The sequence below is a fragment of the Tetrao urogallus genome (assembly GCF_951394365.1).
Source record: "Tetrao urogallus genome assembly, chromosome: 5".
In the NCBI taxonomy this organism is placed as follows: Eukaryota; Metazoa; Chordata; class Aves; order Galliformes; family Phasianidae; genus Tetrao; species Tetrao urogallus.
Window position 1 is genome coordinate 2552665 of NC_136818.1, and position 288358 is coordinate 2841022.

Consider the following 288358-nt stretch of genomic DNA (forward strand, 5'->3'; position numbering starts at 1 on the left):
GGTCCCTTGGGAGGCAGGGCAGTGGTTAACTGCAGCTTGCTCACTCTACATAAACACCTAAACAGCCACACAGGAATATGCATGCGTAGGTGAAAAATAAAAACATACTGCTATGTTGGTGAGAATAACAAGAAAAAAAAATATATGTAACTTTCAGACAGGAGCCCTTAAAGTTGCAAACACAATTATACAGTCACCATTTCGTAATTGTAGGAGTTTGGAGCCTGACATGGATTTTCTGTTGGCTTCGGCCGTGCACAGTCCCAAGGGGTTGCTGGAGTGTCTTTGGGGCCACATTAAATATAGGACAGCAGCCACTGGGGGAAGTTAGCTCTTCAGGAAGGCAGAAAGTAAGTGCTTCCTTTGAATAAATCCCAGCAACAACAGAAGACCATGTTCTATGTATGTCTTTATGCCTTTTCCTCACCCAACTGTAGGAACAACATAACTTTTATTTTCAGGCTGAAATTCAGCAAGCCCCCCATTGCAGTCAGGAACAATTTATAGCAGGCAAGGTAAGCTTTCAGTTCTATTTTGCTATTCTCTTTAATGTGGATACTCATTTTAGACAATGAAATTATTTGGTATGGTTACAGTGTCTCATGGCATTTGTAATTCATCTCTGCAGTAATTACCAGACAGCTGTTCAGCAGGAGGTGAGAGGCTGCCAGTTGAGTCCAGCCCTTACTGCAGCTTTCTGTTGGAAGCACAAGTTTCCTTGCTGCATAACTCTAAATCAAACCTGTACAAAAAGCAGAGGTCTATCAGAACAGATGCACCAATGTGACTTTCATGAGTTCTCTCAGTGTTTATGTTACAGTATAATAAAAGATTGTCAAAGAACAAGGCACTGGAGAATAAGCTAGGTGCAGGGTTCTAGGGTTTTCCTTGTAAGTTCGTTATCTTGTATTTGAAAAAGCTTAAACATACTCTAAAAACCAGGGCATACTCACACGTTGTGCATCTCCCTTGTCTGTCTCTGCAGCAGCACTTCATGTCATTCCATACAGTGCAGGAGTGACACCAGCACATCTCATGCCATACAGTTTTTAGTTCTCTGCAACTTACAGGATACTGCTTAACCTTGTAGCATCCAATATGTGACCTGGGATTGTTTCATCTCTACTACCATGTGTCAAACATGGCATTTCTTTCCACAAATAAGTAAACTTATTTCTCTTCCCCTTGCCTCCAAGCCTTACTTCTAGTCATCAGGTCCCTTCGCAGCAGGGCATGCTATACCAGAACCAGATAACAGCAGGGCATGCTCTTTTATAAAGCACTCCCTCATCATCTTCATTCAGACAGATACTTTCCCAGCCTTTTTGGTAATGATGCCCAACCACGTCCCCTCTTTCCTGTCCCAACACAGAAGTCTGATCTAGTCATCTCCAATGCATACCATATTGTTCTTCTTTTATTTCATATATACATTCTCAACAAAGCATCAAGCCAAATGTTTTCATTGTCCCACCTTCCAGTGAGCTTTAAGTACAAATTAACTGTTATATGTTCACCACTAAACTCCAAATCCACCCAAACAGATATGCATATTAAAGGGCTTTCTTCTTAAGAAGTACAAAAGTATTTTAATTACACTACACACTCTCTGTTTGGAAGTATTATTAATCACACCTATTTACACACTTTGCCCATTTAACATCAATGCAACAAGATGTAAATTAGACCATTCAAACATTCCTGTTAAGTTCAGTTCTTTTTTTAACGTGAATACTCTTTTCTTGTGCTTGGAGATGCACAGAGCAGTATTAGAATTGGCTAAGGAGCATTTTGTCAGTAAACCACATAGATAACTCAAGGACTATATATGAAGTATTACTTCCCAAGTTACAAAAATACACAACTTCTGATGAAACTTGCTAGTTAATATACATTTAGTCCAGAATATGAATACAAATAACTTTTATTAAAAAAAAGCTAATAATACAAGAGGCATGTCTGAGAACTAGAGCTGTGTTAAAACCCCACTACTGTGTATTGTAGGCATCCTTTAGGAGCTATACAAACTGGTATTTCTAAAAGGTAATATCACTATTCTCCAGCATAAAAGTTACTAGGTGAGTTAAGTTCTACGTCATGGTTTATGAATTCAAGTTGAGCCACTTACACAGAATGCAAAGAGCAGAAATGTAGAATCCAGTAGCTTCAAAGACAAACATCTGTTTCTTCCAGGTAGTTCTGATGCAAACCAGACACCAGGTGTATGCGAGTCCTTAATATTTACAGTCAAAATACAGTATCACTCTACAATTTTCTTATAAAACAGTAGGTAAGGAGTTGATGTAGATGCCGACGTGGGAGAAAGAGAATTCAGGAAGTCCTTTTCCTCTGTAACTTTCACTTCAGAATCATCGAAAAGCAACCATTTCCCCTCGTACTCTTTCAGGCTCTGCAGGACATACAAAGCTTTGTTTTCCAGTCCACTGACAGCAACCCCGTTCTGATGGCCGTGCTCAGTGCTGCACTCCACACTTCCATTAGCAGGGGCGGACTCGGGATTTCTGTTCTCAGTAACTACATTGAGAACCTTCTCGCTGTTTGCTGGTCTGTTGTACAGGTCACAGTCAGACTTGCTCTTCTGTCCCCCAAGAAGTCCGACAGCTTCCATGTTCTTTTTGTTCAGAACTTTACCCGGCTGTGCATTGCCATTGACTCTAAAAGAGACTTCACCGTTGTCGTAGTCTTCAGCAACAGTTCTTGCTTCCTCCTCATTCAGTGGCTCTGGTTTAATCGTTTCGCACGTTTGGGCGGTGATGAAGTTTCCCTTGTCTAACTCGAGGCTGTTGAGATCTGTGATTTTGACAGAAGCTGTGTAGTGTCCGCTGCTAATTGTAATGCCACTGTGCATCACCACTGCAAATAAGCCATAGGTGTCATTGGTTGGCTTCGTGCTCCATTCTTCCAGCGACAGTTTGAGCGGCGTCAGTAAGGGAGTGTTTATCTTCGATAGTCCACCGTAGCAGTCAAACCTTCAGAAGAAAAACAAAGTTAGAGCCCTTGCTGCTTCCAGCACGCAGCACGTACAGCTTTAAGTGCCCCAGGCATCGAGTCTGCTTTCTCATACCAGAGACACACAGCAGAACTGCAGTGAGAAGCTGCTCACATTTCTACTTGTTTATCGCAAGCATCTGTCCCAGGCAGCCCTGTTCACTGAAGGCATTTTGACAAGTAAGGATATTGTTAAACATGACAGCTCCATAGCTGTGTGTTTTCACTACATAAGAGACGCCCTTTGTGAGAACTATCAGCTACACTAAGCATCCAGTAGTGAGAAGTGAGCTCTTCATTGCATGGTTATCATTCATGCTTCTGGGATTGCATTTCCTTGCAGACATTGACCTGCTGATCAGAGAACATTCATTCCAACATCCAAGGGACAGAGCGAGCAAGTTGCTTTGCTTCCTCCCACATGTTTATAGAAAAAGATAGCAATAAAACAATACATTCTGTTATTCCTTTCAAGTAGCTTAGATGTCACTCAAAGACTGTTTTTACTGTAGTAAATACAAGTGACAGTTTCCTAAGGATTATTAAGTTAGGAACCTCTCATTAACTGCCTTACCTTAATCAGTTTCTTTCAACAATTCTATCTGATTTAGTTGGGGAAAGCATCTTGTATTCCACAGCTATTGAGCATTTGTTCATAGTTCACAAATACACAAGGAGAAAAGTTTTAAGTCCTTTCATCGTAATAAAAAACTTCTGAAGAGTTTGGAAGTGTTGGAACTTCATCACCTCTTTTGCATTACTGCATATAACCTGAGCTTATGTGATTGATGCACTGCATCAGCCCAACATAATTAACCTCTTTATTTAATGATGGTGTCCCAGTAGATTCAGTCTTTCTCAGCTGCAAAGATTTTATAGGGAAAAAGAGTGCAGAATGCAGACAAACCAAACCTGAGCTTGCAAAGAGCTAATTACAATTGTCCAACCTACGCTTTACCGGGAGAAAAGATGATCACAGAGTTGTAGGGGCTGGGATCTCCAGAGATCAGTGAGTCCAGCCCCCTTGCAAAGCAGGCCCCCTACAGCAGGCAGGATTGCTACTTTTAATTCCAGGAAAACACAGGACATTACTGAAGTCACAGGATATTACTTTTGTTTTACAGGGTTTTGATCTTGATTCTGCCATGCTTTTAACAGTTTTGCTGATGTTCACCACCATAAACCCTTGTGCACACAAATGCACGTAGACATGCACAGATGTGCTCAGTCACTCAAGTCTGATCAATTCCAATCCCTCCTCACCTTAGGTGCAGGCTCACCATAAACATTTCACTGCACCGAAAGAAACAGAAGGGTGTATCATCAGAATTAATACAGTGTAAGTCTTCTGAAAGGCAGGAAGAGGTTCTCAGAGGAGTCAAGGAACAGGAATCTCTTACAGATGCTCCAGATCAGAAATCCAGGTCCAGTGGAGCTCACAGGACAACTACATTACCCTAAAGCATTAGCAAGCAGGCTTTACCTTTCTTCTGGACAAGATCCAGCATCAGAAAAATTTGAAGAGGAGCAAATAAGAGACATCTTCTCACATTATCTTTTCACATTAGCTTTTGATCTTCTTAATAAGAATCTGAAGACAAGAATGGCGTGCCAAGTGCCCTGCCTCCTCTGGCTCAAACACAACAAAAGCAACTTTGCAACTCCGCCTTTTGGAGCCATGAATCAGTGGAATTTCTCTTACTGTGTTGAATCAGTGCCTCACATTATCCCAGACCTTGAAGGCGTAAATCAATCTTATTGCAGCTATCCTAATCCACAAGACACTGGACAACCCAAATACAGATTCATAATGGTATCAGCATTGCCCTTGCTAATTAGCAAGTGCAACTAGAAACTTTTAGACTAATAACTAGACGTTATTAAAAGAGAGAAACCGATCAGTGAACCACCTTACACAGCCTGCTACCTCTCACTTCATGGCTCTCTTGTGAGCTCAGGTCTGTTTGCAGCCAGTCCCAGTGTTTTCCCTCCCCGCCCTCCCCAAACAATTACTCAGCCCCAGGCTAGCACATTTTCACAGTGGCTGCTTTATTGTTAAAGAATCACTTTGCAAACCACCCTCTAATAAGAGAGCAAAGCCCTGCCAACAGCAAACATTTACTTATCAGTGCTTTCTGTTTCATTTCTTATTTAAAACTCAATTGTCCTGAAACTCAGTAGATCACAACCGAGGAGGTTTCCAACAGAGAACAGTTATGTGAACATTCTCAGTTGAAGAATGTTAGTTTAAGGCAAGAAGAGTTTGTTACTGCTTGTAGGACAGACTACTGCAGTCTCATCTGGGGAAATCGGTATTGTTACAATAAACATTACCAGTTTACCTAAGCAAAGCTCCATCAAAGCTTACAATTCCAAACACACTGTGACAGCAGTAACTTCATGTGCTGCAGTGTTTTTATTTACTATCCTTGGCTCTTCCCCACCTGATTTGCAGCAGTGCTTTATTACTCCAAATCAAGATGTTCAGACATGCCACTGTTTTGTCCAGAGTAAAATGTCCAAGCCAAAAACCAAGAAGCAATCTTCTACAGTTTCAGCTTCATCACTGTCTCCAGGACTGTGTCTGATTGTCCACTCTGACTGCCTTAACCTCTGGCTGCCAGCACTTGGCTGGAAATGCAGGACATGAGTAAAGGGCACAGGAAGAAGACCACAAGAGACTGCATACAGGTTTTGGACTTCTGAAGCAAGGATTTGAAGGCTGCCAGGACAGGAGAGGTAAGCAACTCAGCATGCTGCTAGGGAACCTGCAAGCTCCAGGTACTTCTCATAGAAGCACAGCAGCAGATGTAGGAACAAGGTGAAGAGAACAGCCAGGTTTCTCTCAGTGAGCATCTTGAGTTGTATTTTTTGAACAACCTCATCACACAGCCACTCCATCTGGCATCAAAGCTACTCAGTAGCAACGTGACACCTTCTGACAGGTTCACAACTTAGTTGGCTTGTTCTGCTCTGCTTGTTGTGAGTGTTACAACACTAAACCACCAATGTTCTATGTTACAATCCTGAAATTGTGGGGAAGAAAGGGAAGGAGACCTTGTAGAGATTAAGTTTTCCTTCTGCTTTGTCAGAAAGATACTCCTAACAACCGCTACTAATTCCACTTTCAACAAATCATAACAAACCACCCGTAAAAAGTAAGTATTTTCAAGGATTATATTAAGCTATTTCACAAACCGTGTTGATGTTGACCTCAGTTAGTAGTGCTTGTTCTAAAGCGCCCTGCGGCTAATCACTGAACTCCTATCTGCTATGTGTCAAGTGCCAAAGGTCCCATACACTTCTAGTACATGATTTCTCTTCCCACAGCACAGTTTAGTAATAGAGTGTATTGGCATACTCACTCTAAGCCACTAGCAGCAAAGCACTTCAAATGAATTGTTATAACTTCAGGCATTTTATCAAATAAAAGGCTGCGCTCTGCTTCTGTGTAATGATGGCAGTTCTCGCAGAAGTATTTGTCCTCTCCCACAATCCTTTCCACGGATGCAAACTGTGAAATTGCCCACTTCAGAGTCTTCATTTCTGTTTTTGGCTCTGGAGAAACTGAAAGAGAATCATTACATTCACAGATACGCTGTTACTTACATTTCCAAGGAATCCCACCAGAATAAAACCAAAACAAGATGGCATCAAGTTCTGCTGTGTTCCATAACTGCTAACAACACCGTAAAGAATCCCCAATACGTGTGAAACAAAGTGCATTCAGCTCTCCCAGTCATTTCAGGAAAGGATGCAGGCACCACTTAATGGATACGCTTACTTATACAGGTTTCCCAAATCTTGTCTTCAAGATGTGTGTACTGATCCCACTGCCACGTCCAGAAATAAGGCACATGTGTTTGAGACCAAGATTTTATTCCCTACAGGAAGCTTCCAAAATAATCAGGCAGCTCCCTTCCATTTCTTGCATCTCACCCCCCTGACAGCCTCCCCATTAATGAGTTCAATGGGGAAGGCAAAAAGAGTGGGAGCTGCTCCGAATCAAGTCCACGAGGACTAAAGGTGATTTATTTAGAATTCAGAACATCACAGTGTGCTGCAGCTGCACTTACTGCTTATCTTAAAACTAAGTATGGATCACTACCAGCTGTGGAACACACCAGGGGACATTTCCCACAGTGTTAAGGCAACGACAGTCCAGAAGTAATGAAAAATATCAATTCCTGAAGTAAATTTCATTTATTTTTAAGAAAAATGCAAATATTTCTTCCACTTATCCTTCAGTTTAAAATAATCTTTTATCAGGGAAGGGCAGACCCAGATAAAAAGTAAATGCCTGATTATAAGCAGGAAAACACATACGTGAGTAAGGCAACAGGCAGCTTACAGTCCTATCGATACCTGAGGCAACTTTAATACAGTCTGGATCCACCTATGTTATCAGTGCTGTGTTTGCAAAGTCAGAAGTTAATCAGGACAAGAGATAACAGAACAACCTCTAGTGTTAACCAGCACAAACAAGAGCAGTGTTCCTTGATAAACACGGCACTGTCCTCCCTCTACAGCCATCTGAAGCAGAAACACCAATCCCCCTTTTTGATACTTACTTTCAGAACTTTCTTCACTTTTAGAAAGTTCATCTTCTTGCACCGGAACACTGATGTCCTGAAAGTCCTCTCTTCTTTCAGTAAAGCACTCGCACTCCAAGCATCGTGTTCTCAGTACTAACTGGCCCTGGAACAATTTCTCCACTAGTTCAAAAACAGCCAACTCTGTACCTAGAGAAAGTATATGCCAGATCACTTACCAACGTGTGTTTTATTCAAAAGATACTAAAAACCTTGCTATTCTTCATGGCAAATCGAGTGTTACAGACACAGTGCCTTAGGGATTCCAAAAAGCTGCTCATCACGTGTGGTTTTCGGAGTATCAGAGAATCATCATAGAATCACAGGACAGCTGTGCTGGAAGGAGCCTTAAAGCCCTACTGCACCCCTTCCCTCAAGAGTTGTGTTCTCCTGTTGACACTAACAAAATCCATACCTGTCAGCCACTTTGCCTACATCCTACAATAGGGAGCTACAGACAGAATACTGCTTGTAAGGACACAAATCCGTAGCCTGTAGGATTTCATTTTGTTTTCTCCTTTAAATAACATTCTTTCACGTTTTTAATTCCCTTCCTATTTCTAGAGATGACAATCATTAGTAAGAATATTAGTGAGAATATAAACCTGGTAATATTTTTTACCTTGAACAGCGATTACACGATGTTAGAAAAAGACCTTTTATAATCTAAGCTAAACAAGTCAAGGTATAAAATGAAAGTTACAAACATGCAAAAATAAATTCATAAAAATATTTTTCAATTCCTGAAAATGTAACTCCATGCTTAGAGAGCTCTGCTTGCAATGCAATCTGAAGGTTGACTTCCAGTGCACAGTAATTTCCTAACCATGCTAATTTTAAGCCCGTTCACTTGTTCACCAACCTTCCTTTTTTGGTTCTTTTTCAGTTCCTTTTTCACTGTGGCTTTCCACAGGAGATGTTGGTTCGTGACCATCTTCTTTAACATCGTTACCATTTTCACACTTGGCAGACGACTCTTCAAGCTCACAGTCATCGTACTCTTTCACCGGGTCTTTGGATCCCAAATTTGTAGTTAACTTCCCCAGACTATAAAATTTGGACAGAATACTTGGCTGTTTGCACGAGGATTTTAACCAGTTTAATTTAAGTCGTGACTTCTTCTGTGTTGGCTTTGCGCTCTCGTTCTCAGTGGAACACTTGGCAGTGGCATCAGTTTGATTCTCTAGCTTTTCTCCCGTTGCTTTCCTCTTTGACCTGGTTTGTCTTTGATTTTCTTCTGCTGCAATTTGTTCTTTCGATACTTTGGACTTTTTCTTTGCGTTGCCACCTTCAGCATCACTTTTTCTCTTCCCATTTCCTTTGGGCAGCTTATCTTCAGCCACCTCTCCCCCGTGGCTACTTGCTGTGTTCTCCTCCTCCTCGGCAGAGTGGCCAGTTCCATTGCTCTCGGAATTTTGATTGATTTTTTCCTCCACTTTAGCTTTGGGCTCTTCCAAGGGCAGTTTATTCAGTTCTTCCTTCTTCAGTAGCTGACACGTTTCTTGAATATTACCAAGGATGCACTGCAGAACTTCCTGGGCATCGTGCTGCAAGTAGCCTTCGTACATAGGGTTGAGCTCTCTATTAAAGGTAAATAAGTACCAAAGATGAGCTGATCTTTACTAGAAAACGTGGCCAGAGACTTAAATTAGGAAACCTTTGCTATAAAAGCAGGGGGGGAATCCTCTCTGCACCTAAAGAGAAGCCCTTTCTGGCACAAATACCCATGGGGAGGCAGTTACAGCCTTACACAGAAGGGCATTTAAACATGCATTCAGTTGCAACCCAGCAGTGGTACTTCTCAAGTCAATGGGAATGCTTAAATACTTCAGAGGAAGTACTGCTTAAAATCTACTGCTGGGTTTCAATTCTATTCTTACAAAATCTAAACTTACTTCCAAACTTATGATACCGTAGAGGCAGCAATAAACACAAACCTTCCCCTCTGAAATGTACAACTTCCTTTGTATAATCACATAACAATGCCCCAAATCTACAATTATCTTCTCCCTTCCCCCCCAGTTCTCTCCTGCCGTACTGTACTGTTATAATGATGCCAAAACTTTAGGTGAAGATTTGGTGTTTGTTTGAGATAATTTGTACCTAAGGGTGTTCAGCAGCCTTCGTGGCTGAGTAGCAAGTTCATCAGTGTATTTCTCTGGGTTTAAAAGAAAGCTGGCTTGAAGCTGTTCAACAGAAAGAATCAACGAGTGCAAACTGCAGATCAGTTCGTAACTCGCCAGTGGATCTTCTTTACAATTTCCCTGCAATGAGAATGAAGATACGTGCAGCTTTGTCTGTAACAAGCAGTTATGGCAAGTAGCCCCCACTTAGTTCTCCAACAAACATTTGACAGATTTCTTTTTTCCCCACAATGGGAAACAGGTGAGTTTAGATCAATACACTGCTCTTTTGACAGCAGAAAAGAAACATGAAAGCCACAGTATGAACTTTAAAAGCCCAAGCTATCTTTGCCCGCAGACATAAGGTAATTTTAACAGAAATTAAACCAGTTCAGCCTTGTGCTTACAGGCTTACAGATGCTTTGAACACAAGTTTAAAACTACTCAAACCTTTTTTTACTTGAAACAGTACAGAAAACAACACTGCCCAACTTCTTAAGAGCAGAAGAAAACAGTTCCATTTTGAGAACCTTCCTGGCACACAGCCTCACCTGCACTGTTACAAGGAAATGGAGGTGTACTGAGATGTGTTACCTTTTCTGCTTTTAGCTCTCCTTCATCCTTCAACGATTCTTTCTTCTTTGAAATGATATTATATAAATGTTTGACTCCCGTTTTAAAACCAGGACAAAAATATAATACCTAGAAGCAACAGTGGAAAACAAGACAACAATTGGTAAACCCAGTTATTCAACCTTACATCTCTATGCTTAGGACCCAGCCAGCTCTGCATCTCCCAAGGCTGCTGCTGCACAGTGCATGGGATTACTCATGGCAGGGAGGTGGCCCGAGTATGTAAACTGACAGATGACTCAATCACAGCAATCTATGGTGCACACACTTCCTGTGGTATCACTTTTCTTCCCCTCGCTGTAATTAGATTCCCTTTGTACAACATCCGGACATCTCCTCTATAATGTCAGACTAGGAAACCCATCCACTTGCACAAAAGCAGAACAGTGTGATATTTTTTGAGGCCCCAGAATGTGATCTTACCTGAAGAATGCTGTTAAGGTAACAGGTGTTGCCAAGATTATTCAAGCCCACAAAGGGCAACATGTTGTCCTTCTTCTCACAGCTGACAAGCGAGGGAGGCTGTGCTGCAGGAACAACCTGGTCACTGTCAAACAGAGAAAACAAAGCATAAGAGATCTGCCTGGAACACACACACACAACTCTCCTAGCCTCTACCATGTAGGTTACGGAAGATAAGGAGACAGCTTACAGAATTAATGATTAATACCCAGATGAAAACTGTGTCACAGTGTTTCTGAGTCTCCTTGGGGCTCCTCCAGCAACTTGACAGGCTTACAGGAGCACATACTTACTACTGCATGCACTTCCAACGCCTGCCCTACAAAACAGCCCATGAACCTGACTGAACAACTCAGCTGAGATCTCTTTCAACTACTTTTGCGCACTCTTCATTCATTCCCAAGATAGCATCAAGAAAAAGCATCCACTGCTTATTTCCCATTGCTCCAAATCCACATTGCTTCATTACTGGACACATACCAAGAGGATAAACAGCTGAACAACCGAACCAACGACCCTCTGGTAACACAACAGAGCCGGGCCTTAAACCCTTCACCACCATACCTCGCTATAATCAGGCCATTTCTCCTCTCCCCGGTGGAACTTCCCCCCCCGGCTGTGCTGAACAGAGCCGATAGGCACTCAGGGCCGGGAAGCTCGCTGTGTGGCAGCAGGGACTGCCGCTTCCAGCCACGCCAGGAGCAGCCCGAACGCCCAATATCCTTTCACTAAGACCACAAGTTGCATTTTAACACACTTTAACTAACTCGGCACCATCGAAAGAAAAGAACTTTCTTCCAGCACCACAACTTTGTGCCAACGGAACGCTCGCGGCACAGCAACCTCGGCCGGGAAAGAGGGAAACGGCAGCAGGCACAGAGCGGGATCCCAACGGGCAGCACCCGCACCCCTACGTACATCTCTGCGCCGCGGAGCTCCGCGCCCTTCTGCTCATTCTCCGGCGGCTCGGTGAAATCCAGCGCTCTCTTCGCCTCTTTCTTCTGGAAAAGCTTCAGCGATAGCCGGTTCTTCCTGGACGGGCTGCCCCGCGGCGGCGCGCTGCCGTCGCTCGGGAGCACCCCCGGCATCTCCGGGCGGGCGGCGGCGGCGGCGGGCGGCGTGGGGCGGCCACCTGCCACACACACACACATACGCACACACACGGCGTCACCGCCGCCTCGCCCGGCCCTGGCTGCCGCCTCACCCCTCCGCCCGCCGCCCCGCTCCCTCCCCGCCGCCCTCGTGGCCCCACCGCCCCGCAGGCCGCCGGGCCGGGCCCTCCCGACGCCCGGCCGGCACGGACCGGCGGGCCGCCGCCGCTCTCCTCACCGCTACATGGTGCCTCCGCCCGGGGGCCGCCGCCGGTTGCTATGGAGACCGCACGGGGCGGCCCGGCGCCGCTCGCTCCGCCACGGGAAACTTGGCGCGTTTTCCGCGCCGTTAGGACCCGCGCCCGCAGCCCTCCTCGCGCCCAAGCGCCCGCGGCCGCCTCGCTCAAACGCCGGAGCGTTAGCCGGGGACGGCGCCCGCCGGGATCGAAGAGCCATGGCGGCCGGCGGCGGCCCGCCTCCCGGCGGCTCGCGCGGGTCGAGAGAGGCCACGGCGCGGGCCCGATCGGCGGCACCGACGCCGCCCGTCCGCCGCTTCCGTCAGGCAGCACGGCGGGCAGCCCGCGGGGGTCCTACCCGTGCGCGCGCGGGCGCCGCTAACGGCGCGGCCAAGGGCCCAGGGCTCGCGAGGGGGAGGGGCGGGAAGCGGGCGGGCCGAACCACTGCGCAGAAGTAACCCCCCCCCTTCGCGGCGGTGGATTGGTCCGGGCGTAGTCCCGCCTCTTTCCGTCTCCGCCAATCACAGCGGCGCAGTTCGAACGGAGCTGAGTAACGGCCGCCGCGAGGCGGGGCGGGGCGATCTCGTCTCGTCTCGTCTCCTCTCCTCTCAGCGCTCCGTCGCACCGCGCCGCTGGGGGTCGGCGTCCGCTCCTCTTCCACATGCATGCAGTAGCACGTCGGCCTCGGTGTTTTTTTCACATACAACGTAGCAGTCCCACAAGCTTTGTTTCCTTCTCGGAATTACGAACTGGATGCATGAAGTTTGCATCCCACGATGCTCAGTTTGGTTTTGCCCCACGACGTCAGAAATGTTTGAATCTTTTGATGTGAGGACTGAGGAGCTCCATGTGGCAGTGACATCTGTAGGCACCGGGCTGGCTTAACGCTGCAAGAAGAGCCCCCCAAGCCAAGGCACAATCACGTCTGTGACTCCGCTGGAAAACTCCTGCAAAAAAAAGTCTGAGTTTATCAGCAAGAGATTTTGCAGGATTTGTTTCATAACTGACTTTAAGCCATGCTCGGGTCCTGGCTGTATATCCACCCCAATTTTTAAAAGGTTTCAGTCATAGAATCACAGATTCACTGCAGTTGGAGAATCACAGAAACACCAAGGAAAAGACCTACAAGATCGTCCCGTCCAACCATCGCCCGTCACCAATAGTTCTCACTAAACCACATCCCTCAACACAACGTCCAAACATTCCTTGAACACCTCCAGGGTTGGTTCTCCACCACCTCCCTGGGCAGCCCATTCCACTGCCTGACCACTCTTTCAGGGCAGTTAGAGAAGTCAGTTTTAGAGAAGCCCCCTAGGATCCCAATCCACCCCCAGCCCACATCCCTCAGTGCCACATCCCCCACGGCTCTGGGACAGCCCAGGGATGGTGACTCTTGGCAACCTGTGCTGGTGCATTGCCACTCTTTCAAAGAAGAATTTTTCCATAATACCCAGCCTGAACCTCTCCTGGCACAGCATGAGGCCATCACCCCTCATCCTATCTCCATCTCCACCCTCAAGGCTATTTTTCCACCTCAAGATCTGCAGGAGACTGCACCGCACCTCTTTGCCAGCCCCTCAGCCTGGCACGCATTTCTTTGCACCCTCCCTTATCTGGCTCGCTGTCATGAGTTAATGCAGGGAAGTCCTTCCAGCAGGATGGTGCCGGAATGGATCTGTTTAAATGCAAGAAAATGGCTTTCTTTTCTGTATCTCTCCAGAAATAGAGCAACAGCTAATTAAATATTTATGGCAGCTCAGCAAGCTCAATAAAGAGGCTGTTGTCCAGAGCCTGTGCAGCTCGGTCCTTTCACAGTAAAGGAGTTTCAAACACAGCCCAAAGAGGGTGCAGGTGTGAGAGGCCGTAGTTGCAGACCTGAGACACTCAAATGCATGAAGTTATGTCTAATTCTACGGGCTTTGCAGCCACGTGTTATAAAAATGACTGCAGTGGGAAACTAGAAATCTCCACAGACTCAGCCAAAAATAACCACGTGAACGCCTGGAAAGAATGGATTCCCAGGAGATGGGATTTGGGGACTTTGGAGGAAGTCTCCATTACAGAGCACTGTCCCCTGCAGGGAGAAAGCCCCACAGCCTCTGCTTGTTGCTGAGTGACATGAGTTATATCCACTTGCAAACCCTGGAGCTGTATCAGGCCTATAAATCTGCCCGGTTCCTGTACTGTCAGAATTACTCTGAATTTTGTGAATGTTGGTGAACTGTGAGCAGACAGTGTGCTCTTTCAGCAGCCCCTGCCCCAGTCCCTGGGGTCACCTGGGGACCTCAGCGCAGGAACACCAGTAACCTGCCCCAGCCCTGCAGTGCTTGTACCAGCAAAATTGATTTCAGTCTATAGGAATACGGCTCTTGGTCCAATGCCTTACGGCGGGAAGTGTAAGAAACCATTCACCAACATGAAAATACTGAATATAAAATTTGAAGACAGACTGTGTTTTTTTGGTAGGGGTGGTACAGATGAATATTTAGGGTGACCCTGCCCCCATTCACAACCAGACTGAAGCATGGAAACAAATCATCCAAGGCACTTGGCTGCCTGGGAAAGGAAATCTGGCTTCCCACAGTCACCAGCCTGGGGCCCTCTGAGCCTGCAGACTGCTCCCATTCCATAAGATCCTTTGTTCTTTCCGAGGTTCCCAACCCACCTCGGTGATGGGATGCCTCCACCAGCCCCTATCAGCAGGGCTGGCAGGAGGGAAACCCCCACTGCAGCCTCCTCCATGGGAAACCTTGGCCAAAAAGTTTGGCCTGAGTGTGCGGCCAGATGTTGGAGGAAAGCCTTCAGATTAGGCATCCTTACAGATATAGGAAAAGCAGGAAATAATAAATCAGAGCTTGCCACAGCCCTGTAAACTCCGTGGTGAAGCCTGCAGTGAGCTCCTCTTTGTTCAAGCTTCCACACGGCAAACTTCTGCTGTCCGCCTGAACCACAGCACATGAGCACAGAACGAGCTCTGCAGCAGTGCTCTGCTCTGTGCTGCACAGTTTGTAATTGCTGAGATGGAGATCCGTTTCAGGATACTCACAGCCTTCACTCTCATTTCTCTCTCTTAACCTGGGACAAAGCGCAGCTGGATGAAATCACTGAACTCCTCAAGTTACACATGCATCTATTATACCAGAGAAAATAGTAATTACCCCCACAGCATAGAGATAAAGCAGATTAGATCATAACCATATCAGTATCTGCCTTTGTGCACTGAAAATCTGCACAGTGTGGAGGGCTCTGCAGGTAGATCCAAGGCAGAACATTTTTTCCATGCATCTTTCTGGAAGTTCAGTTTGGCACTGTGGAAAGAATGATGTTCCGTAAGCAGTCTCACTGCTTGCTTAGGGGTTTTTCCCCCATCTTATTTTCTGTCTGGGCATATTTTATTTCACCATGTGCAGCTTGCTGCTCAGATTAATGTAACATATGGCTCCACAGCCTCACTGGTAGCAGGGGAAGTGCAGCTTTCCATTGTGGGCTGGAATTCAAATGAAAAGCCAGGTGCTGTATTACAAACCGTAATTAAAATAAAATGAAAATCTCTCCCTGATTGTGTGTAAGTTGGGATAGCACCTCCCAGAGCTGCAACATTTCAGAAAGCAGAAACCAAAGCTTCAGAAGATCCCAACGCTGTGCAGCCGTGCACCATCTGCTGGCCACATCCCTGCAGACACACACACACACGCCTCGGATTGATTCCATCAGCCTTCTCAACGTGGATGGTACCTCCACATATACAGAGGTGAGGCCCTCCCTTACACAGATCTTCTCTTTATTTATTTTTAAATCAAACTCAATGTGCTTCTTGCTGGAAACGGGGAGCTGGAGCAGGATGAGCGATGCTTGGCAGGTTCCTGGCCCATCCCAGACAGTATATATCCAAACCGAACACGGTGCTTTGTTCCTGTCAGAAATACCATGCTTGAGGGAAGCAAGCTGAATCATCCTGGCACAAGAACTTTATTAAGCTGCTAAGATTTGCAGTAATTGAACAGATCAACACAATAGGAAAGGCGTTACAACAAAGGTGCAATGACAGAAGGACCAGGATGAGAAAGAGGTACTAAAAAGGAAGATTGCTCGCCCATATCAGAAGATTCTAGGTTCACAGAAGAAAGTTTCACCAAGAAGAGATCTCTAGGGTGGCAGTCAGCCCTTAAATGGTCTGAGAGAGGTGCAGCCAGGCTCCACCCCTTCTGGTCACACAGCTGAATTGCCTTCACCTGTGCTCCCAGGGCCGACTGGGTCCTTTCACCAGGTGCTCCATCAGTGCTTCAGGCTGAGACTCAGCGGTTCCCATAGAAGATTTTTGTCAGGATATAAGGGAATATTGTTTACAGTAACGGCAGTGAAGCAGTGGCACAGGGTGCCCAGAGAGACAGATGTGCCCCATCCCTGCGGACACCCCAGGTCAGGGATGGGACTGAGCACTGATGGAGCTGTGGGTGTCCCTGTTTGTTGCAGGAGAGTGGGGCCAGATGGCCTTCAAAGGCCTTTTCCAACTCAATTATCTGATGCTATGGTTCTACAAAGTGCACTCACGGCCTAACATAAGCAGCATTCAGAGATTGGGGTGATGGACAGGAGCAGAAAGCAGAACCATAAAAGCAGATTTTTGAAAAAAAAAAAAAAAAAAAAGACGGATAATTGTACTTTATAAGATCTATTTTTATCTGAAGTAAGAATTTCCTTTTCTCTCAGTAGATTTGGGGTCTGTAAATGGATGTTTTGTAGCTGACTTCCAGCAGCACCAATGCTGGCTATGCTCTACAGAGATTATGCTTGCAAAGACATAGCAATTTTTAGGCCATGGGGTTGCAGCCAATGGATTTGACAGGCAGGCTCCTGTATTGCATTTGAACATCGTGAGAGCGATCCATGCACCATGAGGAGCACAGACATTTCTCATCCCAACCTGCAGACCAGCACGGTGTCCGGACGAGCCCTGAACACTGCGGTGCGTAGGGTTTGCTTGGAGTGTCAAAGGGCTGCGCTCGTAGGGAAACAGCTCAGGTGCCTGAAGTACCGTGCTCAGCCTTGCGTGGTCCACAATGCCTTCCTAAGCACTCCTGAGCCTCTGGGTTATTGTGGGTGTCCCTGTAGCACCACGATGCTTTGTATGAGAGCTCGTTGCCCTTTCTCCCCCATCAACCAAGAGGTGGCTGTGAAAGGCCATAACAGCAAACGAGTGAGCGTGGACGGGGCATGATTTCTGCATTTGCAGACCATAAAAGGCAGATTTGTGCACACAGAGGAGGGGGAGCAGCCTGCAGAGACACTACAGAAATGGATGCTGGCACGAGCACAACATACTATGGAACAGTGGTGATTTTGTTCTGCTGTTCAAGGAGGACTCAGTCGCATCAACCCCTGCACAAGTCATTACAGATGACGGTCATAGAATCATTGAGGTTGGAAAAGACCTCCAAGGCCACCTAGTCCAACCCCAGCTCACCCCACCATGCCCACTGACCACGTCCCTCAGTGCCGCATCTCCACACCCCCCGTGCTGGTGACTCCCCCACCCCCTGGGCAGCCTGTGCCAACACATCACCACTCCTTCCATCCAACCTGAACCCCCCTGAGGTGAAGGGGAAAAGCTCTTCCTCCCAGCAGAAGGCAGATGGGGCAGGAGCCTCATCCAGCTCCTGTCCCTCTGCAGTTTGGAAAACCCATTGCAAAGTGAGGGCAAGGTCTTCTGGGGGCATTATTCCAGTTTCCCCAGGAACCTCTTCTTTAGCATCCAAATTGCTGCCTGTTTAAGGGGAGCTGGCAGGCACAGCTTTCAGATGGGTGACGTTCTGCAGTTTCTGCATGGCACGCACCACCTTGGGTTGTGGCTGTTAGCGTTGCTCGCATGGAAAAACACAGCTGTGAGCATCCATAAGCTATTAAGCAGCCTGGAGCTCACCCAGTGCTTCCCCACCTCTGCTCCCTGCTTCTCCTGCCCCTGCCCCGGTCTCTCCCCACCCGTGGGGGTTACAGCCAACAGGGATGGGCCAGTCATGGCCTTAAAAAACACATTGCTAGAACTACACCAGGGCTTGAAAGACTGTAGGGAGCCAAATTTTTTTGTTGGTGGTGTTTCTCCCCTCCCAGGTTAACCTTTGAATGTGTGACCGCAGGGTCTTGGGCAGTGGGGCCGACCCGACCTCTGGCAGTGGAATTTCACCCAGCAATTTCTGCAGTGGGAAGAAACTCTCTGAGCTCCTTGTCTGGCTTCAGAAGTAACTCGAAGTGCCTGTGGCATTGATAGATAAACATTCCAAAAGCCTTTAATGAGTCATGACCTCTCCTAAGAACAAGCGGACCCGCCAAGCCTGAGCTGGGCAGGGGAGCGTGGGGACGTGGTGTGGGATGGGCTTAGGATGAAGGACTGAGCATGGGATGTGGGACTGGGATGTGGTTTGGGGCCAGGAAGGGATGTGGAACTGGGGTGGGATCTGGGGCCAGGGCTGCCTCCTGCCCCCAGCCGTGACTCAGACCCTCCTGATTCGGGGAGTGGATGCGTCCTCCCGATGTATCCCTATTTGCTTGAAATGCTGCTGTTACCATGGGTAAAGAGGGATCACAGAAGTTTTATGTGTTCTCATTTCTCATTTTTGGTTGCATACATTTCATAGGTTCTTTGTTTTCAAAATATCGAGCAAATAAAACCCAAGGGATCAAATGAGGGAACTGATTTGTATTTGGTTTGCTCAAAACCCTTTTGTTTGGTACGTGCTGCCGACCCGCTTGCTCTGCAGGACATGCTCACAGAAGTGCATGAAGCTGTGCATTGCTTTGCTCCTTCCCCCAGCCACCCCCACGGCTTTCATTTTTCAGTACTTTAATCTCAGCCCCGGGGAAATCAGACCAAAGCACAAGTTCAGCTGAATGTCAGCAACCACAAAGCGCTTCCTGTAGGTGCCCCGAGTGCCGCAAAAGCACCGTGCTCCCATCGCAGCTCAGCCGGAGGGCTGGGGACCGCTCACCGCAGCGCATCCTGCTTTCTCCTATCCCTGAACAGGCAATGCCATCCCAGCCATGTGCTGCCACATGAGGAACGTGGAAATCATGTGTGAAGAAGCTCAGCACCCCAAACTCTGCGTGCATTTGCGGTGCGTGTGCCGTGTTATCCCACCGAGGTGTGGGTGCGATTGGAAGCGGGTTGGGCAGCACAAATCCTGCAGCCCCACAGTTCCCCTTTATCTGCATCTGTGCAAACGGGATGAGTTGCCGGGTTAGAAAAGTATAAATAAAATGTTTACAAAAGAAAAGAAGAAAAAAAAAAAAAAGAAAAAAGGGAAAAAAAAGAAAAAAGAAAAAAGAAAAAAGGAACCCAGAGCAATAAGAAAAGAAGAAGAAGAAGAAAAACAACAACAGAGAAGTGCCTTTCACCCCTCCCGCAGCAGCCGCTCCCTCCGGCTCCCTGCCCCGACCCCCTCCCGGCGGATCGCGGTGCCCGGCCCGCCCCCAGCCCGCCCCGGCCCGCCCCAGCCCCGGCCCCGCCGCTTCCCCGGGCCCGGCCGCAGGAGGCAGCGGGGCCGCGGCACCGCCGTGCCAGGTAGGGCCGGGAGGGGTATCGGGGGTGCCGAGAACGGGGAGTCCGGGGGTGGTCGGGGAGCGGCGGAGAGCGGGGGGGACTTTGGGGGCGCGCCGGAGGATGCTCCGAGGGGCGCTGGGGGGATGCCGGCTCAGTGCTGGGGGATGCTCCGGGAGTGTCCTTGGGGGTGTCCGGCCGGGATGGGTGCTGGGGAGCGGCGGGGGGGCTCCGGGAGCAGGCGGGACCCCGAGCGTCACTGCATGAGAGCGGAGCTGCAGGCGGCACAGCCCTCCCCAGCCGCCCCGCTGCGGTTTTGCGAGCCCCAACCCAGCCGGAACGGCGGCCTCTCCCCGTTCCCACAGAAACTCTCCTCGCCGTCGCTCAGAGTGCCCTGCCGAGCTCGCTCTCCCTTACCCCCCGAGTCTCGTAGGGCCCGTAGGTGCAGTACCCCATACAGACAGAATTGAGCGCTCCCTACAAATCCCTGAAAGGAGGGTGTAGCGAGGTGGGGTCCATCTCTGCTCCCAGGTAACAGCTATAGGACGAGAAGTGATGGCCTCATGTTGCACTGATGGAGCTTCAGATTGGAAATGGGGAGAAATGTTTTTCTCCAAAAGCACGGTAATGAACTGGCACAGGCTGAGCAGGGAGGTGGTGGAGTTACCATCCCTGGAGGTGTTCCTGGGCCGTGGGGATGTGGCAGTGAGGGATACGATAGTGGGCATGGTGGAGGTGGGCTGGGGTTGGACTTGATGGTCTTGGATGTCTCTTCCAACCTTAATGACAGTATGGTTCTATGATTTGCGGGTTGCTCAGACTGAATGCTGTGGTGCCACAGCATGGCCAGAGCACTGAGGTCTGTGTCCCAAGTATGTGGCAGAGGCATTGGGTGATGGCAGAAAGCTGGTGATTGACTTCCAGTGCAATGCAGTAGGCTCAAGGTGGGAAGGTGACTGCCCTGGGCACAATGGTCCCCTTTCCTAGGACTGTCCTGAGTGGGGTTGTCTCATTCATCTCATTTCTGGAGGCATAACTGTGAGCTATGGGACATGGTGCCTCAAGAAGTGTTTCTTTTTTTGGGATTGAGGAGTGATGAGGTGGCAGCTTTGTCAAAATCACCCCAAAACTGGAATATGAAAGTACGGGATCCTGGTGCTGTGCTTACATGGGCCCCCTCCTTTCCCAGTCTGAGAATTCCCAAATCACTTGTGAACAGCAGTGATGGATCCCGGTGCTGGGGAGAAGCAGGGCTCTCTGGTACAGACCGTATGGATCCCATAGGATCCCACTCTCCCACCCTGGTGCATGTAACAAGACTTGTGTGATGAAGGTTTTGTCCCACAAGATTTGGGCTTTGTCCAGTCCCAGGGAATCGGTGACCCTGGCTGGGGCGCGGGAGCGAGAAAGTTCAGCTCCAGCTTTCACACACAGCCATCTCTGTGACAAAGCCGTGGGGAGAAACCAGATGCAGAGAGCTCCTTCTTAGCCCGTATTTATTTTAGGCCTCGGTGGAATTGATGATTCCGGAGGCTGCGAGTCCTACGCATCTGAGGTTTCACATGAAAACGAAGCCGGACGGAGTTACTGTGGTTATTATGATAATATACTGCCAAAATGAATGGGTTGGTGGAGTCAGTAATGTGAAACAGAGTGGCTCCAGTCCTTTGGATTAGTTTGTTTTAAATCTGGAACTTCAGCCTGTTTGTCTGCTGAATGTGAGCCTCAGAGAGTGGCAGCGTGCAGTGGGGGCTTGGTAAGACAATGTGGGGAGCCCTCGTTGGCTGCTGCCTGCAGGGAGGTGGCACTGGGAAGGGTGGGAGGTGGCACATCCAGGCCCCTGTCCCTCAAGGCTGATGAGCATAGGAAGCTTTGTACGTTGCTATGGGTTTTTCCAGTCCCACCGACTCTGGGTTTCATCCCTGAGCAGGCACTTTTTGCACAAGACCCCTTCTTACCCTCCTCCATCCTTTCCCCCACCCCAGCACTGAGTTCTGCACAGCAAGTGGCTGATGAAGGGTGAGGCAGGAATGCCTCTTCCAAAACCTGGGCTGGGTGGGTCACCTCCACACCCAGCTTCCAAAACACCCAAAGGACCCTTTGGTTTTCATTAGGAACCAAAGATTTTTCCAGCCTGGCTTGTGCCTAAGCTCAGGCTCATCCATGGAAAGTAAGCCAAGGGTGCCCCAAACCCAGGCCGTGCTGAGGGCAGCCCTGCTGTCCTGAAATTGCTACCAGCTTTTTGACCGCATGGATGGTTTCTTGGCTTGCCCTAGGGTGAGAAGATGGAAAGCAGAGCTTGAATGGGGCCAGAAGCCCCCAAAACAAAGGCATTGAAGCAAAAAGAGTAAATCATAGAATCATAGAATACCCCGAGTTGGAAAGGATCATTGAGTCCAACTCCTGGCTCCGCAATAGAATCAGAGTGATTAGAATGCCAGAAGAGAGGCGCTTCTGACCTCTGTCTGCTTTCTGACATTGGAGCGCTTTGGATTCGTGGTTTCAATTGATGTTTGGATCACCTGGCTCTGGGAAAGGAGACTTCAGGGAAAACATCACAGGTTTCAAGGAATGTGATAAAATCATGAGCATCACCCGAGGTTTTTTAGGACTGTAGCTGGAATGAGCTGAAGGTCAGCTCAACAGAAGTTATCAATGCAAGGGATGAATGTGAGCATTTTCCTGTGCCGGTGAGCCATAAAAGAGGCACAGCTGGGACATCCGATACCTCCCCGTCTCGTCCTGAACTGTCCCTAATGGACACGCTGGCAGGGAGCTCATTGCATTTATTAAACAGCAATAAGCAGCTTTAATAAAATCGGTATCCGCCGTCTGACGGGGTGCCTGGAGAGGCTCCTGGCGCAGACCCTGGCCGTGATACTCTTTGCAGCACTGCTGCTTTGGGACATGCAGGTTTCTAGGATCAGCAGCCAACCCTCAGGACCGAGAAGTTTTCAAACTTCTTTTTCTCCTCCTCCTGGAAGGAAGCTCCTTCCAGCAGCGCACTGGTTTTCTTCCTTTGCAGTGAAAACACGTTGAAAAGCCCAACAACAACTGTTCCCAAGAGGCTGTGTTCATGTATTTGAGCGCGGGCGTTGTGCAAGTCTGCAGGCCGCTGGATGGAACGCTGCCGTAACCCTTCGGGTACCGTGCACGTTGAGGACGAGCGCAGGGCTCCTGCTCTGCTGCTTTGTGCCCATCAGCCCCACCAGCACTGAGGAGGGGATGGGATTCTTTCTGTGAGGTAGAACCGGCAGGGATGGGGAAGGACATGGCGGTGGCTTGGAGCTGCTTGGCACCATCTGGTTCCTATCATCTGTGGAGGCAGCCTTTGTGTGACAGCAAGTAGCTCTCAGCCAGGACTTCTGTCCTCCATGGCACAAGGTATGAGCTGACCGTGTCCCCAGTGTGCAGCACTCTGGCAGGACCATCCGGGGCCATCAGTTGCGGGAAATGTGTGCCCTCCTCCTGCTCAGTGGGATGCAGCACACGAGGATCCAGGTCTGGGCACCCAGCTCGTGCATTGCACCTTTGCTGTCTTAGATCCATCAAGAGTGGTCAGGCGTTGAGCAGGGAAGTGATTGAGTCACCATCCCTGGAGGTGTTTCAGAGCTGTGCGGATGTGACACTGAGGGACATGGGCAGTGGGCATGGTGGGGGTGGACTGGGGTTGGGCTTGGGGAGAGCTTAGAGGGCTTTTCCAACCCCAGTGATTCTGTGATTCCATGAAGCACCAGCCCAGTTGATGTGTTTCGACTCCATTCATTCATTGACTCCACCGGAATGCAGAACTGAAGACCTTCAGTCCCATGGGGATTCCATCTGGCCCGGGCTGTAGGTCTGATGCGTGTAACTGCAATAAGGAAATACTCCAAGTAAAAGCTTCCTGCGAGGTCTTTCCTATGGGAAGAAAGAAAGAATTCCTTGAGGCTCACTTTAAAATCAGTGCCGTACAGAAACGTATCGGGTTTTACATCATGCTGCTCCGTACAGAGAACAATCAACAAACCCCAACGAATTTGCTCAAATAAGATGCAAGGTGCAAGAGTAGCTAAAATATGAAAATCTGACCCAAAAGAGTTAAAGTGAGCAGTGAACAAGCTCTGAGGATTGCTCAGAGCCCTGACCGCAGGAGCTGTGGGGAGAGCAGAGCCATGCTGCAGGACAGCAGGGCTCATCCCTTGCTGTTCAAGTTCGCAGTGACCCCGGCCTTGGGGAGCACTCACAGGAGCACTGCTTCCGTTCTGCCCGTTTCCAGGCTGCCTGCTTCCTGCAGAGGCAAAACCCTTCTGCTTTTCTTGAAGCTGCATCTGCTAAAATCCCATGTTGCAGTCGTGTAAGCAAAATGAGCCTGACGGAGTGCCTGCGGCTGTTTTGCAGACATTAAGTGGCTCCATGTGTTTCTTCCCGACTGACACAATCATTGGGATTGTGCTGTTGGTGAGGAGCAGTGCTAGCCCCACTCCGAGCCGTGGGTCCTTGCTGAAAGCCCATCCCCAAACGTGGGCTGTGTGAGGGTGTGGGCACTTTGCCTTGGGAAGTGCCAAGTTTTGGAAAGTTCAGTGCTGAGGCTGAGGGTTGTTTCCTGTTGCAAGCCTGGGGGTGTCAGCAATTCTGCACAACCCTGCAGAGCCCCAGCGGCTGTGAGTTGCAAGCATAGGGGAGCTGCCAGGCTCGAATGCCAAGATCATTGGGCTGGGGTCACTGGGGTGCCTGGCAGCACTGGGCTGTCCCTATCCTGTCCCCGGCCCCGGCCCTGCAGGGCTGCAGCAGGATTCATCCTTAATGCGGAGACCTTCTGCGGCTGCTAATGAGGATGCTGCCTCTTAATTGAGGCAGCTGCTGGTGTGTCCCCGCCAGGCGCCAGGCACAGTAGCTGATGGATGTGCTCAGCCTGCGAGGTGCATCGTGCAGGGAGCCAGCTGGGGCACGGCAAGCAGCACCAGGTATAACAGGAACTGTGGTGTTAATCATTGACCGTCTCTTAAATAATGTCTCTGATAGAGGGGACAGCCCTTGAGCAGCACTAGGTGTTTTTGTGAGAAAAGAGAGACGTGCTGTGAAGAGTGGCTCATTGCATGCAGCAGGCTCGGGCTGTCCTCGGGAAGGTCACAGGAGATCGATGCTTTGGTTTGCTGGAAAATGAATCCCTCTTTCGTGCTCCTTATCATAAACTTGTGTTTGCTTTTCCAGCAAGGTTGCTGGGGTGCTGACCAATGTCCCAGCAGCAGGCTGGGGGCTGGGAGGCATCCTGGGCTCTGCAGGAGGTATGAGAAGTAGTGGGACAGCTGCTGTCCTGGTGTTGGTTGTCCTTCTGCAATGAGGTGCCAGCGTGTTGCTGCAGTGCAGGAGGAAAATGACAGAGCTGAAAAAGATGTGGTGTTGTAGCTAATGAGATTGCGTTACTGCGCTGCTCCGCGGGGTGAGTTATCTGCTTGGGTGCTGTCACAGGGTTAAATGCTGTTAATTCAAAGTCACCAGCAAGATGCTTGCAGGGAAAGAAACCCGTGTCTTCTATCTCGGTTATTTGCTTTGAAAATCTGTTGCTCTTGGCTCTGCTGCTGAGGGGAGTGAGGGAGGGAACAGCAAGAAACAGGGGAAGGGAGGGAAGGGTTAAAGAAACAATACCAGGCATGGCCATGAGGCAGCACTGGGCACTTTGAGGGGCAGGCAATTAGGTGCCTTCGGTCTGTGCTGCTGCCTTCCTGCTTATTTGCCTCCCCGGTTTCCCTTTCTGTATGTATATTTATGGCTGACTTGAGAACAGAAATGCTGCTCAGACCTGCACTGATCCTCCCCTAAAAGCTAAAATTCAGCACTGCAGCGTGTGTTAATGCTGGTGTCCTTTGGGTTATGCAACATGGGAAGGGGCAGGACATACAAAACACAGCCCAGCTCAGCACAGTGGGGCCTGCAGGACAGAGACTTACCAGAAAGTGCTGTCCTCCCTCAAGCCTTGAGCAGGGGTTCTCAGGGCTGGGAGGTGAGGGCAGGCTGTGCACGAGGCATTGCTGTGCGTGAGGACATCACCATGCTTGAGGACACTGCTGTGCACGAGGCGATTCTGGAGGAGGTTGGTCGAAAGGGAAAAGTGACAGCATCAGTTTGGACTGCAGAGTTGGGACCCAGCCAGCTCATGAACGAACCAATTAAGTGTAATTATCTAGATATTAAAAAACATCCTATTGCCTGGCTTTCTTTTTTCCCTCCCTTCAAATAAATGACTTAGAAGAGTGAAATGTAACTGGTCGGACTGTAGCTGGGATTCATAATTGCTCTATAATTGGCTGTAATTGGAAAATAAAAAAAAAAAAAACATTTGAGGGAGAGGTTAGTGTTCATTTTGGCACATGCTGTTTGTTGGCAGAAGGAAACAGAATTGCCTTCTATAGTGAAAGTGTGGTTAATTTGGCCGAAGTACTGCAGCAGGCTGAGCTGGAGGAGGTGCCAGCCCAGAGGTGTTGGGAGCACTGATATTCTCTGCAGTGGTGGCCCTACAAGCCAGCTATAAACTGGCAATGAACTTGTTTGCCCTAATAAAGAAACTAATTGTTTCTTCAAAAGGTTTTGATCCCTCAAAGCATTCATCCCTTGGTCGGAGGAGCAGGATACAGCAGGATGTGACTGCGTTTTCCCTCTGGTCTTTGTTGTAGTTAATATGTCATTTAAAAATGTTGTGCTCCTAGAAGGGAACAGCAGCAGCACCTCTCTATTCCATATATCCTTATCTGTGCTGTGGATCCATTTATCTTGCCATTTCTGTATGAAGAAAGTGGAGATACAAAAAGCAAAAATAAGAAAGAGAATTTAGAAGATGCAGAGCAGAGAAAAGCAGAGAGCAGAGCTTCTTCTGAGCCTGAGAACGAGCAAGTGGTCTCTGGGACAGTTCGGCTGGGGATGCTGCAGAACTGAAAACGGAGAGCAGCACAACCAGTGTTAGATAAGAATGGTGTTGGGAGAAGCGAGGGGCAAAGGTGGGCTGCAGCCCTGGAAGGGGAGCTCTGGAAGTTCAGCCAAGTGCTAAAGCTCTTATGAAGGCAAAATATTAAAAGCAGCAAATGAAGTCAGACCCTGACAGTTTGATCAATTAGGTGGATGTGAGCAGGGTTCTGAAACGAAGAGTCCCAATGTCCTTCCCCGCAGCTGGGCAGGCCTGGTACAGACCGTGCTGCGTGTGCCTGCCTTGAAAACCTGTTGTAGCTCAGGGATCAGCTTGGAGGGTAAGACTTTGAGCTGCTGTGAGATGTGGCCAGGAACCACATCAGAAACTTGAAGGAAAATCTTAACAGAAAACCCCACTTTTGCAGCCAAACCCAGCTGTAGTGCTGAGATGTTCCATGAGAACAAGCTACCTGGGAGCTGGCTGTTCCTGCTGGTGAAGGAGCCACTGATTCCAGCATGCCTAGAAGCACTGAGCAGCCCAGCCAGGCTGTAGAATGTGGGAAGCGAAGGGGTCCTGCGGAGGCGTGGGAGCCTTTCAGATGGACTTGGTTCAGATCATGGGGTATTTTTAAATTAAAGGTATTTGTTTCTTTTTTTCCAAGAGTGGCTCATCTGCCCCAGTGTGTCAGAGGATGGGACACTGACAGCCTGAGCAGAGCACACCATGGAGAAGACAGATGGTACGGATGGTTCTTTGCTCATTTATTTCTTGAAAAAAAAAGAAAACCATATAAGCCCTGAAGTCATTTCCTTACCAGAAAAAACAGTAAATTAACCATTTTCTGTAGATACGTTCTTCTACAACAAGGAGACCAAATTGCATCATTTGTGCATTACCTAAACCACAGCAAAGCCTGTGTGCAGTTCTTGGAGCCCTGCACAGATTTACCCTCCCATCACTGGCAGACCTGCTCCTGCTCTGCTCCTGGCTCTGCCTTCACACCTGCCTTCCCAGCAGGGTGTTTTCACTTGATCATTCCCATGATCTCAGGCAATTTTGGGCTTCCTCAGTGCAGCGCTTCCGCAATTCACCTCTGGAGAATCAGGTCTGAACTTGGAGGTGCAGCATCTCCATGAGCATTACAATGAGGAAGCACAGCCCCCTGGCCTTGTGGTGGCCCTTGGGCCAAGGAGCCAGTCTTCATTAAATTAGCAGGTCATTAGGCTGCTGTGCCTAGGGTTTGCCCCTAGAGCTGTGGCCAAGGATGGGTTGAGGTCAGAAATGAATGAGCCGGATGAAGGAAGTGGTAACGTTTCCCTCCTGCTCTAAACCTCTATTTCATTTTTCTGTTTGCTTTTGATCTACCAACATTCTATCTTTTTTCCTTTCCCTGTGGTTGTTCCAGCAGCCGGCCAGCCACCCCTGCCCAATGGGGACGGGGAGCAGCCCCGCAGCCTCCCCTACTCCTTGGAAACACCGTACGGCTTCCACCTGGACCTGGACTTCCTCAAGTATGTGGACGACATTGAGAAAGGGAACACCATCAGGAGGGTCCACATCCACCGCAAAGCCAAGCAGCCCAAATTCAGCACTCTGCCCCGAAACTTCAGCCTGCCCGAGAACGGCTCCCACGGCTACGCAGCCTCTGCTGGGCCTGGCTGGCCAGCTGCCACGTACCGTGCACAGCGCAAGGCGTCCCTGGGGGCAGAGGAGACATCACGGGCCCCGCTGCCCGGCGAGGAGCCCAGCTACCGCAGGAAGGCTCTCCTGGCCGAGACGCGACGGCACGCCGAGCTGCTGCACTGTGAGGATGAGCTGAGGGGGCGGCCGCAGCTGCTGCGGGCATCCAGCCTGCCGGCAGCGCTGCCACCTGGCCAGGCCCCGGCCGGCGATGGCTGTGTGCCATGTCCCCTCCGGCCCAGTGACAATGGGAGCTGCCCGGAAAGCACGTTCCGTCCCATGCCACGTTCACCCGACGGCATCGCCTCGCTGCCATCTCCCATGTTGAGTCCTGGGGCAGAGTTGGCCTTGCAGCCAGGGAAAGGTAGCCTTGTGCGGGACGTCCCCAAGGAGAGGGCACAGCCCCTGCGGCAGGGCCAGCACTCTGCCGTTCAGCTACAGGTGGTGGTGGAGAGCCGGGGCGAGGAGGGTGATGCCAGCGATGCCACCAATGGTAGCACCCTGGTCTCAGCCTCATCAGGTACCCTCCAGCTTGCAGATGAAAGCACAAACCTTGGGAAAGCAGGGGGAAGCGTAAGTGAAATTGCTGTGAATGTGCTGAAGGAAGGTGAGGACAGGTGTGCCCGTGCCCAAGAGAAGGAGGAGCGAGGAGGAGATGCAGGAGAGTCCGGTGGGATCGCCGCATTGAAGCAGCACATTGCTGTGCTGGAGGAGCAGCTGGACAGGAAGAGAGAAGAGCTGGAGCAGATCAGAGCAGTGCTGAAGCAGCAGGATCATAAAATAAAGGAAAAGGAGAAGAGCATTCAGTTACTGGCCAGCTCCAAAGCCCAGCTGGAGGAGCAGCTGTGCCGGGAGAACACGCGGGAGGACGCGGTGTCTTCCATGCGGCGTGGCAGCATGCTGCAGTACAGCGACGCAGCAGTGAACACTGAACTCTCGTATGTGAATGGCTCCAAGCAAGTCCACGATAAGGGCATCAATGTAAATATCCCACTTTCCACTAAATCCATAGGATGTGGCATCCGCAGAGCGGACAATGGAAACTTGCTGGCAGCGGAGCACAGTGCTCAGGGATGGGCTGATGCTGGCACCAGTGGTGGTGGAGACGGACACTTTGCCAAGCTCTCAGAGACTGCAGCTGGCCTGGAGCCTGGCCTTCATGCCCCGGGCTTCACCGAGCTGAAGATCAACGAGCAGCTCAGTGATGACAACCAAAACCAAAGGAATAGCTGTGACACCCAGAGTCTCGCTGCTCATGCGGTGGCTGCAGAAAGTTATCGAACAAAAAGAACTGGCTCAAGTGCAGGCAAAAACGAGGCAGGCGTTGGCGAAGACAAAACTGAAGATGGGATGGGAGAGGAAGCTCTCCCTGACCCCAAAGATTTTCCTGCTGTTGATCCCATAGGCCAATACGTAAAGAAAATCCAGGAGCTGCTGCAGGAGCAGTGGATGTGTTTGGAGCACGGCTACCCTGAGCTGGCGAGCGCTATCAAACAGCCGGCCTCTAAGCTCAGCTCCATCCAGAACCAATTAGTTAATTCCTTAAATTCGTTGCTGTCTGCCTACTCTTCGCAGAGGCCAGCAGATAAGGAGAATTCAAACACGCACTATCAGCAGCTGGGTAAATAACATTGGCATAGGTTTCAACATGTCCCGCCGAATCTCTTGCCATCTGATGGAGTATTGGACAGGTGCAGTGTGGTGGAGCTCAGTGGGGTGCTAGTATCAGAGAGATTGGGAATAGCCCCTCCTCAGAATGTGTCTTTGAGAAAGGCAGATCTCTACACATCATAAGCTATACAATCTTCAAATAAAATAAAACTCGTGTAAGAGCTGATAAAGCTGTGACTCAGTTATACACAAGATCATATCCACAACTGGCCATACTTGTGGCTATTCCATCAAATAACCTCGCTTGCTATTCCTCTCAATTGGATGTCTTAATTTGAAAGAATATGGGGATCAGATGTTCGTCTGGGGTAAATTAGCATGAAGTTCAGCAGAACCAAAACCAATTCAAGCTGACCGAGCAGCCAGGTTGGGAACAGACCTGTCCCCAGTCACACAGCTGTTCAGCTAGAATAATTATATGGTGCTGAGAATCATTGAATCATAGAATGGCTTGGGTTGGAAGGGACCTAAAGGATCATCAAGCTCCATCCCTCCTACTGCATGCAGGGCCACCAACCTCCTATCTGATAGTAGAATCTAAAACCAAATCCCTGTTCACTGTCAGAAGGACTTTGCAAATAGATAAGTGACCCCTTAGATGCAATAATAGAGAGGCTATTCAAACGCTGATGGAAAGATTTATCTGTGTAGTATTATAGGAGAGGTTGTAATATTAGTACTGAAAAAAAAAAAGATAAAACATTATAACATTATGACGAGAGTAAGGCCTGCTTATATTCACAGAGCACATATGTAATTCCCAGCTGTATATTTTGTATTCACAGCCACTTGAAGATGTTTGAGACCTATATGGTAAAGATGGCACGGCAGGTTCAGACTGTGGCTGGGTGCATCCGCATTTTTGCAAGGCATAAAGAATCCTTTAAGATGAAGTAAAAAGATGCTTACAGTTATGATTTCTAGCTTGTTGCTGCAAGTTGGGAATGATCACTGATAACTATGGCACATCTGCTTAATTAATCTATTATTTTGTATTTTGCTAGAAACCTCACCAACCACAAGTCTTAAATCTATCATGAAAAAGAAAGGTTATGGCTCCCATGCAGGAGGCAATGGGACCAAAAAGAATCTTCAGTTTGTTGGGGTAAATGGTGGGTAAGCATCCGTTACGAAGATAAAACTGCCTTTAATGTGTAATGCCCTCTGTATTGCTGAAGAAATTCTTTTTCTCCTCTTTTCCTCTCGAAACCTTTTGATTAAAAGGCCATTTGAAATGGAGCCTCTTTCCTCCCTTCTTTAACCCAGCACTGATAACCTGTAGTAACCCTGCCGACAGGCCCAGGATGATGGTGCTTTCAGGGCAGTGAGGGACATCCCTGGGGGCTGATACTCTGTGCACACCAAACTCCTGGGGCTTCCTCCAGAGCCCAGCTGAGTCTGTGGGAGGCTTCCCACTAACTTTGTGGGGTTTGGAGGAGGCCAGCGGTGGCTGGGTGGGTGCGCTGCCACTGAGTTGCCTCTGCAACAGCCAACAAAAGTTGGGCCAGGAACAGAGAAAAGGCCATTTCTGTAAATGAGGACTTAATGTGGTGGGAAGGAGACCCCTATGTCAGTTGTGCTCTGATAACCATTCCCTGTGTATCTAGTAGCTAATTTAGTTTGGCATTTTAGCTAACTGGCTGCAGCAACATGTGCTTTACATGTGTTTCTAAGAGCAGCATGTGCCCCTGTCCTACCAAGGAATACTTGGTATTGGAGAGGGCAGAAGGCATTTTGCTTTCCCTGCGTGAAGCTCAGTGTGCAAGTCTGAATGCCGGTTTCTGCTCATCTATGCTTCTCCACCCAGTTTCCAGCTCTGTGGCTACTGCTCATGGCTTTACTTGCTCGTGTTGAGTAGCACTTCTAACAGCCACTGAAATGGCACAGTGTGTAGCAAGCAGAGGAGTCCTGGCTAATGTCAGAATTGTTTTGGGTTCGTCGCAGCTGAATGCATTCTCACAGAAGATACTTTTGATGTGAATGCTTTCAGACAACCACAAGAGGTCTCTCTAGCAGGGCTGCTTGAATGGTGGACTCAAGTCCATTGGAGCTGCACGCATGCTTTTGTTGGCATACTGCCTGTCTTACCTTGCCAGAGTCCACATAGTCCCTGAAGTAACCTTGCCTGCTGCTAACTGATTGCTTCTATCATGCACCTGCTGGTTTAGGAAGCCAAAAAAGACTAACCCTAGGTCTGGCTGTGGCTCTACCTTTGTAACTCGCATATCGCTCCGGGCTTCATTCAGGGCCCATTGGAGTCAGCAGGTGTCTTCAATGAGTCTTGGTCAAGCCTTGCGTTTGTAGGTGGGGAAGGAGTGAATTAACGTGTGGTATCCCCAAATAGCTACGAAACAACTTCAAGTGAAGACACAAGTTGTGAAGACAGCCCATCAGATGGGGACGTGGAGAGTGACACAGAGAGAGGAGCTGGTGGTCTGGAGCCCACAAAAGAGCAAGGTGGAGGCGGAAGCGAGGGAGCTTCATTTGGGACCTCCTTGCAGGAGACACGAAAAGACGATGACCTGCAGGAACCTGGGGCAGAAGCAGCACCTTGCACTCAGCACAAGGCCGACAGGTAACCAGAAACCAAGTAGCAGTTGTGTTTCCCATAACGTTTCTGAATCCACAGGTCATACGGCGCTGTGTTCGGTCACCCCCATGCGGCTGAGGACAGCGCTTCGTGTGCTCAGAGGAAAGGCAGTCGTTGGCTTCCATAGGCACTGGAAAAGACTTTAAAGAGCTAAATATTTTTGGAGTTACTCCACAATCTAGTGGGGATTGATTCAGGCCCCACAGTTGATTGTGGAAAAGGCAGAGTGAGTCATGTTTGGTGAGAATTAGCTCATTTCTCTCTCCTCAAGTAAACTTTTTAAGTCAAGTTCCTTGCAGATTCAGGGATAAAAATTCTTTTTCCAGCTTTGGGATTCTTGTAAAAGATGAAGTTCCTACAGATCGGGGTCTCTAGACTTAAAAACTTAGAAAGATGCTTGGCTGTGTACTTAAATTTTGTTTCAAGTCAGTGGGACAACTTGTATCCCTAAAGTTAAGCATTTAAACAAGCACTTAAAGTATTCTGACCTAAGCTGCACATTATCCCTCCTTCTTCAGTGCCACTTACAAGTTCTGCTTCATGATAGACTTAACAAAGTATTTTCCCTTTAGATGCAAACCCTCTGAAGATTTCCTCGCTGCCTGCCAGCTGCTCAGCCAGCACCTCTCTGAAATAAGGACCACCAGTGACCAGCATCTGGTACAGATATTTTTCAATCAAATTCCAACTGCAGTTCCCACTCTCTGTTACCTTTGATTGTCGTAATGTTGCACTGCAGGCTGTGCCCTGTCATTCCATGGCCAGCTGGGTAAGGAGATGGGACAAGATGGAAAAAGGAGATGAAAGCTTTTTCTGCTTACTCATTCAAATTACCACAGGAAATTCCTTTCCCCCTCGAGTTAGAACAGCAGTCACAAAGCCACAAGCTGAATACTGGCTGGAGGATGCCAGCGTGCAGGACGAGGCGCTGGGGCAGCAGCAGGTTTGCAGGATGACAACACCTCTGCTCTCCTGGAAAGGGACCTTAGCACTGCTCTTCCAAATCCATGTCGTGCACCATTTTCTCTCCTATTTTTCTCCATCTGAACATCAAGCAAAGGTGCTCATCCCCTCTGAGAAATGGCAGTGCAAATATAGTTGCAGAGAGACTCCAAGTGACTAATCAGCTCTAGTGGCTGCTTTGAGCTTTAGTGGTGTTTGGCATTTTTTTTTAGGGTGATGCTCCCCTGAGGTGCTTTGCTACATCAGGGGGAGAAGAAGAGCACAGTCCATGCTATATGGGGGAAGGTACCAACTGCAGCCTGGCTGCTCCAGAGGCTGCTGGAGGATAGCAATGGCAGGGCCGGTGGTTACTGTGGATTTGAGATGGGAGAGCAGTTTGTACGTGTATCACTGCTTTTATTTGGGTGAGAGGAATTCCTTTGAGAGCTAGGTTGGCTCAGGGATAGGTACTCACTGAGGATTCAGCATGCAGTAGGAGGGCAGGCAGGGTGCCAGGCTCACCCACAGCCCAGGGGTAACACTGACGTTGGTGTTCACAGCGGCACGTCCTCAGCACCGTCTGCCAGGAGTGGTTCCGCGTGTCGAGTCGCAAGTCCTCCAGCCCTGAGCTGGTCACGGCCTATCTGCAGGCATTGGGCACCATCCAGCCGCAGCTGCTGGAGGCAGTGGTCAACATGGCCGACAGGAACGGCAACACGGCTCTTCACTACAGCGTTTCCCACTCCAATTTCACGATTGCAAAGCTCCTGCTGGACACAGGTAGGAGCAGCAGCTCTCTGCTGAGCAATGGCTTTGTTGGGTACGGGTGTGGAAGTTGTTTTGAGCTGCTCTCCTGGTGGGGCCCTGGTGGGCAGAGCCAGGCCATGGGGTCCATCAATGGTCCCAGATATAGCAATTGGTGAATGAGGGGCAAGGCCCTCCCAGGAAGTCTAGTTGGGAGCAAAGCAAGGTGGGGCAAAGACAGGATTGGGAACCAGCTACAACCAACATGCAGTCATGTAGGTTGACATCCAGTAGACTGGTGTGGAGCCGAGGTCTATTGAGGAGACACAGCTGAGCTGGAGACCAGCACCCTCCCATGTAGGTCAGCTGCAGGCCCATAGCGTGCATGAGGGTCTCAGCTGAGGCTCATCAAGGGCATTAAGGCTCATTAGTGTTCGGGGCTTTGGGAATGGCTCAGGGTAACTGTGGATGAGGGGTTCCCCTGGGATGAAGCACGTGCTGTTCAGCCCAGCCAGTGGCTCCCACAGCTTCTTGTAGCAGCCAGTGGCACGTTGTGGCTTGGCACAGGAGGCTCAGACCCCTGGTAGCATAACAAACCCCACAGCACCACAGGAAAATTGCATTTTAAACTATTGAACTTTCAGCTCACGCGGCAAAGAAAGGGACTTTCAGCTGAGATTGTACTGAGGGGAAAAATGCACGCACTTTCAGAAAGAATAGGGACACTTTGGCCTCTTTTCATGGGCAAGACAATCTGCTAAATGTTAGGAAAATGGCATATTATCATACACATCTATGCAGCCATTGTTGCTGCTGCTTGCAGGCAGCCCCAGGAGCCTGCCCTGCCCCGGATCACGGGAGCAGCATGCTTCTGAAGAGCGTTTGCCAGTGGGATCCTTGTAGCTGGAAACTGGCCCCTCAAGCTGAAATTAAACCAAATAGAGCACTCGAGAACAGCACGAGGAAGAACTCCTAGAGTAAAAAGTGCTTTTTGCTGTGAAATGTGTCCGTGTCTTTAGCGATTAACTGTAGAGATACTCGGTGGTGTGCTCCACCATGGGGTGATCTTCACCTTTCCACTGCTCCCTCGCTTTAGAAGGTAAAACAAACAGCTCGAGGCCTGGGGGCTGCCCAGGGCATATGTCATACCGTATCTTTTACGGAGATATAATTTGATTATGGTCATCAAAGTTAATTGAGTTGACCTCAAGAATTATAATGAAGCAACATATAGCACCAAAGCTCGTTCAATGCCGTGCTCACAAGGCCATTAATGAACAGATATTTAATGCAGATAAGGCTCGGTCCTGTGTCACTGTGGGACCTCCTGCTGAGTTTCCTCATTGCTCAGTCAGATCCTTCCCCTCAGCCAGGCAGCACTGCTGGCCTTTCAGCCACAGCCACCTTCCCCTTTCCCCCGCACCTCTTTGTTCTCCTTCCCTCGGCTCCCTCCTTGCTGGCCTGAATCCTGCTTGTCCCCCTGCATCCTCTGCCAGGGCTCTGCCGCCTGGACCTGCCGAACCAGGCAGGCTACACGGCCGTGATGCTCACCCCGCTGGCGGCTGCTGAGACAGATGAAGACATGGCTGTGGTGATGAGGCTGCTGAAGGAGGGGGACGTCAATGTGCGAGCCGCTCAGGTGTGTTGGGTGAAGGGCAGCCTGCCTTTGGGGATGTATGTTTGGCAGAAACGTTCCCAAACCCAATCTGGCCAACCTGTTGTCCATCTGTGTGCAACCGCAATGGCCAAATTCCCGTTAGTCCCACAGCTATCTGGGCTGGAAGAGGAGATGGGATCTTCTTTGAGGGTTTGGTGAAATCAGAGCGAGTGCAGCACCAGTTCAGACTGTGGCTGTGAGAATGAGGGAATAACTTCCCCTCGTGTCTCCGGGAATATCTCAGGGGATGTAATTCCAGTGCCTCGTGCTGAACGAACCAGGCAGTGGGTGGGAGCTGCTGTTTCCCAAAAATGACAAGAGCAACCCCGGCACAACTGCAGAGTGCCCACCCCACAGCTCCCTGCAGCACCAGGTGAGAGCCAGGTGAAAGCTAAGGAACGTGAAGAAGGTTGAATGTTTTGCAAAATCTTTTTTCTGAGCTAAATAGTTCAAATCTGCAGCCCAGGGAGGGGAGGTTGGGGCAACCATTTTGCTGTAGATTCACACATCTGTCCCTGAGATAGCAATGCCCTCATCCAACCAGCCAGCTGTTAGCGCTGAAGAGCCCAGGAGGGCGATACGCTGTAAAGGACTGACCTGAGCTGCGTGTTCTGCAGGGAGGGCAGACGGCCCTGATGCTGGGGGTGAGCCACGAACGGGAGGCCATGGTGCGGGCCCTGCTGGCCTGCCAGGCCGACGTCAACCTGCAGGACGAGCAGGGCAGCACGGCGCTGATGGTGGCCTGCCGGCAGGGCAGCACCAACATGGTCAGGCTGCTGCTGGCCCAGCCTGGCTGCCGGCTGGAGCTGACAAACCAGGTGAGGTGCGCTCGGGCCCTGCACAGCGTGATGCCGGCTGCACACACGTGCCGTGGTGCGGCTGAGCTGATCGAGGCCAGGCTGCCTGCTTTGGGCCCGGTGAACGTGGCTAGGCTGTGTGCCGCTCACATCAATACCACCTGTCCCTCCTGCAGGACGGAGACACAGCGCTGGCCATTGCCCAGAGGAGCGCCCACGAGGACATCGCTGCACTGCTGCACAGCGCCCAGCACGGCCCCGGCGACTGAACCCAGCATGGAGGAGGCAGAGAGGGAGAAGGGCAACCGAGCTGGGGTCACTCCCCTCATTAACCCTCTTCTGTACCCGCATTGCCACAAACGGCTCAAATTCCGTTTCTGCATTGCCCTCTGTTAACACTCGCTGCACAGCCTCAGCGGGACAGCAGCCAAATGGAAGGAGCTGTTCCAGCCTTCACCAGGGGCTGCCCTTTTAATTTAGCACTTATCTGTATTGCATTTAACTTGTAATTTGTGTCCTAATATTTATTATTAGCTCTCCCCGATGTAGTAGGAGGCAGCAATTGTTCGTATAGGAAACAACAAACACAAGTCCGATGGATTACAGAAAGTATAACATCCTATTTATGTTTGCTCACATGGCCTGATGTAAGAATTAAAAATTAATGCTGTAGGAAATTGTTTGAGTACAGCAGACATTGTTTTGCCTGGACTCAGAATTATCACACGGCTCTTATTTTTTTTCTAATTAAGTTCAAGCTGATGGGAAAATGAAGCCCACTGGTTTGCGTGGAGCCCAAACCACTCTGTGAGCACGGGCAGGGATTTAGCACAACATCCTCACCCCAGCTAAGAGCAAATCTCTTGTTTTCAGCCGATGGTTGGTGTCTGCTTTGTTTGCTTTCCTTCCACCATGTCTTTAGGTGGAAGCACTCACCCCTGCCTTTTTTAACCACATCCCCCAACACAGTTACCTCCCCCACATATGAATAAACCCAAGTTAAACTTTGACCTGTGTTTGCTGTTGTTCCTGCTACCCTTGTCAGGCCAAAGGGATGGACAGACAGACTTCCATAAGCAGAAGAGCCTGGAAGAGAGCCCCTCGCACACTGCACCCATACACACACACTCCATTAAATCACTTTTTAGCTTCTTCTGTCTCCACAGCCTCACAGCCTCCGGATGTTTGTTTTCATTCCTTGGCCACAGAGTTCCTTCTTTCCTCTCAAACCATCTCCCGAGGGATTGCTCAGCCTGGGATATACTCCTGGAGCAGCAGCCCAAGTACTATGGAAAATATGGCAAAACTCATGCAAACAGTGCTGGACCCCTTGGAGCAGCTCCCATGTAGCAAATCACCTGTGGGGTTTCAATGCCACTGAGCACCAGAGCCAGCCCAAACTTGTCTATTTTGATATCATGGTGGAAATCAAACTAAATATAGCCAAGCAAAAACACATCCCCAGCACGAACTCTGAGCAGTACAAATGGAGACAATTAACTCACAGCAAGGAAAGAAATTAATCTAACAATCGTTGCAGGCTCACCATTGAGGAGCTGATTAGCTACAAAGGGAAAGAATGGTGAGAGCTCAACTGCTTAGGATTTTTCCACTCTCATTATGGGCACTTAGAGAATGTCTTTCTTCAGGGAGCAAGGACCCCAACAGCCTCATCTGGAGCATCTCCATAGCCTTTGGAGCCATGCTGCTCCACAGCCCTCAGGGTTGCAGTAGGACTGGAAAAGTGGGTGGCTGTTGGCAATTTGCTCTTTTTTTCTCTCACGTACAGATAACCCTTGCAGAAAGCCCTCCAGCACTGCCTTCATCCCAACTCATGTGAGCCAGGAGGTGTCCTGGGGACACCCGGGTCATCAGTCCCTGGTCCCCACGCACAGGGGGATGGTGGCACCCAGGGGTTGGTGGTACCCAGGGGTTGGTGCCAGAGGAACAACAAAGCCCCTGCAGGGCTCAGGGACCAATGCACCGGGGCTGCTGCTTGGGTTGCGAGGTGGCATCCAGAAATTTGGGGAGGCAAAGAGCCCCGCAATGCTGTGATATTGGCCCCAACACATGTGAGGAATGGAAGCTCCCCAGCCACAGGCTTCATCTGCACCATAAGGGTGCAGACAATTCCTGGCTATCGGCTCAAGCCCATAAATCTTAGGAAAGGGGTGAAATCACCGCAGCACTTTGCTAACATTGTCCAGGCTGCCGTTGATGTAGCAGTTGGCTGCTGTTAGAGCTGAGCTCATTCCCAGCGCTGCGGCCTCCAGCTCTCCTGCCTCCCAGCACAGCGGCACAGGGTGAGGGGCGGCCCCAAAAAGGGGCACAGTGAGAGCACAGCACCTCACTCCGATGTCGGTGCTGTTAATTCAATTACAGGGCAGCTGGCAGGCGTGCCTTGGCTCAGCTCCTCTGGTGTCCACAGGCAGCAGCTGGGTGCTGGGAAAGGCAAAAATCCGAGTTCCAGGCACAGGCATCCCAAAGTGCTTCACCCCCAGAAACACTGCAGCTCCATGCACGCAGGAACTGCCCAGCAGCAGCTGGGATGCTGGCGGTGGAATTCAGTATTTCATACATTTGGGGGAATGAGCCTCTCGGCACAGATTGTTTTTTGCTGCAGGAGAAGGCGTTGAGGCTGGGAGCCCTGGGCCACGTGGGCTGAAGGCAGCAGAAAATGGACTATTTTGTCAATTGCTCCATCTAGTGACGTTTCAGCAGAAAATGCCACGGGACAGCCAGGCTCACAGCTCCACACAGCATGGATCCAGGAGGCTTTCCTCGTGGGTTCAGGGTGGACGTGTCACCTCCCTGCCACCTCCTGGCACAGGAGCAGCAGCCAGGAATGCGGGGAGGTGGGATGCGATCGGGAACAGCAAGCAAAAACACACAGGCTTTCTTAAAACTTGAAAATGCTCATATGGAATATTGGTTGGAGGGCAGATGTTTCTGTTTAAGAACCTGCAGTCACCCTTTGAGACAGATAAGTACAACAAATGATGCAAAGGCTGCAAAGATGAAATTCCATTTCCAAACTTGCACCCACAGCTGAGCTGCAGAGGAGAGGCTGCTGTGCTGCTGGGACCCACAGCTCAGGGCACATCCTGCACAGCCAGTTCTAGACACACCAAAAGCAGCAGCCATATGCAGGGTGAAGAATCAGTGAAGGCAGAGAGGCCAGTTCTTGCATTCAAAGCACAACTAAACCACATTTTTCAGAAGTATCCTATCACCAGGCCTTCAAGGCCTCTTCCCTTTTGTTTTTGCCTCCTCCTGGTGGCAGCTTGCTGGTGAGGCAATGCAGTACTGCAGCCTTGCGTTGTTTCTTAGGACGCGATGGAAAGTAGAAGCCGTGCTCAGCATGCAGGCAGTCAGCCCAGGGCATCCCAGCCAGGCAGAATAACCCCGTGTCACTGTGGCTTCCATTGGTCCCATTACTCTGATGAGGATGTAACTTTTAATTTTACCAGAACAGTTCCAGAGGCACACCACCTCCAGCACACGCATCAGGGATGCAGGGAGTTCATGCTGTTTTCCTTGTTGTGCTTCAGGCCCTCTGCTTTACTGCATGTGCCGGTGGAGCAGAGCCTCTGGGGTCTTGTTGGGAGAAGGATGAAGGCATCAGGGACACGATCCTCCTCCCTTTCCAGAACACAGGGATCTCTGACTTGTTGCCATCTTGAGGTCCAGGTGTAACAGGAATACGTCCATTAGAGAACAAAGCACCCATTGCTGCTGAGATGAAAAACAATGGCTGTGACGATGCTTAACCAGAATGTAAATACAGCTAAATTATGGATATGGAAGTGCGAGACCGTGGAGAAAGATGATAATGGAATTATATGTCAATGCTCAGCACAACTGTAAAAACTGATGTTTTATACGTGTGTAATGTTAAATTAATTCATTCCAGTTCTTTCAGGCGAAGGTACATTAACTGCTCCATCTCAGCATAATCATATTACCTCAACAGGCTCTATGTAAGTCAGACTTCCAGGGTGGTAATTGCCATTTGATTAATTACAGGGAATTTACAGGCATTACAGCTATTCCACACGCAGCAGTGCCATTTGCCACAGTCCCATTACAGCAGGTTGACCCTCGCAGCCATGAGGGTGATGCTGGGATGGCTCCACTTTGCGGCACGCAGCGAACTCACATGGCGAGGATGACAAAATCTTGGTGTAAACAAAGGCACAACTTTCCCTTTGCAGAATTAGCCTAGAAATACAACCAGCCCTAAGATGGCTTCTGGTGATGTTGAGGTTGTTCTTGATGAAGGAGGAACTGTGTCCCTTCTGACAAAGAAGTTCCACCAATCAGGGCAGGAGAGCCCTTCCAGCAGCGTGATGAGTTCAAACCGTGGTGCCATGGCACCTCCAAAAGGCTGTGAGATGCCTCCAGCAGGCACACTTCGTGCCGAGTTGGATTCCTCTGGTCACAACACCAGTTGCTTTGCACCTTCGTCTTAATCCTCTTCTTATCTCCCTGGCTTTGCTGCCTGCATGCCTCTTGTGAGCAACCTCTTTGTGGCCGTTCCCAACTCAGAGCCCTTCCCATGCAGGAGCCATCCTGGTGAGCAGCTGTAGAACAGCTGTGATGTGAGCACTCCCTGTGACTGTGGTGATCCTGTGCCCTGGGCATGAGCCTGGCCTTGGTTGGTACCGCAGCTCCTGCTCCCTCACAAAGGCAATAATGAGCCCTGCTTGGAACTGAAAACAAAGATATCTCATGCAATAAACTGTAGCAATGAAAAAAAAAAAAAAAAAAACCACAACAAAATAAAATGCACAGCTACTTAAGTAACCGAGCTTTATTTCGAATCTTTGAAGTCATAAAATGTCTCATTTTACTGATATATGTACACGTACAATCAGGAGGTTTAATTGCTTTTCCCTTGCACAGAAATAAAGTTTTAAATAAACCAGAACACCTCGACCCAGACAAGCGTAATGCAGATTTAATTATCTAACTTGGTCCTGTACACAGAGCACACGCTTCTCCGCATGGTCACTGGTTTATCAATTAGTTGCAATATGATTTTTGGCAGTAATATATTCAAGACACAAAGTGCAAATTACAAGAAGCAGAAAATGTTATCTCATTCAGAGTAATGAGAAGTGCAAAATATCTCAGCCCATAAATTCTATTCTTTATGTATATGAACAGTATGTGCATAACAGGCTAATAAATAGCCATGTAAAACTTCATTGATTAAATGCAGCAACATCTTAAAGTAGGAATGCAACGTCTAAAAAGAACCAAACCAATCAGAGGAACCACTACGTTTTGTTCATAAATTCTATGCAATGTTTCTGAAGGTACCTCTCCACAGCTCACCTACCTGCACTGAACTTCCACGCGCCTCGGATACCTCTGCAGCCAAAGGCAGCTACACATTGTCCAATTCAACACATTTGGATACAGTTTTGTGTCTGCAGCCAAGGGCCCACTAACCCTTTGCTTGGCAAATCAGTGAGAACCCATTTGAAACGTTAAGTCTCTTCCAGGCACTATGAGCAGAACACCCCCTCCGTGTTCCAGCAGGCTAAATGCACTTCGTGATTGCCTAAATTCAAAGAAAACTTCTACATGAACTGAAGAAAACCTTTTCAAGGCAAGCTCATTGCAATTCAATGCAGGCAATCCCAGCTTGCTCCTTTCAGGCTGTGTTCTTCTACCTAACATGGGGGAATACCCAGCCCAGCTAAAACATACATACTAACAGTACCTTTTCCTTGTGCTACTTGGTCATTATATTACACGTTTTCAATTCTCTTTCCATTTATTTCTAGGGATTTTTCACATCAGATGAGCAGACAATTTTCACACACACACACTTCATTTTTTTCCCCGCTACATCATCATTATAAATTACACCAAACAGCCCAAATGAGAATGGGTTGCTTCCTCCAAAGCCCTACTGTTCCTCTAGATAGGCAGATTAAACCACAGTGACTTGCAATGCCATTAATCTGCCTGCCAAATTCATTTGCTTAATCGCCAAGGCCACGGTTGTACCATCACTGCAGGAACGGCTGCGTTACCGAGTCACTACTGCTTGGTGGAACGTGGCTGCATCCCACCTCCACTGCACAGGAGGGCTGAGCTCATGCCAGAGAGCTCAAGGGCTTCAGCTGCACCCTGTGGCTGGGGGATGCGGTTGAGAGCCCTGCAGTGTGCTGTGCCCTGGGGAAACAGGAGGGAGCAGCCAGCCACAGGGAGGGCATCACTGTGACCTCCTACAGCCGTTTCCTGCAGCAGCAGCTCCTCACCGCCTGGCAGTGGCTGGCATCCCCCAAAACTGAGCCCCAGAGCTCCCGAGAGCCATCCTCCTTATCCATGAAAGCCTCTTCCAGCACTACCTGAACCTGGAGAGACTCCTGGAAACGAGGAATGGTGTGCTGGTTTGGATTAACACCATCTAGCCTCCAAGACAACGTGCAGAGGGACAGCCATCATGGCAAGAATTACAGGATCATGTGGCCGAAGCAAACTTTTGTCTTCATTAAAGTTTCAGGATGAACAGTTATGCTGCAGCTTGGCACAACAGCGACTGCCTTTGTATGCAACATGCCCGGCACGTATCAGCACATTTCTTCTTTAAAAACATAATCAGAATAGAACGAGATATGTTGTTGTTCATGCTGCCTAAATATCTGAAAAGGCTCAAACATTTAAAAGCCTAAAAAAATAAATTCCCCTCTCCCCTGGTTTATTTTTCACGCTAAAGGCTGCAAATTGACACATCACAGTAATTACCTCTGACTAACTTCCATAGACTTACCCAAAGAGATAAACATGAGAAGTTCACATTTGACTATCAGACTTACTGTGCTGAACACAAATAATTTCCCAGAGGAGAATTTGATATTTCATCATTTGGAACAGTGGTAATTTAATTACATTGCTAATGTTTTCTGGCATACTTGAAAGGACAATTAGCATAAGTAAATCATGAGTGAGATGACAAGTCACTCAGCATTTATTTCTGCTCATCAGATGAGATTGGCTGATGATCTAAATTCTCCTTTGTATTTGAACAGAGCCCAGGTTCAGCCAATGTATCTGGGGTTCAGACTAGTGGAGGTAAACTGACGTGTAAATAAGGCGAAATGGATCTTATTCTTTGAAGCCCGTTAATTAAAGTTGTCCAGAGAAAACTCAAGAGCCACCAGAAGTCAGGGGAGGGCAGGGAGAAAGGCTGATGGGTGTGGAAGGTTAAACGAAGCTCGAGACGCACACTGCCCGTTCTGGCAGCGGGCTGAACGCTGATTAATTTTGGCCAGAGTTTGCTTTACACCCAGCTCAGAGCTGAGCTGTATTATTATAGCTCTACCGATGTTTCAAAATAATTGTATTTATCTCTGCAAGTGCAATGACATTCATGATAACACCGATAATGTCACAGTTCCTTTCTGGCGCTTCAGAATAGCTACAGCTTGCTCATGGGTAACACCTTCCAAAGCTTCCCCATTAACTGCTAAAATCTGATCGCCGCGCTTCAGTCTGCCATCGTCCGCAGCTGCTCCCTGCAAATGGCAAAAGGAAACGTTATTGGCTGGTAGCACGGAGCCCTCCCGTCTCTGTAATGCTGATGGATGAAATGAGGAGGGATGCAGCACTGGAAACCCCACCGTAACGGGGTGGGGGATGTGGAAAAGGAGGGAGCAGTAACACGGGGCCAAAATCTGCAGTGTTTGAAGTCTTGCTCCCTGCTGCTTAGCCAGCTCTGCAGGTCTGGGGCAGCACGGGCAGGCAACACATCTCCAGGAAAAGGAGAATCAGCTCGTTCCCTGGGAACAAGGCAGAGTAATGACTGGTTCTGTGTTTTCTGATCACGCAGAGACTTGTTAAAGCAATACCTACGTGGCTCTGCACTCAGTACTGAGAAACAGGTTAAAATGTGGGAAGAAAGACAGAGCTCAGAGAGAGCCCCCGGCTCTGGGATTAGGTTTAACTAAAGGCCCTGGGAATCACCCACGGAGCTCCAGAAGTGGCTGTTCCCCTCCTGAGCTCCCAAATATGGCTCTTTTCCCTGTATCCAGAGGCCCTGCCCAGAGTTCAGCTCACGATGACTGCCTCTGTCTCCTGGCCCCAGCAGTGGATCCTAGTTTGGGAGTTTCTCAGCTGTGCTCACATCTACAGATCTGTAAATCTTAGCATCTGTTTAAAGACAAGGTGATTTTTTTTTTTTGTTCATTTTCTATCACCTACCCTCTCAGAAATGCAAACAGTTACAGAACAAACAACTTTCTGTGACTGATTTCCAAGTTGCTTTATGCTAGGTCTCCCTAATCCCCACTGTTTCCCTCCCCCGTTTCAGGACTACATCAGTCACGACTCCATGAAAAGACCTTGCTGGCAAATGCAGAGAGCAGCCCCAGCTGCAAGGTGCTGTGTTGTGCTGGTTCCTCAGCATGGGACCCATGCCCTCCCCTGATGCTCAGGGCCAGGGACCAGCTGGGACAGCAAGCAAACAGCACAGGGAAGGCAGTGCCCACGGAGAGCATGAGCACGGAACTGGAAGCGAGGGAGGATAACTAAAGCCAGGACTGATGTGGAAGCCAATTCATCAACAAGCCACATGGGGTGGCGTTTCTTTCTTCCAGTGGCTTTTCTCATTGAGGTGACCATCTGGGCACAGGGATTTGCAACTGAAGCCTGGCCACAAGGATATAGTATCTCTGCAACTGTCTCCAGTCGTGTACAGTGAGAAAAATGATGCCTCCGTACTTCTGGGAAGACAGTGAGGTTTGCAGATATAAAGCTACTTTATAAATATTTATATGTATAAAAGCAAGTTTCCAAAGGACACAGAACAATTTTGCTGAGGTGAAGTGTCTTGTTTCAGCCATCAGTACTGTGAAATATAAACCAAGAAGCCAGAGGTGCGTTCTGGGTCTGCTCACATCCACGTACCCAGGCAGTTCATTTTCCTTTAGATTCCACATATATCACCCAAGCCAAATCTTACATTTATTATTTTTTTTTAAGATAATAAAGAAAAAGGGAGGAAAAAAAACAAAACACAAATATACCTTGGCAAATATAGTCTTGACATAAATGGGCAGGTCTCCATGGGGACTTCCATACCCCCCCACAATACTAAATCCCAGTCCATCAGAGCCTTTCTCCAAAGTAATAATCTTAGGCTGAGGTGCTCTGAAAACACAATAAATATCACTTAGAATAACACGGTCTGTCTGTGGGGATTTTCTGCAGAAGGAACACTTACAGAGAGATTTATCTATCAAGATTTTCTCATGCAGTCACTAAGCATGATTCCTGTCCTGCTGCTGAAACACGCTCCTGAGCAGCCCAGAGCTCACAAGCTGTTCCACATCCTTCAGCTCCTCCCTTTGAAAATACTTATTTATAAAGAGCTCAGCCAGAGCACTCCTCTCTGATGCAGGAGTGCTATTCCTCTAATCTGCAGTTGCTTAAAGGAGAGTTTGCTCTCTTACAGGCCAAGCTGCCATCCTTCGTCCCAGTAAGTGGTCACTGCAACAGCTGCCTCACAGGGTAATTTTATTTTGTGACTGCACTGAAGTGAGTCTGTCAGACAGCATGCAGCCAGCAGCACTTGTCTTTACAGTCTCAGCTCTGTTGTAAGTTCTTTGGGCTGTTTCTAACCTCCATCCCACCCACATCCCTGCACCTTGCAGCCCCAGAGCTGTTCCAGAGCCCCTCACTCAGTGCTGCCTGTGCCGAGTGGAGGAAGAGCCTTGGTGGAACCTCGACCATTCACTTCTATTTATCCACCTCAAGTCTGAAACAGGCATCTCTATACATGTAGAGAGAATATTCTGGACTAAAGGTGTTTGGCGTGTTCTACCAAATTAAGATATGGCCCATGGTGACTCGTATCTATCAGTTTCTTTTGGACACATATACCTACTTAAGTCTACTTCATATTTTCAAATTCAGATCTCATTACTATTTTGATACGGAAGGAGAATTCATATCCTTTTGGGAAGGAAGTAATTCTCCTTTGAGGGCAGCAATAAAAACAGTATCTCACACTGTAAGACTAGTGAATGCAGCATAAACAGCTCAACCTCTATGCTCATCCCTGAGACAGGGCAGCCACTTGCATCTCAGCATCATAAAACAAATATAATGAATCAAAGAATGAAAACGAAGGACAAGATGAAGCTAAGGAACCATATGAAGATCAAATGAATTTCTAAATGACAACTGGAGTGCCGTAAGCTGCCCTTAAAAGCATATGATGGAGAATGATGCACGGCCATGGGAGGGCTATGTCTCTAAGGTCTGTCACCATACAGAGGTGCTACAGATAGGAAAAAAAAAAAAGACTTTTTAGAATTGTAAAAAGGTTCAAAAAAACAAAGAAAGTTCTTGGACGTGTTTTGAAAGATTTGTCTGTTACCAGGTTTTGGTTTTTTTTTAATACCTCTTCTCTTCGTCTGCTGATGACCAAGGAGGAAGCCAACAGACAAGGGCAGAACTATCGTATCAGCATAACACGTTAGGAAAGATAAGATAAGGCAAGTGTTTGGAAATACATCTTACCCTTATTTAGACAATCAGTATCTGTTACTGGGTAAAGAAGGACACAGATCTGTGATCAGATTGGAGAAGGTCACAGTTACCATTTTAAAGGCAATGTAAATTAGAGAGAAAAGGAATAGGAAGAGGCCTCCTTCACCACCCTAGGCTTTTCCCTTGCATGGGGCACAGAAATATATCTGTTACACATGCTAATACAAACTTACTCTGGATCTTCAGAAGCATGCTCAGAAGAAGAGTTGACATTGCATCCTGCAGACATGCTCTCCAGTTGGGTAGCAATGGCACTGATGTTGGTATCAGCCACGACCTAAACAGGAGAAAGCAATGAAGTACTCTGCATGGCACTTAATGCTGAAACACTTAAATAATTACACAGAAAACAGCTAATATCAAATTTCAAACAAGTCCTACACTCTTATATTTCCTTCAACGCTTTCAAGTAATAGTGTTAAAAATTACTAATTACTAACCCATCTAAGTGGGGGTCAAACACTGACTTTGCTCTGGAGCTTTCTGTTGCGTTTACAGGACCAGCACTCAGGTGCTGAGCAGGGGGATACAAAGCCAGCTGCAGATGTACTGAGAGCACTGAGGGCTGGGTTTTGCTGTTCATTGAGCTCAGTCCCACGCATGATGGGATGCAGGATGCAGGCCCAATGGGTTTCATGAAAGACAGGGAGAAGACCCACTCCAGATCTTTTTTTTTTTTTTTTTTCCCCAATCTTTCATTGTAAGTTGATTTTCTATTTTTTGATCTTTTTTTCTGGAAAACATTTGAGGAAACCAACTAGAAGCATTTGGGATTTTAAGTGTCCACAGCTAGAAGGATAATTTCCCAAGGACTGCCTGCAGTGGTTCTCCCATACCTCCATCTCCATCTGATGACATACTCGATACTCGTCTCTGCTTGATGCCTGTTGTACAGGGGCTTGGCTCACTGACAGTGACAAATACCTACTAAGTTCCTTTTCAGTGCTTCCTCCAGCTACCTGAGGCCTTACTTTATCAAAATTAACAAGTGCTTTTCCCATTCCTTGCCGGGATCACAGCTGAAGGGAAACATACCTTTCTTAAACAGCAACAACAAAAAAATGCATTATATAAACCCCCTGTTCTAAATGAACGCTCACAATTCTTCCCCAGAACTGTATCCCCCTTTCTAATCACTTGGAGCCAAGAGAGGTTGGTAGCATTTTCTAGGAATAAAGCTTAACACTCGTGCAAATTTCACATCCCAGGTCTCAGGTTCAGTGATGGGGTCCCATGGAGGAGATGGCTGCACCTGGCTCAGGCAGCAGAGGCACTGAAGCTTCCCTTCCCGACGCAGTAGGGGAAAGAGTGCCAGCCAGTACTTGTCGTATTTTGTTATTGAATAAAATAAGGTAAAATAAATCTATATTCAAAAAATCTTCAGTCGGCAGTAAGAACGCATCAGAGTTCAACAACCTTGTAAAAAAAGCTTCCCCTTATCTCATTACTACACCTGTCGAAAAGAAATTAAATTAAACCAAAGCATCAAAACAGCCGGAAGGGATGATTGTTCCCCTGAGACCCTAATCTCCCATTTGCAAACAGCATTTGCAAACTCCTTTACCATCCTTCCCAGGACGTACCCATAATAAGCCTTTCCACACCACTGAACGCAATTATCTGACCTTTCAAAGCAGTTTGCCATGAAGTGGTCTAACCTGATAATAAACAGAATTACTTAATGACACATCAGTCACGATTATCGCATTGATAGGATTATTCCATTTAGATTGTTTTCATCAAAAAGCAGCCCAGCAATTGAGAAGTACCTGCAGTTGGCACACGCTGCAGACATAGCATCCTACTTACAGCGTGGCTGCAGCACTGCTCCACTGCTGCTGTTAAAATACAGCCTCCCATCACTGATTTTTAGCAGAGGAAAACAGACCCCATTCTATCAGAGAAAAGAACGGTATCATCTGTAAAAGTACTCAACACATTTTGAGCTAGATGGCAAAAATATGGAAGAAAAACCATCAGCTGACAAAAGCCAAGACATTTCCAGAACAACCTCTTTGTTTATGCGAGCAACAACTGACAGCGTGCTTCATCAGGAATAATTTTAAATACATGATGAGGTGGAATACGCTGTATTACAGCTTTCAAGATTAGCAATTTTGGGTTCCGCAGCAAGCTTTCATTTTCTATTCAGGGAATACTGTTGACATGAAAAGTGAAATTACTCAACGTTAGTAACAATATGATAACTATAATTTAACAGAAAATCCTCAGCTGGTGTGTCTCTGTGTAGCTCCTTTGACTTCAATGGAACTACACAAATACACCATCTGCTCTGGAACTGGCTCATCACTTACCAGGTCAGCAGTTCACGGACAGACAAAGAATAAGCAGTCTAAGTTTATTGTCGTTCCATTTTTCTTTCTTTGTTTTCTTTTCCTCTCACATGTTTAAATTTTTTTTTTATAGCCACATTTATGTTGTAATGAAAGCAAGAAGCCTGTGAAAATCTCTCAAGATGTGTTCAAACCCAATATGCTGCGATGATAAAGAAAATTACAGTAGATTCTACTCTTAAGCTTGTTTTCCAATTGTTACAATAATTTTGCAAACGGGTGGCATTTTGAATTCTCTCTGGCATGTATTTTTCCAATTTCTTTGTGTAAACATAAAAATAAACTCAAGATGAACACGCTGGCAAGCAGCAATCAGAACCCAAGTGGCAGAACACGGCTTCCTTTTAGCTAGCATATATGTGCAGCAGTGATAAACCCTTTCTTCTCTCTCAAGTGTTACTGTAGACTATATATAGAATATACATCTAGAATTGTAGATAATCAATTTTAGATGGCACTGTGTTAATGATGATGCTATCATTTTTGCTAATTGCTATTAGCATCCTTTCTTCTCTCCCTTTCAAGAACAAGAAAATCAACAACACAGTTTGGTCACAGTCCAGTAGCATGCATGCACACAGAACAGACACAGTTTCTTGTTCTTAGCTAACTTCAAATTAAAAACAAACAAACTTGGAAGCTTGTTGATTTATCAGGTGTAGCAACAAGTTACTTTGTTCTCTTTGTTACGCTTTTATATAATCGTGCTCACAGCCTGTACAAGTGGCAATAGAGAATTTTTTGAATGAAAATTATTTCTTGCTTTCATTCTGTGTAATTCCCATCAGCAAGCACCCTGCAATTCTGTGATGCCTTGTGCCAATGATGCTCAGGGTTTTTTTTTTCCCCAAATGCCATTTATCTACCCTCATGCAGCTGCATGTTCCATTTATCACCATACCTGCAGGATAATGCTCCCATAAGCATTCTTTAGTAGATTAACAGCATCTGCATGAGACAGCCCATCCAAAGGTTGCCCATTAAGACTGACAATCCGATCTCCAACCTAGAAGTACAACAGTAATGGAAAATTACTAGCATTAAGGAAAATTAAAATTAAGAATGCTTAAAATTCCTGATGAACTTGGCACTGCACAGTCGTGCTTCTCTTTTGCAGGATTGCTTCTGTGAGAATTCTATGCTGCTAGTGATCATTTACCATTTGTCAGAGGTAGCACAATGCAGATTTTTTTTTTTAATAACAATGTGAGAAAAAAAGGTGGGCTGTGTCTTACTATTTCCATTTGCAAACAGAGAGGGTAAGATGGACTGCTTTTCTCCCATCCAAAAAGGATTCATTTGTGTTGATACGTGCAGACAAGTTCATATTCTCATAGATTGTGTAAGCACAAGATGAAAGCAGACGCTTCTGGTATTAACCTAATTAACCAACATTATTTCTTCTCTTTATGTATAAAGCTGATCCTGACACTGACACTTAGTGCTACTGTGTGTTTCTATTAGAGACAGAGCATGAACGTAGAGGTCGTTACCTAGTGAATCTCATGGGCCAAAGTTTTCCTGTGCAACTGCACAATAAATTCTTTTCAGTACTCCTTATTTCCTGAAACTCCCAAACTGATAAACGATCACTGTGGTCATCCCTAGAAATTCACATGTGCTATGAATCTGATGCAACCATTTTATTTTTGCAATTCTTTATAAGGTCCTTGGCATCAAACAAGCAACCTCTGGTCTGGTTTCTGCCTTGCCTGAGCTCTAAGCGAGGCCCAGCCTGCAGTCTCCAGAATGCCTGTGGTTTCTACACAGCTTGCTGCTTTCTCTGAGCTAGATGAACACCCACTGCAGATCTTCCAGTTTATTTCTTTTGCTCAATCACACTCAAAGACTACTAATGAGTGTTCTCTTCCTTAACGTTTCTCTTCCACGTAGGCAACCACTGCAATTGTCCCAAGTTGCAATATAATCAAAAGGGAAAGATGTGTGCAGGGCTTGTTAGTTTGTTTTAAAAAAGAAACAGGGTAGTCTATGAGACATTATCCAAGAGATGGCATATACAGAAGTGCCTGAGGCTCCTTCTCTGAGAGAGACATGCACAGCAGATGGAAAAGAAGGCACTGAGAGGACATTTCTACTTACTCTGAGTCTTTGGGTCCGTGCTGCCACACCACTAGCCTGAATCATAGCAATGAAGATGGGAATATCTCCTAATGGACTCCCCTTTCCTCCTGCTATGCTGATACCAAGAGCATCGTTTGGTCCCTAAAACAAAGCAAAAAAGCATTTTTGATTGGAGCCACTAGGAGAGGCCAATGTTTAGGGTACAGGAATAACTAATCCATTTGACTTACGTGTCATGGTGCAAACAATAGATAGGTTTGACACACACACACACACAGCCCCTCACACACACAGGCACACATTCGAGAGCCTATCGCAAACATAAATAACGCAATTTTACTTCTAAGGAACACTATAAAAACTGACAACTTCAGTCTAAGGTGTCAGCTTTTTGAATTGGTAGAAAATAACTCACTGACCCTTGTTATCTCCACAGTCCTTGGGCCCGTATCTGCTCCTACTAATAAAGAAACAAACAATTAGCTCCTGTAATTAAGAGATAATATAATTAAGAGATAACGCTGTCAAGTGACAATGGTCCCTTGCTGCCTAGTCAGAGTTATCACCAAGCAGAAGCAGAGCCTTCCTGTGCCAAATCAGGCAGGGCTGCTCACGTGAGAAGGACGGGGTTTCTGTTTCACTCAGAGCTGAATACGGACGCAATCACTGCGCCTGACGGATGCTGCTGTGATGCTCTTTGTAGCACAGCCGCCACTCACCACAATCTATTGAACAGCACCACTCTGCCGGCCCAAAGAAAAGCCCTATTGTGCATTTCACTCAATTAAAGATTGCCTTATTATTCATAAATCACAGTGTCTCCACCACAAAGGGTAGGACGCGCAGACTGTGGAGGTTCCATTGATTTCCTGTTCTAATTTGTGCTGTATTAGTAAATAATAGACAGCCAGGAAGTCTGGCTGGCATATATCTAGCCACAGGACATTTAGAAGTACTCAAAACATTCAGGAAAAAAAAAAAAAGAGAAAATAAAAAAAAAACCAAACCACTGAAAGGAATCATTTGAACTGGGACTAAATAGCCTAAAAGCTTACCGTGTAGTCCTGGGCTCTGCTATAATAATCCCTAATTGTACCAGCTTTAATTAAACTACCTTAGGAACCTTTTACAAGGCAGGCAGCATTAGCCTCTTTCAGAAGTTAACGATTCCCATTAACATACAGCGGCATTTCCTACCGCTGCACACACTGTGCTTGTGCTGATACCTGCCATGAGCACACAAGATGAGAGCACAAGGGCTGGCACTGCAAGGAGCCCAGCCCCAGGAATGCTGCATCAGGGCACGCACGCATGGGCCCTTTCAAAATGTGTAAGGATGGCTGCCCAAAAAGCCACACACACCTGTGAATGGCCAGAAGAAACGTCTTCTGCCCACGGTCAGGCACAAGCATGGGTTGTTATGGGTCTCTGATGTGGGTCAGAGCACACAAATGCACAGCTCCCCGTCAAGTTACTGCAGGTTGCAGATTCAGCACTCGCTAAATGTGTGAATTGCAATCTGGGCATTGTGACTTTCTCATTACAAAACACCCTTTTATACACTGAAGAGCAACACAGATATAAATGAAGTGGTGGCAGCTTTATTCCCCGAGAAAACTTGTTCTAATACAAGAACCTTGCCTGTGCTAAGCCTCCAACAAGGGCGCCGGGGAATAGCAGGGCACAGGAATTCTGCATTTAAAATAGAGGAGCCATTACTCTTCTACTAAACGTAAAAATAATGTCATGTGCTGGAAAGTGTTACAGGTCTTAAAACATCGGTGGTATGTCTTTGGGGAGGTTGCACAGGAAAATCAGTCTCAAGTATTTAATGTTGTTATTAAACAAGCACAAAAATAAAGGAGCGGTGCAAGCAGCAAGGAACGAATCCATCCAGATCATACCTGAGTTTCTTTGAGACACGTCTGCTGAAGATCTTTTTGTGCTGACAAAGTTCTGCAACGTGGAGAGGACCGGAGCGAGTGCGGGGTGGAAGTGGCTGTGGGCACTCTGTTGGCTCACCTGAAATTGAACATAAATCAGAAATTGAGAGTCAAACCCAAACATTAACTACCAGCCAGCCCCTGCAACATATGGCTGCAGCTGTGTTCTGTGCAACCAGACTGGAAATACCACACTGGCCACACGAGTGAAAGCCCCCAACTTCGTTTCCAGAGATGGAACCTACCAAATCTGCCCCTGTGTTGTAGGCATGCGTGCAGAGCTGCTCACAGGACTACAGGACTGGATTTCACTTCAGCATATACACCTGATCTGTACATTGTTTGGGTCTGGTTTTGGGAGGCTTTCTGGGTTGGACCAGACGACCTGCAGAGTCTCTTCTACCCTCAAGCATCCTGCGGATTGCTGCGGAGGCCATGAAAGAACAGGATGAACCTCCTCCATTGCTTATTGCCAGCTGGCCTCCAAACTTGAGGATGAATGCTGTGGGCATCTTTGTCATGACAGACCCACAGATACTTCATTGTAAGCTGAATGTATGCGAGGCACCCAGCAGGAGACCTGACAGCTCCTCTCAGGCAGTGGGGATAATTCCCATGCAGTCACCTACAGGCTTTGCTAGTGTAGCTGAACATTTTGTGTGATTACAAGGCCCTGGAACTAGCCCTGCTCCTTTCATTTGATGGAGATACTTCCAGAAAAGCAGCCCAGGTGCAAGACAAGATGCCCGTGCCTTACAGCTAACAACAGGAGGCACAACCTGGCGGGCAGCTGCTTGTGCGTGTTCTCAGTTCTGTGCCATTCATTTCCAGCACGATTTTTCCTTATCTGGCCTTATCTTCAGACTGCCCTTCAGAGGAAACATCATTATCAATTTAGGAAATGCGTCTGAACAACAGATTTCACCAAGGCCAGACACAAAACAAAGACCTGAGCTCTCCCTTTAAATGCATTAGGCGGCGAATCAAAAGCCCTGGCAGCATTCATCCCAACTGACCAGCGTGCAGCTGTCAGTGACAAACAACAGGCAGAGCACAATTTCCACGTCTCGTTCCCGATTCATGGGTCAGTTAACACAATTTGCAAAGCACGTGAAAGAAATCACTGTCCTGCACCACGAGCCTTATGTTTCTGCTGTTAAAGGTATGCAACAGACCAGAAAAAAAAGCCAAGTGAGGACAAAAGTTCGGGATGCTCTTGCCCAGAGGGCTCTGAAGCATTGCTCACAGTTGTGCAAATCATTCATGCTGATTCGCCATATTATCTGCCAGGAGTTTTATAACTCTTGGAACTGTTTTGCTGAGAAACATCCACTCGGTTTTCCAAATCCCCAGTCACTTTGGAACACCGAGATGGAGGCCCTCAAACGACTCTGCTCGAACAACAGCAATCAAGACTTCTCTTAAGATGAAGAAATACAGAAATTAACAGGTGTGGTGTGGTACAAAAGAAATGGGACAGCATTGCTTCAGTTCTGAGCGTTACGTAGCAACACGTAGTAACTTTAACCATCACCTTGCTGTCTGCACAACAACTAAACCAAGGAATAACCATGACTCCTGCCTTTACTTACTGCAGTCACTCTCATTTCCCTTTGTTGTTCCATCTTTCCTTGACTGCTACATGCAGTGCTGATATTCTCTAGTGGTATTTAGGCACAGTTTTAAAGCTGGGCTTAGCACACATGGCTGTGAGCTCCTCAGCCCTTCCTGACACTAACTCACACAGGCAGCAAACTGGATCACTGCTGGCTTTTATAAAGTGAAGAAATCATGCCACATGACCAGGATCTGGCACATTTTTGGGCTGTTCATGGATGAAAACAAGGAAAGGCTCCACTCTTACTGACTTAATCACTAGGATTATTTTTTCCTTGAAGTCATTCCTGCTTTAACTTACATCTCTAAGCCTCCTACTGCTTCTTCTTGCTGTTTCCATGCCATTCTTTTAGCATTTGTGGAGGCTGGGCTGGATCCCAGCAGTGTGCTGAGCAGGAGGAGGCCACCAGGAATGCCTCCCCATAGAGACAGGGGGCAAAATACTCCACAGAATTACACTCCTGTGAGCCACGGCTTGCCTGTCTCTGGGATGCTCCCAACTACAATATGGTGGCAAAGCAGCTGGTCTTCAGCAGGAGAATCCATTTTAAAAAGTTTTCCAAGTCATCTTTCCCTGGCTGTAGACTTTAATACTAATAGTATCAATGTCTGAGCGGATTAGGGGAAGTGAGGAGAGGGGGAAAGCCCTGCACTGATTGAAAAATGAATTGTTGTCCTCGCTTCAGGTAAAAAGCAAGTGAAGCAGGAAATTGCTCTGTGTTTTCTTTGAGAGCAAAGCAGCTCTCATGTGGTTCTGCCACAAGATAGGCAAAGATACAGTTCAGTTTCATTAACTCATTTTGATTGACAAAACAGCTGCAGAAGAGGCATTCAGCATTTTCTGCAAGTCTAAAAAATTCCTGGGCATCGTTGTTTGAGGAAAATATTACAAATTTTTGGTACATCGTCTCAGAAAAAAACCCTCCTCTAACAAACAAAAGAATCATTAACCGATTATTCCACTTACTCAGCGTTACAGCGTGACACTTTCTTTTCAGCTGAGTTATAAATTGTTTTGTTCCACACCCTCAGCAGTGAATGTCTATGGAAGGACAGACCCTCACGGACACCCCTTGCACAACTCTCCCTTTCCTTGCCCTTCACAGCTTCACTTTATACGTATGAATTTGTAACTAACCTGACTGTTCTGGGATGTTTTCCGTGATGACAGCCACGATCCAGCTCGCAGTCTCCCCAGCTCGAGATGCACCAGGCCTTGGGCACACTTGGGAAAAAGAACCACAACGTACAGCATTTAAATTGACATAGGATATTTCCTGCTCTCCTGGAGAGAACTATGTTCACATTCAACATCACAGACCCTTGAAGAAAACCACAATGTACTGAACGCTTGAAATATTCACATTTTCATTTGGAGTGTATCAGAAGTACCCACTTCCAGACCGCAGTTTATCCTCAATGCTGAAGTCAGTATGAATGTTTCTGCTTGCTCCCAACCCTTGGTACATGCTGACAGCCTTGGGAGCCTGATGGAGGAGCTGCCAGCAGGTGCCCGTGGTCAGGGCATCCTGTGCCCTCTCCTCCCAGTTAAGCCCATCGAGCAGCCACATGCTTTTCAATAGAGAAAAGAAGTTTCTCCCTGGCCATATAAAGTATAAAACCACTCCACCCCCCTAAAGAAGCTATGGTGGATTTAAACTGCAGTTTTATAGTTGCAAGCTAGTACAGCGAAGCCAAAGGCATTTTATTTCAGGGCAGCTCTGATCTGTACGCCTCTCAGGTTTCAAAATATTTTTCTAGCATATGAAGTTCACAGTTTCAAATCAACGCCTAAATGCGACGTCTCTTTGTTTTCTCATTTCATATCATTTCACTTCTAAATATACTAGAAGAAGTGATGCTGAATGGACCTTGCACAGTAATTTCAGATGAAATTCCTGTCTTTGTAATCAGTCTGAGCTGTCCTGGGTATGCGTAAATAGCACTTCAGGATAATTACCTCGCACGGCGTCAGTAACTGCAATTCCATCTCTTAAAATGTATTATGTACTCACCTTAAGTATAGTGGCAACAGTCTCTTGTGAGGCATTTCTCATATCCTCTCCATTAACTGACAAAATCTGATCTCCTTGAATTAATCTTCCATCTAGGTCTGCAGCTCCTCCTTTAACAATGTCAGAGATAAACACTCCACTTCCATTTCTAACAATGCAAGAAGCATATGGCTAATTACACAATCCAATATTCTTTGGGAGAACAATTTAGATTACTTGCATATAAGACACATAAAAAGAAACCTGTGAGCAGAGGAAGAATGACTTTTACACCCCATTCAACCATTTGAGTGTAAGAAAATCTATGAGCTTTAAAATCAATGCATGTTTTGCTACATTTAATGCTGTCTTTCCCCTTGATCTGTTAGTTCTGACTGTCCGATCCATAAAGATTCATGAAAAATAGCACTTGTATAAATAAAAAGCCAAGGATCGGTCTAAGATGGAGTTAAACCATCCCCTGATGTGCCTGATCTGAGTTATGCAGCCTTAGAAATGTATATATTTTTATATTCCCCCTAAAGGTTCAGCTTGGTTTCTTCTCTAAAAGCTTGGAGGCCCCAAACAGAGAAACCTGCAGAAAAGACTTTTATAGCTTGCACACAAGTTATGCAGCAGAAAATCCAACCCCGCGGCTGTCTGCCTGCAGCGAGGCTTGTGAGCACAGCTGGGGGGCAGAGCAGATTTACGAGCTGCAGCCCCACATCACGACTCCCTTCCCCACACTGCAGGACCCCTCTGTGCCCAGCCCCAGCTACCAGGGTTCGCTGTGGATGAGCTGGTGCAGGCTGCAAGGCACGGGGCTGGCGTTTGGCATCCTGCATGCAGCAGGACACAATGCTTTGCTGGCTGATAGCTGGCTCTTGCTGGATGGACTAAGGAAATTAGGTTACCTCTAAGGTGGAAACCCCTACATGCCAAGAACTTGTTAGCAACTGAAAGTTTTGTGCAGAAGCAATCAAGGGAGAGCTGGAGATTGCGATTACCATCTGTAGGGTAATTTACATAAGCTAAATTAATTACCCAACCCACAATCTGCTCTCAACACCTGGGTTAAGCATCACCAGTCTTGGGAAAAAAAAAAAAAAAAAGCAAACAAAAACCCCAAACTGCAGCAGAAACTTTACTGACCATTCGCAGTCAGCACAATAACACCATGATCTGTACTTGAGAAAATACCTTTTTTTTTTTTTTGGCAGTACAGAAGAGGAACCATATGATTCGTACACACCAGCACTGAATGAGTGCTTGCCTGTGTCATGCTGTAAATCTCTTCTAGCAATGAAAGATTAAATCTATCAGTGCTCTAGCTCGAATGATCTAATAGCAATGGTTTAGAAATACATCAGCACAAAGTCACATTTTATTAAGCAGCTGTTACCCTCCACAGTATCTCAGATTCTGCTCTTTATTCACAGCACCACTGTCTCTAGTGCTGTATAGTCACTCACACAGCTGACAGGGATGGGGGTCTTTCTCTTTACCAGGCTCCTATCTTCCACCAAAACCGGTCACTTTGAAACAGAATATGATATAGATCTAATTAATAAATTCATTTTCAAAGGCATGTCCCAGTATTTGGAAACAAGGAGTTTTTTTTCCCCTATGTTGAAATCAGAACTGCCATGGTTAGGGCTCTCAGGCTCAGCCACAGCTATGTTTAAGCCATCATAACATTAAGCTACCAGTTCTGCATGTGTTCGCTGAGCCTCACTCATTCACAGAGTGGGACACGATGCTGCAAACTGGGAGTCTTCCAGAGGGAACAGCAGCCTTTGTTACATAGCTCTGCTTTGGCTGTAATGGAGGAGCCAGTATCACAACCCCACAACATCCTCGAAGGAACCTTCAAGGATGAAATCTTCTTGCTTGAGGACTTCTTCCTTTATTTCATATTCCACTTAATGGCTACAGCTGCTCAAACGGCAAAAAGCAAGGTACTTCTTGTTTGCAGTGCATTCTGATTAGAGACACTTACCGTTTTCCAGCTATGCTGAGCCCCAGTCCTCGGCCCGTTTTCTTCTGAATGTCTACATGGAAGATCTCTAAGTTTTCCTCATCTTTGTAATGAGCTTCATCTCTATAAACAACCAACTGCACCTTCTGAGGTGTCTGTCTCAGCGCAGTGATGGCTTCCTCGTGGTTGGCGTTCCGCAGATCGATCCCGTTCACCTGAAACAACCAGCGTTTTCTTTCCAAACGACACGTACCAACGATCCTTTCATCACATCCTACCCTGGTGTGACAGGCAGAATTTGTCAAACCGACACCTCTTGGCACTCTAATTAAGCGCTCTGATTTCCTACTGAATGAGATGGTGCGCACTGTGCCGCTGATGAAATCCAAACAATCAAAATATTTTGGATCCTAAGCTTTGCGGGGGTTCCATCCTGCTTTCTAAGTGCTGGAGCCTCAACTTTACAACCAGTGCTTACAATTTTACAAGCAGATGAAGTAGGACGTGCTCCCTTCACTCTTCCTGTAGTTCTGCAGCCTTCCTTCCCTTCCAGGCAGCAGTGCTGAAGTTCCTTGCCCCAGGCTGGGTGACACCGTACAGCTTAAGGGCACAAGGAACCAGTGTCATTAGCAATGGCCATGGTGAAGGCCAGGCAGGACACACTGAATGGTTATTTTGCTTTGTTCCAATAGATGGCACACAAGACCACTCTTGGAGCACGAGAGTACATTTCTCTTACAATGTTTTAGTATTACCATGTCGACAAGAAGTTCTGACTGAATGCTAAAGTACCAGAAAAAAACTATTGCAACTTGAAATCTAACCTCCTAACTTTGCCAAGCCTCATACTAGGATACCCTTTAAAGTGTTTGTTTTTCCTGTTGACAAAACCAACTTTTCTCTGTCAATACCAAAGAAATATCCATTTCATTTTCCAAGTCTGGTTAGGAACCGCAGAATCATAGCATCCCCGAGGTCGGAATGGAGCTCCAAGATCATCCAGTCCAACCATCCACCCACCACCAATATGTCCCCACTAAACCCCATCTCGTACAACTCCTCCCAACGTTTGGATGTTGTAGGAATTAGCATGGGCTGCAGCTGTTTTAACAATGCAGTCTCAATACATTTACACAACCTAATAGATTTTAAGGCAAGGAAAATATTTCTCTGTTCCTCTAAGTATGGCAAGCTATAACCATTTTAACTTAATTTTAACTTAATTAAACCGAGTCTGTCGTCATTATATTCTTTTGTACTAACTCTGTACACATCAGTATTATTTTCTTGACACAGGCATCTACGTGTGCTTTACACACTAATCTGAAACTAATTCAGTCATCCTTCTGCTTCATTAGTACAGCTTTTAAAAGCTGAAATAATAACAATATTATGGCGCACAAACATTAGCACTTTCCTGTTTGGCCAGTGAAGAATTAATTAACCTTCCCCATTTTTATCCCCTGCCTAATTATCGTGCTCTGCTAATGCGCAGTTATTTATAAAATGAAAACAACATTCAGCCCGAACGCTAAAAAAAATATTTGCAGTGCAAGAGCTGTAAAGACAGCTCCCCAAGTACCCCTTGCTATTTTTCTAACCCTACGCACCACCGCCTTAATGGCCATGCTGGGAATTTGTCCTGAGCTGACAGCGAGACACTGTAAGCAGCTGCGCCGACCGCTGCCTGACGCAAGCTTCATGTGCAGAGCAGCCCCTCGTTCTTAACCCCTTCCAGCTCAGCCTGCTGGCTGAAGGCAGAGCTGTGCTCGGCATCGTGGTGCCTGCGTGGGAGCCGCAGCCAGACCTTGGTGTGATGGCAGAAGGCTGAGCAGTGCCAAGCAATCGGACGCGGCAGCTGATCCACGTTCTTTGAGAGCCACCTTGTTCAATTACATCTAACGTATTCTCAGTTGGTACCTCCAGTTTATATGCATCCATAAGGAGATATGAATGCATCAGGGTGTTCTCAGCGATGGAAGAAGAGCTTTGTGTACCAGTCCTACAAACGATACCTGCTTTCTCCATGACAAAGCTATGCCAAACTGAGTGCAAATCTAATGAGACAGACGTATATACAGAGACGTGCTCACCTCAAGGATCTGGTCTCCGGCCCACAGCCTGCCATCCCTGGCTGCCGCCCCTTCTTCATAAACTTCATGGATCACGATGGCATCCTGTGGGGACAACGGGCTGCTGAGCAATCCCCACAACCCCACGTGTGCCACAACCCCACACACACCAAGTCGGGAGAAAGAGTGCTACCACCATACAGAGATAGCTGCCATCGTCCCCAGTAAGAAAAATACCACCGTGCTCAGAATGTACAGACAGCTAATAAAAAGGCACAAAGGGTTTTGTTCACCACTGCAGGCTAGTCTCGGCTACAGCTTTTTAGGCTTCTGTGGCTCCTATCAGTTTTATACACTGGCATCGAGCAATACATGAACTCGGTGTGAACCGCTGCATTAATATCGTCTACTTTTTATGATATAATTTAAAACCAGATTCTTTGGAGAGCTGAATGTTTTTAGGGACTTGGCATAGGTCTCCGCTTTAAGCAAGAGCCGAATGCCTTGTGGTAAATAGCGCTGGTTAAATCTGTAAGAAATGAAATCCAGAAGAAACGAACAATGGCAAATGTTAGTTTATTACTGAGGTTGGAAAATGTAGGCAGTGGCAGATGTAGCTTCAGGGAAGGTTTCAGTGATTTAATCTTATTGCCAGCAATAGATGTCCCCAAAGAAAAAGCATTACAAAGAACATACTGTTCTCTTGCTGGTGCTTTCCCTTTGCATTGTTCTGGTTTGAGGTTTTTTGTTTTTTTTTTCTTTCCCCCTGAAACAAATAGGTGAACATCCTGCTGCAGAGCTTCAGCTGTGACACTACCAGTGCTCACAAATAGATGGCCCACTTCAGGGCCACGAGCCACACTTTTTCCTTTACCATTGCTGTGGATAAACATGAGGCAATTTATTTAGCAGGTAGCAGACAACCCAGCCCTCAGACAAACACAACCAACAAAGCTGCTGTGGCTATGGAGCTCCTCCAGGAGCTTGCCACACCAGCCAAGCACAAGGCTCTCGCTGTGCCAGTGTGGCAAGGCACATGCCATGCCATGCAGCCTTCCCATGGCAGGAGCAGGAAATAGAGGCCGTGGGAGAACAAAGCACGCTCGACAACACTGTAGATAGTACATCTCTCATCACTGATTTAACCCCCCCGTGTTGCTCTGCAATGCTTCCCCAGCACACACGGTGTATGTTGAACAGAAAGAAGCTGAATGCCCTAAAGCTAGTGCTCTGATCAAGACAACACTGGCAGCATTACTCTCTTTCACTCCCACTACACCTTATTTAATGATGTAAGCTTGTATCTACAGCCACTCCGCTGCTGCCGAAGCACAGCACTGCCATCATAAGCTTCATGTTTGATGCATGTACACCAGTCACTGCAAAAAGCCTGAAGGGTTTTAATCACAAATGGATTACAGTTGATACGAGTGTCCCAGATGGGGAAAAAGAGATTTCAATCTACATAAATGAAGGCAAAATACTATGAGCTGTGTACCATGGTAATTAAGAAAATCAAAAGAACGGTCTGATTTAAAAAAAAAAACACAAAACCATTGGCAAATGCAGGGTTTTCTTGAAGTAACTGGAGCAGCAATTACCAAAGGGACTGAGCAACACGTCCACGTCCTCATCAGCAGCACCACCACGTGCCTCTGCTGCACATCTGAGATCTTCTCTCAGTCTCTTTTTCTTTGATTGTTACCTCTGTTTTCGAAATGACCACCTAACTCTAGTCAACACAAGAGGCTTCTGTCTAAGTGGAAGCCATCAGGGTGACAGTGATGTGTATTTTTACATGTAGTTTATCACCCCAGGCTGATCATGGGTAATGTTGGGAAATGCTGAGTCTTAGGTTTAGAACTTCAACAGCACGCTTTGCTTTTACTATTGTAAACACTTTCTGGCAAAAGGCATTTAGAAATCGCCAACAGAACACAAAATATTGACCAGCTTACCATGACGGCATCATTGAAGGGAGCACATAAACAGGAGGAGCAATGGCTGTTTACGAGGGTGGATAGTGATAGGACAAGGGGAATGGTTTTAAACTGAGACAGGGGAGGTTTAGGTTGGATGTTAGGAGGAAGTTTTTCAGCCAGAGGGTGGTGAGGCACTGGAACAGGCTGCCCAAGGAGGCTGTGGATGCCCCATCCCTGCAGGCATTCAAGGCCAGGCTGGATGTGGCTCTGGGCAGCCTGGGCTGCTGGTTGGTGACCTGCACGCAGCAGGGGGTTGGAACTGATGAGCGTTGTGCTCCTTTGCAACCCAGGCCATTCTATGAATCCATGATTCAAGTCAGGCATGCAAGGACAGTGGATGAATAAGACGTTCTGAAGAAAAATAGCATGTGATGGCATAACAGCAGACTGGGCATCTACACAAGAAAGTTAATTAAACCCTTTCAGACTATTTAATCTGATATTTCCTAACCTCTGAGCAAGGAACTTCCAACCCCATTCCTTAAAGTCTGTTTTCCACCTGTGATTGTTTTAAAAATGGTTAAAAAAAAAAAATAAAAAAATCCCTGAAGCTACCAGGTTTTTCCAGTATTGCTTTAGTAAATGTAAAACCACACATACCTAAAGCTTAGATTTGGGAACCTCCAAACGTTATCAGTTTGAGCAATCTGCATCATCTATTTGCAAAGGCAACAACTCTACTCTGCGGTTCCTGCATGTGTTAGAAGCCAGACATAGAACTAAAAATACATATGGCATGAAAAGGTACATTCCTATTCAGCCTGTGCCTATCCTGGAAGGAAACACCCAGCTGACCTGCCAAAGTACTGTTTTCTCAAATAGTTTGCTTTCTTTGAAAAAAAAAAAAAAAATAGTTGTAAGAGGCTTACTGAATCAATTAAAAAACAGAATGAAGAAACATGCCTGCAGTGGCCCATAGCATCAATTAGCCTTACCTTCCTTAGGTTATGAATTATGACAGAAGACGCCTTACCTCTGTTATTTCTGGCATCAGCTCAATACACATTTAACCCAGAAGTAGTGTTTTTCCATTGAATCTAGTGGGATCTGGACAGACTCTGTTAGTTTTGATCACCCATGACAAATGGCTAGAAATTACTGATGTTATTTAATATTTTTATTGACATCAATATTTTAAAGGAGTTTGAACACACAGTCAAGAGACATAACATATTATTCCAGCCGTCTAACTACTGAGCCCCAGTCTGTAATGCCAGATTGGGGCTGTAACACTCATCTCAGTGCATTAGAAAACAAACTGGGATCTATCACGACTAAGCCAATACAGAACATTTATTTGAAGGATGGGTTCTGGTAATTGAACATCTGCAGCTCCTACTCACTAGCTTCAAACTCAGTTGTGCGCTAAGAATCTTGACAAGTCAAGACCTAAGTAGTTAAGAAAAAAAAAATCAATCAATCAAATGCAGAGGGGAGGGAAATGGTGTCAGTGTCCAACTGGAGGCTATATGTTAACAGTGGCCATAGACAGATTTTCTCTCACATCCTCCTCTCACTCCCAGTTACATACAGATTAAGGCAGCCCATTATACAGCTTGTCAGAGCTGCAGAATCTGTTAGTGCAGGAGGGGGAAATAAAAACACTCTTACCATACCAAGAACACCACTATTTAAAGAAAGATGTCTTGTTGCTGAAAGCATATGCTTCGTAAGGTTTACAAATACATTCCAAAACCTACAGCTCTCATCTCTGCATATTTTGACAAAGACTCTCCGTTAGTCTGGCACCATTATAAGAATCAGGAATTAATGCAAAGTTTAACGTTTCCTATATGTGAAGGCAGGATGCACAAAACAAGCCAGGGCAAAAAAATCAGCATAATTTCATGCTAAACAAAGTCCACGCTCACAGGTGTAATCCAAGACTACCTGACCATGAAAACTTTGGAAATTGAATTAGAAGGGAAGCTGTCTGCTACTGCTGAGCTAACCAATGCTTCTATTGGAGGCTAACGAAATGGAAGGGCTGCAGTTCAGTGGAAGGAAGCTGAATATACTGTCGCTATCTATACTGAATTGCTAAAAACCCAACCAGAGTGGTTCTAAACCACAGCAAGAACCTGGTTGATAAGTGAAGTGCTTATCAAATGCGCCCTGCAGTACATCAGACAGAGCTTTGGAAGGTTCAGGTTTGGGCTGTGGGACAGCCATGCCCCACTTGCTATTGCTTTACCAGAATATTATGGGTGTTGCACAGCCTTCTTGCAAACAAAGGGCAGGCAAAGGAGCGCCAATTCTCACATTGACAGAAGAGATTTTTGGCTGTGGAAGGAAAGGCAAGGATCGAGAAGCAGTACAGTTCTTGATCAACACCATGCAGAGCAGCTTTAGTGAGGAGGTAATGACCACTGAACAGTGAGTGCATGGCTGCTAAATTTTGCAAGCTTGCCTATCTGAGATTTACTCTTGGGAACCACAATGCACAAAACATACAAAGTGTGATCCACATCGTGTTTCCTTCTAAGGGAGGGGAACAGCACTGAACTCTTGGGGAATCTGATCTCAACTCCCCCCCGGCTGTGGGTATTTCTTCTTGATTTATAACAACTTTGGAGACCCGGCAGGGGAAGGCTATCAACTCACCATCAGCAGAGAGCACAAATAGAAACGCTCCCATTAAGAATTACATTCAGTAAGAGTGACAGCTTAACCCCTGTATCTTAAATGTCGAGAAGCGCGAAGGCAGAGACCTCAGGCAGTGACCACGTAGCACTGTCTTAATTGAACCTTGGGGAGAAAGGTGGCAAAGTCAGCTTCCTATTCAGGAAAACCACTGACCAAGCAAACTTTTAAAGCCTGCAGGACCATAAACAGTGCTGAGGAAGGCTCACTAGCTGTCTGGCTTTGGGCTGAGACTGCTCACATGTTTGCTGCGAGTTTCTTGCATCTGAGCCAGTTTCTTCTATGCAGCCATTCTGCAGAAGGACAGGTTTGCAATGCAGGTGCCCTTTTCAATGGAAAATCAACCCCCAGACCTGGGTTGTTTGCAAATGCTGGGAGCAGAGAGTGAAGGAGTAAATGGAAGCAAGTAACGAAGGAGGTTCAGAAGTAAACACTGGGTATTTTGATGAAGTGGAATCATTTGGTAAAAAGTGGAAGAGGATACAAGAAGGGAAATTTCAAAAGAACTGGGGCAGAGAAATCCCCATGTAGCTGACTGAACCTGAGAGAAAAAGGCCTAAATTCTGCCTATTCCTTCTCTATGGCTTCTTGCCATAGTACTGAATAGTTCTTAACTACTTCAGATCATTCATAACAAGCTATTCCTTTAACTGAACTACTATTAACTTGGAGTTTGCCTTTGCTCTGCTACTTGTCTGAGACCCAGCCATTATTTTCACAGGATCAAAGGCACTTCACTGAAGTGAAGTGAGCCACTACACGTGGAGGACTGCAATAATCACCGGCACAAAACAGCGCAGAGTAAGGTGCTCAGTTGGAAACAAGTTGTTTTAAAATCCCAGACTGTGCTTTCCAAGATGTGCTTTTTAAAGTTGCAATCATTAGACAAAAAGCAGAACAGTCAATGGGCGTAGAAACCAGATCCATCGCTCTGTCCCCTACGGCTGTGAGGCTCTTTCTGCCACCACAGGCACCAGCAGCCATTTGTCCCAGACAACAAAGCACTGCGTGGAAAAAAGGTACGTGTCTCCCAGAGCAGGCACTTCTGAGCACACAGATGGCTCATGCTGAACGTCCAGATCAAAACAGTGACGGCAGGTTTTTGGGAACCTTCATTGCTGGGCAGTGATGGAAAGCAGGCAGAGCAAACTGTTGGGACTGTATTAATCCTAAGTGCCTGTATCTCAGTTTGGGCTGTAGTTGGGTGAACGCAATCTTTCCACTGCCAGAATTATGGTATGCAATAGAAGGAAAAAAGCTTTCTGTGTGCATTTGAGTACTTTCCTGAGGAAGCAAAGAAATAAGCTACATAACATCCTGGAAAAGATACTTGCAGAGTTAGTTGACAAGCTGTATTTTCCTAAGCTATTATTACGCATTTTCGACAAATTTCCTACACAGCTACAAACGTTACACTAAATTAACTTTTAGTATAGATAATAAAGTTACAAGGGCTTTTGCTGACTACAGGATTAGACTTATCCTTTTCCCAGGACAAGTAAAACGTCATTAGTTATTTCCTCTTCAACTTTTATAATACTTTGTCCAGAGCAGTAAAATTGTCATTTCGTTTTTACAGGCTGGTTCACAGATAAAGTAGAAATCGACCAGTTGCACAGGGTGTTTTGCTGAAGAATTAGTCCCATATAAGCATCTTTCAGTAGTCAGAATAAAGGCAGCTGCTCCTTACTTGTAGGCACAGGAAATTACAACCATTCTGATAGGATCTTCCACTTGCAGATCAAAATGGAGCTTAAAAGGCAGCAGCTCAGCAACAAAAGCTGCAGGTCAGCTCAAAGCAAATCACTTGACTTCTCACAGAAGTTTACCTAATGCTGTGTGCTGCGTGCACTTCTTTGCAACACTCAAATATTTTGACTCCGCTAGCATTCGCAAGCCATTAACAGGCACCCAAAATCCCAAGCCAAACACTACCGTAATAAAACAGACTACATAATGTAAAAATGTATTACTGTGTTAATGTAAAAATGCTTTACCGTTGCATGATACTGAAAAACTTCTCCACTCAAGGTCAAAACAAAAGGTCTGTTTCCCATTTAAGAACAAGCCCTTGCAAGAGATGGTGTTCACTTGCCAGCTTTCATAAAAAAGATTAATCCACAACATCAATATGAATATAATTTTTCATACTAAAATACAGATTTATTTTAAGGAAGTGGATAATATTTGTATTACATTTTATAGGCCCCTATAGTTACATCTGGTCCTTATTTATTTAAATTTTATTCAGCTTGCATAATATTTTTGCTTACAGTTATATTCTCTAAGATCAGAAAAGCTCAAACCTGAAAATTCAATGGCACTATTCATTAACATTCCTTCGGTCTGCAGTCATAGACATTTGCAAGCTCTCCTTTGATTCTGAAATAATAAAACTAAGGTAATAAGATGTTTAGTGTAAAAATATATGACTTAAGTCAGAATGATAGAAGGAGCTATGTTTCTATGAATCACATGCCAAAGCAAACCCAAGTTTTTCAAAAAGTATACGTGCTCATTTTAAAGGGAATAATAAAACACAGAGCTACATATTAAAATGTTAACTCTCTCACTCTCATTATTTCATTAAATAAAAAAATATGAACATTTACAGTGTATGTGCATAACACGGGATGGAAAGGATGCCTGAGATCCTGAACACATGCAAGATATGAAGCCAAAGTCAGGGGTTTCAACCGCCAGCAAACAAGATACCCCTGAAGTCCATTTTGATGTCCTACTGCTTTTGTATATCGTTAGCTTGAATGTTATGGTTGATTTACACTCCTGGAAGACACCAACTTCTCCAAGCAAATTGTTGCTAGCCATACAGTCAGCCCAACCATTGCCAAAGAGCTATCAAATATACGATTTGCAAAACTTACTGCTTTAGTTCCCATTTGTGATAACTCATGTACAAAGCAGTTTGGTTTTTTCATGCTGTGCAACATAATGTCCTTTTCAGAATCATGATGAATCCATCAATTTCATTTTTACATTACCCAACCAGGAGTCAAAGCAATTCCTCACAATTTCAAGCTAAATATGTTTATCACTGTCAATAAATTCTCTTCTAATTCATGTCAGTGACAGCTAACAAGTAATTGAATGTTTTTCCCTCCATCACAAACTTTTCTCCTATAATACCCAAGTCATGATAAAAAACAACAACAAAAACCTTGGAACTCCTATTACCAATTTTTCTTCTCTTGCTCCATTCACTGTGTAATAGATTTAACAGCATCAGTATCTATATTGAATGTACTGATGAAATCCTCCTGAGGCCAATGTCTTGCTTTTCATTTGTGGTTACAAGGTAAGCGTATTCCACTGAAACAGTTCAGTCTTAGTTGGACTTGATGGCTGCATGAAAAGTTGCTCAGACCTTGACTGTCTATAACTGATGGAGCTATTTTTTGCCTGAATATAAATACAACTGAGATTGGCAGGGGAGGAGGAGGGGAAAGGAAGCCCAACCGATGGAGAAATTGTTTGTTTAGCAATGGAGAAGTCGCATCAGTCTGCACATTGAGGTAAGTCTTCACTGCTGAATGTGCAGCACAGCACAAACCACAGATAGCAGACTTGACTCTGGTGTTGGTAACAGCCTGGTCTTGGCAGCAGAGATCCTAGCAGGGTAATTAGCCCTCACAGCTCCAGGGGCAAACAGTGAGCCCTGAACAGCTGCAATTTAAAGTCACTGTTTTCTTGATTATTCCCTTGCCCTTCCTTAACAGATGGGGTTTATGCAAGGTATGACTCACCTGAACTGACAGAATAAATCTAAATATTCTTCTGTCAAACTGCATCCCAACCATCACTCCCCCTGCACTGCTGCACGCCAGAAAGCCTCCTGGGCTAGCAGAGGTGATTAGGAAAGACTTTCCTTTCTGACTCTTGTGTTACCAGCTCTTACAGCAACTAGCATTATAGCTGAGCACAGGCATACTCTGCTGCTTTTGGGATCGTGGCTAAAGTTTTCCAGGTTCCTGGCTTTGTGGACCACTTTATTTTACAGATGGAATACCTTAAAGTCTGTTAATTGCCTTAAAAATACTTTTTATTAAAGCCAGCTGAAAGCAAAAGCAAAAAAAAAAAAAGTATATATCAAAGCAGACAACCCAGAACAAAAATTCTACACAAGAAGTTTGTCGTCATCTTCAATAAAAAAGATACAGGACACAGACTGCTTCTTTTTATTCCTTCACTGTTGCTCCTGTAAGATACCTGACTGGCTTCCTAGCTCCAAAGAGCCCTTAGGTTACTGCTCCTATAACACGTTTTTCCAATTTATATTCCATCTTCAGCACTGATTTGTGGCTTCAAGCCCCACCTGAGCCTCTCTCTGCAATCTCCTCCTTTCCTATGGTTTTCTAACTCAGCCTGAGGGGAATGTCCATGCACCAGCCTCCATCAGCCCCGAATGCCCTGTGACATGTCTGAGCACCTTCATCGCCCAGGCAGCACACAGAGCCATAACTATGAGTTATCAACTTGACCATTACTTAATAACCCAGCTGGAAGCAGAACACTGCTCTCACCTACCTGTTTTCATCTCAGAGCAATGTTTTTTCCATATACTGCCGAGATTAAAGTCCTTTTTAACTGACAACTTAATTTATATAAAATCATAGAATCATTAAGGCTGGAAAAGACCACAGGGATCATCAAGTCCCACCATCAACCCCTCATCCATGCCCACTAAGGGAAAATTTCACTGCAAGTTGCTCCCTGGCCCCGATGTGGCAGCATGACAAAAGGGCGAGAGTGGGGTTAGGATCAATGAGTCCCACACACAATATGGAGGAGTACAGGGACAGCTTTCTTAAACAAACCCTCGACCCTCTGAAAAAAGAGAAGGCTCGAGGCCCCAAGCAGCACTGCACGAGGTCAGCCGTGTTCCCGGGGCCTGAAGGCCTGCGTCCCATGGCTGGAGTGCCTCAGGCGCCCTGGGAGTGCTGGCAGCTGCCAAGTGACAGTGACGCTCCTGTCAGGTTTATGGCTGCTATTTGCAGCAGTGGGACCGACAGGCTTTTATAAATCATTCAGCCAGGGGAGGGAGAGGGCAGGAGGGTTGTCCTGGGGAGCTGCGTTTGAGCCCCAAACCTCATTTTGGGATCTATTTTTCTTTTCTTAGGGGGAAGTTTTGTTTTTGAATTCCCACTCAGAGTTACTTTTACAAGTTTTACAAGTTTGATTGGACTACAACCAAATAAAAGACGGCTTCTCACAAATGGAAAGCCCTGTACTTCAGCCAGCTCTGCTCTGCAGTTTAATTGCTTTAAAGAGAGGCCATGTGTTGTGCTCTCTCAGGGCTAAAGGAGAAGGTGAAAGGAAAGACAGTGAAGGAAAAAATAATATAAAAACAAAACCAAAACCCCACCAACCCTCAGAATAGAAGGAAGCAGGATCCCCAGCAGCCTGGAACTCGACCCCATAAAGACAAATCCACAGGACAATCTTTCCTTCCTTTTTTCTATGTGCCTTTTCTATGAGCACATCCTTCCAGCTGATGCTCCCCTGCTCTCTTCAAAGCAGGCAGTCATAATGCTTCGTGGTAAATACATGCAACTCAAAAGGTTTTGCAGGTTTAATGGGATGGTCATCTTCTCAACAGTAAAACATTTTACAAGGGTTGAGCCATCACTTTCAACCTCCCAAACATCTCCACCTTCCTGCTCACAGGCTGTATTTTTCAAGTTGCTACTTGATGACTTTTGATGAAATTCTTCAGGTTATGGCTTAAAAGCCATATTCCGTGTTTCACAGAATCACAGAATCACAGAATCACAGAATCACCCGGGTTGGAAGGGACCTCAAGGATCATGTAGTTCCAACCCCCCTGCCTAGCAGGGCCACCAAACATACACATTTAGATCAGGTTGCCCAGGACCCCGTCCAACCTGGCCTTGAACACGTCCAAGGACGGGGCATCCACAACCTCCCTGGGCAGCCCGTTCCAGGGCCTAACCACTCTCCTCGTAAAGAACTTCCCCCTAACATCCAACCTAAATCTTCCCTCCTTCAACTTGGATCCATTTCCCCTAGTCCTGCTATTGTCAGCCCTTATGAAGAGTTTACTCCCCTCCTGGGTGTAGGTTCCCTTCAGGTATTGATAGGCTGCAATGAGGTCGCCCCGCAGCCTTCTCTTCTCCAGGCTGAAAGTTTCGTTCTGATGTGCCCTTTTTGCAGGCTGCCAAGTTTATTATTCCAAAAGCTGGAACTGTTTAAAATAGATCCAGAACATTCTGAAGTGAGCTGTCCTATCACATATGAACTGCTGTTGTGCATCAGTGCTGACTACCAGTAGCCAGTTATGCATTTTTAGATTGAGTGCATTTGAAAACCACGGCCTCCTTCTGTCCCCAGCACTGACAAACGACTGGAGCTGGGTCTCCTCATCATCCAATAGCTGCTTGCACAGCTGTACAGGTATGAAATAAAGATACTCCAGTGGAAAAGGAGTGAGACACAGGTGTCTGTGTCTTGTTTTCTCACAGAAGAGAAAGGCAGAACAAATTTCTGCAGTTGTGCAGCAGACACAAGCATCAGCCCCACTGACTTGCCACTACTCTGCCTCCAGTGGAAAACGTTTCCACGGCCCTGTCATGGCATCTCATCTCTGTGGTCTGTGTGCACTGAACCATAGGAGCATGAAAGACAGCAAATCCCTCCTTCATGCCTCCAGAAATAAGGTTCTATTCCCATTCTGACTCCAATCTGACAATTCCCATTTCAAAAAGTGCCTTTACAAACAAACAAACAAACCCCAAGCAAACCCAAAACTACTGAAACCTATTACAGCTCAGCATTAACTTCACTGCACTGAAAAAAACTGTGGGTGTTGGGTATACAATTTCTGTCACATGACTGCACCTCTGGAAGTGATGAACTTCTACAGCACTGCTGCATAAGCAGTGAAGCTGTAAGTCAATTTATTTTGCCTATCTTGAAAGTGAAATACATCCCACCATTTAAATGATGGAGAGTAAGAAAAAATAGATTGCTCAGCATCAATTAGCTGTTTTGTTGTATTTCTACTCTAGTTCAAGAAACCCAAACAGAAAATGTCTTAGTCTTGATTACCATCTTCTTTTAACCTCTTAACCTCTCTCCAATCTGTTATATAAATTATTTCAGATTTTTATCAAAGCTTTTTGACTTCGTGGCAAAAATAACCCACACCAAATCTCAAAATAATCTGGGAGAGACTGGCAGTACGGGACAGAGTGATGTTGATCCCACCATCACACATCCCCGTTTTGAGAACAGTGTGCAGGGACTCATTTTGGGAGGTCTTATAATGCAAGAATGAGAAATGTTGGAACTCAGACCTCTCTCCCCCATGAGTTTCACATTTACTGCATAGACCTATTAAATAAAAACTCCTACAAAGACACTTCAATGATTATGTAATGAAAGCACAAAACTTAACCAAAACCACTTACTTAATTTAAAACTTTTGCATTTTTCTCATCTGCTCTGTAGAATAGGTATTTGTAATTTTCATTTATTTATATGAAAATCTCATGAAAGACACATACCAGATTGTGTCTGACAGACTGCCACGTATTATTTCCAAATTCCAGTTAAATGAAAAAAGCAGAGAGATGATTCATGCTGAAACTCCCATTTGAATTTACTCAGCACTGAGGAGCTAGATAAAAAAGAGACTAGATACAGAACAGTGCATGGCTGGACAGAGAGAAAACTGTATAGGCTGATTTAGCCTTCAGAGTAACTCAGATCTATCTCCATGTGAAACAGTAATTCATTCAGTCTCCATGTAGTCAGAGACTCAGATAAGTGGGATGGCAAGCTGAACCTTTTCCAATTTCAGCTTTCATGCTGTAGAAGATACAGCCTACGATTTGCAAAAATAAAATGACTATTCCTTACACTTGCTTTTTCCCTTGGTCTGGAAAAAGATTATTACATTGCAACTACTTAAAATCTGTGCCTGCTGACAGTCAAAGCACTTTATTATTTAGCTATCAACCAACATGATATTTTGGGGAGCAGTTGCAGATAACAAAGCAGGTCTATTGCTCCAAATCTCTCTGCGGCGTGGCATTCAGAAGAACCCAATAAAGACCCCTCTGTAACAGACATGTTTACTGAAAGAAATGAACGTGGCATTTAAAAGTAAGCTATTTAAAAATATAGCATCTCCTAAATGGGGAGAGGAATCAAAACATCAACAGCGGAGGCAGAAACGGGTTTAGCATAAATAACTTGCTGAGTTTACACTTGAACTGGTATATGTTAAAATGGATGAAGACAATTTCTTTTCCTGAACAGCATAGCCAAGGTCAGATTAAGCTTGAAGACACAGAATTACAACAGAAAACAGTAGATAGAAGGCAAAATCATCAACGTGATTCCGAAGATTGTAGTTTCAAGTTTCTCCTTCACATACTGACCAATTAATTAAGCTATTAAGAGATTAATGGCATAGTTTCTTTACCTCTTCTTAGTTAGCAGGGACAATAATAATATATTGGTTTAAGAGGAGCTCACCAGTGGGGTGTCTTTCCCTCCAACAATGCTGAGTCCAAGTCCTGATCGACCCTTAGATATCTCTATAGTCATCTCCTGCCCAGGAACAATAGGACAAGTCGCTGGATCCACGGGCAATGGAGGTGGTAAGATATCTAAGAACACAAAAGGGCAGAGGAATAAGTCACACTATCAGACAAGAGAAAATAAAACAATTTAAGAAGTCATATGAGATCAACTAATTAAACTCTCTTGTTTTGCTCTTCATCCAATCTAAATCAACCTTGAAGATCACGGTGAGTCATTTTTCAAGTCTCTAAATTAGAACAATTCCAGAGCTCTAGGAGTAAATGTTCAGAGAAGATGTCTGGGAGGACATTTAATTCAGATACGACCTATGCAAGTCAGATAACAATAGCAAGGTGTATTCCAGTCAGGGTATATAAGGCTATTTCCCAACACTATAGAAATGCCAGGATGTCCCAGATTACCTTTATTTTCATTTAAAGAAATGAGCAACACCTTCAAAATCTCGGATTAGGTATTAAATACATACAATATCACTGAAAAAAAAAAAATAGTATTTCGTACTGTGGTTTGTGATTTCTGTGTCTGGAGAGAGATAAGTAGGTGCTGACATCAGGGATATCTCCTGCAAGTTGGCTGATACTTTTGCTGAAGATTTGGATTGTTTCATCTGTTTAAGGACCTAAAAGCGAAGCACAGTGGAAGCACAAGAAATCAGTTATCAAACAGAAAAACGCGTTAAGGACCAGTTGTCTCCCTGATTAGCATGACCTACTAAATCTACCAAGTCAACAGACAGGAAACATATAATAAGCATAGGTGATGAACTGAAAACATTCAATTTAAAAATAAATGACAAATCAGAAAGACTGGATAACTGCACTTCCAGCAGTGCTTGTGTAGGAAGCTTGTGTGAACAGAACTTCACCCTCCTCAGTGGTGCCTCTCATGCCAAGTAACTGCTTTGTTTGTTTGAACAAAGAACATTCCTGACATTAGTTTGTCTGACTGTTCGATGTACTGAAGGAGAAGGAAATCATTTTTAAAGTCCCATCTCTCTCAAAAATTATTCTTGTATTTCTCCAGTTACCCCTCGTCCCCCCTAAATCACACAATCCATGGCTAAATCCAGCTCTCTAACATAAATACACCTACATTTTCTGGGAGCTGCTCCTCTACTTCCAACTGATCCACCAACACCGGTTTGTCAGCTTTATACTTCACATCCTAAAAAGTCAAAACAGAAAGTGAGGTGTAATTGAAAATGTAATATTATCTTAAATACAATATTTTCCAAAGAAATGGCTATTCTGGTTCAACACAGTGACATTGCATCATCACTGGAAGTACACTTCTAGTGCACACCGCTGAAGTCCAGAAGTTAGAAAAGTTACTTAGAAAAGAATTAAGAATTACTGGAGATTACTATGAATACAGAGATTAACAAGAATTACTAAAAATGCATAACATTTTTGGAGTGGATTTTCTGGGAAGGGATTATCCTGCATTGTTTCTATTGTTCCCGAAAAACGTGAAACTAGAAAGGATGGAAACACATCTGTGGAGTGATGGGATCAGCCGTTCCCATGTGATATGGAAACACACAGGTATAGACCATGCCGTGCCTACAGCTGAAAGGAATTCAAAGTCATCTGTTCTCTCTTTTTTTTAATTGCTTCTCAGTAGAACTGAACATACTGCTTGTACTTAAATAAAGCAACTGCTTACAATGCATAAAGCAGCCTCATCAGGAATGTCTCAAACAATGGCACAATCACAGGCACCACTTGTATCCTAATTTCTTTCCATGCTCTTGCAATACACTAAGGAACATTTTTTCTTCTCCAAGTGTCTCCAGATAGTTCCAGTGCCCTCCCTTTGTTATTTCTGTGCCAAGCCTGGGCCACTTTGATCACAGCATTAGATTTGGTTATCTTACCTCACGTTAAAAGCACCGATAAGCAAATTTTCTGAAAAGCTGAATACCAAATTCAAAAGACAGAGATATTCTGCAGCTCAAAAGAATTTCTAATTAAGATGACAATTCATACATAAAATAAATCAAATGTTAGGTTACCAAGCTTGGAAATACTGGCCCTGTTTCCTGTTGCCATATTACATTTATTCATGCCAAGCCCCATAGGCTTGACTCCTGATTTTTTTTCTTGCTGTGCTCATACAACAGAAACTGTTACCCAAAGGGATAATAAAAAAAGTGAGAAAGAGTGATCTGAATCTCATGTTATCAGGAGTACTGGGAGAGAAGTGGGAAGGTTGCTTTGCCGCTTTATGAGAGATTGCTTTGATGAGCAATACAAAATAATTCCATACTTCCCTTTTCCATTCTGAAACACAACTAAAATGTGAAACTTCACCTTTAAAACCCTCTAACCCTCTCCACTGAAGCTCAGACTATGCTGGAGGCATCCGGACAAAATGAAGAAATTTACAGCCACTCCAACACTGCATTGCACACTCAGCAATTGCCACAAGCCTGTGACCCAGCCGGTTTAATGGGATTCATTTTCCCAGCTACATTCAGAAGCATTCTTACAAAGCTCCTCCTCTTTGTTAGTGCTTCAAGAACACCTTCTCTGTTTGTCTCAAGGACAGATTGCTGTTCCAAGTTCAGATCTTTAAGCAAAGTGAATCCACTCCCCCCAGTGAAGCTCAGTATGATTATCCCACCGGCAAGTGATGCACGCGCTGCCAGGACATGAGGTGTTTCAGAGCACATGCAACAGCTGTTCAAGCCACTTTCACCTTCATAAAGCTAGAGGTTTTGAGAATCTACTGATTCCCCCCAGCACCACCATACAGAAAGTAGGACAGCAGTGCGCAGAGCACCACGGCCTGCTATCAGGACACCTCAAACAGCAGCTAATAAGCATGCAAGCTTTGCCTAACGCTTCCACTGGCTCCAGTTCAGATACAAAGTTGTTTTCTTTCCCCTTCTTATCATCCAAGTCCACAACAATGTCCATTACATAACTTTAATAAGTATAAAGTGATGAAGTGACAACAAAAAGTATCTCGGGAGAGGCTGACAAATTTATCAGCTGCACAGGATGACAGGAATACTTTTTTTATTGCTGCTGTCGCTTGGTGAGACATCCTGTCTGTGCTCTGCGCTGCATGCACTTGCAGAAGATCTGCTGATAAGCACATACTTTCTGTTTACTCAGTGAACTTGATCTCACATGTTGACTTTTACATTCCTGATTTATCCTGACATAAGACTGAGAAATTCAATAACAATGGTGAAGCAGCATTAGCTCCAGTAGCAGCCATCACGCCATGAAAAACAAGGCACTGTTTTCTTTTGCCTCAACAGCCATTAGAAGATTGCAACAGAAATCTGTCTTCCTCAAAACACCTCAAAATCTTGTGGTGCAATTGCAGCGTTGAAGTCTTAATGCCACTATGACTCCGAACTCATATCCTGCTGGTCTGATGAGTCTGATGACAACTAAATTTTTTCAGCATTTATGAAAATAAGATAGGCTTTCTAGAAACATTTGCCATGTAATTTTAAAATCTGACATTCAGAAGCTTGTCTCCAGTATTTTTCATCCATTTATGCTCTCAAATTAAGGGTTGGCCCAACTGAAGCCACAAGGTACTGAGCAGTCTCATTTACAGACATTCAAATACTTGTCTAGATCTACCTCCCAGTCCTTAAGTTTTGGTATCTATTTATTAAATGGAAAAAAATATATATATAAAAATCAATACATCACATCTAAGCAAAGTGCCATGGAACAGAGGCAGAGCTGCACAGCAGCACCAAGACTGGCACTCCTGGTCTAGCCAGTGACCTGGGGCTGGTTCCTTCCCGGCTGGGCCTGTGATTTCTATCCTTTCTTGCTTCATATCAAGCCTGAAAAGAAGCTGCCAATATTTTCTGTGCCTCGTGCTGTCCCAGTGGCATCTTACCTCCGTGCCTATCTTGGGTTGCTGCACTTTTTTTCCACTTTTATTTTTTTGCACTAAATTCATGTTTCCTCCATTATCTTTCAAAAAACTGCACAGTACCTTATCCTACATGAAGAGTACATATCCCACATTAAAAAAAAAAGATCTCTTCATAAAAAAACTTATTTTGCATCTTTTTTTCCCACTTAGTCCATAACTAATTTCTTTTTGCCAAGTTGACTAAGAGCAGCAATAAAAGCAAGTGAGTTGCACCTACAAATGAACACAAGAAAACTCTTGATTCATTTAGTACATTTCAGCCCAAATGAGGACCTCTGAACAAAGCTAAGAAATATTTACATAAATAATTCAATTTATCTGCAATTCATTAGGAACATGAACAAATTCATTTTAAAGTTGGTTAATTTTGATACTGAAATATTTACTTGTTATAGGACACTATAAATCTGTTCACCACATCAGAACATGATGGAGCCAGAAGAAATTAGGGAAAAAAAATAAGGAAAACAAGTGTCAGTTTTCCATACTGAAGGACTGCACATACAAAGTGTGCACATAAAGCAAGTCTCAGAGAATGCTCTCCTTGCAAAAAGAGTGAGTGGACTGCTGGGAATAGATTGTCTCAGCACATTGTATGTACCTCTAAGTTAGTCACTTCTCAGCACGTAGTTTTCCATTTTAAACTTTCAACACAGAGTCCAAAGAAGAGATTAAAACTGAACCCTGAAGGACTTTCACGTTTCTCATAATGCACAATCCTGACATGCTAAACAACAGCAACAAAAACCTATCTGTATCAATGAGAAGTTCAGTATTTATTACAGTGCATACTGACAGTAACACATTAAATCAGAAGTTATGGGCTCGATGCACAAATTACTGATAGTAACTCTATAACTATGTTATTCAGGAGGCAAATCCAGATTATGATAACAGCCATTTTGGCCTTAGAATTTATGAAGCTATGAATATAAATAAGAAAATGATTTACAGAGCGTATATTTTTTCTGATGTTTGTCACACGTGGATAGCAAGAATGGAAACCAAATCCCCTAGCAGAGAAGGAGCTCCAGAGACAGCCAGAATACTACTTACAAATACTTAGCTCAATATTTTAACAAATTATACTGAAGTCACAACTCATGAAAACACACAAGGAAAGCTATGCATGTAAAGCAAAAGATTTGATTGTGCTCTTACACATATTGGATTTTATTCTACAAAAGTGTGCTGTCACACTCCAACCAAAGGCAGATAAAAAACCCGAAACAATTCTAAGCTGTGATTGTTACTGAGTATTAATTTAAGTCGCTTACAGCTTTGCTAGGCTCCTCATCAGACAGGCTTTTCATGACAACGTCCAAGCTTGGGTCTTCTTCACTGCTTGGGGTTTCAGTGCAGCTGTGATCCTGGTAGAAAGGAATGAAAAGCAGTCCTTAAACAGAGCTACGAACCCCCATAACAGCTGAAGTAAAAAAAAAGTCAATGTTACCTTTCCTTTTGTTTTTCTAAACAAGTAGTAGCACAAAAAAGTAATAAATAAATAAATAAATAAATAAATAAATAAATAAATAAATCCACAATTAAAGCATCCTAATGTCAGGTGACAAATAAGTGATACAAGTTTTGAAAGACAGACCTCAGTCTGCACTCAGCCAGCCCCAAGTACAACGAGGCAGTCTGATAGCAGCACCCAGCAGCAGATCTGGGTCAACATTCATGGCCAGATCAAACTGGAAGCTTCCTGCAGACCACTGGAGAGGGGACGAGTTCCCCACATGCTCAATGTGCTGAAGAAATCCCACTGTTCCTTCCTGCCTGCTGAGCGGGTTGGCAGCACCAGGACCGAGTGCTCTGCCCTGGAGGAATCGCCAAGGCCAAAGCGCTTCGACTCAGGGCACGTGGCCGCCTTGCTCAGCAGGCTTCAGCCTGGAGCCACCTGAACTGTCCTCCATCTGAAGAGCAAATGTCTCCTCGGGATTCAATTACTTCTGCGCATCGCTGACAGAATACTGAGAAGAGCATTCAGAGACAGCTGATGGAGAACGAATGAGTGAAATTAATGGGGAGAATACTGATGTGGTTAGGCCCAAGATGTGCTCCTGAAGCTCCTTCTGCATAGCCTCTGGCTTTCAAAAAATCATAGAATAGCTTGGGTTGGAAGGCACCTCAAGGATCATCAAGTACTGACCCTTGCCACAGTCAGGGCTGGCAGCTGCTAAATCAGCTACTAGAGCAGATTGTCCAGGGCCCTATCCAATCTGGCCTTGAACACCTCCAGGGACGGAACATCCACAACCTCTGGGCAGCTGTTCCACCACATCACCACTCTCTCAGTCAAAAACATGCCCCTGACATCCAATCTAAATCTCCTGTCCTTTAGTTTAAAACAATTCCCCCTTGTCCTATCACTATCTAGCCACATAAAAAGTCGTTTTCCCTCATGTTTATAAACTCCCTTTAAATACTAGAAGGCTATGAACACATGCTGCACACATGCACTGCATCCAAGGTATAACAGGTTTCTCTCTTTCTAAAGAGACCTCCACCCTGTTCAGGACTGCAGCACAACATCTTGTACCACCAACTGAATGGATTACTGATGGATGAAACATTTTGAAAACTGATCTTTGAGAGCAACATACTTTGCTTTTGGGAGTATGCCCACAGCACTACACCACCATGCAGTCTTATCCCGTCTTTCATGCAATGGAGGAAGGTTTATTTTAAGACTTATTTACTATTCTGCATTTTCCATATTAGAATGCATATTAATATGCATTTCCATATTAGAATGACAGAGAAAAGATGAAGAACAGTATGTGGTACCTATGGCTCCCTGATACATCTAACATTAGTTATGCTATTTAAGATGATCTGCTTAGATTCACGTTCAGCATATGTACTACCATGATAAATATTTACTTTGCATTTCAAGATACAAAAGCACAGTCAGGCTTTCTTAAGACACAAACAGCTGACAAAAGAAAGCATTGTCAAATTCTATGCAACAAGAGTGTCTTTGGGGTACATGTATTTCATTGAATAAAAAATGCCAAACTGGAAGTAAAACACCACATTTACTTCTGAAACACATATAGTAAGAGCTTGCCAGAAATGCACGAAGCTCAGCCCACACATCCACCTTGAAAGGCAAACACTGCACATAAGACTGAGCTTTTTTTGCTTCCACATGCTGGGAGAGTCTAATTACAGTCTTTTGGCCACAGAACAGCATGTGACTAAACAAAGCTTTGTGGTCCATCCCAAAGACGCAAATATTGAACAAAGCTTGGAACAAATGCAGGTATTAAGGAGTCAACAAAAATGGAATGAACTCGGGCGCTGTTAATTGTAGAGTAATTTGCAATCCACCAGCTGCACCTGGAGCATTCTGCTTTGATGGGGAAAGAAAAGCCAAAGCACTGCCCCAAAATGACTCAGATCCAAACAAAACCCGAGCAGCTCTCTCCCAGTGCAGTGCAGCTCTGTGTCTGTATGGAAGCAGCCATTGGTGCTCATACAATCCAGAAAGCAATAGCAAGGGTGGGATCAGGAAAAGCATCCAGCTCTGCTGAGCGTGGCCTGGTGCTGCAGGGTCACAGTAATGCCCACTGAAGTACCAGGAGTTTAGTGCACCTGCATCTGTCGACTCAAAGCAAGACCAAACCCCAATTGAATTATAAAGCATCTTTTGCTTTATTAGTGCAAATAGAAATAGAATTAAAAAGCAACAGTAAGGCTAAACATGTGCTTTATCTATAAAATTTAGTTACACTGTATTGAGATGTCAAAATGATAACAATAGGGTGACACTGCAGGGATTCATGATGCACAAGGGAGCAATCAGGGGCCGAGACAGCAAGAACAGTAAAGAAAAACACTGCTAACATTACCACGGCAAGGCAGCTCCTACACTGGAAGATTGCACGCTACATCAGAGCGTGGAAGCTCTCTGCTCAACCAGCCCATCTGTTTCTACAGCAGAAAAAATTGGTCAGGAAGGAGCAACAGCAGTGCTGGGGCACAGGATAGAACTGTGGACCAACACGCCCCATTGTGCTGGGATTGGCTCAAGATGCCTCTCGGACTGGAGCCATGTATGCAGTGAACTCTTCAGCATTGCTGTTGCTTACCCCTACTTCATTTTTAGTGCTGCATGCAGAATATTCACAGAGAAACAGAACACAAAAAGTGTGAGGTTTCCCCTGCCAAAATATTTATATTCTGTAAGGAGGTATCCATGCTCCAGGCCAAGGACCGCTGCTGTAGTCTGCAGAAAGAAGCAGGACAGGAGACAGCAAAGTTTTCATTCAGACACATCTCCTGCACAGCAATAACCTGATTAACAGACGTCATTACTGCACGCTGGCTCTTTCAGTAATGATGAGAACAATAAAAAAAGAGATGGGGAAAGCACACCCAGTAGGTCAGATTCCTACCCAATGCATTTTATGATCCAGGGTATAATTAGACAAGGTGCTTGAATTTATAATGAGCTGGTAATGATGATTAATCTATCCAATTAAGCAACCCCAGATTAAAACAATAACATCAATCCCCCAGATGAAAAACAGCAACAGAACAAGTCCCAACCCATGAACCTTACCTCAATAGAAGGGTGGGTGCTGGTAGGCAATGGGAAAGGAGTAACAGCCATCTGATTGACTGCATCTTCATTTCTGTACAACAAACATGCAAACAACCAACTTATTACAAGGTAAATCACAATGGCCAAACATTTCCTTTGAGTTGTTTTTGCTCATTAAGGAAACATTACTACTTGCATAAGAATTGCTTCTTATCGGAAGTCAGAGTCTAGAGGAGCATTTCATTTTTGCTTGTGTTCTTTGCTAGCACACAGATTACATTCCTTCTTGGGACTGCAGAAGTTTCAGCTGAGAGATCCTGACACTGCAGTCTTTGGAAATCTAATTTAATGTGGATTATCAGAGGATGCAGCTGGAATTTATGGCCCCAACATATCAATAGGTGTGCTAATGCTCTGTTAGCCTCTTCTAATAATGTCTTTACTTGTTAACTACTTCTTTAGGCTGAAAAACATTCACACTGCTGAAACATTAAACCTTCTGCAAAAATAGACTGCTTTCTCTTTTTTTTTTTTTGTCCATACTTGCTGTGGTCTTTTCTGAAAGACTCAACACAAAAAGTCAGACAAGTTTTTAGCCAAAAGAACTTCCCTTATGAAAGAGAGCACTGATTTCCAAAGAAGCTTATTACTTATGGCATCTTCTGCATTGTCAGGACAACATCTGATTACCCTAACTTTCAAAATCCTTTCTTATTCAAGACCGTTCTGCCTTGCTAATGTTCAACCAGCATGTGCTTAAAAATGCTTTATAGAATTGCCTGAAAAAAACCAGAAGTGTCATTTTATCTCTCAAGAGTTAAATTCACGAAGCTCATACGTTCTGATTACTGCAAGTCAGTGCTATAAATCAATAGCTCTCAGCATAGCAGCGTATGGGAAATTCAATCACAGGCATTTGACATGATAAATCCTACAGGCAAACGTTAGTGAATTAATTTACTTATCTTCAACCAACCAGCCACACAATTCAAAGGGATCTGCTCTGTGTTGCTCAGTTGCTTCTGAATGGGCTCCCAGCTCTCCTCCTGGCCCTGCTCGAAGGCTGCACCGTGAGCAGAACCAGCCTGGGGTGCACACACACACATGCACAGGGCCACGCAGAAAGCTGAGCAACACACAGAATGAAGCCCTCGAATTTCATAAGCGTTTCAGAGTCTCCAAGTTCACTTTACTCCGTAAAGCACATTAGGCAAGGACATTTTGCTTCCTCTTATGTTTCAGTCACACCAATCTAATGACATCGCTGTTCTAAGCCAAAAGAATAAAGCAGCAAACGTAAGGTGTCTGTGAGACCAAGCAATTATTGAACTGTACAAAATTTTCTGACAACACTTTATTTGGAGCACAAACTGGGAAAACCAGCACTTCCCTAGCATCCAACATGGGCTATGCGACTTGCAATAAGCAGCAAACTTGGAAATAACTATAAACAACTATAAAATTGCACGAGAAGTATCATTCCAGGAATTATTAGACATAAGCTTCACGATCTGCATGACAAAGGAGCATGTAATTAATACAAAATAGTTTCTATTTTGTATATACACACAACATTTTTTGGTATTTTTCTTCTCTCCCTCATTGCTGGGATAACATTTTTTTGCAGCTTTAAGCGGATGGCCGATTTTATTCCAAGCAATAACAAAACCCCTTACAGCCACCGTTCCTCTGGAGGAAAAAAAAAAAAAAAGCAAAAATAATAATAATAATAAAAAAAAACGAGGTTACAAAATGTTTCAACTTGTAATCTCCCCCTGCTAGGGCTCCTTCATATTTAAATACTTTAATGCTGCTTCAAAGGAGAATGCTTCAAAGCTGAATCAAAGAGTGAACGTATTTTAAAGTGACGCAGCTAATAATAAATTGCTCTTTCTGCTCTCCACTTCCCTGAGTGTCCTCAACTAAAACATGAATTTATTTACAACTAAAAGGAGCGATCACTCCCTTTTGATGCTGGAGCAGACAGCTCAGACGTCTGAACATCACATTCAAATTACAGTAACTGCAAAAAGAACATTTGATATATTTGCCAAGAGCTGCTGCTCAGGCGCTCCCCTCCGTTATCCGCAGAAACAATAAACATCCCCTGCTCTCGTCCAGCCCTTACCCTGGTTTGTGCAAAGCACCAGGCAGCAGCCCTCCCTGCAGCTGTTTGTATTTCACCAACTCTGCATAAAGCAAAGGGGGACAGAATTCAGCGTGCTTCCATTGCTTGTAACCTCTGAGGATGAGCCTCTGAGTGACAATGAGGAGACCTGGCTGGAGGCTGAGAGCCCACACCATAAGCACAGGAATGCACGGCTTTCTTCATTGCAAAAACGACCTTTTGGCAGCAAGATCAAAGCAGGGCATGAGTAGCAAAGGCCCTGTAAAGGTTACAGAGCTCCTGCACTTACAGATTTACTTGCTCAAACTGCCGAATCGCACTGCATTTCTTTTCCTTCCAAGTCTAAGCGGAACCCCTGAGCGTTCCCTGTCCATCCTCACTGCCCAACAGAACTCAAGTTTTGCTCCACCTGACCGCACCTCTGCTGAAAGCTTTCCTTCTAAAGACAATAACCTGCAGCCAGAGCCTCAGCCAAATTCAGGTTAATTTGCTCAGAGGATGAACATACTTGTAATTGTTGCATACAGGTTCCCCACCTTCATTTGAGAACTTTTTTTTCTACTGGAATGACTCGTGTTTATCTTGGTTTGTGATGGTGTAGCTCACTGCCACAGGGTGCTAAAATACTTGTTCAGCACACTGAATGGCATTCATCTCCTGTCTGAAGCTGAGCATCTCATTCGAGATATCGTCCACACTTCTTCTATAGTCAATGTTAAACAAAACCAACCCCAAGTCAGATGCACTCCAAAGGGCAATCCAGCTGAGCAGGTTGGGAAGAACTGAACTCTTCTCTGATGGTTCCTGAAGCTGCCGGCTAACAGAAGTCCAGGTGACTCCCTGACACCCAAACAAAGGGAGATATCCTCCTCCCCAACTAACTTCAGCTCCATAGTTTGTCAGCTGTTAAAAAGATCATTTCACAAAAGCTTGAAGCTGGCTGTGAATGCTGTTCACAATACAAAGAATGCCTAGAACTGGGAAAAACAAAACCAAAACAAAGCACAAAAAACAACCCAAAAAACCCAATAACTTTGCATTAAGACTTCTTAGTTAGAAGAGATCTGAAGAGCAAGTGAGGGGAATGATGCTTGTCCAGCAGCATCAGGACTCCCTCTGGTTGTGACAGCTGTGTGCACACAGACATGTAAGTTAATGAAAACCTAGATCACCCACATCCTACTTGTTCAAGAAAGAAAACAGAAATCAGTCTGGGGTCCCATGTTTTCTTGCCTTTGTTTTCCTCCAGGAATCATCTCTTTGGAGAAGAGTTGAAGACTGAAGATGCACAGAATTGTCCCTTCAGCTGGGTCAAGGCAAAGATGTTTGCACTGTGCATCATCTTGGTTCAGTGACCAAGTGGCAGCGATGACTGTCATGCAGCCCTCACCTCAGCCACCCAAGGCCAGGCTGGATGGGGCTCTGAGTGGTCTGGTCTAGTAGGAGGTGTCCCTGACTGTAGCAAGGAGGTTGGAACTGGATGACCTTGAAGGTCCCTCTTTCCAAACCTTTCCTTTCTGTGATCCTCAGAGCAGAGGTCTTTCCTTTGCACATCACCATAAATAACAAGGGATTTACCTTCACAACTACACCTAGAAGTGGAAGGAGGGGGAAACAGACAGATGGGTGGACCTCCCTGAGAAACTCCAACCTCCTCATCAGAAAGCAGTGACGAGGGGACAAATCCCTGCAGTGTGGGGGAACAACTCAGGACTGTTAACAGATTGTATTTAAGTAGGCAAAATTCTACAGTACTTTACTCCAAAAACATTTTTCATCACAGCATAAGACAGCTTTCTTTTAAGAAAAAAAGGTATACACACAGTCACAGAATTGAACACAGTGGGATAATGGTCTGAAATCAGTGGTGTTCACTTTGATTCAAGCACTCAAACTGTATTTGATCTGCTTATTATACCAGCACTGAAGCACCAGCACAGATTAAAGGCAGTTAATTGAGCATGGACAAAACACCGAGTTTGCTGAATCATAGAATTCTTACTGCAGAAGAACTTTCCAATATAAACTGGTCCTCCTACTCCAAATGCAAAATCTAACGGTTTTATTTTGCATCTCAAATGGATGAACATTAAACGTGTGAACCAAAAATTCAAAGGACACAAAACCCATTCTATTTTGGGAAGTAGGGCATAGAGACTCCTACAAAAAGCAAGTCTCTGTGAGATGACTGCAGCCTGCATTCGCCACAGGAGTATGGAAGCTAACATAGTGCTGTATGACTGTGATCAGAAATGCCAGTGGATACTGGGTCAGAGCAAACACCTGAACAGAGCTGTTTCAGCACATGAAGACCGTGCAGTGCTTGGGCAACTGGTTTGGCTGTCAGACTGGGTGAGCACGTTAAACATCTTGAATTTGTTCCTGTAGAAGGCTATGAAGCATGAGATGCAAATCTTAAAAAGAGGGAAAAAGTGACTAACTGCAGATCCTTTAGATGCTGTTACAAACTTGTGTGATTAATGAGACCTCTGGGAACTGGTGCTGTGTTAAGATCTATATTTTGGAATCTGGCCAAAATCAACTCTTTTAAATAGCCATTGTCAGTTTAATTGAGGAAAGGATGCTCGTAAAGCAGAGTAAGAAACCCTCAAGTACAAAGGGATGCCTGCGATTCTCAAAACACTTCTGCACTGTCTCATCAGCAAAAATTTCAAGAAAGAGTGGGAATACAATCCTAACACCACCTGAGTATAAAAACAAATGCTTGAAGACTTTTATGGTGCAGACTGCAATTGGGTTTTTAATAGAAAATCAAAAAGATTGAGGACACCTATTTTCCATGCCTGTAATCGTCCCCTCCCTCCCTGCATCTCCAATATAATCTATTCAATGACACATATTACATTTCCCATAGAAAGTTTTTTTTTTTGTTTTTTTTTGTTTTTTTTTTTTTAATGCCCAGGATTTTCTGGGCTTCTTTCGTAACTGATTAAGAAGTTGGTGAAAACATCCCCCTGCCCTGCAAGTGAACCAAAACATCAGGAATAGGAAACTCCTGACAGTTTCCTGCTTCAAAGCAAAGCAGCAGCTTGCTTATCACAGAACATCCTTCATTTGAAGAAAGTAAGGCCCCAGGATATGAGAGAAAACACTTTTTAGTAATAGATAGTCCAGGAGGCCCACCAGTTTTGCTTTCATGCCCTAGATCAGCTCACTCAAGCACGCAGGAACTTTTTAGCCTGCAGAAAAGCGAGTTTATGGAAAAATGATCTACTCAGGACTTATGTTGTTGAAATCAGAATACGAGCATCCTCACGAAGACCAGCCCCAACTCCCTGTTAATTCCTGCAGCACACATCACTCTGCTATGGTCAGCTGCAGCCTCTTCTCACTGTGTGTTCCAGAACGCAATTTAGCTCCTCAACATTACAGGCCTTCTACCTTTACAAGGAAGCAGAATCAGTAACAGCACTCAAGGGGAAGAAAGTACTACTTCTGCTGCGAGGGCTCCTTCTTGTAACAAATGTAACGGTATCCTGCTCTTTCCACACCATTAAAGCTGAGGGGAACACATGTGAACCCAGCCAAGCAGCAAAGTGACCAGGAATGCTCTCAGCTGGCTGCACTCAGTGCTCTGTTCTCATCTGGAAAGCTGCAGCACACATACGTGGGAGAGATGGATGGAGACCCACGATGCCTGCAGCTCCTCACGTTTAGTAGAGCTGGCACCACAGTGCATCAAGTAGTGACATTTCAGTACCTCCATTTTAGATCATAGTTTTAAAATGGCTTGATGAAGCAAGCAAAGACCTCTACCAAACTGCACCTTGGGCAAGATTTATGCAATTGGCACAGCCTTGTGTTTATGCATTTGATCACACTCACCCACTTTGAGGTCTAAAGCACAGGAATTGGTAGCATCAAGGCTCATAGAATATATTCACAAGAAAAACCTTCTCCTTAAATTTCAGTTTGAAGAGAGACAAGTCAGCTGTGGTGAAACTTTGATACCCCCCTCTTACTAAAAGCACCGTTTTTCCTTGCATTCTAGACAGTGCTCTAGTTACCAACAACGTTCTCTCACAGGGGGAATTTCCTTTCACTGCTGTTTGAATGGCTGCTGGGGTCAAGCGAGCAGACTTGTCAGTTGTCAGCGTGCTCCAGTGCAAGGCAGAGAGCAGGGACAAGATGCACACTCTTTGTTAGTGTAAAGATAAGCTTATAGCCTCAACTGCAGCATGTATGACAAGTTTTTTTAAGTGCTAGGGAGAGCGACAAGAATTATCCAATGGTATTTCCAGTATCTATTAATTATGCCTGCCACAACAATTTTATGCCTTGAAATTTATTTCTATATACAGAACTTGGAAAAGGGGAAATATGGATAGAACTAACATTGTTTTCACCTCTTCCCATATCCATGGGAGACTCGAGCTAATGAGCAAGCCCTGCTGCAGCTCTGCAGAGCCTGACCCTCAGCAGGCAGCTGCTGCTTGGGGCAGCAGGGCAGGCTCACCAGAAGCCCACGCTCCCAGTGCTGCCTGACAGCACTAAATTGTGCCCCGGGTTTTGGTTTCATACATTTTGCTTCTGCCTCTGGAGGTTCCATACCAGACACATTTTCCATATGCAATTAAGTAATGGTGAGTGAGTTGTTGTACATGACATTTAATTTTCAATAGCTGGGGAAAGTAACACAGGAGCTGCAGGCAAGACCATTAATCTCCTCTAGATCCTCTGTGCTGCCAAGCATAGCAAGTCATTCTTCACCGAGCTAATGCTGCTCTTCCATCATTTCTGTGTATGCTGTATCAGACAGAGCCATGCGAGCAAATGTACACATTTATATGCATTCATCCACAGATTATTACATTGTTCACAGGTAAGCTGAATATGAGCAAAGAATATAAACCAGTATCAACTGTGATGTACAGACTGGTGAGAAGACCGCATTAATAAACTGGAATGGTTGAAATTGATAGTGCCAATGGAAGCCACCCCTGGAACAGTGGCATTCATGAAGGTCCAATATATTAATGTTGGACCTTCAGCAGTCCTGAGATGAATAGTCAAGGAAAACCTTTATTTCATACCACAAAGAACTGAGTAAGTTTAGCAATTTCAGAACAGGCTGAGCAGGTCAGTTATATGTGCAGATACGTAACAGAATAGGCTGAAGCATGAACAAATGTTTTGATGAGAACTGTTCTTACCGTATGAAAACTAGCTTGACCTTTGATGGGGCAGTCTTAATTATTGCAGAAGCATTCTGGTGACTTCTTCCATACAATATCTGATTGTTTATCTGTTCAAAGGAAACAAAAGTTTCATGTAAATGGAGTTCCAAAATAAGTATGCATTGTTTCAATTTACACCACCAAGGCACCAGGACAAGGAAACAAGATGCTAAGAAAAAGTGGGTCGTGAAATACAAATCACAAACCTTGAGGCTTTTACAGACAGGAATACTGCAGAAGTACTGACAGATAAACCTATCTGCACAGTGCTGGAGAGACAGAAACACTGATGTTGAGGCACTAAGAGCTGCTTTTGGGCACAGCTCTGCTGCAGAAACAACATATGACAAACACAAAACAAAGCCTGTCACCATCAGCCAGCCACAGGAGGAGGATGAGCTGCAGTCTGCAGCTCAGAAGCAACACTAACACCTTCACATCAGGTTTCTCATCGTTCCTTTTGAAAGGCAGGCATTAGTTAGATTTCAAGTTCAACCTCCTTCTCCTGCTGGTTCCTGGATGGACCACAGAACTGCAGAACTGATTTTTAAGATATTACATTTTCAACATCATCAAATCCAATATAATGAAAAAAACCAAAACCCACTATATTAGCAGCAAAGCGTTCCACATTTTATTCTAGACCAGTATGAAAGAGTAACCAGTGCAGAGCTAATTTAATGCTATTAGTGACCCACACCTCACCTGCAGGTAACCAGCAGTTCAGGAATTAGATGAGACAGAAAGGCCAGTTTCAGAATAGACCATGTTACTCTTGCTGTGAACAATCAAACACCTAACCACTGCAACAAACACCAGGTACTGCTTTGAATGCCATTCCTGAGTGTGAGCCAATCCTGTAGTTTTCATGGGGAAACAGCACGGCCCTCAACACCCCCCATGGCCTTCAACACCCCCCTGGCTGCAGGAGAACAGAAGACCTTTCCCAGTTTGAGGGAAATCAGGTGCCTGCTGTCTTCCATTGCCACGCTCGGCAAGTGGCACCTTGACAATCACAACAGTAGCTCCAAAATGAACCAAAAGCACACTAGGCATCCTATCTCAAGACCACCCGTGGTGTAACATTTGAAGTGTTTCATTCACCTCCCAGCAGCTTGGTGCACCCCTATGACCCTGCCTGCTGGCAGCCTGGAGATGCTGACCTGACAGCAACGTGCAGCCACAAAGGCTGTAAGCAGAGCAGGAGGCAGCCAGATGTGCCACGCCAAATGTAAACGAAGGAAAAGCTGAGCACCATGGCAAAAAGAAGGCTGCGCCAAGGAGACAAACAGCAAAACCCTCAAGGAGCCTCTCAGCTGCATCCTGATGGTTTTCAGGTTTAGAACTAAGCTGAACCAAACACACAATCAAAAACTACAGTGAGGATGAATGAATCGGTCTCCAATTCTGACAACTCAGACTGGAATAAACATGAAGGTAATGCTGCTCCGTGGAAGAGCAATTTTTACCTGCCTGCTACCAAACCCAAGGCAAAGCATTTCTTTACACGAGCAGCTATTCTGTTCCAGATGGAGAAGGAAACAATGTGAATATGGAAACTAATTCAAGGCCACATTTCTATTTTGTCAAAAAGATGGCATATATCACGTAACTGTCAAAAAACCCTCACTGGGAGCATCTTGATTGGATTAGTGCACCTCAGAGCTGCTGCAATCCCACGCCCCCCAAAGCGAGCAGCCCGCTCCATGCAACCCTTCATCTTTTCCTCCCACTCTTCCTTTACAACATAATATTTACATTCACATTTGATACACCAATGCTGCTTAAAACAATACGGATAATGGACCCCAGGAACAATTTACCAGCGATTACAGCAGGGGTTCTCATTACTGGAAATGTTTGTGTTGGATTGCGGTTTTGTGTTCTTAGAAGAATTTTTCACCCAACGAAGAAACAACCTGCCAGCCTTACAGCCTCGTGTCAGCAGTTCAATAACCAATGTGAGCACAAGAATCATATGCCCAGTGCCTGATTATTCACATAGATTGACCTGCAAACAATTACCAGCCCACGTCTGGCTCAGAACCTGGGGCACAAAGAATACCTGGGCTGAGCTTCACCTTCCTGCACGTTTAGTGATGTCATTTGTCCCAGTCCTCCAAAGAAGTTATTTGCTGGGAACGCTGGATGCCTTACTAATTGTTTGTATTTAGTTACATTACCATCAATTTTTCAAAACAGCAGGCTTCTTCGATTAAAATTTATAGTCTTTACTCTGGCTAAATTAATGCTATTCAGTAGATACATCAAATAGTCCAAAATTTAATTAGCTCTGAGCTAGGTCTGTAAGTTATAATTATTTAATTATACCAAAATGAAAGGGTAATCAAAGTAATACATCTCCACAAGGTTTTGGACTGTTTCACACAGCTATTACAGCCAGGATTTGTAATATTTGTATTTCTTTGCAAAAAGGTCACTTTCTTTCGCAAAGTAAATCAGTGACGCTCCAGGTTCAGATACCACAGAGAAGAGCAAAGCACAAAAGTTTCCTTAAATAAGACAAAAAGGGAGAGTCCAGGGTTTCAGCAGCAGCGCCATTTTAATCTTTCAAACTAAATAAAGGATCAACCACAGAGTGCCTCATGAGTCTAATGCTGTCTGTCTGAGCTTCCCTGAACGTCCCCCTTTAAGATTAGAAAAGAATAACAAAGGTTTGACCAAACAAAAGGGAAAGCTGGGGGGAGACCTCATTGTGTCCTTCCAGTATTTAAAGGGAGCTTATAAACACGAGGGAAAACAACTTTTTATGCAGGTAGATAGTGATAGGACAAGGGGGAATGGTTTTAAACTAGAGGACAGGAGATTTAGATTGGATGTCAGGGGCATGTTTTTGACCAAGAGAGTGGTGATGTGGTGGAACAGCTGCCCAGAGGTTGTGGATGCTCCATCCCTGGAGGTGTTCAAGACCAGGTGGGATGGGGCCCTGGGCAGCCTGGTCTAATGTCAGATATGGAGGTTGGCAGCCATGCGGGTGGTGGATCTTGGTGACACTTGGGGTCCCTTCCAACCTGAGCCATTTGATGATTCTATGAAAGGAGGTTGGACTTGATGATCTTTATGGGTCCCTTCCAACTTGGGATATGATTCTATGAAAAGGAACAAACAGATGTAAGCCTCAGCTCCTTGTTAAGTGCCTCTTTACATAACTTCATGGAAAGACAGAAGAGCAGAAAGAAATCCATGAGTGCACTACAGGTACAAGGTCAGATCAGGATGGAATTAAGTCCCATCCCTGATAAGCCCAGCACAGGCCTGCAGTGGGCTTTATCACACATCCCATGCACACAGCTTTGTTTTACAGTTTCACACACAAACACCCAAATTAAGAAAGAAACATTAAAAAAAAAAAAACCCAACTGTTTGCTTCTCAAATTTTAACTTGCAGAGGAGAAACATAAAATGTGGGTATTTTAAAAAGAGCACTGTTCTTTTTACTATGTGGCAGTAATGAAAACCAATAAAATGGGTATTATCAGATTTTTATGAAATTCAAGTCAGACAATATTCCAAAGCTAGCCAAAGGAACTGGCGTAGCCTTCTGGAGTTATTATTCCTTTGTAACAATGCATTAGATTCCCTCTAACCACAGGAATCGAAACATTCCGAGATTTAATCAGATTCTCTGAAACAACAGAATAATTTCAAAAAGTTTCTTATCAAATACACCCAAATCCAAAGCAATAGGCAGAAAGAAAACAGCGGAAAGGAAAAATGCTGTTTGGAGGATGAATTCTTTTCTCTTTCCCAGATTTCTCCTGGAAGGGGAACGCAAACCTGGGGGTTTGCCCAGGGAGCCACTGGCTCCTCAGCTTCATCCTTCAGCATCAGCAGTCACCTCGCAGCGCTAGCCTCCACTGATAGCCTAGATGCAAAGCTCTTGTGCAAAGCAGTGGCATCTGATATGAAAAGCCAAGAGGCTATTGTTCTGCTGTTACCTTCAGGAACAGAAGCTGAGAGTGTTGTCCTGTAAGTAGGAATTTAAAAGGTCACCACCAGAGTTAATCATACAGGACTTTTCTTACGGGAGAGCCCTTCTTACCATGTTCAAGCTATTGCTGCTTTTGACAGATGGTGCTGCTTGGTCCAATCCAAAGTAATTATAAATGCCACAACAAATGAATAAAATACCAACCCGTCTCCATTCTAAGACAGAAGTGACACGAGTTTGGATGGACAGCTCATTTGTTTGGGCAAAATACTGACATATCTGATGTGTAGCATCACTTCTATTTATCTAAGATTCTTGTAACAAAATCCCAGGAGAAGCATTCAGCACGAAGGCCCTCTGGCTTTGAGGTACCACCAACACAGCACTGCCATGAATTGTCTCAAGCACAGCTGCCTGAAGGTGGCTCCTTTCAGGAGTGCTGCATCCTCCGCTGCTTCCTTGCAGCGAGATAAGCAGGGCCAGGAGGGAGGCAGAGAATCCCAGCATCAGTAACTCAGCACAGCAGGGCTCTATGCAGCTTGCTCCATTAATAGAACACGTTGATGTAAAATAGAACAACGATGACAACAGTCCTAGGGTGGGTTATTCAGTGTGAATAACACGAAGCAGAAGGGCAGAGCCTGCGGCACTCAGAGCAGTGGGGCTCAGCACCCCAAGACACCATGCAGTGTGGACACCTGCACGAGAGCTGTGGGCCAGGCAGGGGCACTGCAAATGGCATCTCTGATTGGAAAAAACCCAACAGATCAGCACTGCTTGCATCATGTTAAAAATTACATTGCTCTGTGCAGGGTGCACATTCTGCCCTGACTACGAAAGGTATGAGAGGATGTCATCACCATCTCCCTCCAATGGCACAGCCATCCAAAGTAAAGCACATCACTTAAGACTCCTACTCAAAACTTATGTGCAATCTGAGGTGCAGCAATAAATATACTTAAAAGATTCCGCTGGAAAAGAGTAGAGGGTTGCCCACCTGCTGACAAATAGATGACAATTTGGGTGGAAAATGGCTTCAAATGCTACCAAGTGCTTGCCAAGCCCCAAAGCTTTCTATCAGAGGACAGCAGTCAGCCTGCAGGCAGAGCCATGCAGGGAAACACCACCCCTAGGAACAATTTGGTTCACCAGCAACAGGCAAGGAATCATAGGAGCATTTCTGCACCTAAAGGCTGTACTCATAGTCCAACTCTAAGCCTTTAGCTGGAGAAACCCAAACAGCCTGGATCTGCTACCTCCTACCTTGTCAATGCTTCAGTTAACCAATAGTGCTCTTCTCACGCTGTTGTTTTAACTGATGCTGCAAGTAAAACCACAGCCCCTGCACTGCAGGCAAAAAAAAAGCAGAGAGCCACATTCCTACCTCAGCAATGGCAGGCTTCTCAGGTATTCCTAATGGTGACTGAACTGGTCATTGAACCCAAGTTATTAAAACAGACTCTGCCAGTGTAAACGCCCATTAGTTTCATTTCAGTGCTGCTCACATATAACACTGAAATGCTTTCAAAGGGCAAAAAAACAGAGCTGTGAACGATTGACCACCGGTGTGAACACGAGACGTCTGCACATGAGTAATGTGCAGCCTTTGTACTGCAGGATGTTTTGCCACGGGATACGTACCCACCGGGGACCAGAATGAGATCACCACATCCTTTCACACAACTAACCACACTTCTGCCCACCAGTGACACTCCTCCCATTTGATGGCAAAGTTCACCGAGAGAGGCAGTTACTGAAACTTTGAACTTCGGTTTATTTGAAATGAGACTGCAAATGTCACTCTTTTTTCTTTCCCTACGGAAGAAAAACAACATTTTATCTCCATCTTGGCAGGGAGAGGAACTAGGGCAACGCAGTGTTTTTGGAAATGCTACTCACAACATGGCTCATGCATGTAAATCCTGAGCCTCAAGGTACATGTGATTAATCACAGATGGTGCATCTTTCAAGTACGGTAATATTTAACATGAGATCAAACACACGCCACGAGGAATAACTCATGAGAATAAGGAAACCTCTGTGGATCCTTCTTTGTAAGGAAATGCATCGATATGAAAAGCTCTTTCATGTCTCTCCTTTACTACCTCTTCTACGACACACACAAAGCAAAGCAGTACCTTCCAGTTGGTGTTCAGCGACTTCCAATTGCTGTACACCCAGAACTCAACAATTTGACTTTTTCCAACTATTAGAATCAGGTGCCAGGGAAAGAAAATTAATTTGAAGGAGAAAGTCATTTACCTATACTATTTCAGCAAGGTACAGACCTTCATACCATTCATCACACTTGAAAACATAATAATAAACTTTAGATGGTGCTATTATTATGGCAAAACAAGCCTTTCTTGAACCATGTGTATTGAAAACCCGTAATTATAGAACTGCTGGAAAATGACAAATGCTTAGAGATTTCTGATTGCTCCCGAGGTATCCCCAGGCATTCCAATTGCTTTTTTTCAAGTCAAGAAATGTGAGGAAATTATTGGATCTCTGATGCCGCTGTGAGTTGCTGAAAGATCAGAAATCACCGCCCACAGATAGCAGTGGGCCACCGTACACCTGCTCTTTGGTGAAGGTTTCCTTCTAGAGGAAAGATCCCAAGCAATGGCTAATTTTTTTTAAGCTGCTGAAGCAATCATGACATGGGAAACCACTGCAGGTACTGCAGAAAAGTGCTGTTTTGCAACAGCCAAAAATCACGAGATACAGCAAATCCATCCAAAATGAAGAAAGGAGGAAAAAAGGAGACAAAATACCCTACAAGCTGCTGAGCTCTCTTGCCTTGTGTTGGATGTGACTAAAGAAAATAAGCATTCTAACTTACACCGGAACGAAACAGATTACAGCATGAGATTTTAGCTTATTTTCAGAATGGGGGATATCCCTGTCATCTGTAAAAACACATATGGTAACTTTGAGGGTGTTCCGATTTTTGTTTCATAAATGCAAGGTGTGAATTTTCTTGCAAAACCACACAGGCACTACAAGGACAGATTTACTATTCTCTGCCTGCCTTTCAGCAGTCCCTCGCCGTGTGTAGCTTGTGAACATGCTGAGAGCACAGACCTCACTGACAAGACATTAGCTTTCACAGGCCAATGATTTTTGTTTTGCCGAGAACACATTTACCTGCCAAAGGCCAAGTTCTCAGCTGGCATAAATCAGTGCAGTTCCTTCCCTTAGCCACCTAATTCCACTCGCAGGCTTTATTTCTTTATTTAAGGTTCAGATGATAGCCTCACATATGCCTCTCCCTCTCGCCATGTGAGCCTTATTTAGTAGTTAAAGGAAACACTCACCTCTAGAAGTTCATCACCAATATGCATCCTTCCATCCCGTCCTGCAGGTCCATCTGGATTGATACCAACTACAAAGATGCTCATACGAGATCGGTCCTTGTTGCCAGCAAGGCTCAGCCCAAGCCCATTTTTGTCTTTCTCAAGCTCAATAATGTGCAGCTCTCCTGGTAGATCTGCATATCGTTGCCTGATCTTTTCTGCAAAGGTCAAGAAACATGAAGTTACAAGATGAAATAACTTGCATGTAAATCCTTGAGGGCATGCAGAAACATGCTAGAAGCAGATAGCTTCTCAGTATCTATATTTTAAGAGGTCTTTCCAGCACGGAATCTGAAGTGACATACGATGTACCTAACCCCTGTGTTCCCTCCACAGATCATGTCACCAAGAGAGATAACTGAGACCACTCATAGTCGCGCATCTTTAGCCTGGATGACTTTGGACTGTTGCAAACCACCCAGCTGTCTTGATATCACTAACCCTGCCAAAGAAGAACACTGCCAAACACAAGAACTACACTGCTTTATTTATACAACAGGCTGGTCCTGAAACAAGAACGTTTTGAAAGAGCGGAAATGAGGGAATTCTGATGCCATCCCAAATTTACCTTATAAAAACTATAAATTTGGGCAACTTTCAAAGTCAGAGCTGGTTAATTAACCAGTGCAGGCAGCTGAAAAGCCTACGTTATAGACATACCGCAAAGTCACATCTAAAAATACAGCCTTTTACTGTGCTTCTTTCTGGTGATTCGGGAATATGCTCACAATGCTCTGCTTACCTTTATGTGCCGCTGCGCAGATGATTACTCAAAACAGATGTCAGTGGCAATGCCCATGAACTGTTATGTTTTTAGATGATATTAAGGCAGTTACTTGTCTTTCATCTACATTTCAACCATTTCTGTGACAGAATCCAATACACTCACAAAGTTATTTGGAGCACAGTGTGTGCCTGTGGAAGCGAGTATGCTTACGGTTCAACTTGAATGTCTTCTGTTTTCAGCACTGGCAGACAAACGTTTGTTACTTGTGCTTGCATGCACAGCAAGGGTCATTTTTTTGTCTGTTTGATCATCCTCTGCAGCTCTGAAAGGCAGCTCCCCAGCCCCACCCGCATCCCACCCTACGGCTGGGCCATGCTTTATAAATGCAGCTTGCTGTGTTTTGCTGTGACTGGGGATCACCTTCAGTATAAAGCCCAAGGTGAAAGAAACTGCTGCATTATGCATTAAGGAGAGCGAGAAGAGATATTACATGCCCAGCCATATCCCTGAGTCAGCAGCTGCAAGAGCAATATTAGCTATTACCATTCCACCGCAGGGAAGCACGTTTCGAAAGCACGATTTAAGCACGTTTCCATGACAACACAGGAGAGGGGAAGGAGCTGGGGAAGGTGAGAGAGAAGCATCCCAAAGTCAATAAAAGCTGGAAGAAAGAGGACAAAGTAGAAGAGAGCGCAGCACAGCCCGCGTGCAGGCTGCTAAGTGACCGTACCATCCCAGCTCTGCTCTCAGGGTCCTTTCAGCAGATATCCAGCTGCAGCAGCCCTTCCAGTTCAGCACAGACAGAGGAATGCACTCTCACCTCCAGCCCATTTGCACCCCAGGGCATGCCCCATGCTCCGGGCAGCATGGCAAGAACCAACTCTCCTGCTGCTGTATTTATGGGCATCTTCCTGCCTTGCCCAAATCCTGGTGGCCTGAGCCTAAAAGTCTGGGAGGCGTGTGCTAAGAGCTAGACATTATCCCCAGAGAGTTGAACTTGTAAAGCTACAAGTTCAGAGGTCTGCACAAAATCAGAATATCATAACAAATCATAAACCTTGCTTGTTACTATCAATTATATGCTAAAAGTTCATTGAACTGCACTAGACAGTAACCTATGCAGATGCATGGCTCTTTAATATATTTCTGAACTAATGGGGTCAAAATGTAATTAGGGGAGTGATTTGCTACTCAAATTTTGAAAGCGTTATTTTCCTGCTTGGAATGCAGGATGCCTCCTGCCAGAAAGCAGCAAGTGAGGAAGGTCTCAAAATGATGCTCGTGGAAGCACAGCAGATGTGAGCAGAGCCACGCACGTCCTGCTCTCACCACCACAGTTTCACCTTCTGTTGCCATTAAGCCACTCCCAGCCCTGATGGCCACGCAGCTGCTTCCTGCCTACCACAGCTGGGGAGCAACCCAGACAGGTTAGATGTTTCTCAGTGGCAAGAAGAGGACAGCAGCAGAACTAAGTTTCTTGGAGAATGCGCTTCTTTGGACAAGAGGACCCCCCAGAGGGATGCTGCTGACCATTGCCCTTGCTGCTTGTTCTCCGTGGGCAGCACATCTCAATCCCATTTGCTCAGAGCACAGCAAGCATCTACAAGTACACTGTCAGCAAGGCGTAATGCACCTGAAAGCTCTGCAGGGCTTTCTCTGCTGGGTGGCGCAGAGTCTGTCTTCTCACTTGGGAAAAAAGCCAGCAGCTCATAAGTACACGAACATTCCTACTCCATCCTGGCATTAGACTCAAAATGAGTTTTAGTTCTCCAAAAAGTAGTAGGTGGAACAATTGCCTGGGGTGAGGCAGCCCCAGGGAAGGCTCTGTTGTGCCTGCGTGCAGCCAGGCTGGGGCTGACAGGCTGGTGCCCAGCTCAGCACTCCAGTTGCCAGCAGTCCCCACTGCATCCCGCTGCCAGCCTGGCAGGAGGGCACAATGCCCAGCATCACAGGAGACACCACAGATGTTCACACAGTGATGCGGAGGGACAAGCAGGGTCACTCCACCTTTAAAGCTGGATCTCCATGCACCGAGCACTGTCCCATCCTCCAGCAGCAGCATGGTCTGCTCCCAGCACCGCCGTTGTGTTGCTCATCCAGCCTACATTCAGATTTCCTTTGGGTACCCAGCTGATTTCTATCATGCTGGAATCACATTCTCAGTTTGCCTCTTAATAAGAATCTCATAAGATTATTTTAAACAAGTATTTACTGCTTAAACAAACGTGCATCTAAGGCATCTTCTTTACAATGCCTTTTTCAGCTGCTCCCCCCTTCCAGCTGGTATTCCTTTCCAGCTCTCTGCCTAGCACTGGGGAGCCAGTAAGCATCTGCTTTTGCAAAGAATCCCATTATCTGCCTTCATTACCAGATCCCTTACACAAGGCAATTGTAATTCTGTTGTTACTGCTGTACACATGGGACGTGGTGCTGCGTGCCGGCGCTGCGCAGAGCGGTTTCCACGATCGGTGACAACACAACTATCACAACTTCTGCAAACACAGCACCCGTATTTAACCAGCCATGGTTGGATCCTGTTACTTTAGAAATACTGTGCAGACATGATGTGAACTAAAAGCACAGGCACACCGCAGTGATCACTCCCACAACAACATTCCCCAGTTCCATTAGCAGACAATTACATTTCAAAAGAGAAACCCTGGAAATGGAAGACAACTGCTTTCAAACAATATGCTGTTATGCTGCTGCACGTGTTTCCCTGATTCAGCCACTATTCCTACCATATAAAATGGAGAGATAAAAGAAATAAATGGGGAAGATATGGCCAGGATATTGGAGTTTGCATGATGTAGTACTGCAACAAACGCACATTTAATCTGTGCTGAAAAAAAACAGAACCAGCTTCCCAGGAAGGCAAGAAGCTCTTTAAATTGCAAAGACATTTAAAGCATCGCAGAAGGCTGGGGAGCCTGTTGCCCAAACCTGCTGAAATCTTCAGCTAAATGAGCTGAAAGGGAGAGGGAGTTCTTTTGAAAATGGTGTCTCTGCGTGATGCAAATTAGAGTCCATCTAGAGAGGTAAAAAAGAGGAAAGAAACAGCTCTGGATGACTCAGCCAGATGATTGGTTTTATTATCAAACACTCAGTATTAAACCTGCCCAGGCAATGCAGAGAGGAAAGAAACGGAGGGTGAGGAGGATGTGCCACAAAAAGAAACAACAGATGAGATTTGTATATAAAAGGTGATGCTGAGGATTTTCCATTCCTTTTGTGTTACCTCAGATAACTATCAGACGTATTTGGCCTCTTGGAGACTTTACCATGGTCTTATTTAACAGCCTGCATTCATTCTAATGGTCTCAGCTACCATTTTTATCACATAGCACATAACCTGGCCACAGTCTGAGGCAGCAGTGCTGCAGCACCATGGCTGCTGGTTCTGCTTTAGTAAAGATAGGCATCAGAATGCAGCCAGCATCCTCCAACAGAGCCAGCCTTGCATATCAAACAACTAATTCCCCTCTTCATTTCACTATAAACATTAAAAAAAAAAAAAGTAGGAAGTCCCTTGAAAGCTAACCCTCAAGCTGTGAGGGCAGCGTGTCTAATTTACTGATTACAATTTACAAGAACCTAAATAAGCATATTTTAAGGGACCGTAATTGAACAAATGGGGTTTAGAATTCTCCCACTACTAATAATATAATAAGCTTATTGTTTTAATCTTCCCACTAGCCCTCTATTCAGCTCCGAGGAGGCAGACAGTTTTTCAAACCTTATCTCAAAAGTGATGCACTCATCTGTTTTCATAAGCTTCGAACTGACAGAGAGAAGATGATTTCTGTAACGCTTTCTTAAACTCCGTAAAATCACTCGCACTCCTCTCTCAATGACAAAGACACGAGGGGAAAATAGGGCAGATCTATTCAAAACTGGCACATCTAAATGGAAGAGCCAGGCACTGTGCTATGGCCAGTCCTCCATTGAGCGGTGAGAGGAGGATGATGTTTGCTGGGGCCAGCAGCTTTGTAGGTGCAGTTCTTTGCAAGAGGGTGGCAGGGAGCAACCCTGGGCTGGACTGGGGCAGCCAAGGGGCTCCATTGAGGTCCAGAAGTTCAGCATCTCCTGCAGTCTCACCTTGAAAGCCACCCCCCCCTCCCCGGTGATGCTTTGCTTCATGTACACCATTCAGAAGTCATTTACCAATGACTCCCAGAGAAGAATAAAACCCAGCATTCCCATTATTCTCTGGCAAATAATTTAATTAATGCCCACATCTCAAGCCTGAGTCTGCCATACACACAGAGCTGCACAGCTGACCTCTCCCCTTCCTCCCCACAACACCACGCACCAAAACAGTACAGCACTGCTTTTGAACACACGAGGAGAGCACAAGCACAAGTTGCTGCCCAGCCTTCTCGAAAGGAGCAGTGACTGTTGGCTTTCCTACCCTCACAAACACAACTCACCCAAGCTCCAGTGAAAGCAAGCATTACGCTCTCACAAGACAGAATCCATACCCTAATGTGAGGACTGCTTCTTTTGCATGTTTGAAAGATTCAGGGCTTTATTTGGGATCTCTGAGCTCCTTCTCTTCCAACAGCATCCTTCAGCTCAGATTCCCATCTGCTCTGCTCTTTTCACACCATGCAAATGCTCACAATGGTTTTGCAGATGGCCACAAAAACTTGTCCCTCTTGTCTCTCACATCACTCTTCCTATGGGAGAAGAGAGAAGACCCCACCAGTCATTTCCAACTAATTGAGGAAGAAAGGTATAACGAGCCACCACAATCCATAACAAGTACTATTTTGTTTCATTCCCATGAGCAGCTGACATTTAGAAACAGTTATCATATATATTTTTTTCTTCATGCAACCCAGGAATTGTAACAGCCAAGACAACAGGAGAGAGAAGTGGTGCTCAGCCCTGGCTGCAGCCCAGAGCATAATGGAGCATCTCCATTGCTTGCACCACCTCGCTGCAAACAAATGGAGTTTTGCCATCTACTTTTCCCCCCATTTCCCCATAAAAGATCCAAAGCTTCTTCTAGAAGCTGTTGCTTCTTTATACAACATTTAAGATCTCAGAGGAGGGAGGAAGGCATATTTTAGGTTTTTCTGCTTTTTCAGTTAGATGAGAAGCACATAACGAGCCTATTCGTGCTGATCCGAGACCTTGAACACATTGAAGATGATTTAGTGAACGTGTGCTAAGCTGAGCATCCTGATGTGAATAATTGCTAATTATATGGGAATCTCCCCTCCTCTGCACAGAATACTTCCACTCATTTGCCTTGCAAATTAGACATTAACCCTCATTAAAGCACTTGGGTTCACTCAGAAGCGATTCTGGGTGCCACAGTCTCGCAGTCAGGCACTCACATGGAGCACTGGCACTGATCTCCACTGAAGGCCCCACCACCCACAGCCTTCTGTGGAGAGGACTGGCACAGGCTGCCCACATGCACCTCGTGCCCTGCTCCATGGCTGGTACACGTGGCATCCAGACTGGAGACAGAACTGCTTGTCTCAGCACACGCTGCCCCTTGGTGTTTGAACACAGTCCACAGAATGGAACAGAAATAGCAACAAATGCAGATAGCAGCAGTGCCGTTTTTTCTTAGACAAAGCCCACTTTGTCTAAGAAACAAGTAGTTATGCATAAAAATATATCACAGCATGTTTGATGCTCAGACCCACAAAAGGCAGAGGCACTTTAAACCAGCGACAACCAGAAAAATGGGGGAGCCTCCAAAGAAAGCTCATGCAGACTTGTTTTCAGCTGTTGAAGAGGTAACTGAAAAAAAATCACACAAAAATATTGCACTGTGTAACATTGCTCTTCGTTCTGCCATACAGTATGCTCCTCTGAGGCCACAATACAACAGCTGCCAGCTCCCCAGCTGACCTACAGGGACGGCAACATGCACCCTGAGAACAGAGCTGGTCCTGCTTTGCTGAACAGACCCAACACAGTGCTCCAGGAACCCAGGACATCTTCACAACGTAAGACACTGAGAGATACTGATTGCCATCTGCAAAGGCTCAAGGAGACGTGAAACAGCTCAAAGAACACGTGGCTTGTTGTCCTGGCCTCTGCGCTGTGGCTGCTGCAGCGCACTGTCAACACTCTGTAAGGATGCACGACGCACACAAAATCAGATTGCACAACAGAAGACATTTCAATGATCTATATCACACAGAAATTTTGGAAAAAGTCTCACAATTGGGGTAGCAATTTCTTTTCTAAGCAACTCTTTCTGGTAGGAGCAGGATTTCTGGCCTCCCTTGGCCCACCTTGTCCTGCTGGACTCCCAGTCCCTTCTCTCTGCATGTATCTGAGAGCTGCTCCTTCATCTCATGGCAGACTAAGCATGGCTGGGACTGAACAGGGAGTACTGGGTGAGCTCTAAATCCATGGCTTCTTTGCTTGGTCTCAACAATGATAAATTACCACTGCAACATTTAAATTCTCTCTCCCTTGACAGTAATACAGTGTATCTTGAGCTGATGGTATTTCATCTTTAAATAATGATGTTCCCACAAAAAGACCACGGCACAGTTATTATCTCGGTATCTTTCTGCACCACACCTAATTAAAGTGAACAGCACCAGAGTACAGTCAAAAATTGGAAGTTTGTTACCTAACGATGGCTCTGCAGAAGAGCCCCAAGTAACTGGAAAGGGAAGCAGAGGACACCTCTCAAAAGCCAGGATGCTGAGACGTTTCTTGCACAGTGACTCACCTAACTCAGGAACCTCCAACATGAGCCTGAGCCTCCTGCATCTAAATGGAGACAGGATGTAAAAAACAGGAAGCTTTCGGACTTAGCAATGAAGGTTTTGTGACCAGAGAACACCACCTGTGTGAGCCCACCACTGATGAGCCTAAAGATCTAAAGAAAATCCTTCAAGGAAGATCTCCAGGGAAATTATCGCTGCTGGTGAAACACAGATCAAAAGCCATAAAGCTGAAAACGTTGCAGTAACAAGCCATTGCACTACCCACACTTGGTGAACTGGCTGAAGACCATGCCATGGAGAAACTGTTCTGTGTTGGAGGCCAGAGCAGGGCAGAAAGGAACACTATACAAGGGCTTGCAGCACAGTCTGGCATTTCAGCAAAGCAATGCAGTGACACACTGAGCTGGCAAAGACTGAATTCAATTTTTATACATTAAAAAAAAAAAAAGTGACAGTGGTCGAGGTCTGCTTATGCAGAAGTTTTTTTTAATATGCTGTGACAACAATTAGAAAATATTGAAGTCAGATGACTCATCCAGATTTGGAAGGCCCTAGAAAACACCCACGTAGCTATGCCAGAAAATGCAGGGAGGAAAATGCCTTACATCAAGAAGGCCCAAGAAAGACAGATAACAATCAGCTATTTTACACATTATTTTTATATATATTTACTTCTTAGTTATTTTGCTGATTGTTACAGGTTGCTTACCACTAAAATACATTTATCTCCGATAAAAGTTGGTATTCATATAGTCTGTTCCATCCTTATGCCAACTATGGGGATAAAACACTGTGGAAGTACTTAAGAAAACAAAATTTAATGCACATCTGTTGATATGCTCAATATTTATTACCTATATCAGATATTGAAAACATTTCTTATGTATTAGATATTTTTCCTGGTGATACATCACATTTGAATAGGAAAGGAAATTAGAATGCAATTAAAACACAAGCAATAGCTTTGTAACAAAACAAAATAAATATGCCAATTAGGACTAACAGAAGAAAACTTTTTTACTAAAGTATGCTTTCATTTAAAACTGGAATATTAAACAACAGTACTGTTGCTCACAGCAGAGAGCAGCCAAGGTTGTATGGTGATCAAAAGCATTTCTAAACAGCCTAATTCCCACTTTGTCAAAGATTTCCTCTTGTCTGTCCTTGGGCCTTCACCAACACCTTGTTAAGGGAAAGCGCCACGCAGGGACTGCGGAGGAGGTTCTGCCCTCACACACCATAGCCACAAACACTTCCATCATCTGCAAACTGACAATTCTCAACTTCACACCCCTCGTTTTATGCACAGGCTGGACAAGAAAAATATCCTTTTCCAGCTTCTAACAAGTTGCTCGAGTTTGATACACTATTTTTATTCCCACTGACTTAGCTGAATAAGCTACAGATAGAACAGGGCGTTGCTTCAGGCAGCTCTAGGTCCAGATTTCTCCCAGTTCTCTAGGTGCACACATACATTTCCCAAACATTTTATTCGTGTTGCTTAAGCTATGTTAATAGATTAGAGGTCGCCATTTAAAACTTACTTGGTGCATTTTAGGACCCGCCACGCTTTTTGCACAGGATCTGTGCTCTCCCATTCCCTTTGCTGCTGAGAGGTCAGTCCCCAAAGGCCATCCCTGTGCTGCGTTTTGGGGTGCTGCACACCCAGCCCAGCACTGAACAGCTCTGGGTACACAGCCAGGAAGCCACGAGTTAGATAAATGTGATATTTAGAAAGAGAAAGCCTGGGTTGGTTCTAGGCCCTGGTTTCTTTGAGCTATCAAATTGCACTTGAATTACATTTTCAAGCTTTTTACAACATCAAGGAAAGCTTGGAGGTTTTGATTTTCTCTCAAGCGTAATCCCGAGTTTCCCAATGTCATGACTTGCCTTTGATTGCTGAGGTAAAATGAAGAGTGAAAATGAAAAATGACTGCAACACCTGGCAGTGCTGGACGCTTCCAGCTCTATGCCTAAAAACAAAATAAATACGTACCTGCAAATTCACTCTAAAACCTCTTCTGTTAACAAAAATACCCACTAACAATTCTTCTCCTTTATCTTTCCTATCTTCTGTGTCTGTAGCTCACATGTATATCCTGTTTATGCTATCTAATGCATTCATCAAAGCATTACATGTAAAACAGATATACAAGCTAATGGTAGAGCCAGCAGCAGGCAAATGTTGGCTCACTACACAGAGCTTCATGTCCAAGATGAGGCAGGCAGAGAGAGACCTACTCCACATCTCTGAGCGAGGTTTCGGACACATAGCTCAGTGCTTCTGTGGTGTGCTAGCTGCAGCTTGGGGCAGCTGAGCTTCAAGCCAGCCACCAAGCTACAAAGCTGGGCCAACACGAGAGCTGGGCTGCACCTCCCACCTTGATCACAGACCCTCATTCCCCTCCTGCTTCAGAAGAAGGAATCTGCAAACCCCCACATACACATTTTGGCTGCTTTTCAGCTGGGTTCAGCTGGCATGGTAGAGCAACCCTTACACAGCCCACAGCTTCCATCACTTGTTTTGTGCTCAGCCCACATGCTTCACTTTTGAGCCGGTGCCTCAGCTCAAACTGTACACCAAAGCGAAGACTTTTCCAAGCCTTACAGAGGAGAAGAAAGCAAAGCATCCGAACACAGCACTCTTACTTTTAGAGCATGGGTTTAGCCCAAGAGAAGTTCCATGTGAAGCAGAGTTGGAGGAGGAGACCTTCCATCCTCTATGAGCCCGTGCAGGTCAGTAACCCAGGAACCATTCCTGAGCTGCAGGGCACAGCTTGCTGCTGGATGATAGAGCTGGGCAGGCTGAGGAAGTGAAGGGCAGCTGGGGAGGATGGGAGCAGGGACTTGCCTGCTGTGAGACTGTCTCATGTTGAGGAGCTTCAGGCTGAGAAACAACAGAGCATTACAGGAGGATGACAAGGTAAAGACTTTGAATATGAACTGAGGAAGCAAGCTTTTATTGTTTACAATTATTTTAAATTCTCTTATGTGATATAAACTGAAAATAAATGTATATTCTCTGCTAATGAAGATTTTTCTGCCACAGAAAGTATCAGCTCTGTAAGAACTGGGATCGATGTGCCAGAGCATGTTGGTGACAAAGAGCAGCTCCTACACTTCTGCAGCCAGCTGCTCTCCTCCAAGAGCTGAGGGGACCTGGACAGATGAATGGATAATTCGTCCCCACACAAAACCCACCAACTAAAATCACTGTGAAATCAGAACACAGTTGTATATTCTTCCCAAGTAAATCATTTGTCTTACTTAATCAGCTGTCCTGTGAGTCTCTTCAAGCAGTAAATCCGGTTTATGACATCACACAACCTGATAACTTAAGTAGGACAGCATTTTGTATAAGAAACACTATCTTGAAATTTCTAAACCTCTTCAAAGCAGCAGACCTAATTTCTCACCATCAAGGAGTGAAATAAAGTGAAGGATTACCGTCAGACACCTTTGCTTATAGCACATTGCACCTAAGCAGTGCTGAGCAAGGCTTTCAGTTCTCTGCAGAAGAAAAATAAAATCACAAACAGAGAATTTTAACAGGTTTTTCAGTACCAAAAATACGTCAACAGGTAACAAACAGCTTCACTTCAAAGTATTTAATGAAATAAAGATATTAATGCACTAAGCTTTGGGCATTTTTAAATGAGCATAATTATAATCAGGAAATTGATGATGTGTTTGCAAAAAATACTTGCAGTATGCCAAGCGCTCTCTTTTCCCTCTGGCAAAAAAAAAAAGAAATAATTAAAAAAATCCATCTCCAAGGATTTATCCAAAGAGGAAGAGCTGAAGGGATAAACTCCACTGTATTAAATAGACTTATCCAATTCTGACTGGAGAAGGAAATCAACTGAGAGAGTGAGTTAAAAAACAAATGCTCCAAGGAAAACCGAGTGGGATATGGCGGTTTTTACTGTAATTCTTTCAGCTTGATATTCAACTGATGTTTTCTTTTGTGCAAGTTTAGCCTAAAGGAGGATGACCCAGAGCCTTTCAAGTCTTGCTCCTCAAGGATAAACTGTCATTTTTATAAGCTGGAAATCCCTGGATCCTGCCTTTAATATGATTTTATGTTGAAATTCAAATGGCCATCTGACCTCTAGAAACTGTGGCTCCAGAAGGATCAAGATGCTTTGTGTACCTCACATGCCCAACCAAGATGGCCAACAGACCAGCCAAGCTGCAACAGACAGCAAGCCTTCCCAAGTGCACTGCAGTGGTTACACTCCAATGTTTATTAATAACACAAATGAAGAGTTTAAAATATAAATTCGAAGGTGGTAAATCATTTTATTCTGCTTCCTTATTGAAACAAAGCTGTGCGTCCAAGCTCCTGTCCCAGCACTTTTGAACCTGCTGGCAAGTTTAATGCAGATCTGATAGTGGAACAGAGGTCTCAAAGGTACTATAAAAGGTTCACAAAAATAGGCAGCTGTGCAGGGGAGAAAAATCTGATAAATTCCCAGACTGAGGGAAAGGCCTCAGTGTGAGATCACACTTTATTAAAGCACCACAGAATTCACGAGAGAAAGCCCTCAGAAATGCTCGAGTCACACGAAAAGCTTAAATCAGAGCTCACACCTTCCTCAACACACGCACGTCAGCAGGAGACGCACACCTGTAGGAATCCAGCTTCCTTAGCTGCAGCACTCACACAAGTGCTCATTAAACTCTTCACAACTGCACTCAGCTCCTTGCCGTGCACAGCACCCAACTGTCTCAGGGATCTGTCCTCAGGTACCCAGGACCAGGCAGTATTGCTGGAGCAGAAGCACCGACCCAGCAAGGGCTGGTGGAAGGGCTGCACTACGGCTCTGCCCCAATGCCAACAGCTGCAGAGAGTTCTGCTGCCTTGCCCTGCCCTTCCCAGCAGGCCAGCTGCCCAGCGTGTGCCACCATACGTCCCACCAACTCACCGCACCACAACTAACTTCTAGCATGCACAGAGAAGGGTTGCCACATTCTGTGAGTGAGAGGCTTTGCTGTGCTCCACACGCCTCCCCAGATCCCATTCAACATCATCCTTGGCCTTCACTCCTCTGCTGCCTGTGCTCATCCTTGCATACAGCTCTACTCGCTCCCTCATCCATCAAGTCCCGGGCTCATCTCATTTCTTTCCCATCTGCTCTTCTCTCATCCCTCCGGTGACACCTCGCTGACTGCTCGCCATTCTGTCGGGCTGTTCACTTAATGGATTTCTTCCCTTGAGAAACAGTTTTTCAAAAATCACATCTTCTGCACCTAACAACTCAATCCTGGAACAAGGTCTTGCTCTAAAACTGATGCTTTGCCTATTCAAAAGCATTAACGATGCACAACAAAACGATACTGTGATAATCCTCAAATAACCTGCTGCATCCCTAAGAGAATAACAGGTTACAAAATGGAGGAAATTACAGCTAGACTCGATGTGATTTAAAATTAATTTAACTTTCTTGGTTCAGAACACTGCGCGTATTCAAGTTTACAGGTTAGCACAGGAAAATTGCTCAGGTTTGAAGGCATATATGGTACAGGAATACTGTGATGCTCTTTGAAGGTATAGCGAATGCTACTGCTTGCTGTCTGCTCCCAGAGCACCAGGAGGGATGGACACCAAATAGCACAGTACCTTTAAGAACAGTTTGGATGGAGTAAAAGCTCTGCTCTCACAGTGTAAAGAGGCACCACTGAACTCCACCTGCAGACACAAACGAATGCCTTGTGCTGACATACTCTGTGGAATTTCCCTCCAATTACTCCTAATTCAGCTATGTGGTTCCACTCTAAGTAACAGAGTGTTACAGATATGAGAGCTTATGTTCAATATCTCCTAATACTCCTAGGATTGTCACACCATGGAAATGACAACTTCCCACCTCATTTATTGAGCACCTGGTCCGTAAATTTAACATTTATAGGTCAGAAAATACTCCTTAAGCTGGTGGGCCTGAATTCTCAGATAAAAGATGAACTATTTGTATAGAAGTGATAGCTAACACACTTTTCAGATAAGGGATGAGAAAAGACCTCTGAAAATATGTGAAGCATTAAGAAAGTTGAAGACATTTGGTGTCAACAGAACAATCACAAAACTGTATGACAAAGTCAAGTTTTCATCCCAGCAGTAACCCACGGGTAGCTCTGTCACCTGGCTGCAGTACTCATCACTGGAACAAGAATGCTGAATTTGGACTGCTCAGGCACCACTGCTAGGGACAGCAGAGGCTGCTGGCTCTGTGCTGGACTGTGTGCACACAGAAGAACGTGCAGAAGTGTCCTCCTGCACACTTAAGCTCTGCCCTTTCTCCAGACAACAGTCCAGCACTCCTCTGACGTTCTCTGTTTTCCAGTTGCACTTTTTAAATCAACAACCCCCATTCCTCCATGCTGCTCTCCCCCTTCCTTTCCCTCCTCAACACGACCCCAGCCAATGATGCTTATGAATCTTGAATCACAGCTGTAGGTCTGCGGGTAAACAGAGAGAGAGCTAGGAGCACACAGCACCAAGATGCTACGGATTGATGTACCTGCCATGCCACGTGCCTGTAGGAAACACCTTCCTGAGGCAAAATGTTCCCTTGTGGAGCTGCTCAACTGGAGTGGTGGTATCTGACAGAAGCACTCGCCCCTTGCTGCTTGTGGGTGCTTGGAAGACCCATGCAGAATGGGAGCCCACACTGGAGCTGTCTGTAGAGGGATGCCATTACACCCAGCATCCTTGGCTCTGGGGGCTTCGCTCCTTAGACCTTCCCTCCTTCCCTGTCCAGCAGAGGTTGCACTTCTTACATTCACAGCAACAGAAATTTGATGCTCTTTTGACTGGGCTCCTCCCCAAAAAATCAAGGCTTAAATATTGTCTCTGGTAACTTTTTTTGAGAGAAACAGAGACAAGCAAGCTCAAGCTGTGATCTCTAAGCACTCATGAGGCAAGCAGACGTATCTATCAATACCCTGATAACAAAAGGCTCATTGTTATTTCTAGGGTAGCAGAAAGAACTACCTGTCCTCCAGCCCATCACCAACTCCTCTTCCAACTCCAATACAGGAGAGGTATTTTGAATTTGCTAATATAACTGATATGTTCATCTGGGTTAGATATCAAAGCCTTTCATCACACATCTTCTTCCGAGTGTCATTTAACTTAGCAGTTGTTTTCAATGTGCATGTGACCACTACATGCCACAAAACAATTTTTAGTAGCCCGTCACAGCACACTCCAGCAAGCATACCTACAAAGAAATATTTTGGATAGCTTTTCAATGCCAGCTAGTCGCATAAAGAGCAATTATATGTCTCACAAAGCAGAAGGTAAATTGATGACTAGCCTCTAAGCCACTGCATTGAACGGGGGAAAATCAAGTCTTAAGACAAGGGAGAAAAAAAATACTTCAACTTCCTCAAACAGTTAAAGAAGTTATTCTGGACAGCTGTCTCAATGACTGCAGTACTGTGGAAAATTAAGTAACATCTGTAATGAATAAAATTATCGTCATCTCACATTTTTACTTTCCCTGCTGTTAGAAGCTTGTTCCCACTACATACTTGGACGAGTTACTGTTTAAACCAAACAGACCATTTTGGAACAGAGCTATTATGCAAACAATGTACTCTGTATTCCAACTAAAAGCAATGCTCTGCTTGTCTGGACAAGGCACGATGCACAAGTAGAGCTTATTCTATTATTTTTTTTTGGTGCAGTTGATCGACATAATTTATGACGGTAATGATGAAAGAGATCTTCCTATCTAAAAATCAGACATTTAAGGATATAAGCACATAATAACCTTTTACAGGCTAATATTTGTCTTTCATTTCTTTCTTTAAACATTTGCATCCTTTCTACATATTTTTAGTTGCAGGTCATTGCAGTGATATTAAGTGCTCTTCACTGAGCGATATAAAGACGTACCTGTATCATCATCTCTTAACAAGTTTGCACAGCAATACCTGCGTATGCAGATTTATACCACAGATGTTATCTTTATCTCTGAGTTACATGAAATTACTTATCTGTGACACCTGAATAAGATCAAAGATCCCGAGCAATGCAAGCTTCCTGCACCGTGCCTTAAACCATTTAATAACCTTAAAGCATCAAATCGGGATGTTTCATGCCTTGCATTTTAATGCTATTCTCTGGATACCTGGGTTGTGTTGGTAGAAAAGATCATACCTAAGAACAAATGCAATCTAAGGCAATATTTAAAGATTAGATTATCCTTCATTGCAAATAGCTCGTTTGTTTATTATCACATTGCTTTCTTCTTGTTTTGCCTCTTTGTACCACGAAAATGCTGAATATTCAGTTTAGATTTCCCAGCAGCTTTTTATTTTAGTCTAAAAACATTTACCTAACACATTCTTAACAAGCAAAGTGAAGAAAATTCAGCCATCTGTCTCTACATTACAATAACAGTTATGGAAGAGTAGATTATTCTATACAGCAAGGAATTTAATGCTAGGAATTCTTATACTTGAAGCACTGGCGTGCTCGCACCAGTTTTGAATAGAAGAATGTTCAGCAGCAACACACAGCAGAAACAATGATTTATAAGGAAACAGAAGACAAAATACATTAAAGATATTAAATGCATTCAATATTCTAATCATGCTAAACATCCATGCTTCAAACTGAGAGGAAAAAAAAAAAAGATCCGTGCCATTATTTTTTCATCTCCAGCACTTCCCTAGTTCTAAAATATCACTAAACATGCTCAAAATGACTTGCTGGAAACAAACACAATACAGAGAGAGATTCGAATCCTTACCTGGGAAACCCCCTTGTACCATTGCTGTACCAGCATGTACTTCAAGGTATCTGCATTCCTGACAAACATTCAGTGCTGTAAGCAGCTCAAATCCTCATCATACACAGGCTCAGTGCTCGTCTTTCTTCTGACGACCTTGGGCCTATTTTCCTGAGATTTTTCTCTCCTTAAGGGCAAACCGTCTGTCTGTTTCTATTATGAGATGCCATCAATTATATTAATTTCAAGCTACCCACAAGCTAACAGTTACATCTGCCAGCAGATGAAAGCTGCCTATGCAAGCATGCAGGGAGCAGCAGATCCCTGGTTTCCCACATCTGACCCACTGATGCTCCACGGCTGCTGTTTGTGCACTGCCTGGCTGTGCTAGCATTCAAATGACATCTCTATCCCCAACACGAGTCACCTCAAATGGTTGTTTGTGTCACTGCGAGCTGCAGGTACTGCCAGGCTTAATGGCCCTCCGCATGGCAAAGGAACGGTTAATGGGCGTTATTTATCAAAGCATCCTTCTCAGGCAAACAACAGGGGTTAAAAATTGCATTCCTCAGTCAAACGGCTCCACTAAACACCCTGTTCACCAATGCTGCAAATCGTGCAGCTTCCCATCACTGATAGGAATTCGTGGATTTTTGCTGCTGGTTTTTAGCGTGTCAGAAAACAAAACCCATCTGTTATCAGAAGCACAGGAAAAATTCAAACTTCATCCTGACTTGGATTTCACTGCAACTCTGAATAGCAGTATTAGTTTCACGGCAGTAAGCGTGCTGAACCAAAATATTGAAGAGAATCACAATCCCTCATTTAGTAATTAAAGAGATAAAACATCTTCCTACATTTATAAAGACACTCGCTCATTTTGGGAATTCCTTCCTAATTCTCTGTTCCAAGCGGCACATTTAAATTAACTCAAAATTCTCAGTTATTTTGGTAATGCCATTAATTTGTTCATTTTAAAAGATCATTGTCCTTTCTTTAGAACATGTATCACAGCACACACAAAGCCATCTGTTCGGCGCATTATTACAAGCACACAGTAAAGAAAAAAAATACAAGGAGCCCCAGCTGCAATTTTACTATTAATTCATCAAAAAAGTAATTTCCTTTTGCAGTACTTCATCAGATCCTGAAAACTGTGCACGTGATTCACAAATAGAGAAGAAAACATCACAATTACAGGAACCCAAACGAACCCCCAGCCCCAAACTGCAATGACACCAACATTGTAATCTATCCTCATGTGGCACAGCAGCTTCTGTCTGCCTGGAATGCACAGCCCTTCTGGATGCTCTATTAGGGCTGGCTACAAAACTTACACATTTTTAGCTAATTATGGGTCAGAATAAGAAAAGGGAAAGCAGATTAGCAGTACAGTCATATTAAACAGAGATTAACACAGCAAGAAAATAAAGTCACTGCTCTATTTGTCTAATCCTGACTCCTGCGCGGTCTTTAGAAACGCGCTGCACTAAATACGCTTGTTAATATATTTAAGACAATTAATTATTGCAATTGTTATTCTTTTTCCCAAAATTTTATTCTTCTAATGCTTGAAGCATTTTTCCAGGCTACATCTTACTCTTTGAACATCTTCTCTATTTGCTGTTGGTTGCAGTGACATCTATTGGAGAGGCAGTGTTTGGCTACACAAGCTGCCTCACCTGGAGATCACAGGTTTTGGCTTGCCGCCCCCCCCAGCCCCCACATCAAAATTTCTTCTCCTCTGTTTTAGCACCATTTTACGTAAGGCAAACTCCAAACTGTTGGATACTCAAGGCTCAAACTGCTTTATCAAAAGCTTTTGTTTAGCTACTGCTCACCATTCTGGCATTTTTCCAAAGGCACAATGATATTTTGTCATCTTCACCCACAGCAGAACCCAAACACCCTCCCGAGGGCGCACCTAAAGCACTCCATGTGCTCGGCCACACACTCCATTAAGCCTCAGCTGACCTCTCTACCATCTTTTAAGCTTTTGTTTCTGATGAAAGCCATCCTCCTCTCCCATGAGTACCAGCGTCACTGATGCTGTGGAAGCTGTGAAAGCCTTGGGTCTGTTCATCCAAACCAACCCACGCACACAGGGAGGCTTGCCCCTCTGTCACCCTAAGCAACCACAGGTCGACCACAGAAGAGAACACGTGGCTGAAACACTAAAGAAGTTGTGATTCAGTAGAAGAAACGCCGTTCCTCAAAAGTGTGTTAGGAAGATAAATAATTATGCTTTCTTATAGCTCCATTGATTTTTACATTATCTGCAGACAAAAAAAAAAGAAGGGGACATTATTATCCCCTTATTAGATACAGTCAAACATCCTTGCAGACAGGAAGTCTGAGCGCTGCAGCATCTAGTCCATTATCTTAGTCACCTTTCACTATTTTTTATTATCTATTTTTATTATTTTAAGTTTATTTGAAACCCACCGGATCAATCTCAGCCTCTTAACTAGACAAGAACTTTTACTAAAAATAATTTATCAACTGAAATTCAAGTTTCCAAGTTCTTCCAGTGGTTGTCTTTCCAGTTTTCTAATTGTCTTTAAAGGCCTCTCTTAAGTTATGATTGCCTCAACTCCGTTACAAAAATATATCCAAATTGTACAGCTACGAATGCCCCAAGGAAAAGCTTACAAAACGTTCCATTACAAACTGCTCTGCCCATCCATTTCCTCTGCTTCTTTTTACTACTAACCCCTCATTACAGCAATAAGCCACAACAGGGTGCACATTAGTCTATTAGCAGACTCTTAGTGCACACCTACAGCCGTCCGCCTCTCAAAGAAAAAAAAGCCACACCAATGCCTATTGACACAGTCTGGAGCACAGCTGCTCCTACGTACAAATGGCTCCTTTGTATGCTTTCCCTCCCTTCTATTTGTTTTGATTTTTTTTTTTTTTTTTTAAATTCTATCTGAAATCTGGTGTTTTTAACATTTGGGAAACCTAAAAAAGAATAAATCTTTATGGAGGGTGACATCCTCCAAAATCACCTGGCACTGTAATATTTTCAGGGTTTTTTTGTGTGTTTTTTTTTTCCTGAAGGCTCTTTTTGCAGCAGGATGAAGAATCACCAAGCTGGTCTGCCAAACAGTTAAATAAGCAAGCAAGGAAACAAGTTGTCTTCTACAAATCCTGTAAGCTTAGTCTTCCCCAGCTGTTACATCTGTAACTGCCATCCCTCTCCAAAGGATTCAAGTTTTACGAAAGTATTTTAAAATGTGAACTAGAAGCCTTAAAACAGTGAAGTCAAAGCACAGAGTAAACAAGCAGCACTACATAGTCAGAGCTGGAGACTGACTCACATTTGATAGTATCACTGGAAATTAAAAAAATATATATATGGAGGAAATGCTATTTTCAACTTGCCTTCAGTATGCAGCAAAACACTATTTAGGAGCTTGGAAAATGATCTTTGAGACATTAATGGTTCAAATTAATTTGGAATATAAAGAGAAGCAGGTCTGAAGCTAAGGATGCAAGAAGACTTATTTGAAAAAATAAATAAAACTCTGGATCTTCTTTACAGGGCCAGTGGAGCTCAGCATTTAAACCACAGAAACATGAAGGATGCATGAAATTTCTGTAAACCAAGTTCGATGCCCAGCAAGGATTTACCCTTTTCTGATGAAAAACTACCTTTGAAAAGAGAAGGCAGAACACCTACAAGAAATGCCTGTTTGTTACAGCGAGCCAGCAATGAAAGCCACAGTTTCAGTGATGGAAAAGCAGAAATAAAAGGGAGCACTGCAAAAAGGCAAGTGAGTTTAAACCCCAGAGGGGAAAGGAAATCAATATCAAAAGGTTATTCAGCCACCTTAAGGGGAAAACAGACTGAACACGGAAACTGCAGTGCATTGAGGACAGGGTAGAAAGGAAAGAAATATTTTCTGTCTTACAGTAGGAAGTCTAACAGTGCTTTGCTTTCATTTTCAGTACGAGAAATGATGAAGAACATGAGGCAAAATATGAGAGTACGTATAGAAGCATGAAGAAAAAGTGTGAAGTGGAGCAAGTAAACTATTTCTGTCGTATGAAAGAAATGGATGAGTTGGCTCATGACATTTAAGTTGTATTAATAAGAATGCTAAATAAGTAAATAACTAAATCCACCAGTAGCACAAGTGGAGTACACAGACTTAACAGCTCTACAACCTCAGAATGCCCTTCTAAGGTCTTCCACACTATTGGCACAGATTGAGAACCACGGGGTGTAAATGAAAGAAGGGGAGGCTATGACATGAATTCACCTGAAATGACACCTCTTCCTTTCAGGACACCTGATCTTCTAAACACAGAAGACAATCATTAAGTTCACCTTATGTTCAGTGAAGCTCAGTAAATCATTAAGTTCACAAAAAACACAGAACTAGCATATTAAGTGGACAAGAAATAGACCGATACGAACATGCGAACTGGCACTGTCAAGAGGGCAGGCACTTTCCTGGACTGAGATTGCTGGGATGGTGATGAGAATCAGGACAAAAATTAGGGACACTAAGTAGGTCACAAATATAACACTGTGCTCAAATTTACAGAGAAAACTGTTTTTCAAGTCATCACAGAAAAGAAACTGTGGAAGTCCATTCCACAGCTTCTGAGATGCTTGAGTTTCAGATCAAGTGCTCCTTCTGACTACCACTTACCACCCAAAAACACCAAAAAACCACCTTCCTCTTCTTCCAAAACCTTCTGATCTCCACCAATAAACCAACCAACCTCATTAATTATCTCTCCAATGGCACACCACTGCCAGCAAGGAGGAGGAAGTCAGCAAGCAGCTGGAACAGCTTTCCCATCAGCAGGCCTCAGGATCAGAGCTTAAACTGGGTGGGAGCCATACCTGCTGCTCCTAAGGCAAAAGCTACAATGGCATCTGTCTGCTTTGGTTTGGTCCTGCCTTGGGAAAATAAAACCCATTCCAAGAAACAGATGAGGAGAAACATCATTGCTGCTAACAAACAAGTATGCTGTTTTGGTACATGAGAATGCAATGACAACAAAAAACAACGACGTCTCATTTAAGAAAATTATTTTGTATTCTTATCTGTGATTTTAATATGCCTAAACAATTTATGCAAGACAAGCTATGATAACAGTGCTACATTTACCCAAAGTTGGAATTCATAAAGCAGTATTGTGGAATATCAGTCATGCTGTGGAAAACTCAAGTTGCACAATGTCCTCCTCTAAGTCCCTGAATGACTGAATGCACTAATCATTGCAATTTGTTTTAAAACAAACAAACAAACAAAGATAGTTGCAGAACCTTTCCCTAGAAGATGTTACAAAGACGGGACAGCTTCTTTCAGAACAGCACTGAAACAATAAATCAACCTATTTTCATTTTAAAGGAAACTTTTGTTTGAATAGCAATGCCCCACATCAACTGCAGGCTCTGCTGGGTGAGGACCATGCACCCAGGGTTCTCAGCCTAGGACTACTTAGCTACCACCAAAATTACAAGGGTAAAGCACAAAGTCTGACTTCCATGGCTGACACCACTGCCAAAGCAAGCACTCTACAGCTCACTTAGACCTTTTTAGACTGAAAACAGAGCCCTTGTTTTATCTCTTCAGAAGACAGCTATAGGATCCTGGCTGGGAAGGGAAGGCCAGGTAAGTTACAAATCAGCAGCCCTCAGTGAGGACAAGGATTCGATCCTATTGCCACACAGCACTACTTCCATAACACAAGCAGAAAACAGGCAGATATGCTTATTGTATCATCTACATCACACAAACATCATCTGACACAATGACTGCAGCACCACTTACTCTCTGCACAAGCATCCTCCTCCTCCTCTTCATCCACGCTGGCTTCCTCCGAGTGCAGCCTTTCAAGCGCTCTGTAAGGAGGTGGCAGTTTCATTGGAGGTGGGGCCCCATACTTTCTCTGATGGATTCAAAGTAAAATAATTACATGCTTCGTATCCTTCACGCATGAGAAAAAAAACATCTTATTAGCTCCATGTGTTCATACATAGCACTTAATCACAACACTAAAGTCTGGAGCACAGACTTTTCAGGCAAGAAAATAGAAAAAGAAGGAACAGCAAACATCAAAAAAATACAACTGAGAACGAACAGTTGTTGACAAAATACTTGTGTATCAGGCATGAAAATATGAATATTAACCAAGGGTTGAAAATAAACACTAAATTATACCCCCATTTCTCATTAGAAATGCTCCAAGTCTTCTACTGTCTGAAGCCAACAAACTTTTAATATTGAAAGTAAGAACTCAGTTTTTATGTGTCACAGCAATATTCAGACCCTCAACTTCATTTTGGTTAAAATTAATAATAATAATAATAGAATTATAGTGTACAATCAAATTCTATTACCTCGCATAAATAGAGACAGCTCCTGTAATGATGCATATAGCGGCGCATGGCAGGCATAAGAACAGGCTCTGTTCTAAGTGACAACAGCCACTCCTTCGTCCAAGCAACAGTTTTATAGCTCACAGTAACTGATAGTGCCCCAGTTGGCTATGTGATTTCACCAAATTGCATTCAACCGTATCCCATGCAACCTCACTGCTAATAGCAGGATGCACTTTAGAAAGGGAACACCGAGTGCGCTGTGCCATTAGAGCAGCCCGAATGCCTATAATGAGTTTTGCTATAGCTGGCAATTGCAGAACACCCAAACATCAAATCTGGAATAAAATTTTCTGTTGGGTATAATGAAAGCTGAACCTGCACGTAGATTTCTAAACTCTTGAGCCTAAATCTCTGTGGAGCAGTTCAACTAGCCAACTGCACTGTCAGCTACACATGTTTTCTGAGGTAAGACTGGCATCATCCCATCGGTTCAAAAAAATATTACAGAAAAATGCTGCACTGAGGATGGCATAACACTAATAAATGAAATATGTCCAATGGTAGCAAAACCCCTGCACTCGAAGACCTGGCAGCTGTTTCCCCTAAGCATACAGTACACCAAATAACTCTGCCACTTTTAGCTTGATCTCGGTAGAGGCAAAGCTGTACGAAATCCAGAAGGTTCAAGGAGCGTCAGAGGACTCACATAGAACATTACCACACAGACAGAGATGGAAAACCTGCAGCTCCTCTTCCAGCTACCAATGACAAACGAGTATCACTGTAATTTGCTAACAACTCAAAGCCTAAAATTTGACCCTTAGTCACTTATGACACTTAAGACACACAAGCTTACCCAATATCTTGCTATGGCTCAGGACGAGCTTTGTACATCACTTCTAACCCACCAAGAATCCAGGTGTGTCTGTTATGTTCGACTACACTGCTACACAGTGTTTCTGAACTAGCACAGCTTCTCCCAGCAAAGACAATGGCAAAAAAACACAGCTAAAAACAGCTCATCAGCAAAAGAATTTAAAGCCGATTTGTCCACAAGAAGCTCAATTGTTTCAAGTGTTTAAATAGAGAAAAATCTTCACTATTGAAAAGCTCATTAAGCATACAGGAAGAAGCCGATTTTTTCAGACAGAAATAGCAACTTTCAAACCAAACTCTTTTGTGAGACTTTGAAGACTGGACTAGAAATATCAGTGATTTCCCACAGGGACACAAGACCAGTAATCCACTAATAGCAAATCGTTCCAACTCTGAGATGCCCCTGCTGCAGCACAGTATGACTACTTTGTGAATTCATGTTCAAAGCTAAAAAGGAGCTATGTATTTAGGCACTGATGCTTTTCTATATTCCACCCACCAGTTTACAGCACCAATAGATGAAAAAGGTCTGAGAAAGATTAGGTTCCCTCTTTAACCTCCAAACGCTATAGAACGGAACACGCTGGAGTCCTAGAGATTAAAGGCGGCACATTGCAAGAGGATGAGTGCTTCTGAGATTAGAAATATCGATAACAAAACCAAGAAAAGGGGATTGTAACTGCTTCATTGTGAGTATTATCCACGGGCATGAAAGCAAAGCTTCAACACCTTGATTTTTTGGGGAGGGGGAGGTGGGGGGAGAGGGGAATAACCGAGCCTCATAGCATCTGGATCTGACAGATACAAGTCTTACAAAAACTTTCAGAGATAAGGGGGTCTTCTCGGTTACACAAGAAACATAAAATTATTGAGCAGGATCAAACGAAAAGCTCGCTATGTTTGTTGTTGGCACATTAAACTGCACTGAGCAAAAGTTATTGTGTTTTCTATTACTTATTGTTATTGTATTGACTCTAATTCTGTCACTGCTTCTTCATCCTCCAAGGTGCGCCTAACCTACAGAGGTCAACTCAGTTCCTAGAAGAAAGGCATCCAGGGAAATACTTTATGCCATTAAAGCAACCTGGCTGAGAATGAAAAATGAGAAATTAAATTTTTCCCTTACTCTGGTGATTAAAACAAATCCACTGGTTTATATCAAACAGGTTTCCTTCCTTTTTTCTTTTTCTTTTTTTTAAATTTGCTGTAGAAGTTACTGCGATGGCTTCACAATCAGCAAGCCAGCAGCAGACCACTTGGTCATTTCCTTGTTTTACACAGCAATAGGAAACATGGGAGACCTACCTGATTTAATTATCCTATAACAGAATTTTACTGAATTTCAGACAGCCTCGCATTAAGGATATCATCCGTGTGCATGTTATTATTTCTCTATTTCCACTGAAAAAGGAGAATCAATTTGCCTCCCCGTGGAGCAAGACAAGCAACTCCAGAAAAATGCCAATATAAAGCACCAGGGGAGAACCACCAGGGGAGCCTGAATCCTGCCTTGCATTTGGCAGAAATTTGGCAAAAACTACTTGAATCAAAAAATTTCAACAAAGCACTTGAGGTTTCACTTCAGACTTCACTGAGGCTTACCATACCATTATAACACATTATTGTATCACTTGATTAAGGAAAACTTGGGTGTAGCATTACACGGAATAAATACCTTTTCACTCTTACTTTCTTTGTTTGCATCCTGATCTTTGATGACTTTGAATCCCTTAGGATGTATGGCAGAAACCACCTGTAAAACAATACATATTACACACACACTAGAAAAGACTGTTATGGCTGCAAAACGCCTGAAAGTTAGGTAATAACAATAATAAAGCCATCCAGCACACTCTGCACTCTTCATGTTTTTCTACGTAGAAGAGCATTGCAGTGCATCTGAGGAGTTTGTTCTCACTGAAATTACAAACACTGAGTTTTTGTGCTCACTGTTTGACACCTTGCCTCTTCTCCTCATTCACTTAAATGTTCCTCTGAATCATATGCCTTTTCTTGGAGAAGCATTAAGAGGTTTCTTGCCTTCACCTTGAAGATGAGGAGACGCTAAATCTCTTGAAATTTAACTTATTGCTGAAGGACTACTTCAGATTTTTTTGCTGACCCATTTTACATGGAGTTGCTGGTGCCAATCTGGCTATTTCTCATCATTTCATAGTTTGTTCATTTGGATAACTGAGTGTATTTTTACACAATGAAATATAAACAAATTAGAATACACAGGGCCAGATGCAATTTTACAGATGGGACAATTGAATTAATATCTAGTCAACAAATTGACATCAACTTGATTTACAACAAAGAAACAAGGTTTTGAATCAAGCCAGGTAAGCAAGGATGTAGTCTACAAGCAGAAACTCCAACAGAAAGGATGGGGACACAAATTGTCAGATCTTGCCAAAAGAAATTTAGCCAAGTTTAAAATAAGATGCATATAACAAATTTGTTAAATTTTGGAATAAAAAGTAGAAATAAACTCACTTTTGGTACGTTAGACAAACTCTGAACTACAAACACAACAGGATTTCCTGCATTCTTGATAGCTTCTACTGCTTCTTCGTGCGTGGCATTTTGTAGATCTATCCCAGAAACCTAACAAATATCATTTGTTTTTATTAGATAGTTTGTTATTTCAACTGCACCTTTTAAAGAGATCACATACATTCACAGAAGATTAGTTTATATGAGGAAGGTTCCAAAAGCAGTCAATAGAAATTATTTTTGAAGGATTTTCCCTGGTTGGTTTAAAGAAAAGCATCTTAGGTAGCATTCACAATAAGGATGGCTGCATATTTTGTCAAACAACTGTTCTATTCCAAAAAACAAAGAACAAGACTGTCAGAGAATGGTAGGTATAAGAACACGTTCAGATTTTACCTGTTTGTAAACTAAATCTGTTTTGAAACATCTTTCAAAACATCACACACAACCCCAAAGTACACACAGGAATGCCACTCCTGGCTTTCATCTCTGGCTGGCCTGATTTTCACTCGTTTATCTCTGAATCCCAAGGTGACAGTGCCATTCTCATCTCAGGCACTTGCTGAAATCAGCCATTTCCTTTAAATGGTAGCAAACCAGACAACAAACCAGCTAACAAATACAAAATAACACACACAAAATAAAAACCCATATATTTCAGTAAACTCTTCCATATATTGTAACGCACACCTAGAAGTTATAGCAAGTTATAACATAAATTACTACTTCTTATTCATTCATATAAGTCTTTTTATTTTCTTTCATTTCTCAGCGCCTGTCTTTTCTTAAATATACAGGAGAATGTTAAACAACCTCCACAGTTAAATCCTGAAAAAAGAAAAGACAGCAGGGGTATTTTTTTGGTTTTCAAAACACAGCCATCAATACTGCACAAAGCGGTGGTTGTATTTTGTTCCTCCATCCTTCCAAAGCTGAGTCAAACTTTATTTTGTCAAATGAAAAGGTAGGTTTGTCTGCATTTACCTCAAGTATTTTATCTCCAGTTTTTAAAGCTCTTGTTCTTCCTGCTGGGCTGTCTTCCAAAACTTGTTTGATAAAGATCCCTTTAAGTTCCTCTCCATTCTTTAGGCGCTTTATGACAGTTTGTCCACCAACAATACTTATTCCAAGAGACACATGAGGATCTCTGAAGATTTCAACACTGAAAAAAATACATGCAGAAGTCTAACAGCTTGAAACAGTTAAACACAAAGCCTCAAATAAATGTAAGCTTTTGGTCTTTCAAGACTATCTAACAGAGTGAAGAGATGAAGCCAGAAGCCTATGAATGCTCACAAAAGACCTTGCTTTTTACCCTCAGTTGTCTTCACCCCTCAATAAGAAAAAAAGTTATTGCCAGCCCAGGCCTACTGCTCTTCCAATAGGTTTTTATTTTAGAAAAAGTCACAGTAAAACAGACAGGTCTTCAAGTAAACAAACTCAGTCGTTTTCAGTTTGATTAGATTGTTTGGAAATGGCAAAAACTGCAAATGGTATGTTAGAAATGATAAAACAATAAACAAATTTAATGCAGCTTGCTGGCTCCACGTGTGAGGTGCATATTAATCAGCTTAAGCAGAACTGTTTTAATCATTTTGTATGTAGGACCATAAAATCAGCTCTCCTACAAGTGTTAGCAGCATAATGAGAATGGGGCTAAAGTTGGCTTGGCAATTCCAGTTACACCATAGAATTTAGCAGAAAACCCATGAAAATGAAGACAGAAGTACTGTGTACACTGTTCACACTTAATAGTTATTAAATGAACGTAAATGTGTAGGTCATCAACAAACATATCAAGCTTTCCCAAGTCAGTTATATAACTAGAAAGTACAGCTCTGTTGAACATTGTTAAAAATACACTGTATCTAAGAAAGCCTAAGGTCCAAAAGTACCTTAAGTTACTGGGAGAAAAGGGATGAGAGAGAAAAAAGAAGAAATGATCAGGCTCACAAAAATTAAGGCATAACACAAATGAGAAGAAATGATGCAACTTTATGAACATACGTCCGAGGTGGTCCCCAGTGGCTGAAGTTTGGAGTTTCTTCACCTTCTCCTTCTTCTCTTTCAGGTAATTCACTAATTGGGGGCACAGAGAGGGGAAGAATAAGAAAAATAATAATAAAAAGGTATTAACCATCCCAGATCACAATGCCTTGCATATTTTCTATCTGGCAGTGAGACAGCAACACGTTTTCAAACAGTCCAGTTTAAATGTGCAGTCAACAGACTAAGCAGGAATTTTTGTATTTAGGTTTAAATGTATCTAAGGAATGCACCAGAATGAAACATGATGGACTGGCCAAATGTACAAGGTGCTGTGAAATACACATCTCCACTGCTGTACCTTATTCGAAATGTCTATTTAAGCAGTCATTTTTACTTTCTGATAAATATGCTGTGACTTTTACAGAGGGATATAAACATGGTAAAGCCAATCTAGCTTACCAGAAAGCCAGTTGTATTGCAGCTTGGAGAACAGGTCCTGTGTGTTCCATTAAACACCCCAGAACGGGGTGTTAATTAAACTTTTATAATATGTATGACTCATCTAGTCACAGAATAGGAATTGAAATATCAAACTGCGGGCCTCCCACAGCAAGGTTCAAGCAGTACATCCTTGCACATATTTTCTGTAGACCCTGAGAGCTGTAAACGCTACTTTTACATTGCAAAAAGGAAGTAGGATGTTGTACTGGAGAAATAATCCCCTCAACATGTTGCTGAGCAGCTTTCAGACCGAGGGAAATCACAGATTAATTAGAGAAGCATTGAGAATTTGAGCCAACAGACCCTGAAAGCTGATCCTCTACCTGCTCACCCAAAACTGGTGGGAGAAGTGTAGGAGAATTTATGGTAGTGGCAACTATGTGTGAGCAGTGCCAGCTCAAGGTTCGTCATCACTACGGCAAGATTAAACTGTTCCTGCACAAGCATGAGGGTCATAGCTAAACTCTGGAAGGGAAGGAACAAAAGAAAGCAAAAAACAAGAGGACAAAGCTGTGATAAAGAGCTAAGGGGAGAACTCTTAAAAGAGGTGATGTCCAGGGTTGCCAGGAAGGCCTACATCCTTCTCCAGGGCACGTCCACTCTTGTGGCTCTCACCTAACTGTGGGGTAAGTGATGCAGGTGGGCCAGCATTCAGGGGAAGAAACACGGGATGTAAGAATTCAGTAAGACTGTAAGGCAAACATTCAGCTCCTTGGGTAAAAGGCACACACTGGGGGTGGCCTGTATCTCAGAGTTTCCCACAGCTTTCAGCAATTCATCAGTTAGGTAAAGCAAGAAAAAAGTTACGAGCATTAACCAAAAATCATCTGAGAATTGAAATCTTTCTCCATACCTGTACAAAACTGTTCTAGGCTGAGGTAAGGTGGTCACTCTCACAGATTTTTCATTCTTGGAAAACATGTAATCCTCCCCTTCTTCCTTTTCAACAGCTTCTAGGTCAACAGTGAAACCGGGTACTTTAGAGTCCATATGAAGCTTTGTACCTGATGAAGTAAAGGTTTAGATGTAAAATTTGCTTCCTCTGTCTCTGCATCTACCTAACGCCTGTGCAAATAAACCCCTCAGCTCATCATGTTCCAGATGTGAATAGTGAGAGATGATCAAGAAGCTCAGAGATACAGAGTATTTATTTCTGCAGGAAATTTAAAGCATGCTGATTTATCTATCTTTAATAGCACCTTGCTTCTGACCTGCAGTCAGGTAATAAGAGAAAATGTCAGATCTTACTGGAATCGAGACATGCTTACATACAGCTTGCATGGCATATGCTTCTCACAAAAACATGATTAGAAATACTGCATCCATCCTTCATGCAAGGAGAGCTGTACAAAGCCCTGATCCAGCATGGATGACTAATGTCCTTTCAGTGACATAAATATAAACACTAATTAAATCACTAGAGCTCCTTGCTAAAGTCATTAGTCTGCCATTTTGGTTAACAGAGTGTCTGTTGTACAAGATGCAGGTGACAAAGAATAGAAAGAACTCCTTTTCTCCCAGTGAGTGCTACCACAAGCAGGCTGATAAACTAATTTGCTGACTACATACCAAACTCTAACGACTGATTTAGGGGGGGATGAAATTCATTTGGTCTTGAAGAGGTACCTTGAATTATACATACTCGTGTAATGAAACTGTGGCAACCCAGATTAAGTCTAAAGAAAACGTTTGTGAAAATACCACCTCCAAACCTTTCTTCTGACAAGAAGTCACTTTGTTATTTTGTTGTGTCCGTTACCACTCATGCACCTTGACTGAGTTTCTCACTGCTCTGAGGCACTCTGGAGAAGGTAAGAGCTCACCAGTGAGAGCCCAGAGAACACACATAAACATAAACCCACAGGGCAAAGCTCTCACACACAGGCACAGCAACCTCATTGCCCTGAGACAGTATGGAAAATAGAAAGTTTCATGCCTGTTTCCAAGTCAGACATCATTGGAGATGCACATGAAACTGCCAGAGAAGATAAAGTAGACCATGCATGAAACCCTCCTGGTGATACGCAGAGGGATGTGACTCTCCACAGGCAGGAAAAAGCTGCTGCAACTTTCAGTATTACTTATGATAACTGTAGGTAAACATTTGGAGGAAAAAGCAAGAAAATGAAGCAGAAACTGCCATTAGTCTGTAGAGATCTTCATTTGAATATTTTATCATCTGAAAGTTTGAAAATAAATTCATGCTTCAGTATAAAAGTTAAATTTGTAAATACAAAGTTCAACAGTATAAAAAAAAAAAAAAAAAAAAAAAGAAGAAAGGAAGAAAGAAAACTTGTTACAAACCTAAATCCATTTTGTTTCTTGATCCTGACTGGGTAGCTCCACTGTCCAATAGGCCTTTTTGGTAGTCCCTGTGTGCCATGGTTCCAGAAGACTGTGAAGTTATATTAGCATTTTCTTCATACTTCAGAGAGGAGAAAAAAGTGAAGAAAGCAAGCAGTAGGATCAACTATAGATGTATTTGACAGGAATGTTGATTGTACAGCAAACATTCACATTTTGTCAGCTATATAACTACCTATCCACACAACTATGGAGACTATTGTAAGTACCTAAAAGCTACACCATCATCTGGTTGTAGGAACTGATTGAGATTAAAGATAATGAGGAAAAGAGGGAGCTCATTTCATTGACACTGCTGCTGAAGGCCCTGGCTTGACTTGACTTTGGTTATTACTGAAACATATCAAACAAGCAGAACTTGCAGAAAAGAAGGGAATTCAGATGTCACAGATGGGAAAGAGGACAGCAGTATAGGATAGCTATAAATACACCAATCAGAGGATGTACCTCACCCAAGGAAATGTACAATCATTGTACATCATAACAAAATAGAACCTTCCAAAAACCTACTAAAAGATAAACTGGTGTCCATTAGAGGCACTCAGATCTCAGCTATTAATTAAAACACAGGACAGACTGATTACAGAGTTTAGGTCTGGAATTTGCCTTGAGGAATACAGGTCCCTACCATCAGGGTACAGCACTGAGATGCACCCAGCATTACTTACCATCTGCTCCCTATTGAATGCATATTCCAGGGACTGCTTTGGACTTAAGTTGGCACTAGATCTTAAGTCTTGTATTTTAGCTGTCTGAAGTTGCTCTGCCCATTCTGCATTCAGGTTCTTCTCTGAAGATGCCTTCTGTCTATCTGATGAGCTATATTTCACGAAGTCTAAATCTTCTTCATACTCATCCACCAACATTTCCCGTTCTTCATCCACTTCTTCTGTTGTGGGTTTCCAGAATTCACGCATCTCCCAGGACTCCTTCTCATATCCACTGTCATTTTGAGAAAGCTGAAATGACCTTCCCAAGTCCAAAATTGGTTCATCAACAGCTTCTTCTTTAAAAGGTGTTTCATCTCTGAAACCCTGTGTAAAACATTACAGGAATAAAGATTTTTCATTATTTTTCTTGCTTACTCTTAAAACTGTGTTTTATGTTTAATCACATTAAAATTACATCCTGATTTTTAAAGTGAGAATCTTCTACCTTTTGCATTTTTTTTTCCAAAGAAAATGCACTCTCCGATTTACGATTTTAATTGCAAAAGTAACCATTGCCATTTCCTTTATATATAAAGAAATTTCATTTGGACAGTTCAGATATTGCTGCAGCCATTCAGAATAACCACCCTGGACTGAAGTAAGGAATGTGAATTTTTAAACAATACTAAAAAAAAAACTGGAAAAAAAACATACAAATCCAACTAAAGTATCTTTGTAACCCAGACTGACTGCTACTGCTCTGTCTATGCAAGTACATTTCTTATAACACTACAGCACCAGTTAAATAAAACACTTCTGAGCTGAAACGACAGAGCAAGGTACAACAAAACCAAAAAGACATTCAAGCCTCCCCCCCTCCAGACCCCAGCTACCCAAAAGATCTAGCTCAACAGTTCTTATCCTGGGATTTGTCACATGCCTCCCAGTTTCCAATGCTTTCTGTTTCTCCTAAATTGAATGAGGTGCAATTCATCGGCCCACAGAGTGAGGCTGACTGCAGCTACACACTGCATGGACATCCCTGAAATTTTATACCTTAGGGAGCTGTCAGAAAGCTTGCCATAGGCTGAAAGCCTTTCCTTCTTTACTTCAGGCCACCGAGCACGTGTGCCCAAACTTGGTCTTCAGGCACCGAGACCCTGAACACTGAAGCCACTCTGCAGATTCAGGGGTCCTGAACCAAAACATTTTCCCTCCTGCTTCCTCCCTCTTCCCCGGCTCCCCACGGTACTTTGCTATTTCTGACCCTTAGTGTCAGAATCCTGTTTTGTCAGAAAAAGCCCAGACACTGCCAAAAAGTGCTCACAGTTCAAATGAGCGTCAGGAGAGAAAGCAAGAGACAGACGAGAGCATAAGGAAACCGTGCAGTAACACTAGCTGGCACGAACGCATCACATTAGCAGTCTAGAAGCTACCCTGTTTTTCATAGGCATTAAATGTTCCTTTTTGCCCTGAGAACTTCAATCTCACAAAATATCCAATCTGAAGAGATTCTAATTCTCTTCATTGTTACTTCAATTCATCTCACTCCTGCCGCATCATTCTCCAAACGCTGCAGACTTGTAAGAGCCACCAACTTCATCGTAACATCAAACAGTTCACTCAGAAACCACACAGCAATTTGTATTGCCATCTCCTGATACAGCACTTAGGTATGGTATAATCACAGACTGCTGCACTGCAGTAGCAGACTCTACCAATGGAATAGGGAATACCGCAAGCACGACAATAAAGTCTACTGTTGTAGCATATAAAATGTTCAAGTTTTTTTTTTTCTTTCCCCTGAAGCCAGCTTTGTCAGCACTATGCTAGAAAGTAAGAACTCAAGCCATCATGACACACTGCTCTCAGCTCTTATATGAACAGATAAGGTAATAAATAATGGCAGTTTTATACCACCTCTCTATGCTACTATCAGTTTGGTTATACTGAAGTAAAACAAAATACAAGCAATGGTATTTGCTTGTATTCTGTACAAACTGACCATTACAGCTCTTATATTCAGTAGGAGTAAGATGAAATACACTGTATAAAAGCAGGTAATAACATTAGCTTAATTTAGGAAGTAGGAAAAAAATCTGAGCTAGCAGAGGACTAATTGCTCTGCCAGGAACTCTTCCTATGCACCTGGTAAACAATAAGCTCCATTTTGCATCGTGAAAATCAGTAATACATCCAAGCCAATTCCTACACATTACATACCTACATCTGCCCCATAGTATTGCTCTTTTTGGTGGTCCTAAATCTGAAAAGAATGCACTTACCAATGTGAATTAATTCACATTCGCGAAGTGTTTGAGAACAAATGACAATTCAGAGATCTTTCACTCCAGACAATTTATTCCTGCAATCCAATTGCCTATTACCCTGGTATCTGAGTTGTTCTTGCTATTTTTAGTGTCACATCCCACCCCAATAACGTTATTACTCACAAAATGGAAAATAAGAAGTGAAGAAGAGACTAAAGAAATTACTCTAGGCCCCACAGGAAAGTCTGTGAAGACAAACAGATCTCAAGCTTGCCTTATACACCAGACTACTGTTTTGTTTCCATCCATTATAACACGGAACATTCTATTCCGTACCTTAACTTTCTTGCAAAGCTGAACCAGTGACTTATGACCATTAGTGCTGTAGCATTCCTATTTCATAACCAAGATAACACAAGGTATTTTAATGAGCTAGTAAAATTGATCAGACAGTCCAGGAACTGCGTTGGCAACGGTAAGCTTGGTGTCCACAATGCAATTAGTATACCAACAGCTGTTAGCATCTGTTTTACAGGGAATCCATCCTGGAGTGTACCCAAAACTGAAATGCTACCTGAAGACTATTTTATCTTCTGATTGTAAGATGTTATTTCCTGTCTCCATAAACTTCAGCTGAACCAAAAGAATAAACAAATACCTGTGGTGCTTCAAGGATTATTGAGAAATTGGTATTATCTCTTGACTCTGGAGATCCGGGGCTGGTTTTCATGTTGCTGGTATCCATGCTATGCACGTTCTCCTCTTTGCTTTCTCCCTAAGCAAAGTGATCAAAATGTTAAGTCAGGAAAACAACACAAACAAAAAACCTAAAAGTTCACATTTTTCAACTAAATGGAAGAGGGAGAAACAGCCATTGGAAAAGAAGCTGGAAAAAGTTACAGAAGGATAAAAAAAAAAGCCATAGATCGAACAGGTGAAGAGAATAGTCTTTATTCTTTATATATATATGTGTATATATATATATATATATATATATATAGTTTCAAAAACACATAGGGAAGACAAATACAAGCATACGAGGGATGAAATAAAGTAATAAATAATAAATATAAATAATAAATAATTTTCCTCAGAAAAGGAAAAAAAAATTATTGAATGGCCTTCCTACATTCTCATTTCACCGCTCTGCTACCATTTTGAATTACAAGCACTTTCTATCAGATGGTGCTTTGCTTCAATTAATTGTGTCTGCTTGCCCTTAAAAAGCAACACTGCAGCCTCCTCAAGTAAACTCTTGTCTGTTGCTAAACCCTAATTCCAGAAAAAAAATTTCTACTTGAATTTACACTCTTGACTTGAAACACATCAGAGAATGAGAGAGGAAAAAATGCAAGTGCTTACCACCAACGGTTTGCAGATTCCAAGAGAAACTCTTCCTGGGGGCACAGATTTCAACACCTCTACTGCCTCCTTTAAAGTTGTGCTGTCTAAATATTTCTCATTTACAAATACCAAGCGGTCACCGGGTAGAAGCTCACCACCACGTTCAGCTACTCCACCTGCCACCAAAGAGCTGATCACAATGGCTGTTCTCGTTGGATCCAGGGGATCCTGAAAAAGAAGCCCCAGAAAGGTGGTGATTATTTCCAACGTATAAGGAGGAGTTAAGCATGTTCCTCATCTTATACAGCTAAACTGAAGCTTCCTAACGCCTGCAAAAAGGACTGCCTGCTAATACGGCCACAGCCTGAAGATTACAAAAAGAAAGGTTTACAGCAGGAAGATATTCTGTCCCTTGCTTAATCCATTAAGAAATTTTAAATTCTAAAGCTCGCTGATGCCCTGCCTGCCTTCTCACACGCAGAGAAACAGCCAGGCCAACCTGGAAATAGAAGAACAACACTGGCATTCGTCCACAGCCCTCTGTCCAGTCTGTTCTGTGTTAGCATTACATAAAATAACCATCCTGCTTGCAATTCAAGAGCTTCATGGCAGCTAAATTTGTCTAAAAAAAAAAAAAAATCACTACAAGATCAGAAATTTAATTAAAGTTATTAAAGAATTAAAGTCACAACATCCAAGAAGCAGCACTGTGCATTTGCTGAACCACCGCAGTATTTCTGCTTTATGAAATCTGCAGACAACACATGGAAATCAATTTATCTGTGAAGCTTCCCTGAGAACAGAGGATCAGCTACAGAAGAGTAACCAAGATCATTAATGAAGACACAGAACACTGCAGTGATGAATAAGGAGGAACATGAAGTAGACAATATTATACACGTTGGAGAGACTGTGAATTGATGCAAAGACACCACTTTTCATACATTTTTTTCCCCCGGTATTTACCTGTGCATTGTGTCAGGTACCATTTCTAGAATATATTCAGAGTCATTTAAAAATCCATTCTCAATCCAGTGAGATAATCCAAAGTAATTATATTGTGGCAGGAAAACACAGACTTTAATTTTACTTTTATTTTTTAATTACAAGCCCTTCTTCTCCCCTTTGCTAAGAGCTCATAAAGTTCAGAAATGTTCCTTGCACGCACTATGACTTCAAAAGCATAATCAGGTACTATTTTTGCTCCTCAGGACTTGCATCTGATTCAGCACACAGGAGGGGCCCAAACAGGCAAAATTCAAGTCACAAAGACCACCACGACTTTACAGCTCAGTGTTAATTTGAAAACAGGAATGTTTTTCTCTTGCATATAACTGTACGCTGCTTTCCAAGTGAACTTTTTTTGTTTAAGGTATGTACAAATATATGAGGCAATGAATGTAATGTCTGCAAATTGGCTGAAATTAGAGGAGCGAAATTGGAGTTCAGCAGGAAGAGCCATGCTGGAACTGAACTCAAGTAATATAGTAATAAGTAGTAATAACTCTCTCCCGCTCTACTGCTTAATCCCCCCATTTTATAATCTCCACAAGCACTAGGTGTCCGCGCCGTAGGAAGAGGCTTCCTTGCTGGTATCATGTCTCAGAAATCAAGCCCAGCAACCTCCTTCTGCTGCACAATGGTGTTCTGCCTACTGAACGAGTGCCAGGACACACGGGCTGCCTGACTGCTGGTGCTCAGACCTGCCTCGTGCAATGCAGAGCACAGAGGATTTCATTCGGTTCAAACACCAAGCGATTCACATTCTGCGCACGCCTTGGGAATTACTTGAGAAAGAAAATAGTAATAATGATGAGAAAGAAAAATGCCACAAGTCCCCAAAAGCTCAGAGGTTTCAAGAAGATTTAAAAAAAAAGAAAGATTTGCTTTAAAAGAGCTAAATTTTGAAAACGTGATGTTCCTGCTGGCCTGTATACACACAGCCTGCTTTACCTGCCCTTCCTAACCATGTGCCCAAGCATCCTGATGACAGCTGAGCACAGAACAAACATTCCATTTAACACAGACCTTTGAGATGTTTTTGATTTGGGGGGTTTTCTCCAAAGCAAAATAAAAATAACCTTTTAGGCTTCTTTGCAAAATCAGGACCACATTAACACAGCCGTTTTTACGCAAGGAGGACTGCTCACATTAGGAAGGCCTTGCTAATAGAACTAACCCAGCAAGTTTATTTTTCAATCACGGGTTCATCTTGCCATGGCAAGCAAGGTTTGTGCCTGCTCCCTAAAAGGGTGACTGCGCTCTCAGCAAAACTCCACCTTTGCTGACGCAACAGCTTTTATACTATGACTTCTGCTGGCTTAGCTATATTGATTTAAAAAAATGATAATTGAACAAAACAAAACCAGCACTCATCTTTACTGATGCAGATAAGCTGACAAAATATTTGCAAGTGAATGACTGGTCCAATAATTATGGCACTGACTGAGAATGTGGGAGAACCAGGTTCAAATCCCGTTCGGTCTGATCCAAAGTTTTTCTTTTCTTTTGGTTCCCAATCAGAATCAATTAAACAGCACATGGGAATCTCACCATCAGCTTCTCCTATACAGACACTCAAGGTCAGAGGCCTAACCACCACGCTTCTGATGACAAATAGTCCTGTTTTCACCTGAACTTCCACTGAAATCAGAACATTTTGGCAATAGTAAAATCAGTGTGTTTTGGTAGATTTAGTTCAGCTGAAGAAGTGTTCCAACCGACTCTAATCCTCCCGTTAAAATGAAAAATGACCAAGTTCCTGCAAATGCACACAGTTCCCATGCAGCAATGCTTTGAGAGCAGCACGGTTATCAGCACTGCTTTGTAACACCTCATGTGCAGCAACATAGGCCAATATATCAGAACAAAAAGCAGCAGAAGAAATCTTTCGAAAGAGGGCTGTATTAAAAATCGTTGATCAGGTGAACACAAAGCAAGGGTTATAATTACTCTGCTGTTTTCAAGCAGAGGGAGCTATTGTACAGGAAGAGAAGAGCAACGTAAACTGCACGGTGACAGGGTTAAGTCTGTAATGCGGGCACTGCTGTAAAAACCCCAAATGTTTGTTACCAGGACTGTGAATCACAATGCTATTGCCACAAGAAATGTAACAAAAGCCACATGTGAAGACAGACCTACTCAGTTTGAAGGTGTAACCTTTTTATATATTCTTTGTAACTTCAGGGCGACTACAACTGTGGATTGCACCATGCTTTTCTTACCAAAACAAAGGAGCAGTGGTTTTCTGCAAACTTAGCATATGATTTAAACTCAAGCCCAAATGCACCTAAAGAACAACACCTGCTAAAACAAGACTGCAAACAATGAATTCACATCTTGTAAACAGTGAGTACAACGGCACTGAGGGGGCTTTTCTTTTTTTTTTTTAAATAAAGAAAGCAGTGCTAACAGCCAGCTGAAAAACAGATTCTTTCTTTCCATACTAACTGCAAGAGGGAAGTTCGCTCGCAGAGAGCCCTGCCAGGCTCTGGGGCCACATCCATGCTAACAGACCAGCCAGAGCCATTTGAGGTCACAGAGCAACACTGACTGCACACATTTACCGAAGGCTTCTGGTTCATTTCACCTGGCTTATGGCAAGCCAGCTAATAGCAATTTTCAGTCACCAGCAGTCAGGTCTGTGTTTCAGTCTGCTTACTGGCTTGGATGTTGTTACAGGCTGGGAAGGAACACCCCACCCAAACCCAGAGCTGTTGCTGTAACAGTACATTGCTAGAATACACAAGTGGCACAACGTCAACAGTTTAAGCAATTTTTATCTTTCCACACTCCCTGAGTAAGCTGGTCATCTTAGAATGGGCACAAACCAGGACTGGAATGTATAGAAGGCAACTTTTAACTTCTGTTTACTGCACAAAGGAATCTATATTTATAAATAATGAGGAAAAGGAATCAGACTGGTAATTAAAGCTATAAGAGACAAAGCCTCCTTGTTCTAAGGCACCAATATAAACTTTTTTAGAAAAAGTTAAAAAAAATAAAAAATAAAAAAAAATAAAAACAATCACATGTTAAAAAAGAATATTTGCCACTTGAATTAATGCTGAAAGTTGAGCATTGCTGTGCAGAGCAGCAGCCCGTGCAAGGCCTCCAGGTAACCCTCTGAGGAACCGGGATGCTGTAGCTGTCGCTCTCCTGAGCCAGTCACAGAGTACATGAACTTGTTCACAATAGTCACAATTTATTCATACTTCGCACACCATATATTTAGCTGCATTGAACCGTAGTTCTTCCCTTCCCCCTGCTGCTCCTCATCAAAATCCACAAACGTTTCCTGGAGTCCAGGTGTCAAATTTTTCCCTTCCTTCTCAGAGCCTCATTTGTTCTGGATCCATTTAGCAGCACTCAGAGTCAGGCAGGGGCCGCGGCCGTCGCTGCCTCTGGGATCCCTGCATTCAGGGTTGTACAGAGCCTCTTAAAACCCTGAGTTCTGGAAATACGTTAGGAGCCCCAGGAGCACCGAGTTAACAGAGTCCTATGTGCAACGCTGCCGGGGTGTGTAATTTCATGTGGCTTTGAGCCGGGGGCTGAGCAGCGACGCTGGGCACACGCACTCAGGGTCTGCACTCAGCGACCGGAGCTCCTTGAGAAACACAACTGGAAACATAACTAACGCGGATCACCTCGGTCCATCTTCCTGGGAAACGGAAACGCAAAGAACGGGCTGTCGGCATCCCTGCGAGCGCTGAGCTTCCCTCCGCAGGCCCCAGAGGGCAGCACGGGTCCGGCCCACAGCCCGCCCTCAGGCTGCAGCTCGGAGCCGCTCGGCCCGCAGGCGGTGCGCTGGGGCTCCGCCGGGTGCAGGCAGCTACCGCACTGCTGGGGTCTGGCTGGTGTTTTCCTGCTTTAAAGGCTCCTATGGAAATGCAAGGCAAAGCTGCGGGTGACTGACATTTACTGCACAAAGTCACTCTCACTCACTTGCAGGCTATATTAGTTTTGGCATCATTTAAGATCTAAATTCAGCTAGCCCGACTTCCTAGAATGTTTTAGCTTTCTTCGAGCAACAAACTGCCTGCTGCCACACAAACACTGCTCTGAAAACACACATCAAAAATAGCATGGCAAAGAATCCCAAAAGAAACAGTTTGAAACTTTTTTTCCTGTACCAATTTTGATTTATCTGAACAATTTTACAAGTGCCAATTTGTATACTTGCGAAAGAGCCAAAACAAACACATGTTAGAGCTCAGAGGTCAGAGCAGCTCAGCTTCATTACATTTTGCATGGGACCACTTCCAGGTCTAACATACATATACATATTTAAAACCCTCCAGTCTGCAGTCTCACTCAATCTCTGAGTGAGATACCAGACTGAGAGCTTCCCAAACACAGCACTGCAGCATACTGCACCAGGAGCACACAAACATCAACAAGCAAAAGGACCAGGCTCTGTGTTCACTTACTGTTTAGGTAGATTAAAGATAGAACAGAGCACGAAGTCATCCACCTGTATGCTCAGTGTTGTGATAGCATTCATGATACTCATTTTGTGCAGCGTGGCTCGCTGCCTTTACAGAGCCATCCTCTGCATGCACAACAACAGCAGGGTGCAAGAGAAATGAAATCCAATTCCCTCCCTCAGGTGGCCTTAAGGAGATTCCAGGTCCAAACCTTCTGGTCGTGCACCACCAGCAGAGTTACAGGTGTTGATCCTCAGAACTGCCAAAGACACTCTAAGGCCTAAAAAAACCTTCTGTGAGAAAGCACTCAGTTCTTCTTAGATCCACTGTTCTTCATGTTATTCAAGGTATCGTGGGCAGGCAGATAAATGTAAAGCATTTAAGACTCCTTTCTGCCTCTCCCACTCCTGTTAGGCTGAAGTCAGCAGGACGACTTAGAAAGAAGTCTACACAACATAAGCAGCCACTGATTGCACCAAACAAACACAAGCCGATGTGCTAACACAATACAAACTTAAATTCAGGAAGGCATCCAAGGAAGATGACTGAACTTCGTTGTGGTATAAGGCGAAGCACTGGACAACTATTGATCCGTAGTAAGGGAATAGAGCAGAAAATTTCAGAAGCTCAGGATTGGAGCCAGCATTAATCAAAACTTCTGCTGTGGGAAATGTCAGCAAAGAAACAGGAACTCAAAGAGGAAAAACAAAACAAAACAAAAACAAAAAAAACAGAGCCATACCTAAAGGAGAAGAGATAACAGGACAATAAGTGTAAGCAGCACAATGATTTCCCACAATGGCCTTTCACTGCCTGCCATCTGAAGGCCTTCTGCAGCAAGAAGCAGCACGGCGGCCGGCCGCCACGCAAAGCAGTGCAGGGCTGGCAGAGCTACAGCAAGCACCACACAGCCAGAGCTCATCTGCCCAGCAGGCAGCTGGGACAAAAGTGCCTCCAGAGAACGATCAAAAGAAAAAGCACTTGCTCTCTACTGCTATCCTCAAATTATAAGATGAAAGATAGGCATTAACTATGGCAGTTCTGAAAGTGGCACTGTGCAGTGGACTCATGCCCATGTCACTATCTTTTAATTTATCAAACTTTTCAGTCAACTTAAGGTTTCATCCACCTTTCATATTTGCTCTCAACAGAGCTAAAGTCACAGGGATTACATTCATTAGTCTCTTAATAGCTTAGAGTTTCAGACTTCCAGCTCCAGAAAAAACACACAGAGTGCTGACTGCAGGGAAAAGCCATAGAGATAAGGAAAAAAAAAAAAAAAAGCCCTGAACTCATAAGGAAATGGAGGAAAGCCACTGTGTGATGAGATAAAAGGAGGGATAAAGATGCGTGGGAATAAAGAAAAAAATACCAACGCGCCAAGGGAAAAACCTGCAACCTGCACAACTTACAGCCGGTGGTCTTAAGGCACATACTGAATCTGATGAGCTTTCAGATCCAAACAGTCCACCCAGGTAGCCAAGCAGGCACTTCCATCAGGGAGCTGCGCCGACCTCAACACTGTTAGCCTGCGGCAGTGCAGTGTGTGCGTTCACACTGACTAGAGCTCTGTGCGTGGAGAGCCTGTATCCTGAAGAGCAAACACATGAATGATGGAAAATTCGCTACAGAAAAAACTTCAAAAGAAGCAGAGTGAGACAGAAGATTACATTTGTTTTTTTTTCTGCAATTAGGATCTGCAAACCATGACACGGGCCAAAGAAAGCTTGCAACAGTATGGATGGTGGAGAAGACAGAATGATGGGCAGAAGGGTTGCTGAGAATTTTAAGGCCACTATGAAAAGCAGGGAGAGCAGGCAGAAAAGCTCTGGGTCCAACAGTGCTATTTGGATTTAGGTAACGAAACACCTTCCAGAAGGGTGAGGTATCAAGAAAACAGAATTCCTCATTACTTCCACGAGTTTTCAGAAATCTTCACATTTATCCATCAACAAAGCCCTCAAATCTCATCAGTTCAGAGCAACAGATTCAGAACTGCCCGGGTTGAACTTTTGCATGCTCCTCCATTTCTACACACTCACTGAAAGACCAGTACAGCTTTCAGATAAGCAGCACTCGATTACAGAGCTCCCTCTGGTCTTGTCTAAATTTTCTTACCGTTTCTGAGACTTGCTAAGTGTTTATCATAGAAGAGTCTAACTACAGTTTTGGCCCTTTAAATTCTAGCCTTCTCTTGCTGGCAGAAGACATCTGTGGAATAATAATGAATTTCCTTGGTTTGGGGTTTTTTTTGTTTTTATTAAAAGCTATTCTTTCTAGCAGGAAATGAAAAAGAACAACCAGATTGGTAGAACATGGGAGAATAGGGAAAACATTTATAAAGGTTCACAGTAACACTGCTTAGCATTTATTTCAAGGATGTGTGACAAACCAAAGAAAACCAGGAGCTCTGAGCAACGCTCCGTTTCTCCTCAGACTCGGATATCATTCGCAGCCCTGTCTGCTGCAGCTCACAAGAGGCAGGGTCTGTGCAGGACAGCTGCCCATAGGACACTCCACTCTGTGCATGAGATTCCTTCTGCCTTCTCACTCCAAGTCAGGCTGATGATTTCCTCAAGCCCAACTTCAGGGTATACACAAGCCCCAGTGTGTCTTCCTGCATCCACGTTCTTCAGCTGCTCTACCTAAGCAATCTGTCCCCGTGCACCTGTCTGTATCTCATGCTGAGGTATGTAGACTCTCCGATTTCTTCCTGAGCTGGCTTTTGGTCTCCCAGTGCCTTTAGTACTGTCGTACTGAGGTTTGGAAACCAGTGATCACGAACACCCTAGAAACTTCACCAGGAATGTGTTCAGTTGCATTCACCAGCTCTTCAATCCTGAAAAGTAGTATTTAAGCTGAATTCCAAGAGAATTTTTCAAAAAGCTACATTGAATTCAATTCATGACACACTATTAAGAATTATTTCACAAATGAAGCAGCTTAATATGATTTAAAGGATGCAGAACTTTCCCATAGGGGGAGAGAAGCAAATCCTCCGTGAGATGAGTACCAACACAGTTGGTACCGAGGCTTACGGAACTTTGATGTTAATGAATGTGGATGGGTTGTAGAGATGGGAGAAAAGCAGCCTTTATCAGTTTTCCCAGTACCAAGCTGATAGCCATTGTAAAACCGCTTTTTAATACAGCTGTGCAGCTTTTGCTAGTAAGCCACAGGTTTCCATCACATGATCAGGTGAAAATGTGCTTAACAAGGACATGAATATGCTCCTTTGTTCATAACAAACTTATCACAAGACAGACAAAGCTCAAATTATCACAAGAGGGCAAATGTTTAGCCAGCAACTCGTCAAAGCATTCCAGCCATCTCGCTGTCAGACAGTCCAAAAAAAGAGAAAAGAATAATCTGGTTGGATACCACCTTCTACGAATAAGTCAGACTGCTTTTTTGTAATTCTACATCTGGAGTCTGTTTGTTTGGGGCATAAAGAAATGAGAAAAGATATTTGGGGACGCTTAAATTGCTTCACTTCCTGTTGTGAATGACTGCGAGTGATTTTGTTGTAAAAAAGAAAACGATTGTTTCCCATGCTCCCTGGGAAAAGGGCAAAACATAACCTGCTGAATGTGCAGCAAGAAAGACTTTAGTTCAACAGTAAGAAAATACTGGTAATGATAATGAAGATAAGCCCAGGAATAAGAAGATTGTGGAGTCCCTATGGCTAGATCAAAGTGAAAGCCCGCTAAGCACTGACCCAGGAGGGTGAAGGCAGGGACAATTCATGCTGTTCCAGGTCCGGGTAGCACAAGGCTCATGCAGTGTGGATATGCCTGTCACTTCTTGCATGCAGGGGCAGTCATTCACACCCACATTGGCACAGCTAACCCTGCAGGCTCCTGCACCCCACAGATCTATGGGGCGGCAGCGCCCGGCACTGGGCCTTGGCTTTCAAGGACAGCTTGCGGCGAAGCAGCATCTCACATGAGCTATGCAAAACGTCAGCCCTCTCTATTCCAGCCCTCATCCTCTCTAGTTTCACACACTTTAAAACAGCTGCTTTAAAATACTCTGACTTCAAAGTACAGTAAATTAAGCTTCACGTAAAGTCCATTCAGCTTTTTGTTTAATTTGATAAAAGCTCATCAGACCATTCAAGCTCCCTTCTGGTCAATACTGCCTGAAGAAATCTGCAATTCAGCTACCTGTGGTTTTTCCAATATTTCTGTAAAACATTACTGACAGAATCTATTTGCCTGCATGCGCTGGGTCTTTGCTGAACAGTGCCCTTGCTGCTATTGCCACCACTTCTACCTCTCAAAGTGTGTAAGTTTTTCTTCCTCTTACTCTACCTCCTGCGATGGCAGTCAGTTTTATGAGGCATTCCTCCTGTATTTAACCTGCTGACACACCATGCTCTCTTCCATTTCCCACTTCTTTGTAAGAAGAAGGTTTGGGTCTCAGCAATGACGGCTTAGTTCTTGGCTTGTTGGTTAGAAGGTTTAGCTCCAGGCTAAACAAGGTACTAACAAGCCAGATGCTTTTACATCTACTGGTGTAGCCCTTTGCATCGGTTGATCCCAAAGCACTTTACAAACAGTACAGGTCCCCCACTCACCATCAGGACCCACTTGCCGCTAACTGCGCCAGCAACACTACATAAAAGTTAGTTAAGAGGTGAAAAAAGAGAGCAGCTTCTCCAAGTGAAATTACAGGGAAATTAAGGGAGGCAGAGTATATTGCTTTGTGGAGAAATTGGCCAGAGGACCGAACAGCACACCTTTTTAACGGCCAGGAATGGGGCAGGCTCCTCATTCAAGGTAGGACGGCCGGCAAGGAGGCTGCTTCCTCTGAGGTCCCCCAGGGCTGCCGATGCTGTATCAGCCAGGGAAGCACACAGAGCCCACCAGCAGGGATGTGCACCTCCCTCTGCAGCCCTGTCCCTATGCGTTAGTCAGAGAAGGCAACATCTAGCTTTGACAGGATGCCAACGCAGCAGCGACGACAGAAAAATACACAGATTTCATTCTAATAATTCTTTGATGTTTGCTATTCTAAATAAGACATAACGCTCCAGGGAAAAAAAAGAAACAACACAACAACAAAACAGTGAAATCGACCATTTCAAGAAATACACCACAAGATCAGCCCTCCTCATCCACCTCCCTTCTCATCCAGTATTAACCTTGCCAGCAAGAAATCAGTTTTCAAAGATTTTAAGATCTCCTGCTATATAATGAGAAATCAGGACGTTCAGCAGAAGAGGAAAAAAAGATCTTTTTATCCAGTGATCATGTGAAGCTGAATAGGATCCTATACAAATACAGCCTTCACAATAAAAAGCCTAAATCTCACCCATTTCTTTAACAGTAACACAAAGTTTTAGAAACAACTGAACAGTCCTTCATAGAGGACCTTAATTAATGAGAAGGCTCTGTCTTGAGCACTTAAATCCCTCAAGACAGAGGAAAGAAAACACGGGACAAAGTAGTGATAGTATTGATTATGCATAATTGGTATAATTAATTTGTAATTAGTTCATTAAAATATATAGGCATTGGAATTATGCTTGTACATTTCTGGGAATATCCTGCAAGTCACTTGGGATATGCTTATCATTTATTTGATAGATGAGACATTATTAGAAAGACAGCCCATTAAAAATTCATGCACCAGAGCAATAATTTCTCCATCTCAGCATTCAGTTTTCTAAGTACTCGGACGCCTACTCTACTTCACTAAGAGTTTTTATTAATACTGTCTTCTCAGAGCATGACATGGGAACTGCAGCATTTCAGACAACTGAAGCACAATATCCAGCACAATAACGGAAGGCAGTGGGAAGATAATTCCACAGCACCATGAGCAGCCTGGTCTCTTGGCATTCTTTCACTTCTGCAGCACATCTGGCACTGCTCACTGTCATAACAGACCCCAGTGCAAACACATCTGGATGAGCAGGATTTCAGGGCTTCTTAAACCCTGCAGATAACAGTCACCATTCTCCCACAAGAAGTAACTAAAGTGGGTCAGCATACACTGGTACTTCAATAGGATTCCTCAGACATTATCATAACTTGACATAGGTGGAAAGTAAGAAAGAATAATAGCACATCACAGTTTTTATCCTATTGTGCTAATTTAAACACTCCTACTAATACTTTCTGAAGCCCTACTGCTATTTATGAAGTTCCATTTCAACCAACAGCTACAAAAATATTTTGATCTTAAAAAAACCCAGAACACGGTTACATCACCTCCAAGTTGGGTACTTGAAACGTACATTTCCTAAAGCCTCCATAACAGAATGTCAATCAGTTTAGTCTAAGCACGAGAGGGCCTTCTGTTCAGACTCACCTCTCACTCAGAGGGTGGTGATGCACTGTTCACAGGCTGCCCAAGGAGGCTATGGATGCCCCATCCCTGGAGGCATCCAAGGCCAGGCTGGATGTGGCTCTGGGCAGCCTAGTCTGCTGGCTGGAGCAACCCTGCACACAGCAGGGGGTTGGAACTGATGAGCGTTGTGCTCCTTTGTAACCCAGGCCATTCTAGGATTCTCTCAGCAAGTCTTGCCATTGCACCCTGCCTCCAGCAACACGAACGGCAGCCTACAAAGGTTGGTCCATTCCTGACACAACTCACTGGCACAAAGCCATGCGAACATCCATCTTGGCTTTGCTTGTTTTGAGTAATCTGTTGGTTGTTTTTCAGTGAATGGTGGACATAAGTGCAAGCAGCGTATTGGTCACAAGGCATGAATCTCTTCTCGCAAAGCCAAGTATGAATCTCAAAAGTGTTGCTGCTTAAAAAGGGTAAAAAGAAACGTCGAAAACAGAGTTGGATCTCCAGATCCTTTAAACTACAGTTAAAAACTCCACTGTAATTTTGTGCAACTCAGCAACCTTCCTTTGGCATTTCTGAACAGTCTCCCAGTAACCACATCAATTTTTGCCCTCTCCAATCTAGCGTGGACAATTATTTGTTTTCTTTGCCCTGAACTCAAGAATACGATGGATGTATTTACATAAGTGCACAGTCACAGACATCTCCCTATAAAAATTAATCTGCAGATGATGAAAAGAGTAGAAGATCTAAGAGGCAAATCCCAAACAAAAGAGCATACTTTATACATAAATATCTTGAAATTATAAAGATCTGAGATTAAGTGGTTTACCACTCATTTAGAATTGATTAGAATGCATTTAAATTTAGCTGAAAGTATCGCAACATTGCTCATGTATTTGCATCTGTGAATAAGTAAATAAAAAGCCTGTTATTAAAGCCTTCATTAATTCTGATTATATGAGAACTTAAAAGCAAATCTGTGTATTACTGCTCTGTAAAGACTCCAAGCAACTCTACAGTAAAGCTGGCACTGTAACACAACATGTGTCAGTGAAAATGACTAACAGGATCTATTTTCAGTAATCTTAAATCACACTGGTAAAATATAGAATTAATGGTTTTGCATAATACTTCAGATTTTTTTTTTTTTTTATCCATTCCCAACGCATGTTGTATTGTATCAAAAATATAATTGAATTTTATAGCACTTGACATTTATTCGCAACAGTTGAATACATTTTATTAGACTCCAACACTCAGGCAGCATTCAGATGTGATGTGTATATTATTATGAGGAGTGATCCAACTATTTTATTCCCTTCTAAATATGATGGCTAGATGTTAAAAATATGTCACTTTGACAAGAAAAATTAAGAACATTTCATTCTGACTTCGGATTTTTAGGTTCTATAAAGCAGTGTTTTGGTAAGAAGGATTAATGACCTTTAGTAGAATTTTCCCACAACTAAAGATTTCTCTGTTAATTTCTAAAGAGCTCCATTGTTACATACATAACCTACTCCAAAGTGTTTCTTGGAGAAACCAGTTTTAAGCTACAAATGGCTCCTGAATGTCAACGCATAGCCAGCATACCAGTTTAAAAGTTCAAGCAGGGAAACATAATTGAAAAACAAAACAAAACAGAAACATTAATTAGATTCTTCAAGCTCTAATCTTATACTAATCATTTAAAGCATATTTGTATTTACATAAACGTGAGTTTGCTACACCAGTTCACCTGTCAGCCCTGACATTCCCTTTTGACTGTGAAGGACAGTTGTGGTAAAGCTCCACCTTCATAAACTTTCCTTTAAAATCTGATAGTTTTGCTTTCATGGCTTGATTCAGTGCCTGAAATGGCAAATCTTTATAGGACTTGTGTGTGACCACAAACTGCAGGCTAGTACTGCACTTTGTGAACAAAATGCTTTAAGGCAATGAGAGAGAAAAAGACTCATTAAATATGGAAAATGACATTGCAATACCTAAGAAAGTTTTCTCATAGTTGAGAAGGCATTCTAAGTTGAAATAAAACAAAAACAATCTTCCCCTAGCATTTAGCCCTTAAACTTGGAGTTATGAGGTACAGTTTGATTAAAGACTTTGCACTTTATCACGTCCAATAATCAGACTGGTTTAGAACAAGCTCTACACTATACTTTAAAGCTAAAAATGAATTACTTTTCCCTATACAGTTTCTTGGTCCAAGTGTCAAGTTGATTACCCAGTAATCTACGTCACGAAACATTTTAAGGCAACATATTTAAAAAAAAAGATTGAAGGATTTTTAATACTTAGTGGCACAGAAAAGTGTACCTGGTAGTCTAAAATGCTGAATCCTAAACCATTTTTGTCTTTCTCCAGTTCAATAATTTTCACATCAGGAGACCATAACGCTAATTCCCCTTCTTCTTCTTCCTCAGGATTAATGTTTTCTTCAGGTTTCACCTAAAAAATAAGAACTCTAGTTCACATTCTATGCTTTGCAGTTATTTACAAGCACTATTAATTCAACACTGGATCACTATTAAAGACTCATACATGCCCTAAAATATGAATTTTTCTTGAAGTAGAACTTGATCCAACACCATGAGTTTCACTTCAGACATCTGAACTTCTCCAACTTGATGCCTTGGATATATACAGCATCCTGAGCACTGGGGCCCAATCTGGCATATAAGCATCCCTGTGTTAGTCAAATTAGTTGTAGCAATACTACTAACCTGTTACATGTTGATGAACTTCAGCTGTCCCATTAGATGCATAAAGAAAAAATAAATATCTTAGCATAAAAGATTTAAGCAACCACAGTCACATACTGGAAAGACCAGATGTTAGACATGAACTGACACTTGTGGCATTTGATACGTAGACACAAAATGGTCCTTAAATTGTAACTACGCAAGTCACATCTACCTTGAAAGAACAGTTTCTGACTATTACATTTCAGCACAAAAACTATGAAAGAAGCGAAGTTACTCAATTTCATCATGTAAGGACAACTTCCGAATGCATTTATTGTTATACAAGTACATATACCAAAATACTTCTTTTTTTGTGTGTGTGTGTTTTTTTTTGTTGTTGTTGTTTGTTTTTTAAAACTTATGTATGTTTTAATCTAGCTACTGATCTTACCAGTTAAATCCTTACACGCTATCAAAACACGATGTCACAGGCAAAACATTAGTTGCAACTTCACACTGCTTTGACTTTATTTCTCTGCACAGAGCACATCCACGAGGCAAAAGGAAAGATTTCTTCTTCTGTTTTGTCTTATTTTCTCAGAAGAAAGTAGAAACATTCTGGGATTACTCCTTTTCATCAGAGACCTCCTTTCACCAAGTACTGTCTTATGGCAAAGATGTGCAACCAACAGTATGCACGTAGAAAGATTTCAATAAGACACAACATCAAAACCACACTGGAACAACTTCTGTACGCAAAGGAAAGATCCTTCTACAAAAAGGTTTGGTGTTGCACACTCTACTCTTCCATTAAATGTCCATATTTCATTTTAACTCTCCTCCCAGAAATCCTACCTTCCAGGAAATTAGATCAGAAAAGATGAGAAATCAAGGTGTAAATACTTGTTATAAATAGGAACAGCCATTACAAGTGTCAAGCTTTAGTTCAAGACTTTAAAGCTTCTGCAATGGAAAGAAACATTAAGTTTAATATTTTTCCAGTTCTATAAAAAAAACCTACTCAGAACATGGAAGTAATCAGCTAATGGTGGCAAGGATGTGATTTAGTATAATTCAAAGCTCTCACTCACCTATTAAGTGTAAGAATGATGAATAGGATGTACATAGTCAGCATGCACTGGTGATTTACCTGCCTTGTATTTATAGTACAATGAAGTTTCTCCCTTTCAACCTGCATAAACTGGAGTATAAGTAACACTGCTGCAAACATGAACTCTCGCTCATTGAAAAAACCAGCAGTCCCTTACAAGCCCAAAGTGAGTCACAAAGGCAACTGCAGATGACAGCTAAAAAAATCTGGGTTTAAATACCTACAAATGTATATTTAGAAACATTAAGATTGAAAAGTCTGGACCAAACAACGACAACAAAAAAAAGAAAACAAACACTCTCTCTAGAAGGCTAAATTACTTTCTCAGAACCACATGCACGTGAAGCGATCTCCATTATACCCAACTGAATGCCACGAGAAGTCTACCTTTTGTTCTGGAGATGGAACTCTCGCAGTGGGTTCATCCACAAGAGACTCACTGCCATCATCAAAAAGTCGCCGACAGCAAACCATTGTAAATGGAGGTGGCACTTCTTTTAGAAAGGTGATTGCCTCACGGCGTGATTTGCCATACAGCTGAACTCCATTGACCTACACAGAAAACACACATCCACACAGAGTTATATGGAAGGATATCAACCAGATTACTTTCATCAGTTTTGGTGTATTTGCCTTTACTTAGCTGCATGTGAAGGTCTCATTTTACCTAGGGATTCCAGCAAAGCTTGCATTGTTTTGTTAACAAGTGCTCCTTAAGTACACATATATGCATTACTATGAATGTTAAACTTGATCTTGTGACTACTGCTACATCAGCTCTCTGCTTTCTTCAACATCCTACAATTCATTTTCCAGTCACTATTTTTCCTAGCACAAACTCTTCTAGAAATTACTTTTATTCTGACTTGCTTCTTTGTTAGGAATAGCCTTTTTTTTCTTTTTTCTTTTTTTCCAAGTCCATTAGGCTTATCTATTTGAATTTAAACAGAAATGTTCAGTTTTCAAAAATGTTTAAGAAAACACAGATTTTAGCTCCAATAAAAAACTTGAAGTCAAAACTGGCACATCTGTCAGTGCTTCACATTGTAACAAATTGGTTGAAACTGATACAGATCCTACACAAAACATGCAAGAATGGCTATATAGTAGAAAAGCCAAGTACAGTGAGCAATTAATCAGAAAACCCTGACAAAGGCCTAAGGTTACAACCCCACACTTTATTGCTCCTAAGTGACAAAAGAAGACAATAAGGCCACTGTTAATGAATATTTTAAGCCATACACTTCTAAAAAAGTAATAATGTTGCTTTAAAAATGGGACACTGCAGTTACATTCCCTCAGGAAAATAAAAATACAGGGATGGATCCTCTTTTATATACTTCACTAATGCAGTATTGTGAGGCTACATCTAACTTGCCCCCTAGGAATGCCGTTGAATATGAACCATGCAAACTGTCAGTGTGTGCTGTGGGTGTCAACATGAAGACTTCCATTGACGAGCACTGCAGCCCCAAAAGAGAAGAGGTTTAACTGAGTGAGTGCTATGGAGTCAATATCAACCCTGCCTTTATCTCAGGGCTCTCTTTGAGGCCACCTCAAATCTGCTCTCGTGACCAAATGCCCAGTATGGCTGGATTTCAACTAATCCACTTCCAAATCTACTCCACAACGCAGACCAAACCAAAGTGGGAATAACTGAAGTTTTTTGGTAAGATCACACAGCAAACTCATGTTACACACCATTTTTAATCAGATTTTATTTTTTCCATCTTTTCTTTGCACGCTTCACAGTGTAAATGTAGTTCATACTGCTAAGAATCAGAGTTCCTCTCCTACTAAAGAACACCTAAGGAGAAAATTCAGAATGCTAAAGCTCGTCTGCAACATTGTAAGATGAACTGCCATGCTTTTTTCTGTAAGAACTGCATCAATTGCTGAGCTATCAGGCTAATCCATTAGTTAATTATTTAAGCAGAAGTATCTACGCGTAAGGATTTTTTAATGCATTGAGACTGGCAGTGCGGTGGAAAGTTACCAGCATTTCTCAGCATATTGTGATTGATGAAGAAGAGCTACTGCTCACTCCCAAGCAGACTTGGGGACTCCCATTTCTGCTTTTGCAGCTGCCAGAAATTGGTCTCTAGACACGCAAGGTGCCAAGCACCCCCTTCGGTTACCACAGCCCTCCAGTTAGTTGTGCTATCAAATAGGAGTCAGTGAAATTTCTCTCACAAAACTAGAAGAACAGGAGGAAGCAATTTACTTCTAAAAAAGAACACAATGAAATCAGCTAAAATTAGAGAAAAAAAAGAAAATAACATGTTTTCTATCATAATTCAAACACATCATTAAAAATAATCAGCAGTCAACCTCACTATATATTAAAGAAAATTCCTGTACTGATTGCATTTTAATCCCACTTGTATCAGGCCCAGGTAGAGCTGCTTGTTTGGGAAATGGGGCTGTCACATTTTCCATTGCAAACCTCTACTTAAAGGGATTTATAACTTGGCTGCAAAAACATACTCTGGGTTAAACCTGGCATATATAACTTTAGCCCTGGAGCACATTTTGATTTTGTTATTTTTTTTCCAGCTACAGAAAAGGAAAATATATGCTCACTGTGTCTGGACATATCTGTGTACTTAACTGTAGATACACAGTAATAAGCAAAATTGATAAAAAGTAAATACAGAATTAAAGTTTCCTAAATTACTTTGCAGTAATTGCTTTTACCATACAACTTTTTGTTTAGTGGCCAAGAAATTTAAATGACACTTTCAGCATTCCATTAATCTCTTCCTTCAGGAATCGAGATTTCCTCCATTAAGCGATAAAGAAAGAGATGGTTTAGGTCTTAGTGATATCAGTATGAATTTCTGATCAACATCAAAGGGTGAACAACAAGTAAAGGCAATAGAGCAGTACAGCTAACAAATTAATCTTTCAGAAGGCTCAACTCTGTTCCCATTGATGTCAATTCAATGTTCCTCGCATCCACTAAAAATATTCAAACTATTTCATAAACAGGGTTCAACAGGAAATTAATGACTACTTATTTGCAGGCTGAGATGTTGATAGACACAAACACAAAACAGGTATTATTTTAATTTGATTAAAGGTATATTCTTCCTGAGCTGACAGGTCTGGTCTGATTCTGATAACTTCCAAGCTATCGCAGTACTTCTCTATACACATTTGAACTGATGTACTACCTCTCAGACACTAATGTCTCTCAAGACTCAACAAGCAAGTTAAAATGCTTAACAGGAATTCCTGAGACTGCTGTACATTTGTTTCAGGAGTGGAAAAATATTATCCACCAGGTAGAGGAGAAAAGCTAATGCCAGTTTGCTCAAAAAACTGAAGGACCACAGAAACATCTGCATTCAGTAACTATTATCTCAGCCCTTGTGATTCTTGATAATCGTGTTTAACACTTCAGAAAAAACCACGAAGTCACTAAGAGGTCACAAGGAGGTGCACAAGGGAGGAATGAAATGGCGAAGAAAACGTGAGGCTTCCAGAGAGTTGCTCTGCTTTCACAATCAACTCATTAAAATTAGTACTGCACACACTGCAACCAAACTAAAATCTAATAGGAGCATTTTAGAAAAGGTTTAAAGAATGCACTACTTCTGTTTGTTTTACCTCTAGAAGTTCATCCTCCAGTTGCAGAAGACCAAGTGTTGCAGCAGGACCATCTGAAGCAATCGATGATATGTAATGATGTCCATCAAACGTGTCAAGCTCAACTCCTAATCTCAAAGTATGGATGGGTAATAGCTGCCAAAAGATGAGACAGTGTGTATCTGCACCTACTATGATACAAACACATTTAAGACTTAACAGCTCAAATTAAACACGGTGAAATTATTGTCTTAATTATTGACTCACATTGGCTGTGTTACAGCACAATTGTCCAGAATTTCTCTATTCAAACCATCCACACAAGTAAAAACAACCCACGAATCCTATGCACTGTACTCTTAAACAATGCTGCCATTTGAAAAAAACACACAGAAGAGAAGCACCACTCACGTAAGTCTATCCTACCCAAACAGTGAGTTTTGAAAAAGCTGACAGAAATTCCAACACGACCATTTAATGCTAAGTCAACAACAACCCATCACAGGATCAGCTGTCTTGACCCTTGAGGATCTACACTACTTTTGGAGTAGGAAAAATATCCATGGCATCCTCTGCAAATGTTTAATCTTATACCTGCAATGGAAATTCATTGATTTTGTGTTAGCCTTTTCCTGTGGAATCCCTTTTATTCTACTTTTTTTCCCCTCCAGAAAGCCTCTGATTTTTATTGTCTTTGTGTGATCCAGACAAGACAGCAGGGATCACAGCAACCCACGGAAAGGAGACAGAGATGATCAGCAGCAGCTGCTCCCTCAGTTGGGCAACTTTCTGGCTCTTTATTACTTAAGTTGAAACACCGAATCTCCTCCTGGTTCCCCAGTTTATTCTGGATGCTTAAAGCAAAAAGGAGCAATCCATTCATCATTACTTCCCCACAGCCATGCCTTATTCTGACTTCATGGTCTTTCTTCACTGAGAAATCCCCAGAAGCACATAAACGCATCACTTCAAAACCTTTGTTTTGAAGCATCCATACCTTGAAAGTCTACCAGAATTTTCAGAAGAAAGGAATTCTAACATCCTAACTAAAAGGGCACTCCATCCCAAGGCTGGATCATTGCACTGAATCCCTGCACAGGATTGTGACACTGAATAGAGTTTCAAACCCTACTTCATTCTGCAGCAACTTTCAGCAAGTATTCTACAATTGAATTTCAATGCAATTAAGCACCCAGTAATTTGAGGCTTTCGCAAAATTTTAGCCTGGTTGTTTTGGTTTTTTTGATTGATTGTTTTTTTAAAGGAACATTTGCCCATTGTACTAAAAATGCTTTGGACCACACCAGAAAATAGGCAGACCATAGGCAGCCTCTTTTGGAAAAGAGACTGAAAACTGGAATCACCCCAAATTTATGAAATAGTTATGAAAATATTTATGAAATAAACAAATGTGGGATTTTGAGTCATAAACGTCAACATGTGCCATGAAGGAAAAAAACATGCAAGTCATACCTTTGAGTACTTCTGCAGTTCTGAGTCATCTGTAATGGGCATATCCACGTTCACAACCTAAGGAATTATACAGCATAACTATTTTCGATACTAGGACAACATCATATTGATACAAAATAATTTTAAATGAGTGTTAAAAAGTCTCTGATGCCCAACACTTACATTCTGCAATGTTGTGATTATGCTTTATTAGCAGATTCAAATATTATCCTATTCTTGAAGCCCGAACGACAGTTTTAGTCAAGTCCAGTAATCCTCTATAAGCACAAAATGCCATTACATTTGACACAAATACCCACAGCAACTTGCCAATCAGAACTGAACATTACAATGGCCTAAGTTATTATTTCAGACAACAGAAGAGCCACCTAACATCTAGACTAAATCACTATCTTCCGCAGAATGTTTCTAACTCGGCTTGAAATACATGAGTTTAATTACAAATTTGAATGCAAAATGAATCATATACAAGAGGTAGAAGAAATCCCTTCAGTCCATCTTTAGGATTTTTTTTTTTTCCAATTTGAATGCAATAACTCTAAATGTTTTCCACCTTTTTTTTTTGTGGATCTCTTCCTTAACAGAATTCATTTGTAGCCACAGAAGGATATTTATTCAAATTTTAACTGTAATCAGATGAAATCTGTAGTGATCTACGGTCCAAGGCTGAAGTCTGGGTCACTGTCACTGAGGTTTTTGGGATGTCAGCTCTATTGGTTAGATTGGAAACACATACAGCCTTGCAAAAATCAAGTAACTGTTTCCATTCAGGCTTCCTTGGAAATTCCTAGTGTAACAAAGTATCTACAAAGCAATCTTAAGTCTCGGCTCCCTCCTTCAGCTTCACTTTAAATGGGGCTTCCAGAGTCCTGTCTTCCACCCCTGCACCTCAGGTATTTTTCCCAACAGACAGAATCTGTTCTATGTCCACTCAGTTGTAACTAAATGAATCTAGGACTGATAACTCCTCAGCCCGACTGTTCTCAGCTAGGTACTTGGCAACAACAGCACACAGCCATAAATCCCCAAACAGGCTCCCAGCATCTCTTTCCTTTCAACAGGATCTCAGTTTTGTTCTTAAGTTGCTGCCACAAAGTACTGGAAGCCACCAGCGACACTAAATCCTCTCTTCAAGCAACGATTTCCTCTGAAGAGAAATACTTAAGAGAAGTCCTCCAACTCACAGTCACCTTTAGGGCGAGTTTCAGGGGATCTCAGTGTAGGGGCAAGGACAGTGAGAAACAGGGAGCGAGCCATCAGGCTGCAATCAAGCTAAACACTGTTACCGAATGCAGCCAAGCAGAGCAGATGACAAAAACTGGAAGAACCAAAAACTGACCTTCAAAACAGGGCGCTGTAACAGCTTCCTTCTATTTTTTAAAAAGACCAACTATGAACGTCTCAACCACAGTTAGCACTGAATGGCCTCAAGTTGTGCAAAGGAAGGTTTAGATCGGGTATGAGGAAGAATTTCTCCACATAAACCGGAGCGTGCTGCCCTGGGCAGCAGCAAAATTGCTGTCCTTGGGGATCTTGAAGAAATGCGGATGCTGCACGCAGGACACGGCGTGCTGCTGGACCTGGAGCGCTGCGTTGATGGCTGGGCTCAGTCTGAAGGGTCTTTTCCAACTTAAGTGATTCCGTGATTTTCACTCCTGCCATTTTCCTGGCAGCAGCTCAAGAATTAGAAACGCACAGTTTCACAAACTAAGCAGGTTTCTGTCCTCTGTGGGAAGCACGATAGTGCTAAGGAGGAAATATCAGACTCTTGAAATGTAAGGATGGGAATACCAAGCAACTGAAGTGGGCAGCCAACCAGATTTATGACACCACGTACATAATCCTATACGAACTTCAGATCTTAACGCAGTGCTAATGGAAAGAAGCGAAGCGAGTTTCTCAAGACAATTCTTAAAGCTACTTTAAATCTTCCAGCGAGCAATTGGAATGATGGCTACTCCAAGCAGTAAAAATAAGTGTCTCTAAATCAACTGGACAAGCATTGCAAAGACAAACAGGGCATTTCGCTGGTGGCGGCGAGAATTTTTTAAGGCTTCAGAAGGAAGGTTGGCTGGAATTTCTTTTAATCTGTACTCACTGGCTAACGTGGCACTGAAGAGCAATAGCGAATTACCATTTCAGTCAGCTCCTTATGACAATTCATCAACACAATCTTTTGCTTGGCAATTATTTAATACAAGGCGAAGAAATATCTAATAGGCACCGGCACCATGAAGGTACATTACCTCAAATTACTTCCTGTTTTTCCAGTATGTTTGAAAATCATTCTTACATCTTTCTAATCAAATCCTTAGATTATTTGTGAAACATCACAATTCTATCTTGAACCATGGTGGTTGTTCTTTTTTTTTCTTCTTGTCAGTGTGCAATAAACCTAACAGTTTCTAACTAAAATCATAAAAATGCCACATATTTTAAGTGGCTGCTGTGATGTAGATTTAAAAAGACTGCCAATTTTCTCAAATCTCCATTTCTGTCTAGTATCTGTGTAACGATTTAACAATAGTATTTATATAAACAGTATTTACAAAAAGTATCAGCTATACCATTTCTGTATTTCAGCCCCAATGCTAATGGAAACAAAACTTGATGTTACTGATCTGTTCCAAATGCTGAACTGTTCTATAAACAGCCTGTAATAAGCTCACAAAGCTGTAATTTTAAAAAATAACACACATGAATGTAGTTTATTGAAAGGTAACATACCATAACTTCATATTCAGGGCCCAGCAGGTTTTCCCACTTGGACTTTAGATCATATGCAGGAGGGAATGGGTCTCTTCCTAAATACGAAAGGCAGGATTAAATTTACATTTTGCATTCAGAAATACATTTGCTTCTAAACACTTCGTAAAAATTCAGTGTAAATAAAAGATTAGAGGAAATAATCAGAAATCAAAAAAAAAAAAGAAATTGCATTAAGCTGAGTCTATCAAGCAGCGCAAATCAAAAATGACTTTCTAAGGAAAACAATGCAAAATGTCAGCTAGTGCTAAAGTGTGATTTATTCAGCTGAGTGGCAGAAGAGGTGATGCTTGCATTGATGAGATGTGAGTTCTGTACCATATAGTACTGTAAATAAATCATTCTTTCAGGCTGCAAAATAAATCTCACATGACTTCATAATTTGTTCCTATAAAAATGCATGCTGCTCCAAGGGACCATTATCTTCCACCAAAATGAACCCCTGAAGAAGTAAAACACCTGACAAGATACTGCTGTTATCATGGAGCTGTGTAAGCACAATGCAGTTGTACACTTTATTTATACATTTGGCAGGTACAAAGGCTTGTCTAGTTTAATTAGGCCAGTAAGTAACATGAGCTTTAATATAAGCTCCAGTTCTAAACCAGTCTTCCGTGGGAACTTGCCTATCTTGACATTTATATCTTTTCAGCTTTCTTACTTATGCAACCAAGGCAGTATTACAGTCATGTAAGACAATTTGACAGAGCTAGACAGCATAAAATGACTGGCTGCCCCGCGTTTGACCTCCTCCAGAAGCTCAGCACACATATAAAGTTCCAAGCTGAAGCAATGTTTAACTGGTAGGAATCAAACTCTACAGCTACAAATTCCATCTAGCAGCTACAACAGCAGCAACTGGGGTCTGAATTACTGAAAACTGTTTTTTTTCCCCCTGAATGACTGTAATAGCTTGTCAGATGTCTAGACAAGGCACAGACCACTTAGTACTGCCCATGTGTCACACAGAAACTTAGAATGTAAATCACAACCTCATATTGTGCACGCAAATGAGCAAGCAAAATGCTTTGGGGGAGTAGGATAGATTTCGAAGTCATCACCAAGAAGCTCAGAACCTACCTAGTAGGAACAGCAAAGACACATGGGATGCCTAGCTGCCTTTGCTTTCAACACCTTCATAGATTGCAAAGATAAAACGTGAGCTTTGCAATAGAATCCTCATTCATCATCTTAGAACTTTGAAGTTTTCCACTAATTAAAAATAAAGATATAAAGTTAAGTTATACAACATAACTGCATTCCCTCCATCACTTTCTGTCATATCAGACAGGCAAATTCTGTCTGGCGTGCTCTGAGAAATTACATTGCTTACAGCCTAGGAACTGAGGTTTCACTTGGGAACATCCAGTGCGCCTTTAAACAACAGTCTCAAGTTGACTCAGATATTCAAGGATTCCAGCAATTCAGATGGCTGTTTTCTGTCACCAAAAGAAACTCCACCGATCATGAAAACTTGGGTGCTGGTTTTTTTTGTTTCTTTCTTTGTTTTTAGGTACAGACCACAGCTCTCTTTGAAATAAATTATCTTTATACAAGAGAAGACAATTTGTACTGCAATTCTGGATCATGTCTGGAGACTTTTTCTTCCATTTGAATTTAATTGAAGTTCCTAGGGAGAAGTCTTCTTCATGAGCTGTATTATCAAGCACAGGCTGATCGCTATCATTTACTTCCCAACTGTAGCAAAGACAGAACATCAGTGCATCTTCTTATTCCTCCTATTTGCATAAACGTTTAGAAACAAAAACTCTGCAGTTTCTTTTCTGACTATTTCCAAGCTTGAACACGCATGACTTCAGAATCTGCAAAGCCTGTGCAGTCTGATATGGATTTTAAGGTTCACCAGGAGCAATAAATCTTAGGATCAGGCTCAAAGTTCAGTTCAGCAACTGTAAACTATGCTCAAATTGGCTGAAAACAGATTTCTCCATCAGTTCCTAAACACATTACCAAAACTCTATAGGCTGTACAGAACAAGCGCTGATGCACATCTCCACATGAAGTTTGAACCTTTCTTTATTTCACACACGCTTGGAAGTCTCTGTGTGTAACTTCCTCAGAACTGTGGAAAGCAGGACGAGCAGGTTTGGATTAGATACATTTAGTTCCAACGCTGTCGCTCAATTCACCTAAATGCTCCTTTTCCTCCCCAAACAGCTTTTTCCACGTGACAGTTAATAGAAGGTTTCTTTAGTTTCTCACCCAGCTGGACTTCTCATGACCTGAGATATGTACTACATCTTCTGGAATGTGCTTCAGAAATGAAAACGCTTCCCAGAACAGCTTCTATTAGCAATAACTTTCAACATCATTACACTCCTGTCCTTCTGCCTGCACTTCACCAGTTTTTCCTTTCTCACTAGGCAGCATCAATTAAAAAAGAAACAATCACACATACTGTAAAAATCGTATTTTTGGGGGCAAAATTGCTGGCTTCTTCTGAACTGGAATCTTTTCTTCTTGCAATCTCCTCTGGATTTCATAAACTCACTACACAAGGACTCCTTTCATCCTCTATCTCCTGTGCTCTAGTATATTTCACTAACACATTTCATCTTCCCTTACTGTTGGATGTTTTTCTCCAGCCATCTTTAAGCTCCTGGCTACCATCATCACATCTTCAGATTCTGAGCACTGCTTCAAGGCAGAAGAAAGCAGTTCTGCCCAGCCCACAGCCTTGCGGATGCAGCTGTTAAGTTAATTGCCCTTGGTGTGCTAGCAGAAAGTTTCAGGCCTTGTGCACACTGCATCCTAAACCGTGTTGCATTTGTAACAGCATTGTTTAAGCACATCTTAGCCTGGTCAGAATTAGTATTTAATACCTCTCCAGGAAACACAATTTAATAAGAATTTCACGCAACTGGGCTTAAAAGGAAGCAATACATAATTTAGAAAACATACTTTTTGCATTAAACTTTCAAAAGCATTTCCAGAGAATAGTCGGAGCCTCAAATTAGCAGTGTTTACTTTAGCACCATTATAATGAAGTGTCCATCACCATGTCCAAAATAAGCACCTATCTTTGGAATCTGGCGACGACACCGAGGTGAAATCTTAGACATCATACTTCAGCACAAATAGAATTTGCAATTAAGTATTTCAACTTTTTAGCAAAGATACACACATTTTATAGCAAAAAGGTTTTGCAGAACCCTGTAAATTAATGTGGTTTTTCCCTATGAAAAATCAGTTTAATCAAGCAATGATGTTTGCTTATTAAAGGCCACCGATTCTGAACTCCATCATAAAACCACGTCCCTTTCATTTTCCTGAAGGTCCCAAAAGGACCAGCACAACCAGATGATACCAAGGGCAACATCCAACTCAGACAAAGAATACCTGCACTGATTAAATTTTGATATCTCAAGACACACTGTGCAAACAAACACATCAATCTGCATTATCCAGGGTAAGGGGAACTTGTGTACTATGGGTTTTTCCATTCTTCCATGTATACTTGCTCCCTGATGCACCATGATACTGTCTCTGCTAGCAAACAGGAAGGGTCTAGCCAGGAGGTATGAATTCTAGGCATAAGGTTCTTCTCACTCAGGTACATCTGCACCATACTCCATAGTGCTCCAAGAAAGGGATCATGAGATTAGCACAGCATTGGAAATGAGGGGGGGCCACTCACATACATAAAATTTGGTTACAAACACCTACAAAAACTAGGAGTTTGGTGCATTTAAGGAGAGGCAATGGATCCATATCAAAGAAACTGAGTATGCAGTGAAAAGGGCTCAAGAATAGAGTTAGATCCAAGCTGCCTCTTAGCGGGACAGAAAGCTCTAAGACAGGTGTAAATATTGCATCTTGAGACAAAGGGTTTGGTAACTTCAAGACAGGTAAAAGCCATTTTGGTTCCCTACACAAACTGGTCTTGGCATTGATGTACTGTACAAGCACAGTGCTAGGTACCAGGTAACAAATTCCTCAGGAAGTTCTCTTTGTATCAGGGTAGACATCTGCCACCTGTGACACAAAATAACCCAATCACAAGTAGTCAGGAATTGACTACAGAGATATTGTTCACTTCACCAGAAGAGAAGACCTTATGCACAGAAAGTTCAATAGGATTTAGAGCAAAGAAAGGACTAGGTAATTGAAACAGAACAGTATATTATTCTTCCAGCCTCTGGCACAGTGAGCCTACGTCCTCCCGGCTCTTCTGAGCCTAAAAACATCCTGCAGCTCCTAAATACACCCTACTGTTAAGTCCTTAAATTCTTCTACCAGTGTAAATACAGATCAATATACACTTGTCACTCATGCAGCTAAAACAATGATTTGATAACCTTAAACCATAGCTACTCAATCACCTCTGTTTTGGCTTCCTATTTCTGGGAACATGCAAAAGTCACAACAAAGGATGTCTGGTTATAAGGCTTGGACAGAAAAGTAAAACAGAATGGAGCATAGAAACTGCTAACATTCCTCTCATTTCCAGGTTGTCTTTAATACTGACAGATCTTCCACAGTCATAGCAAAATTGTTATTCATTGACAGTCATAATTTAGACTCCTCAATTGCATCTACATATTTAAGAAACTACAAGGCATAAGGATAATTTATGCTGACTTCAACACAATCTGTAGAAATTCACCCAGAAGTTACTGTAGATACGGCCAGAAATCAGCAGAGAACTGAAGCATACCTTCTGGAAAGACCAAGCCCGAAGAAATCCATGCCTTTGTGATCTGTCTCTATGCCCAACTGCCTCTAATGGTAAAAACGCATGTCTAATTTCAACTCCTATCCAGCTTCCAATTCCAGTTATCAGGTTTTATAATGCCTTTGCCAGATTCTCATCTAGCTACACTAGTGTGCAGTCAACAGCCTCCCAGTCCATCTAGTATGCTCAGGACAAGCAAGCCAGAGACTCAACTCTAGTTTCCAGCAGCAGTATGGGAGGAAGCACTATGCAACGATATTAGCACTGCAAGATAAATGAGTTGGGTCTGGGAAATAGCAGACAGCAATGAGAGGCTCATTGCCAAGTCAGGAATCTCACAGGAGGTCAACGTAACTTATGCCAGGCTTCCTGCTTCTCTGGCACTCCAGGAAATATCAGTGATCAGGAGCACAATAAGCAGGGCAAGCAAACAGGAGGGAGGCAGTTGGTACACAGATGAGACAGAAGTTACTCATGGAAAATGACCTACAAATGAAGATGTCACAAGACATGAATCCCCATCTCTGCAGCTGCAGTCAGCTCCGGTACTTCAGCAAGCCCTGTTCATTTACAAATTCCTGAAAAGTTGCTGCAGCCCAGGTCACAGGCCACGAGAGGCCAGGTCAAGGAGCTCAGGAGGTGAGTTCTGATCAAGTGTCTGCAGGGCCAGAATGTTAGTTCATGGGCATCATGAACTAACAAATACTTAGACAAGGCTCTGCAGAGGTGGGAGCTTAAGACCTGCGAGTACAAGAAGGAAGACATGACTGAGGAAAGATTGGACTGCCAAGTAAAGGTGAACTCCCAAGAGGGTAGAAACTGACTGTGACTTCTGGCAGGAAGAGGAATGCTCCATCTCCATGCCGTTCACTTAGTGATTTGGTTCAAGGTCCTGACAGCAGAGGAGGATGAAAAAATTCTATCAGAAGACTGCAGGCAGGACACCTCACATCATCAGAGAAAGATCATGCATAGAAAGAAGAGCAGGTGAGCTGGAGCAATTCAGCTGTACAGAGCTAACGGGATTCATTCTATAGTCCTGAAAGGGCTGTAACATCCATGGATGTTATCTACCAACATGCCAGCAAGTCTGTGGACAGTGTTACTTTTGGGGTATGAGGTTGGGCGAAGGAGTTGATCAATCTAACAGGTAGTGCTTTACTTCAAAAAGGACTTGAATAAAAGGCCCTACGGAACAAAGACTGAAGACCACACAGGCCATGAGAGATAATCAGTATTGAAACTAGGTTAAAGGCTTTTTCAAAGACTCAGAAGAAACACTGTGAGACATTCTATCCACCTGATTTATGCAGAATCTGCTTAGTTTCATTTTGAAAATTACCCTTTTGTTTTTGGTTTTCCTCATTCCTACTGTCCACATTAGTTTCAGTCCCTAAAGCTTCAGAAGATGCTAAAGCTGGAACACTTGGCAGCACTGTGAAAATAGATGGGAAAAAAAATAAATCAGACAGATCCTGCAAAACATATGAAGTAGTAACAACACTTCTTTTTCTGCCATTTTTGTTTGCGTTTTGGTTACATAGGAGTATTTCACCTTCTACAGTAAGCCCTTACCAAACCTAGAATCACGTGGGACTTAGTCCTAGTTGTTAGATTAAGTCACTGTAAATTCAGCAGATAAATCAGTTACTGAAAAAGGGAGGGGAAAAGAAAAGTCTTACCTTTATCTGAACATCTTTCTGAAGAAACAGTCGAAGGCCTCCTCCTGAGCAAGGTGAGGCGTACAACCTGCCCGGTGTTACGCAGCGTCTCTACCACTTCTTGGTTGGTAAAATCCTGTATATTAACTCCATCAACCTAAATCACATCATATAGCAGTTGTCACATCCCATTCTTATGCTGTACCGTACATTTTAAGGGATGGCCACATTATTTTGTGCAGATGTTACAAGGTTATTCACCCAAGATTTTGCAAAAACTGTCTCATGAAAACAGTTACATTTCACTGATCAGATAAAATTTTCTAAATGCATTTTAAAAGGAAACACAGCAGTAGTTTCTCTTGTGTTCATGGGCCAACAATAAAACAGGAGATTGCTATTCTAAGTGTGCACTGATTTCTCCCTATGATTTTTTTTTTTTTTTTAATTTGCAAAGAACAACTTGAAAAGCATCACGGATGAAGCAAGAGTAGTCAACCTAGACATCTTTTCAGTTAAGAATCACTGCTAGCATACTGCACACAGCCCTATGTACACAACTGTATAATCAACTTTGAACAGCTTAATTAATAAACAAATTCAGATGCTTCAATTTACAGTTAGATTACTGTATACTCTCATTGTTACACCACACATCTATAGGGGCTTCACCTGCAAACAGCAGATAAAAGCTGAAGTTGATATCAAAATTTCACTTTCGTAAAGGAGAAGTTGACTTGGGAAGGTCCTGGTACAGCACACAACTGTAAACAGCATTTTTAGATCAGAAATGTTATTTCTGAAAATAAAAAGATCGTGCGATTCATTCCTGCGATTCATTCCTGCTTGTTCTGTGAATGCAATATCGGCCATTATTCAAATCAGTCCCATTCAAAGCTTTTAAGTTTTCTACAGATAAATCCTGGGCTTTCAAATATAACTTGTGACTATTAATATTTTGATTGTATCCACAGTATTCTACACACTAATTAAGATCATAAAGTGTGCTGCATCTTACAAAATCTTAACTACCCTCAAATCCCGTTGAATTCAATAGAAGCTAATGCTTCTCATTTTTACTTTAGGCCAAAAGCCAAGATTCTCCACTCAAACATTTTAATCCAAATGCCTGCCTCTTTGATAGTTAACTACCATTTAATACTTATTTGAACAACGACAAAAAATATTTTAACCACAGAAAGCCAAAGCTCATTGCTGTAAAAATTCAAACAGAACATTTTAAGATGTTTCATCTATTCTACCTAAACAAATTCTTACTTTACAAAGCAGAGAAGGCTTAATTAATTTTAGAAAGTCTCTAGTAAGTTGTTCTTTCAATGCTGAGACATGAAATGGACCATCAGTTTACAGTACATAAGCAGAATATTTTACTTACAGCAACAATTTTGTCATGAACGTGAATTTGGCCATTGTGGTCAGCAGCGCTGCCAGGTATTATGTTTTTCACAAAAATCCCTGAAGATTCTGCTGCCAGTGACAAGGGAGGAAGGGAAACAAGTCATTAAGATAACCTGATTTATTTCCTTATTAAGCTTTTTTAACTACAGCATTTCTCGCACAGTTGTCCACACAGCTACAATGCTGCAAACAACCAACATTTGCACATGACCACTTTCACAGCACGACATGGAGTAACTGAGGACATCTGAAGGAAATAACTAGCAGTGGCACAAGCAGCACACAACCTATATGCTGACTTTGATATTTTTTCTTAGAAGTGGCTCACAGAAGGCCACCTCCTCCATGGATTCGTTCATTTCATGGGCCTTAAACCACAATCACATAAATCCATGCTGCATTTGATTTCAACAGGACTACCCAAGCTAAAAGTAAAGTATGTGCTTAAGCACTTTGATCAAGACTTCAATCATCCTCTTCTAGCTAAAGAATTTAGTCCTTTAAGTCTTAATGAAAAAGGATTTAAAAAAAAAAAAAAAAAAAGGGAAACATGGTAATCAGAAAAGCTGTCCTTTGTCATGTTTGAAGTTTGATTATTAATTTTAACTTCTAATTAGATGTAGGAAAGTAAAAAAAAGAAAAAAGCAACAAAAAACCCACAACTAACAAATCCACAATAGTATAATCACCAGTTGAAATAGTAACTTCTCCCTTCCACCACCTCCCCACAGTCCCCATACAAAAAAAAAAAAAAAAGCTGATCTTTAACCATATTGGCACTTCATCCATCTTTTTGTCAGCACTAAACTTCCTCTGATATCTGTCCAACACGACTTCTCCATGCTCAGCAATCTCCCCTGCTGCCACTACAAACCCACCTTTTCTCTTTGCCTCCCTGACCCAGTCCTCAGCACCCACCACACCAGCCTGAGATTCCTCAACAGCAAGCCCGCAGTATGCCCTGGCAATCAAGAGAGCAGTAATGCAATCCTACTTGCATCACATTCCCAGCATACTTTATCAAGTGCTATGAGAAGATTCTATCATTTGTGAAACCAACAGTTCACATTAAAGCTGTCATCCAGTCTTAAAAGGGGGAAAAATATCTTAGCAAAGGTATTTTTAGCTGTTCCCTAAGTTTAGGTACAGAAACACTCATCCACCAAAGAGTCACAAATCACCCTGTGATAGTGGCATACACATCACACTCATCTGTGAATCTCTGTACCCCCTGCCTGGCAGAGAAATGGACTATTTAATCCGATTGATCATTTCTATTCTAAAACCTACAATTCATTAAATAAATGAAAGTGCATGCTGAGCTATTTTGGACGTACTGAAGATGTCATTCAAAAACAGATGCAAACTGGGGACGTGCAATTCTCTGTTTTTTAAACTCTTCTTAAAACGTTCCATCTGAAATGTGAAAGGTATCACAGAGCAAAGCAAGGAATACTGTAGGCAGCCTGCATAAGCAGGAACTCCCTGTTACAGTTTAACACAGTAACAACACAAAGATGTAAGATCCACAGTCCAGCAGTCAAGTGGGAGCCATTTAATAAGATAATTACAACTCTAAAAAAAAAAATAATCTATGGCTCAATTTTACTTTGTAGCAAGTTCTTTAAACACCATCTTCATAGATTCTGTAGGTTATACTGTTTCAAAGAAGTGCTCTCCATTTGATGTGCAGTGAATAAAGAGCATTTGAAAAGCTCCTGTCCTGGACTTGACTAAATCCCATAGAACTCACCTACATCGCATGCGCCAGCATATCCAACAATTGTTATCCCCAGGCTTTGCCCGTTCTTTTTTATAAGTTCAACATCATGGGTCTCAAAAAGAGCAGTATTATCCTATAAATAAAGCACAAGGCAGTTAAAAAAAAGCTAGTTTCTCAGTACCAATAGTGTATTGCAGGTTAAGATCTTCATAAGCAAGCAGTGATATTGATTTTCCTATTTTAGGAGGTTTTACACTTGCAAAGGTGAAACGTCCAGGATTTTCTCAATGTCTCACCCAAAGTCATTAATTGCTTTCAAAATTCTTTGCTACTATTTCTCCACATACTTGACAGATATATAATATTCATATTTCATTGAAAACAAAAGTTGTCATTAGGCTGCTTAAGGCCCTTGGGTTCCACTGCCGTTTGGTAATAACAGACTTCCCAGTAAACCCCGAAAGTCAACAGAAATCTTAAACACCTTTGCCTTTCCTGATAAGAAATGTCACGAATCCACTTGTGCAAGCTGTTTCTGCTGGACAGTTAAGAAGTCAGAAAACTGGGATACATATGCAGGCTTATCACATCACACATTCCTGTCAGAAAACAGTAATGCTAAGGAAGTGAGGAGCAACAGAAAAGGGATTTCAAAGCAGAGGTAGGTTTGATGTCCTTAAAGAAAGGCAATCACACATACACATGGTAGACACACTTGTACTAACAGAAGCAGTTGCCTTCTTAAATGCAGCTATGCGCGACCATGCAGGTGCCTGAGCTTATTCCTTGTTTTTATGCTACACTCCAAACCACAAAACCATATCAAAAGTCAATCTTTAGAAAGGTTGCTTCATTGACAATGATAACAATCAATTAGTACATACAGGTCCTTCTTTGTGGCAAGGAACACAAAAACAGTATTTTGTACCGGAAACAAAACTTGGGCCAAGTTTTTACATAGCACAGGCCTCAGAAAATATGATAGAGTTAGAAAGTAATTCTTCATAGCTCCTCTGATTATGAATTTCTGTCATTATTTTCTTAAGAACAGAGTATTTGATGAGAGAGGCCCACATTTAAGACTCCAGCCTTAAGGCATGCAGACTACCCATTTCATTTCTCTGTCACTCCAAATTCCTACTATACTTCCAATAAAAGGAGCTGCAGTCACAGGAGCCCAAAGAGATGCAAGGTACGCACTTCTCCCCATAGCTGACGTCTGCCTTTGCAGTGACTGCCCAGTAAGCAAGAAGGTGAGTTTCTAACAACATGACTGCTAGTCTGACCTTTAAAGATGGTGCTTTAAAGAATTCACTCACTTCACTCATATTCAGAAAACTAGATAAGGGAGAAAAGGCTACTGAGATTCTACACCTAAATCTAAGCAGCACAGGAGTAGCAGATGGTGCACAAGCACAGCTTTGTTTATGTTTCAAGACCTACTGTACACTTAGTGTAGCATTTGTTGATTTTAATTACTCAAAACTGAAAAGAATGACTTCAAAAACAAGAGACTTTGATATGACCATGTTAAGATTTGCTAAAACAAGTTTCAAAATTTTTAGATATATTTCCTATCACAGACAGTAGTGTAGACTATGAAAACATCACACTTATGCTTCATAAAAAGATGATAGTGCTGAATAATTCTGGTCTGGCCATGGCACTCTGGCTTTCAGACTAGGGAAATTCACACCAAGGTTTTAAATCCTCTTACAAATGATTGATTAGCAAAAATATAATTCATGAAAAAGGAGAACTAGAAGCACCATTTATTGATAATATTCATGGCCTTGGTAATTAAGTGAATGCTTTGAAATAAATTCCACACAGGCGGCCATTTTGATCCCAAGATTAGGGGCATTAATAACATTAAAAACAAGGGGGAAATCACAGAAGATGGAGCTAAAGTAATGATCACTTAAGTATATAAACACAATAACTGGAAACTCAGGAGAAGTGTTTCAGGTATCAAAAATGCTCTCTGTTCCCCTCCTTTCTGGTCCCAAGCCACAAACATACTTACAAAAAAAACAACCCATCAGCAGACATCAGATACTTACATTTCCATTCTGAAATGAAGGCAGTGCACTGACTGGCCAGCTCGCAGGAGCTGGTGGACTCCCTGTAATTTCACACTTCGGGTCTCTCGCAACAACCATCCTAACAGAATTCCCACAGTTTCTCAGCACTTGGGCGACTTGCTCGCTGCTCATTCCCTGCACGTTGGTCCCTCCAATCTGTAAGATGTGATCTCCAGTTCGCAGCCTCCCATCCTTCAAACATAAATAACATTGCAAAAAATTTTTTCAGGATATAAAAGCTGAAACTGCCTACGGAAATTTTCATGACAGCCAATACGACAGAATACAACCAGGCTGACCATCATTGTGACATATAAAGTAATTCAAGGATGTTTTCAAAATATTAAGTGCTGTTTTTCCCACAGCAGTAAACCATGGCAAACCAGGCTTTTCAAAACTAAGATACGCACAGGTTGAATGCCATTGTTCCTAAGGAAATGGCTGCTTTTCTTATTTAGGAAAAGAAGGGCAACAACATCCTAGAATCATAAAATGGCTCGGGTTGGAAGGGATCTCGAAGACATACAGTTCCAACCCCAAAATATATAATCTTACAGGCTGTTACATACTGCAGTTTCCTGGAATAAACTGCATAGAACAGGGGTTAGAATTTAAAGTTGCTAATAATGCTTCTGTATTAACTTGGCAATTCTTTTTTCACACGACTGGCTCCAACTCAAGCGAGTAACTCCACTGAAGGTAACAGGGCTTTGCACACACACAAACCATTTTTCATGTGATGATTATAATTCATGGCCCACATCATCACTCCTAGTATAAGCAAGCATTCATAGCACCAAATGCTCAGCTGGTATTGATCAGCACAGCCCTACCATCTTAGGTGCACTGATTTATACAGCAATCATAGTGGAGTTATTTCCAGGACTAACTCAAACTCATTTACAAATCCATCCAATTTTAACATATATATGCACTCATTATTTCACATGTTCTTAATGATGTCTCATTCAGCTGAGAATGATGTGGTGAGTTCTTAACTTACATGCTTCATTTGTAGCCAAGACACTTTATTCCTTACAGCAAAACAGGTGCTACACAATAATTAAAAAATACTCATATATACATGTCAGGTTTAGGGAAAGTCAGTCAAATAAGAGCCAGCATTTTCCATTAAAGCTCCCCAAATCTCAGTTTTTGTTTCCATCCTATACTAGAGGAAGTAATTTAATAGAACATACATTCTTTTATATGCTACTGGGTCTTGACTGTATGGAGTACATGGGCTTCAGTTCTCAATGCAACAGCTTTTCATGACCAAATTCACATTAGAAATCCAGATCTTGCATGTGTTCTGCTACAGAAATGTAGCAACACTCAGTGCTGGATGTTTAAAGATTGGCAATCAAAAGTTGCAAATCAAACTTATACAACTTTAAAAAATATCAGAAACTTCAGAAAGTCTTGCGGAAAGTATCAGAAGTGCTGAAACTATCAGAAGGTCAGACAACTTCTTAGCATTTCTGCATGTTCAACAATGTTGCATAAGCCAAAGCACATCTGAGAAACAACTTAATTTGTATCAGGTGCTGACTTTTTCCTCAATCATATCTTCAACATACTTATTTACGAAGTATATGTTGGCATTCAGACTTTGATGCTATCAGCTTCCTTTAGTTTAAGCATACTAGTTTATTTTAAGGCTGTCAAAAGCAGTTAATTATACTTTGCAATCAAATAAGAAGTGACATAATATAACAAATTACCCGATCTGCTAATCCTCCAGGAACAATGGTTCTTACAACTACACCACTCAGCTTTCCTCCTACAATTCCAAAGCCTAATCCCGAGCCATCATTAATCAGCTCAACGTTTTCAACGTGGCCCCAACGAATCTGCAATTAATAAGAAGAGAAGACTTTAATTTCAGTCCATCTTTAACGTCTCTCAGTTTCACCTGTACCAGCAGCAAGAAAAAAAATCAAAGCACCTCTTCTTTCTTTGCCACTTATGGAGATCTCTTGGATTTTTCTTCCATTGGATTCATTTCCTTATAAATATGCAGTGGGATTTTCTCATCTCTTATTAAGCATACACTTTGTCCTTTACTTTCATAACAGGATACTAGGAAAAAGCTTGACTAAGAAGAAGTAATTCTAAGATTTTCAGCCAAAATGAAAACTATCCTCCCAGTCTTTCAGAAATCAAGAATACTGCAAGCAGAAAAACAGTCCAGAAGCTTGAACTGGCCTAGTTTTCACTTAGCGTTGCCCAAATTCTTCTATCTGTTATGTCACTCACACACTCCAAACAACACAGTACATGCTGAATTATTAGTGCAGTATCAATTCTTCCATGCTGAATTGGAAGCGTGTTTCTAAGCTACGCTGTACGATGACCTTATGTTCTACAAGACAATCTGAAAATAACAAAGCTGTTAAGTAACCCAAACGCAGGCAGTGTTTCTGTCAGATTAATATCTCATAGAAACCAAAATGGAGCAAAGTAGGCAGATTTAAGTCTTCTGTGAATAAAGGATTTATTAGCATACTGAAAGTCTTTGCCAAAGCCAGTTAAATATCATAAAAGGAGTTTAAAGACCCCCTGTAGAGATATATATTTGTATTTTATTTTGTTAGTCTGTTCAGTGCAGATCTTTCAATGAAAAAGCAGTTGAAGTTTAATTCTTTAAAATTTTCAGTGCAATAAACAATATTGATTACGCACTAAAACCTTCAGATTTCACTACCTCTGTAATAATCATAAGGGAAATAATTACTGAGAATAAGGAAAAACACTGCTCTTAACCAGATTTTCATCAAAACCTGCTAGCATAATAAATTAAGATTCCAATATTGCAAACCCTGGATTTAGGTGTGCACTTCAACCAAATTCAATGAAGCCACCTGGACCATATGGCTTGAACACAGATGCAAGCTCAGCCTTAGCTTATTAGATCTGAGTGACAATCACTCCTTGTTAAAGACAACAAAAGGGTTCACAATGAATGAAATCTGTAGATTAAAGAAGAAGATAAAAAAAGTGAATGGATAGGTTCTTCAGCAGATTTTTCAGAAACCCACAAAGGCAAGGCATTTGGTTTTGAGCAGTTTAAGTTTACACTGGTTCTGGTATTTCAAGCACTCGATACGCTCACGATAGGTTATGTTTACAGTCTTTTAAGATGTAATCAGAGCATCTTTAATTGCTGAGTACAAGCATTTTTCAGCTGGGTATACTTATGAAACACTTTATCCAGACTATGCTGAACAGCCCCTGCTGCTAGGAATATGTTGATTTACTAAAACTTCTAGCACATAAAAACCCAGGACCTATTTTGTAACAACTTCATGCAGCTTTGCAATGGAAGTGTTATACTTACTGCATGATCTCTAAACCAAATGTCCCTACGGACAAAACATGATTAAAAAAAAATATCCCCAAACCCTGTATGTAAAACACTTAAAACTACAAAAAAAAAAAAAAAAAAAAAAAAAAAAAAAAAAAAGGCATCCAGCATAGTTCAAAATCTGATTTTGACTGTATTACAGCAACTTACAGTCCCAGGTGGATTTGTATCACTCAGTGAGACAGGCGAAGTTCTGCTGTTTCCTTGAACTGGCTCCCTAGCAACAACCAGATGCAAAGATCCCGTGGATTGCTGGAGGAGAGCAATAGCGTGCTGATGAGAAATGTTCTGATCCAATGGGGTGCAATTAATGGCCAGTATGTGGTCATTTTCCTTTAGTCTTTGATCCCTTAACAAAAACATTAAAAGAAATCTCAAAATGCAGCACAGTGACTTCCCATGCAAAGTTTACATTAAAAAAATCTACTCATTAGACTGACTTCAACTTACAAATGACATGAATACACATCGTGCTGAAGTGCCCAGCCAAAGTTTGTCCTAACTTTATCACAGTATGCAAGTTCAGTCAATTTTTTCCCTCGACTATTAAAATTCAATTAAATCTCCTCACTTTCTTGATGATGTTAAACTATAGCACAAAAAAAAAAGTTGCAGTTATACAGCAAACTAGGAACTATTCTTCATTACTTTTAGCATCACATGACATTATATCTAAGTCCACAGCTATCTATATCTATATCCACAGCTCAGGCTACAATAGTATTTCATATCATTGTCTGATCCTAAAGATGGTCAAGCTGCATATTTATATTTTACTCAAAAATTATGTTATCGAAACTCAGACATCAAACTTTCTTCAGGCAGTAGACAGTTCGAGTTACATTATACCTTAAGATAACATAAATCTCACAGTTAATTTATCTGAGTGATGAATTTCGATTTGTGACAAGAGAGAAACCATCATTTCTCTGCTTTGTTAAATATTCATTCTGAGCACGAGACCAAACTGTTACATAGACAGACACTGCCTTCAAAGCTCTGTAGGAATCCAAAAAAGGCTCCAGGAGATCTCATCTCAGAACCAAAACGTGAAACATGCTGGGGAGATTTCTGAAACCCCCAAAACAATATAGCTGTACATCTTAACTAATGCACTTCAAGTTCATTATTATCGTGCCACATTTAAGATGTTTTCCTGAAACGCCTTTCTTCAGGCATTCGCCATATTTCAGACTCTCATCAAAGAAAGTGAGCAGCAGGTCATCAAATCCTAAAGTGAGATATTCACCCTCCTTTGACATCCAGATCAGTCCATCTGTCTCCACTTTGAAAGAGCCTAATATGCTTTTCTTGCAAGCGTTCTCTGGTGTGTTCTCTGTGGGCCCATAGCCATTATCATTCCAACCTCTCCCCACTCTTTTTGTCATCCTGCGTTGGCACTTCCTGACATGTGTTATTTAAAAAATGACACCAGTGACTTGTAATCTAGACACATTTTCTTTAAACATAATTCCAAGCACTGCATTTGTCTCATGCCAACTCTTGTGGTTTTACAATCATTTTGTTTTTCAAGGATTGCTCTGTCTTTTGTTTTTGGGTGAGAACTCACAGATAATACAGAAAAAACTGCCCGAAGCCTCGGTTCTATGATGACATCTGTGCAGGGATCTGCTGGAAGGACTGGATCTTAATTTACACAGGAAACATGCAGTAAGCCCAACTATAAATAGAGCATTGTCATAGGCACATAAATAAAGAAGCAAGGGGGAAAAAAATCTTTCAGTAATACAATGAATAAAAATCCAGAGACTAGTTTTTATTTTCCTCGTACTCTTTTCCAGGCTGCCTTTGTTTTTCAATCAGCACTCAAGATTCTCTTAAGTGAGTCATGTTTTCTGGAAATTCCATTTGTGAACAGCATGGATATTTGAAACTCATCTGAAAATCTGATCCTCAAAACATGAGTCTGTTTAGCTGAAAAGCCAGAACTCGAGATACCACCACCAAAGTATCCCACCAGATAACCCAAACAAACACGTTAGCATTGACAGCCACCAATGCAAAAATCAGGCCTTCTCTTTTTACAGAATTGCTGCAATTTTTCCAATTATGAAGATCTCACCTGTCAGCCACGCTTCCTGGCTGAACTTCTTTGACAAAGATACCAACTTCTCCCGAGTTGTGATTTTTAAGGGTAACAACACTAAATCCGAGACCTCCGACAGAAGGCTTTTCAATCCTTATTGATTCTATTTGTCTCCCCTAGCAAAACAGAAAAAAACTGATTAACTAATTTTTTAATGCAATAGAATGAGCTAGTTCAAAATTCATGCACCAGGAGAATTATTCCCCTCCTAAGACTAAACAAAGGCAAAATACTAAATATGTTATTCGTATAAAAGCTCCTCCATTTATTATTTTTAATATAGCAGAGTATTGGATATGTGAGCACTCTGAGATTCTGAAACCTCAGGGAATTTAAGAGCTGCTTTCACACTTCATTCACATTATGAGATGAATTCCAAACTGGATGAAAACTATGAACAAAGTGCTGTTTATAGCAATATATTTGGGGTTTCTGGAAATGCTGCACAGTTAAACTAAATTACTTGTCTTTTGGCTCCCTTAGCTTTTAATGCTGATTTTTAGGTACACGCTCAAAAGATTGCAGCTTTTAAATAAAGAAATTAATTTCCTTCTCATTCCTGCAACTTCACATGTAATGCAAGCTAGAAAAAAAAAAAAAAAAAAAAATCAAAAGAACAACAAAAATCAGCTTTTGCAACTGCCTGCTTCTCAGTTCAAACACATAATTTCTGGGGCTGTTTACTGGGAAGCGTTACTTAGAGAAAGCATTTCTATCACAGCTGTTTTATCCAAAATAATGTGCAGCCTTTACTGTTAAATCTTTTATCAGATGAGTTAATGACATGCTAACAAGAAGGGTTATGCTGAAAATATTACAGCTACATTAAGATAGTCAATTAGCAACAGTTACTTAATATAGAAAGGCACGACTAACCAATTAAATTAATGGCTCAAAGTAACACAGAACAATGCACTCATGGTATAAATGCCAATTGCACATGGGTAGATGTCTGCACCTGTACGACTTCCATAAGCATCTGGTACATGCTACATCATGTTAATGAAATCAGCATCTGTCTGGCAAAGTTGGGACATATTAAATGAAGAGTTAAATAAAATATTACATGCCAGCTCTTTTAATCATTTGCACTGTTCATATATCAACAAAGCTGGTACATTTCCAATTCAAAATGTACTTGATAAAAAATCTTTCCATCAAAACAAGTTTCTGCAGAAAACATCCATTTTCAATTAAGTGTCATCCAATACTAAAAAAAAAAAAAAAGTTTTCTGGCAACTGAAACTTCATTTCTACATCAGTGTGCAGGGTAGAAAATAAAAAAATGGCAAAGAAAATACTTTCCATTGTTGACATTGTCTTTCACAGGGGACAAGAAAAAAAGAGCCCTTGGTACCTCTGTTACTGGCTTAGGTTGCATCACACTCCAGGATATAGAACAAAACAGTACTCCAAATCATGCAAGATTTTGCATGATTTGACATTAAAGCCTGGTTGACTGAACCTAAGAGCCTTACCTTTGCCATCTGTTGGATGATTGTATTGAACTCATTAACCCCCAGGTTTGGAATGAAGGTAGATGCTCTGGGTTCCGGTAAACTGCTCTGTTTACACACATTTCCAGCAGTAACTGATTTGTCAGCAAATACCAGCAGTCCTCTCTTAGTAAAATCAAAATCCACTGACCGGTCAGGTGGCATGTAATTGAGCTGTTAAAAATGAACAGAGATGGAGTAAAACTTTTAAAAACGAACACAGATTTCAACGTACGTAATTTTGAGTGAAGGCTGACAAAGAAACACACATTTATACATCCATATTCTCACAAAGGTACTCACCTGTATAATTTAGGTAATGTTAAGGTGTAAACTATAATCAAGCTAGCATACCAACTTCAAACTGTTTTACGGAAAGGAATGTTCCCTAAATGATTCAGCTGTTTCTGTTTCTACTCCACATGTTTTTGTCAGTTCTACCATTCTTCTTCACTACTTTTGCCCATCCTCCTCATTTCTCCCTGATATTTAAAGAGGCACTCAAACACTGGTGGAAGTGGCAGGCAAATTCGGACAGTTTTCACACAAGGATCACAAATTTTAAGAGTCACTTAACCACTCAAATGCCTGGTCTGTACAGAGAGAGCCTAGGGCACAAGCTAACTACTGAACACGCTACCACTGCTACAACTGGCAGTTCAATTTCCAGTCTGGTAGAAAAGCTGAATCACTTCCAGTGCAACAAAGTAAACCAAAAAATTCCCCTCCTGAACGGTAGTTTTCAAAGGGGACAAGCTTAAGAAAAACTATAAGAAAACCTAATTTTTTAGACATGCTAAGTCTGAACATTCTGGATAAAAAAATCCATTACGCCACAGTTAGGATGCACGATCCTAGATTTGGATTTTTGCTCACTTTTAACAGCTTGCAGACGTGCACTCAAGATTTGGAAGATGAGAACAGATGCTCCAACAATGCAAACAAGGGAAGAAGACAAGTATGAATGGCAGAGCCACTATATGCCATCCAGGCAGCAGTACTGGCAATATATTTAGCAATGACAGCACGGTGGCACCATTCTCCTGGGACCTACCCCACCATATCTGCAGCTGGACAGGTTCAGTAACAGCAAAGACAGGGATTACTGTTGCATAGAGTGTGCCAAGTTAGTCCCTGAGTGTTAAGCTTCCATGCCTGACTTGGCAAACTGCGTGGTGGAGGTGTCATCAACATCCTTGCCCACAAGATCTAAGCACCTACTGGCATTGTAAACCAATCCATGCAAGTCACTTCTACTGCCACACCTAACTGACTTTAAAGCTAGCTTGGATATGTCAGCATCAGAGCTTGGCACATCTTCAGGGTGATTTTCTACGTTTTATTTTCCAAAGCATCTTAACCATTCCTGTACAAGTCAGCAGCAACTAACTGACAGTTAATTACAGACTAATAATCTATATCTATTAAAAATAGATAGGAGAGAAGGTGCTGCAAGTCAGCTGATAAACAGTATTTAGTTTCTGAGAAAAACAAAGAATCTCAGTTTCAACTGTGATCAGAACTCAAAGTATTAGAGCTGATGTCTTTTGCAGATGCTTTTCTCAGAATCTCACTCCTCTATCAAAGCATGTTGCCCCACGACTAGAGTGTTGTAACATCACTTCTCACTTCAGTAGTGACTTGGTAGATACCAGCTTGACAAGAAAAAGGCCAGCACCAAGTTACAGCTTATTAATGACTGTCCTCATCAATACACGCCTACACAGACTGTTCTGTTCCAACTTCAGTACGGTTAGAATCACACCAACAACTGTAATTCTACACTCACTTGATCTTTCAGTTGCTTGATGGATTGCTGGAGGGTCAGTATCTGGTTAAACAAAGGGCTCCTGAGCGTGCTGCGCAGAACAGACAGGTTCTCGTTATGTTGGACATCTCTCTTCTCACGCAGTTTTGCTTGCAGACGGTCAATGATCTGCAGCACCTGCTGTTTATCTGCACCACAAAGTAGTTATGTTAGGCACGGAGCTTCGTTTCCCACCGCTTAGCACTATTCACTTTCAGACTACGTACCTGCAGCAGGGTTTTCAGGCATGTTGGAGGGTATTTTTGGAATTACTCAGAATGATCTAGATGAAATAAAAACAACAACAAACAAACGATATCTTTGAGTAGAATGCTTTAAGGTAGAATGTCAATAAAAGCAGTAATAAAATATCAACTATAACCAAATTAATTAAAAAACACTGCTGTTAGTTTTCCAGTTCAGCCAGTTGCAGAGCAGCCCAGCACACTCAAAAAATTTCTCCTTGTTCTGTGTGCTGCTTCTTTTACACTGGGAAAGGAAGATGAACAACTCTTTCAAAGATGAAGAATAATACATGTTATAAAACAAAGACAACAACAAATTGGTCAAAGAAATTGAAGCAGCTATGTTCAACCAAATCATTTGGAGTGAGAGCATTAAAACTGTCATCTTTTCAAATACACACACAGTCTAAATCTTCATATTATTCAATAGGTACTTCCACTTGCTTTAATTATTTGCAGTGTTCTCACAAAAGCTTGGCCCTACCACATGGCAATACAGGTGAAACCTTGTTTTAACAACTCCTCAAGAAGTTCCCATAAAATGATGAGGTTCCCTCCACTCACAGGACAGTGTAGCATTAAGGCCCCAAATTGGCTAACTCAATTCCTAGCCCAACATCTTTTTAATCACAGCTTCGGTGCCAAACAGGTGAGAGAAAACTCTGACCTCGTCCACGTGCTTGCCTTTCTCTTTCCTATGTCTGAGACAATCTTTGAAGGAACACAGTATCCTTTCCCACCCTCCCTGCAATACAAAAGAGAACAGGTCTGCAGCTGAGGCTGAGGCCTAGATGGCAGAATAACAACAACAGACTTGCAATTAGCACTGATGATAAATTTGTACTTTCACTTGCAAGTTATTATGTTGATGTGGAGCCTGTCATTTTGAAACCTATCAAGGTAGTTATATCAAAAACACAAGAAACAAGATTTCTTCACTTAGTACAAGCTCTTCTGAAAGAACTCAACCATTTAATAGCACAGTTTACATAATTTAAACTATGTCCTGTATGTAACAGTGCAACTTCAGAATAATATACATCTGGAATTACTTGGGGAAAAAAAAAATCTCTACTGGAAAAAAAGCTCTACATTTACTTTGTTAATCTTGCAATCCAAGAGCAAGTATGGTCTTATGTGCATTGCTCACCCAGCAGAGCCTCTGAGCCTTTCAGCTCTTCCTCTGATGCTATCCACGTCCCAGCTGAAAATGTCTGGAGTTCCAGGAGGACACTGCAATACAGAAGAGAATATTAATTAAGCACATGAGAAAGAAAGAAAAAAAAATAATAATAATATAGGTGGTATGTCACTGACCACAGTTTCAAATTTAGGTACACTCTGCTGTATCTAAGCAATTTTGGCTTCTACAGGAATTCCTGCAGAACTCGGCGGATTCACATGGTTTCCACCCAGGGCCAAACAAAATGATTCCCTTTGCAAGACTATTAACAGATTTAAGAGGCCACTTTAAATCAAATTCATAGGAGGGGTTGAGGAGGCACACAACTCCTAAAAGACTTTCAGGAATGCATTTGAACTTATGTAAGTTTTGCAGCTTTATTTCCTTTTCTATTTGAAATAAAACACTTCTAACAACACAGCAGCAGCCTTTGATTCTGCACTGAGATCTGATTCTGAAGTACAGATGAAAATACCTTTTCCTTACATATATCCCTGAATCTTCACCTAAAGTGAAAAGACAAAACTTCCCCTTAGCTAAAAATACTGTGTAAATCTTAATGAAACAGGAATATGAAGGGGTTTTTTTCCCCCTTTATTCTCAACATAACTTTTTCCCCTTTATTCTCAACATAACTTCCCCGTTTTCCCACCTCACATCAAAAATAAAGCAAACCAACAACAGCGAGATACAGAACTCCTATGAGGAAAAGCGACTTGAAACACCTTTATGGCAGCAGCAGGGTGAAGATTAAACCCAGAAAAGAAATGCAGCATGGCAGGAAATAATGACAAGTGGACAACATTGTACCCATCCAATAGCTGGAGCCAAGAAGCCAAAGTTTCTTTTGTGCACTTTGTTCTCCTTCCCATCCCACCTGGGCTGGCACTCATTCATCCGACCCCACAGTGAACTGGAGCAGGGAGTTAAACACCCAACAAGCCCCCCACATTTTGATGGGGCCGAGCCTCCTGCCCACCTCGTGCTCAAACAACAGCACATGGGATGGGGCTGGGAACAGGACCGCACCTTGCAGCAGCAGCTAGCGGTTGCAGCAGCTCAGCTGCGCTGGCAAACTGTACCATGAGAAATAGCCTGCGTCATTCAAAGGCAGCCTCAAAGAGCCGCGCTGACAGTCTCCAAGATTAATCTTTTTTCCATTACGGCGGGTGTAACAATAGCAATTATGACAACGGGTGCAGATCCAAGAAAGAAAAACTAGAGCAGAAAAATGTACGTAGGATATCTAGGCTCCATCTAACGTGCAGAAGTCCCCCGGAGAAGGAGGTGAAAAAAGGAAAATGTAAAATAAAATTAAAAAGAAATACATTGAAGAAAGCATCAGCTTCCTGCTTGAGCTGCCCCAAAGCACTGCTTAGAGCCACTGCAGAACAGCAGATGCTGAAGTGGACCTCAGGTACAGTTAGCAGGAAAGTTCAAGTTTACACAGCACTTTGGGATCCCTCGTGATTAAAGTTGGCCTCCAGACAGCTTGCAATATGTTAAAACCACTCTCAGTGTTTCTTTGTTCTCCTTTCTTTCATAAAAAGAGTGGGGAGGGGGGGAGGGGAGGAGGAAGGGGGAAAGTGTGCTTTATTTTTAAGGTAGACAGCTCCTTCTGCTGTGAGGGGATCCCTGAGAATACAAACTAATTCCAAGTTTTCAAGTAATTGAGAACAAGTCCCTAAGACCGGAGTTTGGGCTCCAGAGAAGCACACAGCTCCACCCACTGTAGCCCTGTTTATGTTTGAGGACCCAGATAGATAATCATTAACCAACTTCCAAATACTGATGCTGAGCAGGGTGCCAACAGATTACTGACAAATTAAGAGGTCCGTTCCTATGTGATAATTTTGAAGTAAACCAAAACGCCATGGTTTGTCCTATTAAAAACAGTTTGTCCACTCTGCATTCAACTTCCTCAACTCCATTCTCAGATTTCTACAGCCACTTATTTATCTTATTGGTAGACAAAGCTGCAAACCTCAAAGTTCAAAATTCATGTCACAACTCCCAATGTAATCGTAAAATCATTGTGAAAATCATGAATTTCAGAAAGCTTAGTGTTTTGTAACACCAGGAAAAAACCCTCACTCTTCAGCACAGCATGCATCAGGGTTTTTACTGTCTTCACTTTTGAGAGCTGAACTCAACGCATCATAGGGAGCGGGAAAGTTTCATAAGGTTTTGTATGAAATCCTAAGACTTGGATCTCCTTCAAAAGCAAACTAAGAAAAAAGGAATTCCCCCATGCTGGTGCCAGCAGAGGTCATCAGAAGAGCTGAAAGGTTTAAGTCTTCCCCTGCCATCACCCCCCAGAGCTGCCACGGGGCACTCAGCCCGGCACATCCCGGGCTCAGAGCAACACAGCACCTCTGGCAGCGGCCTTGACAAGCATTTGCCCTGTGAAGGCTGCTGGGAGACGAAACCAAGGGGCTTTCTGCCGGGAGCTGAAGGAGGGCATGGTATAGCCAACGGAGATGCTTTTGCCCATTTGCCTCCTCTCACCTAACAACTACAATGGCTTCATCCCCAACAACCTGCATCCTTCCAAGAGCTGCGCTCATAGGGGAAATCCTGTCTCAGTGTCACTGTAACCTTCTGGGCCATTAAACACCTCAAGTCCTCACCACACAAGTGCTAACTGCTGCTATTTTTCAAAGGCTCCTTACAGGGCCATCTGAGCAGTGAACAGCCAAGGATACATCCTGATCCAAAGTCACCTTTCTGCACTGGTGCAGCTGTAATTTTTCCTAGCCCCGTTACAAGGAATCAGTCAACGACAAATCAGTCGATTTGTGCACGGCTCATCTTCATCGGTCCTGGGAACGTCTCTAATACGAAAAATTTCAACCTAAGCAACGGCAAAAGTAAGAGAAAACAGAATTTCTCAGTGTGAATTTAATCTTAAAATGGTCCTAATGCAGAATCACCTGTAACCTGTGGTATTAAAAATAATATAGCTTACAAGCAGCTATGTACTGATTGAAAAAAAACAACAACACTGTAGCACATTTTGCTGTTCTGCTTGGTTTTCCACCTTAGAACACACAGACAAATTCAATCCAACTAAACTTAACATGCCCACACCTCTCAGATGAAACCACCACTAACTGCTGTGCTGTGTCACGCTACAGTCTTAATAAAATCGCTACAGAGTACGTGGGCTGCTCCAGGCTCTTGTAAGAAACAAACAAGTGAATGGTGCTGCAAATACATCAATGAAAACACACCAAAGGTCTTCAGAGAAAAACAGGCCAAAGCTAAATACCTTCAAATATCCGTAAATCACCTTTGTGGGGAAACTGTCTCTGCTTCAAAAACCCTCAGTGACTGCTGGAGGAGGAAAGCAAAAGAATCTGGTGTACCTGTGATTAGCAGCCTGGAGAGCAGCCTTACTCATGTCCAAGGCATGCCAGCTTCCCACAGGCAGAACCTGAATTCCTGCGGGCTCCGGGCCGGAGGGGAGCACTGCCACAGAGCCTCTGATGTCTGACTGAAAGCTGAGCTCACATTGAGGCCACTCAGTGCAACAGTGAGCATGCTATGAAACTTGTTCTAGCAAAACTCGTGGAAAGTTTGCTTCTGGGATCTAAACAGCAGCTAATTTGAGTGGAACAGGACACTGAGTCCTCCAGTTCTGGTGATGACAGCACTCTCAGCTGATAAACCACTCTGCTGTGGAGGAGAACTGTTAAACCTGGAGCCATGCTCCATTTCTAAATCTTGAAAATTTGACAAGAACGCAATGAACAGCTTTCCCATTAATCAATCCCTAAATAAGTAGTAATTAAAAACATCATTTTGTTAAGAACCTCGGAATTGAAAGGCGCTGACGAAAGGCGTCACAAATGCACCAAGGCTGGAAAACACCTCTAAGGTCCCCACTCCCAGCCCAGCCCCCCAGCCCACATCCCTCAGTGCCACATCCCTGCGGCTACGGAACACCCCAGGGACGGTAACCCTGGGCAGCCCGTCCCAATGCTTGGCCAACTCTTTTCGGGAGAATAAACGTCTCCTAACATCCAACCGGAACCTGCTGCGCTGCAACTTAAGGGTATCGTTTCCCCAAGCGGTGGAAGCAGTCCACAGCCCGCTGAGTGACGGAGCCGGAGCCCCCAAAGGGTTTCCCCCCCCTCCCCTCCCCATACACACACACACCACACCCGCACCGGGCGCCGAGCGCAGCGGGGCGTCCCATGGTGCACACAGCGGCGGGAGCCGCCCCGGGCCGGGCTCACCCCTCCGCCCGCAGCACCGCGAGCCTCGGCAGGGCAGCCGGCAGGAACGGGCCGCCCGCCGCCCCTCGGGACGCTGCCAAGGGAAGGGCCGCACCGCGGCGGTGGGCGCGGGGCCGGCGGCCGCTCGGTACCTGCGGCCGGGAGGAGGAGAAGGAGAAAGAGAAGGCGGTCGGAGTGGAGCGATGGCCGCCGGCTCTCACCTGGGCGGAAGCGGGAAGCCAACGCGCCTCACCTGCGGCGCAGGAAGCCGGGGCGGCGCGGCGGGAGAGAGAGAAAGAGAGAGAAAGAGAGCCGCCTCCCGGGGGACGGCCGGGAGCGGCCCGCTGCCCTCAGCCGCCTTTAGTAGTGCCGGCCGGGAGGTCAGCCGAGAGCAAAACGAAGAAGCTGTGGAGAAGCGATACGTGTGCTTGTGCACAGTAAAGCAACGCCTAAACTTGGGCTCAGGCGGTCCGAGCCCCTAAATCCTGCAGGGATGACACGAGCTGTGCTCGTGCTCTGCAGCGCCGACCCTATCGCTGACAGAGATGGGAAAAGCCTTGGGAAGCGAGGCGACAGGACGGAGCTAAGCAGCTGTAATGCTTTTCATATGGAGTGCCTCTGGATCATGGCTATGTCTGCTCACACACACAGAGAAAGCATCAAATGAGAGCTCACCAAAAAAAACAAAACAAACAAACAAAAAAAACCCAAAACCTTTCTATTCTGCTACCCAGCTCACATGCAGCTCTCTCACAGCCCTGCTGTTGCACAGGGTAAGCGCTTTCAAACCTTTTGTAGTGAATTTCAACATCAAACTAGCAACACACTTCTTAATGTTCTCCCCCTTCCGTCCCCCCAATTTGTTTTCTATTCAGTAGCAGTTGCACTAAAGCATACAACATGCTAAGAACACACCATTCCATCCTCCCTTTAACAACAACAACAAAAAAACTCAGCTTCTCGATGCCTATCTTCCCAGCTCTCACTCTCAACTTTAATTAACACAGCACTTGTGAGAAGTGACAACGTTCCTGACAGTGATGAGCAGCGAGCCGGGTATTTATCCATCCTTGAGTTACAATGCAGACACAGAAGCACAGCACTTTTCCCATCGGATCACCCTAGTCTCGATCCGGAGGGCTGAGTTCATTGCAGAGTGCACTCTGTCCATGGCCTTTCTTTCCCAATTGCTGAAGGGAATATCAATTTTCATTTGCATAGTTTATCTGCTGAACTCTGCACTGCAAATTCAGTACACACCAATCACCCAGAAGCTGTTAGCACTGTTTCACATGACTGAGATCTTTGTCAGACATGCATGTATTTTTAAGAGTCCACACTTTCACCGATTCCTTGAATGCCTGGAACTGCAACAGAACATATCCATAAATCCATTCCTAAGTCACCATTCATTCAGGAAAATAACCATCCGTGAAAACAAAAGACTTTCAGAAGGGCTTCAGAAAACTCTCAGAAGGGATGGCAATGCACTGGCATGGGCTGCTCAGGGAGCGGCAGGGTCACGGTCCCTGGAGATGTTCCTGATATGTGTGGAGGTGGCACTGAGGGACATGGTTAGTGAGTGGGGTAGGCTGGAGATCTAGAGGTCTTTTCCAACCTTAATGAGTCTGTGATTGTTTTCAGTCTCTGGGTCCCCATGTGTTTTTCAGGAAATGCTTCTGGAGCAGAAGGAAGCCTATTGGCAGCAGCGCTGCTTGTCCTGGGCGCATCTGCCACTCAGTGTTCCTTCACCCCATGCCAACAGCCTGGAGTCCCCTGCAGCTCACAGCTGAAAACTGGAATTGTCAAAAATGCTAGAAAAATAGGAACTGACCTTGTAAAAAAAGAAAAAGTGAGAAAAGGGAAAGGTTAGGAATCACCACAAAACACCTTACAAAAAGCACACGCTGAAGACAAAGCTTGCCTGCTCCAGGTCCTCAAAAAACCAAAAAAAAAAAAACCAAAAAAAAAACAAAAAACAAAAAAAAAAAAACCCAAACTTCTAGAAGCATAGAACCAGTTTTATGTGAAAACACAACAATCTCAAACTATTTCCTGCAGGGACTGCCCCGGCAGCACACAGCAGGCACAGGACACCTGCTGTATCTCATCAGCGCTGAGAATTATTCCTCAAATTCTTCCAGAGGAGCCCAGAGCACTGAGGACAACGCACGGGATACTCACGAGCCCCAGCGCTGCAGGAGACGGGGATGCCCGGCTGTTTGTAGTCACTACTTTGGTATTCAGGAGAGGAGGGCGGTGCTCACCTCCCTGCTCCATCCTTTCCTCCAGACACCGCCCCCGCGCCGCTCTAGCCCTCAGCCTCCTCCTCAGACGGCGCTCCGTGGGTCCGCCATCTTGAGTGAGGGCAGAAGGCCGCCACCACGCACTTGAAGCTTGAAGCGGGCGCCGCCATCTTTACTCAGGGAACGAGCCCGCTGAGGAGGCTGTGCCAGCGCCATCTTTAGTACGGGCACGCTCCGTCCTCAGCGCTGAGCTGAAGTGCCTCGGGAGCCATGTTTGCTGAGTTCAACCCCTCAAAATGAACAAACAACATAAATAAAGAAATATCAAAGCAGCATCTTCAGCAACCTGAGACCTAAGCTCAGCTCCCCCCGTTCCGTCCCCCCCGAAGGCAGCGCTTCACCCCGCAGCGCACCCGCTCCTCCCCGCGGGTCAGCTGACGGCCGCCGCTCCTTCCATCATGGCCGCCCGGCTGCCGGCCGGCCCGGGGCGGCGGGGAGGCGAGCTGGAGGCCCTGTTCCTGCTTCTCCTGTGGCTCGCAGCCGCGGACGCAGCGGCGAGCCCGGAGCCGCCGCCCAAATGCGAGGAGCTGCGGCTGGGGCAATATCCTGAGCGCGGGCGGGGCGCGTTGCTATGGCGATGGGCCGGGGTGAGGGGCGGACGGGAGCGGGGTCGGAGCAACCCTGGACCCCTTGAGGAAGGGGTGGGAGGGAGCTGGGCGCTGTGCCACGCTTTTATCTGGGGCTGTTGTGCTGTGTGGCCGCGAGCAGGGTCGGGCTGTTTGTTTTTCAACGAAAAAATCCTATTGGATGAGGCACCCCCGTCCTCACTACCTTCTTATTTTTATGGTCAGGACGCTCAGCCCAGTGCCTCAGTTTGAAGCTACTCTGTATTGAAATAAGGCAGGAAATGAGGTCGGGGTGCTGCCCCAGCGCAGAGGCTGTGACAGATAAATGTTGTGGTTCCCTCAGGTCGTCCTGACTGCGGTGCTAATTAACGCGCAGCTTATGCAATATAGCGGTGTATTAAATTGGATTAGCAGATTTGCAGCATGGCGATGTGCTGTTCTATTGGGGGGATGGGGAAGAAGGGAAGCTGACATCGAGGTAGGTCTTAAATCCTCCAAGGTGGGAGAGGGAGGAATAAATGAGCGTTAAACCTGTTGGAGTGTTTGATATGAAAAATGTTTTCCTCAACTGCCTGAACATATATGTGTGATGAGCCTAAAATAGACAATAGCACACAGGAACCAATGAATTGCACAAATCACACGGCATATGGTAAGGATTTCTAACGTATATTGATGGTAATTGCATTTTCCAAGGAAGTACTCAATTCATACATTCGTGTACCTGCTAGCTGAGCTTCTAAAACATGGAATCAGTAATGTCATTAGTATGAAAGCTTACGCATTTGCATACATTGGATGCTTTACTGAAAGAATTACTCCGATCGGGGCGTTTGTAAATGAGGTTTCTAATAAATTTCTTCAAAGTATGTTATATCCTCCAGGCTCCATTCTCCACTCCTGTGATAAGAACAAACCATCCCTGTCATACTCTGTTTTGCACACACTTATTAGAAGAACTGACAGAACAGGCTCAAAATCTTCACAATTTCTTTCAAGGAAAGATGGTGCCCTCCGTCATCAAGATTTTTTGGTGCCATGAGGCTCTGTTTTGAAAGCAGTTACATTTATTTTGATGTTCTTTGGCGTAGAACAGAAACATGCTGAAATTGGTCCCTTAGTTTATTTCATATGTGTTCCTGATGATAAACAGCCAGTCAGTGAGCTGAACGTTTTGCAGTTTGATCAGATTGGTAGTTGTGTCTAACCAATTACCATATTACTGCATTTAAGACACCATATGTTTTCTTCAGAGAGGGGAAAGTTGCAAAATTAATTAACATGTTCTTTTCTATATCTGTATAGAATTTTTACAGATACAGCAGGCTTGGTTGTCCCCATATTATCTCAGTCGCTTCCTCTTACAGTGTTATCTGTGTAATAAAAAGTTAGTCATATAGCTCATCCTTGAACACTACTGCAGTCTATAAACATTTCTGGGTTTCATCATCCAAACCAGTAGGGGTTTAATTCAAAGCATCCAAACTCTACTTAATTTTTTTGGGATGCAATATGAGTAGATAATAAAAAATAATTAAAAAAAAAATCTAAATCCTTGTTTATTGGAAAATCCAGAAAGAAATGTTGAACCTGGCTAGCAGTTCCGTTGCAACTAATCAGCAGGACTTGCAAGTATTGAAAGATGATAGAAAGTGTGTAAAGGACTGGATTTCTTTTCTTTTAAAACAACTCACTAAAACACCGAAGAGCGTCAAATATTCCTGTAATACATTGCAGACTTTTAGCAGATGTCATTTTCTGCTATGCCTTCCAGTTTGGCTCTTTTATAAATCAAGCCTCAGCTTAGAATAATGGAATAATTTGGGTTGAAAGAGACCTCAGGAAGTCATACAATCCCACCTCCAGCTCAAAGCAGAATTGGCAATGAATTTAGAGAAGGCTGCTCAGGACTCTGTCCACTCCAGATCTTGGAAACCTCTAAGAATGGTGATTACACCATCTCTCTGGGCAGCTTGTTTCAATATTTGACTGTTCTCATGATCCTTTTTCTCTATTAGATCTCCCATTGTCTCCTAATGCAGCAAAAATGGAAATGGCAACTGAATTGGCAGCAATTCGGTTTCTGTGTTTTGTTTTGTGTTGTGCAAAAAGACAAGTTGGTCATAGGTCTTGCTTTAAAAAATTTTTTTACATAACATGCCTGTGTGTGCTCTGTATCAAAGCTGTTCTACGGTGTAATTTTGTGTCTTGCCAGAAAAATTCCACAATACCCAGTCAGTAACTGCTTATTCTCAAATATTTTTTTGTCCTCAGTTCAGTGCCTGCCAGCACCAAATATTACTTGCAGAGATTACCTGGGCATAGAAAAAGTCTTTACTGGTCAGGAAGTTGGATTTTACAAGCCTATTGCATGCCGTAATGTGTAAGTATGCCGTCGTTTTTTGTCATATTTTGCCTGTTTTACATTGAAATTTTTCTAAAATGGTACAGTGCCTTGACAGAGGGAAGAATATAGAATACTGTACGCGTGTTGCCCAGTATTTCACCTCTAAATAAACATTATAAGTAATAAAAGGATACAACATGTGTGTTTATAAGTAAATCTGTCTTTGTGTTGGACACTTTTTGTTTGTTTATTTATGCTCTATCTTAGTACTTACTCTGGCAAAGAACTGCTACAAATTCTAAGGCTACATTTCACATATGCTTAAAATCAGCACAGCTGCTGAAAGGAGCTATCTGGGGACTCCTCTCCATCCCTTTCCCTGAGGTACTCCACTGTATACTCAATCTGGGAAGTGATCTATGTTTGAACTAGTGTGGATCAGTTCCCCAGTCTGAGTCACAGTACAGTCACTTCAAGTGCTTGTGCCAGCAAGCAACTGGGATGAGGCTAAATCAAGGTAAGAAAGAGGGATGAAAGAGGGCTGGAATGTGCTACACTGCTCAGCAGCCAGTTGGTGCTGATTTGAAGTGTGCCTGTAGCTGCAGCTTAGGTTGCGTGCCTGAATACTGGGGAGCTTTGGTCTTTCTCCAGTTCCCCCAAATTTTCTTCTAGAGGAATTGCTCTCTAATTTTGAATAACCTTTGTGTTTAATCAAGTCTTGCATGTTATTTAAGAGCCTGCTTCTGAAACTTGAAAATGGTGAACCTAGTATTTTTTCTGAAACACACTGAGCAACAGAAAGCTCAGGACACCAATAAATGTTCCAACTGGCCTGTGGTAATGATCAGCGAACACCTGTCAGCACCATTTGTTTCTCTTTTTTTTTTAGTATATATTTTTTTTAGATTCACACAGGAATCTTATTCTTTTGTCCAGCTCTGAAATTTGTGGAAGTTACAACTCCAGTTGCAATGTTTGCTGTGTATATACAGGGTTAGGGTTAGAATTTAACCCTGGTATTGCTCTAGTAGGCAGATAACTCTGATGGGGTACTGCTCAATAATTTGTCTAACTCAGAAGGACAGCTCTGCCTCTTAGTTTCATAAATCTTCTCTGCATATAGTCTTCTCAACAGTCAGAGCTCAGCAAATTGTAGAAAACATATTATTAAATCTAATCAAATTTAAATGCTAGCAAAATAGACTTCAGTCACGTTTTTGTCCAGAAGCAATTGTGTTTCAGTCCCATCTGCGAGGGGGACTGAGAATAAGATGAACTACACTCATTTAATAAAATTGTTTTTTTTTTTGTAAAAGCAATTTATGTAGGCAGGAAATGTGTTGTTCTTCTGATGTCTGTCACTTTACAGTGACTGTTGTTTGTAATAAAATAATCAGTGGTCCAACTATGAAAACAACTTGCTGTGGCTTTTCCAATCCTATGATTGTATGACAGACGTGGAAGAGGACCCTTTGTGGGCTTGCTGGAAATTCTAAGAAATTCAGCTGTAAATGTTGGGAGAGTTAAATAGGCATGCCCTTGCTAAAGCTTCCAAACCAGGTAAAATTGGCAGCAAGATTAAAATGGCTATCCTTCATACTTATGTTTGTTTAAAAAGTCTGATTATTTCTCATTATATCAACATTTTATAAGGTATTTTTACCTAAGTCTTGGAAACATTATTTTAAGCAGAATTCTCCAGCTTGATAATACAACGGCACGCTTTCACTTTCTGCTGCTTTTTGGAGATTTTCCAACATCTTATCTGAGATGTGATGAAAACTAGCTGTCTTCTGGCACAAATAACCGCACATCATTTAACCAGAAAATTGGTCTGAGAAGGCATCTTCCTACAGCAGGATCATCCTAGTGTGGGGGCAGCAGGTTAATGTCTGTCCCTGGCTTTTGGAAAGGGCAGATGAGCATGCTGTCCTTGGCCAAAACCCTAATTTACCAGCAGTTCAGGGATCCTGTTCTTTTTGAGCAAGACCATGAGTCTGTTTCAAGAGGATGTGTTCAAATTCAGTTGCTCATAGTACTTGTTCATGGAAAAGCTTGTAATTGCTAATCCTGTTGCTACAACAAAGAAGTGGGAGCTGTGATTGATTTGATTTGGTTTTGATTTAATGTTTTGGAGGTAGATTTTTGCCAAATTCTAGAATTCCCCAAATTGGCACACTTATCATTTTTTGCATTTAATATGTTCAAGCCCTGATTACTCAAAATATATATTGTTCAAGTTTTAGTGTTCCAAGCAAGAAGCCCTTAGAGCGGTAGGCTGTGCAAGTCCTGAAGTTGAGTGTGGGCAGGCCTTGCAGCAGTGCTAAGAGGTGTTGAAAGAGCACAGAAAACACCGTCACATGTAGCAGCCCCATGTGTAGTATCAACTGGTATGAAGAGCAGGAAGAGAAGTTTTTAAATAGAAACTGGGAGAAACATACAGAGAAAGACTGAATGGGCCAATAAATAAGAAAAATTGGAAAAGCAACTGGGAAGGAATTGTATTTTTACCCAATTGCAGAAGTTGCTTTAGATTAATGGGAAGTTTTCTTTTCTTACTTGCTGCGTTAGTCTTCGGCACATATTTTTATCTGAGAGAATGAATAAGAAAGGATATACAAGAGTGGATGCACCCTTGCTAACAGCATCTTCATGCTTCCACTTCCTGGTAGATTTCTTCTGCCCTTCAGTTTTGTTGCTGAGGTGCAGATTGGTCTCCTGTTCAAAGCATCTCAATGCAGCGTTGATGCTAAGTTTGCTTCATTACTGTTTCTGATCAGGAGCATCTAAAAGTGTGTCCCCACCTTTTATGCGAGGGTTCTATGTATTGGTGTCCTTAGATGACTTCTTGACGCATCTCAGTTGAGAAACATTTTCCAAGTTTACCTTAACTTTTAAGTAAAACAAGTAGTGTTCTTTACAGTGGAAACAAGACAGTTCTAAAGATGGTCACTTACATTATATTAGGTTCCAGAAATGCCCAGTATGTCCTATGTTGCTAATAAGCACTAAATAACAAATATTGAGGTAGGAGTCATCGTTTAATCACTTAATGTTGCCATTAAGTTTTAAAGTCAGTAAATCTAGATAATAAGCAAAAATGTAGATCTTTATTTGGCATTGAAAGCGCTTAATAAAGGTGCTTGGACCATTCTCAGCTACTGCCTTTTGTGAAACTCTTATGTTTTATTCAGCTGTCAACCAAGAGTTTAATTTGGGCTTATTAAGTAATTGCTGGCACATATTAATGCACATATCAGAACAGTAAATTGTTGGATTTTTTAACGTCCTAATTACATTTGGGTTTCTGCTCTTTTCAGAGGGTAGCTTTTCGCCAATGCAGCAGAGGACAGTTTTAGTACCGATGGCCGTACATTTCTGGCTTGCCTATTAGCATAAAGTTCACATCAGCAGTGACTGAAAATTGCAAATGGTTCGGTGGCCACATCACTCCAGCTGTGGGCGAGAACGGTGCCAATTAGTGTGGATCTCAGGAAGCCTGTTGTATCTGTGTGTTCGGTGTGGCTGGCCGTGGGATGCGTAGCTTCCAGGTGTCTGTCTGCCACTGACATCCTCATACAGTTCGCAGTCCTTTTCATTTGTCAGAGCGCGTGCCATTTACTGCCCTTAGTGTGTAGTACGTGGATAGCTGCACGTCTTACCCTTTTTGTTGAATCCTTCCTGCGGCTTCTTCAGCCCGTGGCCATGGTTCGTTTCTCCTTCAGATCTCATTGCAATTACTGTCTCTGCTGACATCTCACCTGTCTACCCCGTTCCTCTCTATTTGGCTGGATGTGAGGCTAATGCCTACAGACAGTGTGCGTACACCTCTTAGCTTTCCGGTGTTGTCTCAATAGGGCTGACCTATTAGAAAATGCTCTGTAAAACTGGGAATGTATCAGCAACTGAATTATGTCTTTCTTGACAAGAAATGATGATTTAGTTCCAGAATAACGATCAAAAGAATCAGTATTCTGCAAGAGTATTCTAGAATTGGGAAAGCCGAGGTTGCTTTATGGAGGATGTCTGTGAAGTTTGAAAGCTTAACATCAATTCTGTCTTTGTTAATTTAAGATAAATAACAAATATGACTTGAATTATTTTAACCGAAGCAGCAAATGAGTCGCTATTTAATTTTCAAAAATAGGAGTGCATATATTTTGCAGTCTACATTTCTTGTTTCTTTTGGCAGTAATGGATACTCTTACAAAGTGGCAGTGGCTCTGTCCTTATTCCTTGGATGGTTGGGAGCAGATAGATTTTATCTAGGCTATCCTGCCTTAGGTAAGTTTATTTCTTTTTATTTCTATTATTTTTCTTATTTTCTTTTATTATTTTCTATTATTATTCTTATTTCTATTTTTACTTTGAGGTGAAGCTTATTGTAATGACTGAGCTGTTTGTGTGAATATATATTTTGAATAAAAAGTGCTGACTATCATAGTTTTGGTATTTACATCTAGAAGCTTTACTTCATTTTCAAATAAGATAAAATCCTGGGTTATTATGTCTCTGCTTCCTATCCTGTTGGAGTCAGTGATGACAAATGGATATATAGCTATCCAGCAGACAAAACCTTCACAAGCAAACATGATTATTGCCATTTGTTCTGCTTTATGCTGGTATTTAACTGCATTCTCTGTCAGCCAGTGGAACAGAAGTCGTTTTGGCTGATGTGCCAGCTACTTAAATGGTGCTTTGTTCTAACAGGTAAATAGGGGACAAACTTTATGGTAAACCCAGGGTTTGGGAATGTGGAATTTATTCTGGCAAGTGCTGTTGCCAAGACGGCGCATGGTATTAGTAGTAGCTCTGCAGAAGCTGGGACCTTTAGTAGGAACTGCCTCTTCTTACAGCTTTTAGGACCTGATTCCCAGGGAGATGGTGCCAGTGGCTTTTAAATAACATGGGGACTTCAGTATGTTAGAATTACTTTCGTTGTCTTGGATTTTCTCTGTTTCTGAGCCAGACAAATGGAGTAAATTTAAGTCTAGATAGCATGGAGCAGTGAATTGAAAAAGCTGGACATGTTACTGTCCTTTCAGCTGGGAGTTTTGAGTTTCTGCCCATCAAATAGAAATCCTTGTTTTGTTTTGTTTTGTTTTCCTTCTGGTTAATCTCAGGTTCACATCTGTGTCTTTTCCCCTTGAGATTCCATAATTAGCTCTGATTTTGTCCACCTGTTTCTTAAGAAGATATTTTGGGAGTTGCTCAGGTGCACATTTTTGTTGTATCATTGGATTTGGAATAATAATTTGCAGTATTTATTTTGCAGTATATTGCAGTGCAGTAAATGGAAATATTCGGCTCCTATATAAGAGTTCTGTATGGCTCATGCTTACTAACCCCACAGGAATATACTGTAGCCAGTATTCAAAAGACTTAAAATTAAACTCCTCTAAAGACAAAAATTTGTCTTTTAAAAGCCAAACAAGAAAAATTCAACAGTAGAAAAGAAAAATAAAATCAATAAATTGGACTCCTTCGTGGTGGCAAATTATTTTTTTAGGGCATCCATACCTTAGCAAAAATGATAAAGAAAGGGATTAGCATTTAAATATTTTGTACAAACATAATGAAGTGTGTAAACTTGCCTTTTTCCCCCTCCTCTTATCTTAAAGAGAGCACAAATACAAACAAGCTACTGAATGTGAAGAAATAGGAAGGCAACTCTTCCTCTCCCACACACTGTGAACTAAACATGAGTTATTACCACCTAAGACTGCTGTTTTTACCCCCATGCTTTGGAGCAGGTTATTTTCTCAGTGTGACCTGCTAGTGGGCAGGGAAGAAAAATCAACTTTACCCCGTGCTCCAGAAACCTGTGCCACATTCAGAAATAGTACTTCTGCATCCAGTAATGGAACACTGGGTGGCTCATCAGGATGCAGACGGTTCCTTGAGTGAACTGGAGCCACTGCTGGAACTGGCATGGTAAGGGAACTGCTGGGCTCCTATAAGGTGAGCTGACGGCGAGCTCTGGGACTGCAGCTGGAGAGAAATGGCATAGTGAGTGTCACAAAGAAATATTTCAGTGGTGAGGTAGTAACAGAGTAAATGTGGTCACCAAGGATTTGATAGTATTTAATCATGTTAACCGCTCTTTCCTAGGGCTAGTTATTTTTTTTTTTGGTGGCTGTGTCCCTTCTGTTTTGTTATGTAACGTTTGCACTGATACCAGGCAAACCATATCTGACCACAGCAAATCTCACCCGTCAGTTTCTGGGGATGAGTTGTTTTAGCCTGAGTTTTTGCACGTTTAAGTGGCACAACTTCAGCTGCAATACGCACGTGGGCTTTTCTTTTAATCAGCTGGAAGACCGTCCTGCTATTCATCCTCTTGGTCATTAGATGTATTTTCTCTGTTCTCTCTGACTACACTGTCATTCCATGGAATGATGATAAACTGTCTCGCTAAAGTTTATAAATCAGCTCTTTTCATCTTGTCAGCGATGGGAGCTGTCTCCAGATGGAGGGATGCTCTTCCCACAGTGTGCAAGCCGCTACTCCCCCACTCTTCCCCATGTGGAGCCTCAGAAACAGGGCATGGGGGAGAGGAGGTGGTGTGCTGGGCAGATCGCTGCTTCCAAGGGAGAGGGGAGCTCAGAGGAGGAGGCAGAGGTCAGGAGACCTTCAGGCGTCAGACTGAGAGCTGGCTGGGGAAAACTGGTGTGCTTTCTCACTAATGTCAGGCATTAGCAGCACAGCACGACTTGTTGGTGGGCAAGAAGTGCCACAAGATACTACCTGTGTGCTGTTATCAGCATGCTTGTTCCTCGCCTCAGAGGCATGCTGGTCCCTGGAAGTACAGTGAGGATGCAGTAAAGAGACAAATGTCTTCTTATTTTCAAAATAACTTAGATGTTTGCTTAGCTCAGCAACTATCAACTTGTAATATCTATAGTACTCTTCGTATTATATTGATTGTACAAGAAACTACTGATATTAAAAAAAAGTAAAAAAAAAATGAGTCAATCTTGTTCTAAACACACTTTCCAAAAGTTGTCCGCCTCTCAATGAAACATTTATTTGCTAGTTGCTATTCCCATATATTTTCTATGAATCTTTCATTTATTTGTATAAAAGCCCCCCACCCTTTTTGGAATACTGATTAAAAAGAAGTGTTTCTGTGTATGTACATGTATATGTATTCAAAATAAATTCATATTTCAGCAAAACTACAGGAGTGATACTAAAACGATTTTCTGAAGTAGCATGTTCTCTAAGTCAAATCATTACATGCTCCAACTCACAATGGAGAGTCTCCCTCTATTCTATTCATAAGTAAATTTTGTAGCCCAACTTGGGATTTTCTTCTCTCTGTTTGCAAATAAATGAAATTTTCCAGTATCTTGATTATCAACTTTTGACTTGTTCAAGGATAGATATCGGTTTGAAAGAACATTACTTCAGTCTCTCAAGTGCATTCAGGATGCATGTTCAGATGGTGTTTCCCCTGATAAGTAAAGATATTTGACTTCAGTTCTAAATATGTATATATATATATAATATATATATATAGTGGAGGGTTGGGATGTGATTGCAACCAGCAGCATACAGACTTCATAAACACTGGTAAAGCTACTGTTAAATTTTATTTTCTTTTTTTAGGTTTGTTAAAGTTCTGCACTGTAGGATTTTGTGGAATTGGTAGCTTAATTGATTTCATACTTATTTCAATGCAGGTAAGTCGGTGCTTTCAAAGCAAGATACAAATCTGTATTTGCTAAATTTTTGATTACTAATTCCTTGTTAGCATTTTAACCTAAGAACTCTTGTGTATTGAAAAATCAAGGCATTTCTTGTGGCTCTGTTTCCAGCTTGATGCTGTAAAACACAGGGGCAAAAGGTATTTATTGTTTGTATTAAAATGAGAAAATGAACTGTCTTTAAATACTTAGAAAGAATAGCTCGGAATCTGTAGCACCATAAATTCAGTGTCAGAACCTCTGAGCTCTTTTTGTGACACCTGAGAGGTGTCCTGGTGTTCCCAGAGTCCCGAAGCTCTGCATTTACATTGCTTTGTCACCTGGGATGTTTAGGCAGCATGCACTTGAGAAGACATTGCCCATTTCTTCCTGCCTCTTCAAACTGAAGTCCCACATCACCAGAGAGCTGCTGCTGTAGGATTCTTGATGGTTAAATTCCCAGCTGGGGTGACATGTTGTGACATCATAAAATTGCCAAATTGTCTTACTTTACAGTGCATCCATTGAGCACAAATTATGCATCGCCTATCGTGAACTCAAAAAACATTGAGGATATAGAAGTTATTTATATGGGCGAATAGAAAAATGTTTAACTTTTGAAATACGTGTATCCTCAATTTTCTTTCTTTACTATCAATGTGTTTTGCCTCATGGCTTACTGACACACTGAGAGTATCTTTCATCTCTCCTTATTCATCTCCCTGGTGACTCTCCATCAGTTTAGCATTTCCAGAACAAAAACACCGTGATCTTCTCTCCGTCTCTCTGTTGCTTACCTGTGCAGTATTTCAAATACTCTTGTCATCAGCCTAATTCTCTCCTACCTGCCTGCCTTTGTTCAAGAAAAGTGGTTTGGGACCCACTCATTTGTAAGCCTGATTTTGTGACTCAAATCCTCATCAGCTTAACCTAGCAGCAGTGCCCAGCTCTATAATTTGGTTGATTAGAAACCCCAGGGAAATGTTCCTCCTGAGACAGTGCTCGCTAAAATAGTTAAACTACGGCATAACTTCAAAATAAATCTAGTTTCTGTTTGGGTAATTAAGCATGACTAATTTTATGATGGGAAAATTAGCAATAATTGAGACATTAGCACAAAGCATATATTTCACTTTATATTGAAAAGTCTTGTGTTTTTTTTTCTCTTGTAGATTGTTGGACCTTCTGATGGCTCTAGTTACATTATAGATTATTATGGAGCGAGGCTCACACGGCTCACTATTACCAACACGACGTTCAGGAAGATGCAGACCTACCCTTAACCCTGGCAGTAAGTGTCACATGCAGAAGTGTGCTTTAGTTTTACAGAAGCATCCAGTCGTCCACTGGAATTGCTGGTGACTTATTAATTACACTTCATCAGAACTGATTAGACACACGTTGAACAAAGATGATAAAATACGAAAATTCATCAAGTGCGTGAGTTTACCACAAAGGAGCCAGGATTCTTTGACTGCTCTGTTTCTGTGAGCACACAGTTTGTGGTGAGGTTGTACAGTTATGAAATAAGCAGGCTTTTGCTGTTTGCACAATGTTATTCCGTGCCTCGGCATAATTTACAGGGTTGAAGGGAGGGAAGGAGGTAGTTCTGAAGATCTGCATTGGTCTTCAGTGCACTGAAACCGGTGTGAGTTTTAGCATGAATGGGCCAGGAAGGCACTTGGATCTGTCTTCAGAACTGTGTGCATCACAGTTTGGAAATGAACTAAAACCACAGATGGCCTTTCTTTCTATCCTGTTAGGTAAAGTCCAGGTGGCCCTGAAACTTGTGCTGGCATAGCATGTGAAATCCTTTTAACTGAAACAATTCTGTAAAGTTTGAAGACAAATTTGGGGCAAGCTGTACAATTTGATCAATGCTAATCAGCAGTAGAAACATGTCTACTTAAAAAATAGTACCATGGGTGACAAAATAGAAAGGTGACCATTGGGTGCACCGAGGTTAGAATACCATATAGCTGTTATGGTTATTCTGATTTTTTTTTTTTTTTTTTAACTAATATTTTTCCCTCCTCTCTTGCAACTACCCATAGTAAGATACATACTTCCTTTTTTTCCTGAAAAGAAACTTATGCATCTGTTTTACAGATACAGAATGTCCAAAAAGTGAATTCTTTGTTTGAATAAAGCCCTTAGAAGGTTCTTCTTTTTAATCAGTTGTGTTTCTGTGAAATAAATCCTGTGTCCTTCAAAGCATTTTGACCAAATTCTTTAGGATAGCCAAGATTTACGTGGATGTTTCTTCAAAGAAAAACGTATACACAGAGACAGAAAACGTGTCAACAGAATCTTGATGCTATTTGACCAATTTTAAACATTCCCTTCACCTTCTTATGAAAACCAGCAGTAACTGAACGACACATCCACGCTATATAAACTTCAGTGTAGATTTCCTTCAGTAATTTGGGCTATCCTTTTGCTTTTCAGATGAAACTTTCGAAACGTTGTTAGTGTCTGCAGCCAATATTTTACAAAAATTAGATGCCTGAATTGATTTTTCAATGCACAATTGTTAGTCTCTTTTAAACCTACATTAAGACTTGGTGCACAGGAAACTTTGTAAAATAAAAATCCTGTTATGCTTTCCAAATCAGTGAAACCTGACGTATGATGTAATGAGAATCAACCACACACAACACTTTGTACTTAACATTAATTCTTTCCTTCACATGAAAAGACATAACTTTGGAATACTTGCTAACACACTCTACTTATGGGTTCAAAGAGACAAGAATACTCCATTAGATTCGTTCACCTTCCTGACACTTGTTGCATCTCCCCTTTGTCTTTCACCAAATGGTCTTTATGCGTGTCAGCTTCAGTTTCTGAAATGAGCACTTTCAAAACCAGACAGGAAGTGGATGGAAAATAAATGCTGGAATCAAATAAAATCCCGTGGCTCATATCATCCTGTGACTTGTCTGCTTTTTGTTTTCTAACGCTGCAGCTGATAATATAGCTCTGAAAATAGCACAATACTGCATGCAATTCAATTTGGGAAAAAAAAAAAAAAAAAAAAAAAATCTCGGGGAACTCATCTCACAAGATTTCATTTTAAAATGGATCTCCATATGTACAAGTAGCAGAGGGCTTGACTTGGTGACTGCAGCAGTCCATCTTGTGCTTCATTATTTTTAAAAGAATGCCGGGACCATTATGTGTGAATCAGATGAAAATATGATTAGTTAAGAGGTCTGTCACATAGATTGTTACTCCCAGAAATAAAATGGTCAGCAGAAGGAAAGATCAGTTATTCTAAACTAATTTACAGTCTTTCTGTAGAAACAGAAGATTAATCCAGAACCAATCCAAAGAGTAAAAAAAGCCACTATGGATTCTTTCATCCCAGTCCTCCATTTGTGATGTCTCACAATGCCTCCCGAGTTCTCAGGACTGCACTGTTCTGTCATAGCAGCAAGACAGAAGGGTGACCAGATAGAACGGCATTTGGAGCATTAGCACAAGGTTTTTCTCTTCTCTTTAGATGATGGCATTCCACATCACCCTCTTCCCAAACTAACAACTTTCCACTTCTTCCATAACCCTCTCCATTTTCTGCAGTGTCTTGTAGAAATTAATGTCACAGATGACATAACCTTTGCAGCTTGTATAGGACATGACTGAAATTATGTTCTGTATCTGAACACACGTGCTGGGTTGAACAGCTGAAGTTTAGAGAGGGTTAACTGAGTAAGTAGATAAGTACTGCAGGGCCAGTACAGAGTTAGTGAGGTCTTTGTTTTCATCTTGTAATTGTCAGATACGGCACGTTTACCATAAGGACTGTGAAAAGTGTGATGCAAGATGTAAAGCTGTCCCACTGTGTTAATAATAAATTGGCTATGGTAATATTTACCAAAACGTCTGTCCTATGATGATTTTCTGTGTTGCTGTCTGCTTTAGCATTCACCTGTCAATCAACTTGTCCATCTTAGCGTTTCTGTGTGGTTCTGATGGCTCCTACTGCACTGGAATAATCTTCTCTCTTGGTTTTTCTCAAAAAATAGTTGAAAAGCAATAGAAGCAATTAAACAATGTACTGTGTCATCCTCCTGCCTTGTTTCCAGAAAAATGATATGTTTGCCTTGCAGATGCTCAGGAGATCTTTCAAGAACCCCAAAAGACAGAAGTATTATTCTCTATCTTAGGCATTAAAAAAAAAAAAAATAAAGAGTTTAAAAAAGGAATTTGAAGTGCCTCACATTTAAAAGACTATGCAAAGTTAAGGTGCTGCAGAACGAAGCCAGGAAGTAAATAATTAAATCAAGATCTTCCCAAAGTGACAGGGCAGTTCAGTCATTGCAGAGAGGACTTTTTTTTCCTCCCCACTCTACATTTTAGAGTTTTCTGCAATACGCTTAACCATGATGTGAAAGGGCAGTAGCCCATAGGAACATCTGGCTTTGGACGCACTGCCTTCACTCACACAGTACAAGTGGCTGCACTTAGGTGTGCCCACACAATTCAATTGCTGTGGATTATGCTTGTTCTATGAGACCAACCTGCATATCTTTAGCCTGAGTAGAAAGCACGTTTTCAAAAGACTATTTTAGAAGTTCTCTGACTAGTTTTCCCTCCAGCCATTTAAATCAAGACCATGCTACAACAACTTCTTGTGACAGCATGTTGTTATCTTAACTGTTTCCCTCTGTACCACCACCCACTGCTTACTACATGAAGATATCACTTCTGCCTTCAGGACGTGATAGCACCTTAAATGTTAGGGTTTATTATGTTTCCAAAGATGGATTACCAGTGTGTCTGCCAGTAAAACTTCTCAGCTCCACAGGAAAGTCTTTGTGTTTGAAATGCTCCGTTAGAATTTTTTTGGAGAACATCTGTTGTCACCCCATCAAGAATTGTTTCCTTTGTTCCTCAGGAGTATATTCAGTTATATTTGCTTACACAGCGATGTCTATTCAGTCTCCTCGCATCTCTTCTCAGCACTGTTTTTTTTTTATTATTATTTTATTTTTAGATTCATTAGGTGTTTAGTCCATTTCTGCACTGAGAGCCATCCCTGCTGCTTGCTGTGCAGTTTTCAAACCAGTTTCCTCCAGAAAATGATGTTGAATGCAATAAAGTTGGGTTGGGGGCTTAAGCGCCCCATTGGGGAAAGGGCCTGGTTTCACTAGCAGCCATACACTTCCATTGCCTTACAGGACTGTCACCAATTGTGATTGCCTTTTACTTCACTGATACATAAGGTAAAGTCTTTCAAACTAAGGGTAGTCTCAGCTCTAACTGCTTTGTCATTTTCGTCATTATAGAATATATTATACAGCTTCTTAAAAAGAATGCATTTCAATTCATTTTTAAATAACATTTTTTAACCAGCTACTACTTTCCAGGTTCAAACCTTTTCAACCTCAACCAAGAGGTGAAATATGACAGATTGATTAGTTTGCATCTTCTGCACTCACTGCCTGAATCTGGGGAGAAAAGTCTTACTCAGGTATTTTGCTGGGCTGAAGTTTGATCAAGACTCCTCCAGCTTGCTTCCTCTCGATTCATCTGTGTTACTCAGGGAACCTTTCTAATTTCTGTGAGGTATACAAGAAAATTTCCTAAGCACTGAGGGTGTAAATTGCTGATAATTGATACAGGACCGCAAACATCCTATGTGTGGCAGCTTAATTTTCTCACCTCAAAGCTGCTTTTCTTTGTCCACACGTCAGCTGTTTGTTGATCTATTGGCTGGTTTGGGACATCCTTCCACGAGTTCTCAAGAAGCTCCACAAGGAGTTGGACTCTTCAGAGCTGAATCAAAACCATAGAAATAGCACGGCATCAGGTTAGGGAATCTTTTATCTGTATGAAGCAAAGACACACTGGGGAGGAATCAATGTCTCAACAAGGGTGTTGTAGGCTTAGTTTTGGCAGAAAGTATGTCTGAAATTTAAAATCGTGTTGTCTCTTTGCCTTCTGCTTCCTGAAGGTGGAGCCAAACCCCCTATCAGATCTCCAAATCTCCTGAAGATTTTCTTTACCGTACAGCAAACACAGCACTCCGGTATTTTTCCTTGCTCAACAGAGAAAACTGGAAAGAGGATGTGAGGATTGCAGCTGGCCAAGAAGCGTTTTGGTCTCTCTAGACCTAAGAAAAAGAGAGGAAATATAAAAATACAGGGGCATTCTCAGTGCTGTTTGCAGTGCGGTGATGAAGGTGTAGTTCCAGAAACTTCCAAGAAAACAAACTGTTTTGGCAATACAACTTTCCTCAAGCGTGTGAGCCTTGCTTTTCCCAGGATTTCGGATTCTTTGTCATTCATTATACCTCCACCATACTCATACTCTGATAATTCTCCATTATACATATGAATGGCTGCTTTGAAGACTGCAGCGCTCTCCGAAAAGCGCACTTCTTGGGCTCTGCAGATGCGTATGACACAGCAGAATTCTAGGCCATATAAAAATTATCAAGATCAGTTTCCATTACTGTAATTACTATATAAATCCTATCTTTAAGAGGCTTAGAACAGGCCTATTTCACCTTGATTTGAGCTGAGACCCAGACCGAGTTTGATAAGTTGAACACTGAATTCTTTCCCCTCCCCCCCCCCCCCTTTTTTTTTTGTCCTTTCTCTGCAGCATCATAACTTAGTTGAGAGTGGAAGGGGGAGGGAGAAGGGTTCCAATGCATCCTCCTGCACTCTGTCTCAGACAGGGTGCTCGTAGTTGTGCAGTATACCTATCCCAGCCAATAGCATGGCTGAATGAAACGTTACCTCCAAAAAGTATCTTGGAACCCACGGCTGCTTTTCTTACACAGCTGTACTGCAGAGCATGAGTGCAAGATGTCTTGGAGGCAGATGATCCACAGAGTGCAGTCAGAAGCTCTTGGGTAAAGCGTGTGATTCTACCCTCTTTGGAGGTCTCTCGCAATAATTCCCACCTTTTATGCCATTTGCACCAGCTCAGCTGAAACTGAGGTTCTGCCTGGCCTCGCTTCCCTTTTGTGTGGCCGAGATGCCCTGGGGTGGGGGAAGAGCTGCTTTGCCTCCAGCTGCCATTCAGGTCAAATTATTCAGAGCTAGGAGGCCAGCAGATACCATCTGCAGGGGCTGTGGTTACCCTGCCCTATCACTTAGGCATGCCAGGCCGTTAGGTGAGGCCAGAGAGCAGCTTTGATATGGATGGCCATAACTCGCTCAGCATAAAGCCTAGCACATGGTTCCTCATTGCAAACCTGTTCTGTGGTGGGTGTTTTGCCCCCAGTCAGGAGAGTAGTAGGAATTAAATTATTAATGTATTCTGTTTCCTTTACGCAGAATTTTCTTCAAAGTTCCTTGGATTTACTGTGGGGAAAAACATAGCAGAAACATGTAAGAGGAGATCACTGACTGCAAAGAACAGAGCATTCACCTTGAGCCCGAAGAGACTGCCCGACATATGGATTGTGTTGGCAGAGGCAGGAGCCCAGGGAATGCAGAGGTGGGGGGTAATTTTTAGGGCTTTCGTTCCATGGTCCCATTGATTATAACCCTATTAAGAGGATGATGCATGCGACTTTTAAGTTATTTTGTTAACTAAGTGTAAGCAATGGATGTGTCATGCTAACAAACATAATTGCTGGTGTGTCTAATACAGTATGAAAGTACAGTATAGTGAATTTAAAAGGTTGTGGTAATCTAAGAATGTTAAAAGGGAAATGTGTGCCTGGGGGGCGTGGGGGCTGGGGAGAAAAACGACTTACTTGACATTCACTGTCTTCCTCCCAGCTCCTTCACTAAAGTAGGAACAGAATCGGAACAAAAAAATGTTTGTTTTACAGCTGTACCAAGTTACGGCGTGGACTCGTGCTCCCCCCTCCTCTCCCACTTGCATCAAGTACATCCTGTACTTTTGGCAACATGTTGACTGGATATTTAAAAGCTGTGAACTGTTCTGAAAGTTTCACATACTGGGTTATGGGCCATGTGTGTTTGATCAAAATTCAATTACTGCACTGTACCATGCTTGGAAACCTATCATCCCAAGTTATGAAGTATGACGAAATAGGCTAATCTAATTGGTTCAGTATGGGAGCAGTATCAACCAAGCTTGTTATGATAAATAGCTTCCTGTGTTAAAGGTTCTCTAGAGCTTAAGTATCTTGGCTCACCTCCCTCTACAAAATAAGAATAGTGTTCCCTGGGAACAGTTACATCACTGTCCCTCTTCTACATTCACAATTAAAGGTTTGTGGATTTTTTTTTCATCTTGCTGCTCCTTGAATAGATAAACTGCGGCCATCTATCCCATTCCCCACTTCCATCTCATTCTCTTTCCCTCACATTAGGTCACTCTGTGCTTGCTGTGAGTCTACACGTTCCGTTGCAGGGGCAGCAAGCTTGGCCAGGATGCCACATCCCTCCTTGGGGCTGGGATGTCAGTATATATGACGTGCACATTCACATGAAGGCTTGGAATTTTGATGTCAAGTTAATGGTGGAAGCACTTCAATCTTTCTAAGCATCTAATAAAAGAACTTTGTTGAGTGAAGTTCATGCCTGTGGATGTGCTGTTATCTTCTTAAAACTGGAATTTCAGTTCATCAGTTAACTAACACAAATCCGGTCTGCAAGTGCTGGATTATGGCTAGGGAAAGACTATGTTCTAAGCCTGGATTTGTAGGCACTAAATTTGTCACTAAGACAATGAGCTGTCTCCCACAAGATGATAGCAGCTTCGTGATGTTATCTGGCCCATCTTTGACCAGCAGTACTTAGCTGGGATTTTGATGTCACAGGGACAGTGTCGAGGGAAAAAAACATGGAAAAGTGGCTCCTAATGCTCCGGCTGTCCAATTTTTTCCTTCCTGAGCCACACCCCTGCATGTGTCTTCTAATTCAGAAATCCCCCTCAGGCAAAATAATTGTGCAATGACCATTTTACAAAGGCAGAATATGGGCCCGGTCTTGCAAGTGCCTCTGACTTCGTGGAAATTTCTCCCAAGAATAAAGTTATTCACATACTTAAGAGCTGATAGAATGAGCCCTTATGTAAGTGAGTCTTCGTATTAGCCCCAAGACTGCCTAATACCTGGATTAAGCCTGTACGGTGATTAATGCCTGTTTACTATATCTGTTATCCCACTGCATTTTGCTCTTCAGCCTTGATTAAGCCCTTTGCTTTACCATTTAAAACGTCCTGCTTAACCTTCTGCTTACAAACGCACATAGTGCTGAGCTCTGCATTTTTAACTAGCACAAGTTCTACCATAAATAATAGCATTTAATTTTAAAGTGCAGCAGCCACAGTCACCACTTGATCAAATGACAAAGAACAGCAACAGCAAACCAGAGAGCGCGGAATTTTTCACAACAAATATCTGCATTCACGTAAGGGAAAAAAAATGCACCTTCCTGCTTCTGATTAGCACTTTCTGTGCAGTCCTTTATCGTGTGTGTTTATAAAAAAAATATTATCAGGAATCTAAACACTGACTCTCTGTGATTTCCCCAAACATCTTTTGAAGGAGATAAACTAGATTAATCTCTCCTTACAAAGTTCCCACAAGCAAGCTCACAGACACAGTAGCTTTACCTTCAAAAATAGAATGTGACTGTAGGCACTTATGCTAATCTCTTTTTTGGCAAATCAGCTTTTTTGTATTGAATCTTGCTTGATTGAATAGTATTGGAGCTGCCAGAGTAAATGCTATTATCAATGTACAGTAATTAAGGAAATAGTCCTTGTCACTCCAACAGTGCCCAGGCAGTGCCTTCTGTAATAAATGATAAAGAAATCTCCTCAAGGTGTAGACAGGGGAGCAAGGGTGCTCTCGACATGCAGCAAAGCCATGCGATGTTGAGTTGCAGGTAATGGGGTACCCATAAATGCCCGTGGAGCTCATGTTAAATGCATGTGTGGCACTAAGCATCTAAGTAGCTGCTCAGCACCAAAACACGTAATTGTTTAATTTGTCGTGTAATTTCCTGACTCAGGGCAGTTGAGCATCTCTCAGTCCCCACCCTTAAAATATGTGCGAGAGGGAGCGGGGGGAGACCCTTCCATCAGTCAGAACTTCAAAGATCCTCTCCCCCTTCAGGCAGCAGCCTGCACAAATGATAAACCTTGCTGTAAGATCAGCAGAGCTGGGCTCTGCCAAATCCATTTGGGGAGAGAATCTCAGTGAAAAGAACTTGTCATTCCTTCCCCCACCCTTCCGTTTCACTTGAAACTTTGCAGCCCAGAAGTGCTGCGGTGGATCGCAGCTCCAGCAGCACCGAGAAGAGACATTCCCCAAGGAGAGAGGGAAAAAAATAGCCTCTGGTCATCTTCTGTGTTATCACACATACCAAGACATGCAAAACACAGCAAAGTAAGGCAAATCTGAAGCAGGTATCTGACCTGCAGCGCTGGAGCTCTCAGCTGTAGCCCCACATCGAGATCATTGCAGTAAATGCTGTGGCCTGAGACATGCTGAGCTCTGCAGTTGGTAGCAAAGATCTCTGTCTGCCAAAGGTACATGCAGAAGATATGTTGCTTAATGGGCAGTAAATAACAAGGGGAGGTATTTAATCAAGTGTGCTGGGAAATACTGCTCTCACAAAATGATGTGCATGTCAGAGATGCAGCGAACGCTCCCAGGGTCGGATGGGAAGGGCAAAGGACCGGGAAGTGGGGCTGCTGAGCTTCATCCCTGTGCTTGCAGGACTCGCGTAGGATTCTGGCTGCAATGCTCCTTTTCTCTGCAGCCTATGTCTTCTCTGAACTCTGCATAAGAATTTTCATATTTCATAAATCTGTCAGTTTTGCTTGGGAGTCGGCTAGGGGGATTTCAGCATTCCCCACGACGCTCCATTCTAATGCAGTGACATTCTGAAGGCTGGGCATCGTAACCTCTCCATTACATCTTTGACACAATGAATTGTCTCCTAAATAAAATAATTCAGAGGGATTGATCCAGTGAACTTCAGGGTGCATCTTTTCAATTATTTTTTTTTAAAGATGGAAGTGTTTTATGCATATTGAGCGTGGGCTTCGTGGGAACAGGAGGGAATGCCGAAAGCGGACTCATGATTTCAGCATGACCGCGAACTTAGCGCCACTGTTTCCAGGCCTCTTCTCTGTTGTATGTAAAACATTAATGTTCTACGTATTGTTCCAAAGGATTTGTTTTATAAATGCCCCCAACTCGACCTTCAGAACTGTCTGTTTGAATCTGAGCAGAAGTGCGCTGGTCAGAATTCAAAAAATTATAGCACAGGCAGCGGGTTTTTTAATTGAGGCATGCCAAATACCAAAGGCAGATGCTTTTTCATTCTGTAGCTCCTGGATACGCATTCTACTTTTCGGTTTCAAGGACAAAGGAAACACTTATCCAATTAGATGAGGCATGAGATTGTGACATACGGGCTCTTTCCTTAAATAAAAAAAATGTTGGAAAAAGATATTTGACCCTAAGTCAATAAGTGCTATTAAAATAATGAATACTCCATAAATCCAACCGTACACGCAGCTCGTATTAAGCGCTGTTCTGTTTTTGTTGCTAAGAGGACCGTGAGACTGCCTGGGATAAAGCCCCGCACAAGTTTCTTGTCCAAATCACATTTTAAAGGCCTTACTTTTAAAATATGATATACAAAAGTGTAAGCCAATTAAATTGCCAGGCAGACTTCTGCTATCTTCTCACGTTTGACATCTCTATCAAGGCAGTTAGATGATACCAAACACAGTGCGGTTGTCAGAGCTGCTGAATTTTCCCTGCACGCTCAGAACGATTCTCTTGCTCCTCTTAAGACGCTCGTAGAAGCCCAGTTCTTTTAATAGCAGTGTGGTTTGCCCAAGGTAGCACAGCTTCTGGGTGGCATCAAGAAGCAATGGTCAATGGGTTGGAGGGATCCCACCTGAAGCGTGCAAGGAGTGTCCCATGCCTTTACAGTAAGGAAGATGCGTTGAGGTCTGTGCCATTCACCCTCTTTTCACCAAGATGGGCAACAGCTGTGCTCCGAAATAATTACCTCTCTCCTGAGGTTGTGCCATGCCTGGAGGTGCCCAAGGCCATGGACGGGGCCCTGGGCAGCCTGAGCTGGTGGGTGGCAGCCCTGCCCACGGCAGGGATTGGAAGCAGGTGGGCTTTAACGCCCCTTCCAACCCAACCACGCTGTGACTCTCCGATTCTGGTCTGAGCTTCAGTGTTTGTTGCACTCTTCAGTTACTGAACTGCTGGCCAGTAATTGCTGTGAGGTTCTGATCCTCCAAAAGAGCAAGGAGCCACCTCCATTCTCAGCTTGTGGCTCATGAAGTTTGCTTTGCTGGAATTATTAAAATTCATGTCATCAAACGTGAGCAATGGACTCGAGTCTCAGGTGCTCAGGGAATTAACATTGCCCACTGAAATTACTGTCATTGGTTTCCAGTCTGTCCTTTTTCACATGGTGCTTCTTAAAGCGAACCAAAAGCAAAGTATGTAATCGAACTGGGCTTAGGCTGAATGATATTGGAACAAATGGAAGCGACTGTAAAAATCACTGTTATTCCCCTGGCCAAGTCCAGATGCCATTTTGATTTCACTCCACTTTGATTGCTGTATCTGGTCCATTGCTACATTCCTACTGCCATAAGCTGCTGAGGAGCTATTAGCTACACGTGACATCCGACAGAGCTCCTCACCACGATGTTCTGGTGCAGTTCAGCACGCTCAGGCCCCATTCAGCCCAACTGAGGAGCAGCAAAACCCACCTGGCCCACTGCCTTTTGCCAGTCTCCTCACCCAGACAAAAGTCACCAAAATCATCTCCATGCCAGCAGCCATCGCAAGCAATTGCGCCTCTCCCATGAGCCAACCCCTCCTGCAATCACCTCCCCACTGCCTCTGGGAGAGCTTTCACAGAGCTCCCTATTTCTGCAGCTTGTACACCCGTAAAAAGCAGCCAGAATACAGCGAGGTGAGGAAGAAACTCCATGAATTTTCATCACATTGGTATTTCTGGCACAATTTACATTACTTCCGTGACTATGTCCCTGATCAGTAGGAGCAATAAATACCCTGCACAAAGCTCAGATTGCAACGGATGGGAGAGGAAGCAGCATCCTGAAAGGTGTCACATTCTGGAAACCTGACCCAGGAAGTGCGATCCACAATTAACAAGATGGGTAAGGGAGTTGCTGGGTCTTAGCAAAGCCCTCTGATTATCATAAAGCGAAAGCAGATGCCAAGCAGTTCTAAAGCATCCCATGTATCATCAGTGATTTTGTTGTTGATATTAAGAATTCAAAGGGGTGCTATTAGCATTCTGAGCAGCAAAGGAGCAGATCTATAGCATGCCTCTCAATACATAGGAGGCTGCAGTAAACTTCTTTAGCACTTTGCAATTCACATCTGATCTCTGCTGACCTTTTTTTTTCTCCTAATTAAACCTTTAGCTTGCAAATGAGCCATTTCCTTCTTAAAACCAGTACGGCAAAGGAGGAAATCTTACAACTTACAGGAGTGGCTGCTGACTTCACTGTCTGTCACAACTTTTTCTAACTGATTCCAGCTTGAATATAATTGGATCTACAACTTTCTCCCAGGTGAACACACCTGAGACGGTGCTTAGAAGAATGAGAAAGGATGGGGATTTTCTGGGATGAGTGTGCAACAAAGTATTGAGCTACTGCCTTCAAGAGAGCAGAAGTACTTTGGGATGCACCATGCCCAGCTCCACATGTCCTACTGAGTCTCTGCCCCTTTCCTATGCACTCACCACCACATCACCAACAGAGATGTTGAACAGAATCTCAGTACTCACCCTTGAGGAACACCATGTGTCACCAGCCTTCCTCTAAGCCTAGCACTGTTAACTGCAACCTTCAGAGAAAGCCTCCAACAAGCAGCCAGCTCTGTTATAACGCCCTTCCCCACCCACCTGGGGCAATCAGGAGCCCATGGGATACAGCTGATGGCTGCAGCACATCTTCAGCTGGTGTTCCTTAGAGCTACGCTGTGCTGGGAGTGTGGTGGGTTGGGGTTGGGGTTGGGGAGAGAGTAATGCTGAGCCACCAGTCAGACTTAAAAGAAAACGCTTCCACAAATGCCTTCACTTTGACAAAATGCTATCATTGTAGGGAACATTTTCTCTACCAAACACTTAAAGCAGACCCCATTTTCAAAGTTTTTTTTCTCCCACAAGGGACCTGGAGGCTTTTTCCTTGCAAGCCCCGTCCATGCCTGCTGGCAGCACTGCGAGCTGCAGCTGAGTATCTCCAGCAAAGACCAAAACACTAGTGTGTTGCTAAAATGGCCCAAAATTATGTCATTTCCACACAAGATTGAGGCCATTTCCACCTAAGAATCCCACTGAGCCACCCCGGTCCCACGCTGCTTTGCTCTTCTTCATTCCTGTGTTAATGCTGCCTTACAGATACCAGTGCTGCAGTCATTCAGTCCTGAGGAACCTGAGCAAGGAGCTGCTCCTGTCCATCATGTCACCACACTGCACCTCTTGCCTTGGTGACACCAAGGAGCACTGGGGGGTTTTGCAGCTCCCAGAGCTGCTCTTCCCACACATCTGGGTTATTCAGCCAGAGCAGCAGACAGACGGACAGACAGACAGACAGCCTGTGTCCCACACATCTGATTAATTATGATAATACATCCCCAAAATGCAACGGTAAGGCTGTGAAGCAGGGGACGTGCACAGTGATGTGGGATCTCTACCAGGTAAGCATCCCAGATGGAGAAATGCTAGCAAAAGAGATTTTCCCCAGGCAGCGCTTGGGGTGGCTCAGGCACGTGGTGCTGAGGGAGCAGGGTCGTGGTAAGATATAACGTAGGACCTTGGTGCTGTCACCCCTTTTGCAGAGGTAAATCCTCGCATGGAGAAGCAGAGGCCGTTCAGCACACCGAGGCTGCAGTGAGGGCTCCCTGTGGATGGGGTGGGACAAAAACTCCCCAGCCACAAACCTGAGGTCACCATGTCCCCACCAGGTCCCCATGAGAGCTCCGGTGCCCCCTGCCCAGCCCCGGACACCACGCCGCAGCGCGGCACAGCCCGGCTCATCGGCTCAGGAGGGCAAAAGCGATTAACAGGAAATCAATGGGAATAAAACGCTCCCGCCTGCCGCAGTACACAATTCACTCCTGCCGACAGCCAACCCCGCACTGCAGGGAAACGCGCCGCAGCGCCGGGCAGCGACTGAGGCCGGGGCTCCTGCAACTCTGCAGGCAAACCAAGGGCACGAAGCTCCAGCGGCCATCCCCGCTTTTGGGCGGCCATAAAAGTTTGCAGAGGCTCCGCCGCCCAACAGCCACGTGAGCGACGTGGGGAGAGGAATATTCTCCTCCTTCCATTAGCTCCTTTCAAACGGGCTGGAAAGAAAGGAGGGGGGAAATTCCCCGGCAATATCCAGCGAAAGGACAAAATAATGAGAAAGCCATGAATCATGTTGCTTTTCTGGACTTCGATACAAAAGGCCTTGTTCTCCCCTAGAGCCGCCAGCAGCGCGCATTTGCGGCACTAAATAAAAAGTATCCTTGGGGGGAAAAAAATCTGCTGTGAAGTAATTTAATTCTGGCCGGCTAGCTGGATCAAACCCCTGTTTGCTAGAAAAGTGGTCGAAATGTGCAGCTTAATGGAATATTGGGCTGTGTGATGGTGGGTGTGGGGGTCTCTCAGTGCAGGATGCGGTGCGGGGACTGCTGGGGGCCAATGCCACATAAAAAACCCATAACAAATAAAGAAATGAATATTTTATTAAATGAGTAGCCAAGATGAGTTCAGATGCAGCTTTGGGACAGGCCGAAGGACTGGACCCACGACCAGTGCTTTATGGCCAAGGCCTGGTGCCATGTCTCCTAACATGGCTGGTGTTCACACAGCCTTGGTCACTGGCGCTGCCTGGTTGCTCCCGCACGTTATCTGTCTGCAGGTCACAGAACCGCAGAACCATAGGGGTTGGGAGGGACTTTTGCACTCCTCAAGTCCAACTCCCCTGCAGCAGTTCCCTGCAGCAGCTGCACAGGAACACGTCCAGGTGAGTTTGGGTCTCTCTGGAGAAGGAGGGTCCCCCACCATCCTGGACAGCTGTGCCGGGGCTCTGCTGCCTCACAATAAAGTTCTTCCTCGTGTTTGTATGGAACTTCTGTGTTCCACTTTGTGCCCATTAATCCTTGCCCTGTTGCTGGGCACCACTAAACAGAGTCTGGCCCCATCCTCCTGACTCCCACTGTTAGATATGAACTGATCAGATCCCCCTCGGTCTCCTCCTCCCCATGCGCACGGCCCCGGGGCTCTCAGCCTGTCCCCATCATGAGGTGCTCCAGGCTCCCACCATCTCTGCACTCTCCACTGGGCTTTCCAGCAGTTCCCTTTCTGCCCTGAACCTGGGCAGCCCTGTGCCGGTTGCAGTGCTCCAGCTGTGCTCTCCGGGGCAGAGCAGAAGGGAGGAGCACCTCCCTCACCTGCTGGCCCTGCTCACCTCAGGTCCCATTGGCCTTCTTGGCCAACTGCTGCCTCTTTGCCAACTGCTGATCAATCCTTGGTCAGCCACAGGTCAACTGTTGGTCAACCAGAGCGTGCAGGGTTGTGGTACGGTGGTGCCGGCCCGGTGCTGACTCCTGCTGCCGCTGGCCTGCGGCAGGGCTGGGCGCCGGCCCCGCTGGCATTGGCTGCAGACAGCACCAAATGCTGCGTGTCGTTCATCTGGCACATTTTAGCTGTAATTGCAACAGCCTGAACTACCACACGTTTTTATGTGCTGATATTTCATGACATTTTATGTACATAATCTGCATATGTTATTTTTAGAAAACTTTCTCTCTGGGACAGCCTCATGTGCTCCACATCTTGTTTCCATGAGCATGTGCTGCAATTGGGAGCTTTTGGATTTTTTCCCCTTCTTTTCCCCCTGTCAGAATCATTTTCTGACTCGCAGAAGCGACACACAGAACATAATATTTTTCTTTCTTTTCACGAGCATGCTTCAGAGAGAATAATAAAAAAAAGGCGAGCTAAGCAGGCCTTGTTCCTATTTCTGTGGCACCAGGGCTGAGCTCTGACCCTGGAGAAGACCCACTGGCTATCTGGGAATCAGGCTGCAGACACCAGCAGCTATCGGATGCACTGGACACAGGCTGTCCGTCTGTCTGCTGCTCTGGCTGAATAACCCAGATGTGTGGGAAGAGCAGCTCTGGGAGCTGCAAAACCCCCCAGTGCTCCTTGGTGTCACCAAGGCAAGAGGTGCAGTGTGGTGAAATGATGGACAGGAGCAGCTCCTTGCTCAGGTTCCTCAGGACTGAATGACTGCAGCACTGGTATCCGTAAGGCAGCATTAACACAGGAATGAAGAAGAGCAAAGCAGCGTGGGACCGGGGTGGCTCAGTGGGATTCTTAGGTGGAAATGGCCTCAATCTTGTGTGGAAATGACATAATTTTGGAGCATTTTAGGATGAAGACTTTTGTTGCTTTGGTCTTTGCTGTCCAGGGAAGTTTTTGTGCAATAGATAGCCTTTGTGGTAGAAAAACTCTGAAAATTACATTTGTTTTATCTGTTTGGTGGAGAAAACGTTCCCTAAGATGGCATTGTTTAGTCAAAGTGAAGGCGTTTGTGGAAGCTTGCTGGTTTAAGCACGACTGGTGGCCAAGCAAGGGAAGGGATGCCATCCAGAAGGGTCTGGAGAGGTGGGCCAAAGGAGTCCAATGAGGCCAAGTGCAAGGTGCTGCACCTTGGTCGGGGCAATCCCAAGCACAGATGCAGGCTGGGTGATGAGTAGATGGAGAGTTGCACTGAGGAGAAGCCCCGAGGGCCTGGGGGAGGCCACAAGGATGCTCAGAGGGCTGGAGGTGTGGAGACAGGCTGAGGGAGGTGTGGTGTTCAGCCAGAACGCAGACCTGGGGAGCCCTCGCCGTTGCAGCACCTAAAATTGCCTACAGAAAAGTTGAAGGGGGCACTTTGTCAGGGAGTTTGGGACAAGAGTAAAAAGCTAAAGTAAAAGGGTAAGTGTAGATCGGATGCCAGGAAGAAATTCTTCCCCATGAGAGCAGTGAGGCCCAGGCACTGCTGCCCAGAGCAGTGTGAATGCCCCATTCCTGGCAGTGCCCAAGGCCAAGGATGGGGCTTCGGGCACCTGAGCCTACGGCAGGGGGTGGAACTGAGTGGGTTTTACGACCTCTTCTGACCCAAACCAGTCTGTGGTTTTAGGGTTCTGGAGCCCCGGCGGATATGGGGCAGTTGTCCAAAGGCAGTCAGACTAGGTGCTGAACTTGGGGTGTTCTTTGGCCCCACGGTGCTGTGGTTGGGAGGAGCAGTGCCTGCATGCTGAAGCACGGCCAGGACTCTTTGAGCCCCGCAGATCTGCTTAACGATCACTGGAAGCAGCGCGAGCCCTTCTTCAGAGCCCGCTTCGCGTCCTGACGAAGAAATAAAATAAACATTTGGTAACACACGCAGCATATGGTTATTGTTTGCTGCAAGGACAGGGGAAAACATGACTCCACAACGTGGCAAAAAGGCTGCAGCTGCAAGATCACATTACAGCGCTGTGCTTTATTCAATAAGGGCCGGGGCTGTGCGGCGGAGCTCCCCCCAGGGCGGTCGGGGGCCCCGGGCCGCCGTGCTGCGGCAGCGGGCATGTGCCGTTCGTTAGCACCGGAATCTGGTTTCAATTCGGTCGCTTCAGATTGTATTTTCACAGTGACTCATTAGTCACCCAATGTTGACAAGAAGTTGTAAGGGTGCCATCTCCCTCATTGTTTATAGGCAAGTGCAGCGCCCGAAATGATTTATTTGGGCTTTAATTAAAATTTGCGGAGAGAGCAGTGATTTTTAGCAGCGCCGTTTCTAATTTGTGGTCTCGGGGAAAGGAAAAAAAATGAAAAATAGAAATCAATAACCTCACTCCATTGGTGTGCTCCTTGTCACCTGGGGCACCGGCTGGCCCTGGGACCACCGCAGGGCACTGGGATGAGTCCAGCACTGCCCAGTGGTAGGGCTGGCACTGTGACCCTGGGGCACTGCACACCTCTGGGGCAAGGAAACCAGGCAAAAATGGGAATGTGGGCTTTGCTTTGTGGCGAGGCCAACCTCTGTGATGGCGCCTGCAAGCAGCAAAGCAATAGATGTTGCCATTAACTTATTTATGGCTCTGAGAACAAAGCAGAGGAAGGACCAATGGCTGCAGCTGGCAAAGCTTTGGTGTCACTGCTGAGTGCCCGTGCCCATCCCCAAAGCGCCCCGTGTGCTGTCTGGAGGGACGCCTCCATGCTCCATGTGGCACCAGATGCGTTTCTGCAAGTTACAATGATGTTCTCCCTGAATTATGAAAGTTAGGAGCCTTTCTTGGCCTAATACCGTGGCTCAGAGAAATCTCTGCTATTACCTGATGTAAATATATATTAATTAAAGCACTTTGGAAATGCAGAGTATTGACCTAACAGGCCATAATGGCTCTTCTTGAGCAATTATAATTTATCATCCCAATGCACGTTTATGGCGCTGGTTTTCAGGAGGTGCATTATTGACCTGCTGCTCCCGGTGGTTTCCTCCTGCTGCACGAACCTTTCCGCGGTGTGGGGCTGCCACGCGGATGTTTGTGTCCTTCCCCCATCCTGGGAAACAACTGGGGTCCAGGTGAGTGTTTATAATGAAGATAACAAACGTGATTCAATGCATCCTGCCCCCACCTTGCCCATGGCAAGGACCTTCAGGTCCCTTCCAACCCAACCTTTCTAAGATTCCATCAAGCACAGGAAGGGACAAAACCCACCCTCCTGTTGCCAAAAACAGAGTTTGAGGATGAACAGGAATGTGTTCAGAAGATGGAGAGAACACGTCCACACCTGGGCTTAGAAGGTCCCATCCCCATCAGTGACAGAGACTTCACCCCACAATGGGGACCGGAGGCTTTTCCACCTGCTGGAACAAGAGCTTTGACACCATGCTGGGGGAGAACCAAAGCACTTTGTTGGCTTTTGAGTGATTTAAGGTCAAAGTAGCCACGGCCAAAAGCCTCCCACCTGCTCTGGGCTGCAGAGAAACATCGGCTGAGCCCACTGCTTCCTTCCCACCAGGGACTCCGGGAGCAAAATATTTATCTGTAAAAGAAAAACTTTGTGCTTTCCAGTGGTGGAAACCCTTTTCAAATTAAGCACCCGTCTTCTGGGACTTACACCTTCTAATTTAATTTTCCCCTAAATCAAACAGTGTATTAATCCCCAATAGAAAACATGTTCCAGTTGCACAAACAATATTTAAATTGTATAATAGGGACATCTTTTATAAATACTTCTAACAAATCCTGAAAAAAATGAGTGTGCGGGCTATAATTAATAGAAATGCCAAGTGCCAGCTAACCAGGAAAACTCCAACATCATAAATCTGTCCCGAGCTTTCTCACACATGCTGATGGATGGGTACTCGGAGCTTAAATATTTAACAATCAATAATTCAAATATCTTTCCTACCCTATTAAATTTGTCACGTTTATAAATAAATGCAATATTTAGCTGAATTTTCTGTAAAACTCACGCGTCTCCCTTCAGTAGCAGAATGCACCATTTTGGAAGATGGGCACACTGTTGTGTGCCTGCGGAGCACAGTGCCCAGGGAGATGTGCAGCACTGCTCACCCTCCTGCCCAGAGCCAGGTGCCACCACCTAAATTCCCATCCACTGCATCCCAGATTTGTGCCACTGGCCGTGTTGCATCCTCTCCCCATAGCACTCAGGAGTTGAGCGCATTTTGGGGTATTTCCCATCCCATTGGTCATAGCTTTTTGCACTCACCAGCCCAATTAACAAGGGGGGAAAAAAAAAGGACACCGTGTTATGAAATTTCTGTAGGGTAACAATGAACAATAGGGAAAAAGATTAAACCCCATATAACAAAATAGTTGGCTGCGTATCCATTCTAATGGGTTTGGATAATGCAATATGCAGGCAGGTATGATGTCGTATGAATCACATTTATAGGAACATTTTCCAATTTCTTTGCTGCCTAAGGCAGGGAGTTGCCATTCATTTCTCACAGATTAATATTTCTTTGTCAAAAGAGGTGGGTTATGGTGGGTGCTCATGAGTGGCTTGCGTCCCAGGTGAGCGCGGTTTGTGCCGGGGCTGGGGCAGGTTTGTGCTGTGAGTGCTGTGAGTTTTGCTCCTTGGTTGTGCCCCAGTGGCTGCATGCAGCCCAGGACCAGCACAAGTCATCGTAAGCAGAAGGTGCAGTCAATTTCTGAGAAAGGAGTGGGCTTGGGTTTGGCCTGGATCGCAGTGCTGATTTGCCTCTGCCTCTTGGAAGGGAAGAGAGGGATGGGAACAAATGCGAAGGTCCAGTGTTGGTAAGCACAAAGCCGTTCCTCGGTCAAAAATAATAACAACAAAAACGTTGCATGTTGCTGATTTGCAGCCCGCCTCCCTGCTTCCGAGGTGTGGGGAGTTGAGGAGGACTGCATGGTTTATCTGGGAGCAGCTGGGCACCAAACCCAGGGACTGAGAGAACTAGCGCAACAGCGATGGAGAACCTGTGGTGGTTTCAGTCCCCTGAGCACCTGCTGCTCCTGCAGAGCACCAGAGCCTTCTCAGATGTCCCACATTTAAAGCAAGGATGTAAAGTACCAGTAAAGCTGCCCATGCACAAGGGAGGTGTGGGGCACTGAGGGCTCTGGGCCCTGCGCCGTGGGAGCGCGCGTCGCCATTGCATAAATCTCAGTCGCGAATTTATTGCCATAATTTATCAGCTCATGTTGCTGAATGGCCAAGTAGTTAATTTTGAAATGAAGTGGTGCTATTTTCATTAATACCCTTGTGCTAACTACCTATCAAAAGACTCGAAGGCAATTAATACCATGTTGCTGAAGGACCGAACCAATAAATATTTCCAGTCTCAGCTTGTCTGCGGCAGATGAAAGGCATCAGGCGATCCCGCTGCTGTGCTCACACCCCCCAGCCTCTCCCCTTCCATACCATAGGGAACTCTTGCATTTAAGAGATGCAGGAGTCAGATTTGCCACCGATGTCAGTTTAAAGGGCTTCTCTTTTGTGGCATGTAAACAATCCCTTTGGGATATCTCTGTGATAAGTAAGACTGAAAATTTCTGAAGATTGTACGACACTGATAACAAAAAAAGTTGGGCACAGCCTGATCTGGGGAAGGAAAGGCGGAAACGCCATATGAATGCTTTCTCACCACCGGCCTGTCTGCCTCTGTGCCATGCAGGAGGGGAGAAACACGGGCTGCTGTTTTAGCCAGTTGGAGCTGGAAGCCCTTATTTCTTCCATTAGTGAAAGCTCAGATGGTGACAAATGAAACCTTATGTGTATTTGTGAGGTCCCACCCGTGTTGCCTGCAAAGGGTGTGTTTCTCACCATGCCCAGCACGCACCCACATCAAAGACTGAATATAAGGGGAAATTTCTTCTCCAAAGAGCAGACAGGCACTGGCACAGCTGCCCAGGGTGTGGTGGAGTCACTGTCCCTGGGGAGTTCCAGAGCTGTGTGGATGTGGCACTTGGGGACATCACTTGGCACCACCCCGGCTCCTTCCTTCAGCTCTGGGATGTGCCTCTGTCCTAATGCTGCACAGAGCTGCTGGCTGGGACAGGGCCAGAGGTGCAATGAGGGGCACCAAGAGGACCGCAAAGGACAGTGACATTAAATCTGTGCGTGACCCAAACCTCCCGTCCTGTTCGTGTAGCCCAGACTGAAATCAGGTGGAAGTGTCAGAAAAGAAATAACCGGTGCTCTGTGAGCTGCTAGAGTAAGAAAGCACTAATTTTCCCCAAAAGAGAACGGAAGAGCTGCCCAGGGCAGGGCTGTGTGCCCAACTGTCCCCTTCCCCTGTTCTCGCAGATCTGGCCATCAGCTCCAGTGCTGCCTTTTAAGCAGAGAATGGGCAGAATTGCTTAAATGAGAGAAATTACTTTCTGCAAATGTTAACTTCTGCACCCATCTTTTAAGGAAAACTTGCCACATGATGCATGACAGCTTCAAAGTGCAGTAAAGAAAACCATTTTCTGCCCAACACACCCACAGAAGCCTTGCAGGGAGTTGCCGCGATGGGCAGAGCGCGGCCACACAGCCGAGCTTTGGGAGCAGGTGACATCTCCCACTGCACTGCACCTAGAGATACACGCACAGTGAATTAATCTCAGATAATTGTGAGGAGGTGCAGCCAGATCCGGGCTCAGCGTCGATGTGTTCTGTGTGAACCCAGAGCCGCGATTTGGGGCCCCCACAGCACGGAGACGCACCAGCCCCGCGTCCGCGCCCGAGCCCTGTGCGAAGGAAATAACAACACGGCTTGGTAGCATTAGCAATTTTTTATTTTCCTTTTTTGTTGCATAGGAAATGCAGTACTTGCTTCCAGTAATTGTATTGTAATGTGAGAAGGTGGTAGCACTAATGGTTGAATACAAGAGTTAAACTAATCCACACCAGCTCAAAAAACCTGCGGAGACTTAGTTGAATAAGAATGGATGCCCACAGTGATTCTCAACCAATTACAATTTTTTTCACAGAACACAGTAAAACTAAAATGGTAACTATGAGAGTCAATACAAGTATACTAGAGGCACGAGGGGCCTGACTCATAAAAAAATGAACACGACATGGTATTAACACGGGTGTCAAGTGAATTTGCAGCAGATCTTTCCCGCGGCCAGTGGAAATTTTAGTGCCCCGGATTGAAAAGTGACACCGAGGGACTCGGCTGGACCAGGCTCAGGAAGCGGCCGGGGCTGGGGCCGAGCTCTGCCATGGGGGAAACCGTGGAGCCGCCCCAAATGGGGACTGCTCCTGGGTGGCGTTCCCAAAGCCAGGAATCCTTCAGCCTTTCCCCAAGGGCCGCCCACAGCAGCGAGGCAGGTGCTAAGCTGGGGACGCTTCCTACCGTGCTCCATCTAGAAACTCGTCTTCGTTTTTTCCCCTCATATTAATTTGTGGATGCAGATAAAAGGGGGGATTTCACTGACACAATTGTTTTTGTTCATGCTCGAGCATAGAAGATTAACTAAGTGGAAAATAGTCTTCCCTAAAAAAAAGCGTACAAAGTACAAAAGTTCACATTGTATACAAGTGTTGTCCTTTACGAAGGTTTTCTCTAGAGCTCAGAGGTAGCAATCTAGCGTATTTTTCTGGTACAGACAAAATGTCCCTTGCCATCGAATAGCGTTGTACCACGAAGTGACGGAACCCCGCCAGGGCCAGAGCGCGGCTTCGGGGCCCCGCTGCTCTCGGCTCCGTCTCCACATCCACTCCCATGGATTTTGTTCGGAGTCTGGGAGGTGGAGAGGGGAAGGGGAGGGAGAGGAGTGAGAGCTGCAGGGGAGACCCGGCCGGAGTGCGCTAGGGAGAGAGGGAGCCCCAATTTGGACAAGAAAAGCCCACCAGAGTCCCGTGTTAATAGCAACTGAGCTTTTATGAATCGGGCCCAAAGTTTGTACAGAGTTTGTTTGAAGAAAAATATTGCAACTGTGCATGAAACTAAACAACCACATGAGGTTTTTTTTTTTTTCTTTTTTTTCTTTTTTTTTTTTTTTTTTTTTTTTTTTAAAGGGTTTTTCTTCTAATATGAGGAAGTCTGGTGTGAAGAAGGGTCAAGCATGGGTACCTGGTTAACTGCTGCCCATTAAGAAATCTCCTGCGAGATGAGCTCCATCTCGTTTGTGGGGGGCTTAAAGGACCGTCCCTTCAATTTGAACTTTATGGGATGTTCTTCAGAGCAAGCTCTGCAATTCTTAGGGTAGCTTTTAGAGACAAAAATCTTACCAGGCACGGATTTCTGGTCTCAAACACCATGTCCTGCCCTCTAGGAAAAAAAAAAAGAAAAAAAAAAAAAAAAAAAAGATAAAAAAAAAAAGGAAAAAAAAAGAAAAAAAAAAGAAAAAAAACCCAAAACACAAGTAATACTGAATTTAAGTAAATGTATACCTCCAAAATACTGAAAACACCCCAAATCAAGAAAAGACAGAATTTGCGTTCTCAGTGAAATATCTTTAAACCTATCTGACAAGAACCAAGTCAGAAAAAAAGACTAACATAACTTTGAGTAATATTCATACAGCTACTAAGCATTATGGAATAGCATGCATTAATATTGTACGGTTATTTTACATCACCTATATCAGAAGGTTCTGACAGACAGCGAAGGCTACCGGTGTAGAAAAATCTTACTTCAGAAGAGCAATATAATACAGATTTCACAGGCACTACATTTTAATATATCAGGTATTATGCTGGTTTTCTTATAATTCTTTCTGTCCTAAAGCTGGCATTATAACAATGACCAAAAAGGCAAGGATCGAAGTAAACGGAAAGTAGATACCAAAGTCGATATATTCTTTTTTTTTTTTTCAGATAGATTAGTGCATAGTTTTCATGCAGATAAACACTGCTATGCATTTACATTGTTGGAAAGCAGAGTGAATTGAGCCCAAGTTGTCACATTTTTGTAAATCATTTTGCCAGCCTGTAATAGCACCATGTAATGGATTTGCATTAAACATTAAATTGATTTCAGAATTGGTGACACAGTATTCACTACAGTTAAGTGCTATGGAATAGCTTCAATGTTACCTGCTATATATCAAAGCAATTTTCATCCCACTGCTTTTTTATTGGAAAAAATAAAAGGAAAATGTACTCGATACTAATTAGACTATTGCGCAGCCTTGGACTTGATGATGGCATAGCTGGGTTTACTGTCAAACAGTAATACATGCATTGACTTCAAGACAAAATTGGCATTGTAAGCTTGATTTAATGAAAATCCTGCCTAGCAGGCAGTGTTAACTTCACAAGACCTGCCTCCGACAGACCTCATGAGGTTGGTTTTGTTGTTTGGTTATTGTTTAGGTGCCATTGAAGCTCTCCTTACATTGTCATGCCGGTTATGGTTTTAATTTTGTTCGATGGAGGCCTTCTACCAAAAAAAAAAAAAAAAGAAAAAAAAAGAAAAAAAAAAAGAAAAAAGATATTTCCAGAGACACAATGCAAAGAAGTACGATATTCAACTGACATTCTTAAAAAAAAAAAAAAATAATAATTCACCACAAGGAAAAAAAAAAAAACTGTTTTAGGCTATGTATCTGGGTTTTCTCGTATTTTTGTACAGTAAGTATTTTATAACACTGTTACTACAAAGCTGCAAATATACGGAACAAAGAGAAATAGAGAAAGAAAAAAAAAAACCAAACCAACGTTAGAGGGATTTTGCATATTCCTGTGGGCTGACTGAATACTGCGGAGTCAGAGAACTTGGTGGTTCCTTCCCCTGCGACCCTATTTAGGGGGATCACAGCAGAGACAAAGTGTACCATGGCTGCCTAACTTGAAGCCCGTAAGGTTTCATTAAGAAAGGAAGAGGAATAAATAATGGCATCGCTGGGGTGTGCGGCATGATAAAAGCAAGTGCCCTAGTTCAAAAAGAGGAAAAAAAAAGAAAGGAATTAACTGGCAAAGTCAATTCGCGCTAAGCAATTTCTAGGTCTTTCAATTTGGATGGGTGGGTGGGTGGGTGAATGCAGGGCAGAGGATTTGTGCGTCTGACAACTTCTGCAGAGAAGGAGACGGGAGAGGGGGGCTGGGGGTCGGGAGGGGCTGGGGGGTGAGGGGGGGGGGGGAAAAAGTTGTTCGCGTGTCCCAGAGCCCACGGATGGACCCCCCGGGGCCGAGGGGCCGCCCGCACGCGGCCTCTGCACCTGCATGGCGGCTCTGCAGCGGGCTGAGCACAAAGGGGGATGGCTCCCCAACCCCGGTGGGCCGAGGCCCCTGGCCGCCTCGCTCATGTTTTAAAGCCTTTAAAACATTTCTCTTTTTCTTTTTTTTTTTCTTGTTTTTTTTTTTTTTTTTCTTTTTTCTTTTTTCTCGCCATTCTGCTCAGAATTCCCTAACTTTAGCGTCATCCAACTTAATATGACAAAATACCTTCAAAAATACAGCATACCTGTAATGTCCATTTACAATGGTTCTTCAGTAGCCTATACTTCTCAAGCATAGGAATATGCTATACCATTGAGAGAAGAAAAATAACTGTATTTAAATACATACAAAAAAAGGAAACGGGAAAGTTTTTAACTTAAATCCAGTTCCCAAAGGAAAAAAAAAAAAAAAAAAAAAAAAAAAAAAAAGCAATTCTATGAACGCTGCCTTTATAACGAACAATCAGAAATTCCACTAAGCTAATTTGACAGAAATTTTTCCTCATTTAAACAACATTACAAAAGTCCTGCATTATAAAATAGGGTAGAATAAATCAGTGTAATCAATAAAACTATACAACATACAAATTACATATCTTCTGAGTGGGCAGTTTAATTCTCTCTCTTTGCAGCCATGACTACAACATGCTCACTAAAAACAACTAACTGCCCAAACTATTGCTTAGTTTGTTTTGTTTAAAAAAGGGTGCAATTTTATTGTATGTACAACCAATTTACTGGTAATACCTTGTCTCATAGCAAGGTTCTGACAAAATGTTTGTCTAGGCTTTTTTCCCTTCACTGTGAAGCACTGAAAGCTGCTATTTTTTTTTTTAGTGCACATATGTCTTAATAAAGTAATGCCCAGCTAAGTGCTATAGGGAAGGCAAAGGATGCTGGCTAGAGGATGTGATACCATATACTAACAATCACACAATACAATAGAGCAAAATGACTACTCAACCACTTATCAGACACATATGAAAATCCAAAACATTTTATTTTTTTTTTTTCCTTAAATAGAGAATAACCAGTAAACAATTTTCAGAACTTGGAAGTTTAAAAACGTGCATATAAAAATGGGCATTATATACTTTTATTGAATGTGGATTGATTGCAGTCTGCTAATAAAAATGGGTGTGGGATCTGAAGAAAAAGGAAGTTTTTTTTTCTTTTTTAAGGCTTGCTTGTGAAAGGAACAGTTGTAAAACAAAAATTGCTTGAAGCAGGGTTCAGCTTAGTGCTTCACAGTTTGACTGCTTCTCTAAGAAGAGCCCTTCCTGCATGTGCATTCAAAATCACAAAAGTACAAAGACAAACACCTAAAACACACTGCGTCAAGTGCAGCACCAACTTTGGTCAAATAAAAAAAAAAGAAAAAAAAAAAAAGAAAAGAAAAATTAATAATCGCTAAGCTTTTCTACATGATATAAGCAGGTATTGCATATTTTCATATATCTGGGAAAAAAAAAAAAAAAAAAAACAAACGAAAAAAACCCCAAAACAAAACAAAAGGAAGACTCCAAATAAAATGTAAAATGCAGCAACATCCAAAAATACTGATAATCTAGCATCTACAGATCTCAGAATAGCACTGCCACTGACCATACAGGACAATAAACACTACTCCTATCTGCGGAACAACTAACATCCTATTTAATTCTAGATGTTGAAACTGACAATGGCTGACATAAAAGTCACATTTACAAAAAGTGTCTCCAAATGCTTGACTAGGGAAAAACCCCTTTCAATATAGGAACATGTGCAACAATTCCACAAATAATCGCTATCCAGGGCAAGGCACATTGATATGGAATTTTTTTTTGTTTGTTTGTTTCGTGCAAATTAAGAAAACAAAACAAAACATTGTTTCAGGGAAAAGATGAGGAGCAAAGTGTCTTCCCAAGAATTTCAGTTACTTGATTGTATAGGACAGTAGTAGAAACCCTTCTGAAGGGTCGAACAAACATAGTTTAAAGGCAAGTGCCTGGAATAGGGATTACAATATTGTGTCTTAATGCACTCTACTTTACCCTACATTAACTATATAAAAATTAGTTACTAACACTAGAACATGCAGAGACTTTCTCTGATTAGCTGGACTTGCCAACCAGAACGTATATATATGTATAGTATAGGAAACCTTCTTAAAGTTGCATGTGAAGCAAAGGGGTGCTCCGCTGTCTGATAGAAAAAATCACTTGCACTCTTTTTTTTTTTCTTTTTTTTTCCTTTTTTTTTGTACATAAGATACAGGACGTTTGGGGTCCAAACTTTTTTTTTTTTTTTTTTTTTTTTTTTTTCTTTTTTCTTTTTTCTTTTTCTCTTCTTCTTCAGCAAGTGCCCTCGCTTTGAACTGGCAGAAGTTGTACGATCAGCATTCGTTTCTGTATTGTTTTATTTGCAGTCCAGAAAATGTACCAGTTCAGGGACACGAAGGTGTTTTAATTTCTGGACCGTTCTCTATTATTCCCAAAGGTGTTTGAGAACTGATAAACCCTATATTGCCGGAAACACGTAAAATTTGTCAGAATTGGCATAATCCATTATAGTGACTTTTAGCTTATAAAATTAACAGATATTATGATTTAATTTTAGTTATGTGCTTTGATAACAGAAAATGATTAATTAGCATTTAATGTAGATAACATATTGTGGTAAAAGCACCATTAGATTTGTTTTTTTTTTTTTTTTTTAAATTTTCCTTCAGTTTTAAAGGGATACAAGTTCAACAATAAAAAACATAAAAAGCAAAAATAGCTCCCCTTTTTCTTGCAAGGCTGTTTTTTACCCCAATAATTTAGAGTCCCGGGGTGGAAGGACTTGGAAAACAAAAATAGAATTTTCAACAATCTCTATCTTACAAAGATATTTAGCTATCCAATGAAATTGCACTTTACTCAATTCAAAATTCGATTGTTTTGATTGATTCCTGTCAGTTTCTGTCAAAACAGACCAACTTCCCCATTTCTGCGTGAATTTTTGTGTAATTGTTGAAAATTGTTGAAAAATGTTTTTTTTTTTTTCAATGTAAGTGCAGCATTTCAAACTTTTTTTTTCTTTTTTTCTTTTTTTTTTTTTAAGTGAATAGTAGTAGTTCGATGTTTTGAATCGCTCTGCAATCGAGTGGAAAATAATTGTTGACAATGCTCTTATGGTTTGTGTTACATATCTAAGTGCCGACTGTAAAAAAAAAAAACAAAACAAAACAAAAAAGAAAACAACCCAAGAACAACAACAACAACAACAAAAAAAAAAAACCTGCATTTTTTTTTTTCCGATATGTTACAGGAAAACATGCTCTATGTCTGTCCGGTAAGTTATATATTGCAGAATTCAGCTACTACAAAAGTTATAGTTTAAGTGTGTTTCATGATTTCTCAAGAAGTCTCACACCTGTATGGGAAAAATCGATGAGGATACTGTCAAACAGTTAGGCTCCATATGGAAAGTGTGTTACAACAGCGAGTTGGTAAGCAGCAGCAGAGGCTAGTTCTACTCAGTGTCACCTAACGCTTACACTACCAATGAAACACTTCAAAAGTTATGAAGCCCAACCATTTCCAGCACCATAGGAGAAATTACAACAGTCCTAAGTTGTTTTTAAAAAAAAAAAAAAAAAAAAAAAAAAAAAATCTCGAGAAAGTTACGGCCTTTGCCATTCAACCATAACGTTTGCCATTTCCATGTACGAGTTTGCTGTCGGTGTCTGCTCGCCTCCCCTTCCGCTGATGTGAAGTCGCTGCGCTGCGATGCTGCTGCTTCCGTGTTACAGAGGTGGGAAGGGGTCAGGTGGTCTGTCCGGTGCGTGGTGGGAAGCGGAGACTTTTATCCCAGGTACCAGGACTGCAAGAGAGAAGAGGAGAGCGTCAGCCCCGCCGCGCGCCCGGCTGCTGCGGGAAGGGCTCCGCGCACGGCCGCGATCCTCGGCTGCCAAGGGGGGGCTAATTGAGGCTGTGACGAATCGACCTAATTACAAAGCTTAATTAAAAATACTGTACGAACCAATATATTTTTTTACCAGTGACAATCGCTGGACGGAGCTACAGACGAACGCGGGGGTCATGTCATGTTACAAGTTATCAATCTTTTTAATAGATTATGGCTTGGAGATCCCTCCAGCTCACTTTTGTCTAATCCCCTGAAAAGGCGATACACATTCGCGTCTCGGTGCCATTTATCACCCTGCAGTCGGGGTTTTCTTGGGTATTTAGGCATGTGCCAGCATAAGCATCTGTTGCTTTATACTGCCCTGCTTCAACTGTCTCACTGGAACAGATGCACAGAAACTCAACAACAGGGCTGTTTTCTTGGGAGAAATGTGGATCGCTAGAGAAAAGGGAGGATAAAACAAATCTTGGGGAAAGTGGATCAGCGAAAACGTCCCATATCTCTGGGCTTACTCGTGCTTGAAAACAAAACGTGAACTTCAACAAGTAGCTGTTCTTTGGGGAAAGAATCTTCGTTTGGGGAAGAAATTCCCTGGTATTTCAGCTCTGCAGAGCACACAGTGCTGTCCATACTCCACCGGCACAGATGCCCTGAGCACAGGAGCAGTTCTGCTCCCAGCAGGAGGACCGCCGGGGCCGGAGGTTGGGGCAGAAGCCATAGGGTGGGCAGCCTGGCTGGGCCCTTGGGGCAGGCCAAGCCCCGATGAATGCAGGCACTGTTAGGCCCGGGACGTGCAGGGAGATGCCACTTGGCACTGACATATTGCTGCAGGAGTACACCAACAGGCAGCGGCTATTTAGGCTGAAGTAAAATAATGCAGCCAGAGAGATCCAGGTATTAGAGAGCTGCTGCTGATACCCCGCGTTTTTCTCTGGCTGCCGTAATATATGAGGTGCGTCTGTGCGCACGTACAAACTGACGACAAGTTTTACCAACTTTTTTCTCTGTTCCTTTTCAGTGTCTGATTTGATTGATAGTATAATCAACCCAGAGAGGATTTATTAACATTTACAGAAGACTCTGAGGCAAGTTTCATGTGATACTTTGAGATTATGTGGTCTTGCTATGGAGGTAGAACCAGTAAAATAAATAGCACGGTCGCAGAAGTTGTCCCGCGTCCAATACACCTCATTAACGAACTCTTCCTTCGCTCGCCCTTCTGAACACAAACATGCCGTTCTCATATCGCCTCCATCTATTGCCTACAGATTTTCTATTTAGACTTAAGCAGGCTGTAATTAAGCGAAATAGTTCTCATATGTAAAGTTCATAAACAGAGCGAAGTTCCTGCAGGAGTTACGAGGCGGTGCCAAGTCCCGCTCCGCGCTCCGGGCTGCCCGGTGCCGAGGGCCGCCAGCAATCCCCCATTCGAGGGAGCGCCTCTCGTGATCGGCACTTGAGCGTGACCGTCTCTGGCCAGGCCAGGAGCCGCGAGAAGGGCCCAGCAGGGAGTAAAGGGGTTAAAATTCAGAGCCGATCATTCAAATCTATATCGCAGATGTCCAATTGGCTCCCGTTGCCGCTGGCCGGGCCACATGGCTCGGCAGCCGGGTGACGGCAGCGGGAGCCGCGCTGGCCTCGCAGGTCCCCCTGACTCCAGCACGGGTTTCAGAAAGAGAGAGCAGGCAGCGAGGCAGGAGCGTGTGCTGTGTGCAGGCCTGGTGCTGGGCCGCGCGCCCATCGCCTCTCCGCTGGGCTGAGCACCGCCGACAGGGGCTGCGTGCCTCCGTCCGTCCGTCCGTCCGTCCCGCGCGGCCGCGCTCCCCCACGGCCCGGCGCTCCTTCACGCATCTTGCTATTCAGCCTGCGCCTCGCAGACAAGGTTACCCCAGAGCGGCTCTGTAATCCTTCACTGAAATAGGCTTTATTGATTGCTCTGGTCTATTGTTCCCTTTTCAAGTCCCCCAAGTTCAAGTTCATCCTGGTGTTACATCATGTCTCGTTGCTAGCAGCAACCAGACAGCCCCAGACGTGACTATCATTAGCAAGAGCCGCGCTGCGCCCTCCCACCGCCCGCCAGCCGCTCTGACGTAGCAGCCCCGCTGCACACACATTGAAGTATTTATTCTGCCTAATTTATGACCTACACAGCGAGAGAGACCCCCACTCCAAAAACCAACACTGTTGTATATTTAATTAATCTGTCTTTCTCTGGCACTTGGGAAAGTTAGACAAAGGCCTAATTATTGTGTTTCGCTCCCCACACTTTTCTTTTTGGGGTGACTATTTGCATGGGAAAAGAAACGGCGCGGCCCCGCGCGAGTCCCCTCCCTCCAAAACACCTTTTTTTTCCTCCCCTGCCCTATTGACATTTCATGAAATACTTTAGCTGCTTAAGGGAATTAGAAAAAAAAAAATCTGATGTGAATGTAACTCCTTCTGAGTCGGTATTCAGTAACACAAATCAACTCATGACATGTTTAAATTTAAATGCTAACCACACACTCGGAGAGTTACTTTAAAGGTTAGTTTTTAATCAATAGAAGTTGCTGACTCCAGAGTTTTTCGCTGCGCAGTGCAGCTCTGGGGCCTTTGTCTCGCGTTAGGCTTTCAAACTTTTTTTTTTCTCGAGATGATTTTAGCAATGATTTGCAGACACAGAGTGCTATTGTGCTCTTGACTAGCAACATGTCAATAAAGGAGTAGAGTTACCATGCACCGGGGTGTCAATATGACTCCTGCAGACACCGCTCGGCCTTAATGCCGATGCAAAACTTAATTAACCCTTACGGGATCAAACCCAACTGCACGGATATTTTTTAAACTTCTGTGCAGGGGCTCCGCACCTACTTTACTGAAAAGCTGCTTTTAAAGGAGCCAAACTCCAGGTCCCTCGCAAACAGCTGCACCGCGCTGGCTGTTCCCGCAGCCCGGCTTTGATGAAATGTTTTATGGGCTGAGGCAGCAGAACAGCAAGACAGAGAGTGCATTTACTCATCAGATCCCACCGGCACTGCTCTCAGGATACCGTTTTAATTTAGAGCGTCTCACAGCTGAAACGCACACGCAGAATGATACTCCTTTTCGACTAATCATTTTAATATTAAGATCTCATATCCCCCTCAAGCCTCCTATACAAGTCTAAGTCTTCCCGGATTAGGTCTGAAGAGCTCCATTGTCCCTTTGAAGCACCTGTGAAACTTTCCCGTGAGGGGAGAGGGACCTCGCTGCCTCCATAGGATGACCAGAAAGTGCACGAAGCACGGGGCTCTGAGAAGCGTGCACGGCGAGGGGCCCTGGGGGAGGAACACAGCCCAGCTCTGTACACTGGGATCGCCGCCTTCTTTTTTGCCTTCTTGCGGGTGCGAGCGGGGCTCTCCCGCCCAACCCCTTCACGTTCTGTAATCTATCCGTCTGCACCCAGCCAGAGAACAGCGTATTGCCTTTCTTAATTTAAAATCTCCATTTAAATCATGTGCGCTATCGCAACACAGTCAGGATGATACGATCTCCTGGCATTTTCATAAAAGAGACGGTGTTTTATTTCCTCTCTATTTACTTTGCGGTACTGTTCTACCAGTGAGTTCAGAGCTCAGTGAATGCGCTGGAGCTGAGGTTGCCTCTCGGTGCGGGTGCGCACCGTCCTGCGGAGCATCCTGCGTCCTTCCCAGCACTCAAGGTGAAACATCAGAAAGAATTCTGCAGTCCGGCACGAGATCGTCGCTTCCCTTTCTCCAGTCAAATGAAGAAGTAATCTCATCAGGTTGAAAAGTGCTGACTAAGGATTTAATAAAGTGCCTGCAGATGTGTGTCATCTCTAAGGTATTCAACTCATGTAATGCAAAACAGTTCCACACCGAATGTGCTTATAAAATTCCATTTAACCATTGCAGAGCTCTATTTTACTGTTCTCGGAGGAGTATTATCACACTTTTTTTTTTTTTTTTTTTCCTAATTTACAGCACCATGAAAGTTGAAAGTCTACGCTGCCACTATCTGAGAATCCTCACAGTAGTAAGGTTTTATGAACCATAAACAATATCTACTTGACTGAATCCTAAACAGGAAGTCTGAAATGGCAATTACGTGTCTTTGATAGCGGAGTCTATTTGTTTCTTATGCTGTTCTGAAGATAGCACAGACACACAAAAATCCTTCAGCAACTTCTGACAATCGGGTCCTTTGTATTGGCAGAACAGCAAGGAAACACTCCGTGATTCAGGATATTTAAAAAGAGGAAAGCTGAAAGTGCCTCATTGACTTCGGTACGGTTTCTGCCTGCGTCAGGAGCGCCGAAACAGGCCCATTGTTTATAAGAATCTTCTTCAGCAGCCTTCCTGCACGATGCACTTTATCCCCGGCTCCTGAGCCTCACTGCGATCGCAGCTCACACATTTTCAAACGGAAAGACGATCAAACAAAAACTTGTTAAATTTACCTCTACCTGCACATCCCCTGCGCTAACAATGAGGCCTTTCAGTTCGTGCAAAAAAGTGAAGCTTGTAAAGTGGCCCTATCTGCTTTTCAAATTAAAAAGTTAAACAAAAGTCCTCAAGGGCAAAGTTTAACGCTGCGGAAGGAGGTTGTTAATGTGGAATCCAGAACTGGGTGTGACAGTTGGCTTATTTCTCTGGGCGATGTGGGTTATTTAAGGACATTCACACATTTGAAACTCTGACAAACTCCACACACTGGAGATTTTTCTTCACCTCCTTCTCCTCAGGCTGGCCATTCTCTTGATGGTCCAGGCCTGTTCTGTTGGCCGGTGGTGGCTGGGCTCGGGACTTCAAACACACTCTCCGCTGCGCCGCGGCCGTTGCTGCCCTTGGCACGGCTGCAGCAAGTTATCACTGTGTCATCCGGGAGGGGAAAACCACCTTTGATAAGAGCCCGAATGTAAAAACCGTGCAGCTTTAGAGCTCGCCGGCAATGGAGCTGTTTGAGCAGTAGAGCCAAACCTGAGCCGCAGCCGTCGGGCACCTGTGCAGTTTCATCGCAGTGCATCAGTTCGTTTGTTTTGTTTGGGGCTGACATTTCCGTCGCTGCAAGAACTTCAAGGCACTCTGAAACATTAACCCCAGGATGGCGCATCGGGGTAACGAGTCCTTCTGGTTTCAAAGATAAGGCGAGAATGTAAACAGTGAGGTAGCGAAATGGTCCATTAGACATCACCTTGTGAAAGGTGCCGGCGGGGCTCTTCCCCATGGCAGGTCACTTGAAAGAAAGAGGCCAGAGCAGGAGCTTTGATATGCTTTCAGGAGTGCTGCCAGGGTGAGCGGAGTTTGTGTCAATTCAGCTTCTGGAGCGAGGGCTCCTGCCAACACAGCGTCCGCGTCCCCTTCCCAGTGCCTGCACTCTTCCCCCTTGTCTGTTGGTTTCTCCAGAGTTTCTTCAGGCATGAAACTCGATCCTACTGTGTAAACCAAAAGGTGGATATCGAAGACAAGGTCACCTTTGTGCCTATGCAAGTTATTTTCTTAGAGCTGGGATTAATTATTTAGTAATTATATTTTCCAAAATGGAATACCAAAAGGGACGTAAGTAGCGTGTTGGTCATCCCCAAAGGGACATAAAACAGTGAGTGAATCTTCTGGTTGTCCAAAACCTAAACCCAGGGGAGTTGCATGCCCCACGACGAGCATATTTATACCGTCTCGAGGAAGATAAAACCCGTCCCGTGAGGGACGCTGGTCTCCAGGCGATGTGCACAGTAGCTCTGCATCCAATAGCTTTTGCGAGAATGCCAATTGTGGCAAACTGCATTAAATTATGTGCAATAATTCTGTAATATGGACTTCTGCCTGCTGACTATTAAAAATGTATAGTAGTCCAAACCACTTCTCTCCTGGGACCAACAAGCTCACTTCAGGCAAGATTGCTGCTTGGGTTCAAACCTCAAGTTGGGAATAGCTCTTGTTTTCAACTAAGTCACCCCAAACCCTCCCAAACCTATGAAAACACACTCATACAGTATACTCCTGCTGTTGTTCCAGACATCTGAATGTTCCAGTAAAGTGTCCCAGCTGGCCCCAGATGTTTCCCAAGTATAAAGCAATGCTCTCAGTGCTGGACCCCCTGCTGCCCGAACCTGAAGCTCAGTGGATTAAAGATTGACTGCGCTATGACATATTCACATTTAGTCAGAACATAATACAGCAAAGACTTATCAATGGCAAATGTCTGAAATGTAATCCAGCAAGCAGAGTAGGCTGGCACTTTGAATATGATGTATAAATAATGTATGGGAACTTAAAATCTAAATTAGATCTACAGGAAGAAAAACTTCTCCTTTTCTCTGATTTAAAGAAAGTTCTCTCACAATGAGGTCATTTTTATGTCACTCTTTCAGTTTGCAATTTTGCTTTTGGACAGAAGATCTTCATTTCAGTTTGGGAACGTTTTGTGAGTTAAAGTTTTGCCCCCAGCTTTCTGCACGGTTAAGGGAATGAGCTCGTTTGTTTATTAGTAAATTGACTTGAAATCTGCAAAACAACTTCTGAACTTCCCGGTGCACACCGAAAGCTTGCAGCAGTTATGCTAAACTGTAAATCTCGCTTTAAAAAAAAAAAAGAAGATAGCCAAAAGACAAAAAAAAAAAAAAAAAAAAAAAAAAAAAGAAAGGGAGAAAGAGAGAGAAACAATCCCATTTCGGTTTTTGTTAGAGGACGGCATACTACATAGATCAGAGACTTTTCAAAAAATAAAAACCCCCACTGTACACAAAGCACAGGAAAATGTGAGGAAAAAAGGAAAAACCTAAAAGCAGCTTAGAATGTGTTAACTCTGCCATTCTGTCAGCTTAAAGAGTATTTTATGCTTGATCAACAGCTCTCTTTTATTATGCTTTTCTTTCATTCATTCAAGACATCAAAGACCAGAACCACCAGTGTACCTGATCTACCAGAAGAACTTGTAAGGGTGTTCTAAAGAAACGGGGGTATTGGGAGCCAGACACCCCTGCGGACAAGGCAGTTCAAAGAGAATATTTCAACAATGATTACATTTTGTAAATCTTTGTACGAAAGACAGCTTATTTCCTGCTTTTTCATGAAAAATAGATTCTATCCATTAAAGTGAGCCCACAGTATGAAAGTTACTTGAGATCTGAGGTACAGCAAGCGGATTAAGTGGATGGTGAGATGAAATCTTTGAGAGAGACGATGGCTTTCTCTGATATTTGTCGCTGCCATAAGGTTCTCTGACCGGGATAGAAACTTTTTTTTTTTTTCATTTGTAGACTCGCCAGTAGCAGTGAAGATGTTTGCAAAAGCAAAATAAACCAAAAATGAAACAGAAAGGAAAAACGTAACAAATAAAAGAGCTAAGAAAACAAATGGCTGCAAAACCCTTTTGACACGTTTAAAAGAAAAAATATATATATTCACAGTACTCCCCAAATTGCAGCCCAGCCATTTAAATCCCACAGACGACTCCGAAGTGCCACACGCAGAACCAAGCCAGCTGTTTACTTTGCAAAGCCCGCGGTGGTTTCTGCATTGATAAACTATATAACCTCACACACACAGAAGGGATTTTAGCTCTGCCAGACCTCATTGCTCTGTCCTGGTCTCTTTATGTGCTGTCACAGGATAAAAATGATCCTAACACAAACGCTGAAATAATAACTTGCTCCAGAAAGGACATCTTTGTAGATATTTCCTGAGTAACTGCCAAAATGATCTTTTTTTTTTTTTTTTTGCCCATTCATCCTTTCAAAGTTTTGCTACAGACACGGCCAAAATTATTTGGGAGTCATCCGAAATGACCCAAATGTGTCCCAGCAAGCTGCTGGGAAGGTGCACCCTCACCTATTGCTGCTCCACCGGCGCAGGGGAAGAGCAAGCATCAGGGCTTGTTTTGCCAAAGGAGCAAAAAAGAGGCTTTAAAAACTACCTTGTGGTTTACGTTTGCTCTTAAGATTTGAAAGTAAATACTGTGTGAAGGGGTGTTTAACTTTTGCACTCTTTCCGCTCACTATTTAGACCGTCCTGTATTTAATTCTGCTGGAAGCACACTTCGATTTACGAAGAAACGCAACAGCTCTGCAGTTCAACCTCACTTATTTCCTTCCCTCCGTGCAATAAAGCGTGCAAATAGATCCCCCCCTTCTGCCAGCAAAGCTGAGCCAGGCCTCGGCCAGCTTGCTGCCATCTCCCCCGGCCCCACACTGTGCCATGAGGAGGGGGCTCCGGCTGCTGGGAGCCCCCAGCCCTACGGGCTCCAGAGGCCCCGCAGGCCCCGCACCGCTGCCCGCTGCCCAGCCCCGCGCCGGCAGTGCGTTTACAAGTTCAAGTTCAGGTTTAAACGAAATAAAACGCTCCTCGGGAGTCTATAGCCAGCCCTCATTTACATGTGATCCCTCTGAACTTCGCCTGCGCCAGCGCGCCCTGTTTCCAGGGCCCGCCGAAGGAATGTTTTACAGTTAGAGCCCGCAGTGCTTTCTCAGGCATTTTAGACCCAGAGGCCCAAGTTTCAAGCTGCAGCATTAAAAGTTTCCACAGAGCTACTGCAGAGAGAGGGAGGAAGGAGGGGGGCAGGGAAATGAGGAGAACAATATCGTCTTAATTGTCTCTATATAGCCCCACAGTTAAAGTATTACTTTTTAAAGGGACATAATTTATTCTGGAGGCACGGTGTTATAACAACCAGTACATACTTTCACCGCGGCGTAACCCGCTCCATTCTTCATTGTGCTCTCCGGTTTTGTTGCTTTTGCAGAACTCCTTGTTACCGAGTCCCCCGTACTGTACTTACAGTTTTATTCAATTTAAGCCAGTTCCTGCAGTCCTCAGGCAAGCAAAGCTCTCCCGGAGCCTCAGGAGTTTTGCCTGCATCAGGACTGCAAAAATAATCTCCCCGCAACCGCCATTTCCCCCGAAACTTCGTTACTTTTATTGCTTTAGACAATCAGGGAAAGTCATCCAAAAAAAATCAACCCCCAGTCTGGGCCTCCCAAGCTCCATTTGCAGCGAGACAGCCTGGGCTCGTGCGCGCACACACACACACAGACACACACACACACACCCTGCACACCCAAATTTGGGGGGGTTCCCCCCCCAGGACGCTTCTCTCAGCCCCCCCCAGCAGCAGCCCTGCAGCACAGGGATGGGCTGTGCTGCAGCAAAGTCTCAGCTCTTTGCTTCCAACGGTTTGGGGCACAAAAAGCAGTTCTGAGCTGTTTTTCTGGCTTGCCCTGAGAGTCCTTCTAGAGCACATGCAACGAGAGGAAAGCGTGCGTGGGGGAAATAATATCCTGAACTGGAGGGGGAGAGTGGTCTGCACCAGTCTCCGAAATCCTCCCAAAAGCCTTTGGTGCCTGGTGTCTGCCCGGCACCGACTGCTTGTGGGTGAAGCAGACAAATGAGCAGTCACAGTGCACTGCCGGGAAGCCAAGGCAGCACGAGCAACGCATGCAGGCAGAGCAAGAAGCAGGATGTGTGGGCTAGGGGCAGCGGGGCTGGGAGGGAAGGGCTGTGCAGGTGGACAGGCAGACATGGGAGAGGGGGGCAAGGGGTCTGAGGTGACCTTTTAGAAATGGGCAGAGAAAGGATGAATGTGAGCCCTCAGAAAGGGAAGAGGAGTCAGGATTTGGGCAGGTCTGAGGAGCACTGGTCCAGATTAACATGACCAGAAAAGGGACACAGAGGCAACTCGAGTTTTTGCCACATTGACCTCAAAATTAGACACTGAGCTGGAGGAATAATGAATCAATTCAGCAGCGAACCCCCCCTTCCCAAACCTCTCCTTAAAAAGGAAAACCGAGAAAGCATTGAACTGAACAAAACGAGCCTCCTGAATGCAAGAACTTTTGATGTCTGCATTTCTCCTGATGCTTTGTGCCTCGCTAAACTGAACAAACTGCTCTAAGAAAAGTTCAAGGCCATGCACAATCCCTGGGCTCAGCGTTTTGCACGCTGGGCATGCAGGGCTGGCGGTGATGATGCGGCTTCTCACATTACGTGGTGGTGACCCAGTGGCTGGGGACATGGTGGCCCTGTCCAGTGGGGTGGGGTGTCACAGGATATCTGGGTGACCAGGGCGAGGAGGGCAAAATCCTCCTCTGCTGTATTAACTGCCTTAAACACAGCGGGATGCCTGAGACGTGGTTGGGTGTTGGCCTGCAGCAGAGTGATTTTCACACATATGGGAGATGCCAATGATGGTGGAGTGCAGAATCACTAATTGAGATGAAATTAAACAATTTAGTTATTTCTGCTTCATCATATTTGTGCAGTATGGCAGGCAGAATGAATTGCTACTAATGATCAAATTTAGTAATACTAATTAAACTATCTCAATTTAATTAATACTAACAGAGAAAACAGACAAAATTGCTAATGTAAACCTTGAACTCAAAACCAAAAGGTGTCTCTTCGCTTTTATGAGTCGCCGAATGTGGGGCTTTTCTCTGAAAACAGACTGTACAGAAGTGGCTCTTTGTACTCAGTCAGTAAGCTGCTCCATTGTACTGAGAATTACAGCTCTCCACCCCGTATTTTTTTTGCATGTTACTACTTTTACTCCTCATATTTCTGAAGAGCCTCCAGCCGCCGCAGGAGGACCTGAGCTCTGTTTTGACTCACGCAACATCAACAGAAGTGATAAAGCAGCTGCAATTACTGGGCCAGGCTCTGCCCTCGTACTGCTGTTCCCAGCACAAAGAATTTATCAGGAGCCTGTGGAGCTCCCTGTGACTGGGAACAAGAGGGGTGGAACACAACCTGTCCTGAAGCTTCAGACAGAGCTTTGTGAGACAAGAAAATTGGGGAAACCCCAAAACTAAACCCACGTCTACATCAAGGAAAACTGCTTTGGGTTCGCTGAGAGATAATACCTGTAGCCACAAAAGAGAAGTGCAGAGATGCACGATCGCTGTGGTGCAAGCCCTCCCTATGCAGTTAATGTGAACGTTATCGTTGAGCTCATTTATTTGCAAAAGACTGGGTTTATCCTATTGTGCATATCTATAAGCAAAATTTAAACACAATTAAGCAAAAAGATTATTGCATTTCTAAAACAAACTCCTGCCAATAGCAGATCTTCCATCTCCAGCTCTAATCAGTGTCAGTCAGGTCCAATACCATAGATTACAGATGTGATCCCTAACCTAAAAACTACAAAAGAAGTACTTTAAAAAAGAAAAAAAAAAAGGAAAAAGAAAAAGAAAAAAGAAAAAAAGAAAAAGGAAAAAAGAAGAATGAGAAAGAAGAAAAAAAGGAAAAAGGAAAAAAGAAATGAATGGGAAAAGGAGAAGGAGGAGAGGGAGAAGGAGAGGGAGAAGGAGAAAGAGGAGGAGGAGGAGAAGGAGAAGGAGAAGGAGAAGGAGAAGGAGAAGGAGAAGGAGAAGGAGAAGGAGAAGGAGAAGGAGAAGGAGAAGGAGAAGGAGAAGGAGAAGGAGAAGGAAAGAAAGCCAAACTAGAAATATTATGAGTTCCTGAAAAATCTCATTTCTCATTGTTTAGGACATGCAAGGATGAAAAAACCACAAATGCCACATGCAAATTAGGGTACCCTGTTTTTTTTAAAGATGCCTTCTTTGTTACTACACTTCATAAGATGTAGTTATGACAAAAAGCACAGAAGGAGTTCTGAAGTTGTATAAAGCCGCTCCATTGCAATGTAGAGATTCTAGTGTTCAGCCTCAGAGGTGGCTGCTTCTTACCCGTGGTGATTTTTTCTTATTTATATCTCAGAAATAAAATTACATTTGATTGGTTTCTGAAATATATTTATCTGCATCTTTTCTTGTGTAACAACTATTATTTGTATAGATGATGCAAGAGTAGGTTCATGTAAGTGAACTTGCCTGAAAACATTATGATTATGGTGTCAGTACTGTTTTGAAAAATGGATATTAATAACTAAAGTAACTAAAGGCTACATAGTTAAGCTGACAAGATATGTTCAGCCTTTTTATTACTTAATATTAGATTTTTTTAGAAAGATTCTTTCTTATTGGATTATTTTTCTCCTGCTCCACCTCTGTTTGGGTAAAGGCAAATGCTGGAGCCAAAACAATACCACTACCTGTTCTGAACTGATCACACTGCAGCCAGGTAAAATTTGGAAGCCAAATCTTGGCATGCAGCTAGTAATCCTCACTAAGAACAGACTCTGTTAAACTTAAATCACAAGCGATTTTTAACAAGCTTCCAGTCATTTTGCTGTATCATTTTGCTGTATTCCTTTTGAAGCCCAAATCCTTCTCTGCATACTATCACATTAGAGTAGGATGGCCCAAAGAGGTGGTGCTCACTGGTTTGCAAAGATTAAATCTGCTGCAAACTGCCTTTTGCTTCTCATCTTTTGGTCTCTTCTTAAGGAATTTACCATTAAATTCAGAGCAAGACAGTCTGTTTTGTAAGATGTTCACTTCTGAAGCTTATATATTTCTTGACCTTCCTGCTAAGGCCATTAAGCGAAGGTGACTCTTAGAACAGAGAAGCTGTAATGCCTATGCATTGAGAAGCATATAGGGACTGCAGCCTTTAGTTTTTGACCTTCACTGTACATTGTGGCCCTGATCCTTTGATTGCAGAATTGTTAAAAAGTATATATGGCGGTTGGCAAAAATCTTAATGCTCCAGTAAATGCAAAAGCCATAAATTCAGCTGCTGACCTTTTCCATCCAGGTCACATGTGACACCTACTGGAGTTTGTCAGGCTGGGTGGAATTTATAGGGCTCGTATAGGTATCATCTGCGAAAGCTGAACTTTCATGAAATGTCTTTCAAAGGTGCTTCCAAAACCCTTGTAAAAAGTCAGTATGTCTTTTTTAAGGGTATACATTCTAGATGCATTTTAAAAGGTCTCATCATGCCACCTCTGCAAATCTTCAACGCTCAGGAAACTTCAGCCCTTAAATGAATGCTCTTTACCAAACAAAGAAATCAGGCCAGGCGTGTAATTATCGTGATTACCAACTTCCAACAACCCCTCTCTGAGCCTGCAGAAGACACTAAAGGTCTGCGAGCTCCTTTCATTCTCACGAGCTCCTCTCTGCCCCTCCCTGAAATCAATTGTATTGATGGAGTATTGTCAGTCAAGGAAATATGATTTGATGGTATCCTAAAGCAGTTGCAAAAGAAGGGGAGGAATGCAAAATCTACTCAGGTCCACACCGTGAGCGTGAGATCAATGTTCTCAATAATACGTTTGCTTCCGCGTAGCACCCTAACTGTCGCAATTAATAATGTAGAAGGAGCTGATTAACTTAAGTAAAGTGCTCTCCACTGTGTAAACACATAAAGATCTATAGGGCAAAAGAGGAGTGAAAGAACAAAACGTCATTTTTATATTTTATGTGGACACATTCTTGCTTTCCATTCTGCTCTTGTAACAATTACTGTAGTAGCCACTCTGACAGAGTCAATAAATCGATCTGGGACCTGATGCAGCAGCGAGGCAGACTAATCCAATACAGCATTATCTGCAATGGAGGCTGGGGTGGGCGGGGGCAGCAGGAAACCAGCTACGTCAAGTAAAAGTGGTAAGAGTACACAGCTATCATCTGGCCTTATACGCCTAGCTTTGATTTGTGTGTGTGTGCGTGTGTGCGCACGCATCTGAAAAGGCTTGCTACTGCGGGAGGAAAATGCTCTACCCATGCTTCAAGTCCCAAGTCCCTGCAGCCTGCAGTCAGCCCAGGGCTGTGTGGCTCTGTGAGGACCAGTGCCCTGTTTGACAGTGTGGTCGATGGCACAGTCCCAAAGTGTGCAACCTGCTCAGGGCTGAGCATCCATGAGCCTGAACGATCTGGTGACTGCCTCCTGCCCCCCACAGAGGTCAGTACTGGCTCCCTCCTCCGAATGCAACCTCTGCCACGGCCACTTGCCCACCGACAAACAAATCTGGGAGCCCTTTCCCACGTACTGATAGGAACTGTCACTTTCTGTCAGGCTAAATGGCCACTGGGGTCTGGTATTGTGTCTCTGACAGCGGCTGCACTCCTCTTCCGAGGAAGATGCAAGAATCCCTGTAGAGGAGATGGACCAAAACGATTTGGCCAGAAGGGAAGCTTCTTCCCACCCTGTGCAATAAGTGGTAGGCCTTGTAAATCCATGCTAGTGGGGAATATGAGACCGAAAAAAAGAAAAGACAGTTTCCTGCTGAATGGAAAAAAGAAAACTGTTTTTTGGCAGAAGTTCTTCAAGAAGGAGAACATAGGCCATTGTTATTAAGAAGACTTTTCAATGAAAACGCAGAAAATCATTGCCTTTTAGAGTAATTGTTTAGCTAAAGAAAGGTTACACAGCTTGTAGAGAATTTAGGAAGAAATTAAATCTCTCCAGCTCATTCATCATATTTCTGCATTTGCCAACTCTTCCCACCAGGCCCACACTTACTTCTTCTCTCTCTTCTCCCCTACTGTGGAACATAAGCAATGGCCATAAAACCCACAGAAAGGGTGCCTTACACACAGGCTTCCTGTTTATTGTAAGGAGAGGAAAAATGCAGTAAGTTTAATTGCTTAGTTTGGGAAATTTGTCTGTGTCCATTGTAAATAATTGCATGTTATATCTATTGGAAATAGGATGCTTAGTGCTAGTTTGCCCCCCCACCCCCTGCAAAAAAAATAAAATAAAATAAAAAATAAAAAAAAATCTGAACTGCTCACTGGAGCCTATGAGGAGGAGGGAGAAAAAGCACAGGAAGAAGAAGGATCTCCCCTGCTGAGGAGCAACCCAGGCATTTCTGGACTGATTTGGCTCCAGCCCACTTTGAAGATAAGGCCACACGATGGGGCTGGGAAGTCTTCTATGAACCTTTACCTTTATAGTGCAACATGTGCTTTCTTCTTGAGGCATACTGTTCTCTGCTGCTTTTTAAGAACTGATTTGAGAGTGAAATTTCATACTGCCCCTCGGCACGAAAGCTCAATTAAATGGGCTTTGTGCACTGAGCTGAACAGACAGTGAAGGGAATGGGAGTTAGGGAGTGCCCCTGATTTCTGGTCACCTTTGTATCCCCTCTCTGTGGAGCATACTCTGAACTTCATTAGCAGCTGTGATCAGAGCGGCACGTTCACACTCGTGCAGCACTGGGGACTGGTGGCTGCCGAGCTATTATGTGAGCAGGGCACATCAAGAGCACCATGACTGCATGCGGGCTCTTTGCTCCCATCATGGTGAAACCATCTCAATTTTAACTCAGGAAAGGGTTCGGCCCACATTTCCTTGACTAATTTCCACAAAAGCAAGTTTAATATGGCTAAACACAAAGAAAAGGAAGAATCTGAAATCTTTTGGCCTGCCAGGGTCTGAGACCCGCTCATGCTTGGCAGAGATTGACACTGCTTTAGCTGTGCACGCTCTCTGCAGACCTATGTTGTCTTTTTAAAGCCATTTCCAGGCAACCCTCGAGGTCAGGCCTGTACAGCTGCTTGCTGGGTACAAGGTGAAAGGCAGCCCTGACAATCAGCAGCTTGGTGCCAATGTTTGTGCAGCAGCATACTTTTTGCATCGTAACTTTTGGAGGTCAGGGTAGGGCTCAAGCCTGTAAGAACCCATCCTCCTTTAATGCCCTTCAGCCCAAGCACTTAGTGTAAATGAAGTGCTCACACATACAACTTCCTCGTATCACACCCTCCGATGTTCATTACAATGGCTCTGGCTGACCTCCAGTTTGGATCTCTCATTTTATATGTATTTGTATGTAGGAAAGCAGACCCCAGGGCACGGGGCCCACACATGCCCACAAGCAATCCAAAACTCGTGGCATTTTAGACACTGGGGCTCTGCTGGGAGCCTCAGAGGAGGGCAGCTCCCACATCCCATTGCCCCCGTGGAAAGCCTAGAGACCTTTGCTAGCTTTGGGAGGGCAGAGACCCTTCCAACTTCAGCAGCTCTGGAAAGAAGCAGTTGCACACACCACAAATGTCTTTGGATCTGTTCCTTAAAATTTCTATTCTTTACCCAGGACAGAAGTTATTCCTACACTCAAATCATGTTCTGAAACTGCCACTATGTTTGCTGCTATCGGCCAAGGGGTAGTCAGGCCCCTGCTAAAAATTGCTCTGCAGTTTAAGTTTCTTCCAAAGAAAGCCCCATGTGCTCACCTAGTGAGGTTACCTGATGGAATAAGTGGTTTCAGTGGGCTGAACTGATTAAAAAACAAGGACTTTTAAATTAATATTCTTCATCCTTATTCATGCTCAAACACAAGTGGTGCATTCAGCCCTTGGGATAAGCACTCCTGTCCACCAACAGCCACCTGAGCAACAAGTAGTGCCGGCCTGGCTTATAAATAGTCCTGATCAGAACCCCCAAAATAAAAGGCCTGATCTTGTTCCTGCAGCCTCTCATGTTCTCTGCACGTCCCCTGCAATGTGCAAACCACTCGCACCCCCCAAACACAAGCTGCTTGCAGCAGCGAGCTGGTGGTCAGCTGTTAGTGCACAGCAGGGACAGCACAGACTCCTGACCTTGCCCTTCCTGCCCGCGGGCCAGCAGGTGCTACGTGTCTGAGTGAGCAATACCAGGCTGGGGAAATGGGAGACACAGGGGGGTGCGGAGGCAGAAAGGACAGGCAGCTTGTGGTGCTCATTAATAAAGCCCATCAACGTGGGGCTGGCAGCTCGGCATCCTTTTCTGGCAGCGCAAAGGGCAGGGCACCGTGGCAGAGGTTCAGCGAGAAGCAAAAAAGGAAAATCCCCATGAAGCAAGGCAATGTTTCATCTGTCGAAAGGAAAATGTGTGCACTGGTTTCTTTCTTCCATAGGGTGGCAATGGAACCTGGGCACAGAACAGCTGTGTGGTTTCAGCCGCAGGAGCGATCGCTCCGGACGAGCTGCATTAGCTCCCTGCTCAAGGTGCTGACTTTGATCTATGGATCCCAAACAGCCATTTGGTTTCGGCCCTTCTACCTGTGGGACCGCCTCCCAGCCTCCCCCCTGTGCCCCGCAATGAGGGGCATCACCTGCAATGCATTCCTCCAAATTAAGGCTGGCTGTTATCACAGAAGGACCATCTACTCTGGAATTTGCCTCCCTCCCTCCCTCGCCTGACAGAGCTCACATCTGCTAACCTACAGGACACAGCAGAAAGCTCTCTCTTTTTTTTTTTTTTCTTTTCCAAGTGCCCTTTGTTTTAAAGTGCTACCAGTGGAACACTGCAGGTTGCAGTTTGTTTTCTGAAGGGATTGTGGAGAGGGAGAACAGTCTTTCCCTTGTCTCTGCAAAAGAAAGTAACTGTGCAATTAGAGTTTGATATGCACCTGAAGCATACGGCCTTTTTCTAGAGAAAAATAAAAGCTCAGAAAAAGACCACTGTCTAATTAAGGAAACATGGAGAGCAGGAGCAGCTTTAGAGCAGTTAGCCATTTCCTTTGACTGTCAACGCAGTATCCCTTTTGCTGCCCTGCAGTGATTTACCCCTAACTTCATATAGGGCATTACTCTTCATAGATGGGCTTTTTGTACCTTTTTAAGGCCAAAGCAAGGCTGTACTTCTGAGCTTGCTGCTCTTCATACTGGTTGTTATCCTGAAGAGCTGAGCTTTTCTTTCTCCTTTGATTTCTTATACTTTATCATGGTGCTAAGTAAAGTTATGGATCTATTAGAAAGGATTAGTTCTGTCCATAGCACTGCTGTAGTGAGGTGGTTCTGGGCCCCATGGTGGAAGGATGAACAGATCGTTCATTGGCTGAGTTGTCTGTAACTTTTGGGTCCTGCAAAAGCAGAACGAGGGAGAACTGCTATTTCTGTTCTTTCTGAAAACTTGTATCCTTTCCTAGAGAAAGGGATAGGAATAAATATTTGCTTTTTGTGCTTAGCTACATTTCAGAAGCCAACTGGGATGAATCTGATATAAAGTATGTTTACATTTGAAAGGGTTTTCCTGAAGCAGCGGGTCAGGAGGGTATATGGTGCATTTTCTCTCTTAAGCAGAGAAGAAAACCATTCACTTTCTCACAGGTGGTAAAACAGCTGATCCTCTGCTTCAGTGGCTGCAGTGAGAGGTGGTCAGTGCTCCATGCATCCCCATACCCTCACCCTGTAGGCAAGCAGACTCCTGGCAGGTAGGAGCAATAGATGGGGTAGGCGGGTGCTGCTCAGGAGGTGGTGTTAGCATCCCAAGTGCAATGAGTGCAATTCCCAGGAAGACACTGGGTAAGGAGGTGGCGAGCAGGGCTCAGCCTAGTAAACAGTGTTTAGAGGAAGTGGAGCTGCAGTGCACATGGTACTTACAATCCCTAAAGGAATTTTGTACTACAGAGCAAAGTGAGAGCGTTAGAGATGGACCCGCAGTGCTGACAGCAGGGTGAGACACCACGAGCTCTGGACACTGCTAGCTTGGTGCTTCCAGCTGTGCAAGCTCTGAGCGCATACCCTGGGTTTCACAAGTACTTTTATCACTAGGCTAGGGGAAAAAAAAATACCAGCAAACCTACTCAGAGCCCTTTATTCTGTTGCTATTGATAGGCCAGTCCCTAATTAACGTGATGGTACTTTCCCATTCCCCTACCACTCTCCTTATTACATGCCCTTGGCAACATGAGAGGCGTATCTATTACTTAGTCATGAGGCACCCAGACCAGCTTGCTTTTGAAACTAAAGACTGTGTACCCCAGGCATACTGTATTTCTGATTTGCATATGGAAAAGGTAGTTAAAAAGCTGATGCCCCCATATTGCTTGCAAGTCAAGTAGCAAAAGTAAATGATTTATCAAGCAAAGGTTACAACACCTGTGCCTTTTTGTCAACAGACACAGAGGATGCCAAGTCAAGTGTTTCTTCTAATAGCTCAAACAGAAATTCAGATTCAAATAACCCCCCCAATAGGACAATTACGTGGGGAGCCACCACAGTGACAGAGAGACGGATGGAGGAAGCAGAGGCAGCATCTGCAAAAGCAAACTGACGGAGAAGTGTGTAAGTGGCTGAAACCAGGCCTGCCCAGCAGCCCTTCTGGGGCTGTTGTGACTGAATCACGACTGACTTAAATCAGTTTCATTCCTGCTCTCTTCTGCACAAAGCTGTAGTCTGACTACAACCTTTGTTGATACAGGAATACAGCCTTTCTCTGAGTAAAATATTATATAAATTGTAAAACATTCCTTTAAGGGATCATATTTGACGCAATCTGACATAAATTAGAACACGCTGCTAATGGAAATGTCTACTGCTAATTTTTATAATGCCCATTAAGAAAGGCATGTACTGTTTTTGGTTGTTTAAAAACAGCACAGGACAGAATGATCCTTGCTCAAATCCAGCCACAGCGTTGTACATTTGTCTGCGATTTTATTCCAATGTTCTGTGAAAGCCCTTGAATGCCCATGTATGGGAAATGCGACTTCTGCAGAACGGCACTGTCACATCCCTGTGCACAGACCCACTTTTGCAGCACTTTAAGTCTAATAACTGTGATGTATAACCATTGCCTATAGTCGAATGACCCGCCAGTGGGAAGAGAAAATCAAAGCAACCAAAATGCTGATCATAATGTCTCCTTCTAACTTGTAGCTGGACTGTAATCCTCCCCCCTCCCCAACAAAAAAGAAAAGAGAATTCAGATATGGTCTTTGTTGTAACAGCAACAAAAAGTTGTTTAACCCTTACGTTGAAGCCTGACTTCTAGAAGCTGTGAGTGTTTGCTGCTTCCCCTTGTTGAAGGGAGCTGTGTGGCCTGACGGTTAGCGGTCCTCAGGACCCATATTTTAACCCCAGTCTGAATGTACTATAAAAACCCTGATGGAAAGCAGCCACCCCAGCTGCTTTTAATAACACAGCCCTATTTGTTTTTATATTTTCATTTTGAAAGTATCCTAAGTGATCCTCCTCACTTATACACTAACGTCCTGCAAAAACTATTACAAAAGGACGTCTTTGTTTAGAGGAACTCTAGGTAAATCCCCAATCGTTGCAGCCAGTATTTTTACCTCACTCTTCTGATTTAAAATGCGGTCAACTTCAGAGTTATTTCATGAATAAGTAGTGAGTTTTACTCCCTGATAAATTATATATTTAGTACCAAGTGGGTTGCGGTGGTGCAGCGATGTATAGAAGCACAGAGATGCGGCGGGAGCCGGAGCCTGGGAGTCAGTCTCTTCCCCACTGCAGCATGTTTGACTTTAATTGAAAGCCACGCTCCAGTATTGTTTTTCATATTGCAGCACTGTTATTCACTATGCTGCATTATGGAGAGGCAGCTAAAGTAAGGCTAGAGCACTTAAAATGATTCAAGTCATAAATAAGGAGGAGAAGAGTTTACAGTCAACAAACTTCTCTGGGAAGCCGCTGCTGCAGGATGCAAGGAAGTTTAAAATATTTTTGGAGACTTCATGCTGTTGTGTCCTACTCCACGATCAATTTACCAACTAGTTGTTTTTCAAGTCCTCTGGAAAAGGTAACGTACCATTCTCCAAAGGGTTTCAAGTTTCCTGAGCTATGGAGGGAAAGACCAAATGCTTAAGGACTTTAGCAGCGTACCTAACCATTCCTGCTTCCTGCCTGCAGTGTATTTCTGTATACTATATTCCAGTTATATTCCAGTGTATATTCCAGTTGTCCCCAGGACTGGAGAAATACGATTTAAACGTGAAGGCACACGAAAACTCATCACGTAAATGAACCGAACAAAGGAAGAGGCCTGAAACTGGGCTGCAGGCTGTGTTTTGTTAACGCGTGAACAAAAATCAGAACCTGATGGGTTAAAGCCCCGCTCTGCACTGCCGGTGTACTTTCTTTGACCCTATTTAATGCAGAGAAGGTTGGAGATCCAATGTAGTTTAACCTGCGCTGTCGACAGAGCTATAAACTAAAGCCCCTAACAAATTGTACACAAAGAACAGATAGCAAGAAAACACGTTGTGTTGGTGGCTGCGTGGCTGCAGCCCTGCAAACTGAACACCCTGGGTGCTGAGTGCCCTGTGCTGCATTGGGAGCGTAGGTGCTGCCGTCACAACAAGGAGGGCTGCGGGTTGTGACAGCCATGAATCTGCACGCTGATGAGACAGATGGACAGAGATGACTGGAAACAACTTACAAGAGCCAAAAGTAGTACTCCACAGTTTGCTGGTCCCCAAATTAATTGCTTATTAATTAGCACCGCCACCTCAACACAAATATTCCTGATGCTCGCCTTTGGAAGAATTGTAGCACAGTTAAGCAACCACTTCAAGCTACAAACTGCAGTTGTCCTAAAACACTGCTTCTACTCACTTTTTTATACCTTCTCCCCCACGATAACGTGATATTAAGCATTGCCTTAATTTTTTCAACATCTGGCTCAAATTAGCTGCTAACAAAACTGCCAACAACTATTTTCTTAATCGACCCTGGGAATTTGATACAGCTTGGAAAAAGCACATTTAAACCTTGTCCTTCTCCTAAAGAAACACAAATGTTTACTTGAGCTTCTGATTCGACCGTAGCAGGTCTATGAATTCAGCTAACCCAGCTTTATAGGCCTGCCTCCACCGGACTGTTTTCTCTTTGTGTAAGGAAACAGATGTGCTCGCAATTACAGAACCGCCTGCTCGCTCAAACCCCCGTGCAAATGCCCAGCCAGGAATTTGAGGCTATTTTTTCTGAATGTGGAAGTCTTTGGCAAAGACTCCCACTGGGTTCAGGAGGGGACTGAGGTGCACGGTTACCTGACGGCTCTCTCTCAGCTCCTTTGGAATTGCAATTAAATGCACTGTCTAGGGAACAGCTCGGAGTCAAAGTCTGAAAACTCAGTCCCAGAGGAACAAAATGTGCACTAGCAGCAATATCTTAGAAAGCGAGAGAGATCTTTCCAGTCACAAAAGCAGCGTTATTGCTACGTAAGCCCAAAAAAACACAACAGACAAACAAACTGCAAGTGACATTTCACTGTAGTTACTGAGACCATGTGGGTGAAGTGACAGCGGCAATGCGGCTGGCTCCGCGGGGACACGTTAGAGGACACTGAAGAAGAAGAGGCTGCAGGCATACAGAGAAGTTGAAAGCGGCCCACCTGAGTCTGTTGAGGGATATTTACAAAGCTTGGATCCCGTGGTCCAACACTGACGAATCGGTTTGCGGGGGAGGTGCTGGGTGTCGAGTAGGCTGTGAAGGGAAGGGACACATGCGTTGAGGAAGCGGCACTAGATTGCACACGAACAACACCAAAACACACCATCTCAGAGCCACCTAAGCAGATGTTTAACATAGAAATGTGCAAACGTTTTAGAGAGCGAGAGTTTGGTTTTAGACACTGGCAAGGCTCGGCCCTAATGACGGGGGCCATGTGAGAGCTGGGCCAGGGCTCCTTGCGGTAACAGGGCAGCGCCGTGGTGCTGGGAGAGGTGCAGTGGGAGCCTGGGGGTGGTCCTGGCATAGCACATGCATCCCTGCTCTCACTTTGCTACGTGGGGTCTTTCACAGAGGTTGCAAAGCAGTGAATTTACTGAAGTGCTCACTAATTATTTCGTGCTAATCCAGCATTCTCTCTCGATACAAAGTTTTGGTTTCCACACTGCTGTGGTCTGCACTCTCTAAAATGTTCACTTGATGTGTTTGACAAACTAGGAAGATCCTTTCGGTAAAAAATTAATGGGTTGCAGTTTCACTGGGTGGTAAGTGCAATCAGTCTGAAGGCTGAAGCTGCCTTTAAAAACTGGAATGGCTCCCATAAATGTAAAGCTATTAAATGCAATGCAAGCCAAGAACCCAGATTACTTCCAAACTTGAAGTACTTTAATGACTTTGTTGTTGCACTATATTCTCCACTGCAACCATCCACCAATGCCACGTACTTCCAAATTCAAAAGCTTTCAATGCATTTCAGTCTCCCTCTCATTTGAGAATCCCCCATGCAATCTTCTCCTCTGTTCAGTATTTGCATGTTCAGATCTAAATTGAAATAACCTAAATAGACCCCTTAATACCAACAGCGATTCCATCTATTTTAAATATATTTATGGGAATGCATTCTGCTGAATAAAATCCCCAGACAATCTAACTATCCAATGAAGAGGGAAAAAAAACAATGTCTAAAGGAAAGTTTTGTGCCAAATTCCAGTCAGGCTAAACATAATGTTCAGGCCTCAACACTACAGAAAGATGCAGTGAGTTAAGAGTCAGGGAAGACAGTGAGCTGTCTGCACAGACAAAGCCTGTTGCCTTTCTTACAGCAAAATGTTCGGCGAGGACTCATTGCGTTGGAGAAGTCTCTGGTTCGAGGCTGAACCAACCCAACAGTCCACATCATCCACTGCCCTCTCTAACAGAGATCAGAAGCAGATGCACAGGTTCTGATAAGAGCCACATCATTTACTTTCCCAAATTCTTTACCACCCTCTGATTACTTTCAGCTGAAGGACAGCCCTGTACTCCACTGCCTGCGGGGGATTTCCCACTGGTGAAAGTGCAGGCTGCCCACGCAAACTCCTGGCATCCCACAGATCCCTTTGGTGAGGGGTTCCCAAGTCTCCAGGAATGCAGAACCCTTCCCTTGGCTCTCTACCTGAATCTCACAAACATTTCCGGATGCCTTCTTCTTCTCACAATTAAATGAGACAGCAGAAGTCACCCGAAGTCACCCAGGAACTGCACAGCCTCATTTCTTACTGATCTGAAGGGAGATAAGGCACTCTTGTCTTCCAGCAATGAATTTTCCCAGTTGTTTCTGGTGAGAGGAGCTTTAACTTCAGAACAGCTAACACTTTGCTATCCCTCACAAAAATCATGCAAGGACCACCTTTTCCTCTCGCAGATTTAAAGGAATTTTTAAGAGCACTAGTTCATTTTTCCAAAATGATTTTACAAGTTGCACGTTGGAGTATCAACAACTATACTGGTTGTTATCCCTGTCTGCAAATCAATGAAGAAGTGAACCGAGTCCATTTGGTGAGTTGTTCTTGCCTTTCTGCAGTGTTAATTTGCTTAATAAATTTAAAGAAGCCAAAAGTTTGAAAGAATTCATCTCTGTTGCTGGTGCCACATATAAAGATTTTTCTGCACTGTTTTAAAGTTTGGTTTGTTTGTTTTTTTTTTTAATGTAAGTACTGAGCCCTGTGTCATGCAAGAACAAAAATTCCTTCCACAGTGTGGAAATCAGAAATCAGCCATATGCTGTTCGGTTCCTCTGGTGTACTTCTAGGGAAGCCAAAGGAATGGAGAGACCATTCAATCCGTCAGAGCAGGTATGTCCCCACTCAGCAGGGAAGGAACTCAAGACCTTGTTTAGAGTTCCCTGTTGGCAGATACTTATGCCAACTGTGATATTTGGTAGAAAATCAATGGGAAACCATCAGAACGCTGTCTTAAACATCTTCTGCATGCAAACAGATCCCAAAGCTTTTAAATAAAAAGTTCCATCAAGCTTTTCTGGGTGAATTACTTCGTACACCTTTCTTCCATAACGCTTCAAACTATGCTTAACTTCTCGAAAATATTCGGATGTCAGCGTGTTATTTCCTTAAGGGCACATAACTGCAGTGCTAGAGCCAAGAAGCAGAGCACTGGCACTATGGGGAACACACATGCAGAGCAGGCTTTGCACTGGGCTCTCCCAGGCTGCTGGACACACTTCACTGCAAAATGTCCTGAGATGCTGGAGGATTTAACTGGCCGTTTTGGCTCAGAATGTTACATTGACAAGGAATGATTCTTAGCAGTGACTTCTGTCACAGCACAGGGAACTGGTCAGAAAAGGGAGCAGTACCCAGTATTGCTGAGACAGTCTTCTTGCCATTTCTTAGAGTCCTGGTGTGTATACCCTTGTTTGACATGGAGGTGGGATTCCTGAAAGTCCTGCTTCTCCTGATCTCAGTATTCAGCCCTGAGATTAACCACTCTCAATGGTTTATGCTTAGTTATATTGTTTTGTGGTATGCCCAGATACCCTCGCCCTGTCGTGGGATCTTTACGCTCCTTTTTACGAAAGGGAAAAGCCACAGCAAGGAAAGGAACAGAAGCCAGGTCTCTGAGGCAGATCTCCTGATCTCTATCAGCTTCGCTCTGTGGGAATTGCACAAACCTGGGCAGTTTACAGTAGCCCACAGGTAGCCCGCTGGGCTTGAGTAGGAACATCTTCCTGCCCAGCCTAGTCTTCCTGCTACTAGAATTCACTGAGGGTTGTTTGCAACATCATAGCCCAGAGCCAAGGAAATGAATGTGATGCCACAAATTTGCTATGATGCTTCACTTCAGGAACAAGGAAAACAGGAGCTGGCAGGGAAAGAACATTTGCTCACACAGACAGCTTTGATATTTAGCCAAAATGGCAAGAAATTGTATGAAAGACAAGACAAACAAACAGTTTTGGGAATGTCATGTATTTTGAAATTGTCGGCAGTAGCTGAATGCTGATTCAAAATATACTTTCCTGAAATCATTTCTACGAAGTATAAATGTATTTTGTTTATCAATTCTGGATTGAAAAGAAAAACTTTTGGTTGATAATCTGGATGAGCAATAATCTAATGAACCACTATGTCTGTCTTTCACAGACCAAGTCAACAGGTGATAGGAAAAGCTGTACTCTTTGCAGAGGACCGGGAGCCAGTTTTGCAGTTGTGGAGTTGTAGTGAGAGAATTAACTGGAGGAACACGGTGCAATACAGCAATTCCTACCACAATGCACTCTGCAGCTGAGTATCTTAGAGGGAACTGCACGTGCTAACAAATTAAGTGATACAGTCATCACCCTCTTTTTTATGGATGGGGAAAAGAGCGAACAGAAAGCTGAAATGGCTTGCCCAGGGGGGGCTCAGTCAATGCACAGCAGAGAAGGGGAGAGAAATCCAATCTGATTATGAATCCAGTACTACAGCCACCAGATCATTCTTCTCATCCTGACACAAATGCTGTTTAACACGAAAACTCCTTTGTGCTAAGGGACATTATCTGATAACAATCTTGCCCAACAAGGGAAAATAGCAAAGTTTTTCCGCATGCAGAATTGTGAACCTCAGAAAATGACATTTAGTTAAAAAAATGCTCTTAGCGATGATGGTGCACAGGATGGCAATATCTTAAGACTCCAAATGGGAATGAGGGCCACAGATTCTAACGCACAGATTCACTTACGATAGCAATAGAGCCCAACTGGCATGTAGTAAGTGGTGCTTTCTTTGGGCAATGAGATATCAAGCCCAGAAAATTGTCTGGCTTGAGAAAATATTGTTTTGTGTTTGTTATGGGATACCAACAAAAGATCAGATCTGAGATAAGATTGTAATTCTGGGGCTGTGTCTGATATTAAGGATGTGTTCTATTGGGATGGCTTTTTATGGAGGACAAACGAATCCTCCTAAACCTCGTGAAACCCATCTCCGTTGTGTCATCTCACTGAGGAAAATGCTGGCTTTCCAAAGGGACGGGATGTGCAGCTGAAGTGTTCAACTCCCAGAGCACGCCTGGCCACCCAGTAGCGGCAAATCCCCAGTGTGCATCTCCAGGGGCTCTTCCTTCCTCGGACAGTGCTAATGTTCGTGTTTCGGTTAATGTTACAGCTGGAGAGTTTCACTGTTGCTCCGAGAATCATTAACCACCTTGTTGTGATTTTTAGCTCTCATTCCCGGGAGGCCATGCTGTATTGAACAGCTGCTCCTGGCTCCTGCACCCCTCAGGAGGGCCATATTCCAATTTTTGGTAGGGCCATAACTGTATTTTGTTTCTGCAGAGGGCTTTTTTTGCTAGACCAAAAAAGGGAAGGAGAACGGAGCAAATGCCAACCCTTTTCACTCCGTTTCCTTGGGTGGTGGTGGCGGGGGGTGCTTCATTCTCCTCCACACAGCTAAGGAGAGAGTCTGGCCAAAATCTAACATCACTCCTCTCTTTGTTGCATAAGTGACTTTCCAATATCCTAGAGCTCTGCAGGGCAGTCAGCCATAACCCACAGACACTCCCGAACCGGTGCGCTCGAGCAGCCCGTCACCATGGAAAACACCTTTTTGTGCAGCTTTTATGAAACTCTGGTGAATCTGCACTTGCTGTTTGTAGGCTAATATTTAGTTAAGAAAAAATAAACACCAGCATAAATGGAGGGTTGGTACTGATTGACACACTGAATGATGTCCAGTGGGCCCTTACTGAAAGGCTAGGCACTTCGCATTGTCCTTCTCTTTATGTAGCCAGCCACTTCCACTGGCTTTAGTATGTATGCAATGGTTTTTTTCCTCTTAAAAAGCATTTCCTACAGTCTACTTTTCTGTAAAACTTGTCCCTAAATTAAATTATATGCTTCTTTACAACTCAATTCACTATTATCCAAAACCCTTGTTTCTTACCAGAAGGAAGATGCATGCCTGACTATGTACAGAGCTATATGTTTAGATATCAGCGTAGCTAATTAACAAACAGTAATTATTTTCCTAATCCTTTGTTTAAATACCATTAACTAGCCACTCTTGAGAAAACCTCCATTCCCAATTAATGCGGCAGCTGTCTGCTGAACACTGAGCCACAGTGACCAGCCTGAGCCGACACCAATGGCGGTGTTCTGCTAACTTCAGTGGACCAATGCCAATTTTTATGCCAGCTGAGAATCAGGCCAACAGGCCTTTAGCTTGTTTACATGATCACAGTATCACAAAAAAATCGGTATTAAGATTACTGCCGAAATGATGTTGGGATTTTTTTTTCCTTTTAGACACCACACACTGCCAGTAAACTGAGTCACAACTGTGATGACAAATATACATTGACCTACTTTCGTTTTTCCCAGTTCTGAAGACCAGGAAATAGTAAGGCATTGCTGACTCTATGAAGTGATAACATGACTAAACATTAACCTTTCAGATTCTGCTGCTGTATCTCAGTGACAGGCCTTAAAAGATGGTATCTCCTGTCAGAAAGCATCAAAACTTCCTGATAGCACAAGCATTGGTCTAAGGTCAGAAAGAGGAGTGGAGGGGAGGGAATGAATCAACTGCTTGTTTCAATGAAAATTTGCTGATCAGTTCTAGAAGTCCTGATTCTAGAAGATCACATTCGCAATCTTACCAGACTGTCTCATACTAAAACCCATTTGATTTTCTGAGCAAGCTGGGGCATCTTGCTTAGTTTGCGGTTGCGTACTTTTGCAGAGCAGAAGGCAATGCAAAGCTCTAAGAACGACTGGGTTTATAAAACGCCCCACGGAACCTGAGCAAATCTCCTGAACAGGATAGAAAGGTCTGAAAGTTTCAGCTTCACACGTTCTGAATAGCGGATCCCTCTTTTTGCATCGAGCAGCAGTTGCATATAGCATTTAAATAATAAGCCTGAAAAGCACACAAAGGGATTTGCTCTTTCGATTAGATTGATTTTTGTTTGTGGATGTTATTTGGACACCCTTCACTGTGGAACAAGTCCCCTACAGTTGCCATTAAAGCATTGAAAGCTTCCCTTTTGTTTTTAAATGTCAGTTTGAGCATAGCTTCATTAAATCATTTCACAATTAACTCCCTGCACATCCAGACTTTTTTAAAACATCAAGCCCAGCTGAATTGCATTTGTTTCCCAGCAGAGTGAGTCCAAAGTGGTATCCTCAAGTGTGTATCCAGGAATTTGTATATTTGACTTGTGGCTACACAAAATACATATGGGAGCCGTGTGGGTGGTGGAGAGAGGATGAAAGCTTTCTCCCTGGGCCTAAGAAATACCATAGCTTGCCCAAAACGCAGGGCTCGGGAACCACGTCGTACGGGAAAGACGTCTGGGTTAGTCTAAGAAGACTTATTCCCAAAAGAACTATAAATGAACAGAACTCAAAAGAGTTGTTAGTTTAGACAGTATGTGTAAGCATTAATGCTTTCTGTGAGGCTGTCTGATTTCTGCGTAGCATCTAAGCTCTAAAGTCTGTTCTCGAGATACCAAACTGCCTCCTCGTATCTATAAGGTCCCAGCTTCGTGACCTAACTTTGCTACAGGCTTTGATTTCTCTTGCAGGTAGTTATGTGAAATGCCAACAAAATCAGAGACAAAACCACGACCTTCAGCTAACTCTCTTCTCACTGATAAAAAACAAGCTAAGAGTTTGGTCACTCATACAGAGAGCAGAGAGCTGCACTATGACCTCCGAGCTAGTCCAGTCCTCATCTCTGACCAGGAGATAGAGGACGACGGCAGCACGCTGTGTGCTGCTGTCAGCCCTTGCTTCCCGCTGCGTCTATACTTACTTGGAGAAGTGGGAGAGGTGGCCCCTCCTTCTGTTGATGTAGTTGGAGGTTTTGTGTCTGGCACTGGCAGAGGCACAGGCCTAGCCATTGGTGGCGGAGGTGGTGGTGGCAACATTGGGGTAGGAAGGAATGGATTGTGCACCTTGCCTTGGCTGCTACCATTGGGCTGCCGAAAAACAAGCAAACAGACAGAAATTATACTAAAAACCAGCTATTTGGAACCTCCAGTAATAACAGTCCAGTTTCAAACTATGTGCACTACATTTACAATTACTTTAGAAAAGAGGTGGCAAAGAGAGCTGTTTCTAATTCTCCATTGATTTCAAGGAACATTGTTTCAAGCCCTGTGAGCCCTGCGAAACTACGGAAATTCTCACTGTTAAACACGTATCCTAGTAGCAACGGGCCTGAGGTGCTCTGGATTAAATCCTACCACTCTTTACCTTTCCTGCAGCCCCTCACTCATGCTTAGCAAGCATTTCGGCAGTATTTTCAACCCCTTGCATGTCCCATATCTGTGCCTCTGCTACACCCTTAGGATATCAGTGCCTAGGACTCGAGTGTAAATTTCTTAAAGATATTGCTCATTAAAAGGAAAAATAAGCATTTCTGGTGGTCTTAAAAGTCACGCTGATATCTTATTACAGGAAAAATGAATGTGTGTGCACTGGAGCAACTGCACTCCCACATCCCTTCTGAGTTAGCGGTGGTGCAGCTCGCAGGTTAGTAGCCGTTATGATTCCAGGGAGAAACAGCTGAACTTAGAACTGCCTCATTCTGCACATTAGGAAAAATCCCTCTGTGTATACAGGCTGCGATGTGGTCAGTCCCAGGCGGACTGGGCCTAGCCGTGTGAGTGCTGGCTTTCAATTAATCATCTGAAAAACCTGTCCGTACGTGAATGCTCTCTCAAGCATCACAAAACCAAGAAGAGGCCTTGGAAAAACAATGCCACCCTTCCTCCTTCCACGTTGTGGCATTTACGTTTTAATACAGCCTGGACACTTGAAAACCGTATGCAGAGAGATGCCAAATGCCGTCATAAAGAGAAAGTAGGACAGCCCGTGAATCAGGTGTTCCATTTTAGTGACAAAAATGAGATCACTTTTGACGGCACTCTGCAAATTGATCTCAGTGCAGTTCTTCTGGCTCTGAGCATTTGCTTTTCCGTCGATGATAAAAGCTCGGCTTTAAACAGATCCATATTCTAAGTACTGCTAAATAAAATAATATTTTAATTCCTGTTAGGGTTTCCATTAGCCTGAATTACTGGGGACAAAACACTCATCCTGGCAAACACTTGGGACTTCATTTTCATTTCACCTGCTTTGGCACTGACAAAAAGCCTTAAAGTTGCGTAGGTGCAAATCACACCCGTGCTAGAGCAAAAATGGTTTAGGGCATAAATAAAACTCCAATTCATCCGCATTTTACTTAGCAGCACTCCTACTGACTTCAAAGACTGCAGTTCCCAGTGTTTGCACTAAGAAGCAATCCTTCAGGGATATTTATTTTTCCAACATCCAGCACCATTAATAAACTAATATATTAGTGACATCTCTCAAACACTATCTTGTCTCACAATTAAGTCCCCTTATTTTGCCAGGAAGACCCCTGCTGTATGTCCATCGTGAGTGTGCTAACAGTTCATAATGCTGAATGGTTTGGGATAAATTAAGCAAATGAATACTCAAGGAAAAAGAAAAGCACTGTATTGATTTGTTGTCTAGACATAAATGTATCTGCTAACATATTGCAGACATTATTCAAAGCCAGTCCTGGCTGGAATAAGTAGAGTCGGTTTTTCTGCTAGGGAAAGGAAAGCACCGAGGACAATATAGCTTATTAAATAAGTGTAATAAATTAGATGCTAATAATTAAACTAATTCTCATTAACGCTTTCAATCCTATGTACGTAAGAAAGAAACAGTCATTTTGTCAGTTATTACTTCATTGGCTGGAAAAAGTTGCAGGCATTACACTTCATGAAATATTCAGAGCATTATTTTAGGCATGATTTACATAAAATTTATAAATTCTGTACTTGACCGGAATGCTATTTCAATAATAGAAAGATGATTCACTTTATTTGATTAAAAAAATGAAAATGGTTACTTGAAGCTTTGGAACTCTGCTTAATTTTTCATAGAGATAAGGGGAAAAGATAACTGCTTACAGAAATAACAAACCATAATAAACTGTACTTTTAACATCTTGAGTTCAAGTACTGGTCAACTTGATCTAAAGTGCTATAAGGCAGTATTTTTTTTTTTTTTTAATGAACTTAGCTGATCTGAAACATCTGTTTCTCACCCTCCCTTTTCCTGCTCCTTCCCCCAACTCGCTCTCCCCTGAACTTCAGAAATAATTAATAAAAATTATTCTGCCTTTATATTTTGTTAACCCTCGTTCCACTGGGGTTACAGTGCATGCAGCACAGCCATTTGTGGGGGGACCAGAAGGTCACTGTGTCACTGCCTCCCCCGACACTTCAAGTTGAATTCACCACAATGCGGTCGAGAGGGTTTTGCTGCTCTGCTTTTTATTTTATTTTATTTTTTTACAATATTTTTTGCCACGGCAGCATTTGTTTTTCCTCCCAACGATAACTCAAGGTGTGCTCCTGTGAGCAACATGCTGTTAAAATCATCCCGTTAGCCCACGATTCATTTTACATAGGACAAACACTTCTGAAGAAATAAAAACGGCTTCCTTACATTTAGGAACCCCACCTGTCCAGCCTGCTGACCAGCGTCGGGGCAGACAAGTTGGACAAACTCTTTCAGAGTCTCCTGAGGATGATAGCGGATTGCTGGGTGTGAGAAGTATGGCCCAGGCTGTTGGATAATGGGTGATGTTGGAAAATGAAGAGTCGATGGTGTTGCATGTGGACTTGCTATAGGAAAGAAAACAAAGAAGTTATAGAGAGTTTTGCCTTTGGAAAAGAAAACAATTCAAATCCACCGTAGTCTTTTTTTTTTTTTTTTAAGCCTTTTTCAAAACGGTACCGTACTGCTTACACATCTGATCTTCACAATTAATATATCAGACCACATTGTGTCCTACGCTCACTCCATCCAGACCCTGGGAGCAAACGCAGCCAGATGTTCTAAAGGATTTGCTGGGTTTTTAGTGGACGTGGAGAAAGAAATCAGCAGCCCTTTGTGAATGTGAAAACTGTTCATCACTTTAAGAGCAGCCCCAATCAATCAGGCAATAAAAAATGTATTTGGGAAATTAGGGTTGATTTAATTGGCATTTCATGTAACTTGGATTTGCACATAGGAATCCATTTGGTATTGTACCGTAAATGGTTGGTAATTTAAAGATGCTCTAACACTTCTTGTTGCTTTTTTTTCCATCTCGGTTTAGGAACATTTATTTTAAGTAATCTGTTTTCATCTAATGAACATGCACAAAGTGGCAAGATCATTTTGAAAATTACATTTACATTACTCCTGAATAATGTTAGGCTCAAATCTTCCACAAGCCTCCAGCCTGCACTCATGGATGAGGTTTAATTTGGTGAATTTATAAGCCAACGAGCCGGCCATGAAAAAGAGCTGAAAAACGTGCTGGAGTGAAGGTACAGAGTGTAATGCACGCAAGCCCATTGCCAATGACAGATTTTACCTCGGCCGATTCCAGCAGAGCTACAAGTGCAGCTGAAGGCAGACTTACACTCTCCTACCTCATGTGGCACCCTCAACCTTTGAGACAGACTGGGATGCACCCTTGTTAGTCAACAGTGCTTGCCACTGCTCACCATCACCACGAGGCAGCGACGCTGCTGTTCACAGCACTGTGATTTTCCCTTTCCCCTATAAAATGGGAATTTGCTCTCTCTTTGCAATGGCCAGCTGATGGGCTGAGCACAAGCTCCTCCGTAAATCACAGTTTATTTCTCACCCTGCAGTGATCACTGTATCCCTGTGCTCCCTTCGTGCTGTCCTGGTAGTCCTTCAGGGCTGTCCACGTGCATTTACTGCACTTGTTCACCACACGTACCCCGTTAGATAAAGGCTGAGCAAGGCAGGCAATGTCCTACAGAAACTTGCGTGTTGGCTTTCTACTAAGTTAAATACACAAGGGGAGAACAAAAGCCTTGGGCACTTTTGGAACAATTGCAGAGATGCAGGAAAGTTAACCAATCAAATACAGACAAGCAAACACCCGTTGCATGACAAATGTCATGAAAAAGCTTCACATGAATAAAAACTGAGATCTGCTTCTTAGTCTTGATCATCACCACTTTGATAACATGACACTTTACTATAATTTTGTTCTTAGCTTGCTAAGCCATTAATAAAATCAGAGCCTGAAGATGTGTATAAAGCACATCCTCAGAGACAGCAGCAAGGAATCCTACCACTTTACCCTATAAGCTTCCATTAAGGGTTGGATGGGCAGCACTGCTAATCCCAGCTTTCTACCCAACAAGAATGGTTGCCTCAACACCCATGAAAAAGAGTTGCACTCGTGTCTGTGTGCTGACATGGGATGGACACAAAGCTGGGGAATGCTCACAGCTATCCCACGGCCAAGGCCAACACCTGAGTGCACAGCCTGCTCAATCTGTCTGCACTGCTGTGAGTCACTCACTCTTCTTGTTTGCATGTTTTACAAACACGGTGAGTTATTTCTTACTCACTTCAAAACTAACAGGCTTTTTTCCCCAGTTTTATTATAGCATATCCAACAACTCTTTGGAAAATAATCCAAATCCTCAAAGCCCCTAAAAGAGGAGATTTTAAGACCCAAAGCTTCTCTTGAGTATGCTCTTAAGACTAAAAGCAATGTGAAATTCACCTTGGTAAATGTGGTTGTCTGCCATGTCTGTGTCTGTCCCAGACACAGCGAGAACCAAGCAGAAGGAATGGAACCAAAAGAACCATTCCACTCACCAGTTCAGACCTCTGCCTTCAGCCAGCACTCCCTGCAGCTCCATGATTCCACCCAAGGCCACTGATCTCCCCGACATCCACCCCCAGGTATAGCTGCTATAATGGCACTTAAGTCATACTCGTTTCACAGGTATGAATGCATCGTCACCTCCCGGCAGCAACATTCATTTCAGAGCTTGTCAAAATATTTTGCTGTGAGTATTTGTTCAGCAGAAGCTGGTGGGAAGCATTTTGATGACTACAACAGAATTTTTGTTAGCATACATTTCTGTCTGTTTGGTGCAAAACAATTTTTTTCTCTTCCCTTTTATCTCCATTCATATCTCCTCCCTTTCTTCTATGCCAAAGGAAAGATGAAGGATGTAGATAAATGTGAGAAGTGAAGGTTTGCATGGAAAACATCTAATTAAGTAACAAATACCTTGTGATGTTTTTCAATATTTATTAAAAAAAAAGAATCATCTTAGCATCTAGTTTGCCCATGCCATATGAAACTATTGCATAACTGCCCTGTGTACACATCTGGGAACAAATATGTTCCCTTTCATCTGCTGAGTGACAAGGAGATAGAAATGCTGCTTCAGTCCAACAAGAAGGAGTGAAAAATGGTACCCAGGGAACAAGAGATTTTGAGACCACGCCGTATTTAATTTTTCCAAGGTTTGGTTCTGCAAATGATAATTTTGAAAGTGAAAATGTTCATAGACATGGAAGTAGTAGGTCCTAGCTGCCTTTGACCTCTGCAGCATGTCAGTGTAGAAAACAAGGTGGAAACCATTTGTCAGTGGTCTTCCTGAAGACAGAGAGAAGCAAAAGGAATGCAAAAGTGACTGGCAATAATTCACAACAGTAAAGTCCTGCAAGAAGGAGAAAGTGGCTCCTCTCTCAAATTTTGGCCAGCTCTGCAGCCTCGAGGAGCTTCCTGCTGGTCCTAGAAAAGATTGGGATCAAACAGGGACCAAACAGGCACCAGTCCTCTGTCTGGGCCAGATTTGGGTTCCTTTTCTCAGCATAGATGGATTGATTTAAGACATGATGGAATAAGTAACTCCAAAAGGTTTGGTTTTGCAGTCTCTGACTGGAAAATACCCAATTTCTCAAGCAGCAGTAGGAAGGGCTGCTTGTTAAGAGGAAGAATCTACTGCCATTAAATGGATCAGCAATAGAAGCGTGTCTGCTTTTAACTAGAGAGAGGGAATCCAATGCCAAAGGCCAAGAACTGCAGCTCATATGCAGACAACTAGATGATCTTACAGGTCGTTTCCAACCTTGTGATTCTATGAACTACTGTGATGGGTGGTTGTGGGCACTCACTGTGGTGTACAAAGCCAGCCCTTCCAGCAGGTGCCGAGGCCATAACACAACCGTGTTTCCGAACACACAGATCCTCACAAACATTTTTAATCAGCTCAATTGATTCGTTGTTATTTCCTCTAGTCCTCCTAAAGGTCACTTTAGTCACAATTCACAGAAATGCTTGACAAAAATTTTGAAGTCACTCCATCTTCAAGCCATGACTAGAGTGATGTGAATTTTTCTGCATACAGGAAGGGGCTGTAGCTACTTATATGCTTCTGATGGGCAATTACAAGTCTCAATCAGCGACTGTAAATTCCTTGAGATCTTCAAATGGAAGATAAAACAGATCTTTGTCTATTATTTATTTACTTATTGACTTATTATTTATGTATCCCTAAGCAGCTCCACACTGCCAAACCGTATTTCTCTTGGCGTCTTTCAGCTTGTGACATTTATATTTTATTATTGACCTCACTAAATGACATAAAATATAAGTCCTACCACCTATGAAAATAAGCGTACTCCAGCTCGGAGCTTCACTTCTACCTACTGTAGGTATGGAGGAGTTGGACTATCTGGTGTTATTAAATCTGTTATTTGGGTGGGGAGGGGCTGGCGGCAGGAATTCTCCTTCCATCTCAAGGCAAGCATAAATATTTCAAAGCACACATGATTCTAATTCCATTGAAGCTCACTCGAAACATCCTGACTTTTTATTGCAAATGAGATGATAATGTATGGTGGCCTGCAACAGCTATACCAGTATTTTAATACTACTGCTATTGGGCCAAGTAATTACGCAGTACAGCTGTTGCATACTATACTGGATTTTTGAGCATTTTATGAGTTTGTGGTGCCGCGCTGCATAAAATAAGAGGGTTTCTCAGCATCTTTCCCTGCAGCAGTCCCACTAAAGACCCATGGGATCCTTTCTCCCATGAGCACCGGCTGATGTGGCAAAGGGACTTTGTGGTCACACCTGCAGCGCTCGCACTTCTCCACCAGCACAGTCTAACATATGGGAAAGACATACTGATCCATTCACCTTCCATCTCCTCTTCCAAAAATCCTTGCCAAGCCCCTTCGCATCCAGATGATTAGGATGAAACTCCTTTTTTTCATAAAGTCGTCTGAAGTCAATAAAGGGGTCGTTCTGTGTTGCCTTCTCCCAGCTGGGAAAAGACCCTGCACTCCTCACCTGTTCAAGGAATGAGAGGTCTGGGGATGCAATCCCACTGTCCCTTCAGTGGGCCAGCTTTGCTAGGGCGCAGTGAGGAGATACCTCCTGTGTAAAGTGATGGTTAAGTTTACTAACAGCTCATTAAAGATTGATCAGTCTTCCTAGAAATAGTAACATTATAATCATAATGAAACAGGATCGCTTCTATCAGCCTGTTTTTGAGCCCATCATAATTGGCTTCATTACAATTAAGAAAGTATTTTTTTTTAAAGTCATTTCCCTGGAAATGTGATGGAACAGTTTGTTCTGCTAGATATTTCCACTTCAGGCTTCTAGGTTGCTTTAACTCCCTGCATGCTGCAAGCCTTCTGCTAGCATTTAAGTGATGCAAGTGCCAGTTCAAATTATGCAAGATGTATCCCACCCTTTGTACCCCAAAGGTACTTACTCTCAAAATTGACCATATTAGAGGACTAATTGGCTAAGCCACCATGCTGGCTGATGTGAAATGCTTCCAAACACCATGAAACAGCTGTGTTTATCGGAAATATGAAGAGTGACTTTTTAATAAGGAGATCTGGCAATAATCCAAATTTGTTGAAAGGAACTTACACTTCTGTGTATAATACAATGCAAGAGGTGAAGAATGGAAGCCTAAAACAATAGCTTTAAGTCCAGGGATTTTTTGTGATTAAAGCAGTTACCCAAACAAGAAAAAAAAATCATTAAGAAAGTTGGTCTGGGAGTTGCAGAAGTTCTGAGAGAATTCATTACCTGCTTTTCAATCTCAACAGGAGCCGAGTCCCTGTAACTCCTTCAAAGCTTTCAGAAAGTCCCCATTTTTCTCACTGCCCATTAGAAATAGATGTTAGGGTGATAAATGTGGAGCAGTCCTGAATTCAGGGTAGCAAGGACTTGTCTTCCACATGGAGCTGCTGAGGATAGAAGTGAGCAGAGCAGGACCAGCCCTGTGAGGGGAATTCAGATCGGTGGAAAACATGCGTTGCTTTGGTCCCGTAATGCAGCAAGAGGCACGCAGACGTAGCTGGAACATTCAAACTGTAATGGAAGTAGCTGGCTGGTGTGAGAAGACAAATAGCCTAAATGTGATGGATGGAAGGTCTGTCCCCGCCCATGGACGTCAAGAAGAAGGACTGAACTGCAGAGCGCTCATCTCTCAGCCCCTGAAGTCAAGTGCAGATGGTTGGCTGAAAAAACAGATCCACAGTGACTGCGAGTCGGGCCGCCTATCTGCCCCTTTTTGCTGCTTTGAAGACCAAATTGTGTAAGGCACCTGGACCCTTTGTTCAGGAAATTAGAGATTTTGCAGCAGCAAGTGGGAGGCAGAAGGACATTCTGCCCACAAGCTCCTAGCAAAAGGAGAACAAGTTTAAAGCTGTGTTTGGGCACAGGGCTTATTGGTGTACAAGCTGCTTTTGAAAACCTGTAGAGCTGAACTGAGTGCTGGGTTCAGATTCTGGCACAGGCAGGGGGCCACTTAACTTGGCTATTTTGAGCAGATTCTTTTAAAACATGTCAGCTTTCTCTTACTTTGGGGAGACCATAATGCTAAACACTGATCACACGGGTGGAGGAATAAAAATCATCTCTATCTAAAGCACTCCTCCCTCCCAACATAAAAGGTAGAGGCAAAAAAAAACTTATTTAACCTATTTGTGGAATTCCTATTTCACATCAAATACTGGCAACTTTTGCATATTATTATTGGTTTTAACGCATACGATGCATTCACCTATATGAGATAAAAACTACAACTAGGAGAATGCATCATGTCTGTCTAATAATGAAATGCAGTTGATAAGTTTACAATAGAAATGTAAATTCTCTGAAAAACCACAACCTTTATGTGTGTGATGATATAATTCTGCTTTGATACTAAAAAGGGCATGGTAATGGAATCTGTGACTTTGGAGTGATATATTGCTGTTAAGTTAATAGGACTCCACATTCCCATTTCTAATATCAGTGTTTTTTCCCCCCTTTCATTCTGTAGATGGTAAGCTGATACTACATAAACATTGTTAAAGCTATAGTTCCACGCTACAGTAATTCACTTAACTTTAACATGATTTATGGTTCTGTCAATAGAGGAGGTTGAAAATCCAGAGCTCTCATGCTTAAACATGGGTTCCATATTTAAAGCAATAATGTGCTTTTTGTGTGTGTCTGAAGCTAAAAGAATTTAGCATAAAGCAGAGATAAAAATATTATAGTTCACTGCACTGTTTCAAGCATATAGTTTAACTTCACGGCTACATCAAAGAGGGCAAAGAATCTGAACGCCGAATTGGTAAAAGCATGGGTAACAGACTTTGGTCTTGCAGCACTTTATTTTATATTATTTTTTAGGGCTGCATGAAATCCTATTAGTATTTTTAACACTGCTCTTTTTTTTTCTCTCTCTCTCTTTTTTTCTTCTTCTCATTCTTTTGCTCAGTTAGATCAGCTGCTTTTGTCAGGATGCGTTTAAATCTGGGTCCACTGTGTTAATCACCCCCCATTCTTCTTTCTGGCACTTACCCTCCAGGCTATTTGCCTCTTTAGGAGATTAAGCGACCAAGTCATCTTGTTGCTCTAACATGTCCTCACTGGAGCAACATATTAACACAATTCCTCTGCAAAAGAGCCCTCTTTAGAAGTTTGCTGCAGGGATGACAAATTAACCCAGCATGGTGTCCCACACATCTATCTCAGTACAAATTATTAGTGTAATAGAGCTTTTAGTTATGCATTTATCTAGTAATTATTGAACGGTTATACAAAACGAAGCTGAGCAATCATGGCCCTTTATGAGGCAATCTCAGTGGGTGGCCTTACAGTTAATTTAGGATAGGACTGTCTAAGCAGTTCACTTGCACACAAATTAGCCGAACAGCCTGCTCCTTTAAATATTTCCTATGTCACAGGCTAACTCTTTACAATACAACAAAGGTAGAGTTTTAATTACACGGTTCCTGACTTTTGTTTAGCTGAAGCTTTAACCATTTGCAAGCCTTCCTCCCAGTCCTCCCCTGCCTGAGATATGGCAGTGGATGGGAGATTGGGCAGGGCATCCAGTAATTACTAAGCCCTGACCTTGAGGCCATCTGTTAGGAAACTGCTTTTCTTTCAGATTGCTCTTGCTTCGAAGTGAGGGAATGGAGAGAATCAAAACCTACACCTATGTGCTCAGTTAAAGCCAGGTGAACCCTTCCTGTATCCTGACACTAACCTAGAGTGTGACTTGGCAATGGGCTGGGTTAGCTAATCTCTTGGTTAGTGGGATGCTATTTGGGGTTCTACTCAACTGCCACACACATTCCTACCCTTGTGCCTCGGCTCCCTCCTCTTTTGGTTGTCTTACATTAACATCCCTTGATCTGAGGTGTCTGTATCAGAATGGACTTCCACTGCTCTCTTCTTGTCCAAATGCAAAGGAAAGTAGAAGGCTGCTAAAGTCTGGCAGCTTTGAGGGCAGCTCTCAAATAATATGCAACGTGATATAAACAACTGTATGTTATGAAATGTCCTTTTGTGCTGTATAGTCTTGGAATTAGCAGAAATTATCATCTTGGTACGTGTGAAGTTGCCTGACAGGACAGCTAACAGCTACTGATATTTTTGATATTTTGGTGACCCAAGTGAGAATTTTGACAAAGAAGGGCACAATGTCTTCCCAGATTTTTGACAAGTTTCTGCCACGGAGGCACTAACAGAGAGCATCAACCTGTCAAATTTCCCTGGTAGACCTCATCCTGATAAAAATCTCAGTGGTTATGCTTATTATGGAGGAGATTACTGTAAAGGAAACCACTCCTCTAGTTGACTTTCATCCCTTCTCTTTCTGCTCACACGCCTAATTACTTGGGTTTTTCCCTTTGTGCTGAATTTCTTGTCTTGTAACTGTGTTTCTCCTTCATTTATCTTCCTAACATACCATCTCATTCCTTTTATTTTTTTTTTCTTTTCCTTTTCTTCCTTGCTTTTTTGGCTTGCAGTATCTATGTTGTCATATTCTGTGGAAATGCATGAATGCTCCAGAGCACAGGCTGCTGTATATCCCAGATTTACAAGATCGTGGTTTAATTTAATGTTTCAGCCAGCTCCAGATACAAAGTCACTAGAGTGCAAGTAGCAATGCACGGAAACCTAAAATCACTTTCGTTAATACTACTTCCACCTGTAGTATTTAAATACTTCACTGTCCAGTAAAGAGTTCAAACAGGCTGAGGCCGATGCTGGAAAACTTTGTGTGAGGCCAGCAGAAGATGATGGCTTTGCAGTAGTGGAGTGCTGAGGTGAGAAACAGCGGCCACCAGATCATCTATCTTGAAGGTATCAGAAGTACACTGCGTAGGAGAAAGCGATCTCTCTGCTCAAATTTTCAAGGCTTTGAAATACGTTCTAAAACTGATAGCAGTGCTAAAGCCACCCTATAGGTGATCCATTTACCATCTGCCAGGCACTGAATCCTAACCATGCTGGTCCAGAGAAGACATATGGTGCATTCATAGAGTCATGCCCAAAAAACTGCCATCATCAAGTGAGGCTCCATGAATCACTTTGCTAGCTTAGCACCAAAGAAACTTGGATCTTACCACCATCTGTTGGAACTACTGAGGAGTCACTGAAGCATTGGCATCCATGCGCCAGCACTCACTGCACATCTGGTCCTATGGTCAGCCAGCTCAGATCCTCTCTGCTGGCTACTGCCCAGCTGGGCTGAGTACTGGCAGCAGCACCAGTGCAGATAGGAAACTAGTGTACAGCCTTCCACAACACAGTGCAGTGCAGACGATTTCATGAGAACAGAGGTTTTCCAGCTGGTTGGTTGAATGGAGCATTTTACAGCAAAGAAATCCACTTAATGATCTACGTTTTCTCCAAGTTTAGTTCCCAAGGTGGCTCACTGTGCGGATCACTGGGAAGGGCACTCCAGGATCCTGGGATATCCCCAGTGCTAAGATGTGCACTTTGTTCTACGAAATGTTTGCAAGCGTGTGAAAGATTCAGGAATATTCCTGAGGAGTTACAAATCACTGGTTGTCAATGACAACACCTGCCATGAATAGTCCACAGCTTCTTCTCTGCCATCTAAGTTGATCGTGCTTTACAAATGCATCTCGTATACACATCCAAGTGATAAACTTGCACAGACAAACATCAGAAGATTGAACCTTCTCGTAATCAGTCAGTTGGCTGAGGAGCTTACTCTGATGGTGACCTACTTATTCATGACTTTCCTTTCTCTGACATGCAGAGAATCTCTGCAGAATGAGGATTAAATCCAGCTTTCATCTTCCTGAAGACAACGCAGAATGACCTGTCATCAAGCGTTTACGTAATGCATATGCAGCCAAAGAGGAAGCAACATATGTGCACTACATTATTCCTATCATTACTGTAAAATCTACAAGTTTCAATAACTGATGGTGGATGTGAATTGCTCAAAGATGATATCCTCTTATATGATTGCGTTATGCTCCTTATGTTGCCACTTTTGATACCTGAAAAGCTTCTCTCTTCTGCTTACTGGCCTAAAGTACACTGAAGGGAATGGGATAAAGAACAAAGCTGGATTTGCAGAAAATAATCCACCTCAGCATATTACCCTCTACTAACAGAATGACTGTGGTTGAAGTGAAGTAAACACAGCCAATGTGCTGTGGAAGAAGAATACTGAAGAGACACGTCCAGCAAAGAACAAAGAATGAGGTCTGAATCAAGATTTTTCAAGGATAATGACATTGAAAGAATTCCTGGACAGATTCAGAGACATTTTTCCTGAAAGCTGTGAAGACTTTTTTTGGTGAATAAGCATAAAATAGAAGAAGATACTCCTAACTGATGCTGCAGAAGAACATTATTGCTTAACCTATTAGGAAGAGTGATCATTAGAAAATACGTTACTTTTCTATGGAGACATATCCTTCCAAGCAAACTGAATTTGTCAAAAAGATTCATCGTATCTGCTCTTTCAAATTCTGGCAGTCTTGAAAGTTCTTCTCACGTAGCTGATCGGTATTCCCAGGTGCACAGAAAGTCTTGTGAAAACAGACCGTGGATGAGACTTAAACAAGACCTCACCAGTGACACGTTTCCTCCCTGAATCACACAAAAATCCAAAATAGAGAGGGCCTAAATACTTACAAAGGCATTTAATGAGTGAGGTAAAACATAGCCAAATACAGAAAGGACCTATTAACTAATCAATTGACAATTCAAATCTAAAAGGCTGAACTTCTAAAAGAGAGGAATTCAACATCAGCTGATGTGCACCGAATATATTGTTAATGGAACATTCATATTATTCATACTTGTATCACCAATTATCAAGGCTTTTAAAAGACGATATATTTGCCAGATAGCTCAGATCCACATTCCATGGGAAATCTGCATAGATCTTGGATGCCTAAATTCCTTCTGAGGGGCTAGGTGTGTCTCTCTCAAGATAATTAATTATCATGGGATTAACCACAATAAATCAAACTACATTAAGTAGGTTTCGCAAAGTCCTAATAACCGTGAGGTGCAATTCTGACCTCACTTCAACTTAGCGCAGCGCTACTGCTTCGCACCACATCACCTGGCACTGCGTAAAAAGGCTGCTTGTGGTTCATGTTGTCCTCAGTAAAATCACACTTATGCCAAGCAGACATTACAAAACAATTTCTAGCAGGAATTGCTAATACGTTTTTTTATGCTTCACCATTCGACCAATTCCTTAATCTTCTCTAAACGAGACAAAATTCCATATCAGAAAGAAACATGCCACAGCCATTCACATCTATTTTTATATCTTCCAAAGAGGTTTGTAAGAAGATTCATTCATTTTTGTATGTTACTATGCCCAAGTGTCTTCCTTTTCAAATGTGAGCTGAGTACCGCATTTTGTTTTCTAGGTTAATGCAAATGCACCTTTCTAACAAAAATGTATAAGCACATCTGGACCCAGAGGACAGTCCTGTTACTTGAAAAGCAAGACGGAAGAGAACTATGAAGAAAACCAGCCAAAATATTGCAGGAACCAACTTCAAAGCAGTCCGCTAATAAGGCAGTTCTTCAGCACACCAACACCAACAGCACGAGCACCGAATGACTTGCAGCAACAAAGCGAGAGTGTTGGAAGATAGGCATGGCTCAGAAGTGACTGATGAGTCCCTGTCTCGAGCAGCTACACAAGCAGAAGATACTCTACCTTCCCCACCCTCTTCAAATAAAAACCTGCAGCCCCCAGAAACCTGCATTTCCACCTTTGCAACTGCTGAACTGTCACCAGGAGTTGTACCAAACATCCCAGCCTCGCAAAACCAACCGGCCTCGACAACGACAACCTCCAGGTTCTGGAGCTTTGGAAGCACAGCCTGGCACTGAGTGTGTCACACGTGGTGATGACTTTCTGTGGCAAAGCACCGGGACGCCGGGTGCTGTGGCTAATGTTTAAGCTGCCTGGGGGCTCTTGGGTTAAGCCTCACCTCTGGGTCCTGTAATGACAGGTCGATGGTGCTGTGTGAAAGCCGTTCCAAGGGAGGAGGTCTGCGAAGGCGAGGGACTGCTGAAACCAGACTTCTCTGACTTCTTTAATGCAGTTGGCGATGGCATTCCTGGCAAGAATGATTGATAAGTGCAATTTAATAATGCTAGGTCATGGAACGACAGCCTATGCATTGTGAAAGTGGGTGCAGAAGCAGCTAGATAAACTTAAAGGACAAACGAAATTGAATACAACAGCAAGCTGAAAGCTCACTTTTATTTATGGGATTTTTTGAGGCAGAAGTGGCCATGGTTTGCTGTGAGCAATGAGTACTAGAAGGCAGCCATATTTTTCTTTTAAATCTGAAATATGGATAAGATGTTACTTATAAGATATTACTGCTACTGAAACCTACTCTGCATTATTTTTAGAAATCTGTAATAGCTGGAGCATTTGGATTTTTACAGGCTTTTTATGAGTTCTGTCTTTCACTTACTGGTTCAATAGATTATTGCAAATGGATCTTTTAAATGTGCTGCAAGACTCAAGGCACAACTCGAGAGTGAAGTTTTCTGAGTCCAAACCCTGCCATTCCTTACTCCGTTGACTTCAAAGGTATTTGAAAGTAATATATTTATGTGGTTTCCTTTTGCTTTCAAAAATTTTTAAAGGGTGAATGGTATTTGTGTTTTGATATTAGAAGCCACAGCGGAATTATTTCAGTTGTTATAATGCCTTGAACTATACCAAAGGCTTCCAATGAAAGGTAGAGTTAAGCTGCCAGTGGGTGAAACCTCTCCCATGGACAGGCAGAAATGGTGCAATGCTGCTCTGACTGTTCTGTTACACTCTCTGAGATCAACTTCTGCTGATACGACACCAATCTTGTGGCCCTTTTGGCTTCCACGTGGTACCAAAGAAATTAATAGAATGAATATTGAGGCTCTGAAATCAGAGCTTTTTTTTTTTAAAGTGTGATTTATGCTCAGATAAAAGAACGTTGCAGCACATAGTTGAGGACGTATGTGTGTCCATATTATTAACTTTATTTTTATAGATATAGAAGCATATGGATATTCTCATTATCTGCACGTACTCTGAAAATAGATAATTTCCAATACGTACAGTACATCACACATTTTGCATATCCATAAGGATGTAGCAAAACAAAGTTGCAGAACTGTTGGGGGTCTCAGGTTAGAAAGCAAAAACTAAGATAGCGTGGAAGTTGAACTTCCACCAGCAAAGCCACTCGACCTACTCTGTATTTTATAGAATTTAATTGTTAAAAATGGAAGAGAAAGGTCTGGACAATATTATCTCTGGACAGTATCATTAACTTTATATTTAATAACGCTAGCTTTATAGTCCCTGGGATGTTGATTGCAATAAGCAGGAGCCTTCTTGTTCTTTATACACTGCTCTGCTGGGGTCTTAATGGTTTCAGTGAGGTTTTGCAGTTTATATTTCAGGAAGTTAAATAGTAAGGGAGTGGTTAGAGCTCCAGCACTGTAATTACAGCTTTCTGTCTTGAAACTGTTTGCTACAAGGGTTTGCTGTTGTGAGGCTTGTTTCCTCACAGCAAGAGAAGTTAGATATATAATCTTTTAAAAATAAGAGTTTGAAATGGACAGAGATAAGAAAAATGCCAGGTTGGTTCATTTCACATTGCTCTAAAAGATTTTGGGGTAGGGACAAAAGCAGGAGAGTTGGTTCAGTTTTGGGGCAAGTGAGAAAAGGAGGCTGAGCTAAGCTGTCTTCAGTGACATATTCCATTAGTTGTAATGAACTTCTGCTCACATGGCACATTGGCATTTAGCTTTGTGGCTGCTCTTTTTTTTGAGCGTTCACATCCAGGACAAGGACACTCAAAAGAAACAAGGGTGATGTTGACCCTGATGTCCTTACAATGGTGGAACTGGAGGAGGGAAACAGTAAACGGGTGCCACCCCAGCTCTAAACACAAAATCAGTGGGCAGTGGCAATATCTGTGCTCCGGGTGGTGGAGGAGCTGGGCTGCTGTGCTAAAAACCTGCCTGCATCCGAACCACGGCCTGGGGAAGGGGCAGGGAGATGTGACCAAAAGCTGCAACACGTTTACGTGAATGCATCCGAACACTGAAACTTGAGGCACTGCAACAACAGTGGTGGATGACCTTGAAGTACGGCAGCGCTGAGCAGGGCTGGGAAGGGCTTTTGTAGGGTCAGGACAGCAGCTGTCATAGGAAAATAGAGATTTTGATGTAACGCTACGTTGTGAAATGGAGCAGACATGCAAACTGAAGCACTGATTATTGGTTCCTACTTTTATTACATTTGTTTGTTATCATTTGTTCTGATTGCCATCGTTATTACTGTTGCTTTTTTTTTTTTTAAATTTATTTCAGGATATTCTGAAATGTGTTGCTTTGGAACAGGCCAACTCTATCATGTTTTCATTTTGTTTGAGGTTTGTAATGACACATTTTATTGTGAGTGATCATATCCATCAGATCTCAAGACAAAAATGGCTGCTTCCTAGTTCAGAAGAATATGCAAACAGGAGCTTAATTACATCACTTAATATTGACCAAGAGAAAGAAGAAGTTGAGCTTGCCAGCTCATTTCTAAAGCATGTTTTGTCCTTTAAGAGGGAAGGGTATGACAGAAAGTTAGGCAGTGCAAAGCAATTAGCATCATTCACATTTTATGTTGCGCTAGCATGGTGCTCTAGCAGCAAAATTCAAACATTCTTTGAATGGGTTAATAAAAGAAGAAATACAGTCGGCATGCAAGAGAAAGGTTTCCAAGAACAAGCCAAAATATGTCCCATTCTTCTAAATTTATCACAGCCATGTCACATTATCCTTGAGACTGCCAGGAATGTCAATTTTTTTGCAATTTTAAAAAAATATCTCATTTAGCACCATATGTTTGGTTAATGTGCCTGATATATCCTGCGTATTCTTTAGTCCATCCATTTCTAATACTCATTTTCTTTTTTCCCCCCTCACTGAGCCATATGTTACAACGCTGGTCATTCTATCGAAGCTCCTTTCAAGAGCTGGGAGCAAAAGCGAGCAAAGTCGGGTTTAATCACCCAGAAAAATTTAAATCTGATTCTCCAGCTCTCGCTCTTAGGTAAGCAATCTCAACACTTCAGTTAGCTTTGTAGGTGCCCGGTGCCTATGGAAATCAGGCCACCTATGAGATACTGTGTTGTATATTAACAACTGTGAGGCAGGAACTAAATGACTAAAGATAGAATTAGGTGTTTAATTTTTGGCACCCATGTATGAGACTCTTGGCTAGTTTTAAAGGTCTTCTGTTTCATACCTAATGAGTTTTAACACATTTAGTGGTCCCCAGCCCTCAGCTTCCCCTCCTGTGTTGCTCAGGGATGCAGGAAATTAAAAAGTTAAAGCTAGAGCTACCAAGGGCAGAGCCCAGGGAGGATGCTGCTGCCTTGCACCGCTTTCCTCAGCACTGTTCCCGTGAGCTCACAAATACTGGGGACCACAGCATGGAAGACCAGGTTTCAGCACTCCACATGGTGGTGCCAACCTTTAAGGACACCTCGGAGGCCCAGTTCTCCTCTGCTTCCTCTCTGGTGCAGGGCAGCAACAAATTACTCTATCCCCAGCCCGTCTCAGCTGTGCTGGCCAGTGAAGAGGGAATGGAGCCAAGGATCCTCCCCATTCCCTGCCTCTTTCTATCCATCTGCTCTGAGCAAGGAATAAATGAGAACAGCCAGAACACAACGGCTGGGTGACCCAGGTGGGGTTTTCAAGTGTTCCTTACTGGTCTGTGCATGGGACTGTTGTCCAAATCACAGTCACACCTGGCATTTTTGGGTAACATAATTTCACAATCCAGGTCTGACTCTCCTTCGAATGTTAGTTAGAATACAAGAAATGAAAATCAGAATTAGTCTGTTTTCATCTTATGGCAGCTTTTAACTACAGAATAAGTGGAAAAGTTAATTGCCAAATAAGAAAGAAAATGAGGGGATATGTGGCACGAAACACAGATGGAAGCCTGAGTGGGTGTGTTTCCTCAACTCACTGAAAGCATGCGATTGTATGAGTACATATATGCCAAACATATATGGTCTTAGCCTGCTCCCATTAACATGAGTTGTTTTTTTCTTTTCAATGGACAGAGGGAGCCAGACCAAAGACCCTGATGGTGCTAAATGGAACAAGATGTACACTTTCGTATTTTTTTCCACAAGGAAATATTAATTTGACATTGGTTTTTCAGTTGAAAAGAATTTTAATTGCCGTACACAATAAGCAGAAAATTCAGACAACAATAATCTTGAAACTGTTAGCAGCATTATATTTCTATCAAGGAATTTGAGTGCCTTTTCAACATTAGAGCTTTCTGAATTTTCATTAATTTGGCATTTCCCTAAACACACAAGTTATTTGGTTCATTCCACATCATGCATCACACCCTTTTGCTCAATGCATAATGCAAGCGTAAATGGGATCCTTGTCCTTGAGAGACTCTGGTTACTGGAGCCATTGCACGGATGTTGAAGTCCCGCAGTAAGACTTTCCAAAACTCTGCACTTCGCAAACCTCCAGCCCAAGTTTAATCAGTGAGTGCCCACGAATACTCCATGTTCCTCATCTTCTAAGGGGGCACTGGAGCACTGTGGTGTTCTTAATTCCTCTATCTCCTTATGTCTGCCAGTACTAGAGATGTACCACATAAAAGTCTTCCTTGAGTACAGCTAAAGATCTTCAAATTTTCATGTATGATGCTGATATATATTTAAATGGATCAGAAAATGATGTGTGAGAATTGAATGCACCAATCCTTCCCAGAGCAAACAAATATCTATTAACCTACTTCCCATACGGCTATGCTCCTCAGTAACGGAGGTACTGAAATGATGATTAACTTTGATGAAGTGAATGTAGTCATTACAGTGTAAGAGAAAAATTCCCCTCCTCTCCAAATCTATAGCTCTGTCTGTATCTATGTGCTCATCCAATTTTGCTTGTTAATTACTAACATTATTCTGACTATACACATCTTAAACAATAACTCCATATCAAGTCAGTCACACTGGTAGACAGCTAATATTCACCTCCAAAGACGACTGTTGGATAATTACCCCAATGCTCCCAGCAGTTCTCTGCCACTAGGCTCTTGATGGAGATTCAGAAACAACAAAAGCTATGAATGAAGTGTGACTTAGATCTTCATTCTCAAGGGACACTATAACAAGGAATCACAGAAGCTCAGATATCACCAGGTGGACCATGAACTCGACAACATGCAGAACAAAGAGATGATGCATAAAGACAAGTTGGCTGTTGAAGAAAAAGCTGATATGAGGGAAGAATTTTCCAAGGAATTTTCATCCTTCCGTGGAAATTATTCCGTCTATATCTGAAATAAGTATCAATAGAAACAGTGATTGGCTGCTTTTTTTTTTTTTCTGGGGAAGTCTTAATTTCAAGTTTCTTGAACTTTGGATGGCTATGCTACTATCAGTCATAGCAAATCTGTTCTACTTATTGCTGAACGAGCTTTATTTGTCTTCAGCTGAGCTACAATCACACTAGCTGCCATCCATCAGTTTACTCTCTTAGTTGCTCCTGTATGTGCAAAATACAGTGCTGATAGAAATTCCCTCATTCTAATAAAGTGCTCTTTAGTTTCTATGTTTTGAACGTCTGCTTGCTCCTCTGGTCACACTCTGAGTTACCATGATCACTGATCAACTACCTGCCAGCGAGCACCTCACTTCACAAAGCAAAACCCAGCTTAATGAACAACGACTGCACAGAAGTAAAATGAAAGCTCCCATCTATCCACTTATCCAACTACTGCATATGCATCAGCAACACACACAACCAGTTTGCTCAGAACTCGACATCTGACAGATATCAGGAAAACAGAGCTAATCTATCCATACCCATCAACATCGTATCATAGGTGACTGCCAGATACTTAAGAAGCTATCCAAAAGAAATGTCACAACTCTTTTTCAAGACGCTACAAAAGAAATGTTCCAAATAAAATAAAGCAAATGCACGTACAAGTAAATGAGCCAAAGAACTTAATAAAAAGAGATTGATTAAAATGAGGACCAGAATGTTCAAAAAGGACTGAGAGAGAGAGGTGCCAAAGGCGCATTAAATGGATTCAATGGCTTTAGGCTTTAAACGCTTTTGGATTCCTCAGCAATTTTTAGCCAAAAATGATCATTCAAGTTAGAATCAGGACTCTGATGCCACTTAAGAAGGGTGATATTTCTACTTTGTAAATGAGTACTCCTCCATTTACAAAGGAGAAGTATCAGTTTTACCTGTGATAAATGCTGTCTACAGAATGTGAAACTGCGTGATGCAACATTCGTTATTATTTTAAACCTCTACCCCATGAAAATCTACGCTAAGCATTTTGGTGCAGTGTTCCCATAGAGTGTATATCTTATCTGTCTGTATCTGTGTTTACAGCATCATCTGGATTGTTTTTGGTGCTGTAAGTGAGCCTCCAACCCTGTCTTGTCGTCCAAGAAAGTCTCTCAATAGCTAATAAACTGGTACCAAACGTTTGACCAACGTCTTCAAAATATCACCTCATTGGAATTTTAAATTGGAGAATTTTAGTGAGAAGCATATCAAACAGCAAGATCACAGTTTGCTTTTCCCTCTAACTTCCATCACGTCCCCATGTCATTTTCCATTTTGTAAATACATATTTTAATAAGAACAAAAACTGTTTTCTAATGACGTCCTTAAACTTCATGATGTCATTTAAAATTCATGATTCCATTTGTTTCATTTCAAATGCTGTTTGAGACTTTTTTCAGCATACTTGGCAGATTAGATATAACAGCGGGGACAAACTGCAGCCATCCATAGGAGAATACACCTTTATGTGGGTGCTTTGGGGATGGAACATCTATAGCTGTTAGGCAAAAAAATTCCATCGTAAATTTGGATGGCATTTACAAAGCCCTCTAAAAAGTCTTTGCATATGATTATAGCTGAGGTATGATATTTTTGCAAGTAAAAGACCCAGAATAGATTTATGTTTCAACTATATCTTCCTGAGATGCATATGGATTCTAAATTGCAAGTGATGTTAAAGGGAATTTTACTAACTGAAGAGGATGGAGTCAAATTTTATTTTTTTTCTCCCCTCCAAAATCCTTTGCTCAACGTTTGCATGCCATCAAAAGATCATCTATCTATCCAGGCTATACATAACCACAATGGCTACTAAATGCCAAAGGCATGAGATGGAGATGGGCAAATATGTGGATTTTTCAGACTTGTGACCTCAGTTACTGCATGGTAATGTTTTGAAATGACTTTTATGATGACAAGACTAAGTTTGGTGCTAATATTGGTTTTGAACTTAATCGGTACACACAGCCACTGAACATATGTTTCAATTAATAAAAGGACTGTGGACAGGATTGAAAATAACTCAGATAACTTAACATGCACTGTAAAGTCACCTGATCTCTACACAATTTAAGGTGAAGAGTCTACACACTATTCCAAAGAATGAAATAGTTGCAAACTGAATTCATGTATCACACCAAGCTGAAATGGAGTTACAATTTGACAGGTCAAGAGTGTACTCATGGAACTATTATGTATTGCTATGCAGTGGCTTTGGGTGTTTTTATGATATGACTGCCCAGGTTTGACAGTCACAGGGCTGAACAGTCATCTCATTTCTCCATAACACAACAATTCATTTGGAGCTGATGTAGAGCTGCTGTGCTTTCACTGGGAGGTGCCCATAGCTGATGCATGTTGGCATGTGCCTCCTCCAACGGCACTGCAGGGCCACCACCAGCAACTCCCCAGCAAGACTCGGCAGCTCCCACTCAGCACAAACTTAACAGTTTCCCAACACATCAGTTCTCACACAGGTGATATCAGAGAGGCAAAATCAGCCTCATTTTTTTCCACATTTCCAATGGCTTTGGGATTCTGGGGGTAACAAGGAATCCCCCTGGAAAAAAACTGGAATGTTCCTGTGGCCGAGGAGGCAAAGGTACAGCTGGGCGGCTTTGGCTTCACTTCTAGAGGAGCTGCTTGTGAGTTCTGCCCAACACCTTTACATCCACCGAGCAGCTGAAAACACATCTGACAGAGAGGCAGAGGGCTCACAGGAAAACAGTCCCTACAAGTTCATGGAAACAGGCATGGAAAGGGCAGAGTAACACGTCCAGGCTCCCTCCGGGCTGTCGCTCTGGTAAAGTGCTTTCCTCCACCAGAGAACTCAAACAAGAGGGAAAGCTGGTACACCCCCCAACCACCCCAATGTCTGTGCACCCAGAACAAGAGCATTGGCATTGTTTGAATAGGCACACCCACCATGTAGTGCTCCGCGGTGTTCGGGGTTTCTTAGATATCCTAATTTTATAAAAGAAAGTAAAAGAAGAAAAAAGAAACAAGGTGAGAGAGAACACTATCATATTTTGTAGCAAGCAGGATACTGTGTGAAATCTTGGCCCAGTGAAGTGATAAAGGGGAAGCTTTCCATTTGCTTAAGGGAAAACTTACGAGCAAATAGTAAAATTACCGAAATACCACATTGCAGAAAATGGGTGCATTTAGGCTCAATTAAGCTGTAAAAAGGAAAATGGCACTTTAGCTTACAAAAATGAAGGGACAGAGGGAGCTATCAGAAGTAACTTTACAAGATTTGTATGCATGAGGATGCTGCTTCACTGGACCAAGAAAGCTACAGTATGGGACAGGATTTTTCTTTAATAGACACTTTGCTAGATAGCTTTGTTGAGCCACAGAAACTGCTGCTCTGGCATTATGAAATAATCCTACATAACTCGATCTCATGAGCTTAGGAACACAGAAAAATAGCCATGCCAAATCAGATTACAGGGATCCACCTAGCCCGCTGTCCTCTCTCTGACAGCGGTAATTAATGGATGCCAAGGAAAGAGGAAGAGACCAGGGAAAGCACACAGTGATAATTCTCCAAAACTCTCTCCCAGCCTCCAACGATTTGTGTGATTCAAGGACTTCTAAGACAAAGTTGATACCGTGCTAGAGAAGGTACTCAAATCCAAATGCACAGATTTACGCCCCCCCGCCTCCCCTTTTTGGATTCCTACCCCCATGAGATTTCCACCCGTCACACAGGAGAGGTTTCACAGTTTGCTGCTGGCAAGTCCGGTGTTCTTGCCACTAACTCTAAATGAGCTAACAGCTTTCGAGCCCAACGATGTTATGTGTATAAGAGCATCCAACACTTTTTCCTACATAAAAAAGTGACATGTGTGCTGAGGTGCTCTGAGTGTATATACTTTGGGAGATAATTTTTTTTTTTTTTTTTAAACAAGAATTTGGCTGTAAATTGATATTAACATTTTCCAGTATATGTGTAAAACACATGTTTCAGAAGAATAGAAGAGAGAAACTGTCACTCACTGGGAAGCTTTAGAGCTATCTGGCTCCCTGGGAAACTGCATGCAACTATTCTGGTGTCCAAGGGTTTGACCAGTGAGTTTCCTCTTCCTGCAAAGAATGAATGCAGAAGTAATAGAAAGTCTGAGGGGGGAGGATTTTAGCAAATGGCTAAAGATACTCCTGTGCTGCTAACTTCAGCAGGTAGGAAGAGGGTAGTGGTGGAAGAGACAGGGTGGGAAGGGAGAACCGCCTGCCTTCCCCTCCCAGCTGCCAGTAGAGAGAAGGGGCAGGGGACTGAGCTGGGAGAGCCTCGCACGCTTCAGCTCAGCCCTCTGAAATCCTTTTGTGCTTCTGCACTGATACGCAACGATGCCGACAGGTCAGCACAGTCCCAGCACTGCGCACAGCGTCAGGACGTTCTGCTCTGATTGCCCAGCTCTTGCTGTGATCCTTTCAGGATGGAGCACGGCTCACCAGCATGGCACAGCCTCCTTTGGTGCATTACCACTGCTTGCAAAACCCCCTGCTCCTGGACACAAAAAGTGACTTCCCAGGCATCACTCTTATTTCACTGCCCACTTCTCGGGGGAGTTTCTGAAGTTTTTATTTTCTGATCAAATTGGTACCTATGCGTCAGTTTTTACTTTATTTGTAAAACGAATCAGTAAAACTGGGGACCTGAAGAAAGGCTTATGCTTTCATTTTTGATGGCATGTTGACTTGGTAAGATTCTAAAGGCATGCCTAACCTATTAGGGAGTCCCTATAACTTTCCTTAAAGCAAAAATTAGAAAGTGATCGAAAAGTTTTATAGAGGAGAGCAGAAATATAATTTTAAGCCTCTTAAAATTGCCTGAACTGTGAAATCAAGTAATGAACTAGAAAAGGATCTGTCAGCTGGAATCAAAGCTCTGACTAGTCAGCATTTTCTTCCTAAACCTTATTATGGTGAAGATTTTTCATCTCTGCGCTCCGTTCATCCCAACAAATAAACCGACTTGACCTCCACCTGTTACTTGGTGAAGTCTGTTGCCATCTTTGACTGAACCCTTTTCTTCCCCTTCAAAGCCCTCTGCACCACTGAGGAGGTGGGGAGATACAGCTGTGCATCGATTCAAGTGGATACCAGCTCATCACCAGACAGCGTTTCACAGCACAAATGACAAGCAGCAGAGGAGAGAAAAATGTAGTGCCAATGAATTCTGGAAGGGGGCAACATTTTTCATCAATTTAACAATGAGATTTCATAGAAAGAAGTTTTTGTGTGTGTGTATGCGTGTGACGCTATGAACTAGCATTGGAGGCAAAAACATTTTGCTTCTGCTGTAACAACGAACCTATGCTAACACCGCGGATGAAGAGCTGCAGAACAGAGTGGGACCTAACTGTGCTTCTCTTAGATCTCACGAGTGAATTGCATTAGCTATTTCAAGGAGGTTCAGCTCCAAATGCGTGCAGTTTTCTGGACTTGGAAGCAAGTTGTGGCTTTAAAACGTAACATGGCTAAATAAAACAAATGTACATTACAGAACATAGCACAGCGAGACTGGTCATGAGGAAAACTGAACAGCAATCATTTCTTCAAATATATCATCATGACAGAACCATGCAAGTAGCTTTCTAATACAAAGACATATCAGAAAAAGCCATTTCATATAAAGTTGGACTTCTCTGGGTGATTAATGCTACATCCAACAAAGGAGACAGTGTCTGTCTAATTACATTAAATACATATCTTCTAGGGATTGGCAGGGTGTTTCTGCTCAATGTCACTTTTCATGACAATGTAATGATAGATCCGTTTACTTACCAGTGCCATTAGCAAAAATTGTACTGTTTTCTCAACTGCCCTCATATCACAAAAATATTTGATTAACACACTGCAGCTTATCTAATACGCTAAGCAACATATTCCGCATAGTTTTCTCTCTATTAAAAGAACAAGATTACAGCTTGTAAAATTTTTATTGCACTCACACAAAAATAAATGAATAATGTGCGATACACTTCAAGTATCTCACTGCTTCACAAAATGGGTTTATTTAATTTTAAATATTAACTTGTGCTTTAAACATCAGGATTTGGGGGGAAAAACTAGCAAACAAAGTACTCTGAGGTACGGCTTCCCATCCAGCGTTTAGTTATTATTTCCTTTACGTATCAGCACGTCTTTTGAAAGTTCAAAATACCTTGGGAGGAAAGAAACAAAAATGCTTCATTCCTTTGCTGAAAAATAGATAGGGCCACCTCCCAAGTATTTGGAATTCACTGCATCGTGAACTGACTCCTCACAGTCACACCACCGTGCCAACATACAGAGAACAATAACCTCTGGAAGAATGCACACAGTTAAGGCAGTTTATATAGTAACAAGGTAATTTCATAACCTTATATTGAAAAGAAGGGCTGTGAGGTAACATCCTCGCAATATATATCAGCTACCTGATTTTTACTAACAAGGTTAAACTGCTATCTGTTTGTCTCAGCATTCTTCATAATTCACTTCTTAATGGATGGACAGGAAAAGTTAGCAGTGTATGGCACAGATCATTTTAGAAATAGGACAAGACAGCTCAGGGCAGAATCTGAACATGCTCCTTCTTTCCATAGGATCACATCAAAAGTCTATCCTTAGCCATAATTCCCATCTACTCCCGAATCTTCTGAGGGATAGATTTCTAGATTTTCTATCAAAGTTAAATGGCAAATTCAAAAAACAAGGAATCCTTTGATTCTTCTTCGTTTGAGAAGGAGGTGTCACCATCAAATGGCCCCAGGTTGAATGGCCAGCTTCCCACCGTGATGCTCCATATGTGTGCAGAAGGCACATGGGCAGCAGCTCCACTCCTGGAGGAGCCAAGAACATCAACCCCATTTTGGTACAGCACTGCATGCTGCCACAAAATGGTAGCACACGAACTGGCCTCCATTAGGTCTAACTCAGTACAGCAACGTGGGGTTAATTAACACTGGCCTTAAATCCCACACAAGGATGACACTGCTCTCAACCTCCCCATATGCTCCCCCAAAATAATAGCGGATTTAGGATATTCGTTCCCTTAGCTGCAAGGGTTTGGGGTGTGCCTGCAATTATCTGGAGATAAGTCTGACACGCATTATCCTTCTATCAATGACATTCCCCTTAGTAGCCAACAGATTATCAGCAGCTTTGTGATATTCCAGGTGTCAAAGAAGAATTAAAAACCACAACAATTGCCCAAACAAAGGGACAAAAGATGGGATACGTGTTTCTGAGCCCTGCATATCAATTTAATATGTGCAGCTGACAATGATGCAAATGTCCTCGGGAGAGAGGCAGCAAGATCCGTGCCCAAACATACACACACCACCGTCAGCAAGATGGCAGGGAACAGAAGCAGTAGGATTCCCAGCCCAGGACACATGCCTCAGCAGGCAGAGCAACCCAATGAAACAATCCTCTGGTTGAGGAGAATTTTGGAAGCACCTGATATGGAAAAGGGCCCTAAACAAGCCAGATGGTACTTTTCGCTGGCAGCAGAAAGTAGGAGACAGCCAAAAACATTACAGCATTTCCCCAAGAGGCCAGCAGATCGATTTTTAACCATTTTTTTTTTAAAGCGACGCTATCAATATAAAAAAAATAATGCTTCTGTGCATTTCTAAAAGTCTGATTTTATGAATCACTCACTTAAGGAGGCAACAACTGGAGGAGATGGGAAAGGAATGGACTCCCACTTTCCTGGGGTGGTTGTATATTCGACATTGCGTTTCTATTCAGTTGCTGCCACTGTTTACTCTGAATTAAGTGCCAGTTTTTGTTCAGGGTTTTCCACTTAACATTAAAGAGAAAAAAATCTGTAAAAGTAGAGAACGGGCACAATGGTTCTTATGACACGGGAGAAACACTGTTTGTAAGGCTGCTTTGCCCTCTTTGTCCCCCACAAATTACTGGGTTTCTAGATGATCATTTTTTAACAGAGGGCAAACATTTATTTACTACCTACAAGTTCCCATTTGGCTACGGATTTGCATAAGAAATACAGCTGTTTTGGGGATCTTTTAATTTTTAAAAGCTCCAAATGGCCAGAATTGGCAATTCTGCCTGGATTACAGGACTGCTTTCAGGACTCATTTTGACGTCAGATGTTGAACCTTTACTTTGACAGTCCCAAGCAGTTTCTTGAACAGCACATTCAGATTCCGTGCGGCCAAGTGGTTTGCACTCGAGGAATGGAAAAGGGATGTAGGTTGCATGAGCTGAAAGGGCCCAGAGAGACAGAGGAGCTGTGAAGCAAGAGGACAACCAGCACCCTTTGTTTCAAACACACACCTCATGTTGAGGATTGGCCAAGCTCAGAGAAGAGTCAGGATGATGCCTTACTTTCCTTTGTCACTATTTTAGTTCAGAGCAAAGGCAAACCCCAAGACAGGGTTAAATCTGGACTACATCCAAAGTGCTTTCTCGTGCTTGGAGCACAGTGGTGCATTAGCGTACTGCATTACAGATAAAACTCCTGGAGACAAACGTGGGCTGTTGTAATAAAATGGGACGTTACTCTGAGTACAAAGAAAGATAATCCATACATTCACAACTTCTCCAATCTCACTCATTGCAAATCCTTCCTTTTAAAATACAAGGTATTTCCTTCCTACAGGTGGAACCTAAGATTTTGCCTCCAGCCCTTTCTGATTTGAACAGTCCCACTCTTTTCAGCACTGCTGTTGGACGTGAGGATGCAGATACCACCTCATTTCGTTGGCTCTTTGGAGTTCAAAGATCTTAAAGCAAATCCCAGTGAACCAAACGAAGACTGCACACAAAACTTCAAAACACAGCCTATAATTTTCTAGTTAATTTTAGCTACAGGATCTCTTGTGTTATGCTTTTTGGTGTATATCACACTAAAAATAGCATCAAGCACTGATGTAAGAGGAGAGCAGAAGGAATGATCTCACCAGGGCTGCAGGCCCAGAAAGAGCAGCATGGGCAAGCAGAGGTGGGATATGCTATGCATACCTACCTGCCTCTAACAAGACCTCAGTGAGCACAGAAGAAAGCTGTAGTCAGTTTGCACACTAGATAGAGAGCACGAAGATTTTGTGGAGCTGGAAACCAAAGAGTCACTTACTAGAGGCTGTATGGAGAACAGCTGAGGGACAGCACTGCATTTGTGCCACAAGCTCTGGGGTTATCAAGGTTCTAGATCTAGAGGAATAACACAACTTTCATCACAGCACGTATGCTTTCCTGCAGGTATAGAATGGCTCTGCAGCCATGCAGCCAAACCGTTGCTGCAGATTCCTCTGCTCCTCTATGCTCACTGACTGTGGTCAAAGTGTCAGGCAGGCTTAGCTCTAAAGAAGCTAAGCAGGGAATGATTTACTCACTATTTCAGGCAGTTAAAAAAAAAAAAAAAAAAAAAAAAAAAAAAGCATCAAACAGAATGATCAGGCAACAGATTTAAAGCAGCGAAAAGAAGTGGTTCTTCTCTACACAGTGCTGAGCTAAGCTGGGCTCACTCCCATGAGATGATGCAGGAGCCAAAATAAAGAATGGGTTAAAAACATCTGAGCACATCTCCACTGACGGCTGTCAAACAAAGATGCAAACAGAGCCTCTGGCTCCTGAAACCAAGCTGTTTGCTGCCAACATCTGAGAGGCTGCACTCCGACAAGCAGCACCGAGTAGCTGTCCTGCTGTTAGATCTTTCCTCAAGTGCCCACTACCAGCTCTTATCAGAAGCAAGAAATTGGACTAGGTGAGTCTTTGGTCTAGCTAGGAAGAGCCATGCTTTTTGATGTCAGCATCTGTAGGCTGAAATGTGCTGCTCCTAGCTGCTGAGAAACAAGAGAATTGCCATAGGTGTCCAGCTCAGAGAAGTTAATATCGCAGGAGCGCTCCTGGATCTGTGCAGAACTGGTGGATGAGGAACATCCAGAGCCAGTGCAGCGCACACGGTGTGGGAAAGGAAACAGAGAGGGAGACGTAAGAGAGCCTGCTTCCTGTTCCCATTCCTGCACCATCTTCTCTCTCTCCCCTAACACTTCTCATTGCACATTTTAACTTTGTGTGAGAATGTTTGCCTTAAAGCAAAGCCTGTTTTCTCCTTCAGAACAAAGATCAAAATGAGTACAGTAGCTGCACTGTGTGCTGCGCGTAGCGATGGTTGTACTGGGAATGTTAATAAACAGTGCCAAGAGCAGAACTTCTGCATAAAAAAAAGGGTGTAGGTTACATCTCCCCCTCTCCCCCATTTCATACAATATTTACACAGCTGTGCTTTGTAAAATGCGTAGGGGAGTTTTTTGTTATTATTTTTTGGTAATTTATTTACCTAAGATAGCCCAGCATCTGTTTTGTGGTGAGCTTCTTTCACAAAGTTTCACAGTTGCCTTGACTGATGCAAAAGGAGGTCATGGTCCTCGCTCAGTGATCCTAAAACCATTTGTTTCGACCACTTAGCCATCCTGTTCGGCTAATTTGGGTTCAGTTCTGTGTCTCTGGTTTGTCCTATGCTTAGAAACGTGCATCCCTTGAGGACTGGTCTGGCTAGGTGAGTATTTTAGTTATCTGTTTTATAAAATGCAGAAGTGCACAGGAATTTGGAATAATATGCATCATTTACTGGCTCTCAATATGTTCTGGATATTGGCTCTGAAGACTACTAATATTTTCCAGCTGCCTCCAAAACCCAAGTTTAGTACAGCCTCTGCAGTGGGTCCTTTCCCATGACTGCCTACACAGGTGATGGAGAATTTTCCTGTGTCCTGAAGAATTAATAAAGCTGAACACTTCTGTACCAGCATACCAGGAGATAAAATATTGCTTCTGCTTCCCAAACACATTAGAAAAAGCAACTCTGCTGATCTCAACTGCTAAGACAGCACATGAAAGGAATGCAGTCCATTTCCTAACCAAGATCTAATCTATACAAGAGTTTATAGATCCAAGTCAACATCCTGAATTGGTCCCAGAAGCAAATAAAAAAACTAGTTCAACTTTCAGAAGACAGGTACAATGCTCTCAGTGCATTTAATCCCGTTTTGCAATTAAACAGTCCCATGCTGCACTATCAGATGATCTTCAAGGATAACTGTATCAGAGCAGAGCCGCTGGGAGCTCTCAGAGTTGTGTTTGACAGACTCCAAATCAGCAAGAAGACTAACAGAGAAGTCCTCAAACAGAGAGGGCTTCCGGCCTCAATATTTGAGCTTTCAGAGCTCGCTGCAGAAAAGATGTAGAAAGCATCTGCTTTTGTTACTATACTGACGAAGAGCAACACTTTCACTTAGTGACACAAGTAAAGTACAAACTACTTCCCTGCCTTTGCTTTATTTCTGTATGTTAAACAGGAGAGCTGGCAGAACATAGGTCAGCCAGCGAGGACATCTGAAGAACATTAGGAACGTGGACTATTGATGCAGCACTCCCATCCCAGGAATCCCTTCATCTTCAGGAGGCATTTCTCCAGCCTGTGTCAGGAGAGAGCTTTCTATGCACTAAATCTTTCCTATCAATCCAAAGAATGACTCAGATGAGGCCACCCGTGTGTGGAGCCAGAGATGAGCTCAGGTGCTCTCACTCCTATTGTGGCACACTAAAGATCTGCTTTTAACTTGGTCATTACAGTCTGTGCAAATGGCACATGTGGCTGATGGTGTCGGAAGTAAAGCACTTTCTGCAGTTTTTAACTAAGAATGCCTGCAGGGCTCTACCCATTTTTCAGTGATGGACTTCCTGATGTCTGAAATTAGATGCAAAAAGCAGAGCCGCAGCACTGAGTGGCTGACTTCTCCGGGACCATAACAAAGAGGTGTCTTACTCATGGGGCTTCAGCAAGCCAGGTATGTGCCCAAACATCTGCACAGGACTTTTGGTTCTACTCAAAATGGAAAGTAGAGTTTAGGCTGAATCTCAGGGCTAAGCTTGTTGTGGTGTTCGCTTTATGAGGGGAAAAAAGGAGCCTCTGAGAGGTGTGAAAACATACAGAAGTTTTCAGTCTGAGCAGACTTCTCAATTATATTTCTTTTCCCACTTCTCATTTTCTTCTATGGTATAGAAACAGCAATGCCAACAGAATGGCATGTTGTCACAGGTCTCACACTGCTACTGAATTGCCAAAGAAAAGCTGAGCTATTGATCCAGTGGTAATTTGCTGTCAAGATGACTCTATCTATTATAGCAAATGAGTAGTGTTAATCATTCAACTTGATGAACATTACTGCAGAACATTGACAATGCTCAAAGCACCACAACTGACCCGCTGCATTTTTCCTGGCTCACTAAGTTCTTGATCTGTGCTGTCCTAGCAACTTAGAGTTTAAGTTATCCCTTAAGGTGCAGTTCTGGAAAAATTCTGTTTAAAATAAATAACAACTTACGTTGGTGAGTAACTCATCAACTATGCAGTAGTCTGATTCTGATTGCCTGGCAGAGAAACACACACATTTTGTACAGTATCTGATAGAAGATCTATAATGTGCTAACACAAACCTATCATGTAGCACCTGTGACTAACAGATTGTGATATCAAAGTCTTGATGCTTAAGTGCTTCTGTAAATGCATTAAACTTTTAGCGGCAGGAACTGTAGACTGCCAGTGACAAGGAGCTGATATGGTATTTCAGTAGAAGTTGATAAAGTGTTATTATTCTAAGAAGAAACAAAAAAAATCTCAAAAACCACTGGGCAGCTTGTGTTTTGATGGGACACTGTAACGCAGAGAGCAGGGATGAGGGAACACATGGACTCTAAGGAAGTATAATTAAGTAAAGCTCCATATTTTGCAGTAGCTGGAGCATGCTCTCATACTACATTTAACTTCAGGCATCTGCCTGCTTACCTGAAACCAGCAGCACCCACACGGGCTGTGCTTAATCCCATGTACAGTCATGGAAGAAAGAAAGGCAGTGCTAGCCCAGACATGCTCTGCTTCTCACCTGTGGCAGAGCTGGGAGAAATGGGGGAAGTTGCGTGCAGTGCTTTGGAAGTAAGAAGTATGGGTCTGAGTGGGAATGGGGAAGCAGATAAATGAGTCCTAGGCACAGTACATAGCTTAACAAAGCTCAGGAAGTGCTCCTTAGAGAAAAGGAAGGGTTGAAATGGTCTCAAACCTGCAAGGCAGCAGGTTCTGTCTGCTGCAGCCCTCACTGTATCTGTAACAATCAGAAAGATCAACGTGGTGGAACACTGATACAAGAGGTCTAATGACAAAGAGTCTATGCAATGGAAAGGTGTTATGAAGAAAAAGTGCTCACCCATCTCTGAAGATCAAGGCTTGCAAGGGAAACTCCACACAGGAGGGAACTCTAACCAGAAATCCTCCCCCCAGGGGCAGTCAACCCTTAAATGAGGTCTAAGAGAGGTGCAGCCAGGCTCCATCCCTTCCAGTCACACAGCTGTATTGCCTTCACCTGTGCTCCCAGGGCTGACCCAGTCCTTCCCCCAGGTGCTCAATCAGTGCTTCAGGCTGTGACTCAACAGTTACCATACAGTAACTTTTCAGCTTCGTGGTACAAATCAGCTTGATGATATTCTCTCTGTTGCAAACCAAAATGTTCTGGCGATCAGAGAAACTTGATCTGTTTCTCACCTCCCATTAGAAAAGCCAGATCATACGATGGCTGGAGGTTGGTCTGGTTGTGCAATGCTGTCTTCTGATATTAAGTTCAAGGAAGGAAAAAATG

At 43.4% G+C, this 288358-nt stretch overlaps 5 protein-coding genes across 5 annotated transcripts in view; 2 read left to right on the top strand and 3 right to left on the bottom strand.

Annotated features, from left to right (window-relative positions):
* Positions 1-2260: 2260 nt before the first annotated feature.
* On the bottom strand, positions 2261-11907 carry USP1 (ubiquitin specific peptidase 1; the record flags this gene model as incomplete). The annotated part of the gene is made up of 8 exons (XM_079535316.1): positions 2261-2990; positions 6375-6576; positions 7581-7751; positions 8464-9182; positions 9705-9865; positions 10319-10426; positions 10781-10904; positions 11738-11907. The coding sequence occupies 8 exons, from the start codon at positions 11905-11907 to the stop codon at positions 2261-2263; spliced, it is 2385 nt and encodes a 794-aa protein (XP_079391442.1).
* A 15376-nt stretch (positions 11908-27283) lies between these two features.
* KANK4 (KN motif and ankyrin repeat domains 4) lies at positions 27284-36910 on the top strand (the record flags this gene model as incomplete). Its single annotated transcript, XM_079535435.1, has 9 exons — positions 27284-27299; positions 27966-29861; positions 30916-31027; positions 32256-32486; positions 33074-33161; positions 34004-34223; positions 35684-35826; positions 36462-36662; positions 36818-36910. 9 exons carry the CDS (start codon positions 27284-27286, stop codon positions 36908-36910), a joined length of 3000 nt encoding a protein of 999 aa, XP_079391561.1.
* A 7116-nt stretch (positions 36911-44026) lies between these two features.
* On the bottom strand, positions 44027-176545 carry PATJ (PATJ crumbs cell polarity complex component; the record flags this gene model as incomplete). Its single annotated transcript, XM_079536430.1, has 44 exons — positions 44027-44173; positions 45683-45806; positions 47384-47487; positions 50466-50570; positions 51665-51787; positions 52066-52106; positions 53551-53668; positions 56345-56431; positions 57222-57369; positions 59200-59393; positions 61272-61355; positions 74396-74529; positions 74966-75083; positions 75557-75628; positions 79654-79746; positions 82947-83019; positions 90231-90322; positions 97527-97723; positions 119536-119653; positions 122638-122715; positions 123462-123572; positions 124446-124623; positions 125469-125540; positions 126805-126955; positions 128256-128376; positions 128984-129349; positions 131894-132010; positions 132598-132807; positions 146628-146759; positions 148494-148658; positions 151719-151853; positions 153171-153227; positions 155898-155974; positions 161933-162067; positions 162315-162450; positions 163690-163781; positions 165466-165568; positions 167499-167711; positions 169244-169372; positions 171037-171235; positions 172970-173109; positions 174472-174663; positions 176279-176445; positions 176524-176545. The coding sequence occupies 44 exons, from the start codon at positions 176543-176545 to the stop codon at positions 44027-44029; spliced, it is 5670 nt and encodes a 1889-aa protein (XP_079392556.1).
* An 8091-nt stretch (positions 176546-184636) lies between these two features.
* TM2D1 (TM2 domain containing 1) lies at positions 184637-196134 on the top strand (the record flags this gene model as incomplete). The annotated part of the gene is made up of 6 exons (XM_079535538.1): positions 184637-184791; positions 185395-185468; positions 187091-187199; positions 191356-191447; positions 194775-194848; positions 196024-196134. Exons 1-6 carry the CDS (start codon positions 184649-184651, stop codon positions 196132-196134), a joined length of 603 nt encoding a protein of 200 aa, XP_079391664.1. The 5' UTR covers positions 184637-184648.
* Positions 196135-247188: 51054 nt separating this feature from the next.
* The window catches only part of NFIA (nuclear factor I A), a gene marked incomplete at both ends in the record, with an annotated part of 209037 nt that continues 167867 nt past the window's right edge, over positions 247189-288358 (bottom strand). Inside the window, 7 exon segments of the mRNA XM_079535386.1 lie at positions 247189-247230; positions 247232-247398; positions 254439-254604; positions 257156-257334; positions 269297-269425; positions 277635-277673; positions 278712-278798. Coding sequence (XP_079391512.1) covers positions 247189-247230; positions 247232-247398; positions 254439-254604; positions 257156-257334; positions 269297-269425; positions 277635-277673; positions 278712-278798 — 809 coding nt within the window.